The sequence below is a fragment of the Haliotis asinina genome, chromosome 6, assembly GCF_037392515.1.
Source record: "Haliotis asinina isolate JCU_RB_2024 chromosome 6, JCU_Hal_asi_v2, whole genome shotgun sequence".
Lineage (NCBI taxonomy): Eukaryota > Metazoa > Mollusca > Gastropoda > Lepetellida > Haliotidae > Haliotis > Haliotis asinina.
This window is the reverse complement of record NC_090285.1, coordinates 58,749,662-59,038,019: the sequence shown is the minus strand read 5'-3', so window position 1 is coordinate 59,038,019 and position 288,358 is coordinate 58,749,662. Positions and strand designations below refer to the sequence as shown.

The following is a 288,358-nucleotide window of genomic DNA, read 5'->3' as shown; positions in this document are numbered from 1 at the left end:
CATCTACTATGCACTTTGGTTGTGAAGTCGGGGGTTTGCAGAATGCAACGGAATTTGTATCTGTACACTGAAAACCTTTGTAAGAATATCCTGAAAGTCCATCACAATGTTGCTAATATGGCTGTATATGATGAACTAGGTCGTTTTCCTCTGTATACTAATAGATATGTAAGGGTTGTAAAATACTGGCTCAAAGTACATCAAAATGTCTCCTTAAATCTCCTATGATTTGTTGTTATCACAGTGTGATAAAAGCGTAAAACATGGATGTTCTATGTTAAACATGTTTTATTTATATATGGTTTTGGATATGCATGGAGTGACCCAGGATGTGTTGACGCTAGTACCATTTGTTGTCTTTCTAAGCAACGTTTGATTAATTGTTTTATTAAAAAATGGCATCATGACATTACTTCAAGTAATAAATTATGACTATGCAGTAATATTAAATGTGAATTTGGATATGAATTATACTTAGATGTTTTACATCCAAACACTGTTAGGTATTTAACTATGTTACGAAGTTCGTGTCATAAATTAAAAATTGAAACTGAGCGTTATGAAAATATTAATAGGGAGAAAAGATACTGTATCTAGTGTCAAGGAAATAATGTAAATGTGATTGATGATGAATACCATTTTGTATTAACTTGTCCAAAACATACAGTATATCGAAAACAGGTGATGAAACCTTATTGTTGGAAGAAACCAAGTATGTTGATTTTTTAATTATCAGCAAACCCATCTAGAGATAGTATTGCAAAATGATGTAAATACATAAGGTTATGCATGTCAATACCGAAATGTTTTGCCCAGCTTCTTTTCGTAAATGCAACATTATGTATGTTTCAATGTACAGCCGTATTCTACAATGTATACAGAGTAAAATGATGACGAGGGGCATATAGTCCAAGTCTTTAATGAATAAAGAATCAAATGGAAATGGAATCCCGCTGTTGTTGTTGCTGCCGCTCCTGCTGCTATAGTTAGGGGCTCCAAGACATACGCGAGGTTATACGACAATGAAGTGACATGCCCGGCTTGGCAAGCTTGCTGATTAATGGCTGAAGGACTGACTGAAACTCATCATCATTAGTTGATGATGGTTGGGGGATACGGAGGAGAGGACTTACGATTGATTGCTGTACTGGGACTGCCCAAGGGTGAACAAGTTGTTGTGAGGACCTTGTATAAATCAGACTCAAGGACACCGAGCCATGTGTATTGCCATAAATCAACTCCATTACTTTATGTGAACTCTTGGACATACTCGCTTAGAAAATTATTTGTTTTAATTCTATTAATTTTTCAGAGAGTAAATGTTATATATGCCTCAAAGGGTGTTCAGTTATTCACCTGACAGGGTTTACTTGTATTCCAACCCTCGCAGATCCGGGTTAGACATGGTTTTCAGAAACACGATTGTCGTAGGGGGCGATTAACGCGATCAGTTGGTAAGGCAAATGTGGTAAAGACTATCATTCAGATTGTGATTTGTTACATTCATAATTCATAAAACAATATATGCAATTAACTGGACACCTTTCCTCACACACCTGTATACAACCCTTACAATCAGTGAATGAATTTCCCCAAATATCCTCTTTATTTCCTAAAAGATAAATCCAAATAAACATCATAATCATGTTTTAAATAACAAAGAAACAACGTAAACTAGTCATACAATGTGGGAACACCTGTCACCATGTACATACAGACAATCAGCAGTGAGACTTACAGGTAAACCTGCAATCACTGGTTGTTCAGGATATACTTTAGATATTGAGAATGGTATAATAGTAACATTCAATTATTCTTCACCAAAAACGAGAGGTAACTTGTCAATCCTTATATCATCTGTAATTTAATTCATTTTCATATTAATATTATCAGTTGGAATCGACAATAGATATCTCTGTGTGAAACTATACATTCACAGTTTAGGATGACATGATGCAAATAATGCAAAGTGTTATTATTACATTTTGAAATTTATATTTCAGCCCAGGCCTTATTACAAAGTGTATTTCTTCTCTCAGTTTATGGACCCGTAAAAATCCGGGGTGGAATAGGCCTTCAGCAACCCATGCTTGCCACAAAAGGCGACGATGTTTGACATAAGAGGCGGCGACCGGGATCGGGTGGTCAGGCTCGCTGACTTGGTTGACTCCTGTCATCGGTTCCCAGTTGCGCAAATCGATGCTCATGCTGTTGATCACTGGATTGTCTGTTCCAGTCGCGATTACCTGCAGACCGCCGCCATATAGCTGGAATATTGCTGAGTGCGGCGTAAAAGTAAACTCACTCACTCACTCTCAATTCCCGATATTACCAAGCGGCACTACCATATCACCACATGCGGTGAAACAATATGAGTTGACCTAAAATCTTTAATTTTCTGACATTTATTAATTGCTTCCTGGTTTGGGTAATAAATATATTAAAACGCATAACGATTTCCGAACCATGAACACTCGTAAATGCGTGACGCTTGTGTAACTGTTTGTTATCGGGGGTTGACATGTCACGCGATACACACTCAATCTAAATCAGGTCGACCTGTAAAGAAATCCAGAATTGACGAGGCAAAATTTCATAACTGGAGATAATATCCGCAATTACACGCCCTCGGGGAACGAAGACACGCAATGAAATGTTATAACATGACAAGGTTTCAGTATCCATTCCAATATTGTAATGGTTCAATACAGAAGGCACATGGGGTTTGTGGGGAATTGTATTGGAGACTCAAGCATTTGATTATCATATCCCGTATTCCGTTGTCAGTGACAATTCTGTTCTCGTGTGCGCTTGACACATTACTGCCGTGATTTTAGCAATCTAGTGATATTTTAATGAAGGCTGTAAATGCCCCAAGCATGCTGGCAAATATGTCAGAATAATGACTGGGAAACCCTCACCTGTCTACCGCGCTTACTCTATTGTGGTCTAACGTGGTAAACTCACTAGGGGAGGTAACTGCATGTGGTCTTAATAAGGTACTACGCATGTTTAGTGTGGTTTATCAAATCTAATCTGCCAATTAAGATGTAACTGAATAGAACTCAAAAACAAGGTGTAGGTGTTAATATAAGAGACAAAACACTCGCCTATCCCTAATACAACTCTGCGTATAGCAGAATCGATTGTAAATTTGCGAATATATTCTGACTAGCAAAAGAAACGCAAAGCTGAGTTGTCAAGTTGTAAGTAGAGGGCATAAACATGAACGCTTACATTCATGAGAATTTTCATTCTTTCGAAAACTGCTTTTCTTGTGCTGTTTGGTATTTATGTCATAGTCATGACACCGGGTGTTCACGAATAGGAGGGTCTGCCCATCCATAAACACTTCCAAAGGCAATTCGACCGTTTACCTAAAACACATTGGAACATATGGGGCAAGTTAAGATATGGAATTGCATCGGACGTACTGTTTTTTGTCACTGGTACGTCAAATGTAGGTTATATTCACAATTACTTCCACAACAACATGCATTATGTTAAAATATGTTTGGACTAACTTAGAAATGTACAGATCCTAATCATACAAAATTGTACTTATTCTGTATATCAATAGAACTGCATATGAAAAGGTCGTTGTCTCAGTTTTATTCTTGTATCAAAGAAACGGCTCAGCCATACTGCATATTTGATTCTACTTTTGCAAATTTATTTGTCAGGTATGTAAGTGAGATTAATTAAGTACAATTAGTCACTGTGGATCAAACTGTTTTTACTTTACCATTACTTTACTGTTTGTGTAGTAACATTTCGTTATTGCTTGTATTAATCCCCGTAAGTGTTCAATAACAGTTTGGATAATTGTGAACAACGTACTGGGTAATACTGTTCCATTGCAAATCCTTTTTATAGCGGCCTAGGTTTTAGCACAGTGGAGTCTGCCTTTATGTGTTTTGACATCATAGAGGAAACATGTTTCAAGTAAGTTTTCTTCAATCGAATAATCAGTTGTGAACATACGTAAATGTTTCCATTAGATATATGAGAGATTCGGCATCAGGGGTTCTTATTGCGCCATTTTCGCTAAACAAGTTGACATTCGATATGGCATCTCACCATGTCCATGTGTTTCGTTAAGAATGGCATTTAACGAGATTTTGTCTGGCATTTTATTCATTTCTAAAGCAATCGTATTAATACAGTTCTCCTGTTCTTGTGTGATATGACAGCAGCAACGGTTAACGGTTTTTAAAACTCTTGAACTTATGACATTTCAAGCGCACATCTATAAGGCGCAGAACAACTAGGAAAAACACTCCAATCACTCGCAGGCATGCGTTCACACCGCAGTTATCTCCCCTGTATAATCACCATTATTGAGTTATCTTGAGAAATGAGCAGAACTTACTCCCTGTTTTCTGTGTCTTACAGACATCTCGGTGATCGACAAAGAGACTTTGATTAATTTTACCAGTTAACAATCCTGGAGAATTAAAAACAACAAGCAAATGTCAATGAGGGCTCCCTACAAAGGACAGGCTCACCGTGAGACTGACAACATATTACTCGTGATGGATAAACGGCATTGATAATACATATACATGAGGTCACTACAGTCTTAATTTCGGATTCCTATGTTTTCTGCAGTAATCTGAGGACAGGTAAGTTTGAAGTTTGAAGTGTGTTCTCTGGAGTACGGCGATGTAGCGTTTGGCGGTTTGCTGTGACCTCTTGTGGTAACGTTTCAAGACGTCGCGTTACGTTGTGCGACCTTTCGAGACGACGTCCCGCAATACTTTGTGGCTTTTATCTGCTTTATCATGGTAAGGTTGCAAGACCTGGCACTGAAAATATGGCATAGCCCGTATCCTCTCACGGAAGACACTACCATTATGATCAGCATCGACTCTTCCAGGCTCTCTCATCCTTCAGGTTCGTGTGTGTTATATAAACCACGTTAAAGGCTGAGCGGGGCTGACAGCTGCAGGAGGCGGAAGAGATATGGACATGAGACCTGCAGACAAGTATACATCACCTAGGGGCAGGTGCAACCATCAACACTGACTGCAAGGAACATACATTCACACATGTCTGATGGCGATAGATATGGCGATGGTTATGAGACTATAGATGGATCACTTCCGATACTCAGGCCACAGATCTGGCAGAAGAATGGTTAGATCAAAATTGGTTTCTTAGTGTCATTCGTAAGACGGGGAGTGACGGGTTCCGTGGGTGACAGAGAGTGGAAGCGATAGAGACATGCATACAGACGAACGGACGGACAGATGCCGTAGGGAAGACCAAGCATCGAAACAGGGATGACAAGTGATGTGCAGGGTGCATTGTAACAACTACACACACGCGCTCTTACCTACAAACACACCTACACATACGCGAAGCACTGGCACGATATCCCTGGAGTGAGGGTATCTCATGAAACCCAAAACGATTAAGATTGCCGAAGCAAATCAACATTCAACAAAAGAGAGAAACAATATACTTTGAGTTATTCTTACAAGCATTACAGACACGCAGACACCCAAAACATTGACAATCTGGGGACAAGAGACCCAACAGACACAAGTGTGAACGAGACACAGAGCGTAAAGTGCCAAGACTCCTGGGGCTCGCTCTAACACAGCTACCACTGCGCTAAGGTGATCGTAACAATCGTTACGACTACATGCGATTGCTTTGTGAAATGGGCCGCAGCTGATACTGCCGAGATGCATCTGCAGATGATGCTAGAGACGTCGTCAAGACTGCTGTTACGCTGATTGAGTGGGTTTAGTTTTACGCTGCACACAGCTATATGGCGGCGGTGTGTACATAATCAAGTCTGGACCTGACAAACATGTGACCAATATCATGAGCATCGATGTACGCAATTGGGAACCGATGACCTATGGGCAACCAAGTCAATGAACCTGACCACCCAACCCCGTTAGTCGCATCTTATGACAAGCATGGGATCATTTCTATCCCGAATCTTCACGGGTCCTTCTTATACAGCAATCTGCTACAGACATTTTGTTGACTTTGTGTAAATGGTTCTAGAAGGAGCACAGGGGGTCTTATTGACAAATGTTATAATAAGGTATAAAATGGATTTGTCGCGACCTTTGTCGCGACCTTTGTCGCATGTGCTTTCAAGGATATTGTGAGACACATGTCATAAATATTGCCACAGACGTTGATACAAACGACTTCCAAATTTAGTGCAGGAGTACATGCTGAATTATGCTGGTATGTTTCATATCAGGTCCGTGTCTTGTAAGCTCGCATGGAGACTCAAAATCAGATGTATGTGTATCTTGCGTGTTCGTCAAGCAGCCGCCATTTTGATACAATACCAAGACAATCTCGCGAGGTATCGTGAGGTTTAGCGTGAGCTATGATCATTCTCTGCGGGACTTTATAATGGAGATGCTATTTACTGTAGGCGTGTATGTTGCTGATATAAACGAGATCTGACGCGAGGGCGTATTAACTGATCTCCCTGACGTGTCGGTCAGGGTCTCGCTGGACGCAGCCTGGTGACCAGGTCCGACTACAGCGTCCCTACATCTGTCCGGGGACTCATTCAGATGAAGATGTTGTTTTCAGCATCACTGAATTGTAGGCATAATACCTGCCCGGCACGAGTGAAATAAACTCAGCCATATTACGTTCTGGGAATCAGCATCACACTGACGGGGATGCCAGCAACATCAACCAATGGCTATTACCGTTATTAAACAACACAGACACACTCCTGTGATCATATCTACATGAGATGAATGGTCATTGCTCTCTGAGGTGTTGGAGGAACCGCGGGAAATTGATATCAGACATGTCAACTTGGTCATGGCGGGAGTTAACTCTTCAAATGAAGTATACGACCTGTGTTGTAACGTTCGTGTTTTCTTGATAAATGTTTGTATATATCTTGGTGAAGGGGCGTTTTTATCATCAAATTCACATTTTCTTACTTTCTGGTGGTTGTATTTTGTCTTATTTTGGTGCAATGGTCATTTGGTGCTTTTGCGAGACACGCGTTGTTGTGCGCCTGTATCTTTCAGCTCGGAGCACGAGTTACAGAACGATCAGGGCCAGTAGAATATAATCAATTGGTTTCAAGCGTTCTTATCTCAAGCCAAAGGTCCAAGGGCCACTTACACAACACGATCTTAGAGTTATAAAGATCTTAACTCTATACTTTAACACAGACGTGTAGATGGTTGTAGCGCAAAGATTGCCTCCTCGACCCGTTTCACAAATCTGTCCTGGCACTGTCCTGGTCTGTCTACCTCCTATACTGTAGCAAAGACTTACGACAGTCGTATTGCTACTATATCTTTGTGGAACGGAGCCCACGGTCGATCGCCCAGGTGTCTGCAGCCCGTAGCTGGTGTCTCCCACCTTGTTTTCAATACTGACTCGGGCGACGCAAGCATTCAGTTAACTAGGCTCAGCTAAGGGCATTGGAAATGTCAGGTATGATTTGTATGGTAAAATTTGTAAGTTTACATATTATTTGTAAATGTACATATCATTAAGGTACCACTTTTTATTTCGGTGTGTGTAGCCATTAAAGCGGTATTCTGTCTTTGTGATAGCTATCTCATGACAGTACACTCACTATTCTAACAACAGTTATCTCATGAGTGTACTCCCTCTATCGTGGCGATAGCTATCTCATGAGTTTACTCTCTTTATCGTGGCGATAGCTATCTCATGAGTGTACTCCCTCTATCGTGGCGATAGCTATCTCATGAGTGTACTCCCTCTATGGTGGCGATAGCTATCTCATGAGTGCACTCCCTCTATGGTGGCGATAGCTATCTTATGAGTGCACTCCCTCTATCGTGGCGATAGCTATCTTATGAGTGTACTCCCTCTATGGTGGCGATAGCTATCTTATGAGTGTACTCCCTCAATCGTGGCAAAAGCTATCTTAGGAGTGTACTTCCTCAATCGTGGCGATAACTATCTTATGAGCGTACTTTCTCTCTATCCTAGTGTCAGATTACTGGATGAAGCTACGTTCTTGGAATTGCTTGATATCGTGACACTACTGCCCTGGCATAACATGATGCCGTGAGAATTCTCGCTTAGTCCTTTTTATGATTTTATCGTTTTGTTGCATCCATTGTCATTATACAATCAAGAACTCAATCACACTCGGAAGTCATTAATCACACATTTGAACGTATCTGGATGCCACAATAATGATAAAATTATCCATTAGCTCTCGGTAGGACAGAACTTAACATGGTGGCCAGAATCAACAGTGGATGGCTGTACATTACTGCCTCGACAGGATCAACAGATCAAATTTAATAGATGTATTACGATTATTGAAACATTCTTTCAACATGGACGCAGAGAACGTAACATCGTATAGTAATGGGTAGTTTGATTAAGGTGTTCGTACAAGAACAAACCCATTATAAAATATACATGAGCATGACGTCATACATATACTTTGGTATATACATCATGCCAAATAACAAAAATATTTAAACGTTTGAATAGAAGTGACATCACTACTAATGACTTACGATCGATTCCTTCTATACTGAGAGGTAAAAGGAAGTACACCGAGTTCCCATTTTATGTAACTGAAGTTTGAATATATGTCGTTATATTTGTTTTGTCTATTTAACCATTTCTCATTCCTGTAACTTAAAATATTTTAAAGTGAATATAAATTGAATAAGTGAAGACTGGATAAGAAACAAATTTGTAGCCACATTCCCCGTTCATGTTTAAAGTGCTATAAACGTCTCCCGGAGAATGCACTGATACTGATTGTCAAGATGATATTGATTGTCAAGATGATATTGATTGTCAAGATGATATTGATTGTCAAGATGTCTTAGATTCCCATCAGCATCATTTTGATACTGAAGGCTTTAAAGACATGTGGCTTTTGTATAGAGAACGTGGAAGCATTCTTTCCATGCACTACAGTGAAAACGGTTCATTTTAAGGAATACGGCATCCGTCACATTTTAACTGGCTTTAAAAAAATAATACTTTTCAATAAACAGGGAGTGAGTGAGTGAGTGAGTTGACGTTTACGCCACAGTCAGCAATATTCCAGTTATATGGCGGCGGTCTGTAAATAATCGAGCCTGTACCAGACAATCGAATAATCAACAACATGAGCATCGATCCACTCAATTGGGAACCAATGACATGCCATCAATACACAGAGCCTTTCATTAGATACAATGTTACGTATTATGTTTTCAGTTATCAATTCATGCCGTTTCCGTGGCTGTTTTGTCATTTGACGGATTATAGAATCTTGCCTCTTCACGTAATTGTCTCACGTGATTTATGATAATACTTTTGTACAAATGTGCAACTACCTTTGGCTTGTAGCTCCCGTGAAGCTGCAACAATGTTTTTGCAGACACAAATTCTTATTATCAATACAATCTTGTGTCTCGAGTAATGACAATTATTTTCACGTATTTTTGGCTTGATCTATATTTGGAAGATCTAGTTTCTAATAAACCAGGTCACTCTGTCTCATGTTTCAGTTATGACTTCAACATTGACCTTTTGGGACTTAAATAATGTATCAAATCTTAGGCACTTAACATCGTCATTTTTTTAGGATTCAGGCGTATTGGTTGTTTGGATTGGTATATATGATCGATTTTTCAAAATGTGTTTCTGTTATGTGGAGTACGGCTCCTGAACAGATACACGTTCGTTCTTCTAATGTTCTTTGCATTTTAATTACAACGAACATTTCCTCGATGTTCAGAGTAAATGTTGAGACGGTCAGTTAACTTTTTCATATTGCGCCGTATTGTTGACTTCAACTGCAGAGTTAAATAATTGAGAAAACACGTTTAACCAGAACTGCCATCTGTTGTCTTGGTAACGTTCATCTTACCGTAAGAGGCAGACTCGTAAAAAGAACAGCACGTCAGTTAGCCCTAATCGAGGATTGTTCATTCAGGTCACCGACTCCGTCATTTTTCTGGGTTTTCTTTCTGAATGAATATAAAATTTGGCATCTTAGAAAAGAAATACAGTTCAAACTAACGCTTTAACTGAAATAGTTCTGGGCAAAACAGTTCTTTATTACACTATGAATGGGGTAGAGGGAACTGTATTTCTTAACTCCATGCATTTTACAAAATACAGAAGGTATCATTACAGAATATACCAAGAAAAATGCTTTAACGACCTCCTTTAGACATATCACACATAGCAGCACCATAACTATTTGTTAACGCCTTGGAATTCCCCGTTAGAACATTTTCACCATCGCCAGTACATACAAATAGATAATGTTTCATCTACGAATATTCAGTTAACTGTGTGGAAGGCGTTTTAAGGTCATTGTGTAACAGTATCTCGGGGACTCGGATCCTTGGATCATTTATTGGTCCACTAAATCTCTCGAATGGACCTAGCAGACAAGATTCTCGTTTGTTCTTCGGTGATTAGTATACGAACAATTTCTCCATCCTTCCAGGAGCAGTGAGAGATGCATCTTCAGAAGCGGGATAATGTTAAAATACCGTTTCGCCATTTTTTCTGTTGATGTACACGCGATATGGTCTTGTTTCAAAGACGTTTTCCCTTTTCAGTATGCTATGTCTCACGACCTAATCGATTACTGGTCATCTATTACCGGTGTTCGAATAGTCAGAGATTCCTGATGCACTAATAACAGAAAGTAATGACCCTTCCTTGATGCTTGCCATAGCTTGGATGATCCATATTATAAGATAAGGATCTTGAAGACATAATGTAGTACTTTATATCTTAGTAATTAATGTCTATTTAGTTCATTACCCCCAAATACTGATTTGTTGTTAGCCTTGCCATGTCGTTTAAGTTCTTTTGGGTTTATTTGTTGTTTGTTTGTTTTTGTTTCGTTTTGTTTTGTGTTGTGTTGTGTTGTGTTGTGTTGTGTTGTGTTGTGTTGTGTTGTGTTGTTTTTGTTTTTGTTTTTGTTTTTGTTTTTGTTTTTGTTTTTGTTTGGTTTGGTTTGGTTTGGTTTGGTTTGATTTGATTTGTTATGTTTTGTTTTGTTTTGTTTTGTTATGTTTCGTTTTGTTTTGTTTTGCTTTGTTTGTTTTGCTTTATTTTATCTTTTGTTTGCGTGCGTGCGTGCGTGCATGTGTGTTGTGGGGAGGGGAGTGGGTGTCACCGTGTTTTCATTGTTGGACGTTATATTAATAAAAGGGAGAGGTATACTCCATTTCCAGCAGTAGGCAAGCAACAGCTTCAACAGTCTTAGCCCAGTGTATTAGCCATCATATCAGCCACGGGGCCTCCCTGGCTCTAACCCGTGACGTTCTCGGGTCATAATATCCCAGAGTGCGTATATCGATGCTCATTATGTTGATCACTGAATTGTCTGGTCCAGACACGATTTTCTACCTCCGCCATGTAGCTGGGATATTGCTGAGTAGTACGGAGCTAACCTCACTCTCTTATGCTAATGATATGAGCGGTATTTAGGAATTGAGTTGTCTTTAGGCATCCCTTTCAAGAACAATATCGCTAGCGCCCGGTGTTGTATATAGTATTAAAAGTGTAGTTAGTATTTAGCTTGCAGATCCTGAATTTCATTTTGGGTTCAATTCAAACAGAAAAAGGTTTACAATGTGGCATAAACCTCTCGGGGAGAGCTAGCTATAAACGATCAGGGAATCACTATGAAAACTATGTCAATGGTATTTTAACTATTGTGATGAAATAACATCTTAATTTAATCGGATCTTGGACTGCTTCTAAATTACGTTCACGAAGGTGTTTTTGTGAGGAATCCAAACCGAAATATGTCACCACTCACCGATGATGTGAAATATGTTAATTTCTTTGCGATTATTTTTCATTTTTGCTAAAGGTTACTTCTACGATATGTATCGATAATCGAACCATATTCAGTTAAATGTTTACGAACTTTGCTATTTATATACATGTCGATACCCAGCCGTACTCTCTGACATAAATAATGTTATATTTGGAATAAAACCTCAGCTGTAAAATACAAAGTGTAGTATGTAGGAACCCACACTTTCAGAGGGGGCACCAAATTACCAGTGCATCTAGACCTACCCAGCTACCGAGGTCTCCAGACAACGGACCAACATGTGGAACTCAAGATCACGTACAAAATGGGTTAATTAAACAGTGCGCCCGTTTCCACGTTTACAGAACTTGTGCCCGAGAAGCTAGAGAGGACTTAGTAATTCAAATAGTTCATTCCCTTTCATAACTTGGTGGATTGTGACAAGGTATATTAGGGAATACAGCTTCTTTTTCTCCAATATTACAATAATGTGCAGGAAAATTGTCTTTCGTTTTTGACATCAACCGACAAGAGGCCTGACGTGGTGATGTGTTGAGATGGGTTTTGTTTTTCAGGCTTAAAGGATTAGTGTTTGACTTGAATGGCAATCACGGGTAATAAGTGTTCGTCATCCCAGGTTTCTTCCTGGAAACATTTTACGTTTCGGCATTTTGGCCACCATGGTAAATGTACGTGTTGCTGTGTGATCCATGCTTACTCCACATGGCACACGCCCACACACCTTCCCATATGCCGGACAACAGACTAGGCCTGATACTGGACCACAGACTTCACCACTGACATGACTACATGACCACTGACATCACCACTGACATGGTCACAGACCCGATCACAGACTCGATAATGAATCACGGACCTGAGAATATAAGTCTAAAGAAAAGAAAGACACCAAGGAATCCACATCACTGGAGATGCATATACAAGGGTGCTTTTCTGAAGACATTCCAGGCAGGAGACACGCTACTTACAACAGACCCGACCAAAACCCTCAAAACAGACCCGACCACAGACCTCATCAAAAGCCTAGCAACAGACCCCACCACAGTACCGATCACAGACTCGACCAAAGACCTGACAACAGGCCCCACCACAGAAGTGATCACAGATCTGACAACAGAACTGATCACAGACCCGACCACATGCCTAACAACAAACTTGATCATTTTACTGACCATTGACCTCATCATAGACCAGACCATAGACCCGATCACAGACCTGACTACAAACCAGGACCTAGATTTCCGACCCTCTCTTGGCGCTAAGATAGTCGTAAGTTAATGTTAATGTACGGCATTTAAGACTATTTTAGCGCTAAGAGAGCTTCGAAAATCTAGGCCGTGGTCGTTTTACTGACCACATCTGCTACAACCAACCACAGCCTTGATCTGATTTGTCCATAAATGCTTGATGTCCTAGTATTACAGTATACGCTACAGCGTATTGCTCCGATAAGTCAAGGTGAAACCTACACTGAGAATAGCATCACCTTCCGATCCTGAGTCCATGTCGTGTCCACCATACCGAGAAGGTTTAATCCAGCAGAAATGTCATGTGATGCCTCCACGCCCTGATGTACCTAACGTAGATGAAAGTTATCCTTGTACATGGTGGCATTGTTTCTCCACTGGAGCGTGTGCTCGCGTCGAAGAAGTAACGACGGTATCTAAATGTCAAGTATGTAACATTGTACCCCTGTGTAGCTCCCAGAACCACTTCATCTAAAGCGGCTCAATATCGCAGATGTAATTAGTGTGTATACAATGACGAAAGGTGATACCAGCAGTCAGCATCACATTGCTAATCCGAACACTGGAAACGATGTGATCCGGTTTCCTATTTGTAGAGGACCATCCGAACCGGAGTCCGTGTAAGAACATACCTGCACTGCCTGTTCGAGGACACTAAGTGAATTGGTCTGCCAACGATGGTGGCGTGGTTGAGATTGCATAAAATGTCTCGTGTGCCCATGAATACATCTACCTGAGTGATCCTTATATTTATTGTCTGTCGTTAACCCCGACAGGTCCCACATCGCCTAACTTCGGTGCTTCAGTAGCTATTCGTCAGGCCCCGCATTATATTCCTGCTTCAGTGTCAGTTTTCTCGGTAGTTCCTAACCGAACTACCAACACTGCCATAACACGCCGATATACTCCACAAAAGTTGTCCCTAACACTAAAACTGCGCAAACGTAAATACACTACGCGTTGACACTACGCCAAGTAGTCCCTAACACTAAAACTGCGCAAAAGTAAATACACTACTTGTTGGCATTACGCCAAGAAATAGTCCCTGACATTGAAACTGAGCAAAACTAAATCCACTACACGTTAACATTACAGCAAGAAATAGTCCCTAACACTAAAACTGCGCAAAAGTAAATACAATACACGTTGACATTACGCCAAAGAAGAAGCAGTCCCTAACACTAACACTGAGCAAAAGTAAACATAACACACGTTGACATTACGCCAAGTAGTCCCTGACACTAAAACTGAGCAAAAGTAAATACAATACAGGTTGACATTACGCCAAAGAAGTAGTCCCTGACACTAAAACTGCGCATAAGTAAATACAATACACGTTGACATTACAACAAGAAGTAGTCCCTGACACTAAAACTGCGCATAAGTAAATACAATACACGTTGACATTACGCCAAAGAAGTAGTCCCTGACACTAAAACTGCGCAAAAGTAAATACAATACACGTTGACATTACAACAAGAAGCAGTCCCTAACACTAAAACTGCGCAAAAGTAAATACAATACACGTTGACATTACGCCAAAGAAGAAGCCTCTAACACTAACACTGAGCAAAAGTAAACATAACACACGTTGACATTACGCCAAGTAGTCCCTGACACTAAAACTGAGCAAAAGTAAATACAATACAGGTTGACATTACGCCAAAGAAGTAGTCCCTGACACTAAAACTGCGCATAAGTAAATACAATACACGTTGACATTACAACAAGAAGTAGTCCCTGACACTAAAACTGCGCATAAGTAAATACAATACACGTTGACATTACAACAAGAAGTAGTCCCTGACACTAAAACTGCGCATAAGTAAATACAATACACGTTGACGTTACGCCAAAGAAGTAGTCCCTGACACTAAAACTGCGCATAAGTAAATACAATACACGTTGACATTACAACAAGAAGTAGTCCCTGACACTAAAACTGCGCATAAGTAAATACAATACACGTTGACATTACAACAAGAAGTAGTCCCTGACACTAAAACTGCGCATAAGTAAATACAATACACGTTGACATTACGCCAAAGAAGTAGTCCCTGACACTAAAACTGCGCATAAGTAAATACAATACACGTTGACATTACAACAAGAAGTAGTCCCTGACACTAAAACTGCGCATAAGTAAATACAATACACGTTGACATTACAACAAGAAGTAGTCCCTGACACTAAAACTGCGCATAAGTAAATACAATACACGTTGACATTACGCCAAAGAAGTAGTCCCTGACACTAAAACTGCGCATAAGTAAATACAATACACGTTGACATTACAACAAGAAGTAGTCCCTGACACTAAAACTGCGCATAAGTAAATACAATACACGTTGACATTACGCCAAAGAAGTAGTCCCTGACACTAAAACTGCGCAAAAATAAATACAATACACGTTGACATTACGCCAAAGAAGAAGCCTCTAACACTAACACTGAGCAAAAGTAAATACAATACAGGTTGACATTACGCCAAAGAAGTAGTCCCTGACACTAAAACTGCGCATAAGTAAATACAATACACGTTGACATTACAACAAGAAGTAGTCCCTGACACTAAAACTGCGCATAAGTAAATACAATACACGTTGACATTACGCCAAAGAAGTAGTCCCTGACACTAAAACTGCGCATAAGTAAATACAATACACGTTGACATTACAACAAGAAGTAGTCCCTGACACTAAAACTGCGCATAAGTAAATACAATACACGTTGACATTACGCCAAAGAAGTAGTCCCTGACACTAAAACTGCGCAAAAGTAAATACAATACACGTTGACATTACGCCAAAGAAGTAGTCCCTGACACTAAAACTGCGCATAAGTAAATACAATACACGTTGACATTACGCCAAAGAAGAAGCCTCTAACACTAACACTGAGCAAAAGTAAATACAATACAGGTTGACATTACGCCAAAGAAGTAGTCCCTGACACTAAAACTGCGCATAAGTAAATACAATACACGTTGACATTACAACAAGAAGTAGTCCCTGACACTAAAACTGCGCATAAGTAAATACAATACACGTTGACATTACGCCAAAGAAGTAGTCCCTGACACTAAAACTGCGCATAAGTAAATACAATACACGTTGACATTACAACAAGAAGTAGTCCCTGACACTAAAACTGCGCAAAAGTAAATACAATACACGTTGACATTACAACAAGAAGCAGTCCCTAACACTAAAACTGCGCATAAGTAAATACAATACACGTTGACATTACAACAAGAAGTAGTCCCTGACACTAAAACTGCGCAAAAGTAAATACAATACACGTTGACATTACAACAAGAAGTAGTCCCTGACACTAAAACTGCGCATAAGTAAATACAATACACGTTGACATTACAACAAGAAGTAGTCCCTGACACTAAAACTGCGCAAAAGTAAATACAATACACGTTGACATTACAACAAGAAGCAGTCCCTGACACTAAAACTGCGCATAAGTAAATACAATACACGTTGACATTACAACAAGAAGTAGTCCCTGACACTAAAACTGCGCAAAAGTAAATACAATACACGTTGACATTACAACAAGAAGTAGTCCCTGACACTAAAACTGCGCATAAGTAAATACAATACACGTTGACATTACAACAAGAAGCAGTCCCTAACACTAAAACTGCGCATAAGTAAATACAATACACGTTGACATTACAACAAGAAGTAGTCCCTGACACTAAAACTGCGCATAAGTAAATACAATACACGTTGACATTACAACAAGAAGTAGTCCCTGACACTAAAACTGCGCATAAGTAAATACAATACACGTTGACATTACCCCAAAGAAGTAGTCCCTGACACTAAAACTGCGCATAAGTAAATACAATACACGTTGACATTACAACAAGAAGTAGTCCCTGACACTAAAACTGCGCAAAAGTAAATACAATACACGTTGACATTACAACAAGAAGCAGTCCCTAACACTAAAACTGCGCATAAGTAAATACAATACACGTTGACATTACAACAAGAAGTAGTCCCTGACACTAAAACTGCGCATAAGTAAATACAATACACGTTGACATTACAACAAGAAGCAGTCCCTAACACTAAAACTGCGCATAAGTAAATACAATACACGTTGACATTACAACAAGAAGTAGTCCCTGACACTAAAACTGCGCAAAAGTAAATACAATACACGTTGACATTACAACAAGAAGTAGTCCCTGACACTAAAACTGCGCATAAGTAAATACAATACACGTTGACATTACAACAAGAAGTAGTCCCTGACACTAAAACTGCGCAAAAGTAAATACAATACACGTTGACATTACGCCAAAGAAGAAGCAGTCCCTAACACTAACACTGAGCAAAAGTAAACATAACACACGTTGACATTACGCCAAGTAGTCCCTGACACTAAAACTGCGCAAAAGTAAATACAATACACGTTGACATTACAACAAGAAGTAGTCCCTGACACTAAAACTGCGCATAAGTAAATACAATACACGTTGACATTACAACAAGAAGCAGTCCCTAACACTAAAACTGCGCATAAGTAAATACAATACACGTTGACATTACAACAAGAAGTAGTCCCTGACACTAAAACTGCGCATAAGTAAATACAATACACGTTGACATTACAACAAGAAGTAGTCCCTGACACTAAAACTGCGCATAAGTAAATACAATACACGTTGACATTACGCCAAAGAAGTAGTCCCTGACACTAAAACTGCGCATAAGTAAATACAATACACGTTGACATTACAACAAGAAGTAGTCCCTGACACTAAAACTGCGCAAAAGTAAATACAATACACGTTGACATTACAACAAGAAGCAGTCCCTGACACTAAAACTGCGCATAAGTAAATACAATACACGTTGACATTACAACAAGAAGTAGTCCCTGACACTAAAACTGCGCAAAAGTAAATACAATACACGTTGACATTACAACAAGAAGTAGTCCCTGACACTAAAACTGCGCATAAGTAAATACAATACACGTTGACATTACAACAAGAAGCAGTCCCTAACACTAAAACTGCGCATAAGTAAATACAATACACGTTGACATTACAACAAGAAGTAGTCCCTGACACTAAAACTGCGCATAAGTAAATACAATACACGTTGACATTACAACAAGAAGCAGTCCCTAACACTAAAACTGCGCATAAGTAAATACAATACACGTTGACATTACAACAAGAAGTAGTCCCTGACACTAAAACTGCGCATAAGTAAATACAATACACGTTGACATTACAACAAGAAGCAGTCCCTAACACTAAAACTGCGCATAAGTACATGCGGTCTGTCAAGATCAGGAATGTATGTGTTTGGTGCAGGAACAAGGAAATGGAGATAATCCCCTCGGAAATAACACTTTATAAATAGCAGCATACAGTCCACATCAAAGCAAGGAACAGATGGTGTATATCATAACGCTGTCTCCACAGTAGGAGTGTATTCACGGAATCTGAACTCAAAACTGCCCATATCATGCCGTTGTACCTAGTGACATTTGTCCTAAGATGTCAGCAACTTCCATAGCAGAATAAAGACGGGTATTCACGGAATCTGAACTCAAAACTGCCCATATCATGCTGTTGTACCTAGTGACATTTGTACTAAGATGTCAGCAACTACCATAACATTATAAAGACGTATTACTATCATACAGATTGGCTATTGTGCACAGTGGCATCCAAATGCTACGAAATACAGGATTGAATTATGATCAACGGGAGATAACTCACCACATTTTATGGGCTTACACCATCGTAAAATCACTAAGGGTTCTGAACAAGTGCAGAGCAGTTTTTCTTTGTGCTGATCATTTAAACACTTTGCAATGTCAGTGTTACAGGGACGTACATCCTAAAAAACATAAGGTTTCATGTGCCAAATAACAGAGAATGTTAAGATTATCTTGATACAAAAGCAATGTAAGATTACTAAAAGCGGAGCCTGGTCGGAGACACCATGCACTACTGTGGTATCTTTATGTTGTGGCATGTATCCCAGGCTGTGATATGTCTCTCAAAACACAGAAGTCCATCAGTGGGTCCACAACGCTTTATTCGTGGTCTAAATATGCATTTATATACTAGTGCAGCAAAGGTCAGTAAGCATCACAGAGGAGATCGTCAACTCACTTGCCTACCCGCTGTCCGTGGGTCCAGGCTCCTTCCAGCAAGGACTGCTGCATATACTGACAGGCAGCCCTGTATCGTATAACGGTACATAGCCAGCCTGCAGTGTCCACCGCATCATCCATAATACTCAACTGCTTGGCCGACCGGCCACAATATAAAGTTAATTACACACTCCTGGGTGTGGTTGTACAAAGCGATCTTACGTATAAGGTGAACGTAACTCTCATACTTGACATTGACTAGCGCTACATGTTATGTCAACGGCACCCGGACCTGTACATGGCTGTGCCCATCGTTACGATACTCATCTGCTGTTGTTTCAATTCTATTTACAGCACTGTGAAGTGTTAGATATACACCGTCAACTGTACTCAGATAATATACAAACAGGATCCCTGTTAAAACCTCCCATATGTCGCCAAAGCGGCTACCACGCATGGTATCTCAGTGGACTTCAGCACAATAACTCGGTACAACCTCATATAAGCACGGTGCATAGGCGGATCCAGAGGTGGGAGGGCGGTGTGCGTGCGTGCGTGTGCGTGCGTGCGTGCGTGCGTGCGTGTGAGGGGACACTTTTGGTCCTGACATTTTTGTGTTAATCCCCACTTCACTCACACACGAGTGCACGCGCATACACACACACACGCACGCACGCACGCACGCACGCACACACACACACACACGCTCCTTCAGTGTACGGAACTTTGCTAAAGAACAGGAACTTTGTCCACAGGGAACATTTCCCACGGGATTTCTACCCACCTCCTTTTACAGAGGAGGAGCTTTGACCACAATAGCAATATTTTGCCCACAATAACAATTAATTATATAACATTTTATAATATTTTTAAGAGTGAAATACTATGAACACTGACAAAAATATAAATGATATTTTCACTGAGTAGAATATCCCTTTTGCAGACTTACTCGATGTCTCGATCATTTACAAACAATGATGGAAATATAATAAACAGAATATTTTGTTAATGTTGTCAAATAACATGTATATTTCATCGAGTGGTCTGACAAAGATGATATGTTCACAGGTGTGCGCCACTCGTGAACATATCAGCTTTGTCAGACCACTCGATGAAGTATACGCTATTTGATAACATTAACAAAATATCCTCTATATATAAAATAAGGGTGTGTTACTAGTATTTTATTGAAGGACACAAAACAGCATATAATATTGCTCATTGATAGAGTAAAAAATGAATTGCACTTAAACAGTTTTACCTCATTCTAGTATATCTAACCATTTTAGTTCAGTGTAATAGTAGCACCAACAGACCTCAGAAATGCTGGTTGAAAAATAAGGGCAACAATCTGGACGCTGTTAACAGCCATTTCATCTCACCACACCTCGAACTGGCAGCACTGACTCCCCTGATACAAGCCATATCCCGAGACTGTGACTAAACAAATACACTGACTGCGAAATAGTCGAATGTCTGTTGTTGAGAGACCAGTCAGAGCGTCTGTTTCTTCCTCCAGAGTCCATGCTGTTTACGTGTGTGTAATGATCACTCGTATCAAAACGGCGGTATGGTATCTCAATCGGCAAGCATTACAAAACTTTGTTGGCCAGTAGTCAGCGCTCGCGAACACACACCTACGCGCGCACCCGTCCCTCTAATAATTGCCATATGCTGAAATGCGACAGTAAGCATTATCTCAGAAAGCACATTAAGTCTTCAAATCACCTGGTACCACCATCGTCATCACCGCGACTCTACATCACCTGGGGCGGTGGAGTAGCCTAGTGGTTAAAGCTTTCGCTCGTCACGCCGAAGACCCGGGTTCGATTCCCCACATAGGTATAATGTGTGATCCCCATTTTCTGGTGTCCCCCGCCGTGATATTGATGGAATATTGCTAAGAGCGGCGTAAAACCAAACTCACTCACTCACTCTACATCATCTCTAATCAGACAGTGTGTGAACTGACAGCACCGGGATATTATGGCCGCTTCAACCACTTCACTGCCGCTCCCTTGTTACCGTCACACTCAGCAATATTCTAGCACAATGGCGGCGGTCATTACAAAATGATACGATGACGTGTCGACCAGGTTAGTGAGTCTGACCAGCAGATCCCGTTAGTCGCCTTTCAGGCATGGGTCTACATGCGGGATGTCACGGTATACAAACCGGTGTCACACATGACCCCAAAGAACATTGAGAAATCGGAACACTGTTGTTTATACAAATAGGATCCCGTCACACGACTATGTTTCTTCTAGACCTGAGTCATCTCTTCCTCTGCTGTTTCAGAGACACAATTATATCCTCGAATTTGTTTCCTTTATCTACGCACGTTCAGGATATCAGTCGATATGAACATTGCTCGTCTAAGTTTACACATCGCCACATAAATTGATTATTTTTAATGATAACTCGCTTAGAATCACATGGAGCCTGTCCACACATAATAAAGAAGTTGACATCAACAAAAACGCTTTTCGTTAGAATCATATAGTTTTGCTGCCAACATCAGCATTTTTATCAGTTTCGTCATCTGCATCCCGTCGTGAGTTACAAATGACAGGTTCGTGGTAAGCCTGTTATATTCCGGAAGACCTTTCTTTCGTGATGAGCTCGTGATATATTCCGAAAGTACTCGCATTTGTGATCAGCTCGTGATATTCCGGAAGACTTTGTGTGTAATATTAGCTCGTGACATTCCGTAAGAGAAGTAGTCCTCCTACATCAGCGTGGAACAGCCCTCGTGTCGGCCACGAGTCACGAAGGGTTTTACATAGTCTTTAAAAATGACAGTCATGGTGATGGTCAAGTCAATGAAATATACTCATGGAACAAAATAAGGGAACGCATGAAATAGATGTGACTTTTAAGCTTTCAAACAGTAAGAGAAAAGTTCATACAGATGAAAAGGCTTATGTCAAGTGATGAAAATCAATATCGGGTGTGTCCCCATGTCTCTGGAGAACTGCTTGGCATCGTCGTGGCATGCTGCGAATGAGTTTACGGATGGTACCAATCGGAATTCTACGCCATTCTTCCAGGAGAGCCACGAAAAGCTCATCCAAATTGTTGGGTTGAACAGATCTGTCACCAAACATTGCGGCCAAGAACATCCCGAAGATGTTCGATGGGGTTAAGGTCAGGAGTTTAAGCCGGCCATTGCAACACCCGGACACCTGCAGTCCTCAGTCTGCCCCGACAAACATGAGCGATGTGAGGGCGTGCATTGTCATGCTGGAACTCGAACATTCGACCTGCTGCACGAGCAAAGAGGATCACAATCGGGTTCAAGAACTCGTCACGATATCGTACACCTGTTATCCTGCCATCAACACGCACAAGATCTGTGTTGTGGTTAAAGGTAAACCCGCCCCACACCATAACAGAGCCTCCTCCATAATGATCACGCTGTTTGATGGTGCAGGCACTGAGACGTTCCCCAACGCGTCTCCAAACTCGAATTTGACCGTCATTATGGTCTAGTGTGTACCTGCTCTCATCACTAAACACGGTGTTTCTCCATTGACGTACGGTTCTTCCTCCATGGTTCCGTGCCCAGTCTCAAGTGCTTGTGTTGCTCAGTCATGTTGATTCCAACCAATGGACGGCGGCTTTTTAGACCAGCCGATTTAAGACGATTACGCACTGTACGTGAACAAATTCTGACGTTTGTTCTTCGCCTGAATTCCGTATTGATTTTGGAGGAGGATTGGAACCTGTCTTGCAGAGCAATAAGGCGTAGGGTTAGGTCATCCCGTGGAGTGGTTTTCTTTTTCCGTCCCCGACCACGCCTCATTTTGACGTCACCAATCGCTCTACAGAGATTCCAAAGTCTGGATATCACGCTAACGGACTTGTGAAAAGTTGTTGCAACCTGTCGTAGTGAGCTTCCACCATTAACCATGCCAATTGCCTCCCATTTCTGTGCCAAAGTTAAGTTCTGTCACGACATGTTAACAATGTTTTTAATCGTTGTTTGACAGTGCACATAGATGTCACGTGTAAATCTAAGTGCATGTAACTTCAGGAGCATGTAGTGCACGTGCATTGAAGGCAGCATGGTGAGTTTGAGTGAACTGCTCTTCACGAACACGATAATACACGGCGCTGAAGTTAGTAAACAGAAAATTTGAATTGCCCTAAGAAACATGCGTTCCCTTAAATTTTTCCAAGTGTATAATTTATTACTCACTCTAAATAAAGCAAGGACTGTAAAAGCGTGGTTTACAGACTGTTAGGGAACTTAAATTGGTTATTACAGTCAGTGGAGTTACCTAGATTCTGGAAGAGTGGTGGGGGTGGTGGCACACTCTTTACTAGGGGTCTTATCTCTTATCCGTGAAGGTCTCGGTTTAGAATAGGCCCTCACCAACCCATGCTTGCCATAAAAGGCGACTATGCCTGTCGTAAGAGGCAACTAACGGGATCGGGTGGTCAGGCTCGCTGACTTGGTTGACACGTCATCGGTTCCCAAATGCGCAGATCGATGCACATGCTGTTGATCACTGGATTGTCTGGTCCAGACTCGATTATTTACAAACCGCCGCAATATAGCTAGAATACTGCTGAGTAAAAATAAACTCACTCACTCACTCAATATTATCTCTACAATCTTGGCGAGTGTCACAGTCTGTGTGGGTGGTCGTAATTAAAACTCAGTATTAATCGTTGTGCACAAAAGCAAACCTGTATAATTAGATATATGTAATGTGAAATATTACATAACTTACATGATAATAATTTGTATTTCAGATTTAGCATTAAATTCTTAAAACGTAATGCCGGAATATTTTTTAATTTGTTAAATTATCATGTGAAGGGCTTTCATTTTCAATTAAACTCGGCACTGTTAGTTTTTGAGTCGCCTTTTTTCCCAAACGGTAGAGATCGGTGTCGGACATTACCGAACAAGCAGCTATTACCGGACAAAATTCCATGTCCGTATTGTTTACACCATTTGCCGATCGCTACTGTGCAGCAATTGTCATGCGCATGCACTGAAATGGGAACTTCCTCTACCGGAAAAAAAACAAGTGTCTACTCCTTCAATATATTTCAAAAGACGCGGAGGCTAAAACTCACAAAAGACAAGCAACTGGCATCACATCTTTAAACGTTGTGTGTATACTGTCGATGAGATGGCTAGGCCAGCAAGTCTTGATGAAAACGGGATACCCCATTCTAAATATAGCACCTCCATGTCTATTTATGTCCATTACGCAGTACCAAACCATAATGCAAAGCTTCGTTCGTCATATATGGACTGTACAGCCCAATCAACACTAACCCTTCATCATTGACCTCAGCAATTTTCACTGCTCAACGTTTTGCCAACGCCGTTTGTGTCGCTTATTTGTTGATAATAACGTTTTTAATCACTCCATCTGGTCTATAAAGTGTTGAGACAAACACAAAACAAGATAATTGTACCTGTCTCTATTCTCAAGCCGTAGGTGTTATAATCGAACTTGTTCTGTGTAGATCTAAGTGTTTTACTAAAAGTTCTGGTTTTAGATGTGAATTACGTTCCGAAATCTCTCAAATGATACAATATTTTTGAATTCCTCTTTTTATCAAAGTAAGCGGTGCTTGAATCCTCACTTCCTGGTAAACAATGGTGTAGGGTCGAAAAGGAAGTGAATTCAATACTGAAAAGCCATGATCAAAATCAAGTTATTGATCAACTGAAACATAGTCATACAAGTCATTGCAACTTTTTGTATATAATTTCAACTCTAGATTCAAAGTTCCGTTTCTGAAATATCCCCAAATCCCAACAACATATGCAAGGGACATTTATAAAACTCTCCATCACTAGCAGTTACTGACCAGTTCCTTAATGTTTTTACAATTTCCCATTTCTCAGAGTCAGGTATACTAACTAGAGGTGTGTGAGTGAGTGTGTTGCTAACACATACATAAATATACCATAAATTACATGCCTTGACTTGTGCAAAGTAATATTTGTTGAATATTGACAACATGCCAAAAGGATTTTATATACATAAAAACCAACTGATCATAGCAACTAACAGCTCCAGTTATTACAATATGAAGTACCTAACCTGGTATTAAAAGAACAAAGTAATGAAATAGTTTATATTATACATGGTAAAATAATTGTTTCAGTTTCAACGCTTCCTATCACTGCATCTAAGTCTCTTACATCATCATGTAAAAAAAAATACGAGGTAACGGCCCCATTTCACAAACCTCTCGTAAGCCTAAGATCTCATAACTTTTCCCGTAGCATTTCCACCTACCATGTTACAGTATGCCTGGTACAAATGCTACACGAAAAGTTACGAGATCTTAGGCTTATGAGAGTTTTGTGAAACAGGCCCCTGGAAGTCAATATTGAGACATACCTGGAGTGTAATTAAAGCAAGCTAACATGCATTAAAATTATTTCTCACATTAATTTCAGCATTTTCAATATCTGTCCTATGTCAGAAACAATACCATTGTGGACGTTCATTTCTTGCCTATCTGAGGATCATCTCGTGAAGATCCTGCGTAGAATTCATCTTCAGTAGCCCATGCTTGTCATAAGAGGACACATCATCATATCCCAAATGCGCATATCGATGCTCATGCTGTTGATCACTTAATTGTCTGGTCCAGGCCCTCTAATTACAGACCGCCACCATATATTGGAATGTTGCTGAGTGCGGAATAAAACTAAACTCTGATCCCTGATTTTCCTATTAGTAGACAGATATGACAGAATACAAGAAAGGCATAGTTGGAACTGATACACAAAACCACATTTATTATATTTCTAGGTCACAACATCTGCTTCTCATTGTTTCCATGAAAACATTCATTGAGAAGGAAACAACTATGAATAAAGACAAAATTATCTAAGTTTACAAAAGAACATAAATGGCAATTTTATCAAACTGTCTTCAGAGAAAACTGAAATAAATAGTGGAGGAATGTATGTGTGACTTACTGAATGAACTGACCAGAATTAATATTGTACAACTACGTTTTTATTAGCAAGTTTGTTAATTACACTGATGATATACACCTCATACAATAAGGAATTTCTAACATATTGATTATTAAGATGTTTATTAAACTGTTGTAAAGGTTTATTTACTCTTCATTGAAAATAATTTAGTTGTAAATTCCAATGATGCTACACCCAGTCACTTCTCCCACTTCCAGGGTTCAATTTTTTATTTTTATAAAAAGCAACTTGCCATAGGGTAAGTAACTTGTCCGAACTAAATTTCCAATTGCCTTGATTTTTAGGACATAATCAAGATGATTTAATTATGAAAGAAAAACTCCACATGGAACTTATGTTAATGTTTTCTGGACTATATAAACAGCAAAGAAAGATAACTCTACTTTATTATCATTGCAAAATTTATCATCTACATTTTGAGCAGGTATGATATGAAATTCACCTTTATTTCCAGTCTGAAATTGGAAGCGGAAATTATCCAGTAACCCTGGTGACCCAAAGACAAGTAAGTTACCATTATCTGATTGCCCAAAATGAAAAGTGACTTGTGTCAGGCATTGGGCAATGGGATTTTTAAACCACTACTGCACCAGTTTTCAAGACTTCTACATGTCAAACCATACAGAATAAAAACCTTTTTTACCCAGAAGAGTGTGACTGTCCTCCATTTACATAAACATCATTCTGTACATGCACAATAATCCTAAATTTCACAATAATCCTAAATGCTAAGGCCAACACCAAAACTGAGGGAACAAGGAAGGTGTTGCATATGGTACTGTACATTTCTGCCAAGTTAGGGAAACCCATTATTTGATTCCAACGCTCATATACATCTGAGCAAATGCATTTTGAACCTTCTTGCTTCACAATGCACCAAATGGAGCAAACTTTTGTTTCATGTTTTACACTGTGGTACAAATTTGCTGAAAGTACACAGATTAAGCTACTACTTGTTCACTAAAATGCACATACAGAAATACATCATAAGCCTGCTTAATGGACATATTACAAATATACAAATCGGCAATGCGATTACCACAACTAAAAAGAGTGGAAACAAATGGAACAGCAGAAACAAAACAAAATCAAGTTATTTACCCACAAAGTTCCGACATAAACCATGTCCTAACAGTGCCACAAATGTGCAAAGGAATTCCCAAACATTTATGACATAAATGTCCTAACAGTGCCTTGAATGTGCAAATTAATTCCCCGTTACGACATAAATGTCCTAACAGTGCCTTGAATGTGCAAATTAATTCCCCGTTACGACATAAATGTCCTGACAGTGCCTTGAATGTGCAAAGTAATTCCCCGTTACGACATAAACGTCCTGACAGTGCCACGAATGTTGGCTCTGCAAATTGGGCACTTCCGCAGGGCCGGTGCACAGGTCGCACAACAAACAAGATGGCCACATGGTAGAAAAACAACGTTCACTTCGTCCTCCATGCAAATTTTGCACTGTCGCTGTTCTTTCAGTTGTCTGTTTTCTTCTATCAAGGACTGGGAATCTGCAATCAAACATTACACTTAAATACATCATGAATGTACATGTGCAAATGAATATGATATTGTGATGTGCACCGGGGAAAGCCACATTTGACAAAATACCTATTGCCACTAAAGTCCTCCTTCAAATACAAACCTCATAACAGCGAAAGCCACATTTCAAATACAAACCTCATTGCAGTGAAAGCCACATTTCAAATACCAAACTCATTGCAAAGAACGGTAGCTCTAAAGTATTGATTACACAAAGTATTATTGTTGCAAAATGTAACAGCTATATTATGAGAAAATATGAAATGAAATCAAAGTTTATTTGCAGTTTGAAACCATAAGTGGAAATTATCTAGTGGTCCATGGACAAGTCAGATACCATTATTTGACTGCCCAAATTGAAAACTGACTCGTCTCAGGCATCGGGCAATGGGATTTTTTAACCCCTGTACAACTATGTGTTATTCCAGTACACAAAGAGGTCAGGTAAAATGGGGTTTAACCTCCAGACCTGGGAAGCAGTCTTACTACGGAAAAGTAAAACCTGGGAAGATGTCTTACTAATGAAAAGTAATACGTGTCCCTAGAAAAAGAGATCTAACATATAGTGAGAAGCACACTTCAGTTGTGCACCACATATCCAGTGGATAATGTCCAGCAGATTGGCCTGTGAAGGTCCGGGGTAGAATAGGCCTTCAGCAACCCATGCTTGCCATAAAAGGCAACTATGCTTGTCGTAAGAGGCGACTAACGGGATCGGGTGGTCAGGCTTGCTGACTTGGTTGACACATCACTGGTTCCCAATTGCGCAGATTGATGCTCATGTTGTTGATCACTGGATTGTCTGGTCCATACTCAATCAGTTACAGACCGCTGCCATATAGCGAGAATATTGCTGATTGCGGCGTAAAACTCAACTCACTCGCTCAATCCAGCAGCCTGTTTGATGGATGACATCATCAAAGGTCTGTCCCGTTCAAAGAAGGGCGGTAACCAAGCTCATCCCTACCATGTGAAAGCAGATGTGACTCTACAGATGTAACTCTACAGATGTAACTCTACAGATGTAACTCTACAGAAGTACCGATACAGATGTAACTCTACAGATGAAACTCTACAGATCTTGATAAGTTTCTTTACTAAGGGGCAAAGCAAAGCCAACTTGAGTCAGTACCACAGTGAGTGTAGAATAAAACGGGCTCCAAAGCCACATGCGGAAGGGCAGAAGTTATGTGACAGTGGCAGTAAGGATGTAAAATCTGTATCTTCACAAATGGTCTGATGGAATTTGACTTTCTGTTCTCAAATCAGGAAGATACAGATACTCCATGTGGAAGATTGCCTCATCCCTAACATCTGTGTTCTGTTGGTACACAATGGACCATATCCATGAAGATCTGTGTTAGAATTAGCCTTCTGTGTTGACCACTCTTCTCCAGAATCTATTATTCACAAACCACAGTCATATAGCTTGAATACTGCTGAATGCAACATTAAACGACAAATCAACCAACTAGCAATCAAAGTCGTCTTCCTGACAGGTTGTCACTGATGGGAAACACATTAATTTATCAGTTATTTTGGTGTAATAACATATTTTTTTTACTGACTGACCTCTATTTGAACTGTTAAATTTATCTTTCACTGCTTTGAATGATTAAACCCAGTTAATTATGTAATGAAATGTACTTAAAACTGAGACAGACATCTAAATAAAAAACAAAAGGACCTGTAAGTACCTAGAGAATAATGGTGAAAAACCCTTATTGTTTCGAACGCTTTATTTCACAGAATGTCCCCATGGGTTTTCTGAACGAGTGAGTTCAGTTTTACGCTGCACTCCACATATTCCAGCGACATGTAGGCAGTTTGTAAAAACTTGAGTCTAGATCAAACACGTCAGTGATCAATGCCTGAGCATTGATATAGGCAACTGGAATATGATCACACGAATCAGACCACGCATCAGCGAATCTGACCACCTGATCCCGTTAGTCTCCTCTTACAACAAGCATTGGTTACTGAAGACGATTCACGGCACCAATTGTTACCACAAGAGAAAAAGTGGTTATACTGGTTTGGGTAACCCCACGCCACCCCCAATCCTCAACAGGTGGTCTTGCTGTTGCCATACTAGGACCGTTAGGGAGGTATAGACAATATAGCATCTGCATGGTTTGAAAACAGGCTCCATGCTTCCTTAATATTGGATCCACATCTAGCATTACTCAATTCAGGGGTAACTGCTGGTCTAATGCAATCACATTTACGGTGAACATTTTTAACGAATAAGCTAAAACACTCTAGTTTGCTATTTGTTATTGGCACTGATGGTAAGAATAAATTTGTTGAGAAAAATTATCTTACCCTCATCGCTGGAGTCATCATCATTCATTGCTTTTCCACATGAGTCATCACCTTTCTCACCTGCAACAGAACACGTAGGTGTAAACATTTCCAAAATCTCAACACCCTAGTGAGACTCACACTGAATTGTTTCATACTCTAACACTTAATACTCAACTACGTAAGTGTTTCCAGGTATCATCTTCTTCATCATTTCCAGTGAATGAGTGAGCTGGGTTTTACAATGCTTTTAATAATATTACATTGTGCTTGCCCGGACACAGAACACGTGTGTATTTGACCTACAAATTATCTCAAATACGCAGTTAACTCTTTTGGAACTCATTGTTGACGAATGCTACCAGGCCCATAGTTCCGATAATCTAAACTTGTAATATGCTGTTGTTAAAAAATATTAAAAATACTCAGTTTAATGTTTAAATGCTTATGCTTATGTTTTTTGTCACTATTAAACAATTAACTTTGATGTCTTGATTAAAGTTCCAAACTGAAGTTGACTCCAAAAAACATGTCCATGACTCCCTCAAATGACATCAGGGAGTCATGGTGACTTCTAAATTTTTATGCCTAGGGTAAACACTGTTCCACCAATATCATGGCAACAGACCCCACAAATGAACATCACACACTGTACTCATGTGGAGAATCAAACACAGGATAAGCAAACACTTTAACCACTAGGCTACCTCACTGCCTCTTCATCATTTCCAGACCACCCTTGACAAGGAACTATAGCACCATGTATATCCAGGACCATTCCTTGATGTAATACAAGCCAACTATCACTACATGCCAGGTTAACGTCATTAGCAACATGGACACATTTATATTCTCATAACTTCTGTGTTAAGGGCATCATAATGTTAGTGAAAAACATCACAGCAGGATATATTTAAAAGATCAAGTACCTTTGCACGTAAATTGAGTTATAACCATTTTGAGGTGAATATTACATTCAATTAAGTAACACGTCATATGGATTTTTAAACCATTACCAAATAAACATCCAAAATCAAGTGACAAAACAGATGCTTCCGAATATAACATAATTAACCCTTATAAAAAATTTGGCCTCCAATATAAGTATTTCAAGAATATTCCAATGGGCAAAATATAATTCAAACATGATTCGACCTGGGCTGAATTCACACAGATACTGAAGTAGGTAAAAGCAACCTACCACTGATGTCAAATGATCATTACTGATATAATACCTAAATCTTAAATGCACATAACCGCTACAGGCATAGCAACACAATACAGGGCTTGATTTAAGTGATGTTCACCTATTTGCATCAGGTGCAACCTAAGATAAAGACCTAGCTGCACCAGCCAAATCCCAATTGCAATACAGTGTACGTAAACATCAGAGGTTTAGGAGCGCAAAAACATATTTCTGCAATGAAGTACCCATGAAACCATAGCAACACAGGGACACAGCTGTAAAAAAAAAGTGTAAACTTACAAGAGGTGTCATTGCTGAGACGTGTCTATGAAGAGCAATGTTTCGGTGTCAGATTTTCTCCTCCAAGTACAAGAGGTGTAATTTGTGATAATTCTTGACAAGTTATAAATATCAAAATATACCTGCACATCTCCTCCCCTTTAGATATGAAGGTCATCCCGAAATTTGAAAACAATCCATTCAAGTGAATCTGCTGATTGGTTGAACAATGATTAAAAAATGTGTAAATTGATGCAACTTTCTCAAAAATCTGATAATCACAACCAAACTTTGCATGTCTCCAGAAAGTCTCATGTAGATCCGGGTTAGAATTGGTCTTCAGTAACCCAGTAAGTATTGAGAGGCGACTAATGGGGTCGGGTGGTCAGACTCGCTGACTTGGTTGATTGCATAGATTGAGGTTCATGATGCTGATCAGTGGACTGGTCCAGTCTGGTCCAGACTCAGTTATTTACAGACTGATGATAAATAGCTGGAATGTTGCTGAGCAAAACTAAACTCACTCACTCACTCACTCCTTCAGACAAAGACGACTTAGATGGCTGAACTAAAATGTCTTCGAGCACACTGTCGGAAAGACAGAATTACTTGGTATTTAGGCCAGGGGTATAAAACATAAGGTAACTGTAGACAAGAGTCATCAGAAGATGACATATTCTCCCAGCCCCCACATATTTGAAATGACAAATCATCTGACAGTTCCTTATTTTTTTTTTAGGCCAAGTCTGAATTGTTTCCATGGAAAAATGTAAATGCCATTTATCTGTAATAAAAAAACGTCACCATTTCAAGATCAGTCTCATATATCTGCCAAGATCTTTTGAAAGATATGAAATGGTTTTCGAGTTGTGCTCTGGAAATGAAGTCAGCAACATGTTCATGGAATTGAGAAAATAACACATCATAAAAAACTGTAAATAGCAAAAGGCACCACTTTGGGGTCTGCCACACATATCTACCAAGCAACACTGACAGATATTAAGAAGTTTTTGAGTTCTGCTCCGGAAAAAGAACACACCTGTCACTTTTGAGACGATGTCCGAAACGTTTCCATGGAAACCGAGAAAATAATAAATCACAAAAACCTGTATATAGCAAAAGGCACCAGTTTAGGTTCTGATTGATATATCTACCATGTTTTGCTGCAAAATATTGAACGGTTTTTGAGTTCTGCTCCGGAAACAAAGCTCACCCCACCATAAGACTAACACCAAAATGTTCCATGGAAAAACAACAAAAATATAAATGCCAAAAATCTGTAAATAGCAAAAGGCAGTACCATAGGCTGAGATTGCTATATGTATCAAGTTTGGTCTAAAAATATCGAACGGTTTCTGAGTTATGCGCTGGAAACTAAATGATTACGGACGGACAGACAAGACGTCGACTATATCCCCGCATTACATGCCGCGGGGATAAGAAGGTATTTAGTGAATAGAACAAGTGTAAGAATGAATGACATGAAAAGAAGTCAAGAGGAAGACTTCTGATGTTGGTTTTACAATATTTCACTGACCCTCAAGAAATCGTAATACAGTAAACAATCTTGTTTTACAGCTTTGACCTTGAAGGTAATCTCAACCTTTGCAAAAGGTTCTTCAGGGCAAGCACCAGCTATATATATACATATATAAATACATGGTTTAATATTCCTGATATATGCATCTGGGTTGATACTGATATGACCATTCTCTTCATAAAAACATTGGGCAGTGAGATAGGCAAGTGGTTAAAGAATTTGCTAGTCACACCATGGGCCTGGGTTTGTTTCCCCTACTGGGTCCAATGTGTGAAGTCTATTTCTGGTTTCTCCTGCTCCCTGCTGCTGTCATTCACTCACACATGAAAACACATCATGAATCAAAGCTTAATGTCAAATGAATAACCGTGCACCACTGACCTATGGCATCTTCACCGGCATCATGAACACTCTGGCTAGAAGATTCCACAGTTGCTTTGGTTGTTTGCGAAGCAGACTGATCCTCATTGGGCAGCTGGAAGATGGATTCCATCAGAGCTTCGACTGAGGCAAAGTCATCACCTGTAGGTGGAGAGTCTGGACTGTAAGCTACATTCGCTTCTCAGACTTTAAGGATGCATCCAACTATTGATGGACTGCAACTGTTGTGTATCTGACAGGAATTAATCAATGGCAGAACGAAAAACTAACAATGCAACTGTCACTGTCAGCAGTTTTAGTAATTGACTCACATCGAAAAATGTGCAGTGCTAATACAGGCTGTACCAGATTTGTTCACTTGATTTAGAGTTATCCATTACTTGTTACCTGTTAACTTGATCTGGGATTCAAGTTTCCTGTCAGAGACTAAAAATACTTCAATTTGTTTCTATTCCATACATGCATTTGGAAAATGACTTCAGATGAGACAATTGAAGGAGAGATAAACACTATCGCAGCATGGGAACACAGTCGGAACATATCTGTAGGAGTCAGGTAAGCATGTTGATGACACTGATAAACAATAATGGAAAAACAGACAAGGACATTCTCAATGATGGCAAATACTAAACACTGAACTAAAGTGTTGAATGAAACTATCTTTTGACGGATTGCCGACTGACGTACAATATGCTATGTGGGTGTATAATCGTATTTATGATAAAAAATACAAAATACCCCAAAATACAGCAGGTAGACAGATCTGCATTCATGATCACCTTCAATCATCTGTAACTAACTACAAGCATGGACATTAATGTTGACTAACACAGTGGGGACAGAACTGAGTATATTCCACTTTGTGGTCACAGACATTGTAATGTTAAGGGCATCGGTGTTCCAGACGCGTCACTTCAGGAGTAACCTTCCCTTTCATATGCTAATGTGGATGACATCACAGGCTGGGTACCCACCATACGTCATGTCACCTGAGATTTTCTTGGACTGCTGATTAAAAACCGGTCAAAGCAACTAACTCTCAGTTGTCACTAACAAAACACACATTACCTGTCTCCTGCAGTCTGTTCTGTATGGCTTTGGCCACTCTGTCTCGGGGAATGTCCATCCTCAGAACGGTCTGTACCATAGGGCTGTCCATCCGGGCTGACAACTCTCGCGGGTCTAACGTGCGCACAGCGTTTTTGTTTGTAGCAGTGATGCTTGCTGCTTGAAAAATTATTTTTCCATGAAGCATAATAGTAAATTACATTGGCATGCATAACTTTACAACACAGAGTCCAAAGGAACTAAGGCTGACACAACTGAGAAGATACAGTCAAAACCAATTCAACAATATATCTAAAGGGTGTGTTAAGAACTGGCTAAAGATTCACCATTAGGGGCAAAAGCTTTCATTGCATATATTGATGTCTTGAATATACCTGGCTTCCTCTTACATTCACACAATGTTAAAAGTCATGTAGTTTGGGTATGGCAAAAGTGCACAGTTTGTTCAACTCAAAATGTCAAAGGACCCTTCTTTGACATGATGTAAATGTATGTACGTCTGCTTTGCCTCAATGACCAAAGCAATGGCTGCTATTGCTCTTACCAGTGAGAATCATTTTATGCCACTTTTCAATATTCTAGCGATAACCTTTACACATGCCTATGTGGGGAATGGAACCTGTGTTTTCTGTGTGACGAATGAATGCTCTAACTACTAGGGTACAAAAATGCCTCTTGTTCTTTTAAAATGATCTGAAAACCAACTCTAAACCTTAGTGACCAAAATATATATCAAAATCTGCCTATGATTTTCTCCAGACATATGCCTTCGAATGATACAACTACAAATGCAGTGTTCATCATCAGAACTTGTATATAAATGTACCTACCATCAGGTGCCTGTTCTGATGTGAACGGCATGCTGTTGTCAGATGTACATGTTGCCAGCTACAAGAAATATTGATAGGAATTAAAGCAGGTATAAGAATCTTATATCAATGCAGAGACAAAATTAGGTCTAAAGCACATAACAATTGAATCTATCTATTGTTTTTTATACTACTTTCTTTCCTCAAGTACACAACCAAAAGGAATGGTGGGGAGTAACAATCCTGCTACAAAAGATAAAGATAAACCCAAAAACATCACGCATATCTCCCTAAGATCCTAAGATTACTAAGACACAATATATTCAGTGGCGCTCAAAGAATATAAACCTCAGTGCAACAAAAGATCAAACCTAGCTTAAGGTAGTTTTCAATAAACAAGACATACTTCAACATAATTCCAACTTTGTTGATAAAAATCAAATATGACAACATTATGAATATATTATTTGTGACTGTCAATCAGAAAATGTGTTATTGTAGTACTCTCTCAACTAGGTACCTGACATCCATCAAGTGCTGTCTGGATGAAGCTCTCGCCCTTGACCTGACGCACATATGGACAGCGAGGAAACCATCGAGCATGTTCAGCCCATGGGTCATCGCCTCGTTCCCAGGTGCGCAAACCACCATCACAGAAGAAGCATTTTACACTGTCTCCAAAACCTGCAATGGAACAAATAAAACTATCATTAGAAGATGAACATGATGACAAATTATGACACCTACAAACTTAAACTAACTAGCTGTATATTAATATTATTTTTCAATACAAAGGAACTTCATCTGGATCGAAAATAAGATACGCCCATGATTCTGTGATGTCGGTGACAATCACTTATAAAAATAAACATAATGAAGTGGTGATTAAAACAATCATCTAACAAATTAACAACCTATAAATAAGTTACATTATGCTACTCCATCACACAAGCATGTCCATTATTGAAAATCAAATAGAAAGAAAACCTTGTTTGAATTCTCAACATGCTCCAGAACTGATTCCAAGATTTTCTTCAGTTCCTTCACTACTGTATGTTTACAAACCATCTGAAAAGCATGAGGTGAGGTCGGTTGATGTCAAACTGTATTTAACTTCTTGTTCCAAAATTATCACTTCTGAAGCAATGTGTATGCACCACTAAATGTGGCTTGTTGTAACAGTGTTGATACTATTTTTGTATCAGAAGCCCAGACCATTCAGATACTTCTACTCTTATCACAGACACCTCAGATTCTGAGAAGATTGGACCTTGCTATATTCCCTTACTGCCAAGTGCAAAAAGGTACCCAGATGTTGGTACCATCTTCAATGTTGTCTGGTCCACTTAGGTCAGAGGGAGGTGGCACTGACCATCAACTGTCCGGACGGAGGTTCTAATCCAAATACCACAGAGGTTGTCTCACAAGAAAGTCTGACATTTTCGTAAGTTCTATGAGTATGTAAACTTGTTGTACAGTCCCAAATACGATTTGAAATGTTGACAAATATATCTCTTTCAGTAGATGACTTTGTTTCGATGGTGGATGCAGCTTACAAAATTTCACAAAGTCTATTGATTCAAATGATACTTTTTTATTGATAGGCTTGCCAAGAACAATGACATCTCCTAAGTTTCCGATTGCCTCAAATATTCCACAGATGAAAATCAGTTGGAATTACCAACAGTAATAATAATAGCAATATATACTCACCGGCATAAAAGAAGCCAGCCTTTGCCAGCATCTGGGGAGTCTGTTCCTTTCCACTGGGCCAGTTTTGGAAGGAGCTGACTCGGGAAGCTTCCACGGCATACTGTGGATGTCTGGGACGATCAGTGACAATCCCCAAGCTGGCATCACTGACAACAGCAGCTGGCTGGGTCACATTCATGAACTCAGATGATCTATTGGCAGATATAATAGCTATAGGGTCAGGGACATTTCCAACATTCAAACCCATGACAAAGGGGCACATAGGAAAGTGTCTCCGATGTTCTTCCATTGGGACATCGTCCTCATCCCAGTTGCGAAGTATTCCTCTGCAGAACACGCACTGTACACGATCAACGGTCCCTGTAAAGTAAAATCCAGCTCGGGCCAGATCGCGAGGGTCTGGTGTGTTTTGTCTTGGCCAGTTGGTATCAAAGCTGGAGAAACGGTTGGCTTCCTGTTTCATGGGTGCGAATTCCTCTCTGGTCGGAGTAGCTTCAGAATCATGTCCGAGTCCAAGTCCTCCAGCCGTCCCAATAGCCTGGCGACTAGTTTCTGCTGAACCAGAGTCTGTAGCCACAACTGGGAAGTTTGTCTGAGTTGATGTTGTCTGATTTTGCCTGAAGGTGGCGCTGGAAAAATCTGGATTGTCTTGGTGCCGGTTTGAGACGCTGATGCTACTAGCTGGCAAGTCAGAGGCACAGTATTGTCTGTGCAAGGAATCCTGTATTTCCTGGTACTCAGGTGGTTGTGGAACGAAGAAAGGGATATTCACATCAGTTGGATTTTGAAAAAAGGAACATGACGGGTTCAGTTCTCTGTGAACCAACATTGGGTTCATGTTCCTGTTCCAACCGCCTTTCACAATGTCACAAGAATAGCATTTAACAACATCTTCATGTCCAGTGTAAAAAAATCCTGCCTTTGCTAACCAAATAGGACTAGCATGATCAAGCAACATCCACTGTGCAAATGTTTTGAGACGAAGTGCTTCAAACTTCATCTCTTCCACACTGCTCATTGGTTCACCAGACACAAATTGCCTGAAAAACAAATTCTCGAGTGAATACATATTTTGTCTGTTGCCTACAAATATTAACAAGGGGCAGATGTAGTAGAACCAGACAACTGTTTGATATACAGTATGCTTGAGATCTGTTTCCTTTATATTCCTTTCCAAAATATCCCTTTCCTTGGAAATCCCTTTCCGTGAATTTTGTTCCAGTAGTTTGTTCCTTTCCTGCTGAATCTCTTCCTGGGGAATCCTTTCCTGTTGAATCTCTACCTGAAGAATCCTTTCCCGCTGAATCTCTACCTGAAGAATCCTTTCCTGCCGAATCTCTACCTGAAGAATCCTTTCCTGCTGAAAATTTCGCTGAGGAATCCTTTCCTGATGAATCTGTAGCTGACCAATTCTTTCATGTTCAAGCTGTTCTTTGGTGCTAAGATATATATTCTTCTGATCAGTACAGATTTGGGGAGTCTCTGGTACCGTAGAAGACTTCTTAGACAAATATTTTTCTAAATGGAGTGACTCTTCTCTTAATTCTTTTCCCGATGTAATGTGTGTGCTGGTATTAGTCGATTCTCTTACAAGTTTCTCTTGTGTTCCTGCCTCAGATGGTGTATTTTCATCAAGATATTTCACTGCCATGCCAACATTTTACTCTCAACCTTCACATTATTCTCTGTCTTCTCTACTGCCATGTGACAGATCTGAAACCAACACAAGCTAGAAATAGTGAGCATGTTTCATTATTATGTTAGCAATATTCCAGCTATATGGTGAAGGTCTTTAAATAATCATGTCTGGACCAGACAATCCATTGATCAACAACATGAGCATTGATCTGAGCATTTAGGAACTGATGACATGTGTCAACCATGTCGGCAAGTCTGACCACCTGTTAGTCGCCTCTTATGACAAGCGCAGTCCCCTTTTGTGGCAAGCAGGAGGTGCTGAAGACCTATTCTATCCTGGATCTTCACTGGCACGTTAGAAATAGAGGCACAATATGTGTTTCTGAGCAATGTATGACCAGTTCAGAAGTCTCAATATTATGTGGGTGTCACAAGAGTTTTACCACCCATACCTGATAGGGTATGGTTACTACAGATATATACCAGAGGTATGTGACTACACAGAAATGCACCCTAGCCAAAATCACAATACAGAAACGTACTCGAGTCAAAATAAGAATACAGAAACGTCTCCTAGCTCAAACACACAAAAAAACAGTAAGTTGAGATAGATAGATAGATAGATAGATAGATAGATAGATAGATAGATAGATAGATAGATAGATAGATATTACACTAGCGTGTCATCTCGCTTTAACATTTTGCGAGTGAGATTTTGTACATCGTTTTACAGGAGTTTCGTATATCATGACACACTTGCTTGAGTGTAATAATTTCTTCTGCGTTATCCACTTTATTGATTTACATTTATGCAGTAAAACATCGTAAGCAATATTGTGAAGGTCCACCTCATCAGTTCACCAAATGTGCAATGTGCACTTGACTTGTATCTACTGGCAAGGACCCAGTTTAACAGTTACTGCCAACACCTGACTGTAGCGCTTGTAAAGACAGTTTGACTTGTATTTCCGTAGTATGTCACACATTGACACGTCACAAAAAGTGATAGCCTACGAGAGATAAAATCAAACTGTCTATGCAAACTAACTGGTACGCAGCGATAACTGGTTGCTTGCCAGTGGTTAGGTTTCACCATTTTAATGAATGAATTAATGAACGCATGAATAATTGAATGAATGAATGAATTTAAGAAGAGATACTGGCGTAAGTCTTTCCGTCGGTTTACGCTTGAAGACCTGAAAAAGAATCAACATTCGGAAATATCAGTATTCCCGTACAGAACAGATATCGACGAAGCAATGTACCAGTAGGTATGCGTGTAGAAGTGTGCTGTCACGTTGTGGAACAGCCATACTAGCCGTAAAATGGCCCATTGATGAGTGCTAGGTATCGATCTAGCTTTCCTACCTGTGGCAACAAATATGTGTTAGCCATACTTAAAAACACAACTGCATCATTCCGCTGACACCCACGTTTTCACTGTCATGCGGCCATCTTTGTTTCGATCGACCACGTGATCACATCTGTTTGTTTTCTGAGAAGTGAGTGAGTTATAATTTAAAGTCATATCGGCAGTATTTCAGGCACATTACTCCTTTTCAAGATCTAAACACACGATGAATACATTTTGATAACATAACCCTGCCAACGAAGTACAGTTACAAAACCCACAAGGTTCATCACAGAAAAAGAATTAAAAACTAGCATTTATTTCCAAAACTAGCATTTATTTTTGTCAGAACAATACATGATCGTAGAGACATATAATACACCCAAAACTGCTTAACAGACCTGTTTCTTAATGTATCAAAGCACATCAACAGAGAACTTTGTTACACTTCCCCTGATTTCAATACACAGTAGGTAAAACTTATCTTCCGAGCATACTTTGTTCTGGCTTGTCATGTTCTTGCCAAAATGGAACCACATGCGTGTGCCTTATACTAAGTATGGACATGATGCAACTCTAGACACTACCAAGTTAGGGGAGATAACTTATGCTCACATGCTCATATAGTACTGGACCTTGGAGGCCACTATAAATACGATTATCTGGAAAAAACATGATGTGTGGGTTGTCACTGTTTTACCCCTACTCTTTCATTTCTCACAAATAATTTATTTATTAACAGTTAGTGTTAACAGTGGTTTACGTTTTGCTCTAGTGGTTTACCTTTTATACAATGAGATCAGAGAGAGAGAGAGAGAGAGAGAGAGAGAGAGTATGTGCACGTGTGTGCGTACGTGTGTTACAAAAAGGCTGTACTTACCATTTAGCACGACTTACTTTATTACCAAGTAGCGCCCGAAAAGGTGACTATCTACTTAAATGTAGTTTCAAAGTGCGCACAATGGTGATGCAGATCTATTTATATCGAACGAGTCTCGCTTACGGCAAAACGAAATCATGAATAATTATAATATTGGTGACTACGTATGAAACATCGGGAGACCCCAAGGCATTCGCGAAGAACTCGTCTTAGCCCTGGAATATTTACGCTGAAAGGGGTGCATGAACGGTGGCACATTTATTTGGGCGGGCCATTTGATCTATTTATAGCAGGAGGGAATTTCCCAACACGTCGTAAAAGCGATTCCTCTGTGTCAGTCTGATACGCGTCTGTTTTGTTTTTATTTTTGTTTTCGAAACGTATTAACGAGTGAAAGCTCGCGTAAGTTGTAAGATAAATGGTATCTAACATACACGAGTGCAGTAATCAGTTTCTTACATTCCACAAAATGGCACTTTCATATTTTTGTCACACATGACTAAGCATAACATAATTTGTATGGATGAGTGATGTCCATGGGCTGATCCTGTAGTGTGTGTGCGTGTGTGCGTGCTCGCGCACCAGCTTTTTGTACTAAAATTTTGTTATATGACCATTGAAACTCGGGTGAAAATGAAGTGTGCGCACGCACGGACGCACACAGTATGGCCTTGGAGCTGCATTGGAAACACAAATTTTGACCCTCCTCCCGTGTACAGACAGCTGAAGACACCAACCCGGTAATATACCAAATGTCAGCAACCTCTCCACAAAGTAAGCATAAGTTATCGTGTTATGACCAGATATTTAATATGTGGTCAGTTTTAATAACTGGATGGATGCACTTTAAAAAAAAAATATCTGAAATCACGTAATATTATGTCGCATGCCTCCATCAGATCTGAAGTTTATTTGCATACCCGCTCAGAGAGCGACAGAGTTATTTAGTGTAATATGTAATATGTAATATGTAACTTTACACGCCAAACTGAAATCCTTCCAGACGGACACGAGTCACTATTCGGCATGTTCCCGCAGTAAGACAAGCTGGGTTACGAATGTAGCGGTTTGTTCCCAATGCGCCAACATCCCAATGTGCCTAAATCCCAGTTTGCATACAAAAGTTGTGTAGACACTTTGGGAACTGAAAATACGTACCAGGATATCTGGATAGAAGTGGTGGAGTCTGGACCAGATGGTGAGGAGGTGCAAACATTCAACGATTACATGACAAGTACGTGGTTAGATTACGACACCCGCTTCCCTGTCAGAACGTGGAACCAGGTCGGCAACACTGGAGCAAGGACCAACAACAACTTGGACGATTTCTACAACGGTTTGAAGAAAAGAGTCAGGAAAGCCTATCCTAACATATACGAACTTATCAGAGAGGATGGAGTCTGAACAGCGCATCTTCAGGAGACAAATGGAACACGGCGTCCCGAATCTACAAAGACTTGGACTACAAAATACAACCACTGAAAGACCAATTGTCAACTGTCAGATAATACACAACTGCAGTTTATTGACGCTGTGGGACATCTGGAAAAACTTCAGTAACTTTGAACACTTATTGATCTTTGTGATTATGGGACTTTGGGACCACATGGAATAGGCTTCAGTTTTATAAATATTATTATTCATGTAATGAATTATTATTTTTTAAAAAAGACATTTTGCATCAACGTATTTGTGCACATCAACATACATTTGCCAGATCACATTTACTTGCCATTATTATAAATAGAAACAATAATACATATGCATACATATGATAACAACGCTGGAAGAACAGCGTCCAGTACCATACACCAAAACTGAGGACTTTAAAACTGTTTAAGACTGAATGGGACACTGGGGGTTCCACACGACGTTCAAGACACCAGCAAATATATTTGCTTCCTTGAGATGTGGTACCCTAAATCTTGAGATAGACACGGACCTGCAAACACTACACATACTAGGTTGAGGACGAAACACACTTCCTTTCACACTGCCCCTTTTATGACGATATCCGTAGTTTCTATTTTAATGATATTTTCTATAACACTCCTGTAGATACTACCATGTTAAATAACAATTGTAGTTTACCACTTTTAGGAAGCATGTGATTCTAAATGGTTATGCGTAGGAAATTAATTTATGTATAATTTCACAATAGACACAACATTTTAGCTTTAATTGTATATTTCATCATTTATATTCCTTATATTTATATTTTTGTGCCGTTGTTTATAATGATATGAAACATTTGGTTTGGTTTAAACGTATTTATTCATGTGATCATAATGGGATGTATGTAACATGTAATCTCTCTTCATATAGTGAGAAAGTACACTAAATTGTAAGATATAGGCTGCGTTTTAACTCTTGATCTACAAATGGTGAGACATTACTCAAGAATATTGTATTGTATTGTATTGTATTGTATTGTATTGTATTGTATTGGATTGCACTGCATTGCATTGCATTGCATTGCATTGCATTGCATTGCACTGCACTACATTAGTGTACTCATTGAGTCTTTCTTATGGGAGGTCTGTCTTTTGGGAGAGAATCCTAGTAGGTAATACATTTGTTCTGTGATCTGTGACCTTATGTGTATTGGGGTGTGTAACAACTGTCATGTGTATCAAATGGAAGCATACCATGGGTTCCTTTGTTTTGGTAGCATTTACTAGCAGGTACTTGTCGTCACATCAGTGTACAAACTCCATTACGTCGTTTCCACAAAGAGATTGTGCCATTTTATCAGACATGATATATTGACATACTTTGTTCTTTACTTACAACTTTTGCTTCAGTATGAATTGATATTCATGAATAAAATCTTATTGGAACATTTGATTACGAAATGCAAATGCAGTAATTACACAACCGCCTCTTTCGCCTTACACAGCAATATTACCAAGCGTGAGATCAGTTCAAACATACATCGACATGTTTCTGATGAAAAAGTAAACTTTCTCTTTTTTAAGAATTAGTTAGGAGTATTATTACTTGGAGTCAGGGGATCAGACACGCTGCTTTGGTTGACACATGCCATCGTATATTAATTACGAATATTGATATTCATGCTGTTAACATTAGAGGACGTAATGTGTACGCCAGACGGTCTCCCGTTACGTGGACAAGTGACTACCTGAGAGGGGGTCACTCGTATGCGTGACTGCCTGATCACAGAGAAATTCTGCATGTCACACAAAAACGCGTCTAAAAGTGTTTTTTATGAAAACAATTAAACAAAATTTGCTACAGTTGTTGACTGATGGTCAAGTTATTGGATTGGAAATTAAATTGTCAAAAAATGACAAAAATATGCAAAATTTGAGCAAAAATTGACGATATTTAACAGAGAATTTCACCTATGTACTTATTTTTCAGAAACTTGAATTTAGTATTTGTATTTTCTGAAAGCTCATTCATCGTAGATACATAATATATATGCAGCTTTCGATGCACACCAACGAACACCTGTTTGTGATTGTGTTGAAACATGTTTACTTTCTTCGAAACTGCGCGAACCGTCTCGCGTAGAAGTGTCTGGGTTAGTGTGTCATTAATGGGAGCTAACTGATGCCTGACTAAATTGCTCAGTCAGTCTTGTGTCTTGGACTCTCTGAAGCGTACGTAATTTACGTGGCGATATTTTTCTTGCATCACAACAATGAGGATATAATAAATTATAGCAAAACCACGAATAACATTTTTTCATACGGACTACTCTTTTTGTTGGAAGTATAATCATTGGAAAACACGACCACTTCTACCGATGTAAAAACAGTTTTACGTTTTATGTTGCTGCTATAACAGTAGATTTGAGACTTTTGACGACAATTTTCACCTATGTGCACATTTCACAAAAACATGATTTTTATATTTTCTGTAAGCTTATTCCATGAAGATTTACCCCGCATAAGTACTTGTTCGTGTACACGAATGCACATAGGTGTACATATACATAGGTAACATAGGTTAATTACTGGATTTTATTACCCACGTAGTACTCCGTAATGGTGTTTCATAACAAAGTGTTATGATGCACATGTGTCATAACACCTTCGCGTGATTTGATTGGCTACCACGTGATGTTTGACATTACTGGTACTACTTTCATCACTCATTTCATTAATTGTTTTCATTCAAAAGTTTTCACACCTGAGAGCATGTTAAACGAAGGCATTTCTATGGAATTAAATATAATTTATTTCATTTAGTGTGGATACAAGCATTATTTTCAATCCTATAACTCAAGTTTCTGTGACAAAAACGAAAATAAAACAATCTATGAAAATACGTAAACAAATACGTCTAATTTGTCTCTCATGAGTGGAAACAAATATGACTTCGCCCGTAGTAGTTATTGATTTGGTCAAAATTGACGGACAGTTGGTTGGAAGAGTTGTGAAGAAGTTGTTATAATCACGAAATTGAACACCTTCTACGTGTGTGTTGTCAGGACTGCACAGTAACACACAACATCAAAAGACGAGCGACGCTCTTGTATCTCTATCGTCAGCAGCATCCATTCACGTCTTCCCGCACAAACATATAGTTGTGATCGAGGTCCAGCCTCGATTATTTACTTACCGCTATTAGAGCGTCCGTATTTAATTTAATTCTCATCGAGGCGAGGGGGGTGGGGGGTGGGGGGTGGGGTGGGGGTGGGGAGAATACATGTACTATTCAATATCCAAATATGAAAGTATACTCAAATGCATTGAGAATCACGGTAAAGACGATAAAGTTTGTCTCTTGCTAAAATAGAAATTTTGTGTTTGTTTGTTTGAGCGGGTGGAATTTTTACGGGCTACGGGAGATGTGAAACACAGAATTAAATACGGACGCCCTTACGTTTAGCTGGAATATTTCTGAGTGTGGTGTTAAACAACAAACACACAAATAAAGCCTGTACTCGTTTAATAGTTTTATTGTCGTTATTGCATAGTCTTTTGATTACGCTCTTCGCCTGATATCACCCCAAGCACACAGATGATTACTAGGGTCTTACCTCGCTTGCTACACATTGTTCATGACTTTAGTGAGTATTCTTTTTCGTCGCTTTTAGCAATATTCCAGCAATATCACGACGGGGGACACACAAAAATTGTACCCGTGTGGGGAATCGAACGCAAGTATTCCGTATGTCGAGAGGACGCTTTCATCACCGGGCTACCCCACCGCCCCTTGGATTCTGTGAAAGAAAATCAAACATAAAAACAGATTCTGTGGTATCAAGAGAACCATATGCATACTTACAGAAAGAAAATCATGGAAACAGTGTAAACAAGTATAAATGTTTTAGAGTCCAAAATGAGTAACGTATCTTTAATATTGTGATGTCTAATTTGGACATATATATCGTCCTTTTAAACTAAAAGTGAATTATTATTCCGACACATCTAAGGAATATAATACCTAATCCAAAGCTTGCCTACTATACATTATGTATATGCAACAAGTTAGCTGACATGAAATTAATTGCAATACACTGGTGGGTTAGGCTGTAGTTTTCAAGAAAGATGTAAACGAGTTTGACTTATATTTAGCTTGACATGCTGTGGCAGCGGGACGGCTGCTGACTGTTTCAGACAGTGATGCATGCGGCATTATAACATTGTGTAACAGAAATGTACCCTTCAATTAAAGTAGGGGAGCCTGAACTTTCAATATCTATAGGAAGTACAGCATTAACAAACTTTTTTTCAAACACAGACATCTGATGAATGCACCATCAATATCAGGTAAAGAGCGTTTTTTAGAGGAGAACAGTTTGATGACTTTCCACAGGTATACTGAATTCCGGTAGGAAGGGAAATATTTTTGTCTGTACTGTAATAAAGCATTGCACTTGAACAGATAATGAAATTCATCTCCAACTGCATCAGAATTACATAAAGTGCACAGACGATATTCTCTAGGAACATTTGCCCAACGGCCAACTTCCATATGGAGGTGATGATTACTCGTTCTGAATCTTAAAATCGGGAAATAAATAGGTCTTGGCAGAAAGAGATACCTCTCAAATTCTGTATTGTTTTTCAGAATTCGACAAAAAGACGATTTTGAACTCTTTATCATGGAGGTATGCCATTTCTGTAAAAATTGGTCTTTAAGGATCTGTTCAATCTTAAAGGAGAGAAACATTAGTTGTACAGAGAAATGGATTATCAAATAATTCAGATAAACCACAGTCATTAAGTGTCTTTCTTACAAACTCAATCCAGGGAAATAAACTGATTTCAGAACGAGCTTGTTGCATAATAGAATATATGTTATACGATAGTTTAGCATGGAGCATACGTTTTATTGTGACGTAAAACAGTCCCTGTCTTAGATTTGTATTGTTTAATATGTTTATCCAGGCATTTTTTGTACGATTTGCATACACGTTTACATTTGGTTTATGCGTTTTGTTTTACAGACACGATTTCGCATGATTTTACATTCCCTGTTAAACTATAGTTTATGTTTTTTTGTTATGTTTAACTTTACTTGAGACATGGGCATTATTACGTTTGACACCAAAAGTAGACCGAGGAGTACATTAGAGATATCAGTAACGATGTTACTCACAAACTGTTTGTCGACATATCATGTAATGTGGAAGTTGCGGTGGCTGAGCGGACCAGGCGGCTGCCTTTGTGTGCTGGCGATTAGGTGCCTGACTCTGAGGGTGCGGGTTCGAATCCCGGATGGGACTCAACCACATAAGTTCTAGAATTTGTACTTTACTAAGACACTGAAATCCCAAATATGACATATGTTGGATATGTAACTGGTACATCTGGATTGTCTTAAGTACGGCTCCTGAAGTGACTGAGTATCGTCTAACACCGCTTTTAGCAATATTCCAGCAATATCATGACAGAGGACACCAGAAATGGGCTTAACATACTTTACCCATGTAGGGAATCGAACCCGGATCTTCTGTTTGAAGAACGGACGATTAAACTATTAGGCTACCCTACCACACCGTAAGCCTTTTTCTCTCCTGGGTTGGAAGCTCTGCTATTTGTTTGTGTTAACTCGATATTGCCACGACGTTCATGTTAACTCGAAGAGCTGCATTTCAGATAACGTCTGTATGTATTTCTTCACAATGATTATGTCCCATTTTCTTTCATTGTTATATGCTGTCGTGCATTGTGCCTCTTCGAAGAAGGTTTTCCCCGAGATGATCAAGGTTCAGTATCTAGCTGTGTTGTGGAGAGCTGGCTTTGGTTTGTCCGACAGCTTGGAACGTTGGATGTTTCTCCTCAATGATAAGGATGTAGATATTTTATGTACGCTTTGATTGTTTGGGCGCTTCGAGCAATCATTGTGCATGGACAAATGCGCGTGACAATTGGACTATAATTATTATCATTTCCGACATGATGCATATTTCGCACCCCTGTAGGTGAGTCCATTACACCGCACTCTCCAATATCCCAGCTAAGTGACAGCGGTGTGTTAGTGGACGAGACAATCAAAGCATGGTTTATAAACATCGCAACATTCAGAATTATATCAGGATTCTTGCAGTTTAGTAAGGAGTAAAGTTTATCTATAGATGGATGGACATAATAAAATTCTTTAAGGTACATTTTACGTACGTATCATACAATGGACATATGAGCAAAAAATGATATTCGTTTTCTATTATATTAATATTGCACGATTTACATAATCTGTCTTCTCTTTTTATCTTCATAAACCTACCTTTTTCGATCCATAAATCATGTGATGAACAGCTAAAAAGTACTAAACGTGCTCTAAATGTTTTTATCGTGACACATGACAAATAATACTCGGAATAAATGTATGGCTTAAAGGATGCATAGTAGGATGTAGAATGTATGGCTTAAAGGATGCATAGTAGGATGTAGAATGTATGGCTTAAAGGATGCATAGCAGCATGTAGAATGTATGGCTTAAAGGATGCATAGCAGGATGTAGAATGTACGGCTTAAAGGATGCATAGCAGCATGTAGAATGTATGGCTTAAAGGATGCATAGCAGCATGTAGAATGTATGGCTTAAAGGATGCATAGCAGCATGTAGAATGTACGGCTTAAAGGATGCATAGCAGGATGTAGAATGTATGGCTTAAAGGATGCATAGCAGGATGTAGAAAATGTATGGCTTAAAGGATGCATAGCAGGATGTAGAATGTATGGCTTAAAGGATGCAGAGCAGCATGTAGAATGTATGGCTTAAAGGATGCAGAGCAGCATGTAGAATGTATGGCTTAAAGGATGCATAGAAGGATGTAGATTGTATGGCTAAAAAGGATGCAGAGCAGAATGTAGAATGTATGGCTTAAAGGATGCATAGCAGCATGTAGAATGTACGGCTTAAAGGATGCATAGCAGCATGTAGAATGTATGGCTTAAAGGATGCATAGCAGCATGTAGAATGTACGGCTTAAAGGATGCATAGCAGGATGTAGAATGTATGGCTTAAAGGATGCAGAGCAGCATGTAGAATGTATGGCTTAAAGGATGCATAGCAGGATGTAGAAAATGTATGGCTTAAATGATGCATAGTAGGATGTAGAATGTATGGCTTAAAGGATGCATTGCAGTATGTAGAATGTACGGCTTAAAGGATGCAGAGCAGTATGTAGAATGTATGGCTTAAAGGATGCAGAGTAGGATGTAGAATGTATGGCTTAAAGGATGCATAGCAGCATGTAGAATGTATGGCTTAAAGGATGCATAGCAGCATGTAGAATGTACGGCTTAAAGGATGCATAGCAGCATGTAGAATGTATGGCTTAAAGGATGCATAGCAGCATGTAGAATGTATGGCTTAAAGGATGCATAGCAGGATGTAGAATGTATGGCTTAAAGGATGCATAGCAGGATGTAGAATGTATGGCTTAAAGGATGCATGGTAGGATGTAGAATGCATGGCTTAAAGGATGCATAGCAGCATGTAGAATGTACGGCTTAAAGGATGCATAGCAGGATGTAGATTGTATGGCTTAAAGGATGCATAGCAGCATGTAGAATGTATGGCTTAAAGGATGCATAGCAGCATGTAGAATTTATGGCTTAAAGGATGCATAGCAGGATGTAGATTGTATGGCTTAAAGGATGCATAGCAGCATGTAGATTGTATGGCTTAAAGGATGCATAGCAGAATGTAGAATGTATGGCTTAAAGGATGCATAGCAGGATGTAGAATGTATGGCTTAAAGGATGCATAGCAGGATGTAGAATGTATGGCTTAAAGGATGCATAGTAGGATGTAGAATGTATGGCTTAAAGGATGCATAGCAGGATGTAGAATGTATGGCTTAAAGGATGCATAGCAGGATGTAGAATGTATGGCTTAAAGGATGCATAGCAGCATGTAGAATGTACGGCTTAAAGGATGCATAGCAGGATGTAGAATGTATGGCTTAAAGGATGCATAGTAGGATGTAGAATGTATGGCTTTAAGGATGCATAGTAGGATGTAGAATGTATGGCTTAAAGGATGCATAATAGGATGTAGAATGTATGGCTTAAAGGATGCATAGTAATGACATTTCGTAGAAGTGGAAAGTTTTTCAAGTCAGTTCTGTTGGTATATATCTTTCAATCTCTGTGTAAATAGCCATAATAACCGTTGAGGGAGTCTCAACATACTGCTCATACCACATATGACTAAAGCCTGTTGTAAATAAAAGATGTTTTACCTTCGTTACCCAATTTGTGTGTCAATTTCTGTCATATAAAATCATCATTTCATAACATTTTTTGGGTAAACGAGAAGACGACATACGTAAAAGTCTTAGCCAAGATTGGATTACTTTAATTTGCGAAATTATAATAAGAGGAAACCTCTAGGATGTATGGCTAGTAGGCAAACCCTAGGTGTGCTCCTCTTTACCCCGAGAAACTTCTTGAGGCAAATAAATGAACTCTTTCTAGTTGGTCAAAGTATTGCGATCCCCAAATTACTGTCCCGTATAATAGAATCGGACTGACTTTAACATCAAATATTCTGAAGAATATGCTAAGTTTAAATCTCCAAGTATTTTTAAGTTTTGCAATATACCTAATAACACCTTCTGTGCTTGAATAGATGCGTGGTTTGCATGGGTTGACCAAGAAACATGATTAGTGAAATATACAGTATGGTTCAAAATTATTGAGAATAGCTAAAGCATTTCTTATTATTAAACGAGAACAAATCAGATAAAATTGAATGTATTGTGAAAGTGAACTGACCTTTTCATGTTGTGTAGGTAACAATTTAATATTTTATCAAGTCTCCTTGAGCTTCACGGCACAGTCAAAGACGGGTAGGCATACTTCCTATCAGAGAGGTTAGTGTCTCGTGAGTTATGCTGTCCCAGTATCGGACCACTTCTCTCTTCATGTCTTCAATTTTTGTCAACCCCTTTTGATTCACACATTCCTTCATCATCCCCCAAATGTTCTCAATGGGATTTAAGTCAGGACTATATGCAGGAAATGGTAATGCAGTCACATTTTTCTCCCGAAACCACTGCTTGGCATGTTTTGCGGTGTGTTTAGGATCGTTATCTTGCTGCAAAATCCAGTCATTTCCATAAAACACATGTGCACTTGGAAGGAGAAAATTATCTAATATGTTAGTGTAGCGTTGACTTGTCAGATTTCCCTCAAACACACACAGCGGGGTCGTTCCTAATAAGGATATCCCTCCCCATACATGAAACTTTGGGCTGTATTTAGGTCGTCGATACAACGGTGCTGACGCAGACTTTGTCCATATTTTCACATTATTGGGATATACCCATATTGAGCTTTCATCAGTAAAAATCACATTTTCCCAGTCAAAGTTTTCATGTGCCAAACACCACTCAACACGCCTGTCTGTATGTTCTTGTTTCATGAGAGGAGAAGGAATTCCAGTCTTTTTCTCCCATCCAAGATCAATCAAATTTCTTCTAACTGTAGATTTTGATACAACTGTTGATCCCCTTTCTATCATTTCATACCTGATGTTGGAGATGCTTGCCCTTTGCTTTTTAGACGCTAAAATTCCCAGCCGGACGCGATATGAGAAGTCCAATTTTCTGGGTCTCCCTGCTCCTTTCTGGTGCCCAAAATCCTTTCCCTCTTTAAAAATCTTCCTAATCCTATACACAGTAGAAAGAGGAGTTCCTGTTCTCTCTGCCAATGTATTTACATCATCAATTCCTTGATTACACAACTGAAAAATCAACCTTCTTTTATCTTCAGCAGACATTGTTGACAGTGCTGAGGAAAATGACGTCTGCTACAAATTCAGGGGAGGTAACTCTAATTGTACTATACTCAGTAGGCCAAGATGAGTTACCTCCCTTATACCATTACTTAGTTTTAAGTATCAGTGAATCAGTTGAGGTGTTAGGATAGCTCAAAGTAAGAAGAAAAATTCTCAATAATTATGAACCAGACTATATACCTAGATATTTGTATGAGGTTGTTGATTCAATCTGGTTGCCTTTATAGAACCATTTTTCGCGTCGAGACAATTTACCTCCTTTCTTGAAAGCAATTACTTTTGTTTTACTCATATTTACATTCAGTTTAGACTGTTCGCAATAACTTTCTAATTCATTGATTTGCTTCTAGAGACCAACAGTTGTACTTGAAATAAGAGCAATGTCATCTACAAGCAATAAAAGAAAAAGTTGAAACACATCTGGGTGTAGTTGGATACCATTTCTGCAATTATTTTCAATTTGAATTGCTAATTCATTGATAAAGAAGGAGAATAAAAATGGACTGAGTACACAGCCTTGTCTAACGCCGATTTGTACATCAAAAGAATCTGATAGTTCATTTGTATTCCTAAGACAAGCTTTCACATTCTCATAAATACTGCGTAATAAGTTTGTCATTTTACTACTTAGGCCACCTGTGTTAAATAAATCCCACAGTTTATGTCTTTGTACAGAATCAAAAGCTTTAGAGAAATCAACAAATAGTGCATAGGCCTTACCTCCTTGGATATTAAGATATCTTTGTAGAACACTCTGCAGTATGAACATATCAATAGTAGTATATTCCTGTCTAAAGCCTGCTTGTGATTCATTTATTTTATCCATTGTTTAAAGTGTTCAAACCAGTTGCTGGTTGAGATATTATTTCCCCCCGTATTTCTATTATTCAGACATTTTAGTTCATACCAAAACTTTTTAGAGTTGTCGATGTTTCTGTCAATAGTGTTTTGCTTTCTTTTGTAATAATCAGTGCGGGTTTTTTTTACAAACAGCGTTATATCTATTTCTTAAAATATTATACTGATCTAATGCTTGTTTCTTCTTTCGTTTTCGGAAATTGTTCAATGCTCTACAACAATCACCCTTAAGCTGTTTGCATTCATAATCATGCCATTTGTTAACATCATGTTTCACGCCACTGTAGCCTGTTTTCATATTTGATGCAGCGAGACAAAGTGCCTCTACAATAAAGTCGACACTAGTATTGATACACGTAAAGGCGCTGTCCACAGATTTATCTAATATTTCCTTTACTGGATCTGATAAAATATTCTGCCGGAAAGTATCTAATTTATCATTGTCCCAAACAAAGTTGAAGCTGTTGATGTATCAGTGTTACCTATTGAAGGTTCAGGAACATGAAACGCTCGTAATTTAAGAGTGACTGGGAGATGTGATGATTCTGAACGCGATGATATCAAAAAGTCTGTTACATAGTCAAAATAGAGGTGAGGATGCAATAACGTAATCTACAACACTCGCACCGTTATGACCAATAAAAGTAATATCACCAATTTGAGAATCAGACCCACATCGCCCATTCATGATATGAATATTGAAAATTGAACATACATCAAGTAAACATTTGCCAAAGGTGTTTGTCACTGTGTCGGCTGAAAAACGTTTGAGATTAAAATAGTCTAACAAGAAATCCCAACAGAAGTCATCATGATTGTTTGTAACTTCAAATAAATCATCTTCAACAAAGTCGGGATTTGTTCCAGTTCTTGCATTAAAATCTCCACCACAGAGTACATAAACGTTTGGTAAACTAGACACAATTTCTAGAAGTGACTCTTGAAATAATATAATTCCATTTCTGCATTCTGTAGATAACTTGTCGTACCACGTGGACCCTTCCGGTTGAATATATACACATGCATATAGGATATCATTTTCTAGACCGAACGAATTATGGTCAAACAATATAAATACAGCATTTGGCATTATCTTAGACCATTTCATGTATCAAAAATTCTGATCGCGAATCAACACTGTTATACCACCAGACGGTCTCCCACAAGAAGATATTTTATCTGCATCTTTAGAGATATATTTATAACCACGGAATTTTTTTCTAAATCTAAATCGCAACACCATGTTTCTATTATGCCAATGATATCGAAACACTTAAAGGTCACATGCAACCCAAAAATCAAACATAATTAAAACACATTTATCACTTATTCATGACATATAATATACATTGCTGCTTTTAAAAAAACAAATAAACACAATTATAAGCGTACAATCGCGATTCAAAAGTGCAATATTTTGTACTTTAGCTCACTTCCCCCGAAACGAAGCCCTCGGGAGACCGAATCCAGTCATAGCGGGTGGATATGCACTCAAGTGTAACGACGGCTTCCTATTGGCTGTTTCATTTGCTGATATGCTGAGGGTTCATTGTGTGTACAGAAAGATGATCTGTTTGATGGGCATTTTAGAAGTACGGCGAATCACAAGAAAGTAAGATTCTTTATGGATAACAACTTCTTTTTGTGTACTTGATGCGTCGTTTCAGTATGGATTCATATACTGTTGTCAAACAAAATCATATACACGAAAAGAAGTCGTTATCCATGAAGAATGTATATAGAGATGTTGGGTTTGGAAAATACATGTTCTCTGAATTTGCGCTCGATCCAATCAAAAATCATGTCAGTAGAGATGGTAAACTACTGTGTGGCTGGAATCTGTCATTCGTCCAAGTAGAAAGCAGGACTTCAAACTGACAAGAGTTTGCACCAGTTTCCGTCAGATCCAGTCATCCGAAAAAAATGAATGTAGTTTGTTTGCAACCCACAGACATAAAAACATGTCGTGTGTATAACACGTGCCTAATTACATAATGTGGCACACACGGGACCCGGGTGCACGAGTCATAAATCAACTTATTTTCTTTATGTCGTATAGTCTGATAGGTGTTAAGTTCAAATTGCACGTGGTCAATGATTGAAGCTGTGTATTGCATTTTGTCTTTAGCAGACAGGCAGACAGACATATAGGTGTGAAAAAACCAGACACTGAGCTTTCTCTGTAACAGAGACTGCTTACCACAATCAACAAGTTGTTTTACGTAACGAGTAGATTATTTACTTGTTTGTGTACACAACCAAGATTAGACTACTGCTCACGACCTCAGACGCTGGGCATGCATACTGTTTCAAGCTCCGCGAATCTATTCACTGCGCATGCGTTATGGACGTGATGGGGGGAATTTAATGAAACGTTTGAACTCCGATTTCGCGGGCTTTTTTTTCGTCGCGTTTTTTTCAACTTTATAGGTTGAATTGGCATTTTTTATGATTTGTTTCGGTAAGTGCATACCGAAAGGTACCAGAATCTGCAAAGTTGTGTTTTACGTTGCATGTGACCTTTAAGGTAATTTACGAAGTCACAGTCCATGAGTTTGTTTGCAATCCCCGAAATGTTCCAGAACAAAATATTCACACACTCGATAGTGCACGGTGGGGTGGATGGAACGTGCTGATTTGAGCTTAAATTAGTGCATTGGTCCTGACTACACCGCTGGCCGCACCACACCACGGCGAGAGCCCCGGGCACCGCTCTCCCTGGAAGTATCCCGAGTTCGTCCTGGGGTTGGATCCCTTTGCCTTGTTTCGTCCCTAGCTTTCCGTAGGGATGAGTCTCTACGATGTAAATCGTCCCTAGTTCGGCCTTGGGGAGAGTCTTGACGTCGTACCTCATCCCGAGAAGGTGAGGCTTGTTGCCCCGAGTCGTCACGTGGGTGAGAACGTTGTCGTCTTGGCTCGTCCTGGGTGGGTGGATCTAGTCCTGACTCGTCCCGGGTGGTCGGGTCTCTATGTGATGAGTCGTTCATTGTTCTCCCAGTATCCTCCTTCGGCGCATGCATCAGTTTACTGCCTTTGTAGTAAAAGCGCAAGTTAGGATTGTCAATACGATGTCGTTATAGTTCATTACGTTGGTAATTAGTATTACTATGATCATTTGCGATTCCCACTCCTTGCTCCTTCAACACGCTCCTCATCTTGACCGAATGCCACTTATCTTCCCACTGGGCCATGCGCACAATTGTTGGCCTTGACTCCCTCTTCCTTCTCGACTTGGAGGATAACCTGTGTGCCGTTTCTATATCTCGGGGGACCAGGAGTGGCATCCCCTTTACTTCTCTAGCTTTATTCAGAATTTTCAAGACCTTAGTTTTTGTTTCTGTATATGTCTCTTTGTCACCAGTATCAGGTACACCGTACAGTACCAGGTTAATGCGCCTACTGTAATGCTCCTGCTCCTGCTCCTGCTCCTCCAGTCTGGCGTCTATGTCGTCTAAGTACTTTCCTACATCAAACTGCCTTTTGTCTAATGCATCAATATCCAATTTAATTACCTCCTGCTCCTGTTTATTTGAGAGCCTCTGTTCTGTATCTCTTAACTGTTTGATAATTGCATTCTTTACCTCTTCCAGCTCTGATACTGGGCTGGGGTTTGACTCTGTGTCCGTTGCGACGAGTATCCTAGATGGGACATGCATTCATCCAACTGTGGAATATCGATCCATCTGTGACGTCACTGTTCACACACATATGTAAACAAACCGTTTCTTTCTCGACAACAGGCATTGTAGTATCTGCAAAGTTGTCAATATATCTCACAAGCGAGAAAGACAAGATAAGGTGGACAGAGAGCAACACTGAACATAGACATATCCTGTCTGGTCTGCTACTTGATGGTGTATACATGTCAATATGGCCGATCTGTCTACAACCCCTTGGTTGGGAAAAAGTCCCAATCCTCGCTCTATAAAGGACTAGATCAATCATTTTCGCTTTAAATGTGTTCACTAGCCACTTATGTAGACATAAACTCTGTTTTTGTCCCAATATATGATGTATAAATGTAGTTACCAACTATTTTCTCTCGTTGTTCTTTTTCAAAACAATCACAAGGGGCGGGTAACTCTGTTCCTGTTCACTCTCAGAGTAGCACAAAAAGGGGATCCCAAAGAGCTAAATAATATAATGGCTAGGTCTGCACGGCATTACCGGTATGCCGGTATATCGCAATACGCTTTTTAAACGATACGTATTGCTGTATTTTTTCTGAGAACCGATATATTGGGCAAAGAACATATATGAAGTTTTTGTGATAATCTGTATGGTTTCAATTAAAATCTACCTATTTTTTCCCTATCCAGTAGGTTCAACTCGACACCTGCCATCAATACGGAGTTCCCTTATAGTCGGTAGTGTGTTTAGGGAAATTTCAGCAATTCAGTTTCCGAAAGAAGAAACAACTGACAAGAACAAAATACCAAAGAGAAATTGATTCCAAGTCTTAATAAAACTTGGAGAAACATTTTCTGGATTGAACTCTGCCTTCAAGTAAGAATGTAGTGAACTCAATGTCTAAGAGGCAAAAGGCAGTTTGAGAGAATACCATTTACAATACACACCAACTGAAGAAAAGGGGCTTCTCCAAACTGCTGATCCCCTGAAGGCAAATCCAGATGTTTGGACTGAAAAATGAATAAATGGTAAAGAGGGGGGAAAAAATTCTTAAACAAAATAACCTCTTCTGAAATAATGAAAATCGTTTATATGCAACTAAAATTAATCTGTGTTGTCATCACTATAAACATTCTCCCATGGATGCCATTGGAAGGTTCTCGGAACACTCTGTACCCGGAAATTGTAACCTGAAAGTACCATGGGTCTGCGAATACGATCACCCAATGCATGAGAAAATAACCTCGCCATGTGTTTGTGACTTTACACAAAATTGCCTGAAAAAAGACCAAATCTGATACAACAGCAGGGCCTGGTGGCAGTCGAAACCAGTATTGAAAATTGTTCCCGTGTCCAAACACAATTACTTCACTGTTTGAATTCTATCATGAACACAGGTGAAATTCCTCCATACGTCTTCAAAGTTTGTACAATGCACATTCCCAAAACAAGGAGACTTGACGGAACCCCAAACTACCGCCCGACCATGTTTGAATACACAATGAAATATCTTCACAGGGTGTTTCACAAACATTGTGTCACCCTACTACCCTTCCAGTGATGTAATTCATTGAGAACAGACAAGAGCAAGGACGGGATATCGAGGAACTGCCAATTTCTAGTACAGAAAAGGACTTATGATGATGTCCATTATGAATGGATTCAGAAGTCTCTTCGACATCCCAGTGTCGAATATCTGAGTTCCTCAACTTGAGATGCAGACTTCGGAATCCGTTCCAATCAGAAGGATTGGAATATTCCAAGGGAACCCCTTTAGTTCTTTGTCATTAAATTCTTTGAGCTTTCTTCTCAATAATGAGGAGCGTTACCATCCCAGACCTCCTCACCATAGTTCACTCGCTCTCATTTACATGGGTGACATCGAGCTAATTGCCAAAGAAGATATCATTTTAAAAAAAGTTCCCCTTGTCGAGTCATTTTCTAAAGCTATTGACATAACATTTGGACTCATTTGAAATGCGGCAAGGTATTTAATGATGGGACAGTCAGGTTACAAGGAAGGGAAAGGGGAACTTTTAACATCTTGTGGAAGATCAGGCATGGAAGTCGGAGACAAGGTACAGAATGCAGAAATTTCAAGACGAACTTCGGGTTTCTTTGCGCAGGTCGGAATCGTGTCCGAGAGCACAGCCCGTCTGATACTTTCGGTAATACAGAAAGCTGCAGTCCTGGGGAGTCCTGGGTTGGTTCGACTACTTCACCTCTTCCTGGGAGACGCCCTGCTCTTTCTCTTGCATTTGTATCTTAACCTGTAAAACAATGACAATGCAGTGTGTTGAACTAACAGAAATCCAATCAAGAGTCCTTCGCACAAATGAAGTTGGCCCGTCTTAAAATTGAAACTAGGGGCTTTCATCTTGCTACTGAGGATCAGCCAATTACCAGTCGTAATAGCCAACATGTGATTCCACACGAAATATATGAAATGACGATTGTGCAGTGAATGTACAGAGACTGTCCAACAACGTTTCAGTAGATGCCCTTCATTGGCACAAAGAGCGTCTATCCTCTTTTTCTGTTCATCCTACTGTATTGTCATTACAAATGCTCTTAGATGCGTTTGAGATGTCACGTGATTTGAAAACGGCGAATTCGAACCTGAACATCAGTGCTGTGCATTTCTTAACCATGTTTTCACCACACTGCAGTTATCACCAACATCTCTAAAACGAACTAAGTGTAAAAAGTGTAATTAGTGCAAAGCAAAACTGACATTACAGTGAAATACATTTTGAAGGCCAATACAATCGTCGAGAAAATATTTATTGGGAAACACTGGAGCTGTTATGTAAACAAACGGAAGTGTGTGGACTGGATCTCCCCCAAGGCCGTGTCACTGTTACAGCATATGAAATACGCAAAAAACATACATCAGGGTTGTAACTTCAAAATGCTACTAGCCTAAAATGATTTAACCAGTTCAGACACCAAGAATTCACTCAGGTGTACAGGAAATCTAAAATTTGCACCAGACCGTGGGGCTGGCTAGCTGTAAATTTAAACCGTCGGTCAGAAATCTAGCTATTCTCGCGCGGTCGGACATGTCCTATTTCACACTCTGATATTTATTATTATATTCATGGAACGTTTCTGCACTTAGACTATAAATATAGAGTGTATGTATTTTTCATGATTTCTTCAACGATCACATACTGCCATAACAGAGTACATGGAAATACTGTTACCAAAGTGCACCAATCTGTACATGTATTCTGATTGGCACAACATTCATCGTTGAGGGCGTGTCTTTTGAATACGGGGGATATACTAAAGTGGTGATAATCGAGAAAGGAATGAGCGTCCGTGTTTATAAGAGATATGGCGAATGGAATAAGAGCCGTCGAGTAGATTGATTGTCTTGATTGTTCAAAGCTGGTGTCAGAAAAAGACAGCCGTAAGAGGGCGGTGTGCCAAAATTACCCACTCTAGACCAAACAATCAAGTGGTTGACATCTGGAACATCTACCTAGAAAATGGCACTGGATCATGCAAATCAATAACATTGACCACTGCATCTCTTCAGTCGCCTTTTACGACCAGCATGGGTTCCTGGAGATCACAATCTCAATGTACTGACATCGAGAATTTGAATTACCAGTCTTTCAATATATATCCTTGCATTTGTTTTCGGGGATCATTATTCTGATCAACCAGCTCATTTCTAGTGTCCCCCGCCGTGATATCATATTGTTGGGATATTTCAAAAGCTGCGTAAAAAAATAACTAACTCATATTCACCCTAATCAAACGAGTGATGATCAATGTCTCTTGTTTCATCTGAATTCGACCGGTTGAACAATTTAAAAAATACAAACCCACGTGGACCACAGGTGACGATTTGGTGGGGAAAATAACTTACCCGGCTGATAGAACTTGGTAAGAAACACATCTAAGCACGACATCTGAAAACAGATACGCATCTCAGAAACCGCAACCTTAGGTGATAACCATGTTGCATCAGACAACACAGGTTGCACCTCTTTCTCATAAAATTAAATTTGGGGTGTTGGTATTGACAATGTAGCTGATAACACTGTTGCACTGGCGAAAACGGGTTGCACCTACTCATACAATAATCTACAACTTCTGATTTTGGTGTTAATTACGTATATTTTCATTGCAACAAAACCTTCTGGGTCTTACACGATCATTCAACGGTATTTCATGACATAAGCTTTATCGGTCAATCATTCAATCACTGTCCCTGTCATCTGTGTCATTGCTCCTATCCACTTCCTCATCATGTTTGAGGGGCGGGAAAGCCTAGTGATTAAAGCGTTCACTCGTCACGCCGAAGGTCGAGCCCGATTTCCCTCAAAAAGTTTGAGGGACTTCAATTGTCACATGTCAAACGATACAAAACACAAGGTAAAGTTAAAAGTTTTTATATGCATAAGACATATTCTGACGTAATTATTACCAGATGTTCACCTTATACATCCATTTATATACCTGAAAAGGGTTTTACACTCACAAACAGGGATTTGTTTTCTTAAATGTGTAAAAAAAAATACCAAAAAAACACATCTATAACAAACCCCAAAGCATAAACTCAAAAATTACATAAATTTGTATGAACGGAAGGAGAGACACTACTACCAATTCAGTCAATGTCGAATTGTTGTCTTGGAAAGGCAATCCAAACCTACCATAAGACAGCAGTATACCACCAGACCTATCTATGTGTCAAGTTGGGTGAATTAATGCTCCATGTCAACCGTTGGGTAGGTGATATCACCTGGTATGTATGTGTCATATTGATAAAAACAGACTTGTGTTGAAGGGTTGTGATCTGCGTACTCTTCATCTGCGCAACCGGTTGATCACGGCAACTGAAACGGCGGCAACGGCTTCGGGACATGTCCTCAGTCGACGTAACGTGCTACGTCTACTAGGAGCAGGTATCCAAGCTAGATGTCCTCTGCGTGAAAACCAGGAACATCGTGGTGACCCAGGATTACCGTCGTCGTTGGTCACAGTGGCCAAGACTGTATGCCTGGTACGAAATTGGCAGCGTGTGTTTTTGTTATGTTTTGTTTACAGACGAAAGTCGAGTCACCGTGTTCCATAATGACAGCAGGTTTTGCTTAGATCATATCAACCATAAATAAGGGTGTTCATTTTCTTTTGCCCACTGGTTCATATCAAAGGGGTTCAATATATTTACAGCATCAGGATGTGGAGTTGTTTCATCCAGTCGGTTCCCGTTCGTCCAGTCGGTGAGGTAGCATGCAGACTGATTTTTCTTATTGAAGCGAAGGTTTCTAGTGAGGACCTTCAGTGTTTTCTTCTCAGCAAAGAACAAAAGTACTGATCAAATGACACAAAATGATTTCGTTACGAAGACTGCCTACCACTCGACGCGATGTGCCTGTAGCCAGCAATTGTTGTGTGCAAATAAATGTTTAATTCGAGGTAGATTTACATAAGCTATGGAAAGATGATATAATTTTGAAACTAATGAGTTATGCACACCACGGATAATTCACATGATACGGTAATCCGACATAACGAACTAGTTGAACTTATGCTTAAGTTAACTTATGTAATTGTGGGTTTATGCCCAGAGTGGGCCGTGACTGACTGGGCCACGGATGTTCACACCTTTTTACAAGCTCGTGCTTGTGTGGGCCATCGTCTGTTTAATGAGTGACTAAGTGGGTCATCCAGCAATATTGAATCAGTGGATAACATGAAGGAATAAGAAAATACAATTTTGATTTATATATTGTATTATACTTCGGTATCAGTATTCATTCTTTAGAAGAGGCAAGCTAACACTGACCCACAACCAGTGATGTACGAAATCATATCTCATACCATGTACTGAAGTCCCAGTTTGTACAGCTGAGAATTTTCATCTTCCACACGGCGACGTTTTGGTGGTCGTTGTTCGCTCTGTAGTTGCGGTATGTATGCCACCTTGTTGGACTTCTCGTCTTTATAAAGTAGCACTAATTCAAAGAGGTTCAGGTGTGACTCAACTGCTCTCTTGGCCAGTCTTGATTTGTACACCTCACAGTTGCTGTTGGTTCTGGGTACATCACTTCTGAAGTGGTTCCATATGTGAGCAGGGAAAAGGCCATAGATCCAGGTGTCTCTGAAGTAGGAATGTGTTACCATCCTTTTGAATGAGGTCGACCGCAGCAGAGGATTTACATCGACAGAAAGTCATAATAATATTTAATTATTTCATTCACAATATGATCATATGAAAATTGTGACGCAAACTGCAGCATTACAATTGGTGAGTGACTAGATATGTCTGAATTTGATAAATCTCTGTATAAGAAAAATTATAATAAACTTACGCAAATTTCATAGGATTATACTCAACATCACACAATTCACAATGCACTAACAGGTGTCGGACATGTTGAGGTTGGTGGTAAAATACTGATGAAAGGAATAAATGAAAGGATAAAAGAGGTAAAAAGAATCTCGATATTCACGGTTTGTCTCACTACAAAAGTTTACGTGGGTTGTAAAGCCGAATATAAATCTGAATCAAACTTCAACAAGCATATGTTTCCTGGCATTAAATGAACTTTGTGAAACGGATATGAAAGCCCGTCCACTCAACAAGTCGGTGATCAATCAGTGCATCTGTTCAATGGTGATAACTGAGCTATCCAAATGCAGATTTCGCACCAGCTCAGGTAACACTTCCGTTAGTCTCCTGTCTCATCAGCCAGCTGAGTTTCAGCGACACAACCTTTGGTTTCCGGTAATACGTTCAGTGCTGTGTCTCGGAATCTTTTAGCGGGAACCACAGTCTAAGTAAACTTAGTCTCAGTGTTATTCGTTACACCAGGAAGCCTATATAGAGGGGGAGAAGAAACTCTTCGAAAAGCCGCTGAACGTATGTCTCGGGTCGTTACGTAACCAGTGTAGCCAATATGGTGGCAGCGTAGTATTTAAGATGAGCCCGGTTTATTTTCAACAGCTGATTACGTTCGTTGAGTGTTATAACAACTGAAATCCTACATGTGGAAGATAGGTTAACTATTTTGTCACTTCAGTTTAAGTCAAAGTATTGGTATTAGTGTCCGTATTAGGACAGTAGATTTGTAGGAAAGTTTCAAGTCGTATGTTATAGCTCACTGGCTTCTATTCTCGATTCACCGCGAACAGACTAAATTGTGCCGATAAAAAGTCTTTCACACATTCGTTTAAGTTTTAGAAGGAGAACATAACTTTAGTTGAAATGCATTCGTAAGTAATAGTGACAGTTTTATGACTTAAAAAACTGTTAGGGTGTAATTGAGGTGAGTGACAAATACAACATATTTCCGATCTGTTCTGATCCGCCATTGGAATGTTACTTCTTCAAATACATCTTTCACATACACTTGTAATTCATATGAGGGGAACATACTATCAGGTGAAATATGTTTGCAAGTAATCCTGATAGTTCCATAATCTAAAACAAAATGTTAGGGTGTATTTGAGGTGTGTGAAAAATACATTTCGCCGATCTGCCATTGAAATGCTACACGCCATTGAGTGTTTCTAATTATTTCTTCAAATACATCTTTCACATACACCTTTAATTCATATGAGGGGAATATACCATCAGGTGAAATGTGTTTGCAAGTAATAGTGATAGTTTCATAATCTCAAGGAGAATGTTGGGGTGTATTTGAGGTGTGTGAAAAATGTCACATATAGCCGATCTGTTCTGATTCGCCACTGAAATATTATACGCCGTTGTTTGAGTGTTTCTAGTTATTACTTCAAATACATCTTTCATATACACCTTTAATTCTTATGAGTAGAAAATCAGGTGAAATGTGTTTGCAAGTAATAGTGTTAGTTCCATAATCTAAAACAAAATGTTAGGGTGTATTTGAGGTGTGTGAAAATATGACATATTGCCGATCTGATCTGATTCGCCATTGATGCTTGAGGGTTATAGTTCCATAACTTCTTTCTTTCTTCTTGTTCTTATTATCGGACAAAACTGGAAACGCTTTGTGAGAGGTTTACACTTTATTTTTTAGGGGTGTGACAGTGTCAGTTAACATTTTGTTGATGTCCATTCCATTCCACACATGCAATAAGATATCTGAATAAATTAATGTAAACAAAAATGTCTCAAAGTAATTTTTTTTAAAAGGACAGCTGATGTTAACACATCTTCTCGGGATACTTTTGCGTTCTTTAATATGTTTTGGGAGGGTAGGCCGCGGTGTATCATTTATTCTTTCATTCATTCACATATGGACTTCTTTTATTCTTTTTCTTTGTTTCATTCATTCACATAATTCTTGCTCTTAATTCTTACTATCATTCATCCATTCATTGATTGTAAAATTCCGACTGATACAATAAACTGGCTGAAGTTCTGTTAAAACCAGGAATAATCTACGATGTATATACCCTATATAGTCTCCATGGTTAAACACAAATGAAGTTGCACTGGGAACGAGCCAAGTCACTGTGTGCGTTGGAGCATGACGAGGCACACGTTAATTAGTACAAATGGTAAAGAAAGCAAGCGAGTGACCTATCCCTGTTACACTGGTTACACTCCACCACTGAGTCGCACACGCAGGCACGCATCAAACGAGCACATTCCCAAACCATGACTGAAACATCACCTTCTTACCACTTGCAAATACTTCTTGAGCGGAAAACGGTATTTTACTTTTAAGATCGGCAACATTACTACATAAGTCATCAGAACAAAACCAGTGAAGTGAAAGGGACAAAATAAAATGTGTAACAATCGTAGTATTAAATCAAATAACATATGGGAGTCAACTACTTTCATAATATAACCTCAATGAAACTACTGAACGTTGAAAATGTGCGAAAAGGGAGGTAACTCAGCAAGAAAAGTGATATATATTTCACAGTTTCAATGAGTCAAGGGTGTCTGAAAAGCAGGGTAACTCGTTAGTCCTCTATACAGACAAGTCTAAACAATACTCCTCACATAGCTCCATACCTAGAAGTGACTAAATGTTACACCTATCTCCAAACAGTCAGTTCATTATGAACAGCAGACACTACGTTCTGTGAACCAAATAACACAGAAAGATTTGTAACTGGGAATGCTAGGCCATGATGTGTCTACAAAGTTTCCAGCAAACCTGGTCAAACCTAGTCAGAAAACAACCCAAGGTTATGGTGTGAAGTGTGCATGTGTGTTGCATGCTATCACATCTGTGAGCCCACTCCTCTACAATGTACTCCTATCACCCACCTGGAAAGATAAAACAAGTACTTATTGAAATTCAGTTGAAAATGAAAATCATGTGGGATTTGATGCTTCTCACAAAGTATGTGCAGGACAATTATAACAAAAACACAATGATGTGAAATGGTACTGATAAACACTTTGTTAAAAACTGTTAAACTGACATACAAAAGCTTTCATATTAAATACATATCCACATACCAACTCATTTCGTCTAAAGTATAAATTTACGATAATACTCCTTGCTATCATAATATCCAACATAAATGTACCTTGGACTCATAATTTTGAAATAATGTGCATAAATAAATAAAAGGCTGCAGAGACTAGATCACTCAAAGTAGAATGTTCCATATTATTTATTTAAAATTCACTGAACTTTTGAAAAGGGTGCTCAGAGCTTTTCTTCAGAAATGTCTTTAAAATGTTCAATATACTCTACATCCTCCATAGGCTTTTTCCAGATTATGAACAACAGATTTTTCCACAACTGAAAAGAACAAACACAAAAAATGTCTTACCTCATTATAAGGTATCCAGTTGTCACTTGGTGAAATTACTTGTTATTGCCTCTTTGATCTTTAAGGTTTGTGTAGCTCCCCAGCAACTGATGCTGGTTGTCAGACAGTAACAAACAGCATATCCGGGTATGCTCCAGGCAAGATTATCATGGATTGTCTGGTTGATAATTAAAGACTGCAGTTATTCAGCTAGAATACTGCAAAATGTTTATATTGGTGAAATTCTTACATGTTTGTCAGATTCAAGCAGTGCATGAAGAGTTCATGGTAAGCAGACAGAAGACAGGTCTGATATAGGTATGGTCAGCAAGGACAGCAGTGAGAGGGCACCAGAGTAAACATGGTTCAAGCTACCAACACAGGACCAGTATAATAGGTGTTGTGTTGCATACATCATTAAGCCTAGTAACATGCAATAAACAACTGAATTTAAAATGTGCTTACACAGGTCTTCTCTGATTCGAAACATGCCAGAAAAGTAGAAAAATACATTATTTTTTCATTTATTTTGAAAAAAATAATGAAGGGGTACAGAATCTACCTGCATTATTACCTCATGAACTGTGAAAATTGCATATAAAATAGGAAACAGATTCATCATAACCTTTCACCTTGGATGAAGTCTTTGAATGTAACAGGGCTATATACCGAGGCTTTCTTCAAAAGAACTGACGTCAGACTACAAGCAGGAAGCAGTACCATAACTGAGTCTTTGAATGTTAGGGAGCTATTCACAACAAAGCTATTAAGAGAACAAGAATAGAATCTGACAAACAGAGAATGTCACCAATTATTACCATATTCTGTGTCATAGTCAGGTACGTCAACTTCCTTTACAGACATGATACACATGCTAACAACAGGTTACTGACAAATGGAAAATTTGCTTGTGTTTGTGTATTCACATGAATAGCAAATATATCAAAAGGCTTGTGTATCATGTAATATACTAGGGGTGATTTTGACAAAACTAGCAAGTGCAAGATATATCATCACAACCATTGTCAATTGTGTCCTTTTTAATGACAACAGACACTGATTCTGACCACAGACATCCAGCAGCAACAGGATATGTTGCAAGCCCTTGTTAAGTAATGTACATACAGAGTTGACGGAGCTTCACTGTCACACAGAATATGGTCAGAGCATGCCTTCATCACGACATGAAGGTACGGACAGTGCCCCGGATGTTTGCCCTGCAAATGGGGCACTTCCTCAAGGCAGGGGCACATGTAGCACAGCAGACTAGGTGCCCGCATGGGAGGAACACTACGTTTACTTCTTCATCCATGCATATTTTGCACTGACGTTGTTCCTTCAATTGACGATTTTCTTCCATAAGTGATTGTGAGTCTGCAACAATGAGACATTGCATTTTCACATTTTAAGACAATGACTACACACATAAACAACTGTCTAAGATGACTAATTCTCTGTGGAAGTCAGAATGAAAAGAAAAATCATCTGATATTTCATCAAGTCTAATAAAAGTGATCTGTTCAGAATTTTGACAGCACTCGTATCTAATCTGTCTTTCCATATACAAAAATTGTCAAGTTTTCAAAACAACACTATGAAAAACTGGTTATTCTGTGTATGCTGAAGAAATCCAGTTCTAGATTTATGCCCCGGTGTTCTGTATGTGCAAAGTTTCATGAAAGAATACCCACTGATATAGATGTTACACGGACAAATTTTTACATACGAACTGGCAGACATAAATGGACAGATAGACAGCAAAATGAAATGATGAGTAATGAAATCAACCACACTTCAATGTCTCAATAATACTATTTGACCAAGTTGTGCACTTAAATAGGAATTACACTGAACAGTGATTTCCTAACAAGTTTTATTCAAAATTGAACCTTTCATCACCTGACTGCCATATTCAAGACTGAATTCAGTCTACTTAGATCATATTCACACCTGATATTACCCTACAGTAAAGAACCATCTACCAGGTACTTTCCACACATGATGCAGAGTTTTATCTCATATTTTTAGGCTCATATTTCTAGTCTTTATGAGGGGCGGTGGGGTAGCCTAATGGTTAAAGCATTCGCTCATCACACTGAATAACCAAGAATTCCCCACATGGGTATTGCTGAAATACTGCTTAAAACAGTGTAAAACTAAACTCACTCAATCACTCTAGGCTTTAAAAACTGTGAACACTTCCTGATGTTACCCATGTGAATTGTAATCGGGAGTTAGGTCAACAGCATATTGTGAACAATGTATCTTCCATGAAGGAGCTTGGACACTGAGGAAGTGTAACATACTATCATGTTCTGACGTGTTCAGTTACCAGGCATGATTAGATCAAGTCAATACAAGTGTCAGTTTACAATGGGCCTGCCCAATGAACCACTTCCTTGTCACACCACGCATAGGAAAGTGAATCCTCTAGTGTATAGTGGGAATTCTATAAGTTCTTCCTGGTTGTATTTGCACAATATGGACGGTGGGGTAGCCCAGTGATAGACATGCCTTTGCTTGTCAGTCTTAAGTCCAGGGTTCAATTCAGCAAATGGGTACAATGTGTGAAGCATTTTTTCTGTGTCCCCTACAAATGGCACAAAAATAAATCACTCGCTTTGCACATTAATGGGAGGAAGACTGCAAACAACATGAGCAAACCACCACATACACTGGTATGTAGTTATATGAAAACAAGAAGACACAGTCCTCAATATCGCCCGCATTACCTCCAATTTCAGTCTAAGTCACACTTGCTTCCATTGAAATGCGAAAGATATTTTATTAAGAATACCCACACTACCAAAAGGCACTAATACACCACCAGATCTATCTATGAGCCACGTTTGGTGAAGAAATATTGAATGGTTTTAAAGTTCTGCTCTGGAAAAGATAAATGTGCATGGATGCACGGGCGGACGGGGTGCATTTTAATACCCCGCAAAACGTGTTGCGAGGGATAAAAAGAGCATTATCCACTTGTTAAAAATTTCCACTGGTGCATTTTCTAGAGTCAAGATATAATGGTTTGGAGCTCAGCTTCCTTATTTGAAGAAAGGTGACATCACCCGCCATGCTAACATCACATCACATTCAAACAGACCCTTACACACATATCACAAATGCAGAGAGAAACATGGATACTCGGTAACAAAGTTTTGCCCAAGTTGGTTGATACCTATTCAATTCCACTGTACAAGGTTTCCACTGACCTCAGTAACATCCAGTCAAACACAAATTAAATGAAGATGTAGAGACAATGACACGCATACATATTTAAACATGAATCGTACTTCCTAGAAGTAAGTTAATACACTTGTCCTCACAAGTTTGTTTTCATATCAAAATGCTCTGAAACAACATTTACTTTGAGCAGTCCAGAAATTCTGGAATCTTTGAAAATAAAACATCCAAATTTAGTTGTCATATTTAATTTTGTTCGGTGATATCATGAATGAATGTAAACCATTTATAATCAACTTAATCAGTCATTCACATCTGAATCTGTTGCAAAACATATGCCATCATGGCTGACAAACATCTCCGGTGACCAGGCTCAATTGAAATTCTTTCAACTGTTAACTCATTGATCATTAGGTCATTTGCAATAGCCTTGGAACAACAGTGAAACTACACAGATTTCCTTCCAGCATATTTGTTTCATATTATAGCTTCTACCGAATATATGTCAAAATTATACTACAAAAGTCTAGAGTGATAGCTACCTTCATCACTGGAGTCATCCATAGCTTTCTCCTCAGAGTCTCCTCCCTTCTCTCCTGCAACATACACATGCAGTCTGGTACTGACAACAAGGAGGACATCACAGGAACCCAGTGCTTACTGACAGACTTATTACAGTAGTACAAAAGAATCAAGTGTTCTTTGCTGCTTTTGAGTAGTACAAATATGTATATTATGAAACAGTCTTTCACAGTTATCCATAAAGACCTGTATTACTCGTTAAGATAAGCACTTTCTTTGCTCTAGTCCCTCCACCTACAGGTACTGTCTCACAAATAAGACCCACATCTGCACAGGACATACAAAGGTGGGACTTACTGATACCAGGAATATGACCTCGATAGTCTGTGCATTCACAAAAGTAGCAATACACTCCAGGCAGTCAGTGCATTCACAACTGTAGCAATACACCCAAGGCAGCTGGTGCAGTCAACATTGTAGCAATACACCCCAGGCAGCTGGTGCAGTCAACATTGTAGCAATACACCCCTGGTAGTGGTACATTCACAACTGGACCCATGCAACCCAGGTAGTGGTGCATTCACAACGGTAGCAATACACCCCAGACAGAGGTGCATTAAAAATTGTAGCAATACACCCCTGGTAGTGGTACATTCACAACTGGACCCATGCAACCCAGGTAGTGGTGCATTCACAACGGTAGCAATACACCCCAGACAGAGGTGCATTAAAAATTGTAGCAATACACCCCTGGTAGTGGTACATTCACAACTGGAGCCATGCAACCCAGGTAGTGGTGCATTCACAACTGTAGCAATACACCCCAGACAGAGGTGCATTACAAATTGTAGCAATACACCCCTGGTAGTGGTACATTCACAACTGGAGCCATGCAACCCAGGTAGTGGTGCATTCACAACGGTAGCAATACACCCCAGACAGAGGTGCATTAAAAATTGTAGCAATACACCCCTGGTAGTGATACATTCACAACTGGAGCCATGCAACCCAGGTAGTGGTGCATTCACAACTGTAGCAATACACCCCAGACAGAGGTGCATTAAAAATTGTAGCAATACACCCCTGGTAGTGGTACATTCACAACTGGAGCCATGCAACCCAGGTAGTGGTGCATTCACAACTGTAGCAATACACCCCAGACAGAGGTGCATTACAAATTGTAGCAATACACCCCTGGTAGTGGTACATTCACAACTGGAGCCATGCAACCCAGGTAGTGGTGCATTAAAAATTGTAGCAATACACCCCTGGTAGTGGTACATTCACAACTGGAGCCATGCAACCCAGGTAGTGGTGCATTCACAACGGTAGCAATACACCCCAGACAGAGGTGCATTAAAAATTGTAGCAATACACCCCTGGTAGTGGTACATTCACAACTGGAGCCATGCAACCCAGGTAGTGGTGCATTCACAACTGTAGCAATACATCCCTGGTAGTGGTACATTCACAACTGGAGCCATGCAACCCAGGTAGTGGTGCATTAAAAATTGTAGCAATACACCCCAGACAGGTGCATTACAAATTGTAGCAATACACCCCTGGTAGTGGTACATTCACAACTGGAGCCATGCAACCCAGGTAGTGGTGCATTAAAAATTGTAGCAATACACCCCTGGTAGTGGTACATTCACAACTGGAGCCATGCAACCCAGGTAGTGGTGCATTCACAACTGTAGCAATACATCCCTGGTAGTGGTACATTCACAACTGGAGCCATGCAACCCAGGTAGTGGTGCATTCAAAATTGTAGCAATACACCCCAGACAGAGGTGCATTACAAATTGTAGCAATACACCCCTAGTAGTGGTACATTCACAACAGCAGCAATACACTCCATGTAGTAGTGCTTTGACAACTGCAGCAATATACCCCAGGTAGAGGTACAATCAAAATTGTAGCAATACACCCCTGGTAGTGGTACATTCACAACAGCAGCAATACACTCCATGTAGAGGTACATTCACAAATGGAGCCATACAACCCAGGTAGTGGAGCATTCACAACAGCAGCAATACACCCCAGGTAGTGGTGCATTCAAAATTGTAGCAATACACCCCTGGTAGTGGTACATTAACAACAGCAGCAATACACCCCAGGTAGTAGTGCTTTGACAACTGCAGCAATATACCCCAGGTAGAGGTACAATCACAGCAGTAGCAATACACCACAGGAAGAGGTACAGTCACAACTGGAGCCATACAACCCAGGTAGTGGTGCATTCACAACTGTAGCATTTGTTTGTGTACTTGAGACCAGCAAACCTCCCTGTGGACACGGACCTTACTTCATTCACAACTGTTGCAATACAACATGGCACTTATATCATGTTTACCAATATCAAGATCTTTGTCTGCCATCTGTTTGTCTCCTTGAGAGCGGGCAACACTCCCTGAAGACTTGGACGCAGTTTGTGCTGCCACATCAGTCGGAGCTGGGTCTATGTCTGGCAGAGCAAATATGGCCTCCATCAGGTTCTCCACGCTGGTGAAGTCATCACCTGTCACCAGAGAGAGAATTCAGAGACAGTTGCTTCTCACTTACATGAAAACCCTGATAACATCATTAGATAGCAAACAGGTATTATTATTGGGGCAACATTCCCCCAAAGTAATTATACAAAGCGTTCCAGCCACTGACATTACCTGTTTCTTGCAGTCTGTTCTGTATGGCTTTGGCCACTCTGTCTCGGGGAATGTCCATCCTCAGAACGGTCTGTACCATAGGGCTGTCCATCCGGGCAGACAACTCTCGTGGGTCTAACGTCCGCACAGCTGTGCTGCTGTTCATTTTGTTGTCTCTGCCTGGAATAGCAAATGTGTGCAGAGATTTTAAATTCTGTCTCTAGAAATGATATGTTCTAGCCAGGGACAAAAGAGAAGTAAGAAGGGAGAAGTAAACAATGATGTCTCCCACAGAACCAAACATAACTGTTTGATCAGCATTCTAAAGTCCACAGCCTCTTTTACCATGAAAATTGCAACTCTCTACAGCGAAACATGCAACCAAGAGGTTATTATCCATAAAGTCGTATTTGGTAGCACCAAACCAATTCAGGAGGTTGCAACTTTCATTTACTCATTCACTTACTAATGGTGTTCTCATTAATGTGGTATCATAATGTTCCGACCTGTATTTGATGACGGGGCAGTATTGTCCCCTGTCGAACCAGCTGATGACTGAAACAGCAAATTCAGAAACATAAAAGCATCTTACCTATACATCCTATGTAGGCACATACACCACGATATCATCAACAAAAAACACACAAACTTTACAACATGTTAAAACTATAAAAGGATGGGAACTAAATATGAAGCACATACTTCACGTCCTCCAAGAGCTGTCTGGATGAAGTTCTCGCCCTTGACCTGACGCACATATGGACAGCGAGGAAACCATCGAGCATGTTCGACCCATGGGTCATCGCCTCGTTCCCAGGTGCGCAAACCACCATCACAGAAGAAACATTTCACACTGTCACCAAAACCTGTGAAGATACACATCAAATGCACTTCCAATATCCATTTCTATGAAACTAATAATGAAACAGAAATGTTTTGGAATCATTGGCATTGCTCATGAATTGAGGTATCCTGACCTATGTCAACTCAAATATAGCCATCCTTAAGAAGGTATGATATCACTGCGCGTTCCGCTTATAACTACATTTAACATTTTGGTTAATTGAAAACCCCAAATTGTTTTTAGAACAACTTATGACCTTGATTTTTTACCTTTTCATCAGTTATCAGAGTGTCCAAAAACAAAAAAAAACCGTAAAAGGCTGATAAAATTTACTGAAAAATATATCAGAAGCTAAAGTGCAAACAAGAGTCATCAGAAGATGACATATCCTCCCGGCCCCCACATAATTGAAAGGACAAATCATCCGACAGATACTTAGTGTGTTTTTAGACCAAGACTGGATTGTTTCCATGGAATTCATGAAAATTATAAATGCCATATATCTGTAATCAGAAAAAGTCACCATTTCAAGATCTGTCTGATATATCTGCCAAGATCTTTCAAAAGATATGAAATGGTTTTCGAGTTGTGCTCCGGAAACAAAGTCAGCAACATGTTCATGGAACCGAGAAAATAATACATCATAAAACCCTGTAAATAGCAAAAGGCACCCCTTGGGGTCTGCCACACATATCTACCAAGTTTTACGGACAGATATTAAGAAGTTTTTGAGTTCTGCTCTGGAAACGAAACACACCTCTCACTTTTGAGAGTAAGTCAAAAACGTTTCCATGGAACTGAGAAAATGATAAATCACTATAACCTGGAAAAGAGCAAAAGGCACCACTTTAGGTTCAGATTGATATATCTACCAAGTTTTGCAGAAAAATATTGAATGTTTATTGAGTTCTGCTCCGATGAAGCCCATACCTCCATTTTGAGACTTAAGTCCAAAACGTTTCCATGGAAACCAAGAAAATAACACATCACAAAAACCTTTAAAAACCAAAAGGCACCACTTTGGGGTCTGCCACACACATCTACCAAGTTTTACAAACGGATATTAAGAAGTTTTTGAGTTCTGCTCTGGAATTGAAACACGCCTTTCACTTTTCAGACTAGGTCTAAAACGTTTAAATGGAAACCGAGAAAATAATAAATCACAAGATGGTGTACATAGCAAAACGCACCACTATAGATTCTAATTGATATATCTACCAAGTTTTTGCAGAAAAATACTAGTATTCCATGGTTTTTGAGTTCTGCTCCGGAAACGGAAAACCATCCCTCCATTTTGAGACTAAGTCTGAAACGTTTCCATGGAAAAAGAGAAAATAATAAATCACAAAAACCTGTACATAGCAAAAGGCACCACTTTAGGTTCTGACTGATACATCTACCAAGTTTTGCAGAAAAATATTGAACGGCTTCTGAGTTCTGCTCCGGAAACGAAGTCCACCACACCATAAGACTAACACCAAAATGGTACATGGAAAAACAAAAAAATATAAATGCCCCAAATCTGTAAATAGCAAAAGGCACAACCATAGGCTGAGATTACTATATCTATCAAGTTTGGTCTAAAAATATTGAATGGCTTCTGAGTTATGCTCCGGAAACAAAATGATTACGGACGGATGGACGGACGGACGGACGAGGCGTCGACTATAAAAATGCCCACCTGCATAAAAGAAGCCAGCCTTTGACAGCATCTGGGGAGTCTGTTCCTTTCCATTGGGCCAGTTTCGGAAGGAGCTGACTCGGGAAGCTTCCACAGCATATTGTGGATGTCTGGGACGATCAGTGACAATCCCCAAGCTGGCATCACTGACAACAGCAGCTGGCTGGGTCACGTTCATGAACTCCGATGATCTATTGGCAGATATGATAGCTGTCGGGTCAGGGACATTTCCAACATTCAAACCCATGACAAAGGGGCACATAGGAAAGTGTCTCCGATGTTCTTCCATTGGGACATCGTCCTCATCCCAGTTGCGAAGTATTCCTCTACAGAACACGCATTGTACACGATCAACGGTCCCTGTAAAGTAAAATCCAGCTCGGGCCAGATCGCGAGGGTCTGGTGTGTTCTGTCTTGGCCAGTTGGTATCAAAGCTGGAGAAACGGTTGGCTTCCTGCTTCATGGGTGCGAATTCCTCTCTGGTCGGAGTAGCTTCAGAATCATGTCCGAGTCCAAGTCCTCCAGCTGTCCCAATAGCCTGGCGACTAGTTTCCGCTGAACCAGAGTCTGTAGCCACAACTGGAAAGTGTGTCTGAGTTGATGTTGGCTGATTTTGCCTGAAGGTAGCACTGGAAAAATCTGGATTGTCTTGGAGCTGATGAGAGATGTTGCTGCTTGTGATCGCTGTCGCGTTGCTGCCACAGTATTGTCTATGAAGAGTGCTCAGGATTTCCTGGTAGACAGCTGGTTCTGGGACATAGACTGGAACATTAACTCCACTCAGGCCTTGACAAAAGTTGCATGCTGGGCTCAGCTCTCTGTGTATTATCAGTGGGTCCATGTTTTTATTCCAATCCCCTTTAACCAGATCACAAGAAAAGCATTTCACGACATCTTCATTCCCAGTGTAAATGAATCCAGCTCTTGCCAACCTGATCGGACTTGCCCGGTCAATAGCCATCCAGTGTTCATATGTTTTAAGACGCAGTGCCTCAAACCTCATGTCTTCACCTGGTGTGAAAGCAGGACCCCCGACAAGACGAGGGAAATAGTCTTGCTCTAGTGTCATTGCCATTGCGACTATGACTATGATTTCAAATCAGTGGTGTAGGTTATACCAAAATAGCTTAATAGTTACCAGTCACCAGTTACAGTCAATAGTTCAACGCAGAACAGTTTTAACAATTTCTGCTTGTGTTGTCTGACCAAAATATGATCCCTTCAGTCGAACCTTTCTATGTTTGCCAGAAGTGCGGAGCAAATCTGTATTGGTTGCTGTTAAGTTAGGTTTATAACTCACAGGTTTCAATCGAACCTTACTATGTATGCCCCAAATACGATGGAAATCCGTACTGGTAGCTGTTGAATTAGGCTTATAAGTCAAAGGTTTAAGCTGAACCTTACTATGATTAACAGAAGTACAATGTGGACCCGTAATGGCAGTTGTTGAATTAGGTTGATAACTCCAAGACCACTGTGGAGCAATGACCTAACGGTCTATGCAAGTAATCCACTTGTGTCCATGGTTGCCATCTCAACCAAATACATAAATTTAACAAGTTCAGTAACTTATCTCTCGTGAAGTTCCAGGAAACTTGGTGAATTGTACCTTAAGTACTGTGAAGTACCAAGGTGGTGCCTCTTCAGCAGTCAGTAAAGGGAACTATCTTCTAAGTCAATGACTGAAAGGCTCTCCAATGCAGATCTGATGGTGATCATCTGTAAAAATATTGAAAACATATTACCGGTAAGCAAATTCATTTTGACCAAGATGACACAATCTTAGTAAACTTCGTCTCAGTGTATTTCATTACACTCCACCACTGAGTCTAGCAAAACCTAGTAGAAGGTCGCATCAGGTAACCTTTGAGCAACCAATGACGGTCCAATCAAATATGAGACGGTTAAATAGATTTAACCAATCAGACAACGGCTACTATTTAGGGATCGGAGGTACTTTCAAAATATTCAGGTCACCGACACAGATCTCTCCACAAACAAAAATCCGCATATGACAGTTATTTGACCTGCAGTATATATGCCTTGGGGTTTCTGTTGACATGGTTACCATTTGCTAATATTTCTGCAAAATAACATCCTTGAATATTGTCAAAAACACTATTTTCAGCGACTGTTTACTCACCGTTGTCATACTAGTATGTACGCCGTGTGCATCACCCGGAAGCAATCGTATGCTACATAGCATTCGGAATCGGTCGGGTACGAACCTTTTTGAGATAAAAAGTTCATAAGGTATATGTGAATGTGCACTTTCGCGATTTGGTAAGCTGTGCTCTGATTGGTCAATCTCAAAGGTTACCTGATGCGACCTCCCATAAGGTTTTGTTAGGCTCAGTGGTGGAGTGTAACTAAAAGTACTGAGGATAAGTTTACTTAGACTGCAAGATGACATGGCCCGATTTCTCGAAGCAAACTTAAGTTTGAGTTTTTATTCAAATTTGAGAAAGCGCAAGAAAATGCATTTCCCAAAATGATATGCAATTAATATTAAACTCAAATTTAGTTGGGTGGATAGATTATTTAGGTGGTTTGGGCTTCTTCTTTTTTTTAAAACGGCAGCTGAGTTAAAAATCCAGCTGTTTAAAAATTGTCAAACTCACATTTTCTAATTTGAGTAAAAAATTACATTTGTTTTCTTTTTAATCGGGGCACGGTCGTCTATTCAGTCATGATTTACAAGTGTACATTTGGTCATATACGAGACGGCTGAAATGACTGGCATCTGCACAATCACCCAATGAAGGCTGTCGATATACTGTAAACAGTCAAATTTTCGCGACCGTTTAATTTTCGCGAACTTCGCGTCAGACTTCATGAAACGAGAATAAAAACACGCGATAATATAGATATATCATTCACTTTATTCAGATAAGTCAACAACATAAAAACAATACAAGTGTACACTGTTCATTCATGTGTCACCGCTGGGCTAATCTGAATTAACACGTGTCACTTACTGATCCTCTTACTAACAGTCTTCACAAGAGAATAGCATTTGTCAATATATTGGTCAACTAGCGTCTCGCGAAAATAAGAAGGCGCAAAAAGGTTTAGTGACCGTCACACGCGAAAATTTAAAGGCAAGGAAGTAAGACAGTTTACAGTAATTGAAGACATTGAGTGTAATGTTTTATGTGATATGAACAAAAGAAAGAAAAGTGGTCAAACTGTTGTGGTGACCTTGAAAACAAGGTCAAGGTCCCCCAAATCAACTAATGTCTGCATAATCCTCTAATGGAGAAATCAGCAAATTTGAAGACATTGGGTACAACAGTTCATGAGATATCACATTAACAATTAAGATTTTGAAAAATGGTCAAAGTGTTACAGTGACCTTGAAAATAAGGTCAAGGTCACCAAACTCGACTGGTGTTGGGTCATCCCCCAATGTAGGCAGTCACCAAATTGGAAGACTCTGGGTACAAAAGTTCATAAAATATCACTTTTAACAAGACTCAGATGCAATATAAACCTGGATATACCACCACCGCCAAGCTTTTTGAGAGCAAATGTTCCAATTACCACATTGATGCAACGCAAGAGTTAGGGTTTTGGGGGAAGACAGAAGAGTCCTGTTGCTATGAAAACAGTTTTGTTTAAGCAGCTTTTTTTAATTTGTATATTCAGCCCTGTTGGCTGTATAGACAGCTATCAAACGCATAATCTACTCCCAAGTGATTAAGTTACTTATCAATGATCATGTATATACATGTCAACCCTGGATATACTGCCAAATGGATATCCCATCAAAAGTTTAGACTCACTGGCATAAATATAGTGAGTGAGTGAGTGAGTTTAGTTTTACGTCGCACTTAGCAATATTCCAGCTATATGGCGACGGTCTGTAAATAATCGAGTCTGGACCAGACAATCCAGTGATCAATAACATGAGCATCGATCTGCGCAATGGGGAACCGATGACATGTGTCAACCAAGTCAGCTAGTCTGACCACCCGATCCCGTTAGTCGCCTCTTACGACAAGCATAGTCACCTTTTATGGCAAGCATGGGTTGCTGAAGGCCTATTCTACCCCGGGACCTTCACGGGTGGCATAAATATAGTCACTTACAACTGTTCCAAACTAAATTTGGCAAAATACTTGGATTCTATACTGTTGGAAGATGAACTTTCACACATGAAATGCTGTATTGTAAAACATATTACAAACACTGAAAAGATTATAGTCACGAATTCAATAAATGACAAAAATCTGTGAAAATTGGCAAATTGTTAAGAAAACTTTACACCAAAACACAGCTGTGAACACTAAGATTGAGCAAGAATGGTACGATCTACCACATATTAAGTGCATCGAACCTTAGCCCCACATGAATTCAGTTTGTTATTCTGGGTCACCAGAAAAGAATATTAATGAATATGATACAATGCAGTGGGTGTGGGTATTCAGGATCACGGTTATTCCAGATCACTGTCACTTACATTAACCCCTAGAAACTGTAAATCTCAATGGATTTCTTCACTCAATCTCTCATTCTAAAGCAGAGACAGTGCTCTTTAAGGTGATATATTTGTCTTACTTGATCTGAACAAGAAGTTTACTTGAGTGCCCTGTAACGAGGATACCTATCATTGCGTAATTTGTCGTTAGCACATCAGGAAAAGGTAACTCATTCAGAACAGCCCATCTCAAATAAGAATATAATCAAGTTACTTAATGTTAACAATCAATTGCATGCATATACTTTTCACCTGTAAATAGCAAAACAAATCTTCTCTACATCTGCCATATGTTTGGAGAATTAAGCAATTTATGGAACCACATGGTTAAGTCAGTTACGAATCACCAGAAAATAGTGATCATCTCAAAACTGTCAACCACCGAAAAATGTTAATTACTCTTGAAATAAAGCAATTAGTTTTACGATGTTACTTTGGTTCCCTTTATTTAAAATGTATACTCACTCTAGGGTTAGTCTTAGGTTTCTTTGCACAAAATAGATACATAAAACGTTTAGGTTTTCATTTCACCAAAACGTAATTTGAAGTACATAACAGTCTGCCAGGTAAAAGGTTATAAATATTGAAAATAAATTATAGTTAACCAACTTGACAATGTTTGGGGGTTGAAATTGATTTCCATGTCATATTATTCAACTAAGGAACGACTCACTACAAGTGCCAAGCAGTCCTGCAGTGTCATTCAGGCAAATTCTGGATGTTGGTAGCACTGTGTTTGCTGACCCAGCTGGAGAACCTGTTCCAAGTTTTCCCCCTTTGCCTGCTGCACCGGCAGAGAAAGGAGGAGGCATGGTCATACCATGTCATTACATTATTAATCACAGCAACAGAACGTGGGCTTTAGGTAGTTTGTTTCATTTTTAGACAAACGAAGATACACTCCCATAAAAGGTTCCAATACGTTGGTATTAATTGATTATGTTTGTTAGTTTTACTGTCAGTAACTGATGATGTGATGTTAAAATTCTTCATATTGACTGAATAAAATGTTACAGCTGCTGAAAAAATTGATTATTTTGACTTGATAGTTGTACTTTACCAGTTAAAGTCGCATGTTAAAGTCACAACAAAACAGCATATATATCAATACTGAAGAGGTCAAGTATGTATAATTAACCCCAGGAGAATATGTTTTAGCTCATACTGGTACCTGGAATCATGATTTTGGAATGTGTTATGAGCAGCAAGTGTTGGACCTATCGACCAAACGAATATTGTTATCAACTGCAACGTTGTACCGCGTGTTACTGTTTGACACAGACCCCTGTTGCACCAAAAGAGCATCAATAACTAAACACTGCCTCGTTTTGTCACGTGATTGGGAATACCCTGAAATGATTCGGAACAGCCGTTATGTCTGTGCGTTTCTTTTGCAATGTTCCTCATGTCAATCAGAACAGAATAAATTTCAGATATGCTTTTCGGGAGGCGCATGCAGTCGGTTTTCCGTTAGTGATCCGAAACTGGGTTATGCATTGAAATTTGTAAATTTGAGTGTGTTACCCTTAGTTTTAAAGAATTGTTTATTTGTGGGACAAATGCACATTTAGGACGCATTTCGGCTTCTATTTTATGCCATTTTCCAAACTGTAAAGCCCGTTCTCTGCGAGACAATCAGAAAACGGACAAAACACTCGTGACCAACTCCGTGTTATACCGGGAGGTTACGGAAAAGGGCGAGTGATGACGACCAAATGAGACGGGGAATCCTGTGACGTCACCAGAAAAACCCAGTTAGCGGTCTTTGCTCAAAAGACGTACTAAGATACACACCAACACAGCCCTCGGTTTCACCTTTAGGTGATAACAGGCGAGTCTATGTTTAATATAGTCAGAAACTTACCACAAGGAATAGTTTTGTTGTTATTAAACACAGGGAGCTACGAGGAATGTTGTATCTGACGAAACCGTGGTAAGAGTTCCGCCCGTAAACCGTGACCACGCAACTGCGCAGAATCCAATGCAGACTGGTTTCGCATGCGCTGCGCTAACGCTTCGATTCGAGCGAATGGCCAACGGAGAATTATCATGAGTATAATACTATAAATTCTTTATGTTCATCTATTATTCTGGTATCCTACACAAGAACGATGTATACAGTATGGTTCAAAATTATTGAGAATAGCTAAAGCATTTCATATTATTAAACGAGAACAAATCAGATAAAATTGAATGTATTGTGAAAGTGAACTGACCTTTTCATATTGTGTAGGTAACAATTTAATATTTTATCAAGTCTCCTTGAGCTTCACGGCACAGTCTAAGACGGGTAGGCATACTTCCTATCAGAGAGGTTAGTGTCTCGTGAGTTATGCTGTCCCAGTATCGGACCACTTCTCTCTTCATGTCTTCAATTTTTGTCAACCCCTTTTGATTCACACATTCCTTCATCATCCCCCAAATGTTCTCAATAGGATTTAAGTCAGGACTATATGCAGGAAATGGTAATGCAGTCACATTTTTCTCCTGAAACCACTGCTTGGCATGTTTTGCGGTGTGTTTAGGATCATTATCTTGCTGCAAAATCCAGTCATTTCCATAAAACACATGTGCACTTGGAAGGAGAAAATTATCTAATATGTTAGTGTAGCGTTGACTTGTCAGATTTCCCTCAAACACACACAGCGGGGTCGTTCCTAATAAGGATATCCCTCCCCATACACGAAACTTTGAGAAAATATCTCGTCCCGGGCGGTCTGACAAGCTGGTATTTCGAACGCTGTTTATTAATTATGAAAAAATACTTTAACGAAAATACATAAATTCTTCTGTGATTATTCTCAGCTGTTCGTAGTATAAACGATGTTCCGTGTAACACCATATTCACGAATTTGAGGTTGACGCTGGGGGCGTTTAGTGTTTTAGTTATTATACTCACTCAACATGAGCAACCAGTTCCGATCTAGCACGCGATGTTATTATGCAACGTGTAATAACATTGTAGATTCAACGGATGAGTAATAAAATTACATCTGGAACGGTCTCAAAATAGAAATGCCATAATAACTGTTGATGATCATTTCTTTCAAACACAGTGTATGAGTCAGGCATTGCTAGCACACAAACTCAGCGGACTTGAGGCTTCTATAAAGGAACAGCTGGGTCATACAGAAGGTCTGTGTACAAAAAATACATGACTCTGCACTTTCAAGAGTAAGTGTCATCCCAAATATAAGTACATGTGTATGTTGTGTTTGTCTACTGTCTACACTTGCTTGTAACCTAGTCCCTGTACCTCAAGTTGAATGCTGATTATATACCTTATACTGCATCACTTCTGGTGTGTTGGCATCACTTTGCTATAAATAGTAGAAAAAGTTTTGATTGTTATTAGTTACACAATTGCGTACGTGTTATTGAACAGAACCATAATGACCTTTACACTATGCACGGTATGTTATATATTTTTTTCGAATGTATGTCATGCGTGATCGGCGTGGAGATTCCTGTTGGTCAAATGTCAGGACTGTCAGCAGTGGAGCGAGACCAAGCCATTGGAATATCGACGATTGCTTCGAACTGCTGTATATTGCCAATATCTGGCCCTGCTGACGAAAAGAAAATAGACACATAACGTAAACTGTTCTTAACTTCCTTATCGATTCTTAGAATATGATCTCAAAACCATCAATGTTTCGTGGTCAGGTGGACCAGCTATACCCTGTGTAGTATAAGAACTGAAACTTCGTTGATGCCATCTTGCAGGCATTGACATAATAAGATATAGATTCATTAATCGTGGATTCACATGGTGTCCTATCAATTTCAAAGGGCACATATACTAAAAACTATTTTGAGGTGAATTCTATGATTATCATTATTATTGTATAATAGGTCACTACAGATCCGACTGACTTAATTAAATCTTGTGACATAGAATGGTATGGTATTTACATTTTAATACATCCCGCGTAAAAGTAAATCTGAATAAGGAAGCCGCGTGTGTCACTGCATGAAGGCAATCTCTTGTACAGCTTTGATAAAAAAGACTGTGGTTTTACGCCGATTTTGCAACATTCCAACAATATGACCACGGGCGACACCAGAAATGGGCTTTACACACTGTATCCACGAGTAGAATCGATTCCGACTTGAACGCTTCAACCATTGGTCCCGTGAGACGACTGCAACGTTCGGATTGGCCGATATTCTCTGAAATATTTGTTGTAAAGAAAATATTTATATTCTTAGTGAGGATGATAACAATATATTTATATCCTTGTATATCAGCGTGCTCCTCGTCATGTTCTTCTGCTTCCTGACTTTTGATAACTTCTTTAAATTCGACATGACAGCGAATTAGGCCTTTGGATTTGCGCCACTGACTTCAATTATCGAAATTTTATTTTTGATATTATTTTTCTTGGGATATTTCCTGGGAAATACAAACAGGCCCACATGGTCCATACTCATGTAGTTTTCGATATTATTGTTCTTAGATATAGGATATTTATATAGCGCACATATCCACGCACTAGTGCACGCTAAAGGCGCTGGTAGTTTTCCCTCGATCACTGGATGTCAATCTCAACATCACATCGTATTTCAATCTCAACTCCCTGAAGAGTATACAACTCTTGCTGTCACCTGGCGCACCGAGTCTACCGAGGCTCTCTCATCCTAACGAGGTACCCATTAACAGCTGGGTCGACTGGGACACATAGTCACAGTACTTTGTCCAAGTTCACTGCACGTTGCTGTACCCGCAACTAGGTATTTGCACGTATTCACGTGGCAACCATCTGGTCAAATACCAACGGATTCGTGGGTTCTTTTAAGTGCATGGGGTTGTGTACTGTACACTAGGGGCTGTGACAACACCGAGAGAGAGTCTGCACACAATGTTGACTCCACGGTTTTTACACCCGGTCACAGGTGGGCTCGATCCCGACACCTCAACCTCGCTGGATCACTAGCCTGGCGCCTTAGCCAGCTCGCCCACCGCGCCCATCAGGGATTGTCGTCTGTACAAAAAGGTCCACATGGTCTGTACTCATTCATGTTTTCAAACATCTTTTTGATGGACCAAACTTGGGTCAAGACACCCGATGCCATCTAAAACAAAATAAATAATAGTAATAACACGGTGGTCACTTAAAATATGCTGTAAATTATTTAAAGCATCATGTTATTTGAGCTGCCATATGACTTTAATCAGATTCATTTACAAAGGAAATTTGAGCACTTTGATAACATACAGTACAAATGTGAATTTGGTCACTTTCATGGAGCACACTTACCATGGGAATTAGGCAACTTTGATAGGACACATTTCTCTCGAAAATCCGGCCACTGAACCCGGTAAACATTTCACTTGCTTACACTGCCCCATAGGAATCACAGCAGTTCGAATATCAAAACAGTCTAAGTAAACTTAGTCTCAGTATTATTCGCTACACTCCTCTACTGAGTCTAACAAACCCAAGTAGGTTGTAAGGTACCGTTTCAGATTGACCAATCAGATACACAGCTTACCAAATAGCGAAAGTGGACATTTCGCACATACGTTCTGAACATTTATCGGTTTGTACTCGAACGATTCCGAACGCTATTTTCCGTACAATCGCATTCGGGTGACGCACATGGAAAACGCTACAATTCCGTCAACAGTGGGGAAACAGGCGCTGAAAGTAGCGTTTTTGTCAATATTCAATGATGTCAGATAGCGGAAAGGCCAAAGCTAACATGTCATCAGAAAGCCCTAAGCGTATATACTGCAAGTCTAAGTAAACTTAGTCTCAGTGTATTTCATTACACTCCACCACTGAGTCTAACAAAACCTAGTAGAAGGTCGCGTCAGGTAACCTTTGAGCGACCAATGACCGTCCAATCAAACGCGAGACGGTTAAATAGATTTAACCAATCAGACAACGGCTACTATTTAGGGATCGGAGGGACTTTCAAAATGTTCAGGTCACTGACACAGATCTCTCCACAAACAGAAATCCGCATATAACACAATTATTTGACCTGCAGTATATACGTTTTGGGGTTTCCGTTGACACGGTTACCATTAGCTAATATTTCCGCAAGATGACATCCTTGAATATTGCCCAAAACACCATTTTCAGCGACAGTTTACTCACCGTTGTCATGGTTGTACGTACGCCTCCGGTATCCTCAAAACAGTTTCGGCCCATAAGTGTTTTCAGGATGCATGCGACACAGAGATTACATCTTCTGCTGTAACTCGCGTTTGATGGTATAAACATACACGTGTTATTTGTCATCATTCACTTGATGACCAGGTAATGAATTTATAACGGGTATAATTAGTGGTAACACCACTAAAAATACTCGACATTGGTTCCCATTTGGCATTTCTGTCTGGAGTAAATACTCAACGTTATTAATTGAGGTCTGTAGTGGCAAATGTATTGCATATTACGTAATATGTGCATGTAGGTGATACAAGAGGGTTTATCAGCTGAGTTACAAAAAAGGATTAACCGTTAACACACTGATTGATTAATTACTTAAAAATTCCACGTCGGATTTGTCAAAAAGGCAGTGTTTATGTGTGTATATTTACTAATCTATACTGACAACACCCTGTCGTAAAATACGAGTGTAAAAACAACTGATTTCGGGTTTTTTTCAGTCCTAACGTGTTATTTTTATACCACTGGATGCTTGTCGTAAGAGGCGACTAACGGGATCGGGTGGTCAGACTAGCTGACTTGGTTGACACATGTCATCGGTTCCCAATTGCGCAGATCGATGCTCATGTTGTTGATCACTGGATTGTCTGGTCCAGACTCGATTATTTACAGACCGTCGCCATATAGCTGGAATATTGCTAAGTGCGACGTAAAACTAAACTCACTCACTCACTCATTATACCACTGGCAGATGAGTGAACTTCAAGGTATTTGATTTGTTTTCATAATAACCAAGTAAAATGACTTCATCTTTGTTGATCAGTCTACACATAAACTTAGTCTATCAATTGCGCATATGGGAGGCGCAGCAGAGATCACGAACCAGTCACGAATTCTGGGATATCATCAGTGTACTCACGGGAGAAAGATAATAACAAAAGAAACCACCAGTCCACGGAAATTGCTCCGCATCAGCGCCCCTTTAAATCCGTTCGGCCGTCTCGCGTTTGATTGGACGGTCACAGGTTACTCAAAGGTTACATGGCGCGACCTATTACGAGGGTTTGTTTGACTATACAATACTGAGACTAAGTGAGTGAGTGAGTGAGTGAGTGAGTTTAGTTTTACGCCCCACTCCGCAGTATTCCAGCTATATGTCGGCGGTCTGTAAATAATCGTGTCTGGACCACACAGTCCAGTGATCAACAGCATGAGCATCGATCTGCGCAACTGGGAACCAATGACATGTGTCAACCAAGTCAACGAGCCGAACCACCCGATCCCATCAGTCGCCTCTTACGACAAGTGTCGTCTCCTTTTATGTCAAGCATGGGTTGCTAAAGGCCTGTTCTGCCTAGGACCTTCACGGGTCCACTGAGATTAATTTTATTTAGACTGGATAAGAACATCTGTAGGCTTGAATTAGGTATCATTGTGAAACAAACATACTTCTTACTGAACATTTCAGGAATACCCCATTAAGCTCTGGATAAGAGTGATTTTGTGCCATAGATAATAAATGTGCATGAATACTTACCTAATCTTTTCGTAAAGTATGAGTCTTCTGTGGTATTTACGATATCCACAACATCTCCATGAAGTCTTCATAATTCTATTCTCCCGGCAACCAAACCAATATCTTGTGCTTAGGTTTAATTGAGCGTCAAGTTTCATTCTTCACATGATCCAACACCCTTTGCTCTCAGTTTGCATATCTATATACTGCGCTGGGAATGAGTTACCTGTCACTATATATATGTTACATCAGTGGAATGCAAAACCTCTGCGCCAATCAAATGGTTTCTCACGAAAAGAGCGTTGCCTAAAGTGTGACTTGGTGAAAGGAGAAATTGAGGGCGTTCCTGAATATGAGTTGTGGGTATCGGGGATAGGGCAGTTAAATCAGTGTGAATCAGCTATTGGCTGTCATCATGGAATCCAAACAGGCGAAGAATGACAGGTAATTTAAAATTGAATGTAATCGAAGAAGAGGAGTTCCATTTCATTTTTCGCTTTTTAACAGTTCTAACAAATGTTTTATTAAACGTAGGTGTTGGGATCCCCAGAGATGAAACAGGAGTACAAACTTATAGTCATTTTGTCTCGTAATGTGTCTCCAGCACAAAATCTCTGGATACCAGCCTCAGACGATGGTCCTGTCGCTGCACGCGGCGTCTAACGACACAGTGACCTACAGTTGCAATTTCTCAAACGTGAATATATACATTACAGTGAATGTGATGACGAGAGTGGAGAAGTGTTGCGAGATATATAACCATGTAGCTATGGAGGAGGATGGAACGAAAGAACAGAAACTTACAGTTTGAGAGTTCCAAGGGTTTACCGGCTGCTTACCAGGAGATAGTTTTATGCACACGTCGCTACATGTATATTCATGCCAACGTTCACACAAGCTATAATCGGATCAGATAAGTTTTTCTACCCGCGTGATCGTGCACTTACGCGGTTAACTCCAACAATGTCCCACCGATATGACGGCGGTCTGTAGATAATCGAATCTCGACTAGTGAACCGAGTGATTGACATCATGAGCACCAATACACGCAATTAAGACACAATGGCATGCATCAACTACGTGGTCGAGCCGGTCAGTCGGGTGACGTTAGTCGCCTTTCACGTCAAGCATTATTTGCTGAAGACGAATGCTTGCCCTGATCTTAATGGGTTCGAGTTATATAGGCATTACAGACTGTGCAATCTAGACATTTAAAGAATTTGGACTAAAGATTTGTATGTCTGATTTCATTGGTCTAAATATATACAATATGTTAACAGTATCATCGTTGTGAAGGAGTAAGAAATTACACCCCAACATTGCTCATTATTTTATTACGAAGTTAGCGTTCATCATTTGTCCACATCTAATCATCAGTCAATGACATCATGTCTATTTATATCAGTTATTTTCCTTGGAATGTGTCAATACTTTTAGCAAGATTTTCTAAGAATCGAAAGATGTGATTAAATTAAACCTGACGTGGCAACTGATTACACACAACACATCAGTGAAAAGATAAACTGAGATATATAGTCTCTCTCTCTACATATATATAAGCATGACGTGGGTTTATACCAGTGATATCTGGTTTGATAGGCTCGCTGGCTCACGCCACGTAATTGCATGCCCAATCAGGTGACACAATACGGTTAACCAGAAACACATTTACGTCAGGAACACGAGTGAATAGCTGCTCTATTTATAAACCCAGCGTGGCAGATATGTTCAGACATGTCGAACTCAGAAGATTTGTGTGGGTAAAGTCAACTTAGCAGATTTGCTCTGGAAAGAGCGTACGTAGTCAGAAACCCTTAATCAATATTAAAATAAGACAGGGGCCGGAAATTAAAACGAATAATGAAATAACATTGTTTCTCAAATGCAAAGGGCGACAGGGAAGCGCACTCGGAAATACGGTCGCTCGTCACCCGAAAAACCGAGTTCGATTCCCCATATGGGTAAAATATTTGAAGCTATTTTCTGGTGTGAACCGCCGTGATATTGCCAAAAGAGGCGAAATGTTTAACTCATTCACTCACCCATGCACTTACTCACTAACTCTCAAATGAAAAGTCCGCCACTGAATATATTCCTCTTGTTTGTGTAAAAATGGATCAGTTCTCAACGTTTGGCGGTATACCCATTCAGCTGTGTTTAATATTTCTGTGAAAGGTCTGGTAGCACGTGTAGGTTTATCGGTAAACCATTCATCATGGAAGCCACAGTGGCTGAGCGGGCTGCTAGACAGCTGAGTTTGTGAGCTGGCGATTAGGTGTCTGAATCTAAGGGTGTGGGTTCGAATCCCAAGTGGGACTCAACTCCCAAAAAGTACTAGAATCTGTACTTTACTAAGAAAGTGTAACCCAAAACATAACATATGTAACAGTTCATTTTCGTTGTCTTCTTTGTGATTCCTGTATTCATACTGCATGAAATGGTCACGTGTTAATGATTTCTTTTGAAAATGGTAAGCCACATCCATCAGAGCGAACTTCTTTAATCACAGGGACCTGATACTGGGACGCCGATGGTATGGACAGTGGATACTTTGATCAAACTACATCAGGGTCCGCTTGCACAGAGCAATTTTAGTTACAATCAATCTTAGGCCCCTACAATCAACGTTACAATCACCATACCATTGCCCTAATCTACTTGCACAAAGACGATCTTAAGACAGAATGGATGTAGGATCGCGATCTTAACTAAGATCGAACTCTTCAACGCTGGAGGTAGAAATTTCTTAAACTCGACTCCTGTGTATAGTTGTCTGCAAGTGCGCATAGCATGCAGCGCAAATAAAACGTGGAACTGGTTAATGCACATAGCTGACAATGCTTCCTTAATCGCACCTTGCAGAATTTTCATTAAAACAAAAAAAAACCAAAAAACAACAACCCACAAATCTTTGAAGGAAATGATAACGTGGAAGAAGGAAAATGAATGACAACATGGAAGGTAACATGTATAATCACTCGTACCTCGTGGGTTATTCTCCATTTTTTCTACATTCTAATTTGATTTATGAACTAAGAATGTGATACTGCAACCACAGAAATATCATGTTTTATGAAAATATTGATATACAAACAAATACATGAACAAATTTGGGTCTTGAGGTATTGACCTAATAATCATGAAAATTAAAAGATAACATATAAATTAAATGTCCTTATGACATAACACCTAAATGTACAATAATTTGTCAATGGCTGTCAATGAAACATAGTTTGGCATCTGGTCGGTGTTATTTGGAGTAAAATCCCAAAAATCCCAAGCATTAGATTTGTAAAGATATGAAATGGTGATATGACTGTGGGAGTGTTGTGGAAAATGCATGACAGGGAAATATGAAAAATATATTATTCCGTGTGTGTTGTATATGTTGTTAAATACTTACCCACAATATGTTAATTGCTTTACGCTATTTGTTGATAATTATTTTTTCTTCTTCTTATTGCAAAAATCTTTTTACGCAAATTTCAGATGCCTCAGCAAGTGTATTTTCCTGTTTGAAGAATACTTGTACTATATTTAAAATGTTAAATCTCTTATCTCTCGTCAGATTTAATTTTAGATTTTAGAATTAGAAAGAAACATAATTTTGTACGTTATCCAATTGTGGATTATTGTAATGGTAAACTATGACCAAATCATTGACACGACTATGACCGAAAAGAAATATATGTAGATATCTGCGCTGTCACAACATAACATACATCGTATTTAAGGAAGGCAGATTTTACGGCAACGGCATAATATGCAAAGGGAAACCACTCCCATCTTGCGTAAAAACTAAGATTAGCTGCCGAAGCCTAAGATCGCGATCTTAAGGATTTACAATAATTGTACCTCTAAGATAGTATTGTGCAAGTAGGCCCTGGGCTTTTAGACGTACACGTCTGACTTTTCAAATGTATATCTCATGTATTTCTTTTCAAATTTGGTATCACATAAAACACGCCCCTGGGTTTAACTGGCAGTAGTAATTCCATGACCATCCAATCTAAGTAAATTGTATTTAACGAGGAAGGCTTCCTGGCAGCAACATACCAAGTGAAGGAAAGGGACAGGGACCTTTGGAATGGTTGCAAACCTTCGGAACAAGCTGTATAGGCACGGCAACAGTTTTAACCAGAAGGCTGAGTAACTTACATCATAAGTGTCGATCTATGAATTTTGGATATGATGACATCTGTCTACAAAGTCAGCCAGCCTGAACATCGATATCCGGTTCCGTTAGCTGCTGGTTGGGATGCTGAGGTATCACACACATCTATATTAACGCTGCTTTCATGACATTTTACTTTCAGAAGATTCGTCTTTGTGTTCCAGAGAATCATGATTAAGTAATCGGTTTGAATATTTACGTATGATAACCAGAAATCTCTTTGAAATGGTATATTTCTGAAATAAATCTGAAATGAAATCTATTTCAAAGCAAAACTTAACACAGTGTCAGTATTAATTCAGATGATCATTTCAACCTTTCGAAGTTGTAAATTTAACATGTATATTATAATTACATGTGTGAACTTGTTTGATTCTTTTTCAGATAACACAGCTGGCAGCAGAGCACTTCGGGCCTGATATCAACCAGACACAGAGTGAGTGAAGTAAAGGAACTGGGTTCTGTGGATTTGGGCACTTGATCACCACAAGCCATTCTCAAGGCCCTGGTCAGCCAGAGTGAGGAGTCAACTTTGAAACTTGTATCCAAACATTGTTAATAGTCCAGTGGCCATTCTTCAGAAGGCCTACAAAAATAGGAGCAATCTCACCGAAGGTGTAACAAGACACAACCTATTTTTCTTGTAGATACATGTCTATTCTTCAAGAAAAATGTGGTTGTGGTCATATGCAACAGGTATGCAATATATAATGCTCTTTTACTGTCCTTTCATGCAACTGAAATTTTGTTTATACCTGAAGTTGAGAGAGTCTTCTCCACAGCGAAGTTGATTGTGACAGATCACAGGAACAGACTCAACATTCAGAATTGTAACAAGATTCATTTGTAACAATTTCATGGAATACTGTTTTCAAGGTATAATCTTCTCTCAATGATCCTCACCAAGCATGTCCTTTTGGATTATGAAGTTCCCATTTAAATCTACGAAGTCATCTTGCGAATCCTTTTGAAGTCAGTTAATAACCATACATACATGGGGCACCTTCTCATCCATCCGTGATGTAGTGTTTCACCATTATAATGACACATCCAAGGTCGAGAGTTCATATTTTGCCGGAAACCCGTTGGCGCTATAGTTCACACTGTAATAAACCAGCACGTAAACACATCCTTACAAAAGGCATTCATTTCTGTGTTTTAAGAACTAAAACTGACAATAAACATCGGGAATTTCAATATTGACCAAAAATAACATTTTGCAAACAATACTTTGAAAAAGAAAAAAACAACTGTTTTCTATCCTATTATACATTAGTCCAGTATATTTTTACGAACACACTGGAATATTACATTGTGAATTCATTTAAGGATTGACTGTGTGTTTCAGCATTGAGGTATTAAAACCCAATGTGCAAACTGTATCAATCCGCGTAGCGGATTCTTACAAAAGCTTGCACACTGGTTGTTTCTTTCATTGCATTGAGGTATGAAACTAAACACCAGTGTGCAAACTTTTGTAAGAATCCGCTACCCGGATTCTTACAAAAGTTTGCACATCGGTTTTTAGTTTCATACCTCAATGCAACGAAAGAAATACACAGTCAATCCTTATAATTAAATTCAACAACAAATACTATATATGCTGTCAACAATATTTTCTTTAAACATAATCAAATTCATCGAAACAGATATCTTTGTTACCACCGATTAACATTTTCGGTGTAAGAATTCGGTAATGGCGTGACATGACTCAGGTGACTCATTTACATAAAATGACACGCCTACCAAACCATTAGCCAATCAGCATAGAGCACCCCCAAACAGCTGTCAATCAACCAAGCCAACATCGGTCGTCGAATCAGAGTGGAACAACTCAACGTGACGCGTCCCGGTATCCGCAAAGTTTCAAGTTCAAACATTTGAATTATTACCAGTGAACTGAAAGACACAGTTTGAAAAATTTGTGTGATACCGATTGAGCGAGCACCTTTTTCCATAGTTAAAGAGTGATTTCGGTTGAATCAGCCAAAAATCCACACAGTGGACATAATGCCGTGACAAACGATGTAAGAAACCCCCTGTGAACCACCAAAACAGAACAAAGACAAGTCTAAAACATTCAAATATTATTATTATCAAAGAGAGCAAGTTATACAAAGTCACAAGTCAATTTCACAATACCGATTTCAAATACAATGCAAATGAGACAAATTCTAAAGCAATGGGTCACAAAATATAATATAGCAAACTCACCAAAGTCTTAGTGCGAGAGCGAAACAGTTATGCAGAATGTAACACAGCGAGAGGTCAGGCAGCAGTAGATCGGGCGTTGACAGATGCAGAAAGATATTACTCCAGTTAAAGTCTGTGTCCCCCAGTCTCAAAACCTCAACTAGCTTTTTTATATGTATTCAGTCCTTTCCCGAAAGTTCGGGCACATACGATTATCGCCAACACTGTAAAAATCTCTAGCAGTCTCCCGGAAGTAACAAATAGAAAACCAAGGGCAGATAATTTCCGGACAGCCTGCTACCAAAATCTTAAAAAAGCTGACCATCTATTATACTTAATGTGACGGATCATAATTATTATTCCAAGCACTAAACGTTGTGAACAAAATATACAGAAAATACACACTCGTAATAGTACTAAGTATGTTAGGTCTTCAGATGGCCTTCTGGAAGATCTGCTGCTTTTTCTCGAATGTTTTCCTTATTATCATTTGCACGATGTTTTTCACCAGCTCTTCTGAACCAACCCCGGGGTCGATATATTTCGATAAAACTTTCAGGCATGAGAGCCTGCAGGCTGAAATGGATTCAGTATTGAAAATCCCGACTTCTAGCAATCGGTAAGGGCAAAAAACCAAAATGTCAAAATCTTTTAATCCTAAAATCGCCCAAACTAGAGGAGATAAACTGACCACATTTTCAATTGATGTATACATCATCATCCGACAGAGGACATTTCCGCAGTTTTGGATAAACTGAACTTTTGGCCGATATTCATGTTTTGGTGGTGCCCGTGTTTAAAAATCTTCCTCTCCAGAACGGAAGACAGTAAAATCGTGATCGATACGCCGTTAGAAGCCAAAACCCTGGACTACGTAGTTTGCTCAAGTCATGTAGATATCACGAAAAGTTTTAGAGTTATCGGCCTTGGAATTTGGTCAATTTTTCCAAGACGCGTTTTCATAGGGTTCATAAAAATGTCATAGCGAAGACAAAACGGATCTTATGTTTGAAGGTGTCAAACTGATGATGATTGAGTTACTTATGCTTAACAATGTCATGATGTTTAGTTCAATACCTACGTCACAAGTACGACACAAGCACGAACGTTTGGGATTTTTAAGCGATGAAATAGCAAAATGCCCAACGAGCAAAGCGGGTTTGGTTGAGTTGAGTAGAATTGGGCTTAACGTTCCATCAGCATTATCCTAGCCATGCAACATCGAGATCAAGTCTGCATTGATAAACACTCCGAACACAAAGTTCACCCGAATCTGACCAATACGATGCCCCTTATTACGACACAAACAGGGTGGGACATTAGGACTTTCACAGTTTGTTAGTGGTGCGATAGCTGAAGGAAGCGCGTCTGAAAAATCTAGTAATAATTCCTTCTTTCTGGTTTTCCAGTGCCCCAAGATATACTTCCCTCTATAACAAACTATAGCTGCTTTGTTCTTTGGTGAAAACAAGCAGTGTTCTGGAATTGCTGGGATGTAATCTCTCCAGCAGTTTGATTTTTTTACCGTGTGCGTTCCTGTTTGTTTTTCTGCAGTTTGTGAATTCTGCGTTTGTGTCATCAGCATTGAATCAGAGCCAAATTAATCTCTATAACACTGTAATGAACGCACCATTTGGCATCCAACCATTTGGTGTCCCAAGAAAATGTAATAGTAAAGGTAGCGACGAGGAGTGTTTGGGGAGGTCTGAAGACCGTCAGTATTGCCCAGGAGGCAATCTTAGATTCCTAATTTTTTAATTTTGTATTTGGTTTTATGGGGGGTTTGTTTTCTTTTTTTTTTTACTTTTGTTAATAAAGGTGCAACGTTTGTTATGAAAGGTGTACAGAAACAGGAGAATATGGGCTCTAGCAGCTGCTTTACATGCTATATTGTCTAGATTCGGCCATCCATTTCGCTATTACGTCCTTTCACATACATGTGTATTTACAGTTTCACCATTTCTTCTAATTTGAGGAAAATTCCAGACAGTGAAACAGTATTGAGTGGTAATGTCGAGAACTGCACACGTTTGACTCTACGTTCATCTCACTTGAAAAGCTCGATGCAAGTAGCATTAAACAAAACTTCGTTATTTGTCCCGTCTTGGGTCCTAATCAGCGACTGCATTTTCTCCTTTCCGAAATGTAAAGATATATGGGCAGATAACTCAAACATGCATTTCTGCAAAACCCATAACATGACGCATGATGACTGTCAGTTGTATGTATGTGTGCAGGTTGTGTGTGTGCGTGCGTGCGTGCGTGCGTGTGTGAGGTGGTTGGAGGAGAGATGTTGATGTTTGTAATATTGTTGAGTGCAGTTAGATTTCAGTTTACCGAACCTTTTTAAACCCAGAGAAAAATGCTTAAACACTTCTGGAAAAGGAAGATCGGTAATAAATGGAAATAAATTTGTTAGAAGGAACGAGGTTGCCGGACCGGTACTAACTCACATTTTCTGAGGCTGTAATTAGCGGGCTCTGACATACCATGCATGTTCTTGTTGGAGAGAACACAGGTTCAAACACAGAAAATATATACATGACTCTCCGTACTTCCATATCTGCGTAGATGGTATTTTACGCCACACAAAAAATAGCCTAAGGTGTGGGCCGATCTAGATTGGTATCTAATCGTTTTGACATGAGAGACGAATAGATGCACCGCGAATCCGTCTGCACACATTATCAGACAACATATTGTGGTCGGTGTGACCTTCAGAAGTGATCGACATTTAGAGTAGCTAGCCGAGAGAGGCAATGGATCCTGTCTTGACTGTAGGACTCCATCGCAGCTCTCGGCCACATTTGGTGTAGCTGGCGTATTTTTATGATAAAGAAAATCCCCAAGAAGTATCTAAATATGGGGCAACTCACCTGTGCATGTGCCGTGAAGTTAGCAGGTTCCGCAGAATACACGTTACCTGATCACTGCCTGGATGCGTGCTCGGTTGTTCAGACAGGGAGTGATGTCAGCGCTGTGTACTTGCGCAGATGCAGAGAACACTAATATATACAGCATCTTAAGCATGCATATTGGACATGTTCCATCACACACAAGCCAATGGAAACCTTGTGGGCACATTTAGGAAATACTGGTATTCTGTGGTATTCTTGTGGTATTCTGTTCTGCTACGTTGATACAGAACTGCATCACAACCATTTGTATCATATAATTTCATTCTCTGCTAAATTTGTATTTACGTAATTTTGAGTGTTTGTGTCATTAAGAAAATACATGCTGACTTTTTATGGCACATTGTCTCAATAACATGCATGATAACCCTATATATTAGAAGCACATCAAATCAACCTGTATATTAGTAGATGATAAATGACGGCCGAAAGTAAAATTTTGTCCGTTTTTCTCGTGTTGACGTTTACCTTCAATTTTCAAATCAAAGCTGAAGTCTTATCGTTCTCCTCTTTACATAACTGACTCTCTCCCTCTTCCCTACTTACCCGTGAAGGTCCCGGGGTAGAATTGGCCTTCAGCAACCCATGCTTGCCATAAAAGGTGACTGTGCTTGTAAGAGGCGACTAACGGGATCGGGTGGTCGGGCTCGCTGACTTGGTTGACACGTGTCATCGATTCCCAATTGCGCAGATCGATGCTCATGTTTTAGATCACTGGATTGTCTGGTCCAGACTCGATTATTTGCAGATTGTCACCATATAGCTGGAATATTGCTGAGTGCGGCGTAAAACTAAACTCACTCACTCACTCGCTTCCCTACTGAGCTTTGGGCGTGTACTAGTAGGTGGATTATAGCGCATAACAAACAGGCATTATTATTATTAATATTGTAAACGCCCTTAAGTTAGGATTTCTTTCCACTTTAATATCCCTGTCTTAAATACCCGACAATTTACGTTACAGGTATTTGGCTTGCAGTAAAGAAACACTTCTGTGCATATATGTACTCAAGAACCGAATATAGAGTAGCTGTTACTGACTGGATGTAATGAATAACTACATATAATTTGGCTTCATTGCAGACACAGACAAATGTGACAGATGGACATACATGATTGCCAAATTTTTGCCTTAGTCAAACCAGAAACGTTACAACCAGTTAGTACGATGCTTAATCAAAATCGTAATTTGGATTTTGCGCGGTATGCAGTCTCGGCAGCTGTATAACTTGATGAGATATCTTCTGCTAGCACACTTCCTTCTGTGAGTCGATATATCAAGACATAATCTGACAGCACTTGGCATGTGTCTATGTTGACCTTACCTACCTTAATGTCATACCTTATAAATAAATACTTGTTTGTATCATCACTATTTTGAAGTTGTGTGCATCTAATATATGTCAGTTGTGGGGCAGTTATAACGCATGGGATAACGAATGGTAACGTATCTGGTTTCACTGGTAACGTATATAGTTTCACTGGTAACGTATCTGGTGTCACTGGTAACGTATATAGTTTCACTGGTAACGTATCTGGTTTCACTGGTAACGTATATAGTTTCACTGGTAACGTATCTGGTGTCACTGGTAACGTGTCTGGTTTCACTGGTAACGTATCTGGTTTCACTGGTAGCATATATAGTTTCACTGGTAACGTATCTGGTTTCACTGGTAACGTAACGTATCTGGTTTCACTGGTAACGTATATAGTTTCACTGGTAACGTAACTGGTTTCACTGGTAACGTATATAGTTTCACTGGTAACGTATATAGTTTCACTGGTAACATATCTGGTTTCACTGGTAACGTATATAGTTTCACTGGTAGCGTATCTGGTGTCACTGGTAACGTATATAGTTTCACTGGTAACGTAACGTGTCTGGTTTCACTGGTAACGTATCTGGTTTCACTGGTAGCATATATAGTTTCACTGGTAACGTATCTGGTTTCACTGGTAACGTAACGTATCTGGTTTCACTGGTAACGTATATAGTTTCACTGGTAACGTAACTGGTTTCACTGGTAACGTATATAGTTTCACTGGTAACGTATCTAGTTTCACTGGTAACGTAACGTATCTGGTTTCACTGGTAACGTATCTGGTTCCATTGCTGGACACGTGGTTAAAGGAAACGATGTATAGTTCAACCTAGTTCTTGTTCAAACATTTCAATTTCTGGCTCTGAGTTTCTTGACAAAGAATCAAGTTTAACTCCAGATGGTTTTCTTTTGGATTTCGTCCAGGCTGTGTATCAGTTTGGCCAAGGTTTTGTATGGCGCATATCACCCTGAATCTTAGGGCAAAAATCAGATTCAATCAGACTCTTAAGAATATGACAAGGACTTACTGCTGTGAACCTGAGAAGGACTATGAGTAGATGACGTTTCAGAGCTAATCCTTGCTCCTTCGCCAAGAGAATCTGACCTGATGAAGTAGCAAGAATTAGCTGTGAAAGGTCATCTATTTTTTATCAATAAAACGTGTCATCTATTCATGTTTATGCAGTTTCTAAATGTCTTTCAACATCTTGAGAAGGTCAATGTTGAACACATTCGTTTGTTGTTTGTTGTAGGGGAGTCAGTTCAAGAATCCTTGGGTTTAAATCCTTTTGGCCTGGTGTATATATTGTTTCAGCACTTTTATGGGTTTATTTTTAAGCGGCACTCCGCAATATTCTAGCTCTATGGTGGCTGTTGACAATTAAAGCACTTGAAGAAACTATGGCTTAATAATAGGTCTGGTATACGTTTGTTGGATTATGTTACAGGCCAGGCTTTCCAAAGATTGTAAATCTGCTTAGAATAATTTGAAAGATTCACAGGACAGGATAAAGATGTCTCAGGACAGACATTTCAGTCCTGGAGTATTTTATAGTATTTGTGCCATACCCAGATCAACCAGTACGTGTAAGATGGTCCATAAGACACAGTGATACGAACTATATATGTAAAAAAGAACCGTGCCATGTCAATATGATTAGAAAGTATCATGAAATAAATACCACTCAGGTGTTGGATGATAACATTGCTGACTATGTTAGCCGTGAGCTAAGCACTGAGATAATGTAGACGTTAGATCTGTTAGGTGAGGCCACTCCTGACGTTGTGTGTCTGTGTGTGTGTCTATATATACACATGTTGTGAATCATGATTTATCAGAACTGGAAACGTATGTTACTGCGATATACACGTAGTACGTGTATAGGGTCAAGTGGACGAGAGGCGCAATGATATGCATGTCTACACATTTGTATCCGTATTCTCCCTTTTCTATGATGGATTTCGCGTCACACTTGGTTAGGCAACCTTGTACTGAAATGTTACGACTTATCAAGGTCATAGAACCCGTTAACTGATTTTTTTCAAAAAGATTAACTCGCGTCTAATGTACATACAACAACTGGTTTAAACTGGTATCTCACACTATTTGTATTAAAGCTTGTTGTGTACATTACAACCTATGTTAAACGTACCGCTAGTCAGTGAGAAAAGTAAACTGAATCAATGCAGGCAGAAATCATGCGCCGTATTTCTATCAGATATTACACGAATGAACGATCGGAATAATTAAGATATGGTATTATATCCAATCCGATACGAGTCTTCGTTGAGGACCTACATTGTTTGAAACTCTAAAGCAGAGAGATCATTACCCGATGAACATACATGTATTTCTATTTTACATAGACTGCATGATCACGGGGAAAGTTTCTTCTACGTGAAATAGAATCATTATAGTCTACACCACGTTTCAAATTTTAAATGAAACAACAGTCCTTTTTAGATGGCTGACAGTTTTTGGCTGCCTGACTCCTGAGAGTTTCTAGGACTTTGATCTTGCCCCGTGTGACATATGTGGTCGCACCACAAGCTAGTGAGTTTGTTGCCCAGCAGAAACTGGGTACCCTTTGAAATAGGTCGTGAGAGTAATCAGCATGGGTTATCCATGCAGGGTAATAATGACTGTGTTAGCACTTTGAAAATTCACGAGTATGCGGGAAAGGTCCGGTATAAACAGTCATTTTCATTTATTCCTCACACGATTAATTCAGTGAAAATAAAAGAGAAATCCGTGACCTACGCACAGTTCCGCTGGACATGTGTATCAAATGCTAGAGAACGACAGATATTCACCAAACAGCATGTCGGATAATGACTCGGTGTGTACAGGTGTGAGGCGAACTGATGCTCAGTAACTTCATCTATTTATTACTTTATTAACTATAATCTTCATTTCAGTGGAAGTGAAATTCCCACTACCAAACGAAGAAAATAATTGAGTATTGGGATGACACCTTGTTAACACAGTCTCATATGGTCCTTGTGAGGATACAGGCAGTATAAGCGGACTATTCACAGCGTGCTGTTCAAGATGCACAAGTGAAACAAAACACGCGGGAAAAGGTATCGCAACGCCTAATACTGTTTTCTCAATATCTTAAAAATTGTCAAAAATAGCATTATGAAAATGAATGAAAACAATAACCTATAAGGTGTCGCTGACGTTGCTTGTCAACGTCTACTACTTCTCTCTACCACCGTTGTAGAATATCAAACATGAGTCCTCTCTTTTCGGTAAACTATCCTCTGACAAAGACCAAGAAAGATTGCCGTTGGCATGTAACATTGCCCTCAGCAAGGGACGCAGCTGAGCCGCAATAGGTGTTCAAGAGTAGATAGTCAAATGTTAAACGACAATGATCGAGTAAAGGCATCTGAAAGTGACCAGTTATATTAATGAGTGGGGAGTTACAAGTACTGTGCAGCATATGGTCTTGAAACAAACTCGAAGCGTTAATACGTTTTCGAATTTGTTACAAGATGATGGAGAAAACTAAATATAACCATACTGCAACACTATACCTGTCGTTACCTTTGTAGCTGCACTCAACAAAACTATACGCTGACTAACACGCTAAATCACAGGGGAAAAACACCAGAATGTGGAAGCGGACGCTTCCTAGTTATGTTATCAGTTGAAGTTGTAAAATACCTGGTTGAAATTATTACTATTGTGACATATCACGAAGGGGATTTTTTACTAGATGAGTTGGTCATATTAGTGTTCATTTAAGACCAGCACAATTTCATTCAATAATATGCACGCATTTTCTATATTACAAAATCGAAACGATGTTCATGAATTCTTTAAACCCATATTACAAATGTATTTAGTATTTGTTGTCTATATATGGTCTACTTTAATCGCTAAACAATGAATCAGTATATAATATTAAAATGGCATTCAGGATAACATTTTGTAACCCGTTGCTATTTAATTTCATAATGGTATTCAAAACCGTAAATATGTCCCCAGTAATTACTCAATGAGTACATTTTGCGATATAAAATCCGTGCAAATGTAAATAGCTCTGTTGTAACACTTAATGCATTTTCACGATTAAGTGAGTTTGGCTTTGCGTCGCATTTCAGAATATTCCAGAAATACCGCGACGGACACAACAAATGGGCTGTATACATGATACCTATGTAAGTAATCGAACCCTTGTCTTCAGCGTGACGAGCAAACGCTTTAATCATTGCGCATCGCCCCATAGATTAAAAGTATTTGGTCCAAATGTGCAACGACAAGCGCACATTCGTAACAGACTAGTTCCACTTGATCAGTTAGACAGGACCCCAGTCAACATTTTGCGCGAAATTGTGTATGAAACCACACGATAAGTGACGTTATTGTGACGTCATTATATGAATGACGTAATAGTCTATTAGGCCTGTCTTGAGAATAATCGCTGTTTGTATTCACGGAAGCAAGAACAATCAACATGTCTTCGATCCCGACGGAAAAGGGAAAACGTGAGTACTGCAAGTAACACGTTGCTTGCAAACGATAAAATATAACTTGCACTGACCAGATCGATGGTAAGGCCTGTCAGCATGGATGCGATTTCGAGGCTATCATGAATGACCGAAAGACCATCTCCTTGGGCAAGACCGACCTAGGATATATAATCACAGGGCTGTCTCTAAACGTCTAGTAACCTGAAAATGCCACCCCGAAAACGTTAAATTGTTAATGGGTTATGTGGTACGAACTCAGATTTAGGGTATATAGAAAATGATGTTATCGTTGCTGTTTGAAGTAGGCCAGAACTAGCTAGGCTACTAAAATAATCATTTTATCTATTCTATTCCGGACAAGTGCTTGTTCTGTACACACTAATACACACTCAAGTCGCATTAAGCCTCTTGACAGTTTAAATTCTTTCAGTGGATTAAATCAGAATGAATGTCATGTATACATTGATGAAAAGTTTTTCCCCACTGTCACAGGAACGAACCATTTTACATGTATATTTAGGGACCACGCAGCTGCAGCTGCCCTCTTTGCAAGCCTGTCTAGCTTTTATATTGCCTGTGTTACCTCAAACATTGTTCCGAGTAAATTTTATCAGCAGTGCAGTAAAGATGCACTGATGTTGTTTGACGACAGTAATGAAGTTTGACAGAACTGCAAATCATTTGAAATTGACACATGAAACAGTAGATTGAAACATATCACAGAAAATATGAAGTTATCTTAAAGCATATTGGAAATTGATTGCAGCCACATCATCATCTCTTCCTTTGATCTACCTGTTTAGTGGGAAACATTTTGACACTAATTTGGATCTGATACATTTCTCCTGAAAAGTAGAGTTCAAGCAAAGGACAAGAAAGTATTTGATCAAATCAACCGTGGACATGATGTGAATTCATATGCATAAGTTCAATAACACTTCAGAGAGCGACACAAGACTACTGACATGAGTGGAATGTGATCAGTTTGCCAATCTCATGAAAAGATACGATTATATGAAAATGTTAGACCTGTCGCCCTTTTTAAATTCATGTTCTGTGTTATACATCTCTCACAGCTGCCAAGATCCCAAGACCAATGAACGCTTTTATGATTTTTGCAAGAGAGTATCGGCCGAAGGTGAAGAAGGAACACCCTACAGAGGAGAATCATGTCATCAGCATCAGGTGAGTCAGGGTCATCAGTATCAGGTGAGGCAGCGTCCTCAGCATCAGGTGAGGTGAATTCTCATTAACAGTGTCAGGCAAGTTGGTAGACATCCTATCAAAGGTTTAGAATCACTGGTGTAAATATAGCCACTTACTTCAGTCAACTTACTATACTAACATTTGCAAAATGTTCCACACACTTTAAAGGTACATGTTAGGAAGTACTGCAGTTCTGTTTACACGATTGAACTGCCCTATAACAGAACAAAGATTATTGTCGTGAGTTCACTAATTGATACAAATCAGTGAAAATTTGCGAAAAATAACTGGCACCAAAACGCAGCTGTTCACATGCATAATATTTGCACATGCGTTTCAGCAACCTGATGCATGATCCTGGTGCAATTCAGGTGGGCAGTTGGTTCCCTCAAAACATTAGTGGAGAAATTCATCTTCGATGTAACCATTTACATGACATATAGTGAGTGCTTTAAGTGTGTCTAAACTTTTAGTGGGAATTATATTTTGGAAATCGGGATAACCAGTGTTCTACAAGCCCCTATCAGTTCTACAGAGGAATCAGTTGTCAGTTTGGGATACATCATGTGAGTCAGTTTTTTACCGACAGCGTGTTATTTGTATCTAATTAGTCATTTCCTTGTTTCAAGTCAGTCTGTGTTCAACTATCAGATGAATACATGTCACAAGAGGCAGGTGAGCCAGTGTCATCTATGTTATGAGAGTCACCTTAGGACACCCAGGGAGTCAGTGTCACCTGTGCTAGTAGGGGGTCAGTGACTTCAGGATCAGGTGAATAAATGACACTTAATTGTGACCACAGGCCCACAAATCACTGTATGGTCGAATTAAGTCTGACACCTTAACCTGTCCAAAGACTCAACCAAAACTCAAAATGATAACCACAAATTGTACAGTTTGCAATGAGTCAGGACTAATAAGAGTGAATGGTTTTAGCTTCTGAAGCTCTGCATTGACCATGGAGGAAGACATCCAAATAATTATTTTTATACCACCTGCATGATGTGTGCTTCAGATTGGGCAAGCTGTGGGCAGCTCTGGGGGAGGCGGAGAAGGATCACTATCAGGAACTATCCAGAGAGGCTGTCAACGAGCATAGGAGGAAATACCCAGGTCAGGCACAAAAACAGACTTGTATACCATTTCCCATGAAACAGAGTGTATGATTAGAATCAATGATGGAATATTCATTTTCTTTCAAGTGAACGGTGCTATATAGCAGGGACTAAATGTTCAGAATTGAGACGTTTCGCAGTAAATACATATACACTGTTTACACACTTCCTTTGACCATTTACGCTGTCTGATAAACATTTGACTCAACTATCAGGAAAATGCAAAGAGTGTGATTGTTATGTTTCAGACTACAGATATGAGCCAAAGCCAAAGATCAAGAAGAAGCGTCGCTATGATCAGTATCTGTTGATGGACAGACTACGGACGGCTGCAGCAGATGCTGCTCGGGAACAGAAGGAGGAAGAGGAGGCAGCAAGAAACATCAAAATCTCAGCATCTTCTGCCACACCTTCACCTTCAGCAGCAACCTACACCTCTTCCCGTCCCACATGGGGCACACGCCACCCTTCCCTCCCCTCCCATCACCCAGCTACAGAACTCCCCCAGACCTACTACTATCCACAAGCCCCCAACATCATTCCTGCCCACTCGCAGCCAACCAAACCAGCCTACCTCACTGGTCCCTACAACCAGGGTGCACCTCTGCCATGTCAATACACTGGTCCCTACACCCCTGTGGTGTCCACAGGGGATCTGGGGCAGCCTTTGGACATGACAGTCTGCAGCAACATCAGACCTACATCTGAAGGCACTGGCAAGGTGTACTGTGAGCTGACCACACCATCCCAGAGAAGGACTGGGGATGTGCCTGCTCACTGCATCCACGACTGGTCGTCACGAGCCACTACAGGCTACTGCAGTCACTGGTCAGATGGTTACAAATTGGAGTCAGCCACAAGACATCCCACAGAAGATCCTGGTCAAGCCATGAGCTACATGGGACCTGCTATGTACAGTGAAAGACCAGCTTCCACCAGCCACACCTCAGCTGCTGTCCCGGGAACCTCTTCCAAGACTGGTGAGTGGACAGGTGTGAGTTACACTGTGTCTTTTGAATTGTTTGTCAGGCATAGTATAGTTCATCATAGCATTGGGACTGTCTCCTTAAATGCAAATCTGATTATGAAACAGAAAAGTGCGCAGGAGATTAGGTGCCAGACTCTGGGTTCCGGATGGGATTCAACCACAAAAGTCATAGGACTGGTAATGTACTGGGAAAGTGATATCATGTGTATTGAGTCAAAAAGAAAGTTCACCAAATGGAATTTTTAAAAATAATAAATAATTTTTCTCTGATGATGCATCTATGTATCCGAAATGGGATCCCCACCTTTCGACTCTAGAAAAACATTAGTAAAACCCACTGAAACCCATCCATTCGTCGTGCAAATGACGTTTTTTGCCATATCAGCTTTTGCATGTGAAGTCGTTCATGAGTTTTCTTCATTTGCACGTGTTTGCATTGGCCTCAAGAATTAAAAAAAACACTTTTAAACCACAGTTCCAACGGTACTTTAAATGCCTTGATTGTCAAATGTGCAACGTGAACGTGCCGTTGGCATGTTGCAAGCGGGAAGATCAGTTATTGACGTCGCAAGAGCAATGGGATGGCACCACTTATGATTGCCCAAGGTCGTGTCGTCGAGCAGAAGACCATCAATCATCCTACGTGACAGATTTCTGCTGGCTACACGAACCAGGGCTAAGATGTTTAGAGGTTGACTGTCCTCACGGACCACAGAAATCAGTTGCGGGCTGCCAATCTCCATTCAAATTTTTATTCTTGTGACTTGACATTTTGTGTACCCACGTTTTGGAACGGCCATGTAGCCTAATCATCACACAGATCTCTGCAATGCAATAACAACAATTTAATCATCTTTCCATCTCTTATTCTTTTATAGTGCCCTGAAGAAACAATGTGAAGTTTCTTTTTTGACTCAGTATGTGGCATGTACATTTAACCACTTTCTAAAATTGTCAGGAGTGTTCATACATATGTAATGGGTTAAAAAACAAATGCAGTCTGAAATGACATTTACAAGTTTTTAATGATGAATCCTCCCAAAGTCTGCTACTAAATGCTTTCCTGTCAGATATATCAATCAAATGTATATCGGAGAGCCTGTCATATGTTTCATAATTTCACTTATTGTACCATTCACCATGCAGTACTCCCTTCCAATATCAGTCCACTGATCATTGTTTCAGATATCAATAAACCAGACCTGGTGTGGATTCCTTGTGAGCCAGAATTTGCCCGGAAAATGGGATGGCCTGTTGATCCCAGCATGCAACATGGCACTCCAAATTCCAGCAGTCAGTCCCAGAGAATGCACATACCCATGTGATGCCACTGATGGATTTCATCTGCCCCCATACACTCACGTTTTGTTTCTGATGAAGACATTGCTATAACTGTAGATTTGACAAGGGTGTTAAAAGATAACTGTAAATTGTGTATCTTCTTGAAAGATGTTCTCAGGTCTTTGTTATCCGTTTCATCCATAATTACGTGCAACTAATAATTTCAATTAAAACTTTTTCTACATTTCAAAAGTGTATGTATGTACTCATGTTGAAGGTGAAAGCACATGAAGACATAGTTTATGGTTGTGATATCTGACCTGAAAAAAGGCTTGCAATGTTGCCCTGCTGGGCAGGAAATACTGCCTCATGAGTCGCACTCAGAATCAAATTATATCACTTCTCGAAGGTACTTCAAGTGAAGCTGTGTTATTCCATCTTTTTGTTGAGTCTAGTGACAGTCCTACACACATACCATAAAAACACTGTATGACTGTTTAGACTCCAAGATTTGCTGTTGAGAGCTTGATTAAGAGATGATCACATACTTGCACCAGGTGAAACCCAAGATAAAGACCTAGCTGCACCAAATTCCTCTTGCTACATATTTTGTTAAAACATATTTCCATGAAATATCCATGAAACCATAGCAACACAGACACAGCTGATCCCTATTTACAAGAGCAATGTTTTGGTGTCATAGCTATTCCAAGTTGAGAAGAAAAATGATCTGACACTTTTATTTATGCTTATAATGTTAGGCAATCACATCCTGACTGACGGCTGTATTCAGCCCATACAATAACAGGACAAACAGTAACATTCTGATTTGTTTATTATACAATGAACATGGAAACATTAACAGTAATTACTCAAGGGGATACTGTACTGCCCCAATGATGTTATCAAAATGAAAATATCGTAATTACAAAGTAACTGTCACTGTTTCCTTCAAATCTGGTATTTGTAACAACTGGGGATGAGAATTTTCTTATTTTTGTTGTTAAACATTTGTTTTGACATACGTACCTTCTGTTTTCTATTTTTTTTTTCAAGAAAAAGATATCTCATACTTTTATACCCCCACAACTGAACAAGGATCAACTGAAACTGCTGTTTTCATTGCCAAGGATTGCAATTTACAGTGCAGAGAAATACCTTTTCACATTTCATGACGCAGCTCGAGATCTACTGGCAACTGAACAGCAGGCCAGGACACAACCTGTACATGAACCAGACTCTGGTCACAAATAACCATTTACACAGCATCTCATTCAGAGATCTGAAGACTGCCCTCCATAATGTCAAGCGTATCTTCAGTGATTGCAGACACTGCTGGGACTTGCTGGTCTACTTGTATATACACAACAATAAAATCAAAGAGTCAAAGTCCTTGCATGCTCCATAAAACTGAAACTGACCAGGGTGACACCCACTGGTCACTGATGGACATGGTCAAGTTCTGGTCAGTAAGCCACGATGTCAACATATCAAAGTCAATCACACCTCTCAATGATCCCTCAGTGTTAGTCTCCTCCCTGTCAGAAAACAAAACAGAACTTTCATTTTCACGGAACTTGAACTATCCTCTAGGATAAATCATCTACATTACCTTTCCTGAATACCTTATTCTTAAAAATGTAAGTCTGAATAAGCTCTATTCACAAAGAACAGTGACAATTTCTAAACAATTATGGAGATATCTAACATCCAGTGTTTTCACATTGCATCTTGTGAAAATGGGTAAATGAAATTGATCAGTCTGTTGGCATTCGAACACATTTCATGACATAACTCCTACCTCCTTCCCTTTCCGCAGCTTCACCTCCAGCCTGGAACATTAAGATAGAATATTTCAGTTATTCAACAATTACAGTCTCAGTGCTCTTTAACTACATGATGTTATTGAAGTGCCTTAATTGTGCAATGGGAATTCATGAGCTGACTAGGACTTGACCTGGGTCACAACATTCTTAACATAGTTGCAGGTGACTACATTGCATGACTGTAGTGTAATACTGCTATCTTCTTTAAAGATAAGTTTTATTTGGAAGTGCAGTGCTTGCAGGGATGTCTCAGGACTTATGGGCCATCTGAAACATTTTGACTCCTATTACTGTACTGTGACTGAATACAGCACTTGTGTGTGCTATCCCCATCACATCACACTGCACTGATGCATGTTACACCATTGTTAGCTGATACACTTCTAATGCATGCTACACCTGTGTTTCATCATAGAGTACTGGTATATATTAAATTGGTGTTACCTGATACAGTTCGAATACATGCTACACCTGTGTTCAGAAACGCAAGCACTCGCATGGGTCCTGAACAGATGCGAGTGATTGGTTACATTAAACCATTTGTGACCAACTAGTGTTAATCCTGGACAATAGCTTTTGGTCTTCTTATTGGAGGTTACGGAAAGGGGCGAGTGGTGACAAATGACATTAAACGTGTACAATACAAAATGTTATGGATGTCAACTTCCATGTTGTTTACACAAAGTTTCTTGGCTATTCCTTGCCCCTTCGTCAGGTGGATGCAAACTAATGATGATTTTTTCTCTTTAAACATGGTCGCCATCTTTGTTCACTTGGCAAGGCAGCTGTAAGGATGGTTTGCGGGCACACAGACATTGAGGATCAAGCGCTCACAGACGTTCGCGATTCTGAACAAGCCACTGTATTACCTCATACAGGACTAATGCATGACATACCTGTATTATATCATACAGTACTGAAATAATAATAATAATGTGGATACTTATAGTGCACAATACTCCATCAATGCGCTACATATTATTACATTTACGGAATTGTACTTTCAAAGCTGCTACTAAGCTGGACTGTATTGGTCCATACATCTGCTTGGGTGTACTGAGTGCAATGTGGACAAAGTGCCTTGCCCAGGGACACAACACAGCAGGAAACCCAGGTCACAAATTTTGGTCTCCACCGAGATTCAAACTCAGGCCTTTTGTGTGAGAGGCCAGCATGCTAACCACTACACTACTGTGCTCCTAATATGCCATATCTGTGTTGCATGACTGATACATCTGTTCTAACTCACCTGTGTCTGGCCTTGTTTTTGCTCTTCTTGTGTCTGACAGCATTGGCCTTCAGCACCTTGCCAGAGTGATTGGTCTGAGGAGGGATATGGTTGCCGTTGCTGCTGGCATTACTGGACTGGCTGTTGCCATTGGCAGATGCAGAGGCCAAGGTGGAGTTAGGTGTGTTGGCGCTATTCTGATTGTTCTGGGAGTCAGGGCTGGGTGGTTCTCCTGAAATGCCACATCAATTTCATTGCATGGCACTAGTCCCGTTGGAAAAATATTCAACACACGACTTACTTCACCTGGCCCCCAATTTCTTGAAAAAAAACTTGAGGTTTTAGTCAAATTTCCAAATGTTTGACAGTTTCAACAGCTGAATTTTTAACTCAGCTGCATCAACAACTTAATCAATCATCAAACTCAAATTGCCAATTATGAGTTTAAAATTGATTTCACGTCATTCTGGTAATTGAATTTTCTCAAATTTTATTTAAAGTTAAAGTGAAAACTCAGACTTTCTTTGTTTCAAGAAATCAGGGCATGATGAGTTATTTTTACAGGATAACACAAATGTAGTTTGACAGGTACTAGCTTATATTTAAACTTAGAACAAAGTTAACAAAGACTAAAAAGAAAACTCCAAAGCCTTCATCACAATGCTAACACGTTGATGACTCATGAAACCACTCAAAGAACATGTTTGATATAAATTACACTACCTATTACCAATTTATTTTTATCATTGTGTTCAATATTAACGGAGGGATTTTATGACAATGGTAGACTGTTTGCTTACGTTTCTCCTGCTGGTCAGCCACACCACTCACAGCCTGTAAAATGAAAGCTTGTCACAGTACAATTTATTTACCTTACACCAAAATGCATCTGAAATACAAGAATTTTCCAATCAGCAGCTACTAGTGTTATCTGTATCTCTGTATATGACAGTACAACATTCCCCGGCACACATGCACAGAAACATGATTAACTCTGTAGCTTCTTGACTGTTACCTAGTCACCTAAGTTCCTGCAGTTTGACATTTAGAGTTGTGCTTCTTGCACACAACAGTAACTATGACATTGGGTTTGAATTCCTCTTTGCCCTGATTTTCCTAGAATAGTCAGCACCATAGTGAGTAAGTATGGTTTTACACCACTTTTAGTAATATTCCAGCAATATCATGGCAGGGGACACCAAAAATGGGCTTCAGACTTGGTATCTATGTGGGGAATCGAATGTCTTCAGTATGATGAGCCAATGCTCTAACCACTGGACTACCCCACAGTCCCGTCTGCACCATAAACATACTCACAGGTTTCACTATAGTGCTGAATGTCAAAACCTTAACACTTTGAGCTTTCTTCCAACATTAAGCTGACATGGCATGATTCAAGTGGAATTGTTAAAAGCAGCTTTACACCCAACTGCTGGCTGTCACACACATCCTGACTAAGGCCAAGCCATCATGGAGTTCATCAGTCACATGATAGCAATGGCTAAGTCGACCGCAAATAATTTCAACATAATCTTCAACAATCTGACTCAAGAACTCACTGCAGCAGATGTAACGGATGATTTAGAAAACAACCGATCTGCCTCCTTAAACTTGCGATTCCTCTTGTCTGCTTTGCTGTTAGTGTTACGGCTGAAAGACGAAATATACACAATATCAGTTACTCACAGTTACTTCATTGCAACTCCAATTCAGGAGACCCAGATCACATGTTTACCAAGACACAACAAGGTAGCTGGTATCTTACTTGTGAAGAGACCAATACATTAACAGTTAACAGACTTTACAAAGAGCATAAAACCAAAATGAAATAACAATAACAGCAACAACTATAACAGCACCATATAAGCAAAGCATTAAAAAGGTTGGCGTGAGTGAGCATACTGCTTTTGGCAATATTCCAGCATTATCATGGCAGGGTAGACCAAAAATGGGCTTCACAATGCACCCATGTGGGGAATGAAACTTAGTAGTATAGGGAATGACAGTTCTAAAACACTTTCAAGAAATGTCTCTACAAAGCCTTATTTAATAAATAAGGCTTTGGTTGGGACCTTAGATCTTGCTACTATTACCCCTACTACAAAAAGGTTGGGTGCCTATGAAACAGTTTACCGTGTATTGGTTGGAGGTAAAACTGTGCCGTACGGTACGATCAATAATTCTTCTCTTACAAACCCCCTACCCGGCCCATCCCTCAAGTAGTACAAGTTAGGTTCGTCGGCTTTCATATCCACTTTATCTATGTTGTAAGTTTTGACTGACCATATAGGATCGGTGGCCCGCTTACGGCTATCGCCCTCGTGTTCCCCCGGCTGGTATAGATACCTCACTAGGGCCCTATCTGGTATCTGTTTCTCCTTCCCACGCAATGGAGCGGCCGACTCTGCAACTATTGATTTTAGTTTGATAGCGTCTGCCGGTTTCTTACCGGTGAGACGGGTGACTTCATGGTTGATTGCCGACACCACCTTAGGTAACCTCGTGACCCATTCAGTCGATCGTTTTCCAGGGGTGGCCATCTCCCTAGCATACTGATAGCCGAACAAGCGCTCAGCCAAAGTCCTATTAAATCTCTCAACTATGGCTTGACTGCGATGGGCTCCGGCCGTGCCACGCCTGACCTTTGTATCGTGTTTGGTTAGTAGTTGTGACACGGCACCCATGAACTCCCGTCCGGGGTCAACTTGCAGCTCTGTTGGCTTCGTCAGCGGGCTGCGTTTGTATATGCGTTCGAACCCTCTGGCTACCTGGGCCGAATCTTTCGTGGCCAAGGGTTCGGCTTCCTTGTAACGACTGGCTACGTCCACTATGGTTAAGGCATACTTGTACCTCTTGTCGTGGGGTAGGAACAGTAGGTCTGCCTGGTGAACGCTATTAGGTATGTTAATACCGAACCTCCTTCTAGGCACGTAGCGTGGTGCCGGCAAATAGATCTGCCACAGGGCTTGTTTTTCAAGCCACGCTTTGGCTTCCTCCGGGGGTACTCGCGCTATTTTAGCTAGCTTATCTACTGCGCTAGCTCCTTTCCAGTACCCACGCGGGCTGTAGTAAATAGCCTCAAATTTTTTCATGTCCATACGCGTATGTGTTTATCCCATCAATAGCTATCCAACGTTTCGTGTCCATAGGCGACAGGGACGTCTTGTTTATAGTCAGTCCGTATATCTTATGTCCATCACTTCTAAGTGTGTTCATTTTATGCCTAAAGGTACGGGTCTTGAACAGGGCTTCCTTGAATCTGGCGTGTTTGATGTGTTGTTTCACCACATACTTCTTAACCCCCTTAGCCTTCCGGATCTCACTATTGTCGGCTTTCAGTATGGAGTACATCTTAGGTCTCAAACCTATGTACTCGGCTATGGGCGTGCCAGCACACTCGTCCTTCATCTTACCTAGGACCTTTTTATTTACCGTACTGTGTAGGGCATGGGTCTTAGGGTAGTCGCTGGTGTCGTATAAATCGAGGTGTTTTTTCATGTCCTCGTACACGTCCTCGGTTCGAATCTCCATCAGCAGGGAATCCGTGTCAGTGTACAGCACTTCACACCTGTCACCGTACTGTTTCTTGAGCTCGTTGTAGTAAAAGTCGTACATCAGGTGTTTGGATAAATCGAGGATGCTCATCCCCACGTAAACAGGCCGGTTGAATTTTATGTGGCTTTTCTTCATGTGTAGGGCAACCAGGTTGTCTGTGAATATCTTACTACGGTTGAATGCCGGACTGGCTATCAATCTCCTGAGCTTGTCTTCCTCACTAGACCGAACCAGCTTCACGGTCACGCGTTTCCTCAGGTTCTCCATAGTCTTACCAAACACCGAGTTGTTCATGAGCTTGTAGAGATTTTTCTCAAAATCACTGGTGGCTTTTTTTCGTAGGTCTGTGTTCATTCTGATGTAGGGCTCCATCCATGGGCTCTGGTCGAACATGAGCACCCTGTGTATTTTGGTCAGCCTCATACCCAACGACAGGTACAGCTGTAGGTTTCGATAGTGAACGATGTACTTGGTCTTATTCATTAAGTTAGGCACGAGTTTTTCAACGTCTGTCACACGACCACCTGACAAGTTATGTTGGTACTCAGACATCCAGTCTGGGTTAACCCTCATACGTTCGGGGGCCAGGGGGTAGCTGTTGTGTGATGTGTGTAATTCCTTGGTATACTCTAAGTCAACCTCGAGGATATACCCTTTGTTCGAATTTGGTGCAACCCCCATAACATCAACGTGGGGTACCCATTCGAACCCCCCTGTAGGTAGATACTGGCTCATGGCCCAGCCGTACAGGTTGTTTGCGTCGAGGTAGAGAATGTGATTGGTTGGTTTGTTAGGATCGTAACCTTTCACGTATTGATTATTTGCTTTCGCGTATCGTTTGGATGCCATGGAAATCCCACCTCGCAAGCCTTTCTCAATGAATAGGTGCATGTCGTAATCTGTGAGCAATTCTAAATTAACTCCGGTCTTTTTAAGCAAGGCGTCCCACGACAGACCTGGGCTGGTGTAATACCATGCGGGGTCGAGTTTATACTGCTTGAAACATGTCCGCCTAAACGTCTCAAACACGTCGGCTAACAGCAGTATATCTGTCCTCAAGTACAGGTCGTGATAATCACCCAGGTTCTTACAACCCAGTTTATTCCATACGTTAGTCGCGTGCGAGTAATCATCTCGTGAGACGGACGCCTCATTCAGCTTGCTATAAAAGCAGTCAATAGAGGGTAGTCTGGTCTCGGTGAACTTGGCCCAACTATCCATGTACTCATAGGGGTACACACCCTTCCTCATAAGCAGGGGTCTAGTCTCGGCGTCTGTGTATCGATCGGTGATAGGGAAGGTATTGTTGGCCTTGACCAGACTGTCGAGTGACGACAGGAGGAACTGAAACGAGTCAATGAACCTAAGTCCGTTTAAGCTGAAGGAGATGTATCTCTCCATGTTGTTGGGGATGCACGTTATATTACCATCGATTTTCGCGATGGCCTGCATGATCAAGTGTGAGTCGTACCCTCTCAAGTTGTGAAAGACAACGGGGATGTTTATTGTCTTAGGGTTGATTTTAAGCTTGAGGTTGCACGCGCTGTGAGCGGCGCCTCTATACTTACCAGTTATGTGGCAGTGATCTCTCACCGAATCACCGTTAAGTGGTGAGTCACACACGTGACAGTTAGTGCTACTAGCGTGAGCTAGCCTGTCGACTCGGGTCATACGCATGGGAGCTATTCTATACAATGCATTCCTAATAATTTTTTCTTCCTCCTGCAAACACTTTAGAAACCTTTCAGCCGCGTCAGGCCCCCTATACACTACCGGAGCTTTCGTTTCCCCGTCACAACGGACGACAATGTATCCAAACGAACAGGCTTTATGCTCTTGTGTCTTGTGGGTGAAGCTACCACTGGGAGCCTCGCCGGCGGCACCACTGGGGGATTCCCCCACCACCAAGGCTTCGAAGTCGGCGTATATGATATAAGGCACAGACATTTGGTTCTTGTGGTTACTGAATTTTAAGATATTATCACCTTCCTTAGGCATGTCGACTCGTATGGCCGTCTGCCCCACACCTTGACAATCATCCCGGTGGGATTCTAATAAATCAGCTCGACTGAAACCGTGTAGGCATCGTACACAAAAGTGTTTTTCCCCATCGTGTTTCGACTGGTCGTGCAACAACCGGCTGAGATGTTTTATCCACGTGTAGTGATACTTTTCACCTCGTTGGATCATGAATATATTGATAACTTGGCGATCCTTCACCGGGCTGACCCTGTGTACTATTGTTGTGTTACCTTCGTGCCCAAAGACATTTATAGCCAGATTATTCTGTTTTTCTACTTTAGTGATCTGGGATATGGGGGTGGGTTCATCTATACCATCCCAGTTGAGCCCATCGTCTTGGGGATAATTAGAAGGCCTGTTCGGATTAGTGTCAGCTGGAAATAAGGCTGACCTGATAGCTAACCTCAGGCAATCGTTTCCTCTATTCTTAACGTTTACTATAGCATGTTTGTTCCTATAGTAGGGAGGCAAGGCTAGGTATTACCCCGCCTCTGAACGGCACGTAGTTAGCTATGTCTAGATAGACATTATCGATTTTATCTACAGCCCACCCGGACCCCAAGTGTGTGTAGCGTTCTAGGTATTCTCGTATCTGCTGAAAACTGGTATCGATTGATGTGTCAATGGTCTCTGTATGTGTGGCGACCTCTTGTTGGCCTCGGAAGTAAGGCTGAACATATTCAGTGGTACTCCCAACCTGCTTATCGAGCGACATTTTCACTGTGATCTGAAACTTGATACTTCCTAAGTTATTTAGTTCCTGGTTGACCTTATCAGCTATCAGAGGCTTGATATCTGTAATGTCTATGTTTCTATCAATGTGCATGCGCCAACCTCTCAAATAGTTGCCTACAGCGCGCTCAGTGCGCACGAACTGTAGGTCAATAGCTCTATTCTGTCGTAATAATTCTACAAGCTGTGGTTTTCTCATACGGGAATACCCGCCTAAACCCAAATCGTGTGCCTCGGCTTTCAGTTGTTTTACAGTGAGAGGTTTTGCTACGGGGGCATGTGATAACAATGCGGTTAACCCGGCTCTCCCCAGGTTTGAATAACCCGTGTATCCAAGCTGTTTTGCTTGAGCTTTTAATTGTTTTACTGTAGGAGGGGCTTCTAAACCTAGTAATCTCAACAATGCTGACTTCCGCATTCTAGAATACCCGATCACACCTCTCTGTTTTGCGACCCGCTTGAGCTCGCTTACAGTAGACATCGTGTTTACACCTAAGAGAACCAATGTCTAATTGGTTCACAGTAAGGGGAGGTAACCCTTAAGTGGCTATCTTGAGCAGTCGCCTACGTTCTTTTATGTAGCCTTTTTTATTCTCGTAGATGAGTTGATGTCTGACTACGTTCGCTCCGTGAGCTTTACATAGACAGTAGTGTCCTTTAACCCCGATACCACACACAGAACACGTGTAGTTAGGACTTCCCATATGGAAACAACAGAACCCCTGATTCCTGCATTTCCTACCACAGGCCTCGGTCTTCCCCATAAGTATGTATTCGCATCGGTATGGAGCGGGTCTCATGTTTACTTATATAGGTATTTTAATTTAATTGCTTTGCAACCAACGCAGTAGCTGCTATACCCAACACTATGAAGCCCAGTTCACGATTCATTTGCCCCTTGGATGGTGTGTAGTACTGAGCGAGTGTGGGTTTATTGAGCGGTTCCAATTGTTTACCAGTTAGTAGGTAGTATTCTTTCATTGCTTCATCGACATCGTTGAATGTTTGAACGGTATGGTTTTCACGCTGGAGTTGTTCGTTAATAAAATCGATCCTCTGGAGACGTTTTTTAGCGTACTCAGCCTGTGCTCTTTGTAATTTCTCAGTAGCGAGATCGTGCCGCTTCCTTTCTTCCTGTATTTCAGCCCCATCTCGTAGTTTCGAGAAGAGGAAATTACTCCCGGAAAATGCCAGGGCATTCACTAACGCCCCACCGACCATCATAGCTATCGTGGCCATCCCTATATTTATTTCATTATATTATCAGGTATTATTCCTTGTTTTACTAGGATGTCTTTTGTGGCCATCGCCATACCAAGGTTCATTATGAGCATACCCATATCCTGCAGGTTGAAATCTAGCTTGATAGTTGGTTGTTTAAGCACCATTTTAGTCAACCGAGCGTACCCTACGGCTAGACTGGCGACCACTGTGGCGTGGTATGCGTCGTTGACGAACGTTTTCCCCTCAGACATTATGTATATGATATAAAATATTAAAATTATAACATGATATGCGGGTCGACGGTGGGGGTACCCCCCACACCCCCAACAGTGGGGGTTACCACCTCAGGTACCACCTCACGTCCCTCACGTGTATATAACCACGAGATAGCCAAGGCAGCAGTTACGCCTACAGCCAACAACAGTCGGGGGTTGGTCACTTTATGTTGGTTACACCACCGTTTTTTACCGGCAGCTACTCTCTTAGGATTCTTCTGTCTGGTTACTGTTTGTGAAGGGGCCACTTCCCCCACTGGTTCCCTGGTCTCCTGTGAAGGAGTCACTTCCATCACTGTTGGGGGTACCTCCACTGGGGTTTCCTGTGCAGCATCCATCTATACTATTATTATTATTCTTTCTCTCAAATTGACAATGTTTTGCCGTGATAATCGCCGCCGTCACTGGAGCCAACAACATACCATATTTGTGGTACAGCCCGCAGCTGATAGAGCTCACGGCGTGTTCGATAAAAGGGTCTTTCTCGAGGTCCTCCCACAGGTAAAGTCGGCGCTCTGGTGGAATGGGAAGGAAGTGTGATACAATACCGGTGTATATCTGGGTCATAGCCGATCCTATTGTCTTTGTCATTTCTGCTCCGAGCCGGGACTCGTATCTAGCGTACAGCTTATCGATTTCTTCGGCTGACATTTTGTGAATTTTATCCGGAGTGTAGTCTCCAAAGTAATGTTTGGCTTTGCCGCCAACAGCCAACGCCACCAGTTTCTCTCGCTTGGGGGAATCCCCCACACCCCCAGTGGGGCTGCCGGCGGCGTGGGGGAGACCCCCAACTGTTCGAGCAATTCCTCACACTCCATCTTATAATATAACAAGTAAGATTTAGTTTTAACTATATAATACCCGATGCAGACAAAACACAGTGAAATGAAGGTTAAGTTGCACACGACAAATACTTCAAATATCATAGCTATATGCTTAGCTTTGCTTAGCTTTGCTTAGCTTTGCTTAGCTTTGCTTAGCTTTGCTTAGCATACTATATATGCTACTGGTTGGTCGGTCTTTAGCACGAGCTTAGCGTGTTTAGTTTCAGCGAGCTGTTTCTTCACCCGTTCCCGTTCTAATTTGCTCATCACATCGTTCTCTCTCAAACACTCCTCGAACGAATCCCTGTCCTTGCAGTGAAATAAGGCCACCCATCGCGTCTGCTCCCTGAGGTCTTTCAACACCGAGTTGAACTTCTGCGTTAGCACCCAGACGCTGTGATTTGCATGCCGGCCGGAGAAGGCCAGGTACGATAGCATGTCTCTCTTTTTTGTTATCTCGCGATTAGCGCTGCAGTCGTCCAGTATGAACAGCGTCGGTTCCCCTTTAAATTTCTCGTGAAGAGCTTTCAACCAGTCCTGCAGGCGTGTTCCAGGGTCGATTTTGTGTACGTCCGGGTCCGTCATCACCCAAGGTCGCGCGTACGTTTTATTCATGCTCAGAGTAGGGCACATGATAACGATGTTATCGAACACATCCTTGTAGTAACCCTCCAACATATCCAACACGAAAACGGTCTTCCCACAGCCAGTCTGCCCGCACACTATGGCGCAGTGTGGGTCAGTGGGTAGTTGTGGGTACCCCCAGGGGGTGTGGGGGTCTTGTTTATTGTTGGGGGGTGTGGGGGGGTACCCCCCATCAGTAGATGGCTTGCACGAATCTCCCATTGTCTATATTAAGTTGCGCGTCCATAATAACGTACAGATATAATTTCAACTTACCAGCGGGTTGAGCCTTCTTAGTAATCTGGATGGTTATCCCTTCGCTGCCGTTATCTATACGGCGCCCGCTACCGTGCAGTTTATCATCATCCGTGGATCGCATGTCCAACCATAGGGCGTACTTGGTGGTCAGGTATTCACCGATCTGCACGGAGCCGAGGTCCAGGTCCTTTGTTATATAATGTTGGGCCCCCACTGGTAGCTTTTTTATCTCATCCCACTGCTGGTGTGGTCTCATACCATGACTGAACAGCTGGTTGGGCACGCCCTCGATGGTCACTTCCACCTTTTCAATCTCGGGATTGAAAAACTTCTCGCTGTCCCTCCGGAATGGCTCGTAATCCTCCACGGGGACGACCAGGATACCTTTCATCGATCGCGCCGGCACGTTCAGGTTGATATTCCACACAGTGTCGCTCTTATCTCGCACGACTGATCTATGTCTCAGTACGCGATCGTACAGGATAGCCATCTTCCCAGAGTACTGGCTTCGAACCTGCCTGGCCAGCTCCGGGCTAGTGACCATGTCGAACTCCAGAGAGATGTTGTCTATGGCATAACTGGCCTCATCACCGTTCGGCGTACGCACTACTTTGCTATAGTCGTTAAACGTGAGCTCGTATTCGAGCCTATCACCCAGCGCGGCCTGGTAAAACGGCGCGTGTCCCGTGAGCAACTCGAAGTCGAGCGGCACGCAGAATCGATTCCCGTATGCTCGAGCGATGGCTTTTTCACCGTCCGATAGCTTGTCTAGCTGGTCTTGCGTGAAGGCATACCCTATACGCGACCGGGTTGATTTGCTGATACCCTGGTACACATCATTGACTCGTTCTCCCTCGCTTTTCCAGAGATCCCCGTAGCAGTGAAACACGTCGCTGTCGTCGATGCTCAGCACCTCGTTACCGCTGATCTTGACGGTCGTTTTCTTGATGATAGCTCGACCCACGTTCCGCACTAGCTCGCGTTTGTCGTTGTCGGAGGTCAACGTGATATTGAACGCCAGTCGAACAGTGCCTGGTACAATGAGGTCATTCTCACCAAGGTTTGGAAATCTAACCAGCAGAGTTTGACTCTGGTCTATCTTGCTGGGATTGTTGGTGATGGTCACCGACTGTCGCACGGCTCTGGCTCCTAATGGCTCTCTCAATCTTCTGAAAGGATCTAATTTTCTACCGTACATTGTTATATAAAAGAAATATATTTTTAATACTAATGGATGAAGACATAGATATGACGGAGATGCCGGGCGCTAGTGCCCAGGCATTCGATGATGACCAGGAGACCTCATTCAGTACGGGCCTACAGCCGGCTGTCGACGCAGTTGAGACCTCATTATCGAAGCAAAGGGCCGAACTCATTAAGGGCGCAGTTGACGATTATTACAACAAAGTTGAAAAGAAAGACAACATCAAGGCGCCGGGAAGGTACTATTCCGATTTTACCATCATCGATGGCGCGCTACGTTTGAAGTCTCACCCGGATACTGATCTCATGACAAAAAGCCAGAGAGAACCGCTTGCCTTATCAACACTGAAAAATCGATATGGGATTGACTTTATCCGCGATAAACTAGGCTTCAGAGATTACGGTGGCGCGCGACCTAAGATTCCTCCGGAGTTAGTTCAAAGTCTGGAAGGCATCAGGGACGCCCCATCGGATCAAAACATGACTTATGATATTAAAAAGGTGTTGGCCGACTACGAGAACGAGCCCTTCCCGGGGCTCAAAAGTACCTTTCGGGAACTGCGGGGGTTGGACCTGTTAATGCAAACCATTCGTGGTCATCTCTGGAAAAGCACGGCCAAAATGAGTGAGATAGACGACCACATCGCTTATGAAAGGAAAAAACTCGGTGAAACTGAGGACGAGGCTCGGAAAGCCCCCATCGAGAAACGAATACGTGATTTGGAAGAGGAAAAGAAGGTCTGGCTGGAGACAGCATCCTCCTTCAAAGAAAAGCTTCGATCCCAGGTCAGCCGTATACGCGAAACCATCAATCAAGTCCTCCACCGAGACACCACGTTAGCAGACAGGATTCGGATATTGTTCCGGGAGCAAGGGATCACCATCGCCAGCATTCTGACTGCATTGGGTTTCATCATATCAACCCTGGTGGTGTCACTGGTGGGAGGAACCCCCACACCCCCCACACCTGGCGGCGGCGGAACTCCCACAGGCGGTGGTGTTAAAGACTGGATAAAAAAACTCGGGGAAGGCCTAGCTAAACTGGCTGGTAAAGCCGCCGAAGCCCTTCCCGGCATCCTGGGTAGCATCGTCTCGTGGTTGTTGGGCGCTCTGGCTAAAACTGCCATGTGGCTCAGTCAAAACATGTGGGCAGCCATCGTCGCCGTGGCGGGTCTGGTGTACGTAGCGGCTAAGAAATTTTTAACCAAATAAGTCCCAAAGCTACCCCACCAACCGCCAGGGCCGTTTTATTATCAATATGCTGCTGATAGGGGGGTACCCCCACATGTATATGGGGGTGTGTGGGGGGCACATGAACTTTAGACTCCGGGGGTGGCGCCACTATACCCTTTTCACGTGGTGGGATGTGTGGGATATAGGCGGTGTTAATATCGGGGTTGATACCCAACTTTTGGTCCGCCGTGGCTATGACTATTTTGTTGTTATAACCCACCACTTTTTTTACTCTCAGTTGCATATCACTCGGAGCCATGTACAACCCCACGCCGAACACGTAGTCGACTTTCGACCTGGCGTATTCTAACACGTTTTGGTAGCGTTCGATAGCCCGCGGGAGATCAACTGGAGAATTGATAGCATCCTCAACGTTGACAACGAACTGTTTCTGAGCGTCGTAAGCAGTTCCCTTACCGATGATGTTGGAACGCGTTTGCGACTGCGCGCCCAACAGCGCCCACACGTACGTTCGAATCGAGTCGTTCAACCTGACTACCCCGGCATGAGTAAACCCTTTCGACGTGTCCAGCATGAACATTTTCCACCCGTCTGCGGTTGACTGCTCCACTTTCTGGATTTTGAAAGCAACACCACCTTTAAAGTCCATACGATCATCCCTCCATTCATTACTTGACAAAGCATAGCCCTGCTTAAGTATACCTCGTCTCACTAAATCATCACTAGCATCTTTCACTGGTTGTGGCCCATATTTGGCAGGTTTATGAACAAGATCCTGTATTATATGGAAAAAACTATCCGAACTAAACATTTTTCGTTTCATAAAGTGTGATAGTATATATTGGTTAAATGCTTTTGCCGCGAACCCATCACTGTAAGGAATACCCAACCCGTGGTTCGGCCCCGGCAAACGCCAATCCGTCTTCGGGTTTATTTCGAATTCGTTGCAAATACGTTCGTAGGCCCGTCTATCGTACGGGTTGTTTGTTGCGTCCCACGCTTTGTCCTGTGGGAGGGGGGCGCTGATCTCTTTAAGGATACGTCTGACCTGGTAGTACACGTGGAACTTGAACACAGACTGACTCAGCGGTCCATGCCGAGTGTCGGTCAATGTCACACCACACCCCGTTGTAGCGCACCACACGGCAAAGTTGAATTGATTCTGCCAGAACTGCATAGGGTTGTTGAACCAAGCGTGGACTGCCTTGACGTTAGTCACCGAAAGCTTATACTTATCAGGCATATCTATAAACTTGGCATTGAAATACAACCCAGGAGCAACCACGATCTTCATGGTGGAGAAATCTACGTCCAGTTTAGGGTAAAACACACCAGGGGAATACATTTTAAAACTATTATATAATAAGTATATATGTAATATGTACATAACACTTCCAGGAATAACGAGCGGTGAAGCCGTTCAGCTGACGCACGCGATCGATAACACGTCAGGTCAACTCGAAGTCGCACTCTGCGATATCACCTACCTACCGCAATGGACTAACATCAACATCAGCAACAATAAGCTGTTCGTCAGTGGAACTCGCAGCCAGATAACTGACGGCTACTACAGCGTGTGCTCTCTAAACGACGAGGTCTTCAAACCCCTTGGAGCCGAACTCAAGATGAACGACTCAAACGGTACAGTGGTGTTAATCAACAACGGAAGAAACCCCTTGAGACTCGGCCGACCATTAGCGAGGATACTCGGTATGTCTCCTGACGAGATAAAACCAACAACAACCGTCACAGGCACGAAGTTACCCGATCTAGTACCGTACCGAGAGCTGTACATTCATCTCGGTCAGGTGAGCACAACGTACAACATTCAAGGAGGTCACCCTTCCACTATACTGAGAGCAGTGCCGGTGAAAACTGAGAAATACAACGACGGTAGAACTGAGTCGTTTTCACCACGGCAGTATAAGAGATTAACCCAGGGCAACATACCTGAGCTGACAATATCGGTGTTAGATATAAATCATAATCCTGTAAATATAGGATACCTCAGCTTAACGCTTCATGTAAAATGACCAGCGCACAAGGGCCCGGAGTGAAAAAATGCGTCAATATCGGGCTCTCCGACCTTGGAGACACGCGCGGTTTCGACGCTCCCGGAGTAGATGGTAAATCGTACGCCTTGCAACTGAAAAACAACATTTACAAACGCGTTGAAGTCACCTCCGGTGGAACCCTAAGTGATATAGTAGATACCACAAGAGCAACAGTCAACACTAAGTACGCCCTTGTCAACACCGGTAATAATAATTGGATAATATACCCATCGTTCGGGGGTAAACTGTTCGACTTAGACGATGTTGAGAGCACTACCGTCGCCCGAAACAAGCCATATATGCTCGTCTTCACCGAAGATGACAAGTGGGTGTTGTTACCCGATAACGACTGGTTTCTCAATATTAGACTCGTCTCCCCTTACGTGTTTACGGATAACAAAGACAACCACCTAAACAAAGTCGTGAACAATGGAACCCTGCTCGTGGCTTACGTCCCAACTCAGAGACGTAGCGTAGTCGTCAGCCCAGTCAACACTATAGCAGCCCACATGCTATCGAGTAAACCGGCCATACAAAACGTGAAATTGCAGTTGGTGTCTGAATTCGAAGGTGTGGTCACTATACTAGAGGATCTACCGGCAAACTCAACACTGATCATCAAAGTCTACCTAGGGGAACCATCGGGGAATGATGTCGAGATCGTGAAGGGGATCAAACTCGGGTGGGTGAAACGACACCAGTATCAAGTTTGCAACGTTTACGTGCGGGTGGGTGTCGGCTCCAACACCAGTCTGCAGGGGGTCAACGTGATCGTGGAAAACAAGATATCACTAATCAATATCTTCCTGCCTGACAACATACACTTCATGGGTATGAAGTTCACCCCTGAATTATTATCAGAAAACCAGTTGGAAATTATATCGTAATAGTATAATAATGACCAGTCATCGTCCCAACACTACGCTTAACGACCTAGGAGATACGGAGGGATTCGATCAGCCTGGTGAGGAAGATGAATTATACATCCTGCAATTCAAAGACAACGTGTACAAACGGGTGTCGTTATCAGATTTTAAAGAGCCCAAATGGCTGATCAACTTAACACTCGCCTCACCTTATATCACATTAACCGAATTGGGGCGTATCTCTAAGATTAGGAACAACGGTATCTGGCCCGGGGATTTCATTCCGGAGAGGGGATTAATAAAAACTTACAAAAATGGGTTAGCGTCTTCATTCGAAAATAAATTAACATTTAGTAATCCTGAAATAATATTCCCCCCTTTCACACTCATCATAGAAGTCTTCTTTGAGTATTCAGACAATGGAGACCCCCCAATAGTACACCAAATTTTACCTGGGGTGTATATACACTGGTTTAGCATACACAAAGGCGAATATTGTCGTATTGTTATACAACAGGATACCACGGGTCCTATAAACCACTTAATAAGCCTCCTTGGGGTTTCTATTACAACAGGAAATTCTATTAGCCTCTCACCTATTACCCTGACTAATAGTCTAGAACTTGTAGACTTCAAATTCATTGATAGAGTTTTAACTGAAACCCAATTAAAATATCTTTCAAAATATACATTATAGGATGGGTCTGTACCCAGTCGTAGAGGAAGTAGCGAAGACGCTGGAAACCGTAGATGGGTTCCGCTTGAGGCAGTTATGTGATGTGAAACGTCAACTAGAACAAGACCGTGACACGCGGAAAGCACTATGTAAAAAGTATAATAGAGCTTTCAATATCGTGGACGGGGCTGACACTACCCTTATGGCAACCAGCATGGGACTAGGGGCGGCAGGCGTTGGGTTGTTAGCTACCATCGTGGCTGCACCTATAGTGCTAGGTATTGAAATAACAGCTGGGGTGGCAGGGTTGGCAGGGTTGGCGCTTAAGTTAGTATCACGCAGGCTTAATCGTAAGGCATTGAAACACGACGAGATCAGGGTTCTGGCCGAAGCAAAGCTGAACACAGTGAGTGAGCGAATTTCCACGGCACTCTCTGACAGTAAGATCTCAGAAGAGGAGTTTCGTTCAATCCTCTCTGAACTCAAAAAATATAACGGAATGAAACAAGATATTCGATCCAAGTCTCGTAAGTCTGCTATCAGCGAGGACGAGAAAAAAAAGTACATAGAACAGGGGATACAAAAAGCCCAGCAAGCCTTTATTATGAACACCAAAGAGATCGTAGGCGGTTCACGTTAAACTGTTTCATCGATGTAAACATGACATAGGCACAAACGTTAAGTAGTAGGGGAACACGAGGGCGATAGCCGTAAGCGGGCCACCGATCCTATATGGTCAGTCAAAACTTACAACATAGATAAAGTGGATATGAAAGCCGACGAACCTAACTTGTACTACTTGAGGGGTGGGCCGGGTAGGGGGTTTGTAAGAGAAGAATTATTGATCGTACCGTACGGCACAGTGTTACCTCCAACCAATACACGGTAAACTGTTTCATAGGCACCCAACCTTTTTGTAGTAGGGGTAATAGTAGCAAGATCTAAGGTCCCAACCAAAGCCTTATTTATTAAATAAGGCTTTGTAGAGACATTTCTTGAAAGTGTTTTAGAACTGTCATTCCCTATACTACTAACTTGGGCCTTCAGTGTGATGAGTAAACATTTTAACCACTAAGCTAAGACAGTATTCCTACTTGGTGTTGGAGAGGTATCGGTCCCAGCCGCGGATGATGTTGCCATACAACTGTGTGTCCTCCAGGTAACTTCCTTCAAATGCGTATATCTGACGCTCAAGGTTTGCCAGTGTATCCTGTAACATTCAATATTTAGCTTCATTACAAGATACAACAATCAGAAACAGAAAAAAAAAACATTTATCCAATTTCATAACAAAACATTCCAATCTCAACTATCAACCATTGCCTCACTCACTGAAAAGTATCAGTGCCCTATATAACCTATCCATCGCATGTATTTCTTTGCTCAGATTTAATGATTTATGACACTTGGCAGCTTTGCGTTGGGCTGTGTATAAGCGAAAAGTCTTGTACAAAGTGTTCAATGAATCAGTAAACATGTAAGGTTTTGATGCAGATATACCTAGGACTATCATACAATATGTTTTTCATGAGTACTAAAGACAGTGATGAACAACATGTTGATCTTATTTTCAAATATATAAGTAAAGTGTGGTCTTCAACAATATTCAAGTTCAGTTTCTCTTAAGCTGAAAATTTGGAAAACCTTTCCAACTGCAGTAAATATAACACAAATTTTTATTTAATCCCATAAAGTTCAAAGATAACTGTGATGTGTATTAAAACATGCACCTTCTTCATCATCATGATCACTGCTTAACCTTGCAACATTATGTGTGCTGATCCTGGTTTCAAATCTAATTTATATAACCTCCACCTACTTCTGATCGAAACATGAATCTGAAACCACAGGAAGAGATATAGACGGTTATTTTTCATACAAGTAAAATGACAGGATGGATTGATGAAGAAGGAGAATATTATCATTGTTGAAAAATAATTAGAAAGAGACTGATTCTTGCTTAACATCACATCATTAATCTTGCATCTGTTTTCAAGATAAAGCTATGAAAACATAATGAAATTATGAATTACTTTGACCGAAGTATTGTATACTAGTTCAAAGAATGGTACATGTACAAAATTATTTTTTCCCATATTTCCACATTTTCCACACTGACATCCTGTCATCCTTTGTAATACACTGCCTATCGACACCTTTTCTCAAATCAATTACTCTTCAAATATTCTGTATAAAAGCAAGCAAATCTAATTAATCATTTGTATGTATCATATTTCAGCATATCAAAAGCATGATGTTTTAAATCCACATCTAAACAGCATATTTACCTAGAAAGTTTAAGACTGTGTGAAAAAGGCCCTCCAAAGTTTAAAAAATGCACATATTTTGCTCTTAGACAAGAAACAAATTAGCCATACAAAGTATTTTCCAATAATCAGGTAATTCAGAGTAAATATACAAACTGGAATGAAACACCACAATGAAATGTCTGATTTATGTTATTGAAGTATTCAGCATTAATTTGAATGATGATAAAAATTGAACACATCATTTTCTACACATTAGACTTGGATTAACAACAAGAGTCTTTTTACTAAGAAAAATATTTCATTTCCCATTTGTACTACAAACAATTTTCCCAATAAGTGAGCAATTATGACAACTTGGAAATGAGAAACTGATGCATACTTTTAACATGATGATGCGACTATGCTATAGAGTACTCCTACCATTCTACATTTAATGTTTACATGAACATCTGTCTAAAATTGTAACTTATACTACATTATTCTCAATAATCATAGCTACCTTTTCAAATCTTAGATTTTAATATTATCTGTCAATCAGCATCATAAACAGGAAGACAATCTGCAATGTTATTGTTGTGCCATGTGAAACTTAAACACTTGACAATGTCAGTTAACATATACAAATAACTGAAATAGCTGAAGTGTTTGAGAGGCACTCTAAAAGTTGTCAGTAAAAGGAATGACAAATCTCTATGGATGATCACCTTCTGTACTGTGCAACAGCGAAGTTTTAGTATAGATACCTATACTGTTATGATGCCTGAGAATGGTTATCCTAATATATATAGCACAAACTGACAATAAATAAGTTGACCATCCATAGGGACTTGTCAAATTATTCATCCAATACTGTGTCCAGCAAAAATAACTGGCTAATCATGTTAAGTTAATGTTTCCTTTAAATGGGATACCTGACACTCTATTCATTTGCATGTGAAGGGTGCATAATCAATCTTTGTAATCGACTTGAGTTAAAATATAGCAAATATATCATCTACTCACACACTAAAGTAACACAAGTCAAGTATTAAGAATATGTGTATGTCATTTTAAAATTAAATACAGGAAATACAAATTGGGTCAGATAAACAAAAAAATGAGTGAAGACATTTCATTGGTTACCAAGACCGATGACAATTAAGTTTTCAAAAGATAAAGGAATTGACAAAAATGGATCTTGACGGTGTTGACTGGAAATGTACTGATCTTGTCTAGGGGTGGTGACCGTTCGACGACCACTCCATGGAAGGTCATCTATAGTTCCATGTAGCGTTGTATTGATGCTGGAGACAGTAAATCATGGTCATGTTTACAACAAAATGACAGAAACTCCAGCTTCAAAACGTCTGATCGCCTGGTTTTTTTAAGTCAATTGTGGCATTGTTGAACAAGGAAGGATAGACCTAACTTTTGTGCAGTCGTATACCCACCAATGATGGTGACAATTCATGTATGTTCTATTTCACAAGAAGTGTGTGCATGATTCCATATGTTCATTGGTATGGCGTGTTTTGGTGATTCTGTTGGTGTGGACTTACTCAGGCCTTCCAGAACAATACAAAAATGATTGATAACACCATGAGGCTTCACTACATGCCAAACATTGAAATCAATTTAGAGTTTCAAGTTTGTTTCCTCTTTGGATACAAAACTTGTATTTCTTATGCATGGGCGTCATTAAGTTGGGATTACACTTTCAAAATTACACACTGATTCTATTACTTTTGGGGGGCTGAATCCCATCCTGGAATTGATTCTACAGTCTGACATGTCAAGAGTGATCCCCTCATTGCCAGGTTGAACGCTATCCACAAAATGTCCTAAAATCTGTCACTTAGTGAAATGTGTAATCCCCAATATAACAACTTACATTTGATCATTATCTCAATTTGACCATGTTTGCATGCCTAGTTTCTTATTGAAACTGACAGGATTCTGAAGTTGATAATCATATTGATAATATGACTCAGTGGAACCTCGGGAGGCAAATGGAGGCCATACGTGCGTCAAGAAGTGGGTTCTGATGAAAATATTTAGTAATTTTGATAAGGACTACCAAGAATGTATGATACTTCTCACGTCCCATGATTATTACAGGTTGTTTCAAGTCGCTAATTAGTTGAAAGACATATGGAGACCTAAGTCCATTGGAGGCAGTCCATTGAAAGGCCGCTTTGCGACCAAATTATAGCTTTTAGTCAGGTTGTGAAGATTTGTTTTCTGTCAAAATCTGACAGAAGGATTGTGTTGACGACACATTTCCATCATAAAATACAGATCAATGATGCCTGTATCGTACACGTGAATAGAAACATTGCCCTAGTCCACAACACTTAAGTTCCTCACAGCAATTTCTGCTCGCCGCCGCACTAACTCGACTAATTCCGCACGGGTATCTATTGGGTGAGTATTCTTCATGGCGGCCATTTTTAGACTAGTTTGACAAGAGAGAGCTCCCAACAGGGATAATATGGCTTCCGTGTTGATACCCAATACGATCGACACGCGCTGAACGGAGCTTGATTCCAGAGCGCGCACTCGTCCACATTCGTTTCATTCCGAGGCAGGCTATTCGTCAGCACTCGCCCCATTTCGTAATCTCGGTATTCGGGTTGTCCCGGAATAACACGAAATAGACACAAATGCGTCGGGAATAACCGAACAATGTTGAGTGTTGAGGACGAAGCAACCGATTTACACGCATTTTATATTTAAAGACATCTGGTTTTTCAAGCGAGTTGAACTGAAACTGCGAGTCGAGGATCGTTATTTCGTTTAGATTACAACTGGAAAAAGTGTTGGGACTTTCAGTTGATAAGAAGCCTCGATCGTTTAATCTCGACGGATATTACCGATTATTGTGTGTGAAAGACATTGCTGGATTTTAAGATACCACTATCCCACTTCTCTCCTAAAACAGCAACAAATATAAATAGATAGAAAACGACCCCCAACTCAAAGCTAAATGTACAACAGAAGATAAACTGAAAGTCACAGAGTGACATTTTATTAGTTCGCGACACATCCATAAACCGTAAAAAAAGAAAAAACTATGCCACGCCACAACTTGGAGTCTACACCCAGACACCATATAATAGATTAGATATACCTCGATCGTGTCTCGTCCGTGCTACACATAGTCTTCACTACATATTTAACGCCAAATACACATTCATTTTAGAATCACACTCCAGTTCTTAACTAAATGCACAACTTTGTAATATTAATTTAAGTATGAAGTACTTGTTGTATATCTTAAGTCTGATACAAATTCAACTTAAAGTAAAATAGTCATCCACAGAATTACCACAGTTTATGTAACCCGCCATACTGCCCACGATTTTATGTGGAATGTCCATCTGACTTTAAGCTGGATGATATAGGACATTATACTTTTATAGTTTTGTTTCTTCGAGCGAATAATATTACACCCCGGGAATATATGTGACATTTAATGTTGTTTTAGTTTCTTCATCAATGTAGAATCAATGCCATGTCTCCACGTAAGTTTCGACTTCCAGCAAAATGTGACTGTCAAAATAAATTACCATTTGAGACAGATACGTCTGCATCTTCTGTTTCGTAGAAGGGTGCATAACCACCTTGAGTTCTTTGAGCTGATGTGTCCGGATTAATTCACTCCCCCAAACTTACATACAAGCGTGCTTCTGTCTTAGACTAGAATGACTCCAGAGAGTGACCTTAACCTTGAAGTGATCACTCAAGAGTTAATTACTATTGGATGGAATCACTTCTATCTCAGAATAAAATCAGCCCCTTGTTAGGGTAAAATGACCTCCCCGGACGAAAACTGCAACAATACTCTTAAAAAAGCAGGGAAACCTGAACTTCCAATTTTTTGAAGAACGGTTTTTGAAGGACGTCGATAAATCACTTAGAATATCACTTTTGACACTCATCTTGCTCACACATTTTTTAGTGTTTGTTTGAAGTCGTTTATTTTAAAATGAAAATCGTTCACATGCAAATTACATGTCACTCACCAACCATCTTTCAAAAGCGACGACATTCAAAATAGTTGTGGTGTAAGGAAGTGCAAATGGTGATGCACCATCAAAACATTCAATATTACCACATCCAGTTTGATTGACTCCGATAAGTCTCCTAAATATTTGTAATCGCAAATAAATATATAAAGTTTCCCTACTTTGTATATGCGATTGATCTATTTGGAAACACTTCCTGAAATCGTTACACAAAACGGTAATTGATACTTCATTGTGCGTGTACACACTGAGTGGTATTCATATACTGATTAAGCATATTTTCTTCATATGAATATAGTTTTTGCACGTTTCAGTTTTGAGAGTAAGTACGAATTTTGTTGTCATTTCCAGGAAGAAAGAAGACTAGGTGTCACATTGGTATTAGTTCAAGATTCAGTTTTGAGAGTAAGTACGAATTTTGTTGCCATTCCCAGGTGTCACATTGGTATCAGTTCAAGTTTCAGATTTATACATTGAGTATTTGCAGCAAATACAAAATGCAAAACAATTGTATTTGATTCAAGCAGGTTAAAGTAACTTTTCAAGAAATATATTACAAGTGTGAAGCATTTAGATCATACATATGACCAGTTAAGTAGTTATGAGTGGTAGTTCATTTAGGTCGGACAGGACCTTTCGCCACGTTCATGCAGTAAGTGTTAGGAGTGCTCCTGTCGTGGGCAGCGTTTTCATCTCATTAAGGGGATCGGGTTATGATCATCAAATCATCCTACAAATTGTTACTAAAGATTTGAGCATTACTTTATTCAGATCACTATGAAGTAAATTTCTCTGTCAAAACACGAAAGTACGTCCATCCTTAAAACCATCGTATGAACCGAATCGCGGTTAAACACCCGATGCAGACACACTCTTTTTAAAAAAATCTTATCCTGTCTTTTGACATCAGAGGCTTTAAACTCTTTTTCCGGTGTGATAAGTGTATCGAAGACGCTCCTACTTCACAGTTACTTCGCCTTATGTGGTTGCTGATCCTCCTCAAAGAAATCAGCAGAGCCCTCGGGTTTGTCCCGATCATGGCTATGTATACATGTCAGGTCATTCATATTTAACAGCAAGCGTGCGGGTTCAAATCCGCATGGGACTCAAGCAAAAAAGTAATAGAATTTGTACTTTACTAAGAAAGTGTGATCCCAAATTTGACATATGTTACATTTGACCACCTACGAACTGGCACTGTATAATCATAATAAGCGTATGTGCGGCCAACAAGCGTATTAGTTCACAGGGATTGGATGGTGGGACGTGGGTGGTTGGGGGTCAGACTGGGGCAAATATCTGAGTATTCTAATCATCCACATGGAGCCCCCTGTGTGTGGGATTTATAATGGGTGTACATCCGGTTTAATCTGTTTGCAGCGGCTCTTGTAAAGGGATAGGTGCAACTATAAATATCACTGACGCAATGTGCTATAAATACATCCACCTCATACGTTCTTAAGTCAGCTCACCAGTATGTATGTGTGTGTGTGTGTGTAGGTAGGTAGGTAGGTGTGTAGGTAGGTAGGTACGTACGTACGTACACCTTCATCATCATTTCCAGGCCAGTTCTGGAAACAAACATACCACCATATATATCCACCGCCATTACCCTATATCTTGTGCAATACACCCCTACTGGACGGTGGGTGGCCTCCTGGTCAAAGCGTTCGATCGTCACGCCGAAGAATCTCACCCACTATTTCTCCTAAATAAAGTATCAGTATGCATACCTGGATATTTGCTTGTGCTGTCGTAGTATCATTAATTAGTAATAGTCTACATGACTACATGACCCTCACTACGTTTTTGCAGATAGGGATCGTTTTACGGAAGTTGTGCAGGAAACTCACGCTGTGACTAGCACGCAATCCTGTTGTGTAATCAACCCAGAAGCAGGATGTGGTGATGAGAGGGTGGGTGTTGCAACAGCTGGGGGAAACCCTGTCGGGAAGGTGCGGTGAGATTATGTAAGTTGGTATTCGAACCACCACCAAAGCATCCTGACGCGAAACCGGACACTCAACTCCCCTGCAATACGTAGGAGTTTCTCCAGTTAACATATACTGACGTTGGTATAAATTATGACACATATCAAAACGTTCTGACAAGTCAGAGTTCATGAAAAACACGACATCAAACATGTGAAATTATTTTACTTGCAGGATAAATACGACAAACAGGATGTAACATTCTACATCATATACGCCATAAACATGGTGAGTTATGCAATCGCACAATGTCAACATGATCAGATAACTAAAGAATAAAATGCACCTTGACAATGCATGGGTGAAAGTACAAACCTACATATATACTCGCCCCGACTGCATTATGAAATGTATAACGAAACTATAACGTTATCAGTAAGAATAACGGCCTGTGAATCGGTCTCGCAGACGTCGGAATCGGCGTCGGATGTTGTCCCAAGCCCTGCGCATGCGCTCCACAATACGTTCCCGCCTGGTGCGCTGGCACGTGTCCTTTGCAGTGATGGTCGGCGGAAGCTCATCCACTACGGACACGCAAACTGAGTCGCCGATTTCACTGACGTTGACTGCAAGTCCGTCTTCCTGCGGAGGAACAACATATAAACTTAGAGGTGAACAGGGGTCACATAGACATGATGACATTCATGGTCACCTTTGAACTCAAACTGTCAAAGCTTGCCAAGTCATCTTTGAAAGTAGAAAGTTCGTCGTACACAACATATGTTTAATTTTTCGTTTCGTTTTTCTTTAATTATTTTTTATACTCGGATGTCCTCAAAGAGTCAGTTTACATATCTGTATAGTTAAACATTTGGTGGGAAGGAGAGAGAGAGATGGTTGGTCGTAACTTTAACTTCAGGTCTATCATTTGCTTCATGGTGGAGGATCTGGGACAAGACCAACTTGCAGACCTGCAGGGTATGTATCAAGTTACCTCATAGGCTATCGGTCTCTGAATATATATAATTTTGATAGTAAAACAATCAAACCCATTTAGATTTAATAGGAGCCCCAGTCAAATGAGGAATTGATGGAATCTAGACTTGCTTCATATAAGGCTTTAGCATTGCAGGGAGGGCTAGGCAGTAAAGAAAATAACATGGTTCTGGGACTATGAAAGAGACTAGTTACCATACAGTACTCAATACTAGTATTACTGAGTGCGACACCAACAACAAGCAACAAACACCACAGTTTCCGTCTTTGTTTGCTAATGTATCAATTTGCCATAAACGCTTACCCTAAATACACAGTGTTTAAATGCATGGAGGGATCAAGGGAGGTCATAATGTCCACCGCATCCCCCTACCAACATTCAAATAGATAGGACATGTGACCTCACCTGGCCGCTGAGTTTGTTAAGTATCACCATGATGCGACGTCGGGTGTAGTGGTCTTTGGCCACTCTGCGCATGATCTCCGCTCCCAAAATACTTCCAGTGATGTCCCCGCACTCACTGGTGAGGAACACCTTGAGCTTCTGTCTCAGGCGGCGCACCTTGGGTACCTGGGGCTGAAGGGGTGTCCCCCTCTCTAGATGGTGGAACGTGTGGTTCCACTTGTAGGGTGGTTGATCCGCACAAAGCGCATTCTCCAAAGACATATCAGAATCGGATAAAATAATTCGGCCGAGATCATATGACAAATGGTCATTATTTTCCCGGGGCTCGAAGATTCCTTCTGGGTATACTCTTGGAGGGACCCCTTCTTCCCCACCTGCTGCTTCTGCTCGAACCGGGTCTTCTGCAGCCTCAACGTCGGCCTGGTCGTCTTGCAATTGTACGCCATCATCGAACTCGCCAGCAATATTAGCCACCACGTCTTCAACGACAGCTCTTACATCCTCATGTGCCCGCTGGTCACGTGGTGGTGATGGTGACACAGGGCGAGGCTGGATATCTTCCGGGAATTCTTCAAGGTCAACCACCTGGATGTCTGAAAGACGACCAGCCTGGCTCTCCCTTTCACTACCTGAACTCGAATCATCATCACTGCTCTCGCTCTCGTCACTGTGTGAAAGCAGATCATGCTCATCAGCGTCAACATTGGGAGGAAAATCAGGCAGGTCTTGGGGAGGATCGACGAGGAAAAGATGCTGGGCCACAACCTCTATGTCTGGGAGATAGTCAGGTGCATATGCAATAGGCCCAAGATCGTTTGGATAGTTGGCGTTGTCATTAAGGTTTCCTTCATTATTGTTTGTCCCTGACACATGTACCAAGGGAATGGCGTCATCTGCATGGACTGCTGCTTCAGGAGCGCTGAGACCCAAAGTCGGCATGTTGACGTGCGCCATCTGTTGAGATTCCTCAATGCCGTGCATGATGTGGTACAACTGGACGTTACGGTGGCGGCGGTGGTTGTTTCGAGGCGGGGGTACATTGTTGAGCTGCATCTATAAACACAGAGAGTTCCATGTGGTGTTTATGATGTGGTCAAAAACTGAAAACTAACATGGAGAAACCCATTTTGTATGGGCTCGTATTGAGGATAAACTGCCCTTGTTTGAAAAGTTAGATGAATTTCAGCTCAAATGCAAACTAAAATACATAAAGCCAAAATGTCCTTATCTGAGTTAGTGACAAACCGGGAAATGCGTATTTTGATATCACCTAGATTGAGAGAAGTCTAATGGTGTTTTTCTGTAGTTAAAAAATGTTGATGTTCGCGATAAGATCACTTCCAGGGACACTGGTTCCCGGAACGCGTTTCACAATGGAGTTAAATACATATTTCGTGTACCCGTATGCGATCTTGTACTAGCGTAATGTCAGACTCACTCACTTTTCACGTTCAATCACATACAGGGAAAGGTCAAAGGCGCCGCAATTCACCTTGCGGAGTTGCGTAACTCAGTTAATGACCTCGGTTGCCTTACGCCGCTCTCAGCAGTATTCCAGCTTTACGGCAGCGGCCTGTAAATATTCGACTCCAAACCAGACAATCCAGTGATTAACAGCATGGCCACCAATCTACGCAAATGAGTTGACATGTGTCAACCAAGTCATTGATCCTGACCATCCGATCCTGTTAGTCGCCATTTATGACAATCACTGGTTGCTGAAGATAAATTGAAACCGAGATCTTCACAGTGCCCGAAATGAAATAAATGAAATACAATTGAAGTGGCTACAATAAGATTAACTCACAATCTCTTAACTTCACGATTATAATACAAAAGGGTCCAGGTACCTGTCCCAAGCTTCCAGATTCGTTCCGGAGACTTCCAACTCGACCATCCAGCCGCATCACCATGCGCCGAGGAAAAGCAAATACTGCCAGGGGCCCGAACTGGAAGTCGCCATGTTGACTGTAACCACTGTCCAGTGGGCGATTTGTGATGTCCTTCTTGTTGGTGAGGTTGCTCTTCCTGTGTTTGAGGATGCTGAGAGATTTGAGGATAGCCAGGGTCGGCTCCACACATTGCAGCCACACCGATGCAGGGAGCCCGTCAATAACTGGTTCATCTGTGAACTCACACGCCATCTTAATGAGTCCTTGGTTGCCAAACATTTTGTTTCGATGTGACTCTGAGTAAGAACTATACACAATTCTCTGTTTGAAGTGTCCCAGTTCAGAATTCTCGAACCCAAGACAGACATTGAGCACAGGGATTGATGCGCCATTCGGAGCCACAGCTGCAGCACCCGCAAGCCATAGTGCCTGTTCCCACTCGTCAAAGGGCGTGGGGCACCTCTTGTTAAGACATCGTAGTTCGTGGAGCTCAATGAGAAGCTGGACCTCTGGGTCAAGGAAGAGTCTCTCTTCGCTCTGCGAGTGCCGGACACAGAACGCATTCATCAGACGTCCCACCCACTTCCGGTGCCGACGATGAAGTCGAGGCATTGTGGGAAGCTCCTCCGGTTTTCCGGATTGTGAGAGGCACCTCCTCTCAGCTGCACTTCATTTGTCAGTCTGTAAGCATAACATATTAGCGAATTACGCAAGGCTTTTAAAGGAAAAGAATAAAAACACATGTTTTAAATGCTTGATTGGGTCTAAGATCAGATCCATGCACGTTGTAAACCGACAGTTCTATACAGAAGCGTCAGCCCGAGATACCATGCCGTCGTTTAGCATGAATACTAAATATTAGACACACTGGAATATTCAATTGGAATGCTGAACGCTGCAGTGCAAGCTATCAGCTGTGATCAGAAGGCCATAATTACATGTATTCAGATGTACCTTTGGTACAGCATTATGATGAACCACTCCACAAAAAGAATGTCCAGTGGCTAGTGGTGAGCCGGGTCCAAATATTCTACCCAGGTAACTCACCCCTTATTACCCTACCCTACCCGGATACCTGTTTCTGACATCAAATTTGTAAGAAATGGCAATATGCTCCTCAGGTCGAAGGCAAAAAATTCGAGGTATCTCAACCATTTATATAATTACAAAATAGAGGCTGTACCCGTGTCTAAATTTTCAAAGACAATACAAGGTTTCAATCATGAAAGAGTAACCTATTACGTGGTTTAATCTATTTGTCACCTGATTATAACGGGTCCGGGTGCAGAGACGGGTACCCGGGCACAGCATAATACCCACCCGTCCCGGGTATCTGGGTCACCCGTCCCTGCCCTACCAATGGCATACCACTTGGTTCAGGAGGCTATGAGAAGGTCCAATAGGACGTATGCAGAATTAGTTGAGCAATGGTCAGATTCTAGCATTTATAGTTAGACCTGTAGCTGACAAATGGTATACACATTAACTGACATGGCACAGTCGGAAGTGTTACTAGAGGTACGAGGCTTTGTAGTTCACATTCCTTGCACATTCAAAATATGACAACACTTAACCTTATTCTGACTCAAAGTGTATGACTTGTTATCAATTCGGTTCAAAGATTCGGGGGAATTATTTTAGCAACTTCATTAAGGACAACCAAATTGTGTGCCACGAAGAACCATATATCGTCTAACAATCTATACGAATACACCGTTGAGTATTTTTACACGTATCCGGGAATGGTAGTCGCGAGTTTGAAAATAGTATCGTATAGCTCGAGAAAGTTGCTTGAATAATGTCAACTTGTTAGTCATATCTTTGCTATGAGCTAGCGAGAAAAATAGATCTAATTTCTGAGAATGAAACAGTAAGCCTTGACTTAATGATGTATATTTTAGTTATAACGTTACTCGAGTAAACCAATGGACCAGATGTTGAAAATACGGCGAAATTGGAACTGCTACCGCAAATGTTTTTAAGACATTAATGACGTACTATATGTAACCACCATGTACAAAATTCAATACAACCTCTAATAGCAAAGAATTTAACCTATAGAAAAACACTATACATCTAACAAAAGGGCTCTGTAAAGTTATAGTTTACTGAGATAATATAAACATCATCTCTGTTTTATGGCTCTTAAGGCATGTATTGCAAAATGTTTTTCTCTTATCCAAAAGGAATGTAGGAATAGTATGGTAGATAGGATTCCTTACATGGGTACCGTTTGTAAAGCCCATATCTGTGGCCCTTTTGCTGGTAGTGGTAGGTTAATTCTAAAAGCAGCGCTAACTCATAATCGCCCGCCTGTTATTGTAGCATGTACCACCGCTTCCACGCGTGATGCCTACGTTAGACATGGTCTGATGTACTGCGGTTTCTTCAACACTTTCACATACAATCGTATAAAATGTACAGTAAACTCTGTGTCAAATATAGAAATTCCCCGTGTCTCCTCCTGATGTTCACACGATTTTGTAACTGCCACCATAGCGTTCTGTTGAAAATACATTCGATACAGCAATAAGAAAATTATTTCGAGGAGTCATTTCAAGTGGTTTTTTTCCATCTCTTCTTAGTGGCGTATAAAAAGTGAATTCGAGTATGTAATACTTGCTTTCCCTACCCGCGCAGCATAAAATATCCGCACCTCGGTCTTCGATGTCTTACCTGAAGCTAAATTAATATCTACATCCCCCGGCTGTCAACGATGGCGGCCACGCGGTAACCCTTACAAGAAGGTTGAAGTGACATCATCAATCAAGTGACGTCATAGAGACGCGCCGCTTCGACCAATGATGTTTGAGTAAGTGAAAACCTCTATTTTGGCTAATGACTTTGAAAATGGTGAAGTGCTAAACCTAATCAGTTCACATGTGACATCACCCGTGGAAATAGATACATGAACACACATTTGAAAAAAAGATCGAATCTGAAAAACACGTCTCCATTCAACTTTTGTTTCTGGTCTCCTGTGACGTCATCTCATTGTTCTGATAGCGAGTTAGTCTTATGACGGACAAAGTCAGATCTCTGTAACCATTTCCGTTGAACAAAGGGAATGTGAAAATGACGATTTCATATCGATAGGGAGAAACACCTGAAATCTTGCCATTATTGTATAAAATATTAAGCTAGTGAGTTTAGTTTTATGTCTCCTAGCAATATTCATACAATATCACCGTTATCACGACAGAGGACACCATTGTACCCATTTAAGGAATCCCGCGAACTGGGTTTTGGTGTGGGTGTGGGTGTGGGTGTGGGTGTGGGTGTGGGTGTGGGTGTGGGTGTGACTAACGCTTCAACCTCTGGGGTACCCCTCCATCTCTGATTAAGATATGTAGTGAATTAGTTTATCCGATAAGCCTTTGTCTCCATCACAAATTCATATTTCTTTTGTTAGTTATGCCACTTTTAAAGAACAGAGGCCCGATACAATGGCATACTGTGTAGAAGTGAGGGTGAGGCTTTTAATGGATGGCTGGAGTCCCCTCCCAGTTATTATTGTTTTGCTTGTTTTCACATCAGCTAAGGGTGGTGTCGAGAGGTCAGGACAATATTTCCTACTAAATGTGGCAGTTTCACAAGGCGAAAAAGATTTTCTATACTGAAGTTGATAAGTAGGGAACAACTCCCCACCAAACCTTCTGTGCAAATGTATTATTAAAATATTGCAGACCCAAGAAACGTGCTAACGGCTACTTACGCCTTCCTAACAGTTGTGTGCATCTATTGTTGTCAAAATATTGTATTCGTAAGGGACATCCAAACGGTTACTTACACCTCCCTAATAATTGTGTGTGCATGTATTGACAAAATATTACACTCCCAAAACCACAATTTTCATTGTAAAGTCATTTTTCATTAGACATTCACTTAAAATTTCATTGTCTATTTGGAACTGCATCAGTTCTCACAATATTTAGTAAAGAATTTCAGCTGTATGTACTTTTCCAAACTAAGGGTTTTATGGTAAAAGCAGACAGAATTTCCATAGTTACAAAACCACAGGCATGTCAGTCACACACAGCATTGCCAATTACAAAAGAACAAAAATAACAAAAAAAAAAAAAAAAAAAAAAAAAAAACCAGCTGTGAATGAACTGCCGACCTTCGCAACCTTCAGACAACCCAAACCAGAGCACTTGTACTCATCATTACTACTTCCCCTAAGAATACAACACAACCCATGAACGCTGATGATGATGTTTAATGATGTGTATATACAATGTACAAAGTACAGATATTCAATATCACTATGTTTTCTGTTTCTGCGCCAAGAGGTCTTTGATGTATGGGTTGTCCTTGGCTTCCAATTCCGCCTTCAGTTTTCCCACCTCCTCCAGGATCTCATCATCACTCAGGGTTGATACAGGAATCTTCTTGACCTTGCTGATGAAGTCCTGTATCAACTGTTCTCCATCCTGCAACCAGAATCACTGAAGTCAGTGATAGCTTACAATGACAGAATCCTATTTCCACTGCAACATGTTATATTTGGGATTACACTTTCTTAGCTAAGTACAACTTCTAGTACCTGCCCGGGACTTGAACTGACACCCTCAGAGTCAGGCACCTAATTGCCAGCACACAAACCCACTAAACCCGCTCATCCACTGCTACCTCCACAAACATGAAAGGCGGACGACTAGTAGTCTAAGCTACAGGATCTGTGTACCCCTCTGATAAATGTAAGTTGACATAGCTCCTACGGCTGAATATTGTATAAGCATATCTCATTTCCACTGTTATACATATGCTTGATTTTATGAGAGAGTCTCGTGTTTATGTACACAGAAATAGCTCCTATACCCTTACAAACATTCACAGCACACATTTCGCCATTCTGTAACGTCCTTTCCTCGTTTTGTTGTTATGTTCTGTATCAAACTAACCTGCTTGGCACATTTGCGTTTCTTGACAGCTGGTTCTGAGTCTCCATCCAGGTCAGTGCCGGTCAGGCTGATAGACTGGTAGTCTTCAAGCTCACTGGCCTTTGCCTTGGCAAACTGTCAAACAAATAAACTGTCACTGAGTGTTATTGCGAGATCAAGGTTATGTGTCAAGGTCATGTGTCTGAGAGTATCTAAAGGATATTGTTTCTCAACAGATTTGTTCTAAATATAACGTGGGGGCCATGATTCTTATGTAATCAATTCATGTAAGATTATTTAGTGAAATAAAATGCAAAAGTTAAACAGGGGTTGCTATACATGTGACTATGATACACTTCACCATTGTTTTCTGGTAGTACTTTGTATGACTGCAAAACCTTGAGCCTAGGTTTTCAAAGCTCTCTTAGCGCTAAGATAGTCGTAAGTTAATGCTATTGTATGGCTCTTACAGCAATATTGGCGCTAAGAGAGCTTCGAAAATCTTGGCCTTGGAGAGTAGACTACGACATGGGAGAGGAGTGGGATGACACTGCTCAGATTGAATCAGCAGTGTTCAATGTTTGCCAGTGTCAGCAGTATCACTGCTTGGAGTACGCTACCTCTATCACATGCTTTGGGAAGTGGGCCAGCTCTGCCACGTGGATTCCGAAACTCTGGTCACATACACCTGCAGGACAGACATGTTAAGATGTAGCTTATGTGAACAGTTTCAACCTCATTTCACAATTTACTCATTATTTTTCAATATCATTTAAAATATAGATCCTAAGGAAATTCCAAAACCATGATAAAGAAAGTTTGCTTTAGGAAACGGATATCACATCAATTATACATTTGCTACAGGTGGTATGACTAGGAAACAGAAACCCTGCTTCCATGACAGTGTCTTGTATTAACACTGCATCCTTGACAGTTTCTTGGGTTAACACTGCATCCACAACAGTGTCTACGATTAACACTGCATTCATGACAGTGTCTAGAATGAACACTACATTCATGACAGTGTCTTGGATTTTCACTGCATCCACAACAGTGTCCTTGGATTAACACTGTATTCATGACAGTGTCTTGGACTAACACTGCATCCACAACAGTGTCATGAATTAATACTGTGTGCATGACGGTGTCTTGGATTAACATTGTATTCAAGACAGTTTCTTCGATCAACACTGCTTCCATGACAGTGTCTTGGATTTTCACTACATCCACAACAGTCTCTTGGATTAACACTGTATCCATAACAGTGTCCTTGGAGTAACACTGTATTCATGACAGTGTCTTTACCTAGTACTGCATCCATGACAGTGTCTTGGATTAACACTGTTTTTCAACTCACCAGGCTTGACTCTGTACAGCAGTGTTAGGGTGTCATTAGTGGTGAGCGCAGTCACATGACGGTTGGTCACAGTTGGGACGACATCGGCTAGCGCAGTCAACTCATGGAAGTGTGTTGCAAACAAGCAGAATGCCTTAATCTTTGTTGCAATGTTCCTGTAACCACGGAGACAAAATCATGTGTTAAGTAACATATACCATGTAACACATTCACTACTTTGTCAAGTGGTGTGACAAGGCTTTCTCGAAAGAAACAGTCAGCATTCCAATAATTGACTGAACAATTATGAGCACAAGATTAAGGGTCACTTTGAATTTTCAGACAAAATACTCTTTATCTCAACTACTTCTTTACTATATACACGTTTCTGGGCTATTCCTTGTCCCTTTGTCAGGTCACACCAAAAGCCCATGTATATGTAACAAAGAAGTTGACATTCATAATATTTTTGCCTCATGCTTGAACACCTACTACTATATGCTTATCCAGAAGCTCTCTTTGGGCTACTTTAATCTATTTTTTAAGGAAGAGCCAATGGCATTTTCTTCCTTTGTGTCCCTACCAGAATGTCTTGAGCTAACCATGATTGCCATTATTTAGGTAATGTTAAGGCAGATTAGATTGTAAAATATTTCATGAATGTGTGAACCCAAGTGAGGTGAAACCATTTGTTTTTGATATTACTCCTTGTGATTAATTTTGATAATCAAAACATTCTGGATGATTAATTTTTGTCAGCATATTTTTGGGTCAACCTCAGTTTCTAACTTACTGGCTCTAACTCACAGTGACAAACAAAGAGGTCCTTCACTTACTCTGAGATTGCCCATGCCAGACCAAAGCCATCATATGTTGATGTACCACGTCCCAGTTCATCGATGATTATTAGTGAGTTCTCTGATGCTGACTGCAACAGAATAAGTATCACGCTTCAGCAACCAGCTACAGAATCAGCATCAAAATAGTCCAACCAGCAACAGAATCAGTATCAGGCTACTCCAACCAGCAACCGAATGAGTATCACAAGCTACTCCAACTAGCAACAGAATCAGTATCAGGCTATTCCAATCAGCAACAGAATGAGTATCAAGCTACTCCAACCAGAAACAGAATCAGCATCAAGCTACTCCAACCAGCAACAGAATCAGTATCAAGCTACCCCAACCAGCAACAGAATCAGTATCAAGCTACTCCAACCAGCAACAGAATCAGTATCAAGCTACTCCAACCAGCAACAGAGTCAGTATCAGGCTACTCCAACTAGCAACAGAATCAGTATCAAGCTACTCCAACCAGCAACAGAATCAGTATCAAGCTACTCCAACCAGCAACAGAATCAGTATCAAGCTACTCCAACCAGCAACAGAATCAGTATCAGGCTACTCCAACCAGCAACAGAATCAGTATCAGGCTACTCCAACTAGCAACAGAATCAGTATCAAGCTACTCCAACCAGCAACAGAATCAGTATCAGGCTACTCCAACTAGCAACAGAATCAGTATCAGGCTACTCCAACCAGCAACAGAATCAGTATCAAGCTACTCCAACCAGCAACAGAATCAGCATCAGGCTACTCCAACCAGCAACAGAATGAGTGTCAAGCTACTCCAACCAGGAACAGAATCAGCATCAGGCTACTCCAACCAGCAACAGAATGAGTATCAAGCTACTTCAACCAGCAACAGAATCAGCATCAGGCTACTCCAACCAGCAACAGAATGAGGATCAAGCTACTCCAACCAGCAACAGAATCAGTATCAAGCTACTCCAACCAGCAACAGAATCAGTATCAAGCTACTCCAACCAGCAACAGAATCAGTATCAAGCTACTCCAACCAGCAACAGAATCAGTATCAAGTTACTCCAAACAGCAACAAAATCAGTATCAAGCTACTCCAACCAGCAACAGAATCAGTATCAGGCTACTCCAACCAGCAACAGAATCAGTATCAAGCTACTCCAACCAGCAACAGAATCAGTATCAAGTTACTCCAAACAGCAACAAAATCAGTATCAAGCTACTCCAACCAGCAACAGAATCAGTATCAAGCTACTCCAACCAGCAACAGAATCAGTATCAAGCTACTCCAACCAGCAACAGAATCAGTATCAAGTTACTCCAAACAGCAACAAAATCAGTATCAAGTTACTCCAAACAGCAACAAAATCAGTATCAAGTTACTCCAAACAGCAACAAAATCAGTATCAAGCTACTCCAACCGGCAACAGAATCAGCAACAGGCTACTCAAACCTGCAACCGACTCAGGTTGTCGTAAGAGGCGACTAACGGGATCGGGTGGTCAGGCTCGCTGACTTGGTTGACACATGTCATCGGTTCCCAATTGCGCAGATCGATGCTCATGTTGTTGATCACTGGATTGTCTGGTCCAGACTCGATTATTTACAGACCGCCGCCATATAGCTGTAATATTGCTGAGTGCGGCATAAAACTAAACTCACTCACTCACTCAAACCTGCAACAGAATCAGCATCAGGCTACTCCAACCAGCAACAGAATCAGTATCAAGCTACTCCAACCAGCAACAGAATCAGTATCAAGCTACTCCAACCAGCAACAGAATCAGTATCAAGATACTCCAACCAGCAACAGAATCAGTATGAAGCTACTCCAACCAGCAACAGAATCAGTATCAAGCTACCCCAACCAGCAACAGAATCAGTATCAAGATACTCCAACCAGCAACAGAATCAGTATCAAGTTACTCCAAACAGCAACAAAATCAGTATCAAGCTACCCCAACCAGCAACAGAATAAGTATCAAGCTACTCCAACCAGCAACAGAATCAGCATCAGGCTACTCCAATCAGCAACAGAATCAGTATCAAGCTACTCCAACCAGCAACAGAATCAGTATCAAGCTACTCCAACCAGCAACAGGATTAGTATCAAGCTACTCCAACAAGCAACAGAATCAGTATCAGGCTACTCCAATCAGCAACAGAATCAGTATCAGGCTACTCCAATCAGCAACAGAATCAGTATCAGGCTACTCCAATCAGCAACAGAATCAGTATCAGTGTCTAGTCCAACCAGCATCAGAATCAGTACAGGCTAGTCCAAAAAAAACCAAACCACAATCAGGCTAGTCCAACCAATGCTCCAAATGTAGTCTTCATGCATTCAATTCACATCAGTGTGCAAGATCTTCCATCATCTAGTAATATGGATAAAACAATAGTTCTAATTATTATCTAGACAAGCATTGGTAACTGGGGATCTATCATTCCTGATACCTCCTCTCATGCCACTGGCCACCAAGCCCATCTAGACAATCCAGGCATATTATCTTACCCTCAGTATAGACGCAGTCTCCAGCATCTCCGCCATGAAGGTGGACACACCCTTCAGCTGACTGTCACCCGCACCCACACGTGCCAGGATACTGTCCACTACAGAAATCTCGGCCTCCTCACATGGGACAAAGCATCCCAACTGGGCCATCAACACAATGACACCTATCTGGAGAAAAAGTGAAATCATTCACATCAGGTTAGTCTTTCCAAGTGATGCCTTCAATATAAAACCTACAAGAATGTATCTATTTCTCGCACATACAGAAAAGTGGCAGGCATTAGATAAATCGTCAAATGACACTCAATTTCTTCACATGACAACATATGTCATATTTGGGATATCACTTTCTGAGCAAAGTACAAGTTCTAGTACCATGACTTCCACTGAGCAGGCTGGACAGCTGACTTTGTGTGCTGGGGATTAGGTGCCTGACTCTGAGGGTGCAAGTCCGAATCCCGGAGTACCAAAAAAGTACTAGAATTTGTACTTTACTAAGAAAGTGAAATCCCAAATATGACATGTTGCATTTGACCACTTTCTAAATGGCATTGTGTAATCTTCACATGACTATCGTCATAATCTCACCTCATCATAAAACTCAAAGTCCTCTTATGTCTTTTGAATGGAATATATTTTATTGCTATTACACATCTGTTACAAAAAACATTACACACTTTGCCTATTGGCATTATTGAAAAAGAGCACACATGATCAAAGATATTTTCAATTAATTTCTAATTTCTCCCACAAAACATATTGGTCACTTAATATCAGTAAGTGAACAGTATGATGTCTGCACTCACCGATCTGATGTACGTGGACTTTCCTCCCATGTTCGGACCTGTTATGATGTGAAACATTTCTTTGTCTGCAAAAACAAAACAACAGGTCTGTTATTCCAATCTCATGGTTGGTTTGTTGTTTAACGCCACACTCAGCAATATTCCAGCTATATGCCTGTGGTCTGTAAATAATTTCAATTTAAGCAGTTTCTCAGTTTCTGAGAAGCCTGAACTAACGTAGGTAGTAGATATTTTCCACTGTGAAACACACAAGCATGGGTGTGGTACAGACAGGCCATACAGTGAGGTGAACATGAGATTTGAACCCACAGTCCTGGTATTAATTAGTGATGTTTTAAGTGCCGGCAGTTAGTGCATATTGGTTACCTCTAATGAAGGCGACATCATTGGGGATATACGACACATCATCCTGCATCTCCAGACATGGGTGTCGTGCCTCCGTCAGACGCAGTGCAGCCCCACCTGGTGGACAGAACACATGTAAACCATTCTTGTACTGAAACTCTACTGAAGGGCGAGGTCAGGTGACATCTTAGATATATTTCATTCAAAATTCAAATTTATCTGTACACACAAGTAAACTACAGACAAGCAAATGTTATACTTCTGCTAATGGAACTAATGCAACGAATGGAAACAAGAGTCATCAGGAACAGATGTATCACCTCTGTCTTGTTCAAGTCAGACAGAGATACCTCTGTTAATAGCTCATGAAGAATATAATGCACATCAGTATTTTTAAAAATCCCAAGTCCCAAAAGGTGAGTGAGTGAGTGAGTGACCTTCATGGGTCAAGTCCCGAAAGGTGAGTGAGTGACCTTCATGGGTCAAGTCCCAAAAAGTGAGTGAGTGAGTGAGTGAGTGAGTGACCTTCATGGGTCAAGTCCCAAAAGGTACTGAAAATGTACAAATAGACTGATGTGATGAACACTATACCGCTCCTTTCAAATCTGGAAACAAACACTTATTACAGGGCTATACCTGGCCACCTGTCTGTTCCCGTGATCAAATGAACCTGGAGCAACAACTTTTCCCTTCTGAAATCTGCTGACATTAAATAAAACCACTATCCACACACAGCTGAAGCAACTGGCTCACTTTTGTCATGTGTCTGTGTTAGTGTTTACCTTTCGCATGTATAGTCGGCCTCACGTAAGGGATAGGGGCACTGCAGGCGACGTGTGCGAAGCTGACGAGGACGTCCAGCTGGGCAATGTTATCGTTGATTAGCAGCATGGGATCTACATAGCCAGCTGAAATGTAAATGATAAGACTGATAACGTGTGACAAGTGATCTTCAAGGAGAAGAGAAAGATTTAGATCACAAAGCTTTGCCACACATGACAATCTGCAAAGCTAATACAAGAAGAAGACACAGTCATCAATATCACCCACATTACGTCCAATTTCAGTCTAAGTCACACTTGATGCCCTGGAACGCTAAAAACATTTTATTCAAAATTCCAGTACACCACTAGACCAATCAATGTGTCAAGTTTGGTGAAGAAATACTGAACGGTTTTAGAGTTCTGCTCCGGAAAAGACAAATGGGGTGCATTTTAACACCTCCCGCAAAATGCGATGCAGCGGATAATGAATGGAAACAAGAGTCATCAGGAAATGGCGTATCTTGTTCAAGTCAGACAGAGATAAGCCTCTTGTAGCTCAGTTAATAACTCACTGCCACAGTGCATTTTCAATTCTATGAATTATATAATGCACATCAGTATTATAAAAAATCCCAAGTCCCTCACTGAACTTCCGATGCCATTAAACTTCTGTACAACTGGGTAATCCACTTCAGCACATATACTAACAACACCCTTCTTCAACCTAAGAGCTGTACCTGCGATGTTGATGATCTCCGCGACTACGCTCTTCTGTTGTTCTGCGTATTCTTCCTTGGCTTGGAGGTATTCTTCATTCAACTGACGCACTGCAGTATTGTGAAACCGAACACCATTCTTGTTGGTGTCAATAGTGCGGTAGTTCTTGTTGTTGCGCAGAGACTTCTCGTCTTTCCTTGTCACTCTGAAGAAGTAGCCAAGCTGAGAGTTGCTCTCCAGCTTGAGAGTCTTGTTTGCTTCCAGACCCAGATCTCTGGCAACCTGCAACATGGCCACCAGCTCTATAATGAGTGAGAGGAATGACTGGTTTAACAACAGCTGAAACAGTGTGGTGTAACAAGATGTCTACTTGATATGGGAGAAAGACAAGTGAAGCAGACCCCTGGCATGGTGATGGTGAAAACAAGTAGGGGTATGGAGCAGACAAACCAAGAATCATTATCAAAGAACATGATGCACTTGAAGACAAAACCATAAGTTGCTGTCACATCCAAGGGATGTAACAATGCCCACTACGTCCAGGATAAAATCACCATCAATGTCTTCATAGAACTTCAACTTCACCTCCCTTGATCCAAGCTCACTAAGTGGAAGATGGCACTATGGTTTTACATTGTATTAAATGGCATGTTCCCAGCAATATCATGCAATATGATGTGAAGAACAGGCTTCGAATATACTGATGTGGGCCTATATACTGAGGAAAAGAAACAAGGTATCGAATGAAAGCGTGAGTGTTCCCATATTTTTTCAGGTTTCTTGACAAGCTATGCGGTGCAAAGCTTGTGATGAAACTGTGGACAAAAAATAAAGGAACACTTGTTATTACCATGTTTCCTAAAACTGAGGCACTGACACACATTTGATGAGGATAATGGATAAGAAATGAAAGAGAGAGATATTTTTCAAAAAGCGTTTAATATTACAGATATGTACAAGTGTTCTTCCAAGTCAAGAGGTCAATGTGTGAGAAAATCAAGTCTAAAATCAATGACATCATGTGTACATAATAATTTCTTTACATGCTTTAATCTGATTAAAGCCTGAAAAATCTTTGGACTTTTAAAGACATTGACTTTTTTCAATGAAAAATTTTAAACTGAGGCATTAAGCTTGGTAATATCAACACCACATGAATAATTATAATTTTTTCTCAGTAAATTGGCTTAGCAGGTAGGTTAAGCTGTCAGAGAAGCATATGACATCTACATCACTGTGTGAGCTTAATCCATGGTTTTCTATACAAGGGATATAACTCTTACCCTATTCATTTGTCCCTTGATCTGGCCCTCCAAGTCATCAATCTTCTCACGGAGAGCTGCAAGAGGGGACGAAGACATCAGGTGTGGTAGACACATGACTGACAGATGCGGAATTTGTTTCACAAGAGAGTGAAAGAGGGGCAGTGGGGTAGTCTAGTGGTTAAAGCATTCACTCATCATCCTGATCTGGGTTCAATTCCCCGCATGGACACATGTACAGCCCATTTCTGTTGTACCCCGCCAAAACGTTGTGGGAATATTGATAGAAGTGGCTTGAAACTAAACTCTCACTCACTCACACTGATGTAAGAGAGTGACTGACCTGTGAGGTTCTCGTCAAAGTCTGGTTTGATGAGGTACTCGTGGTCCTCCACTTGCTTCAAGTCCAATGTTGTCTCTACCATCTCCTGGAACTTGGAGAAGTCCATCAGCAGTTCCTGATACAAGGAACAAGGAGATAATCATAAGGATAAACAGCTGATAAGCACATGAAAAACAGAGCATGTAAACACAAGGATAAACATTAAAAATAGACTGATGTGGAAAAACCAGCTAAGAAGTAAAAGCGATTGTCAAACAGCAGATAAACACGGAGGATAAAATCAGTGCAGATAAACACTGTCAATAGTCATAAGTAAAACCAAAAGAAGCAGAACATGTACTAGACAAAAGTAATGGGAAAAAAAGCTCCAAAATAAACACACTAAATAAACAGCAGAACAGTAGAGTGTATAAACAGGTGACAAACACAAGGTATAAACATGATTCTGACCTTGAGTGGGTTAGTGAAGAGTTCCATGAGGAGTGGCTGATGAGTGCCAGAGTGGCGTTCTAAGGTCTCCAGCAACTGTGGCATCTTGTCAATCGCCTGGTACACTCGATAGCAGTCCTACAATGATATGGAATGTTTGACGTGTGTTTTACAATCACTGACTACAGTCATCACATCAGTGTGCAGACAGAAGGTTCTTCTCTTATCAACATCAGAGTCCTTGTACTGAAATATTCAACTTGAACTTGAGTTTCGACTAGAATTCCACTTCCCAACATTAACAACATTAGTCCAGTACTAAAAAATAAACAACATATTTGCAGTGTTTACAACATGGGAGCTGATGTGGCACCTTCCACCTGATCAGAAAGCATTTCTCCACAGTAAATATGCACGCAATTTGGGTACCAGCGACATGTGACATGTAATGGGTAAGTCATGGTGCGTCCTGTTTTATACCTGTAGTGTGGCCTTCTGGCGCTGGAACTTCTTGGCCAGACGCTGGAAGTCTGGCATGCGACGGAGCTGATCTTCTTGCAGTGTCTGCCGCAGTTCCGCATCCTCAACAACAGCCTCCACAACATTGAGACGCTCCTCTGTAAGTTTACAACATCAGGGTACACATTAATTACATATACCCAGTCACAATGGTTTAAATGCACTGCACTTGAGTAATTCTCGAATGTCATTGGAGATGAAACATGATGCCATGCAGATACCATGTACATTATCAATGTCATGACAACATACTCAGTTATTTTCCTTTCACAGACACTTGATATTGCTGACATTTCGTTAATTTTCTGACTTAAAACAATATTTGATAATTTTCTGACTTAAAACAATATTTGATAACCAATCCTTCACTTCAGTAAATAATAGCCCACGTCCAGTTTACCCAGACAATAGTGTTGCCTCTGAAGTCGCACAGTCAGTAATAATGTTCAGATGTCAACCTTTGTGAGCTGGAATGCAGATTTTCCAGATCTGCACGAACAGGGAGTAACTCTATTACCTATCCTGTTGACGTCCATGAGGGGCTGCTTGACCCACTGACCCAAGAGACGCTGACCCTGGGCTGTCCGGCACTTGTTGAGCAGACCCAGAACACTCTGGTTCTTGTTGCCACCTGCAAGGTCAAGGTCATCACATGAAAAACAAGTGTTTGCCACTGACATGGCAATGTCCCCCGTCGCTAAAAACAACTGTAATATTTATAACATATTCACTACTTTTTAGTTTTTGGTCATGCACAAGATGCAAGAAATGACATTTACCTGCATAATCACCCAGTGTAGGTTGTTGGCAATGTTGGAGACATTGATTATAATGTCTTATGAGATATCGTGTTAACATAAGTTTGAAAAAGGAATGTGTTGTGGTCACACTGAAAATAAGGTCAAGATCACCAAAATCAACTGATGTCTTTGTAATCCCCAAATGTAGGAGAGAGAGAGAGAATGTGAGAGAAGAAATGGGGGTAAAAAAAACCCCCAAACAGTAGGTATGTTGGTCAGTATTAATGACAGCAGTATTAACCTAAGACCATTCCTGTTTAACCTGATATGCGCCTCACCTTCATTGGGACTGGGCATCAAGTTGAGGGCCCTCACAGCTGCTGAGTCCAGTCTCATATACTGACCCAACTCAAAACTACCCACAGTGTATTGACCAAAGTTGCCCTCGTCAGACAGCAGCTGAAATAAAATGCCATGTGATATATGTCAACATAATTTTCTGATGCCTTCAAGTAGCAATCTCTAACCTTCCCTTCGCTAAAACTTCAAATCTTTACATGGCTCTAGCTGACAAATGTAACTCAACTATTTCATACCGTAAACCAGGAAATTTTTGCGTCGATAAAATTTTGCAATTGAACAGTCAATACCATAAATGTAACAATAAAATTTTGAGAGTTGTAAAACTTTGATCAGTATACTCACTTTGCTATTTTATGTTCTGGAAGTAACAACACAGAGGTGTCACTTCACATATTGCTTCCTGTTGTTACTTCATGATTGCTCCCTGTTGTTTTGTAATGCCATGCTAGCGACACACAAGTACTGTTAATAGTGGGCCTGATTGCTATTGTTTTGTTGTTCGCACAAGCACTTTCAAGAAGTGGGCGATTATTGGAGTAGGGGCATTCATTTGTAACATGTCATTATATACCCCAGCTGAGAGCCATGTGATCCCGCTAAATTCCAATTCTAACTTTTATATTTTCATTTTCGGGTATTCAGCAAATTATTTCTCAAATAATATCTACCGTCGTCTTTTCCCCAATATAAATGGCTTTCTGCTCGGTAACAGGATACAACAGGGGCAAATACCTCCGTTTTCAAAGCTCTGTACAAATAACATGTGAGGCGATTCGTTTGATGGCGGGTATCACTCGAAAGCTCTGAACATCAACTTTGTCGAGAGTATATTCACATTTGTAAGAATCAATCTTTTTGGATAAAAACTAGTTTGAATCAGCAAAACTATTGATCGTCGACATGAGAAAGCAGCTTTAAAAAAAATATGATGATTTATTAATGCGACACGACACAATAAACATCGCATTTTTCACATTAATTTATCGCTCGCAAAAATTTTCTGGTTTACAGTATTGATACAAAACAAAACTGACAGATGAACTGTGTATTGCACTGAATTAAAACAAACCCTGTGTGGAGCAAGGTGATTTAACTGACCTCGAGGTACCGTATGACGGCAGAGAGAGCTGCAGTACCATGCGTCTTGTCAAGCTCACCTACACAGCAAATACAAACATTTTCAGAATGGTAGTATTCATATTTGCTTTCAAGCATTCCACACAGAACAGTTCCAAAATTTATTTATCTTAATCAGGATCATGGAATTTGTATTGTAGCATTTCCTTACTAATGATCAGATCATGGATAATAAAAGGGACTGTAGCACCTATTCTCCCAAGTAAAAGTTTGTTGTATTTGACATGTTTATATTCAAACCTACTTGACCGGAAAATCAGGAATGCTTACTCTAAGCACAATAATCGTATCTGCCTAACTGTCACTTACTGAGAGTTGAGCTGTTTGGCTGTTCTCCCTTCTTCACCTTCAAGAGTCGGTTCAGGTCTTGAACAATGTCCTTGCTGGAGAAGTCAGCTGCAATGAAGTTCAAGGTCAACAGTCATATATCCACTTCTCACAACTCATCATATATGTTTGGTTAATCACCTTCCAATAGGCTACTGGATCTGTCATCATGATGTCAGAGAATATGGCACTGATGACCTGAAGTGTGGGTTCTTCAGCTGATTCGCTGTCCACTTTCCAAAATGATCTAGCTTTATTTCGTAAACATTTTGATTTGAAAAATTCACATAAACAAATAAAACCCCACACAGAACACAAGCATTCCTTTATTGATACTCTCAATGCCAATGTACTCAGACAGGCTCTATGGATTATCCACACCAATATAATTGTTACATTAGGAGTTGTTCACCTGTCATGAGTGAGTGAGTGAGTGAGTGAGTGAGTGAGTGAGTGAGTGAGTGAGTGAGTGAGTGAGTGAGTGAGTTGAGTTGAGTTTTACGCCACACTCAGCAATATTCCAGCTATATGGTGGTGTTCTTTAAATAATCGAGTCTGGACCAGACATTCCAGTGACCAACAACATGAGCATCGATCTGCACAATTGGGAACCGATGACATGTGTCAACCAAGTCAGCGAGCCAGACCACCCGATCCCGTTAGTCGCCTCTTACGACAAGCACAATCGCCTTTTGTGGCAATCATGGGCTGCTGAAGACCTATTCTACCCCGGGACCTTCACGGGTCTGGTCATGAGGAGAACATTGGTTGATTTACCTTAAATATTTGTTTATGAACATAAACAAATATAGAGGGTACATCAACCCATAGGCCCCAACGGACCAGTGAACAACATACTTATCTTACCAAACACCTCAATTTTAATTTTGAATTGTTTGAAGCACGGTTACAAATAGCTGTTGATAGATTTTGCAGACAAGAAGAACAGATTTAGAATTATCTTCCTTAAATCGTTAATTTATGTACATCCTATATGATTCAATGTTATTTGAGACAAAAAATTACTACCAGGAAATACAAGATGAGTTCACTGAAATGTAGAAATGTTACTCGCTTGTATGCAGGGTACATAGGAAATAATAAAAGTGTGCTCAGCCAATCTGAAAACGTCATTTAAGTGTGAGGGAAGATAAAGAGGAAGTCGTGCCCTGTTTATCCGAACCTCAGATATCCGGAAAACTCGCCCTAAAAACGAAAATTCCTTAAAACAAATTCACAACGTTGTAAAATTACTCACCTATCCGGAAATCCAGTTTCCATAACCGTACAGTCATTTTCACATACAAAACACTAAATTATGTGCATTTTTTTGTCTCGTATATCCGGATGGCTGAGCACCTGTATGTTTACACACGCGATTACCGAGGGCCTCGCGTGATGTAACAAAGAAGTCGTCAGTCTTTGAAGCATGAGAAGATTAACTATGTCTGAGTAGCCAGGTGACTCTGAGTTAATTTTGACACGTGTCAATTTGTGGGTCACTATAACTAACTAATCCGCTGTAAGTGAAAAGACAATTGCTAACTGCTTTCGTCATGTGGATATTATCCAATCAAATGAGGACCCACAAGAAGACATGGCCTTGTCGGAACTTCCTGATGTACTACGATCCTGTGCACAAGTTGCACCTGTGACTTACTGGCGATGATCTTGTGAATGTCGACAGTGACGAACTGACCGGCGAAAGTTCTCTCGCTTTTCTATACAGCCAGTGCACAAGGCTATGACTGATTTCTTCAGGCGAGCATAGCTGCATGAACAGGTATGAGACATTGTATGCACTGATATTTGTTTATATGTACCATAATCAATAAAGATTATGTCTGATGCCTACAATGTTCGTTTCTTTGGCCCGTGATTCAGATATCCAAATATTTGCTTATGCGGACAATTTCAATAAAAACACAAGTGTTCGGATAAACGGGGTACGACTGTAGTATCATCCTTATTTGGTTATCAAGAACAACAACACACTTTAACAAGTGGTGTATTCACATGATTGCTTTCATTGGTTTTGAACTAGTCTGAATCCATCTGTCCAGCAATGGTGTCCCTCCATGATTTTCTTTCTCAAATTGTTGTTATGATTAGTTTTCAAGCATTCTCTTCCACAGTGGCTACTTGTCATATCTTCCTACAGACCTCTGTGCGAGTGTTCAGGATTTTTGAATGGATGAAATCAGATTTAGTTGTGCAATCAGCGACATTGTTCAAATCGTGATCATTCGCCTCTACTAGTCTGCAATGTGCAAATGTTTCTTCTAGACAGAACTCATATAATGGTGGATTGATGGGAGTCTTCATTGCCCTAGTTAACAAAGGACACACTAGGAATTTAATGTCTTGTGTGTCACATCAACACAAGTGCCCTGGTAGAGGGATATCTGTGGTCCCATGTTTGCTTGTATTAGTCCAGCTGGACCTAGGTCATTGTAACAAGTGTTCTGATAGGCTAGAAAGAAGGGAGGTAATTTGTGATCCAATTTTTACCCACTATGGGACTTTACGGGAACCTATAAATATGGCCGTATTAGGACAGAGGTTCGTAAGAACACATGACCAGTATCCTCTGATGTCATTTCATGGACACTGGGTCCCACGGTGGGCTCACATAAAGACATACAGCCTGGTCTAGCTCAAACTTACTAAGATATCCAATCATTACCATCTACTTCTGCACCATACCCACCTCTTTTTCTCTCTGTGAGTAGTAACCCACTTCTCTCAAGCACCTGCCTCAGTCGACCTCCCTCTCCAGTTGTCTCCCCTGCCATTACCACACACTCCTTCGGGCCCAGTTGAACAATCAGAGCCTACAACACAACAGAAGTCATTCAATTGACACAGGTCCACAGAGCCAGAGATATCTGTGACTGTTGAAGAGTCATATTTTAAGGGTTTATGTGAGTTTTTCACTTTTGTATTAATCATTAAGAAAGTTAGATCCAAATGTTAAATATGCAAACATGAACAGAAAACATATCAAGTATTCACAAATATTTGTACTTGATGACAAGGCAATGGTATGAAGTTTAGGATTTCACTTTCATGTTGTTTTTACAAAGGATTGTGTTTATTTTAATGACCCTCAGTTGGACTGTATTACACAAACATAACCACAGTGAACTCCGTGTAATCCGACACAAACTGAGACTGGAAAAGAATGTTGGAGTGTCGGATAATGCAATGTCTCTTCTCTTTGCTCAAGTATATTTCACAGAGTACTATGCACTGTAACTCACTTATATCATGAAATTAATGCGTAATAACTATTTCTTGGTAAATAAAGGAGAAAAAACCCACAAATTCTGCATTTACATGTACATGAATATCACTGGATCTATTATCTTCAGCAGGATATACATACGTACATGTCATGAGGACAACTACAATACTGCCAAAGTAGTGTCTCCTGAATTATAAGGAGCTCATTCTAAACACATCCACATATTTCACTTCTTTATTTTCTGATGCTTTCTTCTACACTGAAAGAAGCTTCAGATGTGTAGAGTGACAACAAACTCCTGGGCTCTGTTCCACAAAGTGATCTTTGTGCTAAGACATAACTCACATAATCTAACGACTTATGACAATAACAGCATTTACACGATTTGTGAAACATGCCTCTTGTACATACCAAATGAATTACTCACCTCAAGATTTGAAAACTGGTCATTGTCAGTAAACTCACTCACAGTGAACTTCCTCTGAGTGACATCTGTAAAGCCGACCCCCACAACCTGTGAAGTGGTAAGTTAGTCCGTTTCAATTATCATTTCGCAAAGAAATGGAATGAATTCACACTCAAACATTGTCCAAGTCCAAACTAAGGTGGGCTTGTTACGCCTCAACCTACACAACTGGGATACGATGACATGTCAAACCAATCCCAGTCACCCAATCTCATTAGTCCCTCTTACAACAAGCAAGGGTTGCTGAATACCAGTTCTAACGCAGATCTTCACAGCCCTATCTCATAACTCAGAAAGGTCTTCTCACCCGCTGCCCATTGTCTGTACCCAGCTTCACACCCACGACACCAGAGGAAGCTGACATTTCAGTGTTGCCAAACAAGATGTCCTCAAACTGAGTCAGATTACCTGGAGATGCCTGCAACAGAAACACTCAGTCAGTTTCCCTGTATACTTATGAACAACCGTCATCATACTCAGCTGAAACATATCTCCAGTGAAATTAGAACGGTCTTTCCGTATTTTTTATGCCTGTCAAAAGTCATGGGATATTCCTGGCATGCAAAGTCTAGATTATTACATTCTACTTCATAGTTTTTGTATTTCTGTAACACTTTCATCACAAACAACCACCTATTCACAACGTCTTTTTCATGGGGAAATTAACATGTATGAGTAAAAGCCTCTGACCATGCACAGTCTTTCAGTTGTACTGAATACAATTTTGAACATGTCTGACTGTCTCGCACACACTTATTCAGTCCCTTGGACACTACCCCCATTTTTAACATTTAACCCTTATAATAAACATCAGCGCCATCTGTATCTCCACAAGACAGCGGGTCTCACCTTAAAGGCCAGGGACCAGTCATTGTTCTTAGCAGCTCCTTTATTGCAGTATACTTCCACTCTGTACTGCCGGACCAGCAGCAGGTTGCGCACCAATGACTCAAAGTTCATTTTGCTAAGGACCACAGACTCCACCTTGTTTGATCCTGTAACATGTTAATGGTAATTAGCTAGCCCAATCTGTACACTGACAGAGAATTCAGTTTAAACATAAATTGACATTTGCTATCTTGTGAGTTGGTTCCAACTTGGATAGTGTTGAAGTATATATATTAAATAAGAATGTCCCAAATTTGGGATGTTTTTGTTCTTTTCCATGTGTTACTTTTTCATCAGCTGCAAGTTTATCACACTTGGTCCCTGTAGTGTGTCACGGAACATCACTAACCTGCTCCCAGATGCTTAACAACCCCGGTGGTCTTGAACACATCCTTGGCAACAAAAAGTGCATCCTGTCCATGGACGGTGTAATATTCCTGAAAAATACAGCAGAAGTCAGAAATTCAGGCTTGTCTGACAGCATGTGGCATGACAAATGATATGGTATCTGTATCTGAGTGCTGCCACCTACAGATTCTGATATTGACTTGCTGCTGCAAAGCCGTGGCAATCAACACAAATCATATTGGGCATAAATCATGCATCCTTTTCAACCATGAGTTAACATGTTAGAAGTGACTAGTAACTAGATATAATGCTGTGCCACGTTATGATAATAAATAGACAAAAATGTATGTTTTAAAGTAAAATTGATATTTTATACCTATTCTGAGTGATGCTTATTATGTTTATCTCATTCTCCTATATGAATGATAGTGGAACACTTGAATCCCTTGTAATTACCTAAAACAGGTCACTCACCTTTGGTCAGGTAACCCTTGAGCGACCAATGACCGTCTAATCAAACGCCAGATGGTCAAATAGATTTAACTGATCAGACAACAGCTATTATTTAGGGACTTTCAACATGTTCAAAATATTCAGGTCACCAACACAGATCTCTCCACAAACAAAAATCTGCATATAACACAATTATTTGACCTGGAGTATATACGCTTTGGGGTTCTGTTGACATGGTTACCACTAGCTAATATTTGCACAAGATAACATCCCTAAATATTGCAAAAAACATTATTTACAGCAACTGTTTACTCGCCCTTGTCATGGTTGTACATATGCCATGTGCATTACCCAGAAGCGAGCGTACGCTAAATAGCATTCAGAATCGTTCGGGTACGAACCTTTTCGAGATAAAAAGTTCAAAAGGTATGTGCGAATGTGCACTTTTGCGATTTGGTAAGCTGTGTTCTGATTGGTCAATCTCAAAGGTTACCTGATGCGACCTCCTATAAGGTTTAGACTCAGTAGTGGAGTGCAACGAAAAGTACTGCGGATAAGTTACTTAGAGTCAGACTTGTCTTCATTGTGACTGTAATGATAGCTGCCAGGTATGTAGAGTAGACAGTGTCATAATTTTCTACTGCCTAGTATATCTAACATGACATAGATATTTTGCCACTAAGGATGAGGCACACTGCATACTTCCACACTGCATGCTATTCAAATCTCAGCCACATGTCATTCAAGTTGCGAGTTGATCTGCGTAGATCTAGGTTACTGCTTTCATGGCTCTGGCAGAATATCCTCTTATCTTCAAGCAAGTCTTGATATGTTCCATATGTGTAGCTGGAATTTTAGTGGGTTTTCATGAGCATGCTTGGTGTGCGGATGTACGAGCAGTTTTGGCTACTCTGAATCAGACTTCAGAGTTCTTGTATTAGACCTTTGAACCAGACTCTCACTTGTCAATTGGGCATGACCAAAATCAGTTGTAGCACTCGGGTCTGCTTGATCTTATAGTACTTGAGGTAGCAAACCAGAGGTGTGTCGTTGACCAGCTCTTCTAAATAGGTCCCTCCACAGACTTTTAAGTCCACCATAACAGTTACATATTGAGACCTGTCTGGTAGAGAGATCAGGTCTGTGGTGTCTGGCCAGGTAATGCTGCAGTGGACATAATTGCAGTCTTCCTCTGCGAGTCCTGCTCTGAGATGAGTAACAGAGGAGACACTGCCATGTTCATAGTGGTAACGAAGAGATGGCTGCTTCTGGAATCATGGCTTGGCTCTTGACCCAACGATCTTCTGGGACCACAAGCTGCATTGTGATGAGCCGTATTCCCAGGAACTGATGATCTCGCTTGGGTTCCATCTCAAATTTACTAGCCATCCCAGTTGTGCAAGTAGTTTGATGGTTACGTCAAGCAGCTGTCAGAGTTGATTGGCTTCTTACTAAACTGACATGATGCCATACTGGTAGAAGGTACTACACTGACCTCCACAATGTAGACAGGTGACAATAGGCTTGGTCACTCATGTGAATAACCATGGGGATGCCACTATTCCACAGGGCAGGACCCTCCACTGGAAGTGTCGACCTTTTGAACAGGAAACTCAGGTACTTTCTTGTGCAGATATGCATCTTGTAGGTCTATGCTGGCAAAGTAATCTGCTGGACGGACAAGTTGTCGGAGTAGAGGCAGGTGAATCATCTGGCATGAGGAGATGGTCTTGGTTGAATCTCTTCATCTTGTATATCAACCTAAATTTCTCTTCCTGCCTCTAGAGCGGGAATGTTTTCTTCTCATTCACTCTCTGTACACAAAAGAACTTTGACTTGTTGCTGTACCTGAGTGGCGTTTAACGGCCAATGTGTTGATGGACTTGATCATCATGACTTATCTGGAATCATGTATGACTTGGCGATCCTCTGGAACCTGGATATCAATGCCTCACTGCTCTAGATCTCACCAGGCTGAAGAATGTTCTTCTAGTCATGGTGGGAAGTTGAGCAATCTTCTTGTATTCCACCATATGTGATCAACATTGATCAACTTCAAATCATCATTCAGGTCTTGCTCTCTCATGAAGGGGTCCACATGATGCACAGGAAAAAAACTCTTAGCCTTGAGAGGTGGTACATGTTGATTATGATTCCAGGCTGATTTCTCAAATGTTGTATGGAGGTTTGCAGACACCTTGGGGATCTGTTCAATCAGTGGAATCATGAGGGTGTTAAAGTCATCCTCCAGCATCTTACATGTGAACGCTGCATTTGATTCCTTGGAGGTGAATGCCAAGTTCAAGCTGTTTGTATCTAAGATGTGACCTCTGCTTCTGAGAAGACGTAGTTGCCTTCTTCCTCTGAATATATTCCCTAAATACGAGGGGATGTCAATAAGTTTCGAGTCTTGAGCATTTTTCATACCAAGGTGTCACAGCCTATGGTACGACATTGAACCTTGGGGTGTAGCTGATGTGATATATAAGTTTTGGTATCCTACACTCAGAAGTTATTGAAAAGCTCACATTGACAGAATGAGAACCCCCCTCCCCACGGCAGTGAAAATGAATAAAACTGAGTATAAGGAAACTCAGCGAAGAACATTGAAGAAAGACTTTCAGCAGTTTATGGGAAGTCTTCCCCTTCATCTGCTACCATCAAACGATCGGTCAATGAATTTAAGCATGGTGGAGAGAGTCTTGAAGATGACCCCCGTCCAGGTCGCCCAACAACAAGCACTAGTCAGGAAAACACTGACAGAGTGCATAGACTTGTGCATGAAAATCGTCAAATCACACTCCACAAGTAAGAGGAGACCACAGGCATTTCACACAGATCCATCGAGACAATTCTTCATGAACACCTCGTCTTGTCTAAGGTATGCGCAAGATGGGTGCCAAGAATGCTTACAGATGAAATGAAGCAAACAAGGGTCACCATAAGCAACTCCATGCTAACCAGATACAACGAGAATCCAGAAGATTTTCACTTTAGGCTAGTAACCTGTGATGAAACCTGGATCCACCACTATGATCCTGAGAGCAAACAAGAATCCATGGAATGGAAACATGTCACTTCTCCCAGGACCAAAAAGTTCAAAACGGCCAGATCAGTGCAGAAGGTAATGGCGACAGTCTTCTGATAGCAAAGGCGTCATCCACATAGATTACTTACCAAAAGGAAGAACAATGAATGGGGAATATTACGTTAACTTGTTGATGCAAGTGCAACAGTCAATCAAGGAGAAGCGCCGGGGCAAGATCAGAAGTGGTATTTTTCTACATCAAGACAATGCTCCAGTACACACCTCTCACGTTGCAGCCGCTGCTGTCCAGGAATGCGGGTACGAAATCTTGCCGCATCCCCCCTACTCTCCAGACCTGGCACCAAGTGATTACCATCTGTTCCCAAATCTAAAGAAACACTTGCGTGGTCGTAGATTTCAGGATGATAATGAGCTTATTGCTGCTACTGAGGCTTGGTTTGAGGACCAAAATGGCGCCTTCTACAGAGATGGCATCAGCGACTGGCAGAAAAGATGGAATAAGTGTCTTGACTCACAAATGGACTATGTTGAAAAATAAATGTGGTTCATACCAATATTTTGTGTTTTTCTATGCAAGGCTCAAAACTTATTGACATACCCTCGTAGTTCCGGGTCCGTCGCACTGTGCCTTTGAGAACCTTCCTCTTTCTCTGAAGTCTGTTGTTTCTATTCTGTGACCATGCTGATCTCTGTGGGAGCTGCAGGATACTGATGTGGAGAGACTGGATCTCAAAAAGGATTCCCTTCTACTTTCTCAACTTGATATCCTCGAACATTGAGGGTTCGCTGAGATAACATCATAATCTCTTGTAGTCACAGGGACGCTCATGACACCACATGTAGTCGCGTTGTAGACTGGAACTGATGCTGTATAGATGAAGCATTCAAGAACACTGAGACACCATCTGTGTCTTCTCGCAGCAGCGATGAGGCTACGATGGTGTTGTCTCTGTTGACAGACGATTGCATTGCTGGTCTGGTTGCATGGACAATCATCTTGTCAGTAAGGCTGCGTCAACATTCCAAAAGATGTTACTGGAGGTTCAGGCAGCAGCATCACAGGGTCCGCATATATGCTCCTGCTTCGTCAGGAGGCACAACATCTTCGTTGAACAACCTCTGATGGCTTGATGGGATGGAATGGAATGAGTTGACTTCATGAGGTCCTTGATGAAGATCATTTCTTCTGCGCCACTGGCGATGTAAACCGCTGCCTTTTATTTTCTGATGGCGTCAACTTCGTAGTATTATACCTGTTCTTAGTCACAGATAAGCCCTGGATGACAACCAACAACTGCCCCTGTTAGGTACTCGGCAAATCACCGGTGTTATTAATTTCTGCAGTAGTTCACAACATAAGGTTACCAGCATTATCTCCAGAATTATCACCAGTGACTTGAAATGACTTCCTCAACTGGTCCATGGCATGTCTATAGATGTAACACAAGTAACGATTAAATTGCAAATCTAATAAATTAATTCAGTATCTGCAACGCAAGCTGGAAGAACATAGAATACTGCATGTCAGACATTGCAGATTAGGATCTGATACCTGCAGTAACTGCAAGAATTCATAAGGCATAAACATACTACATTAGGATGAATGAAAGTCACAAAATCAGGATAATTTTTTTCCAAATTTCCACATACCATGAAAGCTAAATATAGAAATAAAAAACACACAGCTTAATTTGGATAAATGGATCTAAATATAACATGATATGGTACTGTATACTGAACTCCAGAGCTTGCCCAACTGCAGTCACATGACAGTTTGGGCAGGAAAGGGTTCAGGGGAGGCAACATGTGGGTGAGTGAACTTTTAGGTCCTCTTCAAGGGAACTACAAGGGATAAAGTGTTCCACTATCATCCACATAGGAGGAGATAAGCATAATCCTGAGTCAGGGTAAGTAAAGAAACTAAGCCTCCAGTTATTGGTACCCTCCTGTATTAAAATAAATATGACTTAAATTGACATTAATAAAAGAGCAAGACATTACAGTATGGTCGTGTACACTACAGGGGTTTATCATGGAAGTTCAAACAGTGAATTTGGCAGTCACTTTGGGGAAATTAACATAATTTTGTTCACAAGTTAATGGTGCTTGAAACTTTGTTCTTGTTACAGTGTTTTCATACTTCATTCAATGCAAATATAAACCTGAACATTTAAGCCTAGGTTTTATTCACTGGTCCCGTCTATACAATTTCTCAAAACAAACATTGTACTTACTGTCCTGTCAAACACACGCAACGTAGTACTGGATTTCTGGAAATAGAAAAAGGTTTCTTTTGAAACGACATGAACGCCAAGAATACTCTATACCACATGTTTGAATTATGTAAATCCTGATAATCCAAATAATGTATAAATACCAAAGATAAAGGTTTTAACAAATACAGAAGAACGAAGACTACAATGTCTTCTTTCCACAACATCCACTCTCTTGTCTTAAAGAGAGAGATTGAGTCAGGTTTCATGCCGCATTTGTCAATAGTCCACCAATATCACAGTTGGGGACACCAGAAATAGGCTTCACATATTGTACCCATGTGGGGAATCAAACCCAAGTCTGATCAGAAGATTTCATATCTTTTTTCTCTTTTCACCAATTATGTATGTATAATATAGATGCTGGAAGTCAAATGAGCATCAAACTTACACACCATCTTGTTCACATCCCCCTTTATTAACATATTTTCTACACATATAAAATTTGAAAGACTCATATCTATATCCTCTTCTACAGGGTGTTCATGTTAACACACCTGACATTTATTCCCGTGGCAAGTGGGTAATATGACATAAGACTTACCTCTGGCAATCCTCTGAAGAAAGACAGGAATCCCTGTTCCTGGGCTGTGTCTGAATCAGGAGAAAGAATAGTTTAGAGAATCACAAATTATTTCATAATATTTCTCATTTTAAGACACACATTCATGTGACTTCAGCACAAAAGTTTCAAACCCAATATTGTGAATAAATATGTGTGTATGTCATCATGGTGATACAACAGAAACAATTGCTGAGCATTAAGATGTTCAGGTGTGCCATTCAGATCTTATCCATCATCCAGTGCTGTCAGTGGTATTTAACCAAGGCTATAGATAATACGCATTTGTAATTTGCAGGGATTACCAGAGTCCTGTACTTGAGGGTCCTTGGGACTCAAATGATATCACCCACCTAGTAGCAGAGACTCGGTGATAACTTATCATTACTTGATCAACATTTAAAATAAATGTATGTGGACTTTTTCTGCATCCCTGTGAATGCACTAATCTATTTCATTGTGTCAGTTGTCAATTTTGTATTTTTTGTATATGACACAGGAATTTGGTCCTATAAATCCCTGTAATTTTGGAATTGCCACCCAACCTTTCACTGAGATTAATAATTTGTTCATCAAATTTATGATGGGTACTTCAACCATGGGTATTGGTAAAAATAAGAATGCATGCTTTTGTTCCAACAATCTCATGCTTCGCCTTGCCAGATTTCTGAATTACAATTATTTCTCATACAATAGATGGGATGTATGATAAAATGGAAACATCTATTGAACTCATGTCTGTTAACAACAGAGAACGTACACATACAACTGTCTGATTCTGATAGCTCGTGTATTTATGTGTCGTTCAACAATAAACAACCATAACTAATCTTTTCAAGTCGTGACTATTTTCGTAGGAATCTGCTGTTTATTTCACTGCAGTCAATCATATTCGATCAACAAAACGTTGAAACCAGTAAAAATACATTCAGTGGCAGTACATGAACTTGTGTCAAGTAAGAACTAGGTCTAGATGCGTATAGTATACTTCAGTCTTTCCTTAACCTTAACGATCCCATGGGTATCAGTCACAGTGGAAAACCAGGATGTACACATTTCGTCATGCTTAGCAACAAAAATATTCGACTGACATTGTCACATAACCTAACACTTCACCAACCTAACTGTAAGTCCTGTTTCGGTAGCAAGGCCATGTTGACATGCGCGGGAAATCTCAGACGAAGAGGTGTCAATTAAAATCCGGGAAAATATAAATCATTTCCTCACGAAGGCATTACGTTTTACGTAACTCTAGCTTGTGATAACCTGAAGACCGAAGGTAACAGTATGCAAAGCAAGAGATCTTTTTGACACAAGTTTTAATACAGGTTACATTTTAGCACACACATGAAGAAAGTTATTGGTTTGGCCCGGTAATGTGTTACTAAATTACCTCCCTTTCGTCATTTGGACATTCTGAATGTATTTTCTTTATCTCGAAACGGATTGTCACGTGACATTTCGGACAGCATTCAGACAACATGGCGGACGAAAAAGAAATGGAACTGCTGAACAAATTAGAAAAACTGAAAGAATTAAGGTTTGTTATGGGAAGTGTATGACCGGCAACTTATGCACTGTGCTTGGTCACAGCACGCTATCTTAGATGTCTTTAGAAGAGAATATATTTATTTTTGTTGTTGAATCAGTAATGTTTGCAAAAGAGACACAAACAACACGGATTCGTGAATCGTGTCCAACAACAAATCAATTCTAATATCCTAGAGCAGAACAAAGAATATTGCACAACAAGAAAAGATCGCTGCCGGGTGCAGTTACAAACGGCTAAGCGGATAACTTGGATCGGACAGTGCGCGTTTTGCGATCAAGTGCAGTTTACCGAGCGCACCACCAACCAGCGCCGAGGAGCCATTATCTCCACCCTTATCGGTTCTTAGAGTTACGGTTTGGGGTAGGGCTAGATACCCTTTACGATCATTAGGTTAAGGGTTTGAGGTTAGGGTCTAGTATCCTTTCCGATCTTTAGTGAGCGCTAATTAATCTGAGAAAGTGCGCCCGGTAAAGTGCAGTACCAAATATACTGGCGTCTCCTATTCTCGCGGTACTTATGAATATCAGCTGAAAAAATAATATAAACAGTTCTTTTCGTATGTATGCTTGTTGTTTTTAAATGAAGAGATTCCCCCTCTAACATCTGTATCTCTCAACTGCTTGATCCATCAAGTGAATTATCTCACTTGAGCTTGATGAAAAACATGGTCGTCCGCCGCTGACTTTTCAATTCGTCTCCTATTCTCGCGGTACAACGAGAAAGTAACGTTATTAGGTGTAAAGAAGGGGAATCTTATTGGGAAGGGTGGGGGAAAGTTACGATTTTTCCAATTTGGTTAAAACTCAAGAATATTTGTTACATTGCAAAATTTTGATAATTCACAGACTTGGGTCACTTCCTAGTTACTAGTCAATGATGTAAACAACCGCTAAGTATCACACATTGGCAATCTTGGAAGAAAATGAGTTTACCGCGAGAATAGGAGACGGCCCTATACTCCTCGAGCCGTCTAGCTATCTGATCGCAACTGCAGTAGGATTAGTTGCGAGTCAGAACCAGCCCAAGCGTAACTGCTTCACGTGCCACTCACTTATAGTATCAGAGATACTAACTTGAAAGTGTGAAAAAAAGTTCATCCTAGCTACAGTTCCAGTGATAGGAAGATAGGGTACGTAATAAAGGGACTTTACCGAGGAGTCATTACTGCTGAAATGAGCAATGCAGACTTTTTCAAAGTCCAAGGCGACTTATTTGGAACAGACCATGCAAATTAGTGTGCAATGATATTGTATTAACAAAGGACACTTTTTAAATGCACATTTTGAAATTAGACTTATCCGTAATAAACGATAACTGACTTTAAAAATAATAACTTTCATGCTGAAACTATTGAGGATGTAGCTAGTATGAAGTCTCACCATCACTGTAAAACCAAACAGGTAGGAGAATTTGTCTCAAAAGCAGAGCCAGGATGGGTGTAGCAGAAAGCAGTCAGGGATTAGATAACAGCTAATGTATGATAATATTTTTGGGTTTGGGGAATTAAATTGTGGAAGTACACAACATGTCAGAACAATTTGCAAATAATATCCAGTCCTGTTAATTTTCAGTTGGTAATGCTACTTCTATATTTAATATGATGCTTTTCTGTGGGTATCAGGTTTCATACTCTTTTTGCAAATCTTAAAATGAACTTAAAGAAAGACATGTAAGATGTTAATCAATAGCTGAGACATATTCAACACACATGAAAAAGCAAAGATGTCTCTGAGATGGCCCCTTTGTGCAGTAGGCAGCACATGCATTTAGTGCCAGGTGTGTCGATGGTCTATTGTCATTCCTGGCTGAGGGACCTAATTTCCATCTATAGTCTAGACTATTGTTTCCAGCAGCTAATCATATCTTTTCTAATTTTTGCCTGATTTTGCAACTAAACTTGCATTTCTGGATAACCTCTTACGCATCCCACTGAATGCTAAGTTAGGATAAAGTGAGTTATTTCGGCATATCCTGTCTGTAGTAGTGTAAATTTCAGGGATGCAGAGTAACAGCCTAAAAGTTTTATTCTGTTTCCAACAGTACTGTAGTGTTATTCTGTGGACTCTCATCAGTGGAACAGTCTAGACCGAACAGAACGTTACTAGACTTTGAGTCCAGACTAGTTGTGAAAGTCAGTGCAGTGGTTTAAAATGTTTATGTATTTATTTTATCAGAAGTCGCACTCTACAATTTGAGAAAGTCAAAAACCGTTTGCGACAGGAAGTGGAGATAACAGAGAATGAGGAGAATTTCCTATGTGAATATCGTCAGGAGATGGAGTTGCTGCTGCAGGAGAAGATGGCACATGTGGAGGAGCTTCGTCTCATACATGCCGACATCAACCTGGTGAGTCATTGTGGTATAAAGACAGTGCCTGCTGGTAGCATAGACGCTCAATTCTGATTGTTGTTGTACTCAACCACAACTATGTTCTGAATTCTTATTATTCATGGTATTTACTTCATGCCTAGGAATAAGCATGCACCTTATGCATCGTTGTCAATGGGTAATGGAACATGGATGAAGAAAAGTAGTTTGTGACTTCAGACAAGTGGCTCAAGCCCTAGTCTAGTACAATTCTTATTTATTTAGTCAGCGTAGGTGGTAATGGTCTGTAGAATAGCACAGTATGACTGTTTGTTAATAGATGGAGACAACAATCAAGCAGGCAGAGGAGGAGAGGAACCGGGCACTTGAATCTGCCAAGAAGATGTATGAGGAATACCGACCACTCAAAGAGGATGTTGACTCCCTCAGAACCAACATTGGTTTGTCAAAACTTCCTGATATTCATGAAGATGATGACAAGTTGAAGCCTGAGTGAGTATTGGTGTACTGGTGATTGTTATTGTGTCTGGAATTGTACTGGTCATTATAATTGCATCTGGGATTGTACTGGTGATTGTGTCTGGAATTGTATTGGTGATTATGATTTTGTGTAAGGATTGTACTGGTGATTGTGTCAGGGATTGTACTGGTGATTATGATTGTGTCTGAAATTGTACTGGTGATTATGATTGCATCTGGGATTGTACTGATGACTGTGTCAGGGAGTGTATTGGTGATTATGATTGTGTCTTGGATTGTACTGATGATTGTGTCTGGGATTGTACTGGTGATTATGATTGTGTCTGGGATTGTACTGATGATTGTGTCAGAGATTGTAATGGTGATTGTTATTGTGTCTGGAATTGTACTGGTCATTATAATTGCATCTGGGATTGTACTGATGATTGTGTCATGGAGTGTATTGGTGATTATGATTGTGTCTGGGATTGTACTGATGATTGTGTCTGGGATTGTACTGGTGATTATGATTGTGTCTGGGATTGTACTGATGATTGTGTCTGGGATTGTATTGATGATTGTGTCAGGGATTGTACTGGTGATTATGATTGTGTCTGGAATTGTACTGCTGATTATGATTGTACTGGTGAGTGTGATTGTGTCTGGGATTGCACTGGTGATTGTGTCTGGGATTGTTCTGGTGATTCACTGATCAAATTTAGTCTGAGATTAAGCTGGTGTTTCATCAAACCATACTGGGCACTGTCAGACATTGTTTTGGTGGTTCAATGAACATGGTTCTTCTGTGACTAGATGATTCACTGACCATGGTTTGTTATGTACAATGACTGTTGCAGATTTTTTGAGAAGTCCAACCTGGAATGGCAGAGTGAACCCCCAGAGCCACCTCTACCACAGTCACTGGCTGTTGCTGCTGCTGCTGCACAACAGATACAGGTCCCACGAGCCAAGACAACAGACAGACAGGCTTTCAGACAACAGCCACCACCTATGAAGGTATGTGTGATCGTCCAGCAGTTTGGATTTCCCATAGTTGTAGCTTTAGCTTTCAGAGTAGAATCAGCAGACACAGGTATTCATCAAAAGATATTAACCGTTCTGTTTATCATTCCACACAATGCTTTTAGTGGGAGTAAAAGTTGTAAGTTCTGTCTAAGGTGCCAGGCTAGTGATCCAGTGATCTGAAGTGTCAGAATCAAGCCCACCTGTGATCATGTGTAATAACCTTGGAGTTATTTATGTGCACCACTTTGTGTGCAGATTTTTTCAATGTTGTCACAACCCCTACTGCATAGTACACAACTTAAACATACCCACAAATCTGTTGAATTATGACCAGATGATGGCCACATGTATACGTGCAAACACCAAGTTGCAGTTACAGCAATGTTCAGTAAACTTGGACAAAGTACTGTGACTATGTTTCCTAGTCCACCCATCAGTGAATGGGTAGCTCGAAATGAATGGAAGGCTGCAAAAGCATGGTGAGCTAAGTGATTGCAGGAGTTGTATGGTCTCCATGAAGCTGAGATTGATAATGCAGTGTGAGATTGGCATGCAAAGATCGAGGGAAATTTTATCAGCGCACTGAGCATGTACTAGTTACGTTGATATGTGTGCTGTATAAATAGCCCATATTAACAATGTAAATAAGTTAAAGCACAGGAGCTAAGATCACTCTGTGCCACCAGGATCTCAGAGTTCAACACAGCATGGAATATATGTGAAGATTTCATTCATAAGTAGTGTCAAACATATATATGGTATTTTGTTACAGTCCAAATTGATGAGCATAATTGTTTATCTGTTATGTTTATGTAGACATCTTCATACATGTCACTGAACTACTAATGTCTGCATTCTGGTTGTTCCCTTTCGTTTCAGGCTTGTCTGTCCTGCCACCAACAGATTCACCGCAATGCTCCAATATGTCCACTCTGCAAAGCCAAAAGTCGATCCAGAAACCCAAAGAAGCCAAAACGCAAACTTGATGAATGATACATCTGTGTGTTTCTGTGTGTTGTCTGTCTGTTGTCTGCGTGTGTAGTGTGTGTCTGGAGGATGTGAGAGATGGGACAGGTTCCTTGTAATATGTAGACACTAACCACTCCACTATTCCCCACATGCATGACTACCCTGTAGTTCTATCCAAAGATTGTCCTGAACTCTACCATTTACATTAGTGTTGATTAATGAATGGCATTGAGACACTAAGTTATGTGTTGCAGGGAAATGTCCCTTACTCTCACAAACTGAAGGACAAAAATGTTTTGTCAGGATTTATACTTAGACTAACTTAGTTATCTGAAGAGACTGAGACTGTTTTCTGAAGTATCATAATTTAGCTGTCTGTAGCAATGTTTAGTCAGTGATTGTGTTCACCAATGGTGTGAGCGTATGTCCTACTAGGGATGCAACAAAGCACTCACCCATGAGCTGGAGTTAATTTGTCTAATGTTAAAGATTTTGTGGACTGGTCAAATTTCATCTGGGCAGTCCGCATATGTTATGACTGTTTGGGATAGTAGATGGTTCAGGCCAAGTTGTACCCTGCTATGACTTGGGTTATGGGTACATTAACTAGACTTGGAATATGAGTTTCACTGCATCAGTGATTCTCTAGTTCAGTGCATTCTGAGGACTGGCACAACAACACTGTTCTTACTTAATTATGGACTGATTATTTTAAGAAACATTTCCAGAGTGGTAAATTTTGAGAGGCCAACTTGAGTAGTGCCCCTGCATGAAATGTGCATTCAAGACCAGCCAAACATTTCACTCATGGCTGCCTATCTCTATTTAGATGTTTATGGAAACAAAAAACTTCCATGTGAAGTAATTGTTAATTGTTTCCTGCCAGAATTTTCCAATAACAAATATGTAGAGCAGTATATTGGGGTAAAAAAGTAATTGATCTCTCTTAATGGTTGTGTCTTATGTCACCCTGAGCTGCAAGTAAGTCTGTTCTGTCTTGTGCTGAGTGTGTTGGCTGCGACCAAATTGTTAGTTTCCATGGCTATAGGACAGTTCTCTATCGTGCCTCTGTTGTTGAAGCTTTATTTTACATGAGTTTTATGTATATTTTGCAATCTCATTTATCATGTATATTTTGATAAGTCATCATTATTTTAATAAAACCTTGATATGTCACACATCGATGGTGTGTCGTTGTTTGACACAGTGTTCGTCTAACTGATATGAAGGATACCAAGTGTCAACTGGGGGCATATTGACGTGAAGGGTTGTCTCCCCTCTCCCTTAGGACGTGAGAGGCCTCACATCATAAGATTCGCTCACACAATGATCCCTGACCACATCACTGTTATTGATATGAACCAAAGGAATGGAAAGTCTAATACATGTATACATACATATGTCACTTTACAGTATTGCCCAGTGCCACTTAATTCCATTTATTTGGACTTGTGTTTCCCTTTGCAAGTGGCACGAGTAGTTTCTTATGAGAAGCCAGGCTCGTAAGGCCAAAAATCCCATCAGCGTATAGACTGTTACTAACAGGGTCTTAGCATCCGCTTACATAGTGCTAAGACACCGTTAGTGACAGGTCATACCTTGATGACAGCTTTTAGGGGTACAAGACCCTGTGGCCAGACTGATTTCAGATTTATTGTTTGATACTGAAACAAACGTATCATAAGTGAAACGAATCACAGTATTAAACAAAAGCGTTAGCGTCAGAAAGACAGCCGTTGTGCATGCTCGTTATGTGGGAAGCGTAGATTAAATCTCCAAATTGTCATCATCAGAGCCTCACTGGAGGCGATGTCACTGGCGAGTGACAGTGTCACAATAACATTGGCGACGTCTGTCAGTATATTCACCACACTATTGTGTAAGCATCAAGGTCTCCTCGTCGAAAGATTCAGTAACAATCATGGGATAAAACATATCGTCCTCGCGATGAGGCTCTGCTCTCTGTTGTGTATCCATGTATCAACATAAGAAGGTAAGTCGTAGAATGCATGACCCCACCCAGAAAATCGTTTAGAATCAAATTACTCAAAACCACGGGTTGTCATAAATGTCTCAGAAAATCAAACCCGACTTCACCCAAGTACTCCATCCGTGTGTATGTCATGGGTGGGCGACAGGCCTACCGTTTCCACCGTTTCCACCATTTCCCCTGAAATTTGGACTCCTGATCACAACGATGGACCCAGGACTACACACTCGGTGCATGTTGCAATATGAAGAAATATGTTTGTCTTAAAAACGCAGCGTTAAACCCGTTTCACTGCACTTCACTCTTAGAAGTTAAATTAGTCCTTGAGACAAGCTTCTGTGTTCTTGGTGATACCTTGTGATACCTCTAAAAATACATGGCCACATATAAAACTATGATGAATATCAATGATATACTTCCTGCCTGACTTGATAGCTAGGAAGTAGTCTGATTTTACAAAAAAAATCCCAGATATTGATTGTGGGGAGTAATGTAAACCCGATCGAAATCCGACAATATATGCGAACTTATTTATTTTACCAGAAGATTACCACACGTCCAGTCAAGCGTTCCAAGCGTTCTGTATGAGTTTTCGGATCTCATTTCATTAATACCGCGACGAAGGTTGACTAAGCTGATGTAAATTGAAATTTGCCAATGATATCAATGACGTTTACTCAACAAAACACAGAAAAAAGGCAGAAACCACAACCTTCAGCATCCTACACACCGCAGTGGTTGAATGGTTGAGTAAATGTAGTAATGCTGTTATATCAGACTGTAGACTTGGAATGTAGACTTCATGTAGGGTTTTCACACTGCAGGGAAAGATATGCGGTAGGGAAAAATAATGTACTTCCAGGTCTGTGAGACAGACTAGATTGCATATCAAGTCTCAGTCGTTCAAAAAATACATCGATTGCATGAGCATCGATCTTGTTTCGGTCAGCAGTAACATAGCAGACAAGTTCAGGAGGTGCAACCACATAATCATACAAAACCCTTTCATTTACAGAGGAATCTCTGCACACAATGTCAACCACACAACGTCAATCACATAACGACAGTCTCACAACGTCAATCACACAAGGTCTGTCTCACAAAGCCAGTCACGCAACCTCAACCACACATCGTCAATCACACAATGTCAGTCTCACAACCTCAACCACACAATGTCAGTCACACAACGACAGTCTCACTATGTCAATCACACAACGTCAATCACACAATGTCAGTCTCACAAACTCAACCACACAACGTCAATCACAAAACGTCAACCTGACGACTGTCACACAACGTTAGTCACACAGAGTCAATCTCACACGACGTCCCACCTCATTCTCAATGAAGTTGAGATCCTGCGAAACAGGAGGCCATTCAATCAAGTTGATGCCGGCTTGTTGGAGAAAATCTCTCGTCCACATATCGTCGATTATTAAATCCACCATGACAAGGTCACTGCGAAAGTCCACGTTATTGGCACCCCACGCCACGACACTCTGCCACCAAAACGATTCCTCTCTAGCACACAAGCGTCGTTCATTACCTTTCATTACGTCGCCGGTTCACTCGACGCCTCCCTTCCGCGAAGGAAACACAAAAACGTGACTTATCTATGAAGACCCATCGATTCCAGCAGTGTGGCCCTCACTGACGATGTTGCTGAGCGAAAAGAAGTCTTCGGGCTCGGTGACGTTGAGTCATGACGTTTCCATGGTAAGGGCGTCGGCACCTCAAACCCGCGGATCACGCGACGGATCACGGTCATTGCGCTGATAGGGCGTCCTAGACGTGTTACGAGCCGTCTGTGCGGTTGTTTGGAAGCTGTCACGTCGGTGGTTATGGACGATCTGGCGGTCGTTAGCGGACGTTGACCTGGTCTGGGGCCATCCCGAACGCTTCCGGTCTGTTGATAGCGTTGATGCAACCTCTGGGAGCATCCCATCAACAGCATTCCTAAAGCCCTCTTTCTCTGGTTTTCAGCAAGACTCCTCATTGTGATACTGCGCTGAACCAGGACGAAACACCGCGTCTTTTATGCGCAGGTTTTGCACGTGCAAAAGCTGCATCAGGTGCATGCATGTGATGGGCGCTGCAAGCCAATGTTGTGTTTGGTGCATATGTTCCACGGGTGGAAACAATTTGCGGATTTGAATCCTGACTAGCAGAAAATCCAAACCAAAATTTTCATACCACACTGTACGTTAAATTTTTTTAATGTTTTCGATTTGAATGTATTTGTGGACATCAAAGTTGGTGTTGCGTTTCCACTGGGTTTCAGTTTATGTAATGTTTAAATCTGTCGTCTTCTTCAGCGTAAATATCAGCACGTATGCGGCGCTGTTCAAATGTTTTCCATGGCGGTTATAGATTGTAAAGGATCAATGCTGTGATTTCCTTTGCTCAACGTGATCGTTAATTATTGAATTGTTAATCTATGTACAGGTAGGAGTTCATCTATTGCCACGTTGTCCTACTTGTAGATCGGAACAGTAATGTGTGTAAACATAACACAAAGGTAATTGTAGCAGAATGGTAGAATGATACAGATACATTAAATGCCATACTAATCATTTTAAGAACACTCATCAGTTATGTATGACACATGAAAAGTAAGCCTTAAAACAAATCGAAACTGCACACCACAAAAGCACGAAGCGCACGCACACATTATACACACGAGCACAAACTCACTCACCACACCACACCACACCACACCACACCAGATACAGAGGGAACGGTAGTTCGGTGTCAAGTGTTTTCACTGTTTTCTATCCACATTTGATATACGGAACTACTTTACTGAACAAATTGCTAAACCTTTTACCGGAGTCTGTCTCCCAAATTATATATTTGCCGTGACAAGTGGGTTTCGATTTCCAATCAGTCGGATGTGATGACGACAAGAGGAAGAGATCCGTAATTAACTCCATTTGTTCGTTAAACATAGTGCGCGTTTTCCCTGGGTTCCTCTATTCCTGGTCCAGGATAAAGCGGTAGTCCTGCGATATAACAGTTGAGGTTTCATACATGATGATTGTAGGGGTCTCGGATATGATAATATGGGTCTCATGTATGATAAAACGGGCCCCATATATGGTAACATGTGTCTGAGCTATCATAGTTGGGGTCTCAGGTATGATAAGATGGGTCTCATCTATGTTAGTAGCTATTGCAGTTACGACAATATGAGCCTCAACTATGTTTATATAGGCCTCAATAATGATAATATTGATCTCAGCAATGGTGGCTGCAACTGCAGTTATGATAATATGAGCCTCATATATAACATGCGTGCTAAGAACAAATCGGATATGAAGTATTCCTTACACTAATTTTAGACCGAAACAAAATGAATCGATTGACTAGAAATAGTCGGGCAGGAAACTTAATCCTTCATTATGAATTATGATGCAGTATATTACGTCCAACAAAACACGTTACGCGTATATCACTCTACCCAATATCTGGCGTGTGATAGGATGGTGTTGAAAGGGTGGGGATTCGGGTGAACTACTCAGATCTTAATCCTGGGATCACGACAGGCGTTATCAACATTACCCAACTTGTGCAAACGTCAAGCTCAAAACAGTGCACAGCAGTGTGTTTCATTAATGCAAGCTGCACCTTATTTCATCAATACACGTGAATGGTGTCCGCCGACCAGGAGGAAAGTAATTACGTCTAATTGTTTATAAACCTGGGAAAGCTTTTATGTCAAAGGAGGCTGTTACCGGGGAGAGGTCGCCGTGAAGTAGTACATGCTGTCGGGGGCGTTACGTACATGCCACAGGACAGGTGGGGAACCACCACGACAGGGCACTGCAACAGTGCGTCACGGCATCAGCTACTGTCTCTCATAAGAGAAAGAAGGCAGCAATATGGTTGTGTGAAAGTTCAGAGACATTTTCGGATCAACTGACAGGGTAAGTCAAACAGTAAGGCCTCAGAACCTGATCCTCAGATCTTCCATATATCACCCTAAACTTCACTCGGTGACATGTTGTCATGTTGAGAATCATTCGCGGTCATGTGGTGAATAAATCGCTGTTATGTAGCGAATCACCCAATTTCATGTGACAAATTCTGCTGACACTGTTAACTAAATGATAGGAAGTATGCAATACTAGAAATATGTCAATCCGACGACGTCCCGTAGCCTGTGGTCTGTGCATGGACGTACTACGTCCAGTAGCTGTACTAAAGGGGCGATGGGAGGCTGCGGTAGGTACAGTTCAAGAATCGATCAATACTTCACTATCCTAAATGAAAAGCATTTTATGTGGTGAATCTCCCCATCAGTAATGTTGACAAAGGCCAGGAAAGAAACAAGAGTTCATAGTAATATTCCGGTAATATCACGCCTGGGCACACTAGAAATGGGCTTCATACATTGTACCCCTGCAGAGAATCGAACCTGGGTTTTCGACATGATGAGGCTAACCCGCCGCCCTATGAAAGAAACGAAGGAATTTATAATTTCTACGCAAGAAACACGAAGGACCCAGCAAGATATATAGTTAATTTAGAGTTTGAAAAGCAGCACTCGACAATTCGGGATTGATGTTGGTTGGTGTTCAATGTCTTAATTCAGGTAAGGGGCAGTGGGGTATAACATCATGTCCTAGAGTACTGCGTGTGTACGAGCACTAGCACGGACAGATAGAGATCAAAAGGAGCTAGATAACTGATATCCGTGTTTCAGCTGACAAGGAACCGCATTCACACCTATACTGATTGTCAGCCGACCAGGCGCCTGGTATCATCTTAACGCATGTTAGTATGCCGGTATAAGATTCTTACGTCAGAGGCAGGCGGTTCAGGGTCTGAACACTGAATTGTTTCTGTACAGGAAATGTTGTTTTAACTTCTTCTATTCAAGGTCAACATGGGTTGTGGAACGTCTCTGAAGAAAACAGCTACAGCCCCCGATGAACGTTACATCACTGGGCAACAACGCATGTTGGTGCGAAGGACATGGCGTTACTTGGCGGGAGACATGACCGGGATCGGCAGTAAGGTTTTTATCCGCATCTTCAATTTGTACCCCAACGTGAAGCAACTGTTTCCATGTCGCCACAAGGAGGGCACGGAGCTGCTGCGGGATCCAAACTTCAAAGGACACGCGTCACGTTTCATGCAGGCCGTTGGTGCTGTCGTTGATAACATGGATGACCTTGACACGTCACTGTCACCATTGCTGATTGGCCTGGGGCGCCAGCACATCAATTTTAATGGTTTTATTCCGGAAAACTTCGACGCATTTACCCAGTCAATGACCTTGACCTGGGAGGAAGAGCTGAATGGACATTTCACGGAAGAGGTGAAGGACGCTTGGGTGGCTGTGTTCAGATTTATAATGATGAAATTAAAGGAGGGGTTTGCCCTGGCTAGTGATGAGCGAGATAGACTTGTTCCATAACATGAAACATTGAATCATGTCGTGAAAAGCAAAAGTGACTGTACTCATGAATGTACACATGTACACAGAATCCGTTTGAAACTTGGATTGTCACAAATGAAATAATATAATTATCCATAAAGACAAACGTTTCAACTTGTGTTAACGATGAACAATCCATAAGAAAAGTGCACATGACATATACAAAAGAACCTTAACAATGGAGGGGCTTCAAAAGCGTGTGTACACGATTAGTAGTGAGTGTGTGCACCTTGGGCATTTATGCGGACCTGCCACCTTTGCCGTTGTAAAGGTCACTACATTAGATCCCAAATGTGACCGTCGGGCTTGACGTTTTGTGGTGGTCACAAGAGCTGACTGTAGCCATGGAATGTGGTGAATACAAATGACCAATGCACCAAAGTAATATGAAGAACATACCTGACGAATGTACCAAGGTGATATGGCGAACTCGAAAGTGAACGTGCATAGGTAAATGGCGAACACAAATGACGAATGCGCCAATGAAATATTGAAAACACAAATGACGAATGTACCAAGGCAATATGGTGAACTCAGAAAACGAATGCGCCAATGAATTATTAAAAACACTAAAGACGAATGCACAGTGGGTAAACACAATGTTGTGAATGTAATATGTAACACAGAATAGACATGGGCTAAAGCAAACAGGAAAAGTGACGAGTACATAGTCAAGTCAGTAATGTTCACACTGTAAACAATTCTTGAAACTTGAAACAAAACGCAGCATCTGGAGAAACAGTCGGACACGATGAAGTACTGTGAATGTAGTTCAGGACTGTAAAAACAACCGATTGTGTGAAGTCGTGGCTAACCTGGACGGTCCGGCACCAATGAAAATCTGAAAATGAGCAATGTCATTATCCCCTTGCTAATGTGTAGATATGTACCCCTTGGTAGATTGTTCACCTGAACATCGTCAGTTGTTACCTTTCACACAGCTCCTCCAAATCGCAGGGGCAGACCAATGCTCAAACTGTTCGTAGATGAAAAGAGTATTTCTAGAACATTTAGTCTTTCTAAAATCTCAGATGTTTGTGGTTTGCACAACTACGATCACTATCTGATATCGTCACATACCCAGTGATTTTTGTTTAACAGAATTTTCTGTACCTCAAAGGCCTACGAAACGCAAATGTTGTGATCATAGCTTTGTATCAAATAAAGTGTTCACATAATTCCAATATAAATATGGCCGCCGCGGCAGCCATATTGCCAGCGTATTTTTCCATTACACTTTCATACCTGTTCATATTATTAACAAATGACTTTTACCGTTTGCATGAGCTCTACTCAATAATACATTTCATATGTTGCTGTCTATTATGATATTTGATATTGGCACCACACCGCTGCGTAATCAACCAAACCTCATACTTGTATGTATATGCGTTTCGCATCCATTATCAAGTACATCGTCACTTGACAACAGTTTTGGAACCTACACCGAAAAGGCACACCTAGTTGTTCTAAACACGTTATTTGCCCATATTCTCCTCACTTCGTACTCTAACTAAATGCCAGACAGTGAAGTTTGGATACAGCTCTGTCTATGTTCTAGTTTGCCTGTGTCGTTTCCTTATAATAAAATATATTAATGTCACCTAACTGCGGAGATTAGTGGGACTATAGTTTATCAATGTCAGACTATCGTCGAAGGGTGAATTGGCTAATGCATATTGATTTCCCTGACAAACCCAGTCTTGTATGAATGATTCAGACCTGTAGAGACAGTAATTTGTTCCCAGAATATCGTCTCTGTTTTCTCCACCTCTTCACTTGCTGCTTCTGTGGCGATAACAAAAACGAAATAAAAAAACCCATACGGTCATCATGATCTATTTCTGTAAATGTTCTCGTAACCATAGCAACAAAAGATAAGTGTACATTGTAATGGACACTGTCTTCATTTACGACAGGCTCGTTATTGATTGATCCAATATAAAAATATTTATTCTAATGGTGTCTGGTCACTGAACTTTGGTGGCTTGCGGGTTAGGTCAAGTTTTTAAATAGAAGGCATAAACATGAACACTTACCTTGATGAGATTTCATTTTTTCGAAAATCTGGTATTCTGGTGATCTATTGTCACCCCTGACTACCAGGATTTTACATTCAATGCGGAGGATCCGATTTAAAATCAATTCTCAACTCGATTATTTACAAACCCACGCTCTATAGATGGAATAATGCTGAGTGTGACTGTAAACGAGATGCAGACAAGTGGTTAAAGGTGTTGCATCCATTTTGAATTTAAAATTTATTTCATTTCCTTTAATGTCAGGAAATCTGTATTTTCGTTCATGTAACCATGTACGAAGGGAGATTTCGCTATACCTTTGGTAGTTAACTGATTAAGGCGTTACAGCTTTGGACCACGCTATATGCAGGTCGACGTTTGAGGCCTATTTCACCGCCAGTTTCACAGCGAATCACACACGGTGAATGGCATAGCGTGATGCACTGAAGCTGTTCCTCAACCCCCTTTCTTAGCTGTCACCAACCAGTTGCCACAACTGGAAGTAAGCAATCGACTGGATAAAGGAAACAACCGATGAAAGCATGACAAACCGTCCACAACAATGGTAACCTTCTTAACAGCGAAAAGTACTATGGTCAAACGAAGTATGTCTGTCGTCTCTTAAACATAAAACAGGATTCATTCACTACTAGGGGATAGGGGTGTGGGTGTGTTGAGGACCTCAAAATCCACGGGTCTGCCACGGGGAAAAACTTCCGAACAGATTTAAATGACCCTAATGGTCATGTGAGTTTAGTTTCAATCCGCACTCAGCATATTTCTAGCTATATGACGGCGGTCTGGTCCAGACAATCCGATGATCAACAGCATGAGCATCGATCTGCGTAATTGGGAAAATGATGACATGTGTTAACCAAGTCAGCGAGCCTGACCACTCGATCCCGTTAGTCACCTCTTACGAAAGGCATGAGTTACTGAAGATCAATATTGTAACCCGGAGTGAGTGAGTGACGGTGGTTGTTGCTATTACGAGCGAATGTTTTAACAACTGAGCTGGCCTCCTGCAGCCGCCATCTCCATGACGAAAGTGTCCTATACATCTACATAAACTCTCCAGGAATTTCAACACCTCATGGTACAGGTACATTAAAACAAGCCAACAAACCAGTTTACATTTTTATTATATATTTGTATATATTTAGACTGTACTCTATAAAGAACGATAGCACTAATCAATATAGGCATAAATATTGGCTGTATAATACTGAGGTTTTTTAGTTGAAAAATGTCACTTTTATCAGTGAAAAACATATGGAATACAATTCTTTAATTGTTCAGTGACGTCATTGCCATGAACATGACACCATTGGATAATTGGTTTCACTGCCAAGATACAGTTGATTTGGGAAATCTGAACCAGAGCTGAACCCTTTAAAGTTGAAGGTTCTAATGAAGGATAAAATATACTGCTATCCCATGTTGAGGCTTGACAAAGGTTTAATGTTTACAAGAACAAGTGGCTGTCTGTGCTCCATCTATGTCAGAAACACACATTTGGGATTAGATGTACCAGACAATACAACATCTGGGAGTAGATGAACAAAACAATACAACATTTGGGATTAAATACTTGTGATTGTATGAACCACATAATATAACGCTTATGATAAGATGAACAAGATAATATTACACTTTAAATAATGGGAAATAGAGAATGATGCTTGGCTGGGTAAACAGGCACTATAACATTTCTGATTAGACATAACAGATTGTACAACATCTGTGATAAGAAAAATGAGAAAATACGACACATCTGACAAGATGAAAAATATTTGGCTGGATAAACAGATAATATAACATTTTTGACAAGATGAAACTGACAACACATCACCTGTGATAAAATGAATGAGGTAATATAACACGTTTGATAAGATGAAATAGACAATAATACGTGGCTGTATAAACAGACAATATGACACTTGTGATAAGATGAAACAGACAATACATACCTTATTGGATGAAAAATCCTGAACACAACATAGAATATACTTAATCCTTTATTATAAGTTCAGATGAATTCACAAGATTAATGGGTAAGTATATTCTCCAAACTGTTTTCCTCATAATAAATAAGTTGACATCCATAAAATTCTTTTCCTTATATATATCTCTTCTCAGTGCCATTTGAAAGCCCTTCCAAAATATACACAAAGAACTTAGTTAAGCATCCCTGACACATCTCACAATTGAACGAGCCCCGATCTTAATCCTTTGAAGCATATCTAGGACATGATTGGTCAGTGTGTGCAACAAAGGGATCCTCCTGTACAGAACCTGGACTAATCGGAAGCTGCTTTGCACAAGGAAAGGTGTAGACTGACCCTTCAGAAAATCAGGAGGCTGACACGGGGTATGAGGAGGAGAGTGCTGGCTGTCATAGACACTCATGGAGGTTACACTCTATATTGACCTTGAATCATGTAAGACATGCAAAATAGCATTTTATAACTTCACATTCACCAATAAATTCAACATTAAACACTCCAGGGCCATACCTGAAAAGACATGGTTTTGAATGAAATTCCATGTTTTTACTAAAATGAGCATTTATCATCCTTTTTTCTAAAATGAGCAATTATAATCTTTCTTTACAAAGGAGCAGTTATCATCTTTTTCTCTTAAATGAGCAATTCTCGTAAGAAAATCAACATAAGTCCAATCATCAACTCTTGTTATAAGTAAAAAAACCTCATATTTTTCCACTGTGGCCACCACGAACGGTTTCATGTACATGTTGAAATCCTACCATTCAAAATACAGGGATTCTTAATTAAGTTCTTTGTGCATATATTTTAAAGTATAGTCATGAACAGATGTCAACGATTTGAATGTTTTGCCATATATCTAGAAAATACAGTTTTCTGATTGGTTGATAATGACTTCTTACTTTTCATTTCTTTAGAGAGCTTAATTTGATGAAACATTGTTCTCAGATGACCTTGAATACGATGTCCTCCTCAGATCATTTTTTCACATGAGAAAGAACTAGGATCTGATTTAAATGAGATTGCAATCCCCAGGGGATGTGTTAGCTGGTGCTGTGCCTCCTGCATGTTGTATAGAGACCACATCGCTACAATGCCCCGACAGTCAGTCTTACTGAATGCATCAACTGAACATCTTCAGGAGTTCACTGAACGGTCATCCATAACACCCCCTATGTACAACACAAAGCTATTTAACAGCAGAATCATATGACATTGATACAAACCACCTCTGTACAACTATTAACACAGTAACTGCTGAATTGGACAAACAAACATAATTATGTACTAAATCATCGGTTCTAACTAAGCCTAAACATCGGTTTCAATAAGGTTCCCACACTTGTCAGTGGTGCTCTGCCTACTAACAACAACATTTAAATCTGGTGCATGGAACCATGGAACTTGGTATGGCACATACCATACCAGACAACAACATTTACATCTGGTGCATGGAACCATGGACCTTGTTATGGCACATACCATACCAGACAACAACATTTACATCTGGTGCATGGAACCATGGAACCATGGAACTTGGTATGGCACATACCATACCAGACAACAACATTTACATCTGGTGCATGGAACCATGGACCTTGTTATGGCACATACCATACCAGACAACAACATTTACATCTGGTGCATGGAACCATGGAACCATGGAACTTGGTATGGCACATACCATACCAGACAACAGCATTTACATCTGGTGCATGGAACCATGGACCTTGTTATGGCACATACCATACCAGACAACAACATTTACATCTGGTGCATGGAACCATGGACCTTGTTATGGCACACACCATATCAAAAGCATGATGACTGAGTTTAGTTTCACATCACACTCAGCAGCACTACTATATGCCTAAGGTCCATAAATAATCAAGTTTGGACCAAACAATCCAGTGATCAACGACATAAGCATTGATCTACGCAATTGGGCTATGATGATATCTGTCCACCAAGTCAGCAAGTTTGACCATATGATCCCATTAGTTGCCTCATATGAGAAGAATGAGTTACAGAAGATCAACTCTAAACCAGATCTACCCAAAATAATAAGGACAAATAGATTAGAATTTTCAATAATTATTTGAAAACAAATGAGCATTTATTTCATTCTTTCTTACAAAAATGTTGTACCCACATAATAATGAGTAACAAAGGCTGAAGGTTGTTTGATCGGTTGTCTAGAGGTTGGTCAGTCAATAATCATGATAATAAAGCATGCGACATGGATAACAACTTCTTGTTTATTGCATAACTCTCAACACTCTCAAAAGATTACATTGATTTCACAATCAGAATCTTCTTGGTCCATATTTGACACTGTCAGAAATTTAGTGTCACATAATCATCTATGACGACATCTGTTATCACTCAATAAAAACTAATATATTGCTTGAGAATATTGCCCATGTATTCAGTCTCCTGATGCAGGGAGTCGCGTTTAGTTACCTAAAGATAAAACTTATCCTCAGGTTCCTTACATACTGTACAGCTCATGTCCTCAGACCTTGATGAGACCATGTCCTGAATATAATCTCACAACTTGTTCAGCTCATGACCTCAATATACTCAAGACTTGTACAGCTCATGTCCTCAGACCTTGATGAGACCATGTCCTGAATATAATCTCACAACTTGTTCAGCTCATGACCTCAATATACTCAAGACTTGTACAGCTCATGGCCTCAATATACTCCAGACTTGTACAACACATGGCCTCAATATACTCAAGACTTGTACAGCTCATGTCCTTGAGATTCATACATCTAGTATGGCTTGTGTTCCCAATATTTTTGTGTAGTGCTGACCAACAATCACGCATCCCAAGATTCTACATCATCTGTCACACCAACACTTACACACACACATCCCACAGATGTCTAACCCACCTGTCACAATAAACAGCCACACCTTGAGAGTTGTGTATAACCCCCTGATCACACCAACATTCACAGCCACACCCTGACAACTGTGTATAACCCACTTATCATACCAACATTCACAGCCACACCCCAAGAGTTGTGTATAACCCCCTAATCACACCACCATTCACAGCCACACCCCGAGAGCTGTGTATAATCCACATATCACAAGAACACTGACAACCACTGCCCGTTCAAGCTGCGTAAAACACACTTGTCACACCAGCAGTTAAAGCCGACCCCCTAGAGGTGTCAAACCTATACTGACATATTACTCATCAATGTATCATTCATTACGCCAACACCTCCTTACTCCCAAGAAGTGGAGCATCATCTGATCGTTGTGCAGCTGCTATGGCAACATCCACATTCAAATGTTCACTTGAATGTCCAGCTAAGCTTTGTCCAGCCTGGATTTGACGTCTTGACTGTTCTTGATGGGACTGACTTCGCTTCAACAGTGACTGGAAACAGAACACAACATATTATTGGTACATTCTTACCATCATGAAGAATGTAAGAAAAGCTCTGAAAGCATCTTTCCAGTGTCTTTAATCATCGACTTAGAAAAGGCCTTTAGCTTTCATTTTTTATGTGCGTCAGCCTGCACCAAGAAAATAAGGGTTTCCTGCATCCAATCTCTGCATGTGTGTTTAAAACCATTCTTCCCTCTGCCAAAGCATAAATTGTGGTCAATGTCTTTTATGGAATCATTTTGTCAAAATCTTTGCTAGATATCCACGATTTTCCTGGAGATAAGTTTTCATCTACCATCTACCAAAGATTTCCACATTGGTGTTTCAACAATATTTGATCAAGTTGTGGGATTATACATGCCACCACACATTAATACATGAAGATGCCACCACACATTACCACATGAAGATGCCACCACACATTAACACATGTAGATGCCACCACACATTAACACATGTAGATGCCACCACACATTAACACATGAAGATGCCACCACACATTAACACATGTAGATGCCACCACACATTAACACATGAAGATGCCACCACACATTAACACATGAAGATGCCACCACACATTAACACATGAAGATGCCACCACACATTAACACATGAAGATGCCACCACACATTAACACATGTAGATGCCACCACACATTAACACATGTAGATGCCACCACACATTAACACATGAAGATGCCACCACACATTAACACATGAAGATGCCACCACACATTAACACATGTAGATGCCACCACACATAAACACATGTAGATGCCACCACACATTAACACATGTAGATGCCACCACACATTAACACATGAAGATGCCACCACACATTAACACATGTAGATGCCACCACACATTAACACATGAAGATGCCACCACACATTAATACATGAAGATGCCACCACACATTAACACATATAGATGCCACCACACATTAACACATGTAGATGCCACCACACATTAACACATGTAGATGCCACCACACATTAACACATGAAGAGGCGAAGAGAAATGAGGTTTAATATCGTACTTCAGAATATTCCGCTCACATGACAATGTGCATGTGTGCATGTGAGTAGCTGCTTGTACTAGCCAAGACTTAAGCTTGTCTTTTAGCTCTAGCTCACTGAGATACCATGCTGCACTTAAGCATGAACACCCCACTCAGACACATTACACTAATTCAAAGCCAACGAGTCCTTCTTGTACCCGTTAATGACGAGCACCAGGCAGGAACCAACAAGTACCATTTTGATATGATGTTGCCAGGGACTGAACACACAACCTTCCGCTCTATAGGGAGGCTTTTCAACACATGAATATAATACATCAGAGTTACGCATGCACACAGTCTTAGGAGCCCTGTTATTCATTTACAAAACCTTATCAAAGAACATTCAATCTAAGCTAAGCTTGAGGGACCGCTGTCAAAAGACTGTCACATTCTGATTGCAAAGACAGTGTTTTGTGTAGGTATATACACTTAGCAGCTTCAATGTCAGCAGTTTATCATACACCCAGTTTGTCTGCAATGGTATAATACCTTTTTATGGGCCATTGCTTTAGCCAGCTGTATCCGTTGACGAATCTGTGTTTCATCTGTCTCATCCATGATTTCTTCCTGCAAGAGCTCCTCGAGTACATCCTCTAACGTGATGATCCCCACAACCTGCAGCATGGGGAGGACACAACCATTAGTAACACGATAAGCCTACACCAGTTCCCAGATCCATTTCCACATTTCCTGTGATCATGAATCAACTGCCTATGATTTTTATTAATAGCTCATGCACAAACACTAACAAAAGGGAAAAGTAAGGAAAGGGAGGTAACTGTTATGATACTGAAATCAAATGGACAACTTGTAATTCGTTCCATAAAAAGTGATTATTGAAAGTTCACTGTTTCTGTGTCAAAATTTCAATCATAATTTTCAATCTATATTAGGACTGGTTTGTCTAGATGCCATGTTCTTGTTTTCAACCACAGATTATTGAGGCTGGTATGTAATTCGCATTCTGATTAGTACGTGAAGTCAAGAGATATAGCCAATCAAAATGGCAAATGGAAAAAAAAGGATCAGTAATCTGCAACTGTGTAAATCATGGGAATGGATTGAGGGTGTAGTATATGTTAGTTGAAATGAAAGTGCAGCAATCCATATATCTCATTATAATGTCGCAAAGCAAAGCATTTGTGCATGGGATGGACCATAGCGTTCAATACATACCCATATAATATTATGATATTACAAAATATTATTCAACCTCAATACATTTGATATTATTATCACATATTGCATAAATAGACATTTCAACAATGTAAACAGTATTCATAATTATTATCGACCAACCACCATTTCGTGTATGTTATGTTAACATGTTTCTTAATCAAGTGGGACGACACAGTGATGAGGTGGACATGGAGATGAGGAGGACATGAGGAAAATGAGGACATAAGATAAGGAAGATATGGGGATAAATACCAGGAGGACATCTGGACAATAAGGACATGAGATAAGGAAGATGTGGGTAAGAGGGACATGGGGATCAGGAGGACATGGGGATAAGGAGGACAATGGATAACAAGGACATGTGATAAGGACAGAGGGATAAGGAGGACATATGGTTGATGAGGACATGGGAATAAGGTGGACATGAGATAAAGAAGGCACATGATGTTAGAGGACATACACAATGTGGGAGGCCATCAGGTATTTCGGAGGACATAGGTGATGTAGGATGACTACATTAAATGGACATTCAAGACACAAGCAGGACACAAGCACGGCAGACACAAGTGGGGAACACAGTGAAGAAGCTGATGAAACAGGACAGAATTTTGGATACACTCACATCTCCAACTTGTTGTGGACTGTCATGTTGCAGGTCATCTTGAGACTCTCCCAACAACGGGGTTACGTCATCTGTGTTGTTCTGCAGACCATGAAGTTGTCTCCCCTGATGTGATTTCCGCACTACAGCCAAATGACCTGAACAAAGCCATGCAAAATTGCTGTTATATCGTAATGTCAGCAATAATAGGTCATTATCATATGTTCCCAAAATCATTTGGAATATATAATTATTACCTTTCTTTACAATATAAATGTCCAGTGGTAGATATGAGTATGTTCTCACCGCAACATATAAAATTCAGCATATGTTTTAAACAGTCTAAGTAAACATAGTCTCAGAATATTTCGCTACACTCTACCACTGAGTCTAGCAAAACCTAGTAGAAGGTCGTGTGAGGTAATCTTTGAGCGACCAATGACCGTCCAATCAAATTCAAGACAGTTAAATAGATTTAACCAACCAGACAACGGCTACTATTTAGGGATCGGAGGGACTTTCAAAATATTCAGGTCACCCACACAGATCTCTCCACAAACAAAAATCTGCATATAACACAATTATTTGGCCTGCAGTATATACGTTTGGTTTTTTTTTGTTGACATGGTTACCATTAGTTAACATTTCCGCAAGATAACATCCTTGAATATTGCCAAAAACATTATTTTCAGCAACTGTTTACTCACAGTTGTCATGGTTGTGCGTACGCCATGTGCATAACCCGAAACGAGCATGTGCTAAATAGCATTTTAAATCGTTTGGGTACGAGCCTTTATGAGATAAAAAGTTCAAAAGGTATGTGCAAATGTGCACTTTTGGTAAGCTGTGTTCTGACTGGTCAATCTCAAAGGTTACCTGACACGACCTCCCATAAGGTTTTGTTAGACTCGGTGGTGGAGTGTAACGAAAAGTACTGAGGATAAGTTTACTTAGACTGATGTTTCAAAAAGAAAAATGTTTCATGTAAAAGTCATGTAGTTTGCGAATCGATCAGTTTTAAGGCCTACAACATGTCACCTTTGCCAGTCTGGAAGAGATTGATGAGATCATGCAGAGGCTTGACGTCATCAATGAAAATAACTGGGCGGAAGTACTGTGGGTCAAGCAAGAGGCTGCTGACTGGAACAGCATCGTCTGGATCTAGCTTGATCAAAGTCTTCATCAGCAGCACGGCCTTGATCTGAGATCTAGATCCCTCATACACTGGGATGCGGGAGTGTCCATGAAACAAGATCTACAGGAAGTAAACAAATGAGTGCTTATGGCTGTGCTCATTTGTGAGTTGAATGTGTTTGTGGGTGAGTATGCAGGTGTGATGGTGTGTTTGACAGTGCGTGTAGGCATGTGTCAGTGAGCATGTTTGTCATTAAACGAGTGAGTGAATGAGTGAGCATGTTTGTGAATGAGTGAGAGTGTTTTGTAAGTGAGTGGACGGGTGAGTTGATGTGTTTGTGAGTGAGTAAAGGAGCATGCATGTGAGAGTGGGTGAGCAAGCAGAGTGAGTGAGTGAGTGAGTGAGTGAGTGAGGACAGGCTAGTATGCTGGCCAGTATTTTTTTACTATGATTTAAGCACTATTCAAGCAATATCATAGTGGGGTACACCAGATATGGCTTAACAAACTGTACCCACATATGGCTGTGAAAACATGAGGACAGTAACTGGTCAATGGATATGAAAACACCAGGTGTTCTACAAAATCAACCCACCTGTGTCATGGTGTTGTGGTCCATGCAGGCATCAGAGCTAATCATGAAGACATTTTCAATGTTCACCATAGCATCCTTTGCAGTTTTACCCTTCAGGTCTAGAGCTCCCTGTATTACAAAGAGAAGATATATTGACGATGACAGTATGTCAGACATGTGACACATTATCATAATTACTTTTACACATGAATGATTATATGCTAGGATGCTATACTCTGGCATACTTTAAACTTGACCTCCAACCCACCTTGATCATTAGGACTTCATCCGTTGTGAGATGCTCTTCATCCCCAGATCCATCCCCTTGTCCATGCAGGTCCACCAGGACCTTCAACTGTGCACGCCTGAAGAATGTGCCATGGTTACTACCCAGGAGACAGTCCAGGAGCTTGGACAACGGCCAGCTCACGATGAAGGTCAGCCCCATCAGGATATAGACTAACCTAGATTAAACATACACTGTAAGTACTCAAGTTGATACAGTCACTGTATGTACTCAAGTTGATACAGTAGATTGCATGCAATAAATATTATCTATTGCCAATGTCATTATTGTTCTGTGCTCAAGGACTTACAGTAGGTGTATTCCATGAAGTATATATTGGGTAACCCTAGGTCCGTAGACTGAGTAATTGAGCTTAGTTTTACACTGCACTTACAAATACTCCAGCTATATGGCAGCTCATATAATAAGCTATATGCTTCTGTTGAGGGGAATACAGTCTGATGTAGCAGTGTTACCCAAACGTGTAGGCGTACATAAGACCATATTACCTGAGATTTATAATACCGCCATCATACAAAATATATTATCTTATTTTCAAGATTAATAAGCTCACTACCGACTATACGACATGTAAACATAATGGTGTCTGCCTCTTGACTGGATTTTTAAAATCTGAGAAACATTATCTGACAAGCTTAAAACTGCTATAAAAATGGTTGATTATGTTTAAGTTGAGAGTGCAAATGATGCAACATATAAAACAGTTTAAATAAAGCAGTGAATATGCATAAAATATCTGCGTACCTAGTGCACTAAAAAGACAGTTAACTGAATGGTTTCCAAACGTTGTGCACATGATATTATTGTTAGAGATAAAGTTTCTTGACTGAGAGTTTGTCACTTATCGTGGCAGTGGGTAATATATTTTATAATTGTCACCCTCCTCGGAGGGGAGACATGGACACTTGTTAAAGTGTCGATCACCAATGAAATGAAAGCATTCAACATGAAGGTAAGACAATGTCCTTTGTTGAAGGAGATAACAGATGTAATAAACAAAGTATGTACTTGTTAACACCAGGTTCATATTGTCGTGTGTTCAAGGAGATACATGCAGCATATAATAGATAACAACAGGTGGATATTTCCTTTGTTGAGGCAGTTACAAATGATATACTCACGGAGCAAGAGTTGCACCGATCGCCAACCCGAACCTTGTACATAGAGCCTGTGGCACAACTCTGAAACACATGTACAGACTTGGGGTAGAACCTACATATACTTTACACAAAAAGGTACACATACAACTGGATAAAGATATAATCATATACATCTGCATGAGTTTGAAATTACTGTGTATGATGATGTTTTGATCAGTGATAATCCATGCTTGCCATAAAAGGCGACTGTGCTTGTAGCAAGAGGTGACCAACAGGATCTGGGGGTCAGGCTCACTGACTTGGTCGACACATGTCATCAGTTCCCAATTGCGCAGGTTGATGCTTGTGTTGTTGATCACTGGATTGTCTGGTCCAGGCTTGATTATTTACAGACCACCGCCATAAACTTGAAACCCACATCAAGTAAACAGTTAAAACATAAGATCATTGAAGCTGCAAATATTCACTCAAAATCAAAGTGCACAAATCTGGTACTTCAAGTATTTTGTACTGTGCATTTATGAACGGAAATCAGTTACTAAACAATCGATGGTTACACATACTATAGATGCATTAATTGCTACTGGAATCAATAGTTCGATGCATCATTACATCCAGTGTTCGTGTTAATGCAGAAACCTCCTTTTTCACGCAAAAAAACCATGCAAACAATATTTTGCAGGCATATAGACGCATAGATTCTGATCTACTTAGTTTTAAAAAGTATCTTTAAACAGAGACATATAAAAAACCAACAATAAATTTTGAAATCATTCAGGATTGTAATAAGCTTTTAACACGCAAAATATTTAAACTATATATTTATAATTTTTATTTCTGCATGCAAGTGTACCTACAATGAACACTGGTTATAGCTATACACAATCACAACTCACTCTCCAAAGATGAGGACTGCTGTGACTGACACACAAATGGCAATGATTGGGTCAGAGATACGGTCTAGAAAGATGGGCATAGCTTCAACGGCAGCAGCATTAGCGAGCAGCAGAGTCACCAACAACAGATGATGTCGTTTCACAATGGGCAGTATTCTCCGAGCATACTTCTGTTCTCGAGGCATACCCCCGTCCTTAAGGATCTTGAGGGTCATCAAGTCAAGTGACAGCAGGCCCATGGTCAGTCCTGACATCAGACCTGAATACAGAGGCCATTATACAGACTGTAAGTGTTAAAAATTACAACTCCATTCATTTCTATCTTCCTTGGGGAGCTGGGGGAGCCTAGTGGTTTAAGCGTTTGCTTGTGATACCGAAGAGACCTGGGTTCAATTCACCACGTGAGTAAAATTTGTGAAGCCCATTTCTGGCCACTAGTACCCACTAGTCTATATCAAAAGCTTGTTTCTATTAGAAAACTAGACTTTAATATAGGCTAGAGGACCTTGAGAGAATTAGAATTCTGATATTCTGATTGTTGACGTAATGCCACTGGGCCCTAAGTTCAGATAATCTAATCCTGTAGGTTGCTGTTGTTTCAACTGCGTTGTTTATCGTTTCCTTGTTAACTGCTCAGTGCTGATTAAATACCTGACCTGCTTTACATAGTTTTTTATCATTAATAAAAAAAATCACTTAATGTCTTGATGAAACTTCAGTACTGGGGTTGACTCCCAAAAACATGTCCCTCTCCCTCTCATGACACCTGGGAATCAGGATGACTCCTAAATTTTCATGTCTTGTGCAAATACTGCGGCTTATGTAAATTTTCATAGAAACACCAGCCATCAGAAGTATCTAATATAGGCAAGATGTAAAGCTAAACACTATAAATTTTGAATGTATAGCAGACTTGTACACTATTAAGTGTTTTTAACATGTTTTATTTAACATTGCAGTCAGCACTACTCAAGTGACTGTGGTTTGGAAACTGTTCTAGACCAGACAAACCAGTGTTTGACATTACTGATGAGCACCTACCCACCATATCACTAAATTTGACCATCCAATCCAATTGTCTCTTTCAGCAAATATTTCTTGATGGCGACCTGTAATACCTGGCGCTGGTATGAGCCATGTTTATCATCTATTACCCTGACAGACTCCAGGGCAATTCTTCACACAAGCCTTTTCAGTTACACTCATAGATGCAATGTACATAATTCTCATTCAAATCAGATAGTATATTGTTTTGTGTGTAATTGATATATATATTTTTAGAACAATGTATAATGAGGGGGGAATTGGCCCACATTTAGTTCACTGAACCTTTATTCCAACTGTTTAAAGGGGCACTGATGCACACCGATTTCCAGGGGCTGGTTGTTCGTTTTGTTATTGTTTTTCTCCCATGAGTACCCGGATGATATCCCAGAATTCGTTACTGGTTTGTGACCTCTGCTGCACAGCCCGCATGAGCAATTGAGAGTTTAATTATAGACAAATCAACTAAGGTGAAGTCATTTATACTTCATTACAAATGTATTATGAAAACAAATGAAACACTTTGAAGGTTAATCATCTGCCAGTGGTAGACATGGTAAAAACTATTAGGTCGGAAAAAAACGAAGTCAATGTACATCTTTATATTTTGTCTCATAACCCCAATTAGTTTATAGTCATATTTGTATGATTTTGAAAATTAATAAGAGAACACACAGTCTGCTTATACTTATAATAAATTTCTAACATGACTGCCACATTTAAACATTATATGGACTGCCAATGTGGATCCTATTTCACACACACCCTATGTGCGATCTAGTGTGTGTTTTCTGTCATATAGATTCTGCTGAATGCTACAACAAATAAATTCAAACCAAAAGTGACACATCGTTTCAGGTTTCAGGTTGGTGAAAACCTGATAAACCTCTCATTGGTCACCCAAGATAGCACACCTGGCAACTAATTGTATGATGTCCACCATTCTAAGTAATTTAGTTAACCAATAATGAGCAATCAATCAATCAATGCAATGGTGGTCAATTCTTTGAAGGGAGGATGTTGTTTTTACACTCGCACTTTACGACAGGGTGTAGTCACTATAGATTAGCACATCTACACACACTGCCTTTTGACAAATCTTATGTAGAAGAAAAAAGTAATTCATCAATCAGTGTGTTATCAGTTAATCCTTTGATCGATATTTGTTTTTGTAACTCAGTTGATAAACCCTCTTGCATCACTTACATGCACATATTACATAACATACAATATACTTGCCACTACAGACCTTAATTTATAATGTTGAGTATTTACTCCAAAAATGCCAGATGGGAACCTTCGTTGAGTAATCTGAGTGGTGTTACCACTAATTACACCTGTTATATATTCATTAACTGACCATGAAGTGAATGATGACAAATGACAGGTGTAGGTATGTACCATCAAAAGCGAGTTACAGCAAGGAAGGTGAAATCTCTGTGTCGCATGCAGCCTGAAAATACTGATGCGCTGAAACTGTTTTGAGGATACCAACGGAACTTCGTTGTTACGTAAGAAATACATGCAGGCAGTTTACTGTGTACTTGGGTAAATAGGTGTGATCATATTTTTTTTACGTAACAAAATTTTCAGATTTCTCTACCAACAGCAAAGCCATTGTTTTTAGTTCAAATAAATCAACTGTGTGTTTTTATTATGATAGATAATAAACCAGGAACTATATGAAAAGCTTTGCAATCTTTCGGACTAATATGAAACAAATGGCTTGCTATGTGCCTAATTGGATCAGTCAATATACCATCCAGGCATCAGAAAAAAAATACACTCCTGGGATATTTTGCTACAATCAGACAAGCAATACCATTTACATTGGACATTTATAGTTACAGGTGTCATACAGCTATCACATTACCACTATATCATCTACTGCTGTCTGATATAAATGTATGGGGCTTTCAACCAAATTGAGAAAACACAATCACTGTTGTTCAAGTCGCGGCCTGTCTGCTGACGGGATGATCGCAACTGCCATAACTCTACCTGCAGTGAGCACCAGAGCCACATAGATGGCCAGGTACACCCAGAACATCTTGTCATGGATGGTGAGGCGAGCCTCCGGGATGGTGTATAACGTCCCATTACACAAAACGCCCTCCTCCAACTCGGTGCAGTTTATAAACATCGCCATGCTGAAGTGACACAGTTAGAGTTATCTCCCCTTGTTCCGGTCTTCTTTGTAAGATTTGTAGTAGCGCTTCCAAGGCCTTACGCCCACCACCCCAAGCCAACATCGGCTTTCGTATCCTCTTTGTTTCCTGACTGGATGGACGTAAAGTGCCCTGAGGCTGTCATTACTTTTGTTTACACATTCCCATAGTCATGGTCTTGTTTTGCAAACTAAAATTTCCATAGTATGTCAAGACAAAAGTTACAGTCAGAAGTTCTAAAAAATAAATAAATAAATAAATAAATAAATAAATAAATAAATAAATAAATAAATAAATAAATAAATAAATAAATAAATAAATAAATAAATAAATAAATACAAACTTTGTTTAACATCTGTCTAACATCCTCTGATTCCTGAAATGAAGCTGCACTCCCATTTTTGAAATGTACATTTGTGTAAGATGTCTGAGATACCTATCAATTGTAAACAATCATCTATTATGTTAAAATCAATTTCTGAAATTTCTATGCTATCTGGTACAAAGTAATCATTAAAGGGTGTACAGAAAATGTATCTTCACAACATTACATCGTATCTACAAATGAAACCAGTCTATTACTTTCTTAAAATTCATGAAACACTCAAGTAAACACTGGCCTTGGACGGTGGAAACTGATGAAATGAATGTGGAACGATCAATGTCTGGTGTGTCCTCCATGTTGGGCGTTATATACTGGAAACCATGACGTTCTTGTCACTCTGTGAAAACTGCCGATCATTCCAGTGATTTGATCAACAGAAGGAACATTTCGTCAGCTGATAACTGACCAGTCAAATGCAGTCATCTAGTAAAATCAAATCAAACCGCTCATCATTGTGTGTTACCTCCCCAAAGCACACCTTAACGACTACGGACAAGACTGAAAATTAGATGTTCTGACACACCCTTAATTGCTGCTACTACGCCAACAACGTTTTCTGCCACCTGTGAATCAAATACCTTGTATTCGTATATTATCATAGAACACCAGGCAAACTTTAACGTAAGTGGGTTGCGCAGAATAGAGAAAATGACCAGTATTTTCCAATGCGAGCAATGCGACCAAACGTTGGCGACGAACTATCCTCACTTCGGTTCGGAAAATATTTTTCATGTGAAAATAAAATATTGCCACTGTCAAAAGTATATACCAATTTCTTCAGTGGGTTGTGCACTCACATATCCAACCCCATGTTGAACTATTACACGTGAAATATTTTTTATTCAACATGTTAAGCTCAACCCGTGGCAGATCAGACCGCTCTTCGCCTCCTTTCCATCTTCCAGCGTCCGGTTGTGTATTTATTTGAAGGTGTTAGTCACATGTACAGCTCATGATATGACGTAAATTTCGTCATAAGTGCAGTTCATTTGCATATGTAATAGTTGAGAAGAAAATTGTTCCTGTTGGTTCACGTAAGTACGTGTGAAACTGTACATAATAGTATTTCTCAAACAACTCATCTCTGTCTGATGTACCAAACTAACCTTTCCTTTCTGCAATCAGTGTTTACACACGGCAACTGTCAGTATATCCTCATGCTTGGTGAAAAATGGCGACCACAGGCCCACGAGACAAAGAACAAAGAACAGACGTAACTCGTAACGGGGTTCAGATTGTTGTTACTGGTGTTGTTGTGGACACATCGAGTTTTTCAGTAATCAAAGTCGAAGTACTGCCATGGAGGATTCATGTAAAGAATGGTTCATGTGACGCCGTTAAGATGTACTCAGGTGACTTATGGGGTGGATTGTTTCATGTCTCGTGTATATTCTTCTGGGTACAAACCTTTCAATCTACGTTACGTACAGCGTTGTGGCATTTGATGATCAAGGAGTGTTGAGTTGAGATCTATGAGTTTGTTTTGTTTTGTGTGTATGTGTGTGTGCGTATGAGTTTGTTTTGTTTTGTGTGTATGTGTGTGTGCGTGTGCGTGTGCGCGCGCGCGCGTGTGTGTGTAAATCGGTATGCATGTGTTTGCATATATGTATACGTCAGTGTGTGTGTTTGCCTTTGTGTGTGATGTGTGTTTGTTTCTGTGTTAATCTGTCGGTGTGCTATATTACATTACATTATTTTTGTATATTGCCAATATCCACCCGAGCACAACTGATCAAAGGCACGTTCTAATTTTCTCGATCATAGGATGTCAATCTCAAAAGCACATCTTATTTTCCAATCTCAAATCTCAGCAGATCATGCACCGTTAATGTTAATATTAATATAAATGACACATAGTCACAGTACTTTCTCCATGTTTACTACACGTTGCTGTAACCACAATTAGGTGTTTTGATGTACGTATCAACTATCTGGCCATTAACCAACGTACTCGTGGGTTCTTTTAAGTGCATAAGGCGAAATGTGAAACTACAAGAAATATATCTTACTATGGAATGTTTCCCAGTGTCACAGTGAGATGATGGTTACGATAATGATAATACAACAACTGCATGATGATTTCAGGTTTCATCCAAGACACTTTGAAGAAAACATGGCTGTGAGTAATAAACTGACCTCAATAAATTTCTAGGAAGTGAAAATGGATTTGTTAAAGGTGCCAGTGACTTCGTAGCATCGGAAATAGAATAATATATTTACAGGCAATTTATTATCAGAATGATAAGTAGGAGAGAAATATGTTATTTTAAAGTTATTCATTGTCTTGTTAAATGTATTTTACTGACCTATGGTTAGACATATTTTCCAGGGTCCACAGAGTATATCAGAGGAAGAACTCCTGTACTTCAAGGGACTAAGGATTCTCCACAAGGCCATAGCCCCGGAACTACGTCAGCTGTTTAAAAAGTTATGGGAACAGCTGGAAGGTAGCCCATGGCAGGACGACCGAACCTCGGGGGAATCATTTTTTGATAAATACAAACCCAGGTCAATAGACAAACGATATGATGATATGATTAAAACTGGCAAAGTGGAGGCCTGGGACATGACTGTTTTGTGTAGAGCGTTCATCGAGTACTCCCTTATGAACGCCATTGACAGTACGTACAGTGAGAGTGTCAGCATCTTGAGAAAGTTACGGAACCAATATGCACACAATGTAGACTTAGTTCGTCACCGGGGTGACTATGACAATGATATGCGCCAAGTCAAGAAGGTATTCACAGACATGGGTCTGAACGAAAACAACTTGACTCACATCGAACCAGATGACATGGAGCGCCAGGAGCTTCTGAATGAAATGAACACCCTGAGGCAGGAACTAGAAAAGCGTATCAACGAACTCTCCAATACACTTTCTGAAGACGATCGAAAGATTCTGATAGAATTGCAAACCATGACGGAGGACCTTACAGAGGCAAAGGAGGAACTCAACAAACTCACTTCAGTTGGACGAGAACTTATAAATGAACTACGTACCCTGATGAAGGAAGGCCCCATCCGTCTCACTGGATCTTATCATGAGGCAACTGGAGGCGAAGACAGGCCAGATATGAAAGACTTACCTGGTATGTTTTTATCTTTCTCAAGTAAACAAGCTTAGTATCTGGTAAACTTTGGATGATGTATACCAGCATGCGTAAATATCTCACAATCCTGTCTGTGGAAAGCAGTATACATGTATATTTCAGGTTACTTTGATATGTAAAAAAAACCCCACAGTTTAGAAGTGTCTCGAATAACAGTTAAATTATTTCACAAGAACAAACATAGCAAAATATTTTACCCTTGTTTCAGCATGCAACATTTTTAGAATTAACTGAATTTCATCCTAGCAAGTGTTATATGTAAACAACAGTAGTACAAAATGAGAAAACCATCAGGCCATTTTAACACATGATATATTAAAGTCAAATATGCAAGAGTACCAAACAGATAGTTTCAGATGCCTTCTTTTTGCATTTGGGGTTGAAGACTGGTTCCGGAGAGTTCCTCATGGCCACCAACAACTGGTCGTTACTGACAAACTAATAGGGAGGATTGCACAGCACATCGGCGCTGAATGGGAGGTGATAGCTACAGAAATGGGTATCGACAAACCCAAGCGAGAAGCTATAATTGTAAAACACCCAACTATACAGCTTCGAGTTAGTGAGGCAATGTCCGTGTGGAAACAGAAAACCTCACGTCAAGCAACCATTACATCATTAATGAAAATCTTGTGGGCGTGCAACAATAGGTGCACCATTAACTGGGAAGGTATTGAAGCTGAGGTGATGAAGTAGGATTGGTGAGTCTCTTGGATCAACAGCATGTGCTACAGTGCACTGTAACAGCGCTGTAATTATTGTACAGCCTTAGCGCTGCCTATGTCGGTGTATGGAGTTTCTATTTAAAGGGAAAATGGCGCGTCTCGTGTCTGAAAATTGTCCATATGATCAATTTTGTGTGGGTTTGATAAGAATTAATCGCTGAAAAAACTATTTTATGTCGTATCTAAGAAGAAACTAAAAGCAGATACGGTCACCGGGCCAGGTTTCACCGAATATTACAATGACTTAACACACTGCATTATTACATGCTCAGTATCCAAATCAAAAGTGGATTTGTTTGATGCCATTTTCATGACCGATACCGTGAAGGGTGTTAAGATTAATTTTGGAAGATTTTTTCATTTTTAACATTGCTGAAAACAAAACGTCTACGTCCGACATCTGTTGTGAAAGTGAGAATCTAGGGAATGATTCTACTGTCTTGAAGCTGAAAACGTGCGTTCCAATGCCTTAAAGAATCGGGCTCCAAAATATGTACACCAGCAAAACTTATGTTTAAAGAGAAGAACACGAATAAAACAATGTGCAATGACTTTGTCTTTGACTTTGACTTTTTCTCAATCAGTATAGACTACAGAGGAGCACTGTCCCAGCAGTGTGGCTACTAATGGAAAGGCAGCTCACAAGATTCAGTTCAGCCTTTCTGCTCAGACCGCCAACACAGTCAAGAGAGTCATCACATGTTCAGACTGTGACAAGCCACTGGTGCTTTATGATGGGACCAAACGGACCCAGTAGACCAGACTCGTCTTGACAGATTCATCCAGTTAGTTGACTACACTTGTGGAACTGAGCTTCAAGAAAAGCGATACCGAGAAGGGTCCACTCGAAAAAATGAGAGCATTGACAGTAAAGTTGATGCAAGGGTCAATCTGTTCTGCCAAACCCCTGTTGAAGCCCCCTATTTTAGCTGCAAATCTTTCCCAGATATTTGATTTTAATGTGGGATCAGTGATGGTTTGGTGTGTCAGGATGCGATGAGGGATAGCTATCCTATTTGTGGTCAATGTTCTACGAATCATAAACATGAAAGTAAAAGGAGACAAAGTGTGTGATGAGATGCTGTGGTAGTGTACCTGATTTATGTTTGATAGGATGTGTGAGGGTATTCAAAGACTGCTATTTACAAATTTAATAATCAGAATAAAGGCAGTTCAGATGATGTTTTTTTTTGCTTACTTTCTGAAGCTTAATTTCAGTATTCAGTGCTATTTCAAAGGATATTCAGGTTTGTAATACACTCACGTTACGAATTAAAGTATACACAAAAAAGACGATACAACTGGGGAACAAATAAAATGCCTGCTCCTCATCTGTTTTTTTAAACGAAAAATAGAAAAATACCTCCCTCAGTCCTTATTTTTGAAAAAAAATGTGCTCGAGAAACATTAATTATTTTCTGCAACCTTAACGATGTGTTTTACGTTATGGCCTTTCTAAATGGTGAAAGCAAACATGCGTCAAATCATCTGAGTTTGTAGGGATCTAATTATGCCAGCAAATGGAGGAATCTGCAAGTGATGCCAAATGTGTCAGTTGGTAACCAGCGAACACAATCCTTGTATTTTACGTCATGGATATTAACATTACATATTTATTGCCTCTATACATGATCGGCTAAATACATGTACATTAAACCCAGGGACATAAATTGTCACATAGGTACAGGTTGCAACATGCATAGGTGGGTTAACGCATTTGACAATACCATAATACGATACGATACTCGTGATATGAACGATGGTTTAACGTAATATGAACCTGTAAATGTGAGAAACTCCTTAATGCCATGTACACATTACACTTGCAGTTTGCCGTTACAGGCAATGAGCGTTATCGGATGGAAGTTACTTAGGTGTTCTTTATGCTAATAGATCGTGTGTTATGCTAACTGTTTCTTCCACGAACATAAATGTTTTTCATAACGTGAAACACAAGATTGATAACGTATTAAACAATCAAACCTACTTCCATCTTTATTAGATATTATACCATGGACGATGTTTAGGACAGTGATTCTTATTTCATAGAGTCTATGAATATACATTCTTGATTATAAATGAACATAATTTGTAAAGGTTACAGATTTAATTGAATAAACCACAATTATCAAATATATTTTTAAATTCATTAATTACATTTTTGGAACAGTATAACAAGAAATTAGGTTTGAAATGGAGGCTAGAATGCAGTTTACCGGGCGAAGCACCCTCTCTCTCTCTCTCTCTCTCTCTCACACACACACACACACACACACACACACACACACACACACATACCAAACACCAACCAAACAACAACTAAAAACAAAAAACAAACGCGCAAAAGAAAAGACACACCCTATGTCTATCAATAGATACCAGAGGCGGGTGTAAGCAAAAATATAGAGTGAGTAAACCCTCATATCGGCACTTAGGTAAGTTAAAGTAAGCTTTATAACTACCATGCATTTGATATGATTTTAAGATTTCAAATGAAATATCACTGGTGCCATTTCACGACACATATCGCAGGTCACCAGGAATGTGTCCATTTTATGGGGCTATTGCGTGGTGCACTTATACATCAATGTGTTGCGTTTAGGAGTGCTGATAAAGAGAAATGGTGGTGCATTCATCAGGTGTCTCTCTTTGAAAAGTTCGTTTGTGCTTATTCTTCCCATCCCACTTGAAAGTTCAGACTCCCCTACTTTTTATACCGTATACATACACTGTTTATGACCACTTATAAATATGTTTAAGTCCAATAGCTTCGTTTGTCGGTTAGTAAGCCTCACATAGATTACACAGAAGGTTGAAATGGTTTTAGGGCATTGATGACGTTCTAGTCCGTTTCCAGGATGAAGATCCGACGTGCTGAATACAACAGAACTTGCACTAGCGAATCAAGAACTGGAAAGTATGATTCGTTCACAAAATTTGTGAAACAAAAACTGTAATTATATCAGACTGTAAGATGAATTGTAATGGGAAGCACACTAAATGTAAAGATGCAAAGGATAGTATTTGAAGTAAGTACAATTTACGCTACAGTTTGCCTGTTGATGAAATGAAGGTGCAGTGATCAATATCTGGTGTGTCCTCCATGTTTGGCGGTACATACTGGAAACCATGACGTTTTTGTCACTCAGTGATAATTGCAGATCATTCTAGTGATTTGATCAACAGAAGGAACATTTCGTCAGCTGATAACTGACCAGTCAAATGCAGTCATCTAGTAAAATCAAATCAAATCGCCCGTCATTGTGTATTACCTCTGTGAAACACTCCTTAACGACAACGACCACTGAAAATACGATGTCTTGACACACCCTGAATTGCTTCTACGACGCCAACAACGTATCGAGGTTTTGTACTTGTTCTGTTTTTTGTTTTTCACATCAGAGATTTTCTGGCAAAAGAGCCTGACGCATTCTGTGATTTCTATGCTCACAAATTAACCTCCGACAGTCTCTTGCGTCTGCTATTGCAAGAGCTTGCTGTGAAAAGGTTTTAATTTTTTTACGTGATTCAAATATTCAATACTCTGAAATTCATGTACCCGCCCTATGTAATTTTTCATCTTATAAAAGACACTTGAGACCTGCAGGTTTCAGCGGATAGTTTGCTTGATGTGATTCAGCAAAACAAGTTTGGTTTATATTCACATATAAAGAAGTCTAGATGTACCGTTTTCGTGTGAATTGTCATTGTTGCTGTGCTAGTGACCTCATGCCCAAATTATGAATAAAATGTCCGAGACAATTAATTTTCAAGATTATTATTGTTTACAACATTATATGTTGGAATCTCATAATCTGTAACCTCATCTGGTAACTAATGATAAAAAACCTTCATAAGCATATTTACAATAATATAATGAGACTTTATTGTGGGTATATTTTTTTGAAAATGCAACTACTACAAATCCAGATCTTTTTGATGTAAACTTGAATCTACATATTAGAATAAGCTATCACCCCGTAAGGTACTGTTTGTGCCTTCTGCAGCTATCCGATGCATATTTTTGTTTCCAACCCTTTTCTGTGATAATCTAATTGTTTCGATAAAATGATAGGCCCACAATATCGACCTTAAAACCGTCACTGGCACATACTGACGCTAACAGAATATTTATGTTTATGGTGTTTTACTGCACGTGGTCGAGTGGCTCTAATTGAAACAGAATTTAAACCTACGCGACGCTTGTGATTTCGCTATACCCAGCTCACACAAAACGTATATAGAACGTTTACTATTAGTTTCTTAGGGAAATGTTTCATAAAAACGTTTTTATAATGTTTTTAAAACGTATTCTAAACGTTATTTTGAAAATTTATGAAAATATTATCAAAAAACAAAATCCAGACTTCTACACACCAACGTTTCAGAAACGTTATTGAAACACCGGTTAAGGTTTCTATAAAGTTTGAATGGAACCATATCTCAAGGTTATAAAGTCGTTATTGAAACATTCCGGGATTAACCTTTCCAGATAAGCATGTCTCTCTTCACTGCAGGGATGAAACTTGAAAAAAAATGTTTATGCATTTACACATTTATATAAATATTTGTGAGATATTAATCAACTGCAGTGAACATTTTGTCAAGTATGTCATGTGTTTCATTAAAACACTGATTTTGTATTATACTATTTACTACAGATCCAACATTTTATTGTAAACATGATCGCCCATTTACTGACGTGCTCCTAGATTCAGCCTTCTCGGCGTGGACAACTTGATATCTCTTGTACCGGTGTCAGCTCTGGAGAGCAGGAACTCCGTGCATTAAAATTTGGACTCTGTACATACCAGGTGGAACATATTATGCACATCTGACGAGCTTTCTAAATGGAGACACTTACATTCACATTGTTGTTCAGAAAACATCAATTTGCAAAGTCAACGTGATAAAACACCACTTACGTGTTTCAGTCAAATTCTATATCCTGCCTTTGTTTGTAACAGTACGTATTCCTGCCATGTTTCCTTGACACATATGTGATATAGATTCCCTGTGACATAACATTTTTGTGACGATAACATATATAAATTTATTTGTACTGTTAGAATGAGTGTTTTTGTTTACTAATTGAGTAATATATATCCAAACTATGTCATAATGTACTTGTGTTTGCAAATAACGCAATATGGAGTGAGGAGTATACCAATTAAATTGCAAACAAACGTGGACTACTAACTTGTAGACCAAAATGTAGACGTGTTTGCAAATATAGGAATTTTCCCTCTATTTCCTTTGCCCTGTATCAAACCTGCTGACACAGATTTGATCATGATCTTGCTAATCGCCTATGAACAGGAAATCTGGGAATTGCATTTGAGTCGGTGATCCCAGTTCGTTATTTTATAGCAAAAACAATACGTCACTTCCCTAACGACCAGACTATGATTCCTCACAACAAATGTCACCCCGTCATACGTAAATGTAACATGGCACTTTTGAACAAGAAATGAAGACGTGTTATGAAGAAGAACTTTAAATTAAAGTTTATCCTGATATTAAAAGGGAACTAATCAGTTATACTTGTGTCATCTGTAAGAAATGTACAATATATATTCCTGTAAAACTATTGCGAGTAGCAACTTTCTTGTGTTCTTTAAATGATGTCCGTAGTTTGGACAAGTATCATGCAATATCACCAGATGAAGGGGAATTGCTTTAATTGGTTGTTAATAAATTCCTATTGAATGTGATTAATGTTCTAGGTTGATTGTTCTGTTCATATTCTGAAGCTTTAGGTAAATACTGGTGGGAATTTGTAGTTTGACGACATAGAAACATTTCTTAGCAGTAAGTGTATCATCATCAAGAAAGAAGTGACAGCGAATATTTATAGATATTTGTTATGTGCTCGATGAGAAAGATGACTGACTATTTTCCATATGTATTGATGGAATAAAGTATTCTTTAAAACATATCATTGTTTTGTTTTTACTTTTATTAATTGATAACGGATAACATGAATAACAAATTTACTTACGTGTATGCACTTACTGGACGGGATTCAATACACTTACAGTTGGTAACTGACCTTGCAACAATATCAGAAGATGCCCATCGGTTCTGACACCTGATGGAATGTTTCTCGTACACGTTTTTTCAAACGTTTTTGAAGCGTAAAGTAAACCTCCACACAATTATGTTTTCACAACGTTTTAACAACGCCTCTCTGTTAGCTGTAGTCACTTTGAACATATGTATTTTGGCCTGTCTTCGTACACAAAGCGACCAATGCATCCTTATTTTCAAGGTTGTCAGCCACAGGGATAAATAGGTAAGGTGATAGGAGATGGCAGAGCCTACACCCTCGTTCGCGTGACATTTGTGGATTACAGAAAGATCTGCTAAATATCAACATCCCTTTTCGTAGAATGTAGAGACGGTATCCACATGTGTATGGAGTAGGGAGAAAAACGTGAAGGGGTGGGGTGCATTGAGCCATGTTCACTAGTCAGGTTGAAAGATCCCAAACTGTAACATTTTAATCTCGCTATATATTGCTCAGATTGTTGGTAGAGTTCTACATTTAGAATTAATCCACAGGTCCCATGAATTTCGACACGAAGTCCGTTGAGGGGTCATCCGATTTCTTTATCTGTGACATACGCACATTTCTCAGAAATGATATGCACGTAACAAGTACCATTTCGTAAAAGATCGGTCACTCAAGCCGTTTATTCCCGCTCAGCCCCTGTATGAAACATGCTACCCGGAAATATTTCTACTCACGACACGCTCTTAACCTGCAGTGGCGTTGTTTATATAGGAGAACACAATATGGCTTCTAAAATATCTTCGATTGTAAGTTGACACAGCAGCAGGTGTTCAGATGCAACTCGTGTGTGCAATGAAGTGAAGGAGCTAGCATAACCATTAACACCCATTCAAACCAGCCCAGGCAGTGAACTCATAACTAGACTTATTACGTGTCTACTGTAAGCGATTGTTTTGGCAACCTGCCCATTGTTGTCCTGTCCAGACTAGTGTAACCTCATGTGCGAAATCTGTATACTGACTGCTGTGATCAGATAGACTGTGTGGTTATATTGTCTGCTGTAGCGCCAAATACTGTAAAACTACTTTGACTGTTGTGGTTCAGTTGATTGTGTAACTATAGTGATTGCTGAGTCTACATGGACTACGTAGTTATAATGACTGCTACAGCCCTATAGTCTGTGAAGCTATATTGACTGCTATGGTCAAAAGGACTCTATTTAGTATTGACTCTTGTGGTCCTAAAGTCTGTGTAGTTATACTGACTGCTCATGCCCCAGAAACAACAGTTAAATGTCCCAGTGACTGCTATGGTCCCATGCATGTGACGCTATATTGACTCTTGTGCTTCCAGACACTGTGTTATATATTATCTGCTGATGTCCCCGAAGCTGTGTTATATGTTGACTGTTATGGTCCTAGGGACTGCGTTATGTATTGACTATAGTGGTCCCAGAGACTGTGTAGTGGTATTGATATTGGCTATTGTGATCCCAGACGCTTCCAATTCCAACACCGCTGACTCGAACCATCACGTACCGTACAGCCTCACCATATAAATGTCTATCTTTAAAACAGAGAAATTGTAATAAGAATTACAATGAATGACGATCAAGAACATTATTCAGATGATTTTGTCCTTATTTATTTCTGGGATTTTTTTACATCCAACCTACACATGTTCAGAATTTGGTGGCTACGTGAAATACATAAAACATGATGCGAGATATGTGGGTTGTGCTACACATTTTCATACAAGTTAATTTAAATTTCAGATACATAGTTCAATGACTATCAAATAGTCACTGACAGACCAATCTGAATTTGAAACGTCGGATACAATTGCAACGGTCTCATGTGTTTCATATTTAGATCCATGCATACATAAAGATTCAGAGTGACAAGAAAACCATCCACAAAGCTATATGACAAATGTGATTATTACTTCCTCATTTCAAGGTATTAGGAACTTAGATATTTACAGTGTACACGTAACTCTTGCCCATACTTGAATCTAAAAGTATAACGCAGTTTTGTTCAGAGCATAATTAACGGAAATGAGTTGGTTACTTCCTCTGTGCATGTACAGCCAAAGCTCTGACGTAAGTCGTGTCATGAATGCAGTTCATTTGTCGCTACCCTCAGGTATGTTGATAACTGCACTGACTAGTGTTTCTCAAACTTGACATCTCTCTGTCTGATGCTTCAGGCTAACCTGATCAATTTCTTGTAACAGTTTTTATTCACTTTATAAAACTATATCTGTAACTGTCGGTATATCTTAAGGTCTGTCACATGGTTGAAAATGGCGACAACAGACCCAAAATACAATGTAATGCAAGGACAGACGTAACTCGTGGCGAGATCGATATGATTCAGATTGGTGTCACTGGTGAAGTTGTGCATACATGGGGTTGTTTAGTCATCAAACTGCCATTAGGGATTGGTACTGAGAATTGTTTATGTTGACCCAAGGTGACTTATGGGGTGGATTGTTTCTTATCATGTATGCATTGTTCCGAGTGCAAACCTTTCCGTATTCGTTACATTCAGCGTTGTGGTATTTGGTGATCGAGGAATGCTGAGTTGAGATCCGTGTGCTGAAGTGCGCATGTATAATCAAATGCATAATCAGAACACAAAACTGCGTATAAAAATCAAAATGACAAAAATATTATTTACTAAGGGTTGAATGTTTGCTGATGCTGCTGCTGCTGCTGCTGCTGATTATGATGATGACGATGATGATGCTGCTGATGATGATGATGATGACGACGACGACGACGACGACGACGACGACGACGATGATGATGATGATGATGATGATGATGATGATGAGTATATATCGTGATGCTATGATACTATCATGTCACTGCCACTGTATTCTCATTTCAGGTTTTTGTAAAGACATATGCAGGAAAACATGACTGTAAGTTATATATTTCTAGGAACTGAAAATGTATTTATTAGAGATGTCGTTAAATATTCTGAATATGACAATCCTTTTGAATCGACTTAGTAGTACCGGAAAAAGAATAATATGTTTATTGATGAAGCAACGTCCCACCAGTCTCACTGGATCCAATCAAGAGGCAACTGGAGGCGAAGGGAATCCACACCAGGAAGATTTTCCTGGTATGTTTTTATCTTTCTTTTCTTAGTATCTGGTAAACGTTGGATGATGTAAGTCTGCATACATGCATTTCTCACAATCCTGTCGGTGGAAAACAGTAAACATGTATATTTCAGCCTACTTTGATATGTGAAAAAACACAGTTTAGAAATGCCTCGAAGAACACTTAAATTATTTCACAAGAACAAACACAGCAGAATATGTTACCCTGGTTTAACAACACAGCATTTTTAGTCTGAATTAACTGAATTTCATTCTAGCAAGTGATATGATAGACACTGGTACAAAATGAGAAAACCATCAGGCCATTTTAACATATAGTATATTAAAGTCAAATATGGAAGAGTACCAAACAGATAGTTTCTGATGTTGTCTTCTTTTTGCATTTGGGATTTGAAGAATGGTTCCAGGGAGTTCCTCATGACCGCCAACAACTGGTCGTTATTGACAAACTAATAGGGAGGATTGCACAGCACATCGGCGCTGAATGGCAGCTGATAGCTACAGAAATGAATATCCCCCCTAACATTTCACCTCGTTTCCACATGCAATACATTTTCGGTAAATACTTGATTAAAGTGTTACATTATAGGATTGATTTGATTTAAAACGAAGTGGCAACATAATATCTGATTTTAGTATCCCACTTTGTAGTCCATATTTGTGAGAAATACCTCAGCTAAGAGAACTTGGAATGTCGTCAATAGGAAAGGAGCCAGTGAGTTTAGTTTTACGCCGCACTCAGCAATATTCCAGTTATATGCCGGCGGTCTGTAAGCAGTGGAGTCTGCACCAGACAATCCAGTTATCAACAGCATGCGCGCTGATCTGCACAAGTGGGAGTCAATGTGCCTGATCACCCGATCCCGTTAGTCGCCTCTTAAGAGAAGCATAGCCGCCTATTGTGGCAAGCATGGGTTGCTGAAGACCTATTCTACCCCCGACCTTCATGGGTCGCCAAGAGAGAGTGGCATATTGACTCCGTTTGTGACAGGACATGCTGAGTTGTGGGAGAGGAAACTGGTGTCTAATGACAGCATGCGATCTATTTAGGCAAACGTTTCATATAATATGGTGTCTTAACTTACCATACTTGAGTTTGGATATTACAGTATGGTTAATGGTGTATGATACGTTATGGCCTTTCTATATGGAGAAAACAAACATGTGTCGAATCATATGAGTTGGTAAGGAGCTAATTATGTCATGCCAAATGTGTCAGTTGGTAACCAGCAAACATCGTCATTGTATATTACGTCGTGCATATTGACGTTACATATTAATTGCCTCTATACATGGTCGGCATGTATGCATGATATACATGACTGTACATTAAACCTAGGGAGATAAATTGTCAAGTATGTATAGTTTGCAACATGCATGGGTGCGTTAGCGCACTTGACAATACGATACTCGTGATATGAACGATGGTTTAACGTAATATGAACCTGTACATGTGAGAAACCCCTTAATGCCATGTACACATTACACGTGCTGTTTGCCGTTACAGGCAATGAACGTTATCGCATGGAAGTTACTTATGTGTTCTTTATGCTAAAAGATCGTGTGTAATGCCAAATGTTTCTTCCACGAACATAAATGTTTTTCATAACGTGAAACACAAGATTGATAACGTAAAAAAATCAAACCTACTTACATCTTTATTAGATATTATTCCATGGACGATGTTTAGGACAAGTGATTCTTATTTCATAGAGTATATGAATATACATTCTTGATTATAAATGAACATAATTTGTAAAGGTTACAGATTTAATTGAATAAACCACAATTATCAAATATATTTAAACTTCATAAATTATATAACAAGAAATTAGGTTTGAATTTGGGGCTAGAATGCAGTTTACCGGGCGAAGCACCCTTTACGATCCTTAGGGTTAGGGTTTGGGGTTAGGGGTTAGGTTTAGGCATCCTTTATGATCATTAGGGTTTGGGGTTAGGTTCGGAAGGCTACAGAATCTGAAAAAGTGCGCTCGGTAAAGTGCAGTACTCCCCAACTGGACATTAAAAAATCATGAACGTAGTTTAGAAATACGTGACCATTTCACCATGCAACCTCTTCCTCAAACTTTCGATTGAGAATGCACTTACATTGAGAATGAGTCAACACACACGCCCGCGCGCACACACACACGCATGCACATACAAACAAACAAACAAAACAAAACACGCAATACACACACACACACACACACACACACACACACACACACACACACACACACACACACACACACACACACACACACACACACATATCCCTTCATCCCCTTGTACAGCCACGACCGATGAGGCAAAGGTAATCATTTAGTTGGTATTAATCGGCAAGGGAACAGAACACCAGGTTGTCTCCCTTCAATAGTATTCTGGTGTTGTACGGGGTAACAACATTCGGGCACGTCGTATTGTGACTGATCGTCGTACAGCACGGCATGCATATACTTCCCTCCACTCTTTCTCCCTCTTGCAGTGTATAGGTACACTAACAAACACCCGTTTCATGTCACGTGACTACCGTTTTCTCACTCACAAGATGCTCACTACTTCAAGTGGACTTATCAACAAGAAAAAAAAAAGATAAAAGAAAATAAAAAATCCTTACCGCAGTGACGAGTGACATTCTTGATGTAGTAAAGTGCGTGCATTGTGGTGACCCCTGTCATAATTATAATATTCACATACCTGAATGGACTTAAAGGACACGAATGACTTAGTGTCATAAAGCGTCGGTATACATGTATTTTACAGACATGTATTTGTCTGGGTTTGAATCCCAGATTTGTGTCTCTAAATTATGATTCTTCCACCCTCAACTCCATATCCCTGTACCCTGTTCACAGTATGACTTCACATACAGGCGTACATACACCACAGACGGGAACTTGCACATGTGATGGCATACTATCTATATTGTTTTGGGGTAGTCTAGTGGTTAAAGCTTTCACTCGTCACCCCGAAGTAACGGGTTCGCTTCCCCACACGGGTAATCAGGTACAATGCGTCCCCCACCCACCCCAACATACCCTCGTGATTATGCTGAAGACTGCCAAAAAACCATACTCAGTCACTCGCTGTTCCTGTCCACCTACCACGACGTTATTTCCTTTTATGGCACCCACATTGGAAAAAAACTTCTTTATTTAGTAACACAATGGAAATACCCCAAGTCTGCAATCATACAATCGTATGATATGATTTTGAGACTTTGAATGAAACATAACGGGTGCCATTACGACACTTTTATCGAAAGTCACCAGGAATGTGACCATTTTGTGCACGTACATACAATGTGCTGTATTTAGGGGTGGTGATAAAGAGAAATGGTGGTGCGTTCATCAGGCGTCTGTCTTTGAAAAGTTCGTTTGTGCTTATTCTTCCCATCCCACTTGAATGTTCAGGCTCCCCTACTTTTTTTATAGCGTATACATACACTGTTTATTACCACTTGTAAATATGTTTAAGTCCAATAGCTTCGTTTGTCGGTGTGTAAGCCTCACATAGAATACACAGAAGGTTGAAATGGTTTTAAGACACTGACGACGTTCTAGTCCGTTTCCAGGATGAAAATCCGACGTGTTGAATGCAACAGAACTTGCACTAGCGAATCAAGAACTGGAAAATATGATTCGTTCACATATTTTGTGAAACAAAAACTGTAATTATATCAGACTGTAACATGAATTGTAATCGGAAACACACTATATGTAAAGATGTAATGGGTGGTATTTGAAGTAAGTACATTTTTTGCTACAGTTTGCCTGTGTACATACAAATGAAATCAGTGGAGTACTTTTTTGAAATTCATGAAACATTCATGTAACCACTGGCTTCGGACAGAAAAAATGGGAACTGATGAAATGAAGGTGCAATGATCAATATCTGGTGTGTCCACCATGTTGGGCGGTACATACTGGAAACCATGACGTTTTTGGCACTCAGTGATAATTGCCCATCATTCTAGCGATTTCATCAACAGAAGGAAAATTTCGTCAGCTGTTAACTGACCAGTCAAATGCAGTCATCTAGTAAACCAAACCGCCCGTCATTGCGTATTACCTCCGTAAAACACCCCATTACGACCACGGGCAAGACTGGGAATTAAACGTCCTGACACACCCTTAAATGCTGTTACGTCGTTAATAACGTTTTCTGCCATCTGTGAATCATAAACCTCTGTTTGTATATAATCATAGAATAATGCAATCGGCGCTTTCTGAGTAGGGTATCAGTGGGTGTTACACTGGGGCATGGAAACTGAATTGGCTGGCACTACAACAGCCTCCACGACTGGCCTCACGTACAAACGCACTCACACACGTGAATGCAAGCCACAGTTGAAGCGCAAGGAATTACAGACGCCACGTCTGCGAGATCGTCGTTTAACTCGAATTTTGTGACACGTTTGCAAGATGGACACCTGTGTACAACACGAACTACCAATTATATGTCTTTATCATTGCTCGACATCAAATATTTCTCAGTATAGTCTTTGTTTTGTGCATTTTCTTGGTTTCCAAGTTGAAATGATTGGTGTTTGATCTAGTTCTGTGCGTAGGAAGTTAAATGATAAGGGAGTGCCTGTTGCTTGATGGAAGTTGGAAGGTATCGTGCAGTTATTGTAGGCTGAAGTTGAAATCCGAATTTCAGCCCGTGACATGCATGTTTAGACTGTGAATTTCCTGTCGTTATCGATGTACACACACGTTGTACATGTATCGTGTTAATCATTTCAGTGGGTGTTCTGATGATATTGAATAATATCATACAAACTGTAAATTCGTCATGGGGATAACACAACATTCAGTGCGAAGGTGCAGTGAATGTCGGATTATACAGCTTCCACTGTTCTTGAGGGGTGGTGGGGTATAGCCTAGTGGCAATAGTGTTCGCTCGTCTCGCCGAAGATCCGGGTTCGCTTCTCTATATGGATGCAGTGCGCGAAGGCCATTTCTGGTGACCTCCCGCCGTGACATTCCTGAAATACTGCTAAAAGCGACGTAAAACCGCTTACTCACTCACTCCACTGCACTTATCATTCGATCACTCAGTGACTATGTGTTGTATATGATATGTATAACGATGCGTTCGTTCTGACGTCTGTATACACGATCATCGGCTTGGTTCATCTGGAAACGGCTCTCGTCACTAAACAGGACTGCTGCCTAAGCCAGAGAACGACGTCGATATTGCAGCGTTAACGTCATGCCCCGGAATGGTCTGTAGGCCCTGATACCGAATCGTCAGAGTCGTCTGGATACAGTCCTTCTACTGACTGCATGGTCAAGGCTGGTTGCTGCTGATGACGTCAGAGTCAGGAATCTGTTGCGCAAGTGAAGCACCCGTAAGTGGTGGTCTTCCCGAGGGGTGGTGACGGGTGGTCTTCCTATCCTCGGCCTGTCTGCAGTCCGACCGGTTGTTCGGGAGCGTGTCATCAGTCTAGTGATCGTTTTCTTGCAGCAACCCATGACTCTGGCTACATGACTATGCGATGCACCCAGCTGCCGCATCCCAATAGCTCGTTCTCTGTGTTCTACTGTTAGTCGAGGCATGTTCTTCGTGTCCAACGTAGGGAAGTGATGAATTCGAACAGCCGAGCATCATTTTTATACTGTCATTTCATACTGGTATGTTACTGCAGAAACATGTAAAAAACATGAATAAAGCGATTTTCACGCTTACAACATGGTCCACGTGAGTTTCCTTTCGGTGTGACGTGCGCATGCGTTCGGGGAATGTGTTCCTATTGATTTTCCGTTATAACGGCAAAATAAGCAAAAATATTTCAATTTTTACTTCGGGGACGTTTCTTTTGCCCGTCAGTTTATATGAACTGCATATGAATATCAACATCCACAAGTGATATTGTCTCAGAAATCCATGTTACCTTGTTCTTTTGACATTTTGCAAAAGAAAAAATACTAATTAGCAAAATATCTAACTGTAAATATGCAAGTAATTTGATAATTATCACATTTTGTCTAAACCCTTTAGTTTTGAAGTTTTTTCTGGACATGACTCAACTCGGATACACAGTAGATGCTCTCAGTGGCCGACTTGAGATGACTCGTAAGATTTTCTGCCGAAAGTACCTAACACATTCTGTGATGTCTATGCTCACAAATTAACCTCCGATAGTCTCGCGTGTCTACTACTGTTGGCTGTCAAAAGCTTTTAATATTTTATGTGATTGTGGCCAATGCTCTGAAATTCATGTTCCCGGCCAACGTAATGTTTATACATTTTTATTTCTCGATGTCTCCAGGCTATACGTGAAGAAAATAGGTTTCCCTAGACGAGTGTGATGTATCTTGATCGGAATATCTTAAGACAGGTTATTGTCCGAGAAAATATTGGTTCTCGAACTGCCATAAAAATTACAATCATTTTGGGTTACCACAAACACAACATAGCACGGGACGGATGCACAATGAACTGTTATACTTGCATCTCATCTCACCATTTACCCATTATTGGTCCACAACTCAATTATCGACCCAAACATTCATTACCTTCCCCAAACATTCAATACCGGCCCAAACACCAATCACCGCCCCAAACACTTATTACTAGCCCACACACGCAACACCGGCCAAAATACCTATTACTGGACTAAACACACATTACCGGCCCAAACACTCATTACCGGCCCAAACACCAATACCACCCGAAACATTTATTACCGGCTCAAACAAATATTACCAACCCAAACCCTCAATACCGGCCCAAAGACCAATTACTGGCCCAAACATTCATTACAGGCCCAAAGACCAATCACCTCTCCAAACGCTTATTACCAGCTCACACAACAATTACCAACACAAACCCTCAGTGCCGGCCCAAACACCAAATTTCAGGTATATGGTTCAAACAAGTAATTCCTTTTCACTGATTTATCCGCCTCACTTTGCAATGCTGGAAACAACTGCGACGGTCTCATGTTTTTTATATTTTGATCCATGCTAAAGTGACAAGAAATAAAACTCTTCTCCATAAGCCAGTGGGACTATAATTATAATTATTTTCTTATCATTATAAGAAGTTATTGGGAAAATAGAAATTAACACATTCTATATGCGTAAATGTTGCAAAACTTTGAATTTAAAAGTATGTATTTGAAGGAGTTAGTTACTTCCATTGCGCATGTACAGGTCATGCTATGACGTAAATAGCGTCATAAGTGCAGTTCATTTGCATATGTAAGAGTAGAAACGAAAATTGTTCCTTCTGGTTCAAGTAAGTATGTATGAAACATATACATATATGTACATATTAGTATTTCTCAAACTTAACAACTCGTCTCTGTCTGATGTATCAAACTAACCTTACCTTTCTGCAGTCAGTGTTTACACACGGCAACTTTCAGTTTGTCCTCATGCTTGGTGAAAAATGGCGACCACAGACCCACAAGACAGATGTAATGTAAAGACGTAACTCGTAACGAGGTTTGATTCAGATTGTTGTTACTGGTGATGTTGTGGACACATCGGGTTATTCAGTAATCAAAGTCGAAGTAGTGCCATGGAGGATTCATGTAAAGAATGGCTGATGTGACGAGGTTAAGATGGACTCAGGTGACTTATGGGGTGGATTGTTTCATGTCTCGTGTATAGACGAGACATGGGTACGAACCTTTCAGTCTTCGTTACGTTGAACTCTGGCATTTGTGTGTGTGTGTGTGTGTGCGCGCGCGCGCGCGTGCGCGTGTGTGTTTGTGTGTTTGTGTGTGTGTAAATGGGTATGTGTGTGTTTGCATATATGTATATGTCAGTGTGTGTTTGCCTTTGTGTGTGATGTGTGTTTGTCTCTGTGTTAACCTGTATCTGTGTGCTGTATTACTTTACTTTATATTTGTATAGTGCCAATACATGTATCCACCCGAGCTCAACTGATCACAGTTGCGTTCTATTTCTCTCGATCATAGGATGTCAATCTCCAAGGCACATCTTATTTTTCAATATCAATCCCAATGGATCATGCACCGTTAATGTTAATGTTAATGTAAATGACACAAAGTCACAGTACTTTCTCCATGTTTACTACACGTTGCTGTAACCACAATAAGGTGTTTTCATGTATACATGTGGCATCTATCTGGCCATTTACCAACGTACTCGTGGGTGCATACGGCGAAATGTGACCTTACAAGAAATGCATCTTGGCTGGAATGTTTCCAAGTGTCACAGTGAAATGATGGTTTGGATAATGATAATACAACAACTGTATGATGATTTCAGATTTCTAATCAGGAGGCAACTGGAGGCGAAGACAGGCCAGATATGGAAGACTTACCTGGTATGTTTTTATCTTTCTCAAGTAAACAAGCTTAGTATCTGGTAAACTATCAGCATGCGTAAATATCTCACAATCTTGTGTGTGGAAAGCACTAAACATGTTTATTTCAGCCTACTTTGATATATGAAAAAAAAAACAATTTAGAAATGTCTCGAAGAGCACTTAAAATATTTCACAAGAACAAACATAGCCGAATATTTTACCCTTGTTTCAACATGTAACATTTTTAGCCTGAATTAACTGAATTTCATCCTAGCAAATATTAGGATAGACAGTAGTACCAAACCATCAGGCCATTTTAACATATAGTATATTAAAATCAAGTATGGGAGAGTACCAAACAGATAGTTTCTGATGTCTTCTTTTTGCATTTGGGATTGAAGAATGGTTCCAGGGAGTTCCTCATGACCGCCAACAACTGGTCGTTACTGACAGACTTATAGGGAGGATTGCACGGCACGTCGGCGCTGAATGGCAGCTGATAGCTACAGAAATGAATATCCCCCAACCCAGGCGAGAAGCTATAATTACAAAACACCCAGGGTCTACCCCGCTTCAAGTTGTTGAAGCATTGACTTTGTGGATGCAGAGAGCCTCACATCAAGCAACCATTGCATCATTAATGAAAATCTTGTGGAAGTGCAACAATAGGTGCACCATTAACTGGGAAGGTATTGAAGCTGAGGTGATGACGTGGGATTGGTGAGTCTCTTGGACTATGAAACCTGACAGAGGATTACAGGTTCTTTCTTCTGAAGATAAGGCGTCAAAGACACGTTGTAAATTGACCTTCTTTTTCATATTTTATTTACTTAAAACCAAAAGCGAATAAAACCTTTGAAACCATAAAATATTTCAACTGTGTGAGCTTTTGTACACTATATGTTCAACCTATGTGCGTGTGTACATACATTTCCACACACTCACGCTCGGACGCACCCTCGTGTCACCTAGAAGGAGTGGTATATCGACTACATTTGTGACAGGACATGCTGACTTGTGGGAGAGAAAACTCGTGTCTAATGACAGCATGCGATGTACTTAAACAACTTGTAAGAAGTCATACTGCTAAGCATTTTCTTGATTTTCACTAAAACGAAATGCGGCTGTTTTCAGTTGCAGTGAACATCTGTATTATCGCGTAGTAAGTTTATTTAATTTTTCAATAAAAGAAACCAAAGTGTTTCATATAATATGGTGTCTTAACTTACCATACTTGAGTTTGGATATAACAGTATGGTTACTGATGTATGATACGTTATGGCCTTTCTACATGGAGAAAACAAACATGCGTCACAACATATGAGTTGGTCGGGATCTAATTGTGACAACAAATTGAGGAATCTGCAAAGTCATGCTAGATGTGTCAGTTGGTTACCGACCAACATCGTCATTGTTTTTTACATCATGTATATTAACGTTACATATTTACTGCTTCCTTACATGTTCGGCATGTATACATGTACATTAAACCCAGGGAGATAAATTGTCAGATACGTACAGGTTGCAACATGCATTCCTCAATCCTTATTTTTGAAAAACATGTTCCCGAGAAACATTTATTTTTTATGCAGCCTTAACGATGTGTTTTACGTTATGGCCTTTCTAAATGGTGAAAGCAAACATGCGTCAAATCATCTGAGTTGGTAGGGATCTAATTGTGACAGCAAATGGAGGAATCTGCAAGTCATGCCATATGTGTCAGTTGGTTACCAACAAACATCGTCATTGCATTTTACGTCATGTATATTACGTTGCATGTTTATTGCCTCCTTACATACTTGGTTGTATATACATGTACATGAAACCCAGGGACATAAATTGCCAAATAGGTACAGGTTGCAACATGCATAGGTGGGTTAGCGCATTTGACAATACCATAATACGATACGATACTCGTGATATGAACGATGGTTTAACGTAATATGAACCTGTAAATGTGAGAAACCCCTTAATGCCATGTACACATTACACTTGCAGTTTACCGTTACAGACAATGAGCGTTATCGGATAGAAGTTACTTAGGTGTTCTTTATGCTAATAGATCGTGTGTTATGCCAACTGTTTCTTCCACGAACATAAATGTTTTTCATAACTTAAAACACAAGATTGATAGCGTAATAAACAATCAAACCTACTTACATCTTTATTAGATATTATTCCATGGACGATGTTCAGGACAGTGATTCTTATTTCACAGAGTATATGAATATACATTCTTGATTATAAATGAACACAATTTGTAAAGGTTACAGATTTAATTGAATAAACCACAATTATCAAATATATTTAAAATTCTTTAATTACATTTTTGGATCAGGATAGTAAGAAATTAGGTTTGAATTGGGGGCTAGAATGCAGCTTACCAGGAGTAGAACCCTTAACGATCCTTAGGGTTAGGGTTCGGTGTTAGGGGTTTGGTTTAGGCACATTTGCGATCATTAGGGTTTTGGGGGTTAGGGTCAGAGAGCTAATTGATCTGAAAAAGTGCGCCCGGTAAAGTGCATCACTCCCGAATTGGATGTTATAAGGTCATGAACGCAGTTTACAAATACGTGACGATTTCACCATGCAACCTCTTCCTCAAACTTTCGATTGAGAACGCACTTACACTGAGAATGAGTCTCTCTGTCTCTGCCTCTCTCTCTCTCTCTCTCTCACACACACACACACGCACGCACGCACGCACGCACGCACTCACACACACACACAAACAACAACAAAAATCCCCAAAACAAACACGAAAAAGACACACACACACATCCATTCATCAATTTGTACAGCCACAACCGATGAGGGAAAAGTAATCACTTTGTTGGTTTTAATCGGCAAGGGAACAGAAGACTGGGTTGTCTCCCTTCAATAGTGTTTGGGCACGTCGTATTGTGACTGATCGTCAGGCAGCAAAGCATGCATATGCTTCCCTCTCTCTCTCCCTCTCGCAGTGTGCAGGTACACTCACATACGCTCGTGTCATGTCACGTGACTACCGTGTTGTCGCTCCACTACTTCAAGCGGACTTATCACAAATATGACATATGTTGCATTTGACCACTTCCTAAATGGCATCGTGTAATCTTATCACAAATAGACTTTACCGGACTTACGAGAGGTCGATTGCTGTTTATTTAATGATGATGATCGCATACTATCGATTTTGCTTTGAGGCAACTGTGGTGGTTAAGGCTTTCACTCGTCACCCCGAAGTACCGGGTTCGCCCCACCACACGGGTAATCAGGTACAATGCGTTCCCCACCCACCCTCACATACCCTCGTGATTATGCTGAACACCACCAGAAAAACATACTCAATCAATCACTGCTTCTGTCCACCTACCACGACGTTATTTCCTTTTATGGCACCCACATTGGAAAAACCCTTCTTTATTTAGTAACACAATGGAAATACCCTACGTCTATCTATAGATACCAAAGGCGTGTGTATGCATAACTATCTCAACATTGCGAGAGTGAGTAAACCCTCACATCGGCACTTAGGTAAGTCAAACTATCATACAACCATATGATATGATTTTAAAACTTCGAATGAAATAACAGTGGTGCCATTTCACGACACATATCAAAAGTCACCAGGAATGTGACCATTTTGTGCACGTACATACAATTCGCTGTGGTTAGGGGTGGTGATAAAGAAAAATGGTAGTGCGTTCATCAGGCGTCTGTCTTTGAAAAGTTCGTTTGCGCTTATTCTTCCCATCCCACTTGAAAGTTCAGACTGCCCGGGCCCTACTTTTTTATAGCGTATACATACACTGTTTATGACCACTTATAGATATGTTTAAGTCCAATAGCTTCATTTGTCGGTTAGTAAGCCTCACATAGATTACACAGAAGGTTGAAATGGTTTTAGGGCATTGATGACGTTCTAGTCCGTTTCCAGGATGAAGATCCGACATGCTGAATACAACAGAACTTGCACTAGCGAATCAAGAACTGGAGAGTATGATTCGTTCACAAAGTTCATGAATCAAAAATTGTAACTATAAGACTATAAGATGAATTGTTATCAGAAACACACTAAATGTAAAGATGCAATGGATGGTATTTGAACTAAGTAAATACTACTTTTGTCGGCAGCATGTACAGTCAGTTGATGCATGTATGTATAAAATAGCAACCATCCAAGGCAAGCTGAATACATTTATTTTATTTTGAACCAAATTCACAAAAATGCTTTGATGAACCTGAAGTTTAATACACGAACAGTAGTTGGTTAAATAGCGTTGTTCTAAATACACATGTGAAAGGATTCACAAAAAGAGGTTTTCAATAACGCTTTTGTGAGTCAGTTTACTAAGACTTGTTCAAGATTCACTACAAAATCTCATTCATTGTAAACTCTCACAGTTCCACGTATGAATGCTCGACACACGTGACATTTGCGCAAAGCTGGTGCACAGTCGATGCACGTGACTAGGTGGGCACAAGGTAGAAACAGGACACAACTGGTCTTCTCCAGACAGACTTTGCAGAGGTGTTCATATTGAAGCCTTGTGGTCTCCTGAACATGGTGATGCTGGGAGTTTGACAGTGGACTCACCGACTCCTGGGCTGGGGAAAATACAACATACTCACGTGTCATGTATAACATTATGACTAAGTCAGTATTTCTACATAGCTGTTGAAAATTTAATAAACGAGGTTTGTAACAAGATGCTAGAGGCTAAACAATGTTCGTTTATGTTATGTTCTGAATTGTTTTCTTAACTGTATACTCATTAAACCAACCTGTAATTACCTTGACTGCATGTATAACTATTATGTAGTCATATATACACCGTATACACACCACTTGGTGAGAAAAACGGATGTGTATACAGCATGTGTCTTTATGATGCAGTTATTCCTCATCATAGGTAACAAGAATATGAAACTGCAAAGGGGTCTGCTCTTTATATCAGCTTAATTACCTTGCATTATGCAAAAATTCATCAGTATTGGCACTTTATCAGTGGAGATAAATCAAATGTCACAAAACCAAATCTCGATAAATAATGTAAACTAAGCTGTTCTGTTTTAGTAAAACAGTGATCAGCTCCCAGCATCACTGGATGAAGAGATAACTATTCTTGTTGTGTATGTGTATACAGATTTTATTATTGTTATCATTGATGTATCTATCATGTACAGAGCGTTTGGGTAGCCCAGTGGTTAAGGCGTTCGCTCTTCAAGCCGGATGTCATGGGTTCGTTTCCCCACAGGGGCAATGTGTGAAGATTATTTTTGTTGTCCCTCGCCGTGATATTGTTTGAATATTGCTAAACGCGGCATAAAAGTAAATTCACTCAATTACTATCATGTACTATTGGTTCAACTTGTGTAAACATCATGCACATCGCGACCGTCAACAACGGCATATAAAGCACTTACCGAACACGCTCTGTTCTGACATAGTCACCCTCCTTGCAATGGTCGTATCTGATATTAAAGTCGGGACTGTCTCACAACACACAGGAGACCAATGAATACACCGACTTATGTCCCGTCTTTATTCTCAAAACACGGCATGGGAAACCCCACTATAAATAGAAATGACGTTATAATTAGAACAGCGAATGCAAAGCAGTATTCCGATTTGCCCAACTACCCATGGTGTAACAAACAGCCCTGGCAGGATATATCGACATTGCATCGTTTGGGATGGGATGGTATGGTGTCAGTTTGCGTGTAGGTCCCGTGGATGTGTCCGATGTGGGTCTGGTGACTATATTTGGTGTTTTTCTAGCTAAGATGCATCTCGTCTTTGGTGACAGTACATAACTGATTGCTTCGGGGTAATGATGAGGGGGTGTCACCAATGGTAATCTGAGGAGACAGGTCTGCAGTTTTGCGCCTATGCACTTTTGGGGGCAGCACTTTTGGTAACATATATGGTGCTTTTTCCATTTTCGGATCGGATGGGTGGGTATGGTGCACATAAATCATGAAATGTTCAATATAAGGTATATTTTGTATATCAGTACATATTGTCAACGGTCATGTGTGTAACAAAACTCTTCTGTTGAGAGTATATATCCCACTATGAAAATTGTCAGTCATATTGAAATTCACTACTACTAGTCAAGGTTGTGCATCAAGCTGCATAAACATTTGCTTTATTAATCCACACTGGCTCGGGAAAGTTAGCCACATAAAGAATTTGGGAGGGATTACGTCATTCCAGGAAGTACAATGTTATATTGCAATAACGTTTTCAAGAAACATCAGAAAACACAGACATCTCGGTGTCATTTCTGTAAGTTTGAACACAGGAATGTACAAAATAGCATTAAATTTTAAGAAGCATTTACGAACGTCGTATCATCGGGACAAACCTCTAAAAGATTCTATACATCCTTCATCAAAATGCAATTTATTGACTAATACATAGGAATGTGCAAAGGAACATTTAGGAGTGTCGTATCATCAGGACAAACCTCTAAAATATTCTACACGTCTATCACAATACCATTTGATTACTAATGCATAGGAAAGTGCAAAGAAGCATTTATGAATGTCGTATTATCAGGACAAACCTCTAAAATATTCTATACATCCTTCACAATGCATATTATTGACCAATACATAGGAATCTACAAAGTAGTATTAAATTTTAAGAAGCATTTAGGAATGCCATATTATCAGGACAAACCTTTACAATATTCTGTACATCCTCCCCAGTGCAATTTGTTGACTAATACATAAATGCAGTGAAATAATGTGGTAACGTGTTACAGTACGCCAAATTTACACACAAAGATTGAAATACAGCGGATGAATATACCCCGTTACCAAGAACCTTTGGAACACTGGAGGTAATATGGAGACCGTGGTTATTAACAGTTACTGTTGCAAAACATGGTGGGAAATGATGAACGCTGTTATTTCAGGAATCAAATTATTCTGCCAGTCAAGAGCAAGTACCCCAATAAATGCCACCTCGGTAAATATGTAATCGTTAAAAAATAATATTATATTTCGTGGAGATGTACATTAATCGTTGCCTCCGCCCTGACGTTGAGTTTGGCTCTTTGCTGTTTACGGTACATATTGTATCGGTTATATTTAGGGGAATCCCCTAACCATAAATATTTGAACCTGTGAATTACCCATTGTCTATTTTGAGAGCATTACGAATGGTATATAATGGCGAGGGACACAACCAAGAGTTGTACACCATTCACGTACATCGATAGAAATCAAGGTACTTTCGACGTAAGTGAAGGTAAATATCTTTTCGCATTCTTGGACATTACACGTATCTACATATTTGTGTACACGAGAACATTCGCCGTATAAAGAAGCCGCCAGTTACGGGCAACAGGCGCTAGTAAAACGCCGATTGGGAAATAATCTTATCTGGCCGAGGCAATGATATGTACAATCAGCCTATAATGTAATACAGTATCTAGGGACTAAGAAATCCGTTTGTAAATTAATGCATCCTGATTTGTGACTGTTTGTCGTCTGCAATCATAATCTAGCTGTCAAAGATAATCGCATCGACTGATTAAACCAAAGAAAGATTAGTTGCGAGTATGCCTTGAACGTATATGTTTAATCGTAGAATATAATCAAAGCCTGGTCATAATCTGAGCTGGGTCATCGGACCACATTGAACTAAATGTCTTGCATTGGCGGAGCCAGTGTGTGTGTGTGTGTGTGTGTGTGTGTGTGTGTGTGTGTGTGTGTGTCTGTCTGTCTGTCTGTCTGTGTGTGTATGTGTGTCTGTCTGTCTGTGTGTCTGTGTGTCTCTCTGTGTGTGTAGGAGGGATGTCATGAAATCAAACCCCACACCCAACTGAAAGACGGTGGCGTGAAAAACTTAGGGTTAGGGTGATCGTCCGATGTCATTATCATTCGTGCCCCCTAGCGGGTTTCAGATAACACAACATCGGCTGATCTGTAACAGTATCAATTCCCAATCACATATTAAGTGAAAAATAATTCTAAAACCATTTCTCAGTGCTAATTCATATCAACCAAAATATTGTCACAAGCAGACCCTGGACATGTACTATGCAATTCTACATCCCTTTTATTGCGTTTTTATATAATCTAAATATCCAATGCCTCTGGTGTGGATATATCTGTGGTTTGTAAGCTTCGACTTTATTGAAAGTTTGGCGTGAGCGTGCTGACTGAAATAAACATGACGCTTTACCGCAGTCACTATGGTTCGATAAACAACGTTTGTGCAACAGATCAATAAATAATTGTTGGAGTGGTTTTCCTTTCATTTTTTGCACTTATCACTGTTTCCGCGATAGAATAATCGCCCGCCAACCGAGAGCGTAACAGGCGATTGAATATGAAAGGGCGTGGGCGTGACTTGGTAGATAGCGTGTTACCGATCCGCTGAAAGGTTGAAATCAACATCGGTCACGTGATTTTCTGGATTTGAGTAGATACAGACCGCCGTCAGTGAGCTGAGATAGCTGAGCGCAGCGTAACAGAGCAACAAAATTAAACAGTGGGACAGATCGAAATCTTGTAGAAAACTTATATTGATATTGTGGACATAGTTAATAACAAGACAATCATAGTGACCTCTCGCATTGTCAACATACTCAGTAACAAAAGAGTAAACCTAATTTGAAACCCAAAGATGTCCTTAAACTACTCGGAGAGGAGTTCGGGCATTTGCCTGTTGGTATAATCATCCAGTGAAAAGATGTACCCCACACAGTACTTGAACAACTTGAACAGTATTTCTAAATACATGTTTTTTCTTGCTCAGACACATAACGTCCTTGTATAATAAACGTCCAACATCCAGTTGGCTATCTGAGTTTCGTCTCTTCAGCGTGGAATACTGAACAGCTTATACTAACTCGGGTGGCTTACTGCTCCTTGGTGACGAGACCAGGTATTTTGATACACAAAGAACTTAATTAATTACCCCTGTATCTTGCAACGAATTTTCAACAGGTACATAAAATACCTCTCGGTGACCACGATGGAAAAGTCTGAATTTGTCTGATCCGTATGTTCCTTTGACTCATAAAGAGTCAAACTGATTGGAATCCATGTGAATTTTATGATGAAAATTGCTTATTTTAAACAAAAAGAAAAGAAACAAAAATAACAAACCCCATGAATTTTATGATGAAAATTGCTCATTTTAAACAAAAAGAAAAGAAAAATAAAAAAAAAACCCTCACAAACAAACAAACAAACAAACAAAAACAACAAAAGAAACCGAAAAAATGTAAAAAATAAATAACACGATTTTCATTCACCCTCCATGTGACTGTATGACAGCCAGCACTCCCCTCCTCCTACCCCTGCCAGCCTCCGGATTCTCTGAGAGGACAGTCTACATCATTCTTGGTGTAAAGCAGCTAGGTCAGGTTCTCAACAGGGGGATCCCGTGGCTGCACACGACGAGCTGTCATATCCCAGATGTCCTTCAAAGGGTTAAGATCACGGATCATTCAATCTTGACATGTGTCATGGAGTTCATTACTAAACTCTTTGTGTGTATCTCAGAAAGATGTCACCAAGATTTCACACAGGGAATCAAGACACGACCAGTTTCAAAGTAGATGTATGTGTTTTGCCATTACTTTTAATATTTTATGAAATACGAACCATAGAATACGAGCAGCACATTGAATAACAAAATCGGAACAAACACCCAACAAATATAGATCAACAGTACTTGTTACAAATGTAAATATTAAACAACGTTGTCAGTAAATAACTGGTTTTGAATATCAGACGAAACTAAAACCACCTTGGTGTAAATGACAAGACAACTAGGAAAATTATATGTATAGATAAATCAAATACACTAAATCGTTAGGCGTTATATGTTCTCACAGTTCCACGTATATGTGCTCTACATATAGGACACCTGCTCAGGGCAGGTGCGCACTCAGCACACGAGACAAGATGGCCGCATGGCAGGAAGACAATGCAGCTGGTTCTGTCCAGGCAGACCTTACAGGTGTTCTCATCTCGTAACGCGCGGTTCTCCTCCTCGAGTTGACGCTGCAGGGAGGGAGGCAGGGAGCGGGAGGTCTCAGTACCTGGAGGAGGAAGATGGACAAAAATTGTCAGTCCCACAATGCACACATTTTTATTATTTTCAGGTTTACACTACTGCATCCTGTAAGCATGTTAACTGTGTACTCAAAGCGTTGTTTGCATTGGAACATCAGTACGTACGAATATCATACATGCGTCAGTGTTGAGGCCTATGGCTATACATGCAAGCGCGAATACTTCTCACATGTCTAATCCACGAAAATATGTCGATAAGAGAATGTGTGATTTCCATACCTGGTGGGTATTCACGTGGATGTCGTTTATATGACACATCTGGTGTCGTCACAGACGTTAGGTGACTTGTAGATGAATCAGTCGGCGGCGACAGTCTTGCTGGGAGAGACTGGTGAACTTCAGATCCCTCTTGTCCCTGATTAGGGACCTCAAACATCCGGTGTTTCTCATTCAGGACATCCGACATCCGGGGAGTCACCTCCTCGGGTATGTCTGATATCTGTGTCTTCACCTCGGATATGTCTGATATCTGAGCCTTCACCTCAGGTAGGCCTGACGTCTGCGGCTTCACCTCGGGCATGGCTGATATCTGCGGCTTTACCTCGGATATGTCTGAATTCCGGTGCTCTTCATCTGTCAGCTCAGCTGTGATGACCAGTCTTTCAATCAAGGCTTCTAATCGGAGAGGATGCTGATCTTCGCAAAGAAAGACAAATTGAAACAACGTTCTTATGGACTTGGCAATATGTGATGGACTGTTTATGCCTTTGTCCATGGTGTCATTACTTTATGGAGGGCACAACTTTGATCACAAACATATAACAAACATATAACAAACATATAACAAACATATACTTTTCATAACTACTAAATGGATCAAGTAAGATGTCAATAAAAAGATCATCATCTATTCCAGTAAATGTAATCACCACGGATGTGATTACAGTTTCTTGAAAAATATCGTCTGCTGTTCCAACATGTGAAACATCTTGAAACACCCCAACAACATGAAGCTAAGTTACATAACTATAAGTCATGTTGGTACTTTGTCATTCATGTGGATCGACTGGTCTTCCGTTCTATAAGATCTGTCTATCCGGGCTCGGGCTTCGAAGTTCTAAGAGATTCCTCCTGCAAGACTTCTTTTCCCCCTGGTGCTTCTTTCTTACCCTCCTCCCCTGCAGCCCAATCAGATTCCTCTTATAAAGCGCCTTTCCACAGGTACACTGTTACCTCTAGTGGTGCTTTTTTACCCGTCTGCCGTGCAGCACAGTCAGATTTCTCTTGCAAATCGCTGTTCACAGATACCCTGTTACCCCTGGTACTGCTTTCTTACCCGTTTCCCCTGCAGCACGGGGATTGTTGTACGACCGGGACATCTCCATCACCGCCTTCTCCACCATCGTCCGGGAGAAACCCATCTCCACCGCTCTCGCCATGATATCCACGTCTGAACAGGGAAGAACGCGGTATGACTAAATATTATGTTTGTCTTGTTTGGGGAGTGACATATAGGCCTATTTGCTGATCATGTTATCATACCAAAGCTGTATGAAGAGAACCACGAAATGTCAAATTTACACAAAACGTAAATCGTAGTTTTGTAACAATACCGCCTATATACACATGTCCACAATATATAAAACCACACGCAAACAATTTATATGAAGGATATAAAACACTAATGGTAAACTAATGTGTATATATATATATAAACCCAGTAAATTGCATACAACATATATCTATGGAATGCGGTATTGTAGCCTTTACCATTAGTTTTTTATACCCTTCATATAAATTGTTTGCGTGTGGATCCCTTTCCAGAATAGAGTAATTATACTAAATCTCATATGATTATTATTATTATTATTATTTCCTTTTCACCATTCTGATTTATCATGACATTTCTGTTATTGTCCAAATTTGCCCAAACAGAGTGATTGCAACAGAGTGATGGCAGGATGTATTCTGTATTGCATCAACATACGACAGCATAAATTATTTTCAAGTATATGAGCAGATACAAATTCTGCTGTTTACAACACACAACAATTATTATATTTTACGTGATGCTGTTTGAAATACATGTCAGCGTTAAATACATACTTCTTGATGCAGCAGGTTGGTTACTGCTATGCGTTTTGTTCACTGCAGATCCTTGTAAGGAAGCGTCTCTGTAATTGTTGTATGTATTGTTCACTGCAGATTGGGATGATCCCTTAAACGGAAACCTTAACATACAATGAACTGACATGACACATTACGAAGATCATACAGTTATTTCTAAAGAGAACAAATGAACACAAGGAACCGCTGTAGTTGTCAGACACAATGTGAGCGAATAGGGTGTGTCTCTCCTTATCCCATTATTTCAGTTCAGTAATGTAGGTTAGCAGATCGTGGACAATACCACTTTCATGAATATAAGGACCAACGACATAAGACATAATCCTGGCTTCAACACTCGGCCAATAGTTCCTTACTCAGAGAATTTTGACAAATCATATCATCCTTCACATAAACTATACTTACGATTTTAGCAAGAGTCTGTATGACAAAGTTCTCTCCGTTCAATTTGTTGATGTAGCTGCAGGACGACCTCCAGCGCACGTGCTCCACAAAAGGGTCATCCCCTTCCTCCCACGTCTTCAGACCAACACCACAGTAGAAACACCGGACGCAGTCGGAATAACCTGCAGTTAGGGTTTGTTTATGACTACAGTACACCTCTGCAACACCTTCACAGGCAGGTTGCCATCCTGTTCCGTGTTTGATATTTTAGACACAACCGGGTTGACCTAACCGCTGTTTAGCCAATAGTAGAAGAAATCTTGAACACATGTACCAGAATGATAAATAGTCTAAGTAGAACAAATGTCACACGTGACAATAGATTACAGATGAAAATGATTCTCAAACTCTGTGCTTAATCCAATTTAACTATCGTTTACTTTTATTACTAAACATACTGTAATCATAGCATGGACGCAGTTTATCCCTGTTGCTATTTGGTTGATCCTGTTTATCTGATCTGCCATGCACCATATATCCATGGGTCCTACCTGCATAGAAGAAGCCTGCTGTCGCCAGTACGTGGGGGGCCTGAACGTGAGACGTGTCCCAGGTTCTGAAGCTGTGCAACCTGGTCTGCATGTCCCTGTAATGGGGATGCACAGCACTGTTCATGTCAAGGGAGGATTCAGACACGACAGGTGCTGCTTCTGCTGCAGCTGTTTCTGTTGTTGCTCCCGGAGTTGCTATCTCTGTTTCTGTAGCTGGTAGTGTATCTGTTGTTGTTGTTGTAGTTGTTGTTGTTGTTGTTGTTGTTGTTGCGACATTGCCGTTTCCTGAGTACTCCCCAAGGATACCGTATACTGTTGTTGCATTCGAATTTGAAGACAGCGGTATGTTTCTTGGTTCGTTTCTCTTCAAATGTGGACAATCGGGGGATATAACTTTGTGTAGAACATCCGGTCTGTCCATTACCTGCCAGCCTACATGTGACTTCCCACAGCTGAAACAGCGAGCCTCGTCCTCACGACCTGTAGCATAGAATCCTGACTGGGCAAGCCTCATGGGTGACGCCTGGATGGGGACGCCAGAGAAAGACTGTAGTCTCCTTACCTCGAAACACATCTCCTCCTCCACGGGCACCTGTCCCGCCTCTTGTACGTTCCCCAGATAGGCCGTCAGTGATGTTGTGAAGGACTGAGCCACCACCCCAGGAACTGACAGATACTCGGACTGGATTTGAAATAGATCAACAATGCCTCTTTGTAGTTTCTTTGACCATGTGTCTGATCGCTTCATGTACTTCCTACCAAGATGTCTCTTTTAGAATGATGACGGCTCAAAGTATGCCTTCATCACAGATAATGATTTTATAAACTATCATAATGTATAGTCATTGCTTTGGTAATAAGGTATTCGTATCACATGTTTAATAACTTACATCACTCAAGAAAACACAGTGTGACGAGACACATTGGATACTCGCAGGAATCTGCTACATCCCAAACAGTGGCTGTCGATGATAAATACCTCTTAGAACATTCACCCTTTGTTATGTAGGACACATCTTGAACTTACATATACATCGCCAATGTTCAGTGGAAGAACACTACGAAATATTACATCCATCACCGATATCATTTTAAAGTGCATATTCTTGTCGTAATTTTAAGGAATATACCTAGAAAGTGAAATCCCAAATATGACATATGTTGCATTTGACCACTTTTTAAATGGCATCGTGTAATCATACCTAGAGTAGTCAACACACCATAACTAACTGACGGACTTTATGTCCCATTCCTTTCTGACTTGAGTACACTTTTATATCCCCTGTCACCAAAAACCTCTTGCCATGGTTATGTTTTCATAAAAATATTCATCAAAAAGAACTGCATGCATGTGGTATTTGACGATTGGCCTACATTCATGTAAGTACATGCCACGAATGCTACACCTACCGCAGCCATTGTAGTTGTTGACGTTGGTTGTAAATCGTTCCTGGCTGGATTCATGATGAATCTGCATATACGTCCTAGTGTTCAGCGATAGAAGACAATTGCTTCAATCTAAAACTGATCACAACATGTAGGGTATTATCGTACGGAAGCCTATTAGGGCCACGCTTCGCTATTATTTGGCATCTTATATCTTGAAAATTCAACTTAGTCTCTTGAAAATTCAACTTAGTGTCTTGAAATTTAACTTGGCTCGCTACTTTTACTATCGTCTCCGCCATGCCTGTGGCTTTGACCCCGAGGTTCATCCATGGTACGACCCTGAACATGTCCAGGGCGTCCTGGAAAATGATGCTTTCAAACTTCTCTGGAATACGTACGTAGGCCAATATATAGCCTGAGACGAATTCCAGCCAACAAACCTGATCTTGTCCTTTTTGATAAAACCAATGAAATTATTTATACCATTGAGCACAGCCCTTCTAACAATCTGGGTAATGCAGAAGGCTGCAGTTGATAAAACCAATGAAATTATTTATACCATTGAGCACAGCCCTTCTAACAATCTGGGTAATGCAGAAGGCTGCAGTGTTGGGGAGCCTCCATATTCTCCGAAAAGTTCTTGGTGGGTTCGACTAGGCAGTGTTTCCTGGGAGAAGTCCCATTCGCTGTCTGGGCTGCGTGTAGAGGGGTGAGGGCCCTGAGCTGATGATGAGCTTTACTAGCCTGACTGTGCCAGGATCACCCAAACCCTCTCTGCTGCATTTCATTTCTAATCTGTAAAATATAATAATAATCTGGAGCTCACAGCTAAATGCTCAAACCAAGGTCAAAGCCACTAATACTGTTGCTGTACCAGTCCTTTCCAATCTTACAATCTTGTATTTGCATCGAAATGCAGATGCAGCCAATGAGAGTTACATGATCATGCTTTCGTCTCTTCATCACAAGACCAGCTGCATTGTGCTGTATTTGCTTGAGCTTTGAGTCGTGCAATCTCGTCAAGAGGGAGAACAAAGAAAATTGAATTGCTGTAGTCCAACCTTGAAGTGATAAAGCAACTTACACCACTGGCCGCTGCGTCTTCAGTGAGATATGGTCTAATAAAAGCAAGTCGGCGCATCTCAAGGAAGCAAGCACGTGATACACTGGTGATGTGGTTATGGAGAGTTAGTGATTGATCCAGGTGCACCCCCAGGTACTTCAAACAAGGTTGGAGGGGAATATCACTCTCTCCTACCACAGCTGACTCATCTTTAATGAGTGCTAGACGGTCAGGTGCACCAACTGGCATACGTTTTGTTTTTTCAGTGCTCAATTTCAGTTTATTACTGAGCATTCATTCCCAAAACGTCGTCAATGCATGATTGGATGCCATGTTTGACCACATCGGATATGTCCATTGTCATCGGAACTGTGCCGAACTTGCCGATGACAATGGATATATCCGTCCATGTGCTAGACTGCATTTGGGCCAGTTGAAATATAACGGCGGCGTTTCTTGCGATTCCTTCCTTACTCATTTTGGGTCAGTTAGGTTCATAAGTATCAAAATGGTTTACTTTGAAACTATGAGTCCGTTCTCCTGCCTGTAACCATTACAATTTCCGGATGTGTCACACTGTTGCAAAATGAACAAAGACACTTCCATGATATCAGAATGGCCTTTTCTACTGCGAAGTTTGCATTCGGACAAAATCATTTTCAATGTCCTTATACTTATAATCATGCCATGATACTGTGCAAGAAAGCATAGAATCTCATCGTTAGATAATCCCAAGGAAAAATACATGGTGATGATACTATCTCTGCTTTGTTCCATTATCATCGGCAAGTTCGGCACAGTTCATGTAAAGGAAATATTGAAATGCATAGTATTACAATGAACATAGAACATTTCACTTAAATACCAATTATCTTGAACATTCAAGATACTATGTTGAATTTTCAAGGTTCTAAGTTGAATTTTCAACATACTAAGTTGAATTTTCCAGATATAAGATACCAAATAATAGCGAAGCGTGGCCCTAATAGGCTTCCGTATAATCGTCCATTAGGTGGCCTTAAATACATGATATAGCTGCACCTCACAGACTCTTGAACATGCCTCTCAAAAAATCCTGGATTCTGAAGTATTCAACCCACACCTTTTTTAGGTCGCCGTGGGCGCCTGCCTTGTATGGTGGAGATGAGGTGGCTGACTGTGTTATATAAATCCAGTACAGTACAGTACACTCGAATGAATTTGAGAAAACATTCTTTTGTTTGAAGGGCGCTACATTTGCTCCAGTTATGGGGAAGTATCTATCGGCTCTACACGAAAGCACCATTATTCATGTATCTGTAACATGTATATATTAATACTGGCATGTATGACACAATAATACAATGATTACAGTCACTGAAGATTATGAAGACTCTTCCATATTGTCTGAACAAGGTGTGAGATACATACCTGCCACGTGGTTGCGGTAGTCGATTCACACAATGTCCTGTTCGTTAGCCGGTTCGACACTTGGGAAAAGGATTTAAAAATAGAAATAGGATTTCCCAATATGCACAGCAAGCACATGCAAGCAGACTCACCTATCACAGTGGGGTTATCTGGTATCGATTACTTTATGCAACTATGAGAAGAACGTCCTCACAGTAGCGAGTATATATTTCTACTAGACATAGAGGCAGTAAGATATTAGTTGTACAGGAGTGTCTTTATCGTGCCATCCTGTTATTGTTAGTTGTTGATTACTGCGTTGTTAGATTACGAACAACGGGGTCTGAAGACCGAGTGGCGCAGGTCAGTTTACACAACAGGTAAGTACATGTATGCAACATGCACCTTAGAATACACATGTTGTTTCATGTCACTGTCCCATTCTCTGGAACAGGACAATTCATGATTCAGTTTTCACTATCCAAGGCAGTGGGCAGCGAATTATATATAGTAACTCTATCCCAACTATTCCTGGTGTGCGGGTACATACCCGAACAAAACTATATTCCGGAAGACATTCGTAAAAACAGAAACAAGGCTTTTACACCGTGGACATCTACTCGCGTAGTCATTGATGTGACCATGTGTTACTGTCACGTGTTGGGTAAATACACCCCCTGCTTTGGATGTCAGTTCAAGCCTTGAATTGTGGGAAGTTAAAGCGAAACCTGAAGTGAAGTGAAATTCATTTACGGAGAGTCGAAACTTCAGATCGTAGTCATGTCGCGATACTGTAGGATATTTCACAAAATCAGACAAGGAAACTCAATCCGGTCTCGACAAGACACATCTGATACTCACAGGAAAATACCTGGCGTCATGCTACGTCCCAGCCAGTAGTTGCATATGAAGGTGGATGATATTGTCCTTCCTGAACACCAATCCCCATTCGTCTTTTTATTTGGTAAACAGAGAAGAAACTGCCGACTCTTTTCATGGGTCATTTCTATTGCAGGATGGGCACACGGAGATTTGGTGTATAGAAAGTCTATGCATTGGACAAGTAGCGTCTCAGAAGTGCTAAACGCGCGTAATATAGTAGATATTTAATTGAGTAGTGGGTTTGCCTGAGAATGGCTTTGCAGATAATTTTCTGGTAGGTATATTACATTAGCAGGTCTCATGACTTTGCAGCTAAACATATTATCTGCAAAAATATGAGGAAACCGATTATCATCACACCGCATTTCCTGTCTGTGGTTTTCTAATGTGTTATTTAAAAAGACGACTGAGTCATTCGGATCTTAAGTGTGTACAACTGAGCAACGATTGCTTCATGAGTGAGTAAGTGAGTGAGTGGTGGGTCAACTCAAAACAGGAGGAAAATTGCGGCAAATCCCTAACATTTACACTTCGATAAAAGCCATAAGACAGGTATGGAGCAGGCAAACCTAAATACGTAATCGTGGTGAAGGGAGATTCGAGCTCTCAAACATAGGATTCTGGTGTGCTAGTTGTCCATCAAACGTACAGATCCAAGTGTAATTGTGTGAGAAATGATCTTGTGTGTGTCACATGTTATGCAGGTATTAAGCAGGGTCCGTTCAGTATATAATCCAGCATCTTAAAATGGACTCCGTCCATCAATATTTCCTCACCAAACTTGACAAAGAGGTATATCTGGTGGTGTACTAGTGCCTATTGATAGGTTTGAATTCTGAATAAAAAATCCATGAGAACAACTTTGACTTAGACTGAATCAGGTGGCAGGGCACCTTCCTGGAGGAGAATGTAAAATACTATGTGATACTCTCCTTCCACTTTGTTATATACATGCCAAAACATTTGACATAATCATATCTAGTAGACATATTCATGAAGAGCGTTTTTTCCATTGTGGGGATGTTTATGACTTTGTCTTCTTGTATACATTTATAGATCTATGTCCCAACATAAGTGGGGCGGTGGGGTAGCCTAGTGGTTAAAGCGTTCGCTCGTCACGCCGAAGACCCGGGTTCGATTCCCCACATGGGTACAATGTGTGAGACCCATTTTCTGGTGTCCCCCGCCGTGATGTCGCTGGAATGTTGCTAAAAGCGGTGTAAAACCAAACTCACGCACTCACTCACCCAACACAAGTGTCTCTTAAAGTCGTACAAGAATGTTAATGTCACGTCTGCGTATGTGTGCACATACCATAAACATATTCACACCATTTGTTTGTCTAATTAACGTGAATTGTTCTTTTAACAAACATATCACTGCAGACCATAGAAATGTTTAATGCACACGTGACGAAAACACACGAACCATTTTAAATGAGAATGTTTCACGGATGGAGTGAAGAGGTTTCCTCATGACGTCATATATACTGCTTTGTAGTGGTTATTATTTACAGTCAGTATTGTTAGATTAAACATACAAACTGGTTATTCCACACTAACCAATTAAATGAATATTGCCTAACGTTGTAACAGCAAGTCTCTAGGTATTCACGGAAAAACAAAAACAAGAACTCACCCATTTGCTATCACAAGTAACACTTATCGCTACCACCGAAGGTTAGAAAAATAGTTACATACTGTCAAATCAATACAAAGGCATTCGTCCTTTGACAATTAAAATGAGGAATGGTTCGGTTCTAAATAAATACGTGATGAAATGTTGTTCTAAAGATAGTTAAATACTGAAAGTTGTTTAGCACGTTAAACGTGAGTCTAATGTGACTAATTTCTTTTCATTCTACTGACTTCAGGAGACGGATCTTAGGAGACGATACTTCATGTCCTGGCATGACTGACGATAAGGAATATGAAGACTGGTCATTATACCAATGAGGACATTCAAAACATCCCAGATATTCTGAAGGATTTGAATGTCCAAGACCTGCAAAATGATCCGGATCGTCTGTCTCTACAGGACAGGTGTCTGTTGTGCTTTTGCCAAGGGCGAGGGGAAGCAAAGCACTCGGAGTACAAGGACGTTCTCCGGAGACGGGAGTCTTATGGTGGGACTCCAATCAGAGGACATTCCCCGCAGTCCCTGGCAGAGAGTGGCTTGTTCCGGTCGGGTCAGTGTAACATTTATGTCACTTTGTACTAAGCTACATTATTGCAACTAAATTGAAAGCTTTTAAAGCATGTTTAACCTTACATATGTATAGGTAACCGTTTATATTTTGCTATTTTTGACAGTGGTTGCATTGCTATACAACTGACATATCAACAAACGCACTAAAGACTTAGGAAGATAGATAACATGCGTATTTGCATGTTTCTGAATCCTCTAACCTTCAGTGACCTTGGTCGTGATCATATTTTACACAGCGTCAGGAACCGTCACGTGCTATCAGTGTGGGCAGTCACTGAGACTTGTGGCAGGTGAAGACCCAGTTTACAAACATGCTGATTTGTACCGGAACTGCGACCATGTCCGGAGAATGCTGGGAAGACAGTCGAGGCGTGAGGTTAGTTGCAGCCATCGTGTCCTCAGTAACATTCCTGACTGTGTAATCCAAGTAGCACAATGCTCGATGTTCTCGGCCACCTGACCTAGGCCAGTAGCCCGCACATAAATGCTCCCCAGAGAAATCATTTTCGGGGGAGAGGAGGGGGTGGGCACACCCTTCCCGCACCCCACCCCTTATCAATAATGCTTCTGACTATACTCAGTAACTATCTTCATGTGATGTGTATGTTTCAGTCGGAAGGGTCTGTCTCCCCATCGGCTGCTGCTGTTTCAGTTCGACGCCGACTCTTCTCGACATAGGCAGCAACATTATTTGCTTTAGCACTGTAAAGTCGACGTCACACATACGTTACTGCAGTTTTTGTAATGGGATTACTGACAAATGAATTAAGATTTACAATTTAAATGTAAAGTAAAGTACCCTCAGTGTCTTGAGATTTTGGGTATTGGACATATATGTTCGGTATGGCTGTCGTTCTTTATAAAAACGATTCAGTCAAAACCTTTTCTCCAAGAAAATAGTGCTCATCAGTGGAAAAAAGCAGAAAAAGATGTCTTTGTATGTACATTATTGGACGTGACAATGAAAACATTCCACATATATATGTATATTTTTTTACTGTTCATCCTTCAAAAGTGTCGGGCGTTTAGCGATCAACCTGATCTTAAACAATGTACTGTTTTACAGATGGTAAGATCCGATCACAGCCGTAAAAACACAAACAAACTCACATATCGGAAAGAAAAGAAACATCTTGCTGAGATTGTTTCGTGTTTTTAGAGGAAAACGTTCAGTATTAAATAGATATATATTTTGACATCTTGGTTTCATCAGACTTTGGAAGCAAATCAAAATTACAAATATCTCTGTGTCGAGCAAAATACAAACTGTATTCGTCAGTTCAAACATCACAGCTCTTTAGCATATGATGCAAGTGTTATATGTGATGAAATATGTAGTGAAGAAGTTTTCAATGTATAATGTTGGCACTAGATCTAGATTTTGTAAAAGGCGCATCTGCATTACAATCTTATGGAATTCATGTAAAATGGCAAATATCATGTTTTTACAATTAGTGTTGCTACGATTTCTGATCCTAGTTTATGCAGGTGACAATACAACTTCATCAGTTCTGTTTTAACGTATTTTGTTCACAGGGAAATGCATAAGGACAAGAACACTTAGAAAACCCTCCTCTTGGTAGGTACATCGGTAAATTGGTCATTACTGGTAATTTAGATTCCCCGGAACTGAAGATGACAGATAGAGGAAAGTAGCATAAGAAAAAGGAGATACAGCTTATAAAGAGTGATGTTAATATGCTACGCAAATTATTTTGTCCCATCAGTGAACGATTGCAATAACTTGAATACATTTGTATTTTCACATGATGATAGGTTTGCACCTCCTTCTAACTAAAGTTTAACTAAATCAGTCTTTTACCTTCTTCTGTATAGACATGTATGGTTTCAGTTGTCACTTAGTGAATAAATGGAAATTCATGCTGATTCTCTTCTTTTGTCATACTTCCATAAGTGAGAAAAGAGGTTTACTAAGTCGCAGATATTTACAGATATAGAGTCTGACGATTGGCCTACAAAACAAACTGCAAATGTATGGCTTCCAGGGTGAATAAGCGTGTTATTGTCGAACGGTTCTAAACACAGCTTGTTCACTAAGAACCCATGTCCGTTCTTCCTATATAATACTGTAAGTCATTGGTGTTCCTTTCGCACGTCATACCGAAGACCCGAGGTCTACTCCCCACATGGGTACAGTATGTGAAACTCATTTCTGGTGTCCCCTGTGTTGATTTAGCTGAAATATTGATGAAAGAGGAGTCAAACTAAACTCACTCACTCACCCACCAACTCACTCATTAATGGTCATGCCTGAACAATAATTGACTGGTGGCTGTTACGGTATTCCAAATCGTACATACTTGCTTGAGAGGAAACAAGATTGTTCAGATGCACCAGTTTGGTTCCTAGTTGTGTTGAAAGAGTGTTTATCGTAGAGCTGAACATGAGATCAGCTCCATTCATTCGTGAAATCAGTTCAATTCAGTCAACCAACAACATAACCATTGTATAAGTAGAAATATCTGTGTAATATGAAAGACAGATATTGTATATTGTTTTAATATGAACAAATTGCGTTCTTTATGGATGTTATTTTTGCCAGCTGTCGCGTGTTGGCAATCACATATAGACCGTATTCAGATGTGTCCATCCTGAATATACGGCCAATGTCATCTAATCTATACATCGGGATCAGATATCACCTAATACTAGTTCCCTGTATAATATCGATTCCAATGTTGAAATAAAAGAATGTCCCGAAATCTCAGTGAAAATGTCTGTGTAAAATCAACAAACAACAAAGAAATGTTGACAAATGACAATTGTATTCTAAAATGAACTGTATGTACAAATCACTAGAATTTGCGAAAGAATTACGAAAGAAATTAGAACGGCAGCACAAAATAGAGTGGCATTGCCAATATATATTATAATATAACTAGTGATTATAGCAATGTCGGTATCCATTTTGAAAATTGAACTCCATTATAAAATTTGAAATGCAATGTGAGGTGCCTTATATACTGAAGAAAAACGCCAAGAACAGACTATGCATCTATTCTACATTGGTGTATTCTGGAACAGGCCAAAATATGTTTACCAGTATGTCATCCAGTGTAAATATAGTCTAGATCTGAAATATGCGTGTTGTCGACATCATCTGTGGCTGAAATGTGTGTGTTGTCGACATCATCTATGTCTGAAATGTGTGTGTTGTCGACATCATCTATGTCTGAAATATATGTGTAGTCGACATCATCTATGTCTGAAATGTGTGTGTTGTCGACACCATCTATGTCAGAAATGTGTGTATTGTTGACATCATCTGTGTCTGAAATGTGTGTGTTGTTGACATCATCTATGTCTGAAATATATGTGTTGTCGACATCATCTATGTCTGAAATGTGTGTGTTGTCGACATCATCTATGTCTGAAATATATGTGTAGTCGACATCATCTATGTCTGAAATGTGTGTGTTGTCGACACCATCTATGTCAGAAATGTGTGTATTGTTGACATCATCTGTGTCTGAAATGTGTGTGTTGTTGACATCATCTATGTCTGAAATATATGTGTTGTCGACATCATCTATGTCTGAAATGTGTGTGTTGTCAACACCATCTATGTCTGAAATGTGTGTGTTGTCGACATCATCTATGTCTGAAATGTGTGTGTTGTTGACATCATGTATGTCTGAAATATATGTGTTGTTGACATCATCTATGTCTGAAATGTGTGTGTTGTCAACACCATCTATGTCTGAAATGTGTGTGTTGTCGACATCATCTATGTCTGAAATGTGTGTGTTGTCGACACCATCTATGTCAGAAATGTGTGTATTGTTGACATCATATATGTCTGAAATGTGTGTGTTGTTGACATCATCTATGTCTGAAATGTGTGTGTTGTTGACATCATCTATGTCTGAAAAATATGTGTTGTTGACACATCTATGTCTGAAATGTGATTATGGACGATATCATATATTTCTGAAATATGTGAATGAGTGCATATCGGATTACTATCCAAACTGATGTATATCAAAAGTGTTTGTAGTTGAAGACACCTGAACCCAAGGCGGATGTAGAGACGATGTTCTTTATATCCAAACTAAAATTTATCTTAAAAAGATGTGAGAGCCAAGATATTCAGTTTCCCAGATTGTAGCCGATTTAAGCTATATAGCGTTGATGTATAGCGACGATAGCCTTCCAAGAACATCTGTATATCGTTACAAATCACAAGTATAATAACCTCTCTTACATACACAACGTGGCATGTAGCAATGAGACAACTATACACATGACAAAGCAGACTTTTAACTTGCTTCTTCACGTAATTCAAATTATATCAGGCGTTTTCGACATAACTTTGCGTCACTACATGCGACAGAATATAGAGCTGGTGTTTTTTAAATGACTTCAACAACGCACTCTTTTAGAATAAATATTTCTGAATAATAAAGCAGACGGCACCCACCCCATATTTCGTTTTAAAGGTTAAGGAAAGATACTTTGAAATGAACCCAATCAATGCCTCTCAAAGAATAATTATCGTGAGTTCGATCATGGCATCGTTTGATTAAACATACATGCAGTGTATGTATATCTTTACCAATCATATCCTGAGTTGTATATTGATATTCCTGTAAAATAATTAACTAAATGCAACGACAACACATTATTACATAACACTGGTTAAAGCTGTTATCGCCAACAATCACATTACGCGTTATATGTTCTCACAGTTCCACGTATATGTGCTCTACATATAGGACACCTGCTCAGTGCAGGTGCGCACTCAGCACACGACACAAGATGGCCGCATGGCAGGAAGACAATGCAGCTGGTTCTGTCCAGGCAGACCTTACAGGTGTTCTCATCTCGTAACGAGCGGTTCTCCTCCTCGAGTTGACGCTGCAGAGAGGGAGGCAGGGAGCGGGAGGTATCAGTACCTGGAGGAGGAAGATGGATAAAAAGTCCCACAATGCACATCTTGAAGCATCTAACAGACGGGCCTGTACCCTTAGATAATGTCATGTGGAGTATATGTGATACAGGTACGAAGCTGAGTGTGTATCAACCTTAAATTTTAACAATGGATATTTGCGACTTAATCTTACGCCCATCTTTACAGATCTTGATTGAATTACACAGGTATTGTTACATGGAGCTTCATGTTTGAATTACCTGATATAGACCTATCGGATGCATATCCATGCGGATGTCGTGTAGATGACGAAGTGGTATTCGTCAGAGATGACGGTTGATTTGCTGTGGTGTTCGGAGTAGTCAGTCTTGCTGGAAGAGACTGGGGTACTTCAGACACCTGGTGTCTGCTCTGTGGATTGGGGTGTCTCTCGTCGTGTTCATCAGGCGCCAAAACCAGTCTTTCAAGCAACGCTTCCAATGAGACAGGGACATGATCTTTATGAAGAACAAAGGGTGGAGAACAAAGGATCATTAATGGCCTGACAATGCGTGTGTAACCGACTTCACGTAAAGAATACTTATACACTGATGACGAAGATGTCATAAACGTCACCATTTAAAACAAACGCCAACATTTACTGGATAGGTGAATCTTGTTAATAACACTGATCATCGTCCATTCCAATAACTATACGGTAATTTTGAGTCGAAATCGATCGAAATCCCGTGTTCCTATGACCTGACAAGTACCAAGAACTCCACACTATACGTATCCAAAATTCACAACAGCACTGCTGCTGCATCTATCACAACCGTCTCCGTACTTCTTCAGTCAATGGATGGACTCGATTTCCATTCCAACATACACATTTGACCTTAGTTTCTCAGAGACCCATGAAGATTCGGATTAGAAATGGTCAACTCACTAACTCACACTTGTCGTAGGAGACAACGAACGGGATCGAGTGGTCAGACTCGATAACGTGGTTGACGCATGTCATCCTATCCGACTTGCGTAGACATATTTATGTTGTTGATCACCTGACTGTCTGGTCCAGACTCAATTATTTACTGAGTGTTGCCATATAGCTGGGGTACTGCGGCGTTAAACAGCGACCAAGCAGCCTAGAATACCTAGATACCTCGTGGAAAGCGCCTATCCACAGATACACTATTACCACTGGTGCTGCTTCCCTACCTGTCTCCTCTGCAGAACGGGGATTGTTGTACGACCGGGACATCTCCATCACCGCCCTCACCACCATCTGCCGGGAGAAGCCCATTTCCACCGTCCTAGCCACGACATCCACGTCTGAACAGGGAACAATATAATATGACTGAAAAGTCTCCCTGTCCTCCGTTGCTTTCAGGAAGTGGATCTGTCATTTATGTTAACGTATGTTGTGTTTTTTGGGTCATGCTGAGATCATAAATGTTTTCATGATACGACATATCTAACAATCATGTGCTTGATATGCCAATACCCTGATCACTAACATTCACACTCTTTCACACTTCTATTGACTTCAATTGCAATCACGATTTTTCGTCAGTATCGGTTGTGTGCCTAATTTGGTAAATGTGTAAATATACATTTGTTTCGGGATCGGTTTCACGAAACCTTTGATGACAACATTATTAATAACATCCAATAATTCACCTACGAATAATTACTAATATATATATACTATTTATAATTCTCATTAATGTAACAGGAATGTTATTCATCGACGAAACTTGAACTGTATATGCACGAGTGTAATTTTTGTGAATAGCTGTGCACGTATGATATATATTTGATTCTTCCTAACGTGCATGTAGAATTAGACAAACAGTGAAGAAGCTGCATGTTTGCATTGTACACACTCGTCAACAATCGCGATATTTTTTTAAGTGAGAATACACTGCACATACTGTTGGTTACAGTGGAGCTTGGAGAAGTCTGAAACAGAAACAGCTATAATGCAAATGTATGTCACCGCCGTTGCTAATCTGCCAAAGCAGATTATACCTGGAGTAAATGCATGTAAAATGTGTAACAGGTATGAAAGCAGTATAGAGAATGTAAATCAGTGAGACAATCTGAATCTACTGACAATGGTTGAGGTGTTCGAAGTGACGCAGTGACTTACTCAGTTGTACAATGCTTCGAACATTATTTCAGTTTTCGTCTCAACTCAAAGTGCCGCAGCCCGCAGAGGAAGTTCACAGGTTAAAAGTTTAAACTTATACTCATGGTTTAGGCCTGGACAAATCCAGCTCATCTTCAGACGGAAATAGGCAAACCTTGTGTGCCAACGCCTGTATGACAAAGTTCTCTCCCTTCAATCTACGAATGTAGCTGCAGGAGGACCTCCAGCGCACGTGCTCCACAAAAGGGTCATCCCCTTCCTCCCACGTCTTCAGACCAACACCACAGTAGAAACATCGGACACAGTCGGAGTAGCCTGTAATAGTAATTGAATAGCTTGTGTCTGTGTTACACTCGCTCTATAGCTGGTTTACCTTCAAGTAAAATCATACAAACACACACCGGGACCAAGTAGATTTCCTTTCTGAATAAACGAACGGGGAAATGAACACTAGATCCGGTGAGATATTTACAGCTAAATTGTAATTGTAGTTTAAGATGTCACAAGATTACTCTGAGGTTCATATGGTATTAAATATCATCTCCCGACATAAACTCAAGAAACATTAACCTGCTCTCATTTATTTATTTATTTATTTATTTATTTATTTATTTATTTATTTATTTATTTATTTATTTATTTATTTATTTATTTATTTATTTATTTATTTATTTATTTATTTGGACGTATGTCGTGAACAAATGTGTTGATGAATACAAATACAACACATATGAATAATATGTACAGTTTCCAATAAAATATGCAAACTCCACTTCATACCTTAACACATCACAAGAAGAAACAATAGTTGCCTGAGGGAAGTTCTATCTCAGGTTGACAAGAACTGTTATAGGACTTTAGTTATGCTAAGTTTCAAGACATTGTAAAATTAATGAGTGCATTGTATTTGCAATGTCATTCAACGTGGATTCTAATTCTGCGTCGGGTAGCATTCGCGCATCTGTATGTCTGACATGGCTGACATAATTGCGATGTTACTTTAAACCTTACCTGCATAGAAGAAGCCTGCTGTCGCCAGTACCCGGGGGTCCTGAACGTGAGACGTGTCCCAGGTTCTGAAGCTCTCTAGCCTGGTCTGCATGTTCCTGTAATGGGGATGCACAGCACTGTTCATGTCAAGGGAGGATTCCGACACAACAGGTGCTGTTGCTGCTGTTGCTGCTGCTCCTTCTAGAGTTGGGGTCTCTGTAGTTGTTGCTGGTAATGCACTTGTTGTTGTTGCTCCCAGAGTTGGTATTTCTGTCCCTGTAGCTGATAGTGTATCTGTTGTTGTTGCGACATTGCCGTTTCCTGAGTACTCCCCAAGGATACCGTAAACCGTTGTTGCATTCGAATTTGAAGATATCGGTACGTTTCGCGGGTCGCATCTGTTCAGATGTGGACAGTCAGGGGAGATAACTCTGTGTAGCGCATCCGGTCTGTCCATAATCTGCCAGCCTACACGTGACTTCCTACAGCTGAAACAGCGAGCCTCGTCCTCACGACCTGTAGCATAGAATCCTGACTGGGCAAGCCGCATGGGCGACGCCTGGATGGGGATCCCAGAGAAAGACTGCAGTCTCCTTACCTCGTAACACATCTCCTCCTCCACGGGCACCTGTCCCTCCACTTGTACCTTCCCCAGATAGGTCGTCAGGGATGTTATGAAAGGCTGGGCCACCACCTCGGGAACTGACAGATACACGGACTGGGTTTGAAATAGACCAAAAAGGACTTTGTCTATTTTCCCCGAAAGACTGTCAAAATACTCCTCAACTGTTCTCTTAATGAACTGTCTCCTGGATTGTTCGTTTTTTTCACAAATCATTTCCATCTTGTTCTTATGGGAACATCTTCTGTTTTTCACGAATTTAAACGGCGAGGTAATATCATCATTACAGTGTCCATCGTCCATATTATCGTCATGACATTTCGACATTTTATCCTCAGATCTGATAGAGAAATATAATCGAAGTATGCCAAACACGACGATCAACAGAATCATGTAAGACACACAACTGTTCTTAGCCCTTTCAGTCGTATTGACCTTTACGTTAGCACACCCTTGACCCGGTTCACCCAACACCATGATGCCACGATGAGAATGCACAGATTCCCGTGAGGACGAACTGCATCTCTGCAAACCCTCTTCTGTCCCATGTCTCGGGTTATTGATTGACAGAGTGCCGACAGTGAGGAACACACATGATAAAATAACTGCTTCTAGCCCAGCCATTGTAGTAGATTGATGTTGATGTCTTTGGTCGTTTCTGATGGTATTCAATCCGTGGACGTCGTCACTGAAAACGTGGCGGTATTATCACAGGAGTAAATCAGTGACAAGGTACTGTAAAACTAAATCCATATCTACACGTCTATGTATTGTTACAGCTGTACGTCTTTACATACCTTGAAGCGAGAAAACACATGCATATTGTCTGTCGATATTTTCTACTCAAGGCCACACTTTTATGATTACCTGGTTTACGGATTTCTACAGCAACATTTCTGCTATTTCAGATCCCTCACCCAACCCCTACCCAAAGTTAAAAGTGGGTATACCGTCAGCCATTCAAGTGTTGTCATATCCTACAAAAACTAAAACCCTACCACTCGGTAACGCTAATTCGGAAATTCTGTTTGTTTCAATATTTAAAATTGTGTTTTGTACCAATGCTAACTTCGTAACATATTTTCCATTTGAAGAATGTGGATGTTTACATTATTTATCGGCGGTATATTAAAAAATGAAAACTTGAAAAAATGCTTCCACTTTAAGAAAAATTACGGTCATAACCAAGTAACAAAAAAAGTGTCGACCTCAGAGAATTATACGACGAAGACTACGCACTATATAACCCAGTTCGTGACGCTGTTCACGAAGAAAAATCTTAAGTGCCAAACTATAATCTGGTGGTACACATACGTATAGCTGGGTCGGAAAATCACTCATTCTTTGAAATGTCATCAGTGTCTTAACCGTTCGAAAACCATAACGATTTTAACTATAGGACTATGAAATGTACATACCATCCACGCTGCCGAAGGTGATTGCGAATGATTTTGTAATGTATTTCTCGAAATTTCGTTTGGTGAAATAATCTAAATATAGCAATGAGTGGGTTACTGCGTTTATCGTTTTATCATCACTAGACAAGCAAGAATACGATTTAAACAGTATGTAAGCTATAAACAGCATGTATATATATATAAACATACATATATAGCACGGGTTATACGCTGTTATTGATGAGGATTACTGTTAGATATTAGTGATATGACAACTGACATTGAACACGATACTGACGCAGTGTTTTCTAAAAATAGAAATGGGAAACCCCGATCACGACACGTGGAGAGCAGAGCTACAGCATTTGGCGTCCAGACTAGCTATTCTCGAACGTTCGTAGCACTACGAAATTCTTATTCGTATTCGTAACGCACTGGGTACGATCAATGTTACGAATTCTTAGGGCTACGAACGTTTCGAGAATAAGGGCCCTGGTCAGACTCTATATCGACATGTACTGAGAGTCATTTTCGTAGACATTTGACATGGCAGCATTATTTTCTGTTGTGTGTGTTTCTCATAGCCCAACCTACCCTTCTACTTTTATTGCCGACTCACCCGAAATACTTTTTTTACCCCATCACCGCCGACTCGACGTACGTACATATGTAAAATTAATCTATTTAAAATGTTTTAATCAGTCGCTGTCACAAGATCGAAAACCAAAGAAATTGTAATATGAATTACAATAAATGAGAATCAAGAACACCTTTCGGATAATTTTGACTTCATTATTATTTTTTTTATCCCAGACCGACCCGTGTTCAGTTTTGGTGACTACGTGTAACACATGAAAAAATGCCTATACTGAAATATGATTCACGCATTTCATACACCCACGCACATTAATCCACAACAAAGTTTAGTTCATATTTTACCAAGATTACATCAGATCGTCACCAGGACATAGTACAAACATACGCATGCTGTACAGAACGCACTGACTGTATGTCCGAAGGTCCGGTCAGTTCTGACAAACTTGTATAATATACACCGGAACCCGTTATCACTATTGTGAGGGATATGTTAACCTGTCATGTGCGTTTCTTACTGGAATACACGGGTTATTATGGTTAAAAAATGGAGAAAACTCGAGTAATGTTGTGAAATTTGGCGCCATGTAACACTCGTTCCGAATACAGAGGAACGTTTAACTCCAAAGGTTTGAGGCTTATGTGTTCACAAATAATACAGCAGCACAGCCGTCACTATGTAGGTTAATTAACATAGATCACAGATCTACACACATGTTATATATATAGCGATGACGGGTTCTCGTGACAACATGCTCTGACGTATCACAACCATGTTGTTTTTCTTGTTGACAAACTGATAAAGACACAAACGTAGTAAATATGAAATAGTTACTAAAATACACACTGGCGTAAAATGCATTACCTGCAATCTTTTTCGTGAAACAAATCTGGAGATCACTTATATTCAGTTTCTAATAAACGTCCCAAACTCATAAACAATGTCGACGATCAATACAATACTCACTTACGGGATGCTTTCAAACAGAGATGTGTCGACCATTAGATCCTCTTCCACTGTGTCATTACATTGATTACACTGGTCAGTCTCAGGATAAAGTATATAACTTACCATGATTAATTATCGTTATACATGAGATCGGGTCGTTAGTGTGAGAACTTAGTATATTTACGATTGCTTGCACTGGCCTCTGTCAAACAATCAATCCTATGTAAAATGTAATGGTTAACGTACATCAACATTCTGTTTGTACATCCTTCGTGGTAGGTAGATTAAAACACGTGTCAAATATGCAGGTAGCAAGGGCTTGTGGACTGATCGAGTGAGAGTCATCTCTCACGCCACGGAGCGGTAGGGCGTTGCTCAGAGTATCGATCATTGGTTTCCCTTGTCCAAACTCGATTATAGTTAGTTCTCCGTCATATTGAAAACAGAAAATATGTAAACAAACAATTGTAAGCTGTGTAAAATAAAACAATGTCAATATCAAATCAATTGCCCTTGTGTGTCGTAATCCTAAAGTATTTGCTCTCACCAACATGTTCAAAGGTACACGTAAAACTTCATGTTTTTTTGTCTTAAGCACTGCCAGTGAATATAAGGACCCTTGTTTTTCATTTATCAGTGTTCAGTGCCCAGTATGGTGGCTGAGTATGGTGGCTGATTCGGGCCATCGCTTTATCGCCCTGTAAAATCAAGGCGACATTGCGACAAAGCGATAGCACGACACGACATTGCGATACGCCGACACGATATAGCGATATTGCGATACGGCCGGAAAACGAAATAGCGATAACACGACACGATATAGCGATAACACGACACGAAATGGCGATAACACGACACGAAATGGCGATACGGCGACACGAAATGGCGATAAAACTGGGCGACATTGCGATATGGCGATAACGCGAAAAGGCGACATTGCGATATAGAGACACGATATGGCGATACAGCGATATTGCGACATAGCGATACAGCGACATTGCGATATTGCGATATTGCTTCCTTTCTATGGTGGCTGATTCGGGCCATCGCTTTATTATGGTGGCTGATTCGGGCCATCGCTTTATCGCCCTGGAAAATCAAGGCGACATTGCGACAAAGCGATAGCACGACACGACATTGCGATACGCCGACACGATATAGCGATATTGCGATACGGCCAGAAAACGAAATAGCGAAAACCCGACACGATATAGCGATAACACGACACGAAATAGCGATATCACGACACGAAATGGCGATAACAAGACGCGAAATGGCGATAACTAGACACGAAATGGCGATATCACGACACGAAATGGCGATATCCCGACACGAAATGGCGATAAAACTGGGCGACATTGCGATATGGCGATAACGCGAAAAGGCGACATTGCGATATAGAGACACGATATGGCGATACAGCGATATTGCGACATAGCGATACAGCGACATTGCGATATTGCGATATTGCTTCCTTTCCATTTATGAAATATGGAAAAGCGGGTAAGCTGATTCTGTTTTAGAATCTGATAGGTGGAGTATGTGAGATAAACGCATTTGTAAAACCATCCAGTTTACAGAAATAGCTATAGCTCATCCAAAAGCACGATGAGTGATGACATATTTCAAACTGTGATAGTTGTGCAGGCCATGGTCATGCTAACTTTGTAGGCTATAGGATTTCACCAGAACGGATTTGCCATCATACTGTGCCTTTTTTTTCTTCTTTACGAAATGATAATATGATCATAAAGAAAAGTTGTAGAAGACTTTTTATTCTTGTATCTATATATAAGAAAATATTACATTGTACACTGAATTAATTTCAGTAAGTATAGTAAGTCACTCTCAGAATTTAAAGAATTTAAAGCAAAATATATTTGACGCCGAATACAGTATTGTGGACCCACTGATGACCTTCAGCGTTTGAGGAGACAGCCCAATTAAACAGTCCGAGATACAATATTACACATGATTAGATTAAACAATTTGATACAAAATTGGGTGGAATTGACTTTATTTTAGGTTTGTTGAGGCTAGAGCAATAGAATTTTACAGGAAAGGTACATGTGCGGGGATGTAAATGTTTTTGGGGTGAAACATCTAGTTAATAAAATACAATGTATATGATTAATGCACATGGGTTTCAATCTATCTCTACAGATATTTATAGATTAAGAAAGTGTAGGTCTTGTAGTTGTTATAGCATGATCCCTCTGGTAAACGATTTGAAAACAGATAAAAACATGTATGTTTGTTTGTTTGTTTGTTTGCTTTCTGACCATGTCAATGTTGTATTTGAATGGTGGGGTGGTTAATACTATTACAACGTCGACACATTGTTCCGTACAAAAGGACAAAAAATATTACAGTAAATGTAGAAATGTTTGAGATATTTACCGATTTTTTTCTAAATAGTCATTAGCAGGGTTGGGTGTTACCAAAATGTTCGTATTGCGATGTTTTGTGATATACGTTGGCGTACTGCAATATGTATTGCAGTACATTGTGAAAGTGGAACACATGGTTTAAGGCCATGAAATTACTGTTTAATTTCTTTTGAAACAATGCCACTAGCCAGTTAGGAATCAGGTGTGATTGTAGGAGAGATCAAATGAACATGTTTCTGAATGATTTGCTCTAATGTTAGGAACTCGAGAAAAAGCGTCTGCAGCGGGGTCAACCATTTCGGTTTGTTTATCCCCACAACAAGTGCCCTACCAATCTATTTTCTTTAATTCACATGGTTTAAAATTCATGCTAGTACAATCACATGACCAATAAACATTTTCGAAACTAAAAATATGCGGTTTAAACAGTATTTGTTCAAAAAAAAAAGAAAAGACATCAGAAAGACAACAGAGAACCCACAAAAAGGAATGGCAAACAGATCGAACAAGGCCTGTATTGATGCCTCTCCCAAGAGAAAACAGCTTAAACGAATTAAACACGATTAAGAGATTGTAAAAGGATGTATAATTCAATGAGGCAATTTTCAAAACCAAGAAAAGGAGTTTATGTGTTATTTAGCCATACGTTTGGAGTTGAATTATGAAATGATAAATGGATGTAAGAAGTAATTCTGCATGAATATTGGATACGTTATCTTTGCCACAGATTATTTCTTCAACAGAGAATCTATTGCGGTAGAAGTACTGGTTATATTATGTCTGATATGACGAAATACAGGGCAAAAAGTGAAGTACGGGGTATCTTCTGTTAAAAAGCCACATTGGTATGAACTGTTTTCTTTTTATGTCTTTCGAAATGGTATAAGTTTAAAACACTACACCCAGTCTCAGTTTGGACATGATAATTTGGAAAAAGCGCGTGGCAATAATTAAAGTATTTATAGCTCTGAAAATGAGAGTGTAATAAGTAAGATATAATATAAATTTAGACAATAACTCTGCCGATTTACATATTCGTCCAGATTATTGTAGCCTTGTATGACTAATGGAAGAAGAGAGTGTAATACTGTTAAACTCGTCTAGTTGTTTTTGTTCTGGCTGTCTTGAGTATCTTTGGCATTATGAAGGCAATAGTGAGTATTTTTGCCCACTTCTTGTGGAGCTTATCTTGTTAAGTACTCTGGCGTTAAACATGTACCATCTTATAAAAAATAAACCATTTATGATTCTTTCTCCTTTGAAAGAGAGATGGCATACATGTTTCTTTCGTCATTTGTTTAATGACTGATGACCCATGATGGCCTCGCTTAAGGTACGATGAGCATCAAGGTGTAATCTTTCTAGTACTGATCCTTGTTCTTGGGATCAGTTGTCCCAAATGAAGTCACAGTATTCAAATACAGGAAGGAGGAATGATATATACAGTCTTTCTGTTTAGTTTATTAGTTCACATTTAAAATTCCAAAAGCAATATATTATAGGACTAGTTTCTTTACTTGATATTCGATTTGCATATTCTATATACCATTGCTTTGAAATCGTAGCCCTAAATGTTTATGATAGTCATCCATCATTAAATCTGTTTTCACTCGAGGTATTGCCTTTCAGTGAATAACGTTGTCACTGGTTTGGGGGGACTAAACGACACCTGCAATTCATTTCTTCATTCAGACAGATTAGCAAGATCACTGTTCAACATTCTTGGTGCATCGGTGGGGTTACGTATGATTATGTAAAGGGAGGTATCATCAGCAAATAAAAGTATGTTGCTTGATACCAATAAGTGATTCATTTATCTAAACAAGGAACATAAGAGGACCCAATACGGAGTGTATTAATATATAATGATATAAAGGAAATACGAATATTATTAGTAGTTTGGCTACATCGCAAAAATGGCAGATCGTATCGGGTGAACCGGTTTGCGAAATATAGTACTGTGAAGCTCGTATGGCAATATAACGGTTAAGCGGTATTATCGGCCACGTCCACAAATTTATCATTGTCGTACTTTAAAACGAACTTCTAAGCTACAACCAAATCGAGAAAGTGTTAACTTTAACAAGTAAAAGATAAGGTTATAAATAAATAAATAAATAAATAAATAAATAAATAAATAAATAAATAAATAAATAAATAAATAAACAAACATGAGATGCTACTAGAATGCGCGTTCTTCATCCAGTATATACCAGCCGGGCGATAAAGCGATGGCCCGAATCAGCCACCATACTTTATCGCCCGGCAAAATCAAGGCGACATCGCGACAAAGCGATAGCACGACACGACATTGCGATACGGCGACACGATATAGCGATATTGCGATAAGGCCAGAAAACGAAATAGCGAAAACCCGACACGAAATAGCGATAACACGACACGAAATGGCGATACGGCGACACGAAATGGCGATAACTAGACACGAAATGGCGATATCACGACACGAAATGGCGATATCACGACACGAAATGGCGATAAAACTGGGCGACATTGCGATATTGCGATAAAGCGAAAAGGCGACATTGCGATATAGAGACACGATATGGCGATACAGCGACATTGCGATAACGCGAAAAGGCGACATTGCGATATAGAGACACGATATGGCGATACAGCGATATTGCGACATAGCGATACAGCGACATTGCGATATTGCGATATTGCTTCCTTTCCATTTATGAAATGTGGAAAAGCGGGTAAGCTGATTCAGTTTTAGAATCTGATAGGTGGAGTATGTGAGATAAACGCATTTGTAAAACCATCCAGTTTACAGAAATAGCTATAGCTGTGCAGGCCATGGTCATGCTAACTTTGTAGGCTATAGGATTTCACCAGAACGGATTTGGCATCATCTTGGTGCATCGGTGGGGTTACGTATGATTATGTAAAGGGAGGTATCATCAGCAAATAAAAGTATGTTGCTTGATACCAATAAGTGATTCATTTATCTAAACAAGGAACATAAGAGGACCCAATACGGAGTGTATTAATATATAATGATATAGAGGAAATACGAATATTATTAGTAGTTTGGCTACATCACAAAAATGGCAGATCGTATGGGGTGAACCGGTTTGCGAAATATAGTACTGTGAAGCTCGTATGGCAATATAACGGTTAAGCGGTATTATCGGCCACGTCCACAAATTTATCACTGTCGTACTTTAAAACGAACTTCTAAGCTACAACCAAATCGAGAAAGTGTTAACTAAAAGATAAGGTTCTAATTTTAAATAAATAAATAAATAAATAAATAAATAAATAAATAAATAAATAAATAAATAAATAAATAAATAAATAAATAAATAAATAAATAAATAAATAAATAAATAAATAAACATGAGATGTTACTAGAATGCGCACGTAAGGCACGTTCTTCATCCAGTATATACCAGTCGGCGGCAGGATGATGTGCTCTGAACGAGCCTAGCACATTGAGGTATACTAGTATATTTCAAAATTGCACTTTGTGCATTATGAACTGATAAAAATCATGACATTAGTACTAAACATTAACTTGACACGGCAAGACGTAGACTTTCGGAAAACGGGAAATCAGCTTCATTAATCCTTTTGTGCACATTACCATGGCCACACATGAGTTTAACTGTTTGTTTCCAAATCGTCTTCCAGAGGCATCACGCAATAACAACTACAAGACCCAGACTTTCTTAATCTAAAAATATCTGTAGAGATAGACTGAAACCCATGAACATTAATCATGTAAATTATTTTTTATTAGCCAGATGTTTAATCCCATACTTCACATATTAGATTCTAAAAGTGAATAAACTTATCCACTTTTCCACATTTCACAAATGGAAAGGGAGCAATATCGTCATATCGCAATGTCGCTGTATCGCTATATCGCTGTGTCGCTATATCGCAATGTCGCTGTATCGCTTTATCGCCTTTTCGCGTTATCGCAATGTCGCTGTATCGCCATATCGTGTCTCTATATCGCAATGTCGCCTTTTCGCGTTATCGCCATATCGCAATGTCGCCCAGTTTTATCGCCATTTCGTGTCGGGATATCGCCATTTCGTGTCGTGTTATCGCCATTTCGTGTCTAGTTATCGCCATTTCGTGTCGTGATATCGCTATGTCGTGTCGTGTTGTCGCTATATCGTGTCGTGTTATCGCTATTTCGTTTTCTGGCTGTATCGCAATATCGCTATATCGTGTCGCCGTATCGCAATGTCGTGTCGTGCTATCGCTTTGTCGCGATGTCGCCTTGATTTTACAGGGCGATAAAGCGATGGCCCGAATCAGCCACCATAGCCCAGCATTTGCAATATTCCACTCATGTCTGAGACGGGTCTATTACTTCTGTATCAAGGGAGTGAGTATTCCTCTCAGCAATCGTGGGGCTATAATGGCCACTTGTGTAGACAGTGAAAATTGTCCTTTAAACAAGCTACAGGTTCCGAAAATAGAGCCCGTATGTAGTTTGAGGTGGTACTCCTTCTACGAAGTTAACTATTCACTGCTGTGCGAACGAACGACATATCATCAAGCAAAAAGTATGCTTGCATCTGACGCACTTATTTATATTGTACAATGAGGAATGATTTTAAACGATACAGTGTGACAACGACTCCGTTCAACAGCGAAGAAAAGGAAAATATATCACGCTTGACATAAAGAGTTACTTCCCTTCTGATCTTCAACAAGGCACTGCAAACGTTATACAATTTTATCTAGGGTGTCCTCTCTCTCTGCCCATAAGGGAGGCTTGAGGTGAGTCATATTTGGATCACGAAGAATTACCCAAGAATACACACGCATCCGAAACATTCATGCATTAAGGATTATAAATAAAAACAGGGGACAGGATAAAGTAAAAGTAGACTACAATCTCTAAAGATATAATCAGGTATGTTCAATGCCACTGAAAATATCAGTGCTGTTTATCATTTCATACCTGAACACATTTCATATCATCACTTTACGATAGGAATTCATTCAAAACTGAAATTGTTTTTATTTTTCTTTCATCTGTGTGTACATGGCACATTCGTGTACATTCGTTTTTGTATGTGTTGGGAAGGAGATTGAGTGCGTGAGTATGGTTTTACCCCGCTTTTAACAGCATTCCACCAAAATCACGACGGGAGACACCAGAAATGGGCTTGACATTGTACCTATGTTGGTAATCGAACCCAGGTTTTTAGCTTAACGAGCGAACGCTTTAACCCCCAGGCTACCCTACTGCGCGTGTGCTAGGAAGGGTCACGTGGGTATCATCTCTAGCGTTTACAGATATCCCCACTGAAGATAGCGTCTAGAATAAATTCTCATGTGTGCCGGAAAGCTATTCAAATCTGGATGATTCTAGACAAATACCTGGGCTTTGTAGGTATACACCTTTTCAGTGATGTTTGGGTTTTGTATGAGTTGTTAATGTTTATTAAGTTGTGAACACCTTCGTGATGTGCTATTGATATGTAACGGCAAGAGGTCTCTCATGGAAAGTTCTCGAGGTGATACGTATTGTGACGGTGTGTCCTGATGGACCCAGAGTTTTCCTCACAAGGTTATCATGAAAACCAGCTTTACAAATTACCAACTCCAAATTCCATACGCTCCATCCCTATTGACCAAAAACAATGTTACAGTGTCACGATCTGTTTATCCATAATGTAATTACATTACACAGTAGCGATATGACTATCGATATGACTATCGACATGACTATTGATATGACTATCGATATGACTATCGATATGACTATCGATATGACTATTGGAATATGTAATAACGTATATTGCATTAATAATATGTTTTGTGCCGCTGTAAGCATGTTGATTGGGTCAATAGCCTTTCGTACAATAAACAGTCGAACAAACTATAGGACATGGGTAGTTACTTAACACCCCTACCCATGTAAAAAAAGTAATCGGCTACCTACCTACCTTAACCCACCGTCCTACCGACCTACCTACCTACCTACCCACTCACCCACCTACCCACCGACCTACCCTACCCATCCTCGCTAACTGGCTCCCCATCCTCCAACGAAACAACCTACATACTACCCACCTTCCCCTATCAACCCACCCACCCACCTACCCCTACCTACTCATCCTCGCACCCATCCGCCAACCTACTTACCCACCCACCTACCTATCCCTACCCACTCATCCACTCCTATCCACTCTATACCCACTTACCCATCCTCTCACCACCACTACCTACCTGCTTACATACCCATCTACCCACCTTACCTATCTACATACCTACCTACCTACATACATACATACATACTCACAGACTCGCCTACCCACCTACCTGCAAACATACACCATAACAATGATATACCAATGTTTGAATTGATCCTCATGACGTAACAGCTAAAAATAAATCAACTCAATGACGTGTAGACTAATTTCGCAGTGAACAGAAGATGATTTACAGGGTGATGTGTTACTGTAAGCAAGCGACTGACTAGTTGTTGGTCTCCTTTGCCCTGCGATATATTTCTTAAAGTACGAGACGACAGGAGAAAAGACTCACAGCGTGAGTTGCATGCATTTATTATCATTTACATGCTGTAATGTCTATTACTGATAAACAATGTTGATTTCACTTTTATTTCCTTGTCACTTGTCACTGGAAGTCTCACTCATTGTAGAGGGAAGTTGTGGAGCCATAGAAATATCCTCCTTGCATATTGTCGTTTATATTCAGCCTTGTGGGAAAATCCACAAGACTTGGGTTAAAATGATGTTTATAGCTGACTGTTGTTAGTTGTAGTAGTACATATTCACAAAGATGTTGAAATGAACGTAAAAGGTATCAACTATCCACCTACTCGTTCCTTTACCCACCGTCCTACCTGCCTGCGTACCTATCCCAGTGTTCGGTTTGATGGAGCTTACAGTTTAGTGATCATGTGAGATAGATGTATTTTGTAGTCATATGTGGAGACTGCTTTTGTAGTGATCAGAAGATGGTGTAGCTGCACTGCTACTGTAGCAAGCAACTAGTTGCTGGTCTCCTTTGCGCTGCGACATATTCCTTAAAGTTACGTTCATTAATAAGCAAATAATTAACAATCAGAGTGAAGCGTTCTAGAAATTTAGATGTATTTTGATTGCCACGTATGTATTATACATAGGAGAGACTATCTAAATAGGTCGATAAGGAATATATAGGGTGAATATGGTAGTAGGACGACAGTGGTGAGGGAAGTGCTAAACATAACCATTTGTGCTTCATATATGTGTCATGTGTGGGTCATATGTGGGTCTATGTGCTGTTATAGCGACCATGTAATGCTGGAGTTACAAGATGCATGATAACAATGCTGGAGTTACAAGATGCGTGATAATAATGCTGGAGTTACAAGATGCATGATAACAATGCTGGAGTTACAAGATGCATGATGATAATGCTGGAGTTACAAGATGCATGATAATAATGCTCTTGGTACAAGATGATGCATATCCTGTACTTTCATCACTGGCTGGATTCTCACTGGTGCAAAACGGCACCTTATATGCATGTACACAGTATTAACTAAGCAGTTTATTGTTTTAGAAGCTATTGAAACACGAAAGATACTGCCCAACAGGATGCATAAGAAAAGACATTTGAAATAGTTGCCCTAGTTCTACAGCATGTACATGGGTAACGTAAAATCGGGATTTGTAAAACGTGCCCATTAAATACACATTTAAATAAAAGTGCATCACTCGTCTGTTTTCTCTATTTCCTTCTATGTGGTTGTGGCGTGTTTATAGCTGATGTTTTTAAAGCATTTTTTTGTTATTTGGCAGAGTTTGTAAGAGGCGAATAACGGGATCGGTTCACTGGCTTGGTTGACACATATCATCGGTTCCCAGTTGTGTGAATCGATGCTCATGCTGTTGATCACTGGATTGTCCGGTCCAGACTCGATTAATTACTGACCGCGGCCATATAGTTGGAATATTGCTGAGTGTGGCGTAAAACTCACCTCACTCACTCACTTATTTGGCAGAAACAATCATACGTAATGATCTCATTGTTACCTATGACATGTACACATAAATGACGTTTAGTTACCACTCGTGCAGGAGGGATTTATAAAGGGTGCGCGGATGGAACTAATACAATGAACAAAAAGAGCACCGAAAAAGCAACGCTGTGGGTACATCATGACTGTATCTTGATTTTCGTATAGCTATAGGTACAATCTGTAATACAGAGTTGTGGACCTGCAGGTAGACGCATAGAATGTTTCGTCTTTACAGAAAGTACAGAAAGTACTCGTAACTTTAATTACCACACAATCCGGGAATCTAAAAGATGTTTGTATCGACTATTCAAGTAACCAAGGTTACAGACTTTTATCTCTTTGTGAACCGGTTCCAACAAACCTAGACCAATCGACAGTTTTCCAATGCCCATGACGCGCAGCTTCGACTCGGCATCTTCGCAAGTGCCCGACTGAAATTGCGGTTATCAGAGGCTTTGAATGACAGAATAGCTACATATCCGTGAGAGGGACAAGCGTGGCTTGAGACGGTTTATCATTGCAGTCAGAAACGGACACCTGCATCCTCCATTACACCGTGCCCCACTCCCCCAACCTCCGCCCCATCTTGACCCGCCTGTGCTAGCCTTGTTTTCAGCCTATAAGTATGTAATGTGCACATATACTACCATTATAATGACAATGTTGTACAACAGTGCACATGGTTCTCTAACTGTAAAAGAATGGTTCTCCCTTCCTCTCTGTTTCTCTGTGTGTATCTTTTGTCCGTCGTGTCTCTGTGGGTCGGTTCTCATCTCTGTTTTTTTTGGTGTTGGATCCTTCCCCCTTCCCGTCTGTCTGACTTTCTCCTTTGTGTCTTTTGTGTCCCTGTGTATGTCTGTCTCTGTCACCCTCTCCATCTGTGGGCGATGGCGTATCCTCGTGGATAATGCGTTCGTCACGCCGAATTGGCTTCGATTTCCCCCACGGGTACAATGAGTGAAGGTCACCTGTAGTGCTCCCAGGTCGCGAGGCTGCTGGAATTTTGCCAAAAGAGGCGTAAACCCAACGTAAAATCCAAAGAGGTTTTTAGTTTTTACTACGCATATGTCAGTGTGTTTCTTGTAGCACTTCACAAATCATTGTCACATCTTACCAGCAACATGCTTCTCCCCTGGACATATAGATGCCAAGATAACAATGTATTGTTAATCCTTCGCTGTCTCACCCCAACCACCTCATCTCCACCCCACTTCCACAGCGATTCCGCACTCCCCCATCCAACAGAATCGTATGGAAGCAATCAGTATTTCGATCTGTTTTACCATTGTTTCATATGACTTTTGTCATCATATTATCAGAAATGTGATGATTTTGGCGTAGTATAATTTGGGTTGTTTCTGAATATTTGTCTATTTACAAACGGATTATTGGATAACTATATTAATAACACACTATAGTAGTCACGCTAATAATCAACAGAAATTACATAATCTGAACTGGTCGGTTTTCAAAGAAAGAAGAACGGTTAACTCACATCACAGAAATACTTTGAATACGACGATGACGGCAATGATAAGATGAGAAAACAGATTTGACGGGAGTTGAGGGTTTTTTTCTGACCCTATTCACTCATTCAATCATAATATCAATCAATCACCTACTCAGTTATTCAGTCTTAGCCCCATTCACTAGATATTTTCCATCGAATAAGTTGGTTGTACTGGGGGTGATGTGTGGGGGCTACAAAAGGTATGCCTAACGTTTTTCTCGCCGATGTATTCTTGTACGACACACATGTAATCTAAAGTCACTTACGCTGTCTTTGTGTCAGGAATGACACAAGTGTCACATTTGAAATCTATCTCAGATACGCCATACAGTGTTACAATTGTGCTCTGGTGTTACTTATGCAATCTGGTGTCACATATGCATGTGGCTTAATGCACCGGATGTTCAGATTCAATGACTTAGTTGTTACAGGTGTCATCATGAATCAGGTGGTCATACTAAATGACTTGATTGTTACAGGCGACTTCATGAAACGGGTGATTATACAAAATGACTTAGTTGTTAGAGGTGATTTCATGAAACGTGTGGACAGACTCAATGACTGAGTTGTTTGACTTCATGAATCCAGTGGTCACACTAAATGACTTAGTTGTTAGAACTGACTTCATGAAACGGGTGGTCAGACTCAATGACTTGCTTGTTAGAGGTGATTTCATGAACCGCACGCTCCGACAACCAAACCAGAGAAAACCTAGTGAACCGAGTAGTTAGACTCAATGAGTTGGTTGTTAGATGTCACGTAATGGACTAGAGGTCACGCTCAAAGACTTGGATGATAATGTGCCAGGATACTAGTTGCCATGGTTCTTCTTCAACGCTTGCATAATTTATATTCCTAGCATTTTCGTTGCAGACTTATGCAGTGACTGTCACCAAAGTCATCCACGTTCGTTCACACGTGTTCAAGACTCACATGCACACAGTTCACTATGGTACTACGGGACTATTTATTTAGCCAATACACCAACAAAGGCGAAAGTCTGAGAAGGACCTCCAAATCTGTTTTAGAGAAGAACCGAGAGGGTTTGGAATTTCATGGACGTTTGCAAGGGAACATAACTTCAAAGGTTCTTCATCTAATGAAGAGTATAGCTGTAACGGTATATGCCCGGTTGTTTCCTACTACTGGTGATTCACAGATTCCTGAGCAATGTGAAGAAGACAACACTGAACTTGAAGGATTATCAAACTCGAATAAAACTTATACAGAAATCGATAAAGGCAGCATACTGACAGGAATTCTGAGCATTGCCACGGCATTTCAATTTAAACAAAAATACTTTGTGGACAGTGGGCTGGTCAGTTTTGAAAAAGATGACTGTACGCTTGAAGTCCGTGGGGAACATTCAAAGGAACATTCAAAAGACACTGTGGACTGGCTACAGGAATTGATAAAACAAATGAATGATAGGACATTGTTCAGTCATGATACAAAGTTCTTTGAGTTAACAACGCAAATATATTGCATATTTAGTGAAAATAGGATTCAGTATACATATCTACCACAGATATTAGATCAAAACACAGACCCCTGTTTTGTGGATTTGAAACGTTTTCAAGAAAAATTAACAGAGTTTTGTGGGTCACCATTGTCTCATACCACGTTGCCAGATATTGATCTAAGTGATATCGCTCATCATGAACAATTTCATCAAATTCTGAAAACAATGAATGAACTAGAGAAAGCGTTAATATACAGGCCACCGACAGACGGCAGCACCGGTCGTCCGGATGAGAGCAATATGCAAAATATCTGGAAAGTTTTTGAAAGGTTTTTGTTACAAAGATTTGCCATTGAAAGTCAGGGGGTTTCAACATCTCCCTTCATCACACTTCGCAATTATTTTGAAAAACTGGCGAGGGGGCAAGCAGTAAGTACTGAGGAAGAAATGATGTACGAAGGTCTGAGGTTTGCTTCCTTTCAAAGAATCAAAGTGGAAACCTCATCCCTCCGTCTGGCGGCAGCAGGGTTCTACGCTACAGGTAGTGGCGATGAGACTCGATGCTTCAGTTGTGGTGTGAGATACAGGAACTGGGAAACAAGGGACAACCCATTTGTTATTCATAGTCGCATTTCCCCAAACTGCCCCCATGCAACTGGTACTGATGAAAGGAATGTACCCATTCAGCTCCCATCAGAAAGTGCAACAGTCACTCCACCAACAGAAGGCGATGATAGTACTCCTGTGACGAGTGAGTCAGAAAGGGTTACCCCAATGCAAGGAGCGATCGGTGGTGCAATAAATAACACAGAAGAAAGATATAATCAGATTGTCGATGGAACGCCCCCAAGACAGTCTGCTCGCTACAGTGATAGAACGCTGCCATCATCATCCACATCAAAGTTGAGGTTTGAGGATGCAGTACACCCTCATTACAGTAACTCTGGACACCGTCTGGAGTCCTTCCGCTTTTGGCCGGAAGGACACACACACAGTCCTGAAGACCTTGTCGGTGCAGGATTTTTCTATGCAGGTATGAGAGATGTTGCACAACATTTTTCAGCATTATTCTTGAAACATCAGAGCAAAGTGTATGTGAAATAAAAGGAACTTCACACAAGGTACTTACATGTGGATCGGTCCCCGTCTTTTGACCTCACGATCTATCGGTTGTAGAATCTTAGTACCTATCTACTGGTATGTTTTCTTATGATCTCCGGCCTTTGGCGTCATGATGTATCGGGCCCAGAATCCGAATACCTATCTACTGATATGCATTATAAAAACTGACGACTAAAATGTTTATTTTGAAGACAACGTTACGTGTCAAACCTGTTTCTCTTTCACAAGCATGGGTTACTGAAGTGTTAACTCTGTTAATTCTAACTCCTTCTTCCGATAATGTTGCGGAGTTAGTATAGACATGAATACAAAGTTATAAGTACAATTAGGAACTGAGAAAATGTACAACTATAATTCATGAGTGCAAATTGATTCGATGGAAGGAAACGAAATATGACTCTTGAGTTGTAGTTGTGGAAATTAATGCCATTTAAATCAAATGTAATCGCCATTGATTGAAGGATATATGTACCTATTGGCATATATTTACTATAATAATCACAATGAATTGCGTGCAGAAACGAAATATGTTTGATCAATATATTGTAAATCACTTCATATATATGCATAAACATCACGACAGGTTACTCCGACTGTGTGCGCTGTTTTGTGTGCGGTCTTGGTCTGAGGACATGGGAGGAGGGAGATGATCCCTGGGTGGAGCACGTGCGCTGGAGGTCATCTTGTGCCTACGTGGAAGCAACAAGAGGCAAGAGCTTCATCGTCCAGACCCTCGCAGCCATAGGGAGGACCACTCATACACCACAACTAAATGTAAGGAATGATTGAGTGAGTTTAGTTTTACGCCGCACTCAGCAATATTGTTATCAACAGCATGAGTATTGATTGTACGGATTCTACTGTAACATATCTAGGAATATTGAAATGTGCACTATCTTACCTTGTATACAGCTTTAGTATGAGTTCATCCATCTAAGTATTACTTCTTTGCACATATTCTTCTCAAGCCTGGTGGAATTCAGCAACGCTCCTCCAATAACAGACACAACCATGATACTTCAGGAGAAGGTATGTAAACACACCTACACCCCACGCTGTATCCGCCTGTTAGTGTGGCGTATTTTTCAGATTGACACTGCCTTAATCGACCCGACACAGGTTTATCTGCCCTACCGCTTAGCCACATCGTGATTGTTTTGGTGTTTTATGAGTGTTAAACGGACACACTACCATTTTGTAGTACGAGGATGTAAGCATTGTGCACCATCTTCACATATTGCAATCATTTAATACTTTACGATACTTTGAACATAGTTGAAGTAACATTACCTGTGGCAGGGGTCACTGGTTTGCTGTGATTTCATGATACTTTGATTTGAGCTGAAACATATCACGCCGTCTCTCACATAACATCTACATTCGCAAACTAAAGTAAATATATGTTTCATTCTTACAAATATATCATCATGCAACCTACATCTATTCACTGGCCTGGGCGCCGGGGTAGTCTTGTGGTTCGAGTGTTCAATCGTAAAGGTCCGGTTCGATATTTCATATGGGTACAATGTCTGAAGTCCTTTCACTGGTATACACAGGCGTGATATTGCTTGATTATTGTTAAAGCGGCCTAAACCTCGCTCTCTGTTCACTGGTGAGCATCCGATCTCTAGAACAATGTAAATAATATTTAAATTATTGAACACCAATATGCCAATTGGTTCTCTCCTCGTCAACTAGCTCAACATTCTTCCCCCGACATCTTACGAACAAATGCGTGTGAGAGAGCCCTAGAGATGGGTTTCAGCAGAGGTCAAGTGATGTTGGCAGCTCAGTCTACCATTGCCAGTGCAGGTATGCTGACCAGACGACAAACGCCGCGTGAACCTCCACATTGGATGCCATTATCTTATATAATATTTATCACCTGAATTTGTCGGAAAATTTACTCTTAGTTTGAATGTTTGTCCTAGATATTACAACCAGAGATAGATTATGCTATATTTTCCAGGGAGACAAGCATTAACATTACCCGCTCTTCTTGAGAGGATATTAGCTGTTGGAAGCCAAGATGAAGCAGGAGGTGCTGAAGCTGGATATTCTGATGGGAACTCCCAGGGACAACATGGACAGGCGGGGAAGGTGATGCTAAGTGAAATGGGAAACATGGATAGCAGATCGTCAAGTGAAAAGAATAATACACTAACGAGGCAGGCGCATCTCCTCAGATCTCCAGCAATTAGTACAGAGAGTGGATACAAATCTTTACCTGTAGAGAACCATGTCAGACAACCTCCAGCACGGCAAACATCGGGCGATCTGCGTACTGGACATCCAAACACAAACATCATGTACAATGTGGATATTGCAGCTCAGGAATCAGAGGGAACAGAAGACTCTTCTACTGAAGAGAGAGGAAAGCCGAAGGAATCAAACGCACCTGTGACTAGATGCTCAAGTTTTAATACCAGCCGGCATAAAATCAAGATTGATAAAATACAGAAAACTGGCAATAAGAAAGGTAATGAAACATCTTATTGTGATAAATGCGGTGCCAATGATTATATGGTATGAAATGCATTGAGCATAATATTGGCAATATTTGGTCAATACCTACATTAGGCTTTAATGCCTGTATTGTATTGGTTACAGGCATGGGTAGGGAAGACTTGAAGGCTACAGCAGAAGAGACACGGCAACTGAAAGAGTCAAGTGCGTGTAAGATCTGTCTGGAGGACCCGGCCAACATCGTCTTCCTCCCATGTGGACACCTGGTGGCCTGTGCTATATGCGCCCCTGCTCTAGAACGTTGCCCAATCTGCAGGAAACACATCCGGGGAACTGTCCGTGTTCATATGATTTCTAGAGAGAAACATATCGACCATTTGTAAATACTTCTATAAAGGTGAACTACGTTACGAAGAGCAATGTTTGCTGAACTTTATTCAAAACATCGGTTTCATCCTTTAACATTGTCCAGAAAATCCGTGAACAGTGTTTAAATAGATATCTTCAGTTCTGTGGTTCTTGTCAGAGGACATGTGCATACTACATTGTAGCAAGACAACAGCGTTATCACAAACCCTTGCTACTGCCCGAAGTAGAGTTGTGTTTCTTCATATAGCAAATAATACCATGTAAGTATGTAATACTAGATAAGAGAAGACAGGCATAACGGAAGCTGGACATCGTCATCACGCGATCAATTATAACGTAAGTACACATAAGAGGCTCTCTGTATCATAATGGAAAACGACTATTTATGACACCACATTTCGAACTCAGAAATTTCCTGAAACTTTCGACGTCTCTGAGAAAACTATCCCATGACCTCATTCAGACGCTTTCGCGATATCAGTGTATGCTCACGACGGTAAGAACAGGCATGTAGGGTAGGAGATAATTCTGAAATACAATAATTTAGATAACTGAACGCGCCACTTTTCGAAGCCAGGCTTGAAAATCGTCTCTTAGACTAGGCATGCAGCCTTCCATATATGTAACTTCAATAGCTCTTGAGAAAATAGGTCTAGAGCAAGCCAAGATGTGAAGAACACGTAAAAGGTGTGTGGGGCCACAATATACATCTCAGGGTGGAATGGCATTTAACCTGCTTAAAAAGTTACGGAGATGCCAAATCGCCATGGCTTCAGTTTAGAATACGACAGATAATTAGGAAATGTATAGATTCAAATACATGACAATGTATATGTGTTTGTATGTTACAGTCCGATTGTGAAATCAGTCATTTCACGAAATGACTAACTTAATCTTTGAAGCATTTGCAGCTGTTTGTTTGACACTTACTGTGACCAGAGCAGCCACACGTCACAAAGCTCTGTCCACCACATATAGATGAAATGAAGTTTCATGCAAGTACTGAAGTATATTGATTATTGTTTACAGGCTGCAGTAGCATAGGAGGCGTACTGGTATATATATTCTAGGATACACTATGTACTTCAGTCGGTTGTTGGCTGACAAAGTCGTCGCCTAACTACTTAGATCTTGTGTTGTTGCATGGGCTGGTACCTCTGCCAAGCGAGTGTTTACATTTTCTCTCTCTCTCTCTCTCTCTCTCTCTCTCTATCTATCTATCTATCTTTCTTTCTTTCTTTCTTTGTATCTGTCTATCTGTGTGTGTGTATGTGTGTGTAATTCCTGCTCCTTCCATCGGACAAACAACAGTTAAAAATAAACACACGTCAGTCCTATTTTCGATTTTCAACAAGCGACGCCATTTTGAACTTGAACGAGGTATATCGTTTGCGGTAAGATATAACGTTATATGTTGCTTTAAAATACATTAACGATAAGATTCATGAACTACCAATTCCTAGGTAATCGTGGCTGGGCACACACTGTGAATCAGTCCGGAAGTCAAGTTTAATAATTCTTCAGTATTGTACCATACTTTCAACATCCGGATACAGGCCTGTGATTGGCATATTGAAGGTCCGGTCATACTCTCCGTTTATAACAATAAAGACCTGATTCAGGTTTTTATCCTCTCTTTTTGAATCATCACTACGGCATCCGCATGTGTCCGATTGCTGTGCGTTTATGCATATGTGATGTTACATTTACATGAACGAGCAATACTTAAACGAGTTGTCTCCCTTCACCTGAATCTGTGTACACACATTGCCAAACGAATTGGATTATAAGTCCTTTGAAGCCACCTCTGCAACACAGTGCTTAGTACCCATTTTGTTTATACCTACCCAGGGAATTGGGTTGTGGCAATACTTAGTAATGATCATACCATGCAATATCAAACTGCATTACCCACTCCTGGAACTCCTGCCACGTCAACGCGTGTACATAAAGCCAGCTATCGCTCCGCTTTTGTATGCTACATTTGCTCACTGTTTTATCGTTCATTCATTCATCACCTTGCTCTGTAGTATGATGTTAAATAGAATATGGCGGTTTGCTTATATTATTTGATGACCTTAGTGTCAAAGTGCTAAGATTATTCATTTAGAAAGTGCACTTTGACTGCGTTTGTTGAAGGCTTATGTTAAAGAAAGGGGAACATGTACATGAGATGAAATATATAGCTGAAGAGTGTATAGGGCATTTAATGTTTGTTATGAGCATAATAAACATAACTGCTACCGTTCGTTCAATGTAAGCAACCTGGTTTCATCTTCTTTCTGAAAACCAGAGACGTTGAAGCCTGTTATCGATCATACGAGTGTTCGTGTATCTATTCGTTGTTCACATAGCTAAGGTGAACGTTATGCCTCTCTCCAGCGTTATTGAAACTGGCATTTTAAACCCCTCATTTATAATTGTTGATCTCACCGCTGTCTCTAAGGAAGATGAGAAAGAACCAGCTGTTGATATGATACTACAAATGATGGTATACTTTTATCCAGACTCATATCATCATATTCAAACTCTTTTCCAAACGATTTTATCATTCTTTAACTTACAACATTTAACTCTATGACAAATAATCCTTTAGCTACTAATTAGGTTTCTTCCACTTTGTGATATATCACATATACTCATGGAAGCGAATAACGGAACGAATAAGGGAACAAGTGTTCCTTTACTTTTCCCCAGGCTTCTTAGCATGTTTTGTATCGGTGATTCTGTGAGAAAATAAGTAAGGAAACACTTGTACTTACATGTTTCCCTTATGAGTATATATACTGACCAAAACGGAAACACATAACCAAAATATTGGTTTACCTTGCGTGTTTTATATAGTCGGATTACACAATAAATAAAGAATTACAACACCCGAATTTTAGACAAGGTTAGGCACATGTTTTCTCCACTGCATACAGTCATTTACTGCTCTTAGGGACATCTGTGTCTGTGACGGCATTGCGACAAAGTCAGTACCTGGTGTATCCACCACGGTTGATCACTGCTCTGCACCGCCTGGGCACGTACTGAATGATGTAGTGTAAGGGATGTATTCACAGTTAGCAATGACTTTCAAGTATTTGTTTTTGAAACATTCTACATTGAAAAACAGATTTTAGCTGTGCGTTTCTTTTTTTTACCAGTATATTTTAAATGCTCAAACCTTTACAACCTTTATGGTGAATGTCTTCAGAGATGCAAATAACTGGAGACGTGCTGCTGCGGCGTCATGCAACAACTAAACGGACAATCCAGTGATTAACATCATGAGCATCAGTTATGATAATCAGCTATGTCTGACAGGTCCCACCCAGAGTGAGTGAGTGAGTTTGGTTTTGCGCCGTTTTCAGCAGCAATATCGCTGGTCTGAAGGAAATTGAGTTGAATGTTGTTTTATGTACAACATAACATGGTCTTCCTTTTTGGCAAGATTACAGAATACCGGATACCTTCTGCCATCTCTGAAAGCAAGCAAGTTTACGTTTGGTTAGGGTTAGGGTTTGCGTTAGGGTTAGGGTTAGGGGTAGGGTGACGTGACACAAGGTATCCGTTATTCTGTAACTGTACCTCATTTTTACAGCAGGTGGAGACAGCAATACCACCAGATGAAGGTAACCCATCTCGCACCATGGGCAAAGATAGCATCGTCCCGGAAATATGGAATAAAGGTGTTGGTAACACTAGTGAAAGAAAATCAAGGGTGAACTCATTACTTGAGCAAAGTGACGATAAAATACAAACGCCTTGTCGGTATGATATACCACAGGTTGGTGATCGCCCTAGTTTTTATTCACAATATCAGAGAAGTGTACCCTTTAGTTTGAAGACAAAAAAGATCAACGAAAGCATGCCATGGACTGGGGAGGACACGAGCGAAGACACTGAACACGATGCAGCAATAACAAGTGGGGGGCATGGGAGCAGTAAGGGATCACAGCAACATGACAAGAAAGAGATACATACCGCCTCGGCTGAAAAATTGAATGAATATAGTGATTCCACGTGTGGACGTTTTGAAGAGTACTTACGAAGTGCTTTGGAAATAAGATATCAACTAGCTTTCATACTAATGTGCTTGTCATCTAATTTGATAGAGGCATATCATTACACATGTCAGGGTTTAAATGAAATAAATTCAGTACATTTTGAGGAGAAGCAAACTGGTCATAAGCCACCAGGAAAACACACTGCGAAAAAATACCTCCTCCGTCTATGCAGAAACATTGCTGGAAGGAGACACGAACTTTGTCATGTTGTGCAGAAGTTTTTTGATTTGGATGTTTGTCATTTCCAATCTAGTCAATCAATCCTGTCTGAAATGGATTTAGCTTATGATAGTAAACTCGACAAATTGTGGACAGCCCTTGAGGCAGTCCTGTCGGCAGCCCAACCCTTCATTACACACAGAGACCATTTTAAAGAAAAGGCTTCAGAAGTTAGAATGAAAGAAGAAGAAGAGATGAGGTATGAAGGATTGCGATTGAGGTCTTTTCACGGAGTGGACATGAATGTTTCATACCTACGTCTGGCAGCGGCAGGATTTTATGCCACGAAAAATGGTGATGAAACAAAATGTTTCAGCTGTGGTATAAGACACAAAAACTGGCAACGAGGTGATAACCCTTTTGTAGTTCATACCCGTCGTTCACCAACCTGTAAACATTTGCATGGCAAAGATGTCAAGAATGTTGCTATTCAACTTCTAAAATCATCAGTTAATCAACCTTCAATTGACAGACCACATCAGAGTACCCAGCAATCAGAACCGACAGGGACTGCGGAACAAGATGACGTTCAAGGTGCAACAGGCACTACAAGAAATTGTATTGATGCATATGGACTACCACCATCATTTCCTGCTCAACTATCTGCACTTTCAGCAAGAGACAATGATGAAGTGGCACCTGTGTTAAGCTTTGACGCGTCTGTCCACCCTCATTACAGCACGACTGCTAGACGTCTTGAATCCTTCAAGCTGTGGCCTGAAGGGCACAGTCAAAGGCCTGAGGAACTTGTTAGAGCAGGATTTTTCTATGCCGGTAGTATACCTATTTAATCAATGCAATATGAACGAGTACTCACACTGGTGCTGAAATGAACATCTTTAATTTTTCCCATTTCTTTGATTTCCGTGTAAGTTTCTACGAAATGGTTAAATTATATAAAGTCTCATTGGCAAGTCCAAAGGGATCAGTAAGGATGAAGAGAACACGTATAGTCATTGTTATTGGGCACATTTTGCATTTAATGAGTGTAAAAACTATATCATCCATCAACACTCTCTGGTGTCTGTATGTTTTACAGTTATTTCATTCCACTGTGCAGTATCCAGTTGACTGACAGCAGCCTGTATACATATCAATAGAACAAATGGTTGATAGCATGATCTTTATCATATCTGTCTGGACAAGGCACAGATAAAGACTTGATACCAGTTGTGTTGATATACTGAATACGTTTCAGCCTATCCCATAATTAAGAAGTCAAAACACGTTAAATTTAATTTGTAAATGTCAGTTGTTGTGTATTGCAGGCTACTCTGACTGTGTGCGTTGTTTTGTCTGTGGTGTTGGTCTCAGGACATGGGAGGAAGGAGATGACCCATGGACTGAGCATGTCCGCTGGAGATCGTCTTGTGCCTATGTAGAAGCTGTGAGGGGAAAACGCTTCATAATTCAGACATTAGCAGCCCTTGGACGTAACCGACAAGAGTCATCAAAGGTAAGTAACTTCTAGTTATTACCTATATGCAAACTTTATACCCATTTGTAAGGTTATTGTAAAATACATGAAGTAATCCAACCAACCCTTTCATTGTAATATCCTGAACATGATTTACGACACTAATTGTTGGGCAAATCTCATACGCCTTTGTTATACATGCATTGGTTTGCTGGTATGTTTCTAGACTGACCAAAACCAACAGGCATCTTCAAGTAACAACACGACCCGGAACAACGAAGGAGAGGGTATGGCCGTAGTCTAATGATCATGTTCGTTCAACTGATGCAATAATGCACATAGTTCCTTGGCGTTCAGTGAAGGTCACTACTAATAACTTCAACAATTACCACATCGACCTACTAAAGTTTGTTGTTCTGTATGAATGACCTCCAAAGTGACTTTGATATGGTGGCTTTTCAAGGGCATTTTAACTCATGGTTTCATGCCACTGCAAGACATACATACATTAAAATATCCATGTACATAAGTTTATATGTATTAATTCAAGAAGGATCTTATCCGTGATTTTTGATGTCAGAAGAAAACCAAAGATAAAGAGGGGCATGTACTTAATATGTCCGAACTCTTCGTAACAAAACTATAAACAGCTTGTGGTAGTTGTTCTAATGAAGCATCTGTCTTCACTGGTCTGTCTGTGACCTTAATGATTTACTCTGACACAATAGAGAATAAATATGGCAAACTTGACTTGATGGTGCCCTGATCTGATGCAAAACTTGGTTCTCGACTAAGACTGAGTTACGACATGTACATGTTGAAGTCTTTTATGAACAGACATCTTAAGGAATACAGCGTGTGCACAGGCTGTGGAGATGGGCTTCAGTAGTGAGCAGGTTAAAGCTGCGGCAAGGGCAACTATGAACCCAACCGGTGAGTGTCCTTGTTATTTAATATTAATAGCTTTTATAGGATATGTTGTATTCCAGTAATAAAATACAACACGATGTTTTCCAGAAAAAACATCTCTGACTCTAGATGTACTCCTTGAGACGATCCTTGTGACAGATGGAGAAGTATCAGAACAAACAAAAGCTGATCTACCCATGGAGAGCGAAGTTCCAGAAAGAGCTTATGCTAACAATGGCAGTTGTTCATTTGACAAAACACAAGAGGTATCAAGAATCACAGAGGCACCAGTAATGTCGGACAATGCAGAAGAAAGACGGAGATCATCAGATCCCCAAAGTAGAGAGGCACTACAGAGACTTTCAGAGGACAAAGACTCTTCATCAGTTACTCCAAGTGTAGGAACAGGTTTAACGGGATCTTCACTAGAGACGAGGAAAGAAGAAGATGAAGATTTCTTGACATCGAATCCACCGAGAAGAGAATTTATTGTAACCGGACGAAGAACAAGTCCAAGGACAAACGTATTCTACAACAACAACGACTTCACATCACAACAGCCAGGCTCTTCTATAGATACAACGTCCTCTTTGGGCAACAACAACCATGAGAGAAACAGGGAAGACAGACTCATGGGTGCATCTGTTCAAAGTATGCCTTCTGAAAGACAAAGACATGAAAAGATAAAGAACAAGTCTCAACGCAAAGGTAATAGTATGATGTTATTGGAGTTAGTCTGATAGAATCTGTACAGACTGAATTGATATGTATCAGTGAATGAAATTGATTATGTACCGATATAAATATACAGATACAAAAAAAACAACCTTGACACGAAATGACATGGTGAAAGTAAGGGAACATAGAAACTTAAAATGTATAACATGTGGAAAGTCCTCCTCATTAGCCGGAATCTGTACATTTGACCATACATTTTATGTAATCACCACAGCACGATGAACTGAATGCGGATTAACGAGGGAAGACCACACGGTGTTCTAATATGCCATCTGTTGAAATCAATATACATGTACATTGTATACAGGCAAGAGCAATGCTTGTCTGAAACAAAATGCACTGAGCATAAGATTTGCAATATTTGATCAATGCCTATTTTCTATTAGGTTTAGATGCCTGCATTGTATCCCTTGCAGACAAGAGCAAGGAAGACTTGAGGGCTACAGCAGAAGAGACACGGCAACTGAAAGAGTCAAGTGCGTGTAAAATCTGTCTGGAGGACCTGGCCAACATCCTCTTCCTCCCCTGTGGACACCTGGTGGCCTGTGCAGTGTGTGCCCCAGCTCTAGAACGTTGCCCAGTCTGCAGAAAGCACGTCCGGGGATCTGTTCGTGTCCATTTGGCGGATATGATTTCTCGAGAAAAGTATATTAGCTACTTCTAAATAACTAGTGGGTACGTGAGTTAAATTATATAGTCACAGCGGTAGTATTTCAGTCATACCATGACTTACATAGCTGTAATGAAACTAGCATCTGTCTCTAAAATAGGATTTCAGATGAGGACAATACAATATAAGAAAGGCTGAGCATCGCCAACAGCTGAAGGTAAATCACTACTCTAGGGACCATGGGGACCTACAGTACTTTGACTACCTGCATGTACCCCAGCTAGATTTATACCACCCTTTCAGACACAGGCGAATGCACTGATATTTGCCTATAATAATACAACAAGTATTCTACGATTAAAACAGTTTGTAGAGCTAAACTGACTTTGAAGGTTGTGGAACTTACGTGCCCTCTCAGGGATATTGCCGATGTGACGTTAAATATAAACTCACTCACTCACTCACTCACCACGTGTCCTCTCAGGACATCAATCATCTGACACTACTTCGAGGATACGGCCACTCAATATATATATATGTATTATATTATGTATATGTATATGTATATGTGTGTGTGTGTATATATATATATATATATATATATATGTATGTGTGTGTATATATATCTATATCTATATATATCTATCTATCTATCTATATATATATGTATGTATGTATGTATATGTATATGTATGTATGTATGTATGTATGTGTATGTGTGTATATATACTTTCAATATATATATACACACACACATGTACGTACGTACGTACGTACGTATGTATGTATGTATGTATGTATGTATGTATGTATGTATGTATGTATGTATGTATGTATGCATGTATAGATATTGAAATATTTATCCCTTGTCATGCAAAACTTAAATAGCTGAGTTGGTACCAGACTGTTACTTTTAGTTAACTGATATATGGAGTTAAGCAAGTTGGAGTTTAACTGTAACTATGCTTCCTCTGTGAAATGTACTCTGCAAGAGAAGGATTTGTAATCATGGATGGCAGATCACAAAATTTTGCAGTTAGTGAATGTTCAGTTTGTCGAGCGATATCTGATTTGGTGTATCTCCATTTAAACAATTATAGTTGTTTACATTTATGTTCCAGCTTTATGACGGCAGTCTGTAAATAATCGACTCTGGACCAGACAATAACATGTGGATTGTTTCTAACACATCTCATAAAAGGAGTCACCAACAGTTATTTAGCTATATAGTGTATGTCTAGTGTTTTTAACCATTTCTAGTGGCTTAATATGGGTTTGTTTGACGAAATCAACCCATATATCAAGCCGATCCTGTTATTCTTACAGGATTACTACTACTTACCTGTGCAAAACCGGGACCTTATTTCCGAATATAGATTGTCAAAGAGCTTGGACGTATGTAAGGATGATGTTCTGTCAGAAACAGTACCAGAAGCAAACTTTGTGACTCCCAATCCTATATTCATTGTTAAAGATTAGAATATATAAATAACAGCAATGAATATTTAACCATTGTTCGCTTTCCATTAGGTAACATACCATCCTTGTTTGTGAAAGAACTAATGCATAATAATTATTTTTTATGCTTACTATCTTTACCAGCATGCTTATTCATGTACATCAGGTAAACAAGATTATTACTTTCGATTATGATTTAATGTTGTTTTGCAGTTTCAAGGGGATCACGTAATTTATGCTTTCATTATGTATTGCATGCAACGTGTTGTTCACTGTTCACGAGGGAGGCATGGTAATCAGATTTTGGGTTTCGTGTGCGATGACAAAGGACCAAATTTTCTGGATAAAGATAATACGCATTACAGTCGAAAGGATATTTCGTAGTCGTCTAGTGATGTATCTTGACGTAAAGGGTTGTATTGATACCTGTAAGTAGTTTCAGTGTGAATATGCTTGTAGTTATTATCACTGACTTCTTAAGATAATGCCAATGAAAGCTATCAGGTCGAAATTCGAATAGCAGCCGACAGCAGCCATTTCAGTTTAGAAAATTTGACACAAATGGTTTTAAGAAATAGTCAATTTCTTTAACTACATTTAGGGACTCGTATCTGTAACTAAGTAACAGGGGCGCTGATAACATGTAGAATAGTTCTTGTTTTGACCGGAAATGGAAGCTTGACAGCTGTTGTAATTATCCATCCTTGTTTACCCAACACTGTCTCCCACTATGATCATAGCGGGCAGGACCTGGCCACCTCATAGTTAGACACTATTTGAACAGTTTATGGGACCTTGCTTTCCCCGAATTAAACACTTCCCGCACAGTTGATAGGACCTTGCATTCCCATACTTTAACACTTCCCGAACACTTGAAAGAATCTTGATTTCTCATACTTTAACACTTCCCAAACAGTTGATGGGACCTTGCTTTCCCACGCTTAAACACTTCCTGAACACTTGATAGGACCTTGCATTTCCATACTTAAACACTTCCTGAACAGTTGATCAGACACTCTTTGGCCACACTTGTGCAGACATGGTTTTGTGTGAAAATCAGTGAGATTTAGAGCAATTATCATCCTTGAATCAACATGGATTCCGTTCGTTGTGTTGTCTTTTTTGTCAAATGATGTTACAGGACAGAAAAACTTATGCTTTTCCCTCGTGGTCACCACGAAAAGTTTTATGTACATGTAGAAAACCTTGCAAAAATACAGGGGTGCTTAATTATGCCCTTTGTATATATTCCAGGACCATGATTTTTTATTGACCTTCCGTACTCATTGACTGGTTTTACAATTTTGTTCTTTGTAAAATGATTTCTCACGTAAACTGTCTGTTGGCTATTTCTCTCCTAATTTTTGACAATCTTCACATCAAGGGTTGATGTCTGTACTTACACAAGTGGTGTACACATTGCAATACATTATTCTACCATTTCAGTTTCAAAATTGTTAATTACACATCATTACATTTAATAAAAGCAAAACGATCCTATTTGTTATGGTTAGCGAATTACTTGCAAACTGGAGTTTTGTCTATACTTCATGTCTATTTCTGAAGAATATTAGCGACAGCTTATTGCGCCCGTAACAGATGAAGTGCAATTGTTGCTTTGATTTGAATGCAACAACCAACAGGCCCATATTGACGCTGGCATATACGACACTGTTCGTGCGTTTATACTAGGCCCGATGCACTGGCACCGATCTACGATTTGACCTGTCTAAAAGTGCCAACCTTCTACCTCCATCCGAAACTGCAACATAAACTGGACATTCGAGTCTTCACTGACTTCTCTAACAATACCTATTATGGATAGCTTGTTTCGTGATCTTGTGTAGTTATTTATTGATATTTTTTTCGTTCATGTTTATTTTTTGATTGAACCATGGTGTTTCCCCCTGGACACAACACTTTTGAGAAATGGAACTAACACCGATAAACTTAGATAGTGGCATGGATGATTCAACGGCTGATTCACATCTTGCTCTGCTGACATGTATCTAACTCCATATACACCGGGTTAGAATTAGTCTTCAGCAAATCGTACAAACGGGATCAAGCGGTCGATGCTTGGTTCGATGCTTGTGCTTGAATATTATTTGAACCGATCATAAAAATAGTACGGTTGCCTTCAGTACTAAACACTGGTTTCTGTAACTAGTAACAAGAAATTGTCACATGAACAAAATACTACCAGGATGTATTGAATAAAAAAACATCATATTTATTTGTACATGTTTAATCAATGAGATACTCCGAATTACCTATCTGGTGTAGAAATACGAGCAACCCATGAGCAATGGTTGTATCGATATTCACAATCTTATATGATTTCTTTGTCTATATTAAGTGCTATCAAATTATATCAGAAATTGTTAGGGAAGATGGTATCACAAGACAATGATTTCATATGTGGCGATATTAAGGCACGGGTAATCATCAATTCTGAATGCCTGTTTGATGCAAATTTATGAATATTAAATACGTAACTAGCAACTTATACGTAACTGTCACTTTCTCAGTAAAGTACAAATTCTAGTACTTTTTTTGGTTGAGTCCCATCCGGGATTCGAACCCGCACCCTCAGAGTCAGGCACCTAATCGCCAGCACACAAAGTCAGCCGCCTAACCCGCTCAGCCACTTCGACTTCCACAAAAATGAAAGTCGGACAAGTGGTAGCTAGACTACGTACTTTGTGTACCCCTCTGATAAGTGTGAATCGGCGCGGCTCCTACTGAGAAAGTGAAATCCCAAATCTGACACATGTTGCATTTGACCACTTTCAAAATGGCATCGTGTCATACTTACCTTAAGACTGACAGTGGAAAAGTTTTTGCTGATCTAAATGGTTAATTGCAAAAGTAATTTCTGTCGATACACATTATGAAGATCGGGTGTCCTTGGTAATTGTGATAAATTTGCAGTCAGTTACATCGGATTTCAAATAGATATTATTCTTTCCGTGTGTATTCATGATAAAACTGTGCTGGACATATGAGAATTTAAAGAACGGTGTTGCTGGCATATTTCTGAAAGCTATGTAAACACAAGTGCCATCAGTGGAGCAGGATAGGGACACCTTTTCGAGAACACCATTAAAACGTAGGAGATAACAGATATATAAGATTGATAAAATGCAAACGATAAAGCTAAGGAGGATTCATATTTTGAAGAGGAATTAAGGGAAGATGTGACAATTTATTCCCTTCCTTCTGAAATGTTCAGTATCTATGGATGGATATTATTTTTTTCCATATGCATTAGCATTGTCTAGTAGTTTGCTCGCAACCTAGCTTATGTCCTATTTTTATTTAATGATTTGATAATTAAATTGTGTGTTGCCTGAATGGCGCACTCAAAAGAGGACATTCAAACCATATGCATTTATCCCCCTTTCTTGAAAGGGAACAAGGGCTTGGATAACTGTGAGCCATTTTAGCCCGACACACAGAGTTACGTCCCATTGCAATAGTCGTCAATCCATACATTGGTATATACAAGGAAAATTTAATAAAATTTAATAAAACACACAGAGTTACGTCCCATTGCAATAGTCGTTAATCCATACATTGGTATATACAAGGAAAATTTAAGTTCATATAATCGAACCTTACACCTGAAATTACTGAAATAAAATATTTTATCCTGTAGGGATAAAAGTAATTATTTGAATAATACAAAACTGTTTATTCGCTGTATAAATGAACAGGAGTCTATCCAATACAAAAACGGAGAAAAGATCTAGGCTGCACATCACGTGATGACTCGCGGGGATTTCCACTTTCATCTATTTAAGGCTAGGTGTTTTCCCCGTGCTCAGCGCCTGAGCTGAACGCAGTGTCGGACAGCAGACAGCCTTCTTCTCGCTTCCTGTCACATATACTGCCTTACAATACCTGATGGTTTCAGAACCCCTCATACGTGAGTTACATGTCGATAAATACATCTATTTCATAACGTTTTTGAGCATTACATCCACCATATTTCAGTCTGAAAATGAGTCCGCCATATTGTAGAAAGACACTGAGCCCCGCTCTATGGCGTCACGCACGGTGGAATTTAGTACTGGTGTACTGTAGAAATAGAGCACGCTTTTGGACGAAAACCAAAAAGCAGATAGCAATGAACAAGTGTAAACTGTGCTTTGTAAAATTATAGTTTTGAAAGCTATAGTTATGGTTTGTTATGGCCCACACACAATTATGGCATGCATTCCTAATTAGGAGTGTCCAGACATAGTCATATTTTCTTAAGCAGGAAGTAAATGTTGTTGGATAAGCTGAAGCATGACAGGTCACAGGCAGCACGTTATCGTACATGTGACATAGTGAATCACGATATTCCACACTCATTACATTGATTTCCATACATGTGTTTGTTATGGGTTTTTTTGTTAAACGCGGCATAACGCCTAAAGCCGCATCAGCAATGTTGTAGCTATTTATGGCTATGTTGGTTGTCCATTGTCACTACTCGTTAATTACGTTCAAATGACTAAAATAAGATTTGACACATTCTAAACTGTATTACTCGAATAATATGCTCAGCAACATGATATGACAACACGTATGTTTGCAGTTGTTTAAGTCATTTTTCCAGCATTTAACAAAAGGTATCATGTATTTCACATTATTGCATTCGCTATTGAATAGTGCTATATGAACCAAGAAGATATATCAAGTCTTTCTAAACAAACACCTGGACCAAATACAGTCACTTCATATCATGAATTTCTGAATCCAGTGAAACGTGACAGTGTTAAAAATACCCTTTGGCCACTTTTTTATCTCATGTCGCTAATTGTTACCGTATTATTCTAACTCTCCTAGTTTTAACAAACTAGGTAGTAACCTAGTAATTGTACTGTCCTTATTTGTGCTTTAGAAATCATATGTATTTTTTCAGAATGTTTTCACGATATGGTTGAAATATGCTGATTTTACTATAAATTTTATAAATAAAGTAACTCACTCACTTAGTCTGTTGGTACCGTGTGAGCTGCACACTGTTACTATTTTCCAAGGTGTTGCATGCATTCAGTGAGCATTAATCTGTCCTCCATTTTGGGACGGCGAGGTAGCCCAAGGCGTTCACTCGTCATCTTGAGGACCCGAGTTCTATTGCCCACATGGGTCCAATGTCTAAAGCCGTGGTGCCTCCCGCCATGATATTTGCTGGAATATTGCTAAAAACGACGCTAAACCACTCACTCACTCACTCACTCACTGATCTCTTTTGTACTGCGATGTAAATAATATTGTTTGTTTCACAAGTTTCATAGTTACGTCAAATGTGTCCCAAATGTTTGAAGGATAGCTAACGGTTCTGTGTAAATATTTAGTTGTATGGGCTGTTCTCTTCTGAACTATTATTTATCTTGTCTTAACAGATGGTGATACTAGAGAGACTGACGCACAATATGCTGAAAGGGCGGATGCAGTCAAAGATGAAACCGAAGGCAAAGTGGAAAAGTTACTTATTTCTGAACAGTCATCCTTAAAAAACCTATCAGCCAAAATAACGGTTCATACGTTTAACCTGAAATCATTTGAGAAGCTATTTGGAATATATTTCTGTGTACATTTCTGTAGTTATAATTGCAAATGTATTTTCAATATTAAGAATAATGATCAAATATTTGACAGTGACGACGATACGGTGAAACTGAGTATTACTATTATACTGAAAATGAAAAATAAAGTGACACGCCAACAATTACGCTCTCTGCTGGAAGAGGCGAGAACACACTCTGCGGATGAAGCAGTTGTGATGGAAATGTTGATGGAATCCCTTGTTGCTGAGGAAATGTACTCTTCAGGTGATACAGATACAGCTAAAGATGATCTCTCGAAAGGTGTGACGTATGATACAGACGTTCTCAAACATTTTGATTTGGGAAGATTTCGAGTGGCAAATATAAATGAACTTTTAACTCCGTACTTAAACAATGTTTATAGATTCCGGGAAGTTGTAACTAGAAATCACAATATAGAGGAACAGATGATGTTTGAAGCTTTGCGACTGATATCCTTCCGGGGCATACAAATTGAGTCTTCTGTAATGCTGTTAGCTGCAACGGGGTTTTATGCTACAGGAGATAGGGATGAGACAAGGTGTTTCAGTTGTGGAGTAACTCACAGAAACTGGACACGCATGGATAATCCCGTTACAGTTCATAGCCAGATTTCTCCAACATGTATACATGTAACAGGAACGGATGAAAGGAATGTCTCAATTCAGAATATCAGCACGACAGATGATTACAGAGGAAATGACATATCAATCAGAGAGCGTGACCGTGCCTTGGTAGAGAGGGACACTGAGGAAGTTGTACTCCTCCGGGAAATACAGCAGGAAAAATTCACAGGAGGTGGTATGATACTTTGTTCGCTTGAAAAAAAAATATGTTCTTATTCATGAAATATATTCAACAAGAACAGTCGAATGCGTGCAGATTATGTAAGATTTCTAACTAATACCAAATAGATCCATGTGTAAGTTAGGGCCATATTTTATATGGTTGCTAACTTTTCAACACGAAGGAAAATTATGTATTCATGCTATGTATATAGTTTGTTTTGTCTAACAAAACGCACTCAGTAATATTCCAGCTATATGGCGGCGGGATGTAAATAGTCCAGTCTGGACCAGACACTCATGTCAACAACCGCGTGAGCATTAGTCGTTGAGACAGTTTGAAAACCGATTCAGATCACCCGATTCCTGATAGTGGTATTTAATTCAGCAGTTAAAAAATGCTTTCTACGTGTTTGAGAAATAGCGGATGTATATAAAATATGCTACAAAACATGTTGTTTGTAATCTCTATGGTTCATGTTGCAGATGCAGACAAATATATACTTAATAAGAATTTACCTGGATCAAAAGTCGAGTACAACAAGGTTGATTCCAAAAACGTTGTTCAATCATTCCTGAGTCGACAAAAAAACCTAACACAGGAGAAACTTAATTTGCTTAATAGTCAGTGTTGTGACACAATACGGAAAAACATTGACGTTCAAAACAACAGTGAACAAGGTGAGTTAAGTATGAGGTTATGCTAAATGTGTGAAACACCAGTCTATCAACACATCCTATCAGTATGATTGTCGTTCATTCAGTCAGATGTCTTTTTCGCTAATTCATTATTGTGTGTATGTCTTATGTCGCCGTAAATGCAAACATAAGTTGGTATTTTAGTTCATATTCATGTGTGTATGTTTCTATGAAAGGAGATGGGGCGGAGCAGTCTGGTGGCTGAAGCCTTGTGGCCTTGTGATCCATTTCGCACACTGGTGTAATGTGTCAAGCTCATTTCAGGTGTCCCCCACCGTGGTATTGCTGAATAGTGCTAAAACCGGCCTAAAATCCAACTCACTCACTCACTCACTCACTCACTCACTCACTCGAAGTAAACAATTCATGCAGGATTATGATGCCTATATTTTGTAACCATTACAGAGCAAGGAAGTGAAGAGCTGGCAGCATCCACACAAGGCAACGTGTCAGGGAATGATAAGTATACACAACGTCCTGACACCATCAGTCAATCAGGGGATAGGCGTCATTCTATGGAATGTATCATCTTGAAGACTGGGAATGAGGAATTCTTCCCCAGCGTTATTGTTACGGCAGAAATGAAGTACTATAGTTGTTTCAGGTCATACTGATGATGACATGGTTGAAGAGACTTTGTCACGTTGCGGAGTATGTGTGTCGCATTCTTCGACAACCTTTATACAGAAATGAAAAATACTCCAGCCGTTTCAGTTCATCTTGAATATGAGACGATCGAAGAGATTTTTTGTCTATGTGTCGCATTCTTCTTCAACTGTGGCAAATGAAATACGAAAGCTGTTTCAGTTCATCTTGAAAATGAGACGATTGCAGAAAATTTGTCATCTTGAGCGTGTGTGTGTGTGTGTGTGTGTGTGTGTGTGAACTTTGCTCCACACTGCAGAGACTCGTTCAATTTCATACTTGTCAATATTACACATGATAACTGAACAGAAATGGCAGATTACACTAAGTAGTACATTACGACAAAGAGTTCGCTTTCTACCTCTGTGTCCCACTGTATTTCTACCCCTGTGTCCTATTGCAAATCTCACCATGAACTATTTAGGCTTGTTATGGGTAGGCACCCAATAACATTTAGCATTTGGTCTGTGGTGGAATGTGACTTTAAAAGGTGTTTTGAATAAACACTGATCGAACTTTTGTTGTGAAAGATAAGTTGATAAATATATGGGAGAGTAATGATTAATTGATAAGTATATGGGAGAGTAATGATTCAATTATGTATCTTAAAATTAAATAGCTCTGTACATAGGATTTGCTGACATCCTCTTGCAGCAATAAGGTGCCATGTCTTGCATATCTTCCTTTTATGTTCGAATTGTAGAACCATGTTGAATTGAATTATTCCCCACCTCCAAAACATACGTACTACAAAACAGCACTTTTCTAAGAAAGGGTAATGCACGATGCCAAATGTTACATACCACCGTTTTCTAAAATACGCTGTGTAATCACATCATGTGTTAAAGAGTCACTGGATAGAACAGACATCCGCAGAAGGGAAGGTCAGTTATTCAATCCTGTACCAGTGGATTGCAGAAACCAGCTGTTACATACTTAGTATCTGTTTTTGTTAAGAAACGCTAATGTTTTAGTATAAGGCTGTGCAATGTTATCGGTAAACCGGTATATACCGGTACTGTATCTCACTATACGATTATCACGATATGGTTCAAAATATGAAGGAGCAAGCATATACTCCGAAACGTGCTGTTCACAATAAATAAGTTGACATCCACAAACATAGCTTTTCTTATGCATTCTACTTGTAAATGCCCTTCAAAGATTTTATTTGGATTTGTTAGTTGAGTCTCTGACTCTGAGTGACCATTTTGTTTGTTTTAAAATGGGACATTTGTTACATTTTTATTTTAAAGGCCAAAGTCTTATAACTTTTATAGGACTGTGTAATGGCATTCTGGAACGAGGATCTCAGTAATTCAATTTCAAGTAGTTCACATAAATCATGTTTTTGAAATAGTTCATTTTAACACGTTTATATTGGAGTTGAATCTGAATGAATCACTGACAACAATAATTACGTAAGTCTAGTGCATTCCCGTGCATTGTGTGGAATAAAACAACGCTCATCATAATATCATGTTATATTATTATTACTTTATTATTAAAATAATTTTATTAGTATTTGTTTTTATTATTGGATATTTATATAGCGCACAAATCCATGCAACCAGTGCGTGCTCAAGGCGCTAGTATTTATTTCCCTCGATCATTGGATGTCAGTCTCAACCACCTCTCATGTCCCTGGGGAGTGGACAACTCTTGCTGCCACTAGACGCACCGAGTTTATCATGGTCCACTCACCCTAACGAGGTACCCAATTCACAGCTGGATGGACTGTGACACATAGCCACAGTACTTCGACCAAGTTTACTGCTTTACCCGCAACTAGATGTTTGCACGTATTCATGTGACCACCATCTGGTCATATGCCAGCAACAGAATCAGCAACTAAGAATGTTATGTCACTTACAGAGCTATTATGCATTCATGCTGTTCGCACTTGGACAAAAGCCTTCCAGTCAATATACTACAATATTATGAAATTATTGCAACATATCGCATTATGCAAATCGTGTCAGTATCCAGCCCTGTTATATTACATTCTTCCTGAGTCAACACAGGCACAAAGGGAGAGAATAAAGATACAGAGTGAGTGAATAAAGGTACAGAGGAAGTTAATACAGGTACAGAGAGAGTTAATGCAGGTACATAGGGGGTGCATACAGGTACAGGGTGAATACGGGTACAGAGTGAGTGAATATAGATACAGTAAGAGTCAACAGATAAAAAGTGAATACAGATACAGAGAGTGAATACAGGTACAGAGAGTGAATACAGGTACAGGGAAAATGAATACAGTTACAGAGGGAGTGAATGCAGGTACACAAGGCATTAATGCATGTACAGAGAAAGTGAATACAGGTACAGAGGGAGTGAATACAGGTAGAGATGGTGTGAATACAGGTATACATGGAGTGAATACAGGTACAGAGTAAGTGAATACAGGTGTAGAAGAGTGAATACAGGTATAAATGGAGTGAATATAGGTACCGATGACGTGAAAACAGGTATAGATGGAGTGAAAACAGGTGTAGATGGTGTGAATACAGGTATAGATGGGGTGAAAACAGGTACGGATGGCGTGAATACAGGTATAGATGGAGTGAATACAGGTATAGATGAAATGAATACAGCTATAGAAGGAGTGAATACAAGAGGGAGTGAATACAGGTACAGATGGAGTGAATATATGTATAGATGGCATGAATACAGATGCAGATGGGGTGAATACAGTTACAGGCAGAGTGAACATAGGTTTATAAGGAGTGAAATACGTAAAGATAGAACTCATTTACCGAGGGTGAACACATTTAAAGTGTCAGTGAATACAGGAACAGATAGTGCAAAGACGTACAGATTGAACACAGGCACGGACAGAGTGAACGCAGGTACATAGAGTGAACACATTTACAAAGAGATTGAATACATAGAATGGACAGGAGTATAGAGTGAACACAGTTACAGGGTGAACACAGAAATGATTGATTACACGGTGCCATTTAGAAAGTGGTCAAATGCAACATATGTCATATTTGGGATTTCACTTTCTCAGTAAAGTACAAACTCTTGTACTTTTTGTTTGAGTCCCATCCGGGATTCGAACCCGCAGTCAGGCAGCCAATCGCCATCACACAAAGTACGCCGCCTAGCCCGCTCAGCCACCACGACCATTTTATTATATGTTGCACAGGCACAGGGAGATTGAAAACAGACACGGAGAGTGAACAGTGGTACAGAGTGAGTCAGTACACAGTAAAGCAGAACACAGGTACAGGGTGAGTGGGTTTTTTATTCGGATAATACATACTTCGATTAAAGATTGAATGTTGACTGTTTCCTCAAACGTGCAAATATCGGTTATGCATTTACGGAAACCGGGATGTGAAAATCACAAAGGAAATATGTCATGTTTGCTATACTAAACTCATGTGCCTAACATCATGGACCTTTCCTGTTTATGTTTGATTTCGGGTGGGGCAAATCAAATATACCAAGAGATAAACATTTCTAAGTGTTTACAATGGTAAACATTACACATGTATATACAAGCTGAAACGTATGTTTACACTTAAATAGCACGCATGTCTCCAAGAACAAGTATAAACGTTATTGACAGGGTGACGGCAGCCATGCAGTCACTTCCTGGTGACACACAAGGAAGCATTTCTTGCAACACTGGAAAAAACCCAGTATGTCTAAATCTAGCGCTGACGTGCAATAGAATATAACTATTGTAGCTTCAGGTAAGTACCGATTAACGAGGCAAT

The 288,358-nt window shown here is 40.1% G+C and overlaps 17 protein-coding genes and 1 long non-coding RNA gene across 26 annotated transcripts; 8 read left to right on the top strand and 10 right to left on the bottom strand.

Moving 5' to 3' along the window:
* Positions 1-25,942: 25,942 nt before the first annotated feature.
* LOC137286384 (E3 ubiquitin-protein ligase XIAP-like) lies at positions 25,943-40,115 on the bottom strand. 2 transcript variants are annotated; one of them, XM_067818217.1, is made up of 8 exons: positions 40,008-40,115; positions 37,002-38,714; positions 35,809-35,972; positions 35,310-35,367; positions 34,480-34,638; positions 33,412-33,552; positions 30,047-30,106; positions 25,943-27,690 (listed from the first exon to the last, which is right to left on the bottom strand). In XM_067818217.1, the coding sequence occupies exons 2-8, from the start codon at positions 38,650-38,652 to the stop codon at positions 27,494-27,496; spliced, it is 2,430 nt and encodes an 809-aa protein (XP_067674318.1). In that variant the 5' UTR covers positions 38,653-38,714; positions 40,008-40,115; the 3' UTR covers positions 25,943-27,493. The 2 variants fall into 2 exon arrangements, with proteins under 2 accessions (XP_067674318.1, XP_067674319.1); XM_067818218.1 differs by having other exon boundaries at positions 34,480-34,635; positions 40,008-40,113.
* Positions 40,116-58,558: 18,443 nt separating this feature from the next.
* On the bottom strand, positions 58,559-66,388 carry LOC137288265 (uncharacterized). The gene is made up of 4 exons (XM_067820735.1): positions 66,335-66,388; positions 62,429-62,708; positions 60,468-60,510; positions 58,559-58,857 (listed from the first exon to the last, which is right to left on the bottom strand). The coding sequence occupies exons 1-4, from the start codon at positions 66,337-66,339 to the stop codon at positions 58,853-58,855; spliced, it is 333 nt and encodes a 110-aa protein (XP_067676836.1). The 5' UTR covers positions 66,340-66,388; the 3' UTR covers positions 58,559-58,852.
* Positions 64,582-88,141, bottom strand: LOC137288251 (baculoviral IAP repeat-containing protein 7-like). 3 transcript variants are annotated; one of them, XM_067820712.1, is made up of 8 exons: positions 87,331-87,522; positions 75,192-76,910; positions 73,369-73,532; positions 73,173-73,221; positions 72,688-72,846; positions 72,378-72,542; positions 70,042-70,095; positions 64,582-67,687 (listed from the first exon to the last, which is right to left on the bottom strand). In XM_067820712.1, the coding sequence occupies exons 2-8, from the start codon at positions 76,264-76,266 to the stop codon at positions 67,491-67,493; spliced, it is 1,863 nt and encodes a 620-aa protein (XP_067676813.1). In that variant the 5' UTR covers positions 76,267-76,910; positions 87,331-87,522; the 3' UTR covers positions 64,582-67,490. The 3 variants fall into 3 exon arrangements, with proteins under 3 accessions (XP_067676813.1, XP_067676815.1, XP_067676814.1); XM_067820714.1 differs by lacking the exon at positions 87,331-87,522 and adding an exon at positions 88,114-88,141 and having other exon boundaries at positions 64,840-67,687; XM_067820713.1 differs by lacking the exon at positions 87,331-87,522 and adding an exon at positions 81,536-81,642 and having other exon boundaries at positions 64,840-67,687.
* Positions 88,142-91,698: 3,557 nt separating this feature from the next.
* On the bottom strand, positions 91,699-96,659 carry LOC137288267 (uncharacterized). The gene is made up of 2 exons (XR_010957064.1): positions 96,553-96,659; positions 91,699-92,586 (listed from the first exon to the last, which is right to left on the bottom strand). It is a non-coding gene; the product is annotated as an uncharacterized lncRNA (long non-coding RNA).
* A 5,720-nt stretch (positions 96,660-102,379) lies between these two features.
* LOC137287977 (transcription factor Sox-2-like) lies at positions 102,380-107,029 on the top strand. Its single transcript, XM_067820343.1, has 5 exons — positions 102,380-102,410; positions 103,472-103,580; positions 104,617-104,714; positions 104,965-105,696; positions 106,890-107,029. Exons 1-5 carry the CDS (start codon positions 102,380-102,382, stop codon positions 107,027-107,029), a joined length of 1,110 nt encoding a protein of 369 aa, XP_067676444.1.
* Positions 107,030-107,802: 773 nt separating this feature from the next.
* On the bottom strand, positions 107,803-130,367 carry LOC137288261 (chromatin modification-related protein MEAF6-like). The gene is made up of 7 exons (XM_067820728.1): positions 130,163-130,367; positions 126,641-126,756; positions 111,599-111,689; positions 110,840-110,873; positions 110,061-110,271; positions 108,787-108,817; positions 107,803-108,523 (listed from the first exon to the last, which is right to left on the bottom strand). The coding sequence occupies exons 1-7, from the start codon at positions 130,241-130,243 to the stop codon at positions 108,512-108,514; spliced, it is 576 nt and encodes a 191-aa protein (XP_067676829.1). The 5' UTR covers positions 130,244-130,367; the 3' UTR covers positions 107,803-108,511.
* Positions 130,368-134,186: 3,819 nt separating this feature from the next.
* On the bottom strand, positions 134,187-137,660 carry LOC137288252 (uncharacterized). Of its 2 annotated transcripts, XM_067820715.1 has the most exons (4): positions 137,007-137,660; positions 135,157-136,209; positions 134,858-134,860; positions 134,187-134,396 (listed from the first exon to the last, which is right to left on the bottom strand). In XM_067820715.1, the coding sequence occupies exons 1-4, from the start codon at positions 137,658-137,660 to the stop codon at positions 134,187-134,189; spliced, it is 1,920 nt and encodes a 639-aa protein (XP_067676816.1). The 2 variants fall into 2 exon arrangements, 1 of the variants encoding a protein (XP_067676816.1); XR_010957063.1 differs by lacking the exons at positions 134,858-134,860; positions 137,007-137,660 and having other exon boundaries at positions 134,380-134,396; positions 135,157-135,229.
* A 3,591-nt stretch (positions 137,661-141,251) lies between these two features.
* On the bottom strand, positions 141,252-166,853 carry LOC137288248 (DNA mismatch repair protein Msh2-like). The gene is made up of 26 exons (XM_067820710.1): positions 166,762-166,853; positions 165,624-165,673; positions 165,041-165,076; positions 159,306-159,393; positions 158,918-159,063; positions 158,376-158,486; positions 158,030-158,116; positions 157,066-157,189; positions 154,338-154,424; positions 153,990-154,048; positions 152,867-152,987; positions 152,306-152,419; positions 151,750-151,886; positions 151,291-151,407; positions 150,841-150,955; positions 150,519-150,574; positions 149,256-149,517; positions 148,537-148,662; positions 147,776-147,871; positions 147,410-147,474; positions 146,604-146,771; positions 144,104-144,195; positions 143,289-143,443; positions 142,552-142,619; positions 141,953-142,066; positions 141,252-141,481 (listed from the first exon to the last, which is right to left on the bottom strand). Exons 1-26 carry the CDS (start codon positions 166,793-166,795, stop codon positions 141,314-141,316), a joined length of 2,796 nt encoding a protein of 931 aa, XP_067676811.1. The 5' UTR covers positions 166,796-166,853; the 3' UTR covers positions 141,252-141,313.
* A 179-nt stretch (positions 166,854-167,032) lies between these two features.
* On the top strand, positions 167,033-173,155 carry LOC137288258 (zinc finger C4H2 domain-containing protein-like). The gene is made up of 5 exons (XM_067820723.1): positions 167,033-167,181; positions 169,368-169,539; positions 169,841-170,013; positions 170,838-170,997; positions 171,886-173,155. Exons 1-5 carry the CDS (start codon positions 167,123-167,125, stop codon positions 171,997-171,999), a joined length of 678 nt encoding a protein of 225 aa, XP_067676824.1. The 5' UTR covers positions 167,033-167,122; the 3' UTR covers positions 172,000-173,155.
* A 4,706-nt stretch (positions 173,156-177,861) lies between these two features.
* Positions 177,862-180,217, top strand: LOC137288262 (hemoglobin subunit mu-like). Its single transcript, XM_067820729.1, has 2 exons — positions 177,862-177,891; positions 178,848-180,217. Exon 2 carries the CDS (start codon positions 178,854-178,856, stop codon positions 179,385-179,387), a length of 534 nt encoding a protein of 177 aa, XP_067676830.1. The 5' UTR covers positions 177,862-177,891; positions 178,848-178,853; the 3' UTR covers positions 179,388-180,217.
* A 2,335-nt stretch (positions 180,218-182,552) lies between these two features.
* Positions 182,553-196,921, bottom strand: LOC137288254 (uncharacterized). Its single transcript, XM_067820718.1, has 9 exons — positions 196,746-196,921; positions 193,701-193,959; positions 192,826-192,885; positions 191,666-191,861; positions 191,419-191,526; positions 190,728-190,944; positions 189,711-189,847; positions 188,399-188,524; positions 182,553-186,835 (listed from the first exon to the last, which is right to left on the bottom strand). The coding sequence occupies exons 1-9, from the start codon at positions 196,891-196,893 to the stop codon at positions 186,665-186,667; spliced, it is 1,422 nt and encodes a 473-aa protein (XP_067676819.1). The 5' UTR covers positions 196,894-196,921; the 3' UTR covers positions 182,553-186,664.
* Positions 196,922-198,249: 1,328 nt separating this feature from the next.
* LOC137288256 (uncharacterized) lies at positions 198,250-219,444 on the top strand. 2 transcript variants are annotated; one of them, XM_067820720.1, is made up of 4 exons: positions 198,250-198,331; positions 199,383-199,416; positions 199,627-200,386; positions 218,977-219,444. In XM_067820720.1, the coding sequence occupies exons 2-4, from the start codon at positions 199,411-199,413 to the stop codon at positions 219,297-219,299; spliced, it is 1,089 nt and encodes a 362-aa protein (XP_067676821.1). In that variant the 5' UTR covers positions 198,250-198,331; positions 199,383-199,410; the 3' UTR covers positions 219,300-219,444. The 2 variants fall into 2 exon arrangements, with proteins under 2 accessions (XP_067676821.1, XP_067676822.1); XM_067820721.1 differs by lacking the exon at positions 218,977-219,444 and adding an exon at positions 200,793-201,683.
* Positions 219,445-222,036: 2,592 nt separating this feature from the next.
* On the top strand, positions 222,037-240,481 carry LOC137288264 (uncharacterized). Of its 4 annotated transcripts, XM_067820734.1 has the most exons (5): positions 225,720-225,818; positions 231,189-231,305; positions 238,260-238,574; positions 238,831-238,970; positions 239,207-240,478. In XM_067820734.1, the coding sequence occupies exons 3-5, from the start codon at positions 238,316-238,318 to the stop codon at positions 239,270-239,272; spliced, it is 465 nt and encodes a 154-aa protein (XP_067676835.1). In that variant the 5' UTR covers positions 225,720-225,818; positions 231,189-231,305; positions 238,260-238,315; the 3' UTR covers positions 239,273-240,478. The 4 variants fall into 4 exon arrangements, with proteins under 4 accessions (XP_067676834.1, XP_067676833.1, XP_067676835.1 ...); XM_067820733.1 differs by lacking the exons at positions 225,720-225,818; positions 231,189-231,305 and adding an exon at positions 222,037-222,091 and having other exon boundaries at positions 239,207-240,481; XM_067820732.1 differs by lacking the exon at positions 231,189-231,305 and having other exon boundaries at positions 225,717-225,818; positions 239,207-240,481.
* LOC137288253 (baculoviral IAP repeat-containing protein 7-A-like) lies at positions 227,681-235,606 on the bottom strand. Its single transcript, XM_067820717.1, has 8 exons — positions 235,526-235,606; positions 233,074-233,187; positions 231,664-232,345; positions 231,134-231,294; positions 230,708-230,819; positions 229,938-230,051; positions 228,881-229,297; positions 227,681-228,627 (listed from the first exon to the last, which is right to left on the bottom strand). Exons 2-8 carry the CDS (start codon positions 233,125-233,127, stop codon positions 228,398-228,400), a joined length of 1,770 nt encoding a protein of 589 aa, XP_067676818.1. The 5' UTR covers positions 233,128-233,187; positions 235,526-235,606; the 3' UTR covers positions 227,681-228,397.
* Positions 240,482-243,232: 2,751 nt separating the features above from the next.
* On the bottom strand, positions 243,233-247,558 carry LOC137287976 (baculoviral IAP repeat-containing protein 7-A-like). The gene is made up of 5 exons (XM_067820342.1): positions 246,631-247,558; positions 245,729-245,934; positions 244,686-244,866; positions 243,769-243,982; positions 243,233-243,518 (listed from the first exon to the last, which is right to left on the bottom strand). Exons 1-5 carry the CDS (start codon positions 247,556-247,558, stop codon positions 243,281-243,283), a joined length of 1,767 nt encoding a protein of 588 aa, XP_067676443.1. The 3' UTR covers positions 243,233-243,280.
* A 16,223-nt stretch (positions 247,559-263,781) lies between these two features.
* Positions 263,782-267,527, top strand: LOC137287975 (baculoviral IAP repeat-containing protein 7-like). Its single transcript, XM_067820341.1, has 6 exons — positions 263,782-264,589; positions 265,262-265,452; positions 265,647-265,707; positions 266,377-266,490; positions 266,648-267,157; positions 267,289-267,527. Exons 1-6 carry the CDS (start codon positions 263,782-263,784, stop codon positions 267,525-267,527), a joined length of 1,923 nt encoding a protein of 640 aa, XP_067676442.1.
* A 1,334-nt stretch (positions 267,528-268,861) lies between these two features.
* LOC137288249 (baculoviral IAP repeat-containing protein 3-like) lies at positions 268,862-275,606 on the top strand. The gene is made up of 7 exons (XM_067820711.1): positions 268,862-268,907; positions 271,100-272,558; positions 273,053-273,240; positions 273,428-273,488; positions 274,039-274,134; positions 274,219-274,818; positions 275,265-275,606. Exons 2-7 carry the CDS (start codon positions 271,148-271,150, stop codon positions 275,510-275,512), a joined length of 2,604 nt encoding a protein of 867 aa, XP_067676812.1. The 5' UTR covers positions 268,862-268,907; positions 271,100-271,147; the 3' UTR covers positions 275,513-275,606.
* A 5,121-nt stretch (positions 275,607-280,727) lies between these two features.
* On the top strand, positions 280,728-286,143 carry LOC137288263 (uncharacterized). Its single transcript, XM_067820730.1, has 4 exons — positions 280,728-280,847; positions 282,316-282,384; positions 283,770-283,964; positions 284,388-286,143. Exons 1-4 carry the CDS (start codon positions 280,826-280,828, stop codon positions 284,594-284,596), a joined length of 495 nt encoding a protein of 164 aa, XP_067676831.1. The 5' UTR covers positions 280,728-280,825; the 3' UTR covers positions 284,597-286,143.
* The last annotated feature ends 2,215 nt before the right edge of the window (positions 286,144-288,358 follow it).

Excerpts from the sequence above, each read along its gene's own strand:
- LOC137286384 (XM_067818217.1), bottom strand. The coding sequence starts at position 38,652 with ATGGCAGTGAAATATCTTGATGAAAATACACCATCTGAGGCAGGAACA. Across the intron at positions 35,973-37,001 it reads GGCTGGCTTCTTTTATGCCG|GTTTTGGAGACAGTGTAAAA; the intron begins GTGAGTATATAT and ends GTTCCATTGCAG. Across the intron at positions 35,368-35,808 it reads CAGCACTTGATGGATGTCAG|CTGGCAACATGTACATCTGA; the intron begins GTACCTAGTTGA and ends TATTTCTTGTAG.
- LOC137288265 (XM_067820735.1), bottom strand. Across the intron at positions 60,511-62,428 it reads AACTGGGACTTCAGTACATG|ATGTCGTGCTTAGATGTGTT; the intron begins GTATGAGATATG and ends ATCTGTTTTCAG.
- LOC137288251 (XM_067820714.1), bottom strand. The coding sequence starts at position 76,266 with ATGGCAATGACACTAGAGCAAGACTATTTCCCTCGTCTTGTCGGGGGT. Across the intron at positions 72,847-73,172 it reads TGCCCCGTCATCAAATACAG|GCAGAGACAACAAAATGAAC; the intron begins GTCGGAACATTA and ends TTGCTATTCCAG. Across the intron at positions 67,688-70,041 it reads GGATGACTCCAGTGATGAAG|ACTCACAATCACTTATGGAA; the intron begins GTAGCTATCACT and ends TCATTGTTGCAG.
- LOC137287977 (XM_067820343.1), top strand. The coding sequence starts at position 102,380 with ATGTCTTCGATCCCGACGGAAAAGGGAAAAC. Across the intron at positions 103,581-104,616 it reads AATCATGTCATCAGCATCAG|ATTGGGCAAGCTGTGGGCAG; the intron begins GTGAGTCAGGGT and ends TGTGTGCTTCAG. Across the intron at positions 105,697-106,889 it reads GGGAACCTCTTCCAAGACTG|ATATCAATAAACCAGACCTG; the intron begins GTGAGTGGACAG and ends TCATTGTTTCAG.
- LOC137288261 (XM_067820728.1), bottom strand. The coding sequence starts at position 130,243 with ATGGCCGCCATGAAGAATACTCACCCAATAGATACCCGTGCGGAATTA. Across the intron at positions 111,690-126,640 it reads CGATACCTCTCCAACACCAA|CCGTAACACTAACAGCAAAG; the intron begins GTAGGAATACTG and ends TTCGTCTTTCAG. Across the intron at positions 108,818-110,060 it reads AAAAACAAGGCCAGACACAG|GCTGGAGGTGAAGCTGCGGA; the intron begins GTGAGTTAGAAC and ends TTAATGTTCCAG.
- LOC137288252 (XM_067820715.1), bottom strand. The coding sequence starts at position 137,660 with ATGCCTCGACTTCATCGTCGGCACCGGAAGTGGGTGGGACGTCTGATG. Across the intron at positions 136,210-137,006 it reads AATCTGGAAGCTTGGGACAG|ATGCAGCTCAACAATGTACC; the intron begins GTACCTGGACCC and ends CTGTGTTTATAG.
- LOC137288248 (XM_067820710.1), bottom strand. The coding sequence starts at position 166,795 with ATGGCCTTGCTACCGAAACAGGACTTACAGTTAG. Across the intron at positions 150,956-151,290 it reads TCTTCACTAACCCACTCAAG|GAACTGCTGATGGACTTCTC; the intron begins GTCAGAATCATG and ends TCCTTGTATCAG. Across the intron at positions 142,067-142,551 it reads TCCCAAAGCATGTGATAGAG|TTTGCCAAGGCAAAGGCCAG; the intron begins GTAGCGTACTCC and ends TTTGTTTGACAG.
- LOC137288258 (XM_067820723.1), top strand. The coding sequence starts at position 167,123 with ATGGCGGACGAAAAAGAAATGGAACTGCTGAACAAATTAGAAAAACTG. Across the intron at positions 167,182-169,367 it reads GAAAAACTGAAAGAATTAAG|AAGTCGCACTCTACAATTTG; the intron begins GTTTGTTATGGG and ends TTATTTTATCAG. Across the intron at positions 170,014-170,837 it reads GATGACAAGTTGAAGCCTGA|ATTTTTTGAGAAGTCCAACC; the intron begins GTGAGTATTGGT and ends TGACTGTTGCAG.
- LOC137288262 (XM_067820729.1), top strand. The coding sequence starts at position 178,854 with ATGGGTTGTGGAACGTCTCTGAAGAAAACAGCTACAGCCCCCGATGAA.
- LOC137288254 (XM_067820718.1), bottom strand. The coding sequence starts at position 196,893 with ATGGCGATGTTTATAAACTGCACCGAGTTGGAGGAGGGCGTTTTGTGT. Across the intron at positions 193,960-196,745 it reads GGCTCTGGTGCTCACTGCAG|GTCTGATGTCAGGACTGACC; the intron begins GTAGAGTTATGG and ends CTCTGTATTCAG. Across the intron at positions 190,945-191,418 it reads ACCACAACACCATGACACAG|ATCTTGTTTCATGGACACTC; the intron begins GTGGGTTGATTT and ends TACTTCCTGTAG.
- LOC137288256 (XM_067820720.1), top strand. Across the intron at positions 200,387-218,976 it reads AGATATGAAAGACTTACCTG|AATGGTTCCAGGGAGTTCCT; the intron begins GTATGTTTTTAT and ends TTGGGATTGAAG.
- LOC137288253 (XM_067820717.1), bottom strand. The coding sequence starts at position 233,127 with ATGAATCCAGCCAGGAACGATTTACAACCAACGTCAACAACTACAATG. Across the intron at positions 229,298-229,937 it reads CCGTGCTGCAGGGGAAACGG|ATCAGCATCCTCTCCGATTA; the intron begins GTAAGAAAGCAG and ends TTCTTTGCGAAG. Across the intron at positions 228,628-228,880 it reads TCCACGTGAATACCCACCAG|GTACTGAGACCTCCCGCTCC; the intron begins GTATGGAAATCA and ends TTCCTCCTCCAG.
- LOC137288264 (XM_067820733.1), top strand. The coding sequence starts at position 238,316 with ATGAAGACTGGTCATTATACCAATGAGGACATTCAAAACATCCCAGAT. Across the intron at positions 238,575-238,830 it reads GAGTGGCTTGTTCCGGTCGG|CGTCAGGAACCGTCACGTGC; the intron begins GTCAGTGTAACA and ends TATTTTACACAG. Across the intron at positions 238,971-239,206 it reads GAAGACAGTCGAGGCGTGAG|TCGGAAGGGTCTGTCTCCCC; the intron begins GTTAGTTGCAGC and ends TGTATGTTTCAG.
- LOC137287976 (XM_067820342.1), bottom strand. The coding sequence starts at position 247,558 with ATGTCGAAATGTCATGACGATAATATGGACGATGGACACTGTAATGAT. Across the intron at positions 245,935-246,630 it reads AGCAGGCTTCTTCTATGCAG|GCTACTCCGACTGTGTCCGA; the intron begins GTAAGGTTTAAA and ends TTACTATTACAG. Across the intron at positions 243,983-244,685 it reads CCGTTCTGCAGAGGAGACAG|ATCATGTCCCTGTCTCATTG; the intron begins GTAGGGAAGCAG and ends TTCTTCATAAAG.
- LOC137287975 (XM_067820341.1), top strand. The coding sequence starts at position 263,782 with ATGAATGAACTAGAGAAAGCGTTAATATACAGGCCACCGACAGACGGC. Across the intron at positions 264,590-265,261 it reads TGCAGGATTTTTCTATGCAG|GTTACTCCGACTGTGTGCGC; the intron begins GTATGAGAGATG and ends ACATCACGACAG. Across the intron at positions 265,708-266,376 it reads CCATGATACTTCAGGAGAAG|CTCAACATTCTTCCCCCGAC; the intron begins GTATGTAAACAC and ends CTCGTCAACTAG.
- LOC137288249 (XM_067820711.1), top strand. The coding sequence starts at position 271,148 with ATGGGCAAAGATAGCATCGTCCCGGAAATATGGAATAAAGGTGTTGGT. Across the intron at positions 272,559-273,052 it reads AGCAGGATTTTTCTATGCCG|GCTACTCTGACTGTGTGCGT; the intron begins GTAGTATACCTA and ends TGTGTATTGCAG. Across the intron at positions 273,489-274,038 it reads CCGGAACAACGAAGGAGAGG|ACATCTTAAGGAATACAGCG; the intron begins GTATGGCCGTAG and ends TTTTATGAACAG.
- LOC137288263 (XM_067820730.1), top strand. The coding sequence starts at position 280,826 with ATGGTTTCAGAACCCCTCATAC. Across the intron at positions 280,848-282,315 it reads GGTTTCAGAACCCCTCATAC|ATGGTGATACTAGAGAGACT; the intron begins GTGAGTTACATG and ends TTGTCTTAACAG. Across the intron at positions 282,385-283,769 it reads AGTCAAAGATGAAACCGAAG|ATGCAGACAAATATATACTT; the intron begins GCAAAGTGGAAA and ends TTCATGTTGCAG.